Here is a 288,358-nt window from a genome sequence, read left to right as displayed (position 1 = left end):
ATTTATAAACAGTTGTAGAATATTGTCCCTTTTTATACTTTAATAAAAAGATTTAAATATAAAATCATAAGTGTTTGAGGCTTGTGCAAACAAGGGCAGAGTCTGCAGGGATGGGATGGGAGTGGAATGAGGACATTCTTTAGCCAGAGTCACAAAGATAAGCAGTAGGAATTGAACCCGGTTCCCAGGATCACAGTCTGCTGCATTAACCAATAGGCTGCTCCTCCACTCCACTGGAACACCCTCAGCCCAGTGAGAGCTACTTTGGCAGACAAAAAGAAGCGGCATATAGTTAATAAATGAGGTACATTGAGGCCTGTCGGAACTGCTCTGCAAAGGAGGAGTCACGTTTTTGGGGTTTTTGTTTTAAGTTCTTAATCTGGTTGTCAAATTTGCAAATTGAAGAACGGATGAGTTCAGTGCAAAGCCTTGATCCTGAACATGACTCCTGGGCTTATGCTATTTATAAACCAATGTCCTAAATTAAGAGCAAACAACTGAAGCATGTGAATCTCACATATACTTTTTAAAGCTATGAGAGTCCAGACCTATGCTAGTCATCTCCTATAATGCTAGTAAGAGTATAGTGAGCGCTGGATAGTTCACTGCATAGTCAAGGAGGCACAGTCTAGGGCTTTGTGGCTTCAGTGAATTGACACAGTTCATTAGTACCAAGACAGACCCTTCAACTTTTGAAACAATGGCAGAAAGATAGTCTCTCACCAATAGGACTGGTGAATAGGCACAAACATACAGAGACTATCTTCTCTATGACTGGAGAGCTGAGGGGATGGACTGGAAGGCTCATATAAGATTCTCTCATCTTAAGGACCAGGTTAGGGTTACCATATGGCTCCAGAAAAAGGAGGTACGGGTACGGGAAAGACTGCATGTCTAGAAAAAACGAGCTAACCACTCCGGATAAATCCCTGAAGTAGCAGTTAAGAACTATACACTGCGAAATGCTGGCCTTGTTGGATGTTTAACAAAGCAGCTTAGGCACTAGAACTGCTGAATATTTGACCTGCAACGGCTAGACACTTCTCCCTCCGTATTCGCGGTTTCCTTTTCTGCGGTTTCACTTATTCACGATTTTTCGGCTGCTGACTCCGCCCCCCCCCAAAACATCATCACTAAAGTTTTTTCCTTTTACTGTACAGTACCGATAAAAAAGTTTATCACTTACCATTACTGTACTGTAACTCTGAAAATCGCTGCTTCCATGCTTTCTCCCACAAATTCGCTGCTTCCATGCTTCCCAATGTGTACTGAGAAAAAACGCTGCTTCCCAGCATCCCTAGAGATAAAGGCTTCTTCCCAGCATGCATGAAATCGCTGCTTGCTTATTTCAAAAACCACGAATAACAGTTGAAAAGTTATTTGCGGTTTCAATAGTAAAAACGACGGCGCTTTTCCAAAACCGCAAATAACATATAAAAAGTTATTCGCGGTTTTTCCATATTCGCGCCCATTGGCTGCCCGCATCCACCATGTAATTGCCTGCTGCCTGAAAGTGAAAGTTAAGTACTACCACAGAAGAAGTAGTGATAATATGTAAAAATTTAAATGAATGGTCAGCAGTGTTTCTTGTCAAAATAATGCAATATCACTCGATGCTATGAGTAATAATACTGACGAGGAATGCTGAAACCTTGTGTGCAAACAATACTGAAGTGAATTGTTGACACTAGCCCTCATAAAAAATAAGGAGAGTTTTTATAAATAAGATATTTGGAAATTCAGAATCATTTATGAGTTTTAGAAATGATAGAAAATATTGATAAAAATACTGATATAAATAAAGAAAAAATATTTAACAAGAGGGTGGCTGGTCGTGAAGCTTATGATTGAAACTATGAATGACTAACAAAGTTGATGATAAAGCACCTATTGGTATAGAGTAGACAGTACAGCCCGGATTCTGTATAGGACGCCCAGAAAGGGCGTCCTATACAGAATCGGGCCTAGGCCCATCCAATTCTGTAACCGGCATCCATGTTAGAGACGCCAGTTACACAACCGGGTTACTGTAGACGCGGCCGCTATACTTATCACGGCAAGGGATCTCCCTGCCGCGATAAGTATAGCGGCTGCGGCTGCCAGACCCCCCACCCCCGTACGATCGCAGCAGAAGGGAGCCCAACCCCTCCTGCCCGATGACCTCCCACCCTTTCCTGAAGATCGCCAGCAGGAGGGTGTCTATTAATTATTTCAGTATTGTGCTGACATTGTGATATTGTACCTGTGTTATATGAATATGGTTTCCATTTGTTCTTTCTCGAGTTTCTATTATACAGTTGCTTTACTGTGCTACTTAATTATATATCTCTCTGTTAGTCTATCATGTTACTCCTAGTTCTAGGACTCAATTTGCCTTCTCCAAGATTACCTTTATTGATTCTACTTGTGCTTATGTTTGATCATTTCACTATTGTCGTGTTGTTAACAAAATTGTAAGTTTTAGGTCATACTGTACACTGCCTTGGGTAAATCTGTTCATAAGAGTGGTTAATAAAGCCCAATCAATAAAGCACGCAAGCATTCAATTGTGAACCTTGAAGTCTGGCAACTATAAAGGGGCAGGAATGAGGGAACTGGGTCAAAATATCACAACAGCAGGAAGTTCAGCTGTTAGGCTGACGTGAAGGTTATTTGAAGGTTTGTTTGGGGGTTGACAATGTCACTTTAATAAACCTAGAATATTTATGCAGACTAATTAGCAGTAACAGAATGCTTAGCTATTCTGTGCTTTGTTTACCTTCAGGGAGAATTAGATAAATCACAGAATTCAAATCATCCTTCTTATCAAAGTGGCACTGCCCCTGCTGCATCCATTTCTCCTGAACGGCATTCCTGCCGATCCTCCATTTCAAACTGAAAACTAAAGCCAGATGAGTTGTGACTAGAGGTGTGCACAGGGACATAATCTGATCCCCAACCCCCCCTCCTTATCATTTTGGTACCGTCCCCTCACCATCCCAAGAGTTTTCTTTCCCATCCTCATGACTAAAGGGTCACGGATTTGATATACCAGTTCATAGACAACTCCACGAAAGACAAAGGCACGCGCCGACAACTGAGCGCAAGACGGAGGCACGCGCCGAAGAAAATTACAGTTTTTAGGGTCTCCGACGGGGGGTTTTGTTGGAGAGCCCCCCCCCCAGTTTACTTAATAGAGATCGTGCCGGCGTTGTGGGGGGTTTGGGGGGTTGTAACCCTCCACATTTTACTGTAAACTTAACTTTTTCCCTAGAGCAGAGGGGGCAGGTAAGAGCATACAGGTGTAGCTTGGAACTTATATAGGCTGAGGTGGTGGCGTGGAATCTTTTATGCGCTATAACAAGAGTCTGCGCTATTACAAGACCAGGATCCTATGTTGTACACCTGGGTTAAATGCCATAGCTACTGTACAAGGGAGGGGATAAGAAGCAAGATAAGGGATGGTAACTTCACCCTCTATATAAGGATACCAGACAGCAACATAGTAAATGCTGGCAGCCAAAGACTTTTCAACTCACGTTGTCCAGCAACCAACCAGACATTGAGACAATCTTTCATGGAGCTGAAGTAAGCTCTGCTTTTCTTAGAAATCTTCCAGTGATTTCCACCCTCTGTCTAAAATTCAGAAGAAACGTACCTATGTCTCTATAGTGACAGCAATAGAAGTCATTAAAGGAAAACTATATCCCATGCAGGACTGTGAAATAAACAAGAAAAGCAATAACCACCTCCGCCAAACCACCCTAAGCCCCTTTACACATGGCTACAACTTGTTATTTTCATATTTTGAAATGTTCTCCTGAGCAACAGTGCCACAAAGGGCCTACTCTTCACTGGATTTGATTGGTCTAGACTGGTTGTGATGTCATAAGCAACATCACTGGACAAACTAATCGCATGCTATTCTATTCTGTGGCAAAATGTGACCTTCTTCCAAACATGGCTGCTCACAAGAGCTCAAAGATGTCTACAAAACATCTGGCTTCAATTCTATCAAAACATTTCTAGTCAGCAGTTTACCCTTTGCTTACCATGTAAAATGTGCAGAGCATGGTTCTGCAGCAAGCAGATCTCTAGTCACGGAAGATGCAGGTGATGGACCACCTACTCCAGGGATCTCAAAGTCCCTCCTTGAGGGCCACAATCCAGTCGGGTTTTCAGGATTTCCCCAATGAATATGCATTGAAAGCAGTGCATGCACATAGATCTCATGCATATTCATTGGGGAAAACCTGAAAACCCAACTGGATTGCGGCCCTCAAGGAGGGACTTTGAGACCCCTGACCTACTCCTACCAAGCAAGAGCTTCTCATCTCTTCAGAGAACATTGACACACTTCTGATTCTGTCTCTCAGAAACATTCCTCCAACCTGATGTTTGTCAAGAGGAGATAAGGAAGGTTTGTCAGTCATCTCCTCAACAATATCTTGCACGTTTTGCCTAGAGCAAGGGTGTCCAATGTCGGTCCTCGAGGGCCGCAATCCAGTCGGGTTTTCAGGATTTCCCTAATGAATATGCATGAGATCTATTAGCGTACAATGAAAGCAGTGCATGCAAATAGATCTCATGCATATTCATTGGGGAAATCCTGAAAACACGACTGGATTGTGGCCCTCGAGGGCCGATATTTGACACCCCTGGCCTAGAGAATGCTTGTCTGGCCATCATAAATTAGAGATGCCTTATTTCAGTGGTCTCCAATGCGTGGCCTCCAAAAGTTATCTGAAATGCTCCTCAAATCCTATACATGCGTTAATTTCAATCTTGTCCACTTAATCTAGTAACTGTAATCTCTTAAATATGCTACTGTGGTATTTGCTACTGTTGACAATCCAAAATAAAGTGAAATTTTAAAATACAGTGGGACCTTGGAATCCTAACGCCCCAGAACTTAAACAACTTGGAATCTGAACTTTTTTTTAAATTAAAATTTGCCCTGGAATCCGAACCTGCTTTGGAATCTGAACGTAAGGAAACTGCAAGCGTTGCTCAGCCCAAAGCTTCCCCTCTGACGCAGCTTCCTGTTTCCGCCTGGGAGGGGAGCTTTGGGCTGAGCACCGCTTGCAGTTGCCATTGCCGATCTTGCTGCCTATGCTGGGGGAGCCTGATCTTGCTGCCTCTGCCAGGGGGACCCAATCTTGCTGTCTCTGAGTTTGCAAGACCAAGGAACGGATTAAGAACATAAGCAATGCCTTTTCTGGGTCAGACCTGAGGTCCATCGTGCCCAGCAGTCCGCTCTCGCGGCGGCCCAACAAGTCCTGGACCTGTGTAGTAATTCTCTATCTATACCCCTCTATCCCTTTCTCCAGCAAGAAATTGTCCAATCCTTTCTTAAACCCCGTTACTGTACTCTGCCCTATTTCTATTATTTTCAATGGGAAAAATTGTCTTGGAACGCGAACGTTTTGGAACTCGAACGGGGTTCTGGAACGGATTAAGTTCGGATTCCAAGGTACCACTGTATATCCTTGAAGTGTTGTAGAATCAATATTAATATTAATCTTTAATACCCAGTCTGAACAAACAGATCAAGGGAATTTACAAAATTAGTAGCATATTTAAGATTGATATCTTTTGGTGGCCCTCAGAGCTCTCTTGTACACACCATGGCCCTTTACGTGAAAAAGGTTGGAGCGCACACACACACACACACACACTCACTCACATATATCTTTTTCCTCTCCATTCCAGCAGCGTGTGCTGTCCAAACACCGCTCCAGTGGTAAGAATCCATATGGCTTCGCTGCAACAGTGACAAAAACATTGATAGTGCAAAATCTAATTACCACTGCGTGTGCTCATTCAATTAAAGATTCTGCTTATTCTAGCCACCTTGGTAGCACACAAGTTGTAACTAAGGAAAAAGGAGGATGGCAGAGGGAGGGGTGGGGGGGGGGAAATATACCACTGCTGCTATTATATTTGATCAAGAAGAAACAATCGAATCTAGACCCATTCGTAACCTGTCTGCACCACACACCTGCCTGTCTCATGCTCAGATTGTCTCTATGCTGTGGATCGCTCTTTTTATCCCAGTCACTTAACCCACACTGCCACCTTGTGGTTCCAATAGGGATCTACGTAGCCTGTTTCTTACTTTTGCATCCTGTCTTCTAGGTCTTGTTGCTGTTTTTTGCCAGGTACTGGACTAGATGGACAACTGGTCTGACCCAGTAAGGCTATTATTATGTTCATCCCCTCTCTAGTCCCTAAGTCCACCCAGTGCATCTGGACTTCCATCAAAACCATCCCATTTTTTAGCAAATGTTCTATCGATATTCCACATGATCGTTAAGCTACATTTGAACCTCTGAATTTTACAAAACCCATCCTAGAAGACAATTACTACTACTACTATTATTTCTATAGCGCTATCAGACGTATGCAGCACTATTCAGAGTCATAAAGACAGTCCCTGCTTAAAAGAGCTTACAATCTAAACAGACAAGACAGACAAACAGGATATCATGGATACAGTTAGGAGAATGGTTAATCTGCTTGCTAGGTTTGTGGGCAATGGGGAGTAGGGTTATGGATTGAAGGCTATATATATTTTTAAAAAAGGGTTTTCAGTTCAAAATCTGGTTTAAAATCAATCCAAAGGAAATAAAAGCTCGCATTTCCAATGAAAGTTTTTAATTGATATAAGTTCCCAAGTGATTCTCTTATAAACACCAACTCTCCACTTATATCCGTAGCAAAAAAAAAAAAAAAGGATTTTACACATTACTACTTTCTTTATACTAAAATCATCCTTTCCTCCAAAACATTTCAAGAGGTTATCAAGGCTCTCACCAAATCCTCCTGAGATTTCAAATGCTAGATGAAAGCTTGATGGCACAGAGCAGGCAGATCAGTGGTTTCTGTAAAAACTCTCCCCCATAAAGAAAAAAGTCCCAATAATCCTACAGTAACCATCCATGTGCCCTGCACCAAGGAAAAGTCATGCGATGAATTAGTTGCAGGTATGTCCGTAAGATCTTTTTTTTTTTTTCTAGTGCCACTCCGATCCAGACATGGCATTGAAACCAATGCTGATCTCCCTTCTTGATGGCTTAAGCATGCCAACAAGTGTGGAAATCCTTGTGTCCTGATTCTGCTGGACTTCTCTGCAGATTCCAGAGCGTTGGCTCACATCTTTTTCAGTAGTAGCTCAAGGTAAGTTTTAGTCGGGTCCCCAGAGGCAATGGAGGTTAAGTGACCTGGCAAGATCACAAGGAGCAGCAGTGAGATTGTGTTTGACAGGTTAGCAAAGTAGGAACTGTGAACAGATGGCTTTCCCCTTTTTTCAATGCCTGGCTTCAGCAAGTGATATTCCGGTCATTCATCTCAGCCCCTTTTTATTGTTATGTGTTAAGTCCTGGACTAATAATTTGTTTGAGGCACAAACGTGAAACTAATAGTAAATATATTAAAAATACGTTTTGTGAAATTCAGTTATAAGCAGGGATTCATCCAGACCAATCAAAAAAGATGAAAAAGGAGAAAAATAAACCTCAATTGAGGGCAGTTGGGACTACACAAGTACCCAACCCTCCACTCATCATCACGGGTTTATAAAAAACTCCAAAACATGTATAAATAATCAATTCTCACGTTTTTTCATTCATACAAAATCTTCTTTTTGTTATTTTCTCAAAGTCTTTTTTATAAATTCAATGTAAATATCCAGCAGTAGAAGGCCCGAATCCCAAACTTAACCACATTAATTGGCGAGGACTACAGCTGAATGCAATAAGTGTAAGCAGTTTTTAGAGATATAAAGCATACATCTGGAACCGTGAAAAAATACACTCATCTGAAATCGAAGGTTTTCACCAAAGGCTTCCAATTCAAAATCCCGACAGAAAAGACTTTCTGTTTCGCCCGGCAAGGGCTACTTCAGGGGAAAAGTGCCAACTCGAATATCTCTCTGCTTCTTATTGTCTGCTGGTGGTAAAGCCGACTCCTCTCAAGATGGTGAATGAAAAACGTGAGAATTGATTATTTATACATGTTTTGGAGTTTTTTATAAACCCGTGATGATGAGTGGAGGATTGGGTACTTGTGTAGTCCCAACTGCCCTCAATTGAGGTTTATTTTTCTCCTTTTTCATCTTTTTTGATTTTTTGTTAAGTCCTGGACTAACATGCTGTCTTCTATTCTTGCATTTTTGAGTCAGAAAGAATTAGGGAGTTCAGAGTAGTCTTCCAAATGTACACTGACGACACTAGCTTGTGTTTCTTTTGTTTTGATGCAGTTGGAATCTGGGGGAAACCAATATCATCTGGATGTTGTCCAAAATTAGGCTATAGCCAATAATTGAAATCCTGCGCAGAGCAGGATCTATTTACCATAAGGAGTAGCTCCACCTGTATACTCCAGCATGGTCCCTAAGTTTACCAGGTCCTACCAACTGACACTCTCAATGGCACAGTGGATGTGGAGTCTCTGTATAGTAACAACCCCCATGCAAATTCATCCCAACCCTCAACTACTTCAGCCTCAATACTTCATCTATTATGGGCACCAGAATGGAACTACAGAATGCCAATCTTTTATACCAAAATAAACTTTTTAGATATTTATATACCACTTATAATCTAAGTGGTTTATATTCAGGTACTCAAGCATTTTTCCCTAACTGTCCTGGCAGGCTCACACTCTACCTAATGTACCTGGGGCAATGGGGGGATTAAGTGACTTGCCTAGGGTCACAAGGAGCAGCATGGGATTTGAACCTACAACCTCAGAGTGTTGAGACTGTAGCTCTAACCACTGTGCCACACACTCCCAGTGCATGGTATCTTCATAAGAATATAAGAATTGCCGCTGCTGGGTCAGACCAGTGGTCCATCGTGCCCAGAAGTTCGCTCACGTGATGGCCCTTAGGTCAAAGACCAGTGCCCTAACTGAGATTAACCTTACCTGTGTACATTCTGGTTCAGCAGGAACTTATCTAACTGTCTTGAATCCCTGGAGGGTGTTTTCCCCTATGACAGACTCCGGCAGAGCGTTCCAGTTTTCTACCACTCTCTGGGTGAAGAAGAACTTCCTTACGTTTGTACGGAATCTATCCCCTTTTAACTTTAGAGAGTGTCCTCTCGTTCTCTCTACCTTGGAAAGGGTGAACAACCTGTCTTTTATCTACTAAGTCTATTCCCTTCATTATCTTGAACGTTTCGATCATGTCCCCTCTCAGTCTCCTCTTTTCAAGGGAAAAGAGGCCCAGTTTCTTTGACTGGGTGACCAGAAAATTGGATAGAGGATGTGCACTAGAGGGGAGACATGATCGAAACATTTAAGTACCTCACGGGACGTGTCGAAGTGGAAGATGATATTTTCTTTCTCAAGGGACCCTCGGCCACAAGAGGGCACCCGCTCAAACTCAGGGGCGGAAAATTTCATGGCGACACCAGAAAGTATTTCTTCACAGAGAGAGTGGTTGATCATTGGAACAAGCTTCCAGTGCAGGTGATCGAGGCAAACAGCGTGCCAGACTTTAAGAATAAATGGGATACCCATGTGGGATCCCTACGAGGGTCAAGATAAGGAAATTGGGTCATTAGGGAATAGACAGGGGGTGGGTAAGCAGAGTGGGCAGACTTGATGGGCTGTAGCCCTTTTCTGCCGTCATCTTCTATGTTTCTATGTAGATGTGGTGTATTTAGATTTTAGCAAAGCCTTTGACAGTGTTCCACACAGATTTCTAATAAATAAACTGAGTGCCCTCAGGATGGGTCCCAAGGTGACAGGCAGGGTCAAGAACTGGATGAGTGGAAGGCGACAGAGAACGAAGTTGCCTCCGCTGGGTCAGACCAGAGGTCCTTCGCGCCCAGCAGTCTGCTCCCGCAGCGGCCCATCAGGTCTAAAACCCTTCAATCCCCTTTATCCTTCTATCTATACCCTTTCATAATCCTATCTCTATCTCTACCTCTATCTGTATCCCTCAGTCCCCGTATCCTTCAGGAATTTATCCAATCCTTCTTTGAAACCCCGTAATATAATTGTTTATTGTTTATTGTTTATTTATTTATTTGATTAAACGCCTTATCGATTCTACAAAGCGTTGTACATAATAAAAAAATTTTTTCCTTTTGACAAACAATATTACAATAATCTGTCCTATCACAACCTCCGGAAGCACATTCCAGGTGCCCACCACCCTCTGAGTGAAAAAGAATTTCCTAGCATTGGTTCTAAACCCGTCCCTTTTCAATTTCTCTGAGTGTCCCCTTGTTCTTGTGGTTCCCAATAGGCTGAAGAATCTGTCCCTCTCCACCTTCTCTATGCCCTTCATGATCTTGTAAGTCTCTATCATGTCTCCTCTGAGTCTCCGCTTCTCCAGGGAGAAGAGCCCCAGCCTTTCTAACCTGTCTGCGTATGAAAGGTTTTCCATACCTTTTATCATTTTTGTCGCTCTTCTCTGAACCCTCTCAAGTATCGCCATGTCCTTCTTAAGGTACGGTGACCAATATTGGACACAGTACTCCAGATGCGGGCGCACCATCACACGATACAGCGGCATGATGACTTCCTTCGTTCTGGTTGTAATACCCTTCTTAATAATACCGAACATTCTGTTTGCTTTCTTTGAGGCTGCTGCGCATTGTGCCGTTGACTTCATTGTTGTATCCACCAGCATACCCAAGTCTTTTACAAGGTTACTTTCCCCTAGTACTAATCCCCCCATTTTGTAGCTGAACATCGGGTTCTTTTCCCTATATGCATGACCTTGCATTTCTCTACATTGAAGTTCATCTGCCATTTATTCGCCCACTCCTCCAGTTTGTTCAGGTCCCTTTGTAGGTCTTCACATTCCTCCGCAGTTCTTACCCTGCTACAGAGTTTAGTGTCATCCGCAAATTTTATAACTTCACACTTCATCCCTGTTTCCAGGTCATTAATAAATACATTGAACAGCAGTGTACCGACCCCTGCGGAACACCGCTCATGACCCTCCTCCAGTCCGAGTAGTGGCCCTTCACTCCAACCCTATGCTTTTTGCCTGCCAACCAGTGTTTAACCCATCTGTATACGTCCCCTTCCACCCCGTGGTTCCACAGCTTCCTAAGTAACCATTCATGGGGTACCTTATCAAAGGCTTTTTGGAAGTCGAGATAAATGATGTCTATGGGTTCCCCTTTGTCCATCTGATTGTTTATCCCTTCAAAGAAGTGCAGTAAGTTCGTTTGGCACGATCTTCCTTTGCAGAAGCCATGTTGGCTCACTTTCATTAGTCCATTTTTTTCTATGTGCTTACAGATACTGTCTTTTATCAGTACTTCTACCATCTTGCCCGGAACTGAAGTCAAGCTTACCGGCCTGTAGTTCGGGTCACCTCTTGATCCCTTTTTAAAGATAGGTGTAACATTTGCTATTTTCCAGTCCTCCGGGATCTCCCCAGTTTTCAAGGATAGGTTGCAAACTCATTGGAGTATTTCCCCTATTTCGTTTCTTAGTTCTTTTAATACCCTTGGGTGGATTCCGTCTGGGCCTGGTGATTTGCGCTTTTCAATCTATCTATCTGTTGGAGGACATCCTCATGGCTTACCTCTATTGTCGACAGTTTTTCTTCTTGGTCTCCATTTAAGATCTCTTCGGGTTCTGGTACATTGGATGTGTCCTCGCTTGTGAAGACTGACGAGAAGAACTTGTTTAACCTATCATCTACCTCTTTTTCCTCCTTTACCACTCCCTTTCTGTCTCCATCATCCAACGGTCCTACTTCCTCCCTCGCCGGTTTTTTCCCTTTAAAGTATCTGAAGAACGATTTGAAATTTCTTGCTTCCCCGGCCAGTCTCTCTTCGTATTCTCTTTTTGCCCTCCTAACCACTCGGTGACATTCTTTTTGGTGTTTCCTGTGTTCCTTCCAGTTTTCCCCGGGTAATGATCAATGGAGATCACTCTGAGGAAAGGGATGTTACCAGTGGGGTGCCTCAAGGTTATGTTCTTGGGCTTGTTCTTTTTAACATTTTTATAAATGATATTGCTGAAGGGTTGTCGTGTAACATTTGCCTCTTTGCGAAATCTGCTGGATGGTGTGAATAACATGAAGAAAGACCTGGTGAAGCATGAAGAATGGTCTGAAATTTGGCAGCTAAATTTGTTTTTGGGTTTTTTTTAATTCTTTATTTATCACATTTCTTATTTACAATCAATTATAATAATTACAACTTGAATCAGATCCATAATTTCCTAGAAGAAAGAAAAAAAAAGGAAAAAGAAATATCTATTCATTTATATAGACCACAATAATTTGAGAGAGGACAACAGTAAATAAAGGAAGAATTAAAAGGAAAATATAATAATCAAACAAGAGAACAGCAATACTCCATTAGTCCTACAGCGAGTATTATGACAAGTTACATATCTTAAGTTACAAATACTACACCCTCCCTAGATTCTACAAATTCTAACAGCTCCAAAAACAAGAAATTCTTTGTCTGATATGTAATAAAACATTTCACAGGAAACTTGAACAAAAAAGTTCCTCCCAGGGCTAGGACTTTTGGCCTTAACGCCAAGAATTCCTTTCTTCACCTCTAGGACATCTGAGACATATCAGGAAATATTCGCACATTAGAGCCAAAAACTGATCATTTAAGTGTTGGAAATAAAGGCAGCTAAAATTTAATGCTAAGAAATGCAAAGTCATGCTTTGGGCTGCAAAAACCCGAGGGAACGGTACAGTTTAGGGGGTGAAGAACTTATGTGAACTACAGAAGAGCGGGGCTTGGGTGTGATTGTATGTGATGATCTTAAGGTAGCCAAACAGGTTGAAAAGGTGACGGCGAAAGCTAGAAGAATGCTAGGTCACTTAGGGAGAGGTACGACCAGTAGGAAAAAGGAGGTATTGATGCCTCTGTATAAGACTCTGGTGAGACCTCATTTAGAATATTGTGTACAATTCTGGAGGCCGCACCTTCAAAGAGATATAAAAAGGATGGAGTTGGTCCAGAGGAAGGCTACTAAAATGGTACGTGGTCTTCGTCATAACGTGTATGGGGACAGACTTATATTGTATACTTTGGAGGGAGAGGGGGAGATATGATAGTCTTTTAAATACCTACATAATATAAATGTGCACGAGTCTCTTTCATTTGAAAGGAAACGCTGCAATGAGAGGGCATAGGATGAAGCTAAGAGGTGATAGGAAATATTTTTTATGGAAAGGTGGTAAATGCGTGGAACAGTCTCCCAGAAGAGATGGTGTAAACAGAGACTGTGTCTGAATTCAAGAGGACTTGGGATAGACACGTGGTTACTGTGGATGGGCAGACTAGATGGGCCATTTGTCCTTTATCTGCCGTCATGTTTCTATGCAACTCATCCATGGATTTGTAGACCACAGAGTGCAACCTTGGGAGTCAGACCTCAAAACAAATAGAGCTTCAGCAATCTAGCCTATGGATTGGCAGAAATAAAGCACAACCAGTGGCATTCTTTCAAAGAACTTTATTAAATCACCAACAAAGCTATACAATCGATCTACAAATTGCATATGCTCTCTAACATGAACCTATGGCTCTGGACTATCAGCAAGGAGGAAACTTGTCATGGAAGAGCTGAAAAAAAAGTTAGGACCGTGCTCGAGCCCAAACAAGCCAGCGTCTCTTTTTCAGCTCTTCCATGACAGTTTCCTCCTTGCTGACAGTCCAGAGCCACTGATACACATTAGATAGAGTACACTGTTTGTAGATTGATTGTTCATTGTTCTACGAGAGACAATATATGAATCAGCTTTTCAAGTTATAGAGTCCTGATGCAGGCTCTAAAGCCAAACCATGGCTCATACTTAGTCAAGCTTGAACCACGTTTTGTGTTGGGTCTTTGCTAATTTAATAAGGTTCTTTGAAGGAATGCCACTGGTTGGGTCTTCATTTCCAACAACTCTGCTGTTGTAGGCTCCTGTGACTGGTTTGCATTGGTTTATTTCATCTGTTTATTCTGCTTCAGTCCAACCTAAATTCCAGGCTGCACCATTTCTTATGCTGAAAATGACACTGGAAAGTTGTCCGATGCTCTGCCTTCATCCACTTTGAAGAAGCAGATTCTCAAAACTAAAATCTGCCTTTAATGTGCTTGCTAAACTGGTTCCAGTAAGTTTAGCATGCATGCATTTTAGCGGCGATTAAAACGGCTTACTATGGTCTTTCCCAAGTTTTCTAGCAGTCTCCAATACTGCCATGCAAATGTAGTACAAAGTCATTAATATTAAAATGAGCACTCTGAGCGATTCTCTATAATCACCGAGTGATTCCCCAACCTCATTGTGCCACATCTGCGGCCAAAATTTGCCCAACAGGTCTGAGCTATCATTGCCTTACTTTCTGATCAGGGCCTGAGCACTGATTGACTCAGGCATTGGCAGGAAAGTAAAGCTTGATAGCTCAGACCTGTCAGAAAATTTTGATGATATCAAGCAATCCCTGACACCTCATCCTGCGGCAGTGGGAGAGATGCCCACTCCTTCCTGCTGCTATGCAATGCCCCCGACACCTCCCTGTGCCTCCAATGACCCCCGCCCCCTCATCTTATTTATGATGGCTGGCCAAAGGGATGCCATCATAAACAAAATAAGGGGAAGGGGGCGGGAGGTTGTCGAGGCACAGGGGGGTTGTCAGGAGGGGTTGCGTGGAGGCAGGAGGGAGTGGGCATCTCTCTCGCTACTGGGGGGGAGTGTCGAGGGATTGTTGCTTGGTAGCAGAAGTGGGCATCTCTCCCATTGCTGGGGGGGTGGCGGGTGGCGGGGTTGCTTGATGGCAGCAGGAGGGAGTGGGCATTTTTGCGAACCTTCGCTACTCTCCACTAACCTCATTTGCATGTGCATTTTTTGGACTTGCCTTTTTGAAATTGCTACAATAACGGCTGCGACAGCAGCCCATCGATTTTTACTGCAAAGTTTTGAGACTCTAGCCCTAAGTCCAAATGCAATCTATACATCTTGTGATTTTAATTACCAGCAGGACACCTTAAATTGATTAATCCCATTCACCAAAAGTCTCAAAGTTCACAAAATGGCACTCAATTTGTACTTTTTATTTGTCAAGCCTTTGTTGATTTGTGCTACTATGTTCCAGCAGTGGGCAGTAACTTCGCAAGATCCTCTGGGTGGACCTGTATTCCACCTAGAGGAATAAGAAGTCCATTGCTGGGGCCAAAAGGAATGCTGTCAGTGCAGTTAGAAAAAGAAAATATGTTTAATATGTAATGAAAACTTCTGGACTGAAGACTGGGCATCTCACTAAAAACTTCTTAGTGAAAGTACTGTCTCAAGAAGAAGCCCACAAGCCCACCTATAACTGTCAGTGTGGCTACTGCAGCCAGTCGGAGTAGCAGAAAATCTAGGGATTCTTCCAGTTTTACATGGAGTTTAAGAACCTGCAAACGAGTGTTTTCCCAGTCCCCAGAGTTGTCGATCACATGATCAGCTAGCTGACACTTTTCATCTAGTGATAGCTGGGAGTGGATGCGGGCCTCTGCTTCAGCCTTTGACAGGCCATTCCGTCTCATCAGCCGGGACAGCTGACTTTGGGGGTCACTGCAAGAGGAAAGATGAAGAACATAGGTTCAGCCAACCTCCCATGAAGGAAGGTACTGATAAGGTACTCATTATGATACAATAGCCAAATAGTGAACTATAGACTTTCAGTCCTTCTAAGCTAAGATGTGTGTATATCCAACTTCAGATTACTAATGAAAAATATATCCTTATCAAAACCAAGTCAGAATTTCAAGATTGCTCTCAAGGTACCCTGAGGAACATCCAATTCTAGGACTAATCCATTGGCCTTAAGGTAAGATGACATCTCACAGTACAACAGCCTGAAAAAGGTTTCTGGCATCCTATATCCAAGTGCAAAGCAGACTAAAAGTCAGCTACAAGACCAACAGCATCATTTAAGTAACAGAAGGGCCAAGTGATGCCAACACAGCACCAAAGGTTTCCTCCCATGTCTCATATGCATAGATCTGCTGAGGCATTGACCAGTAGTACAAAGGCTTTTAGAATATTGTACACTATGGCAAAGTCAGATTTGGAGAGCAAAAGCTGCAAGATACCCAGTGGCCTTATTGCTTCACCACCTCCCTCCACAAATGCTGAACAGGTCTTTTATTCTACTGTGTAGTCTCCCTATAATCAGAAAAGGGAATGTGAGGGCACAAAATCTTAGTCGGTCACAGTCCATGATCTCATAAATTCATCACATCCTTCACAATGACTTAGCAAACTAACCCCCGACGTACCAGTAAACCAGGACAGTGTGTTTCATAAACCTCTTCAGTTTATTTGTCTCAAACAGCAGTGGGATGTCCAGAATAACATAACGGTAACCTGGAAGGGGAAGAAATAAAATAGCAGACTGTGCTTCTGCAATAAAATGACCCTGCCAGGAGCTAGTAAAAATTTTGTCATAGTGATATTTTGTCATCCAGCTGATACTATCAATACATGCAGCACTGCACAAGCCTGTAACCCATGGCTACAATCTACCTGTTACAAAGAGCTTACAGTCCATATATCAGTCAATATCCAAAATATATTTTTTTCATTATAATATCCAAAATAATTCAAGCGGGCAGGAGAGAGAGTTTTGCCTGCTTAAATCACACTTAGCAGGCCAGCTGCCAATATTCACAGGCACTTAAGCAAGCAGTGCTGCTGAATTTAGGCTCCGACTGGCCATTTCTGAAATGGGCCAGAAAGGGGGATTCCCAGGATGGAGTCGGAGAGTAGCTCATAGCTATGCGGGTGCTGGCGCCTCCACAGCTACTGCATAAATAGTAATCCTAACTTTGGTCATTTAACTATGGATTTACTGGCACTGAATATCAGCAGGCACCTGCATAACTTCGAGTCCCAATTCTCCCTTCCCAAGAGAACATCTGAATGTCCCCAGGATACCATCCCCCCACCGGGATCACAGCAGGCCTACCTGTCTGATCCCACAAGGCTGCCACTAGATGTCACAGCAGCCATTTTGAAGAGGCAGGCATGATAGGCAGGAGCAAGTGGGCATCGCCCCTGCCCTTTTCTCACTAGACTACCAGGAATCAAGCAGCGCTGCATGTATCTGGTAGCATTATGAAATAATAAATAGTAGGCCCACTGTGATCTGGGTGGAGGGAGACATCTGGATGTTTATTGGAGGGGGAGGGAGGAGTTGGAACCTGGCCAGATATCATTACCTGGGCATAAGCTCCAGTCGTTACCACAGAACAAATCAGCAATGAATATTCAATGCTGATAACAATTAAAAAAAACAAAAACACTGCCAGCTGAATATTTACCACATAAAGATTATGTTACATGATTAGACTGAACTGAGTCCATGGGTCATTAATTTCTAGGAAGGTACGGCCAAAATACACCTATTACGATAAGTAACTGCTATCTGGGGATAGCAGACAGACATTCTCAGATGTGGGTGATGTCAACCATGGAGCCCGGTACAGACAGTGTTAAAAGTGCACTGGCACTAACTTTTTTAGGAACTTTGCGACTGCCCGCACCGCGCATGCATGAGTGCCTTCCCGCCTGATGTCAGCTCGTGGTACCTCAGTTCCGTAAGCAAGCTAAGAAGAAAATCATGAGAGATAGGACGGATGTGAGAATATCTGCCTGCTGTTCCCGGATAACACCTGCTACATTATATTACATTAGTGATTTCTATTCCGCCATTACCTTGCGGTTCAAAGCGGATTACATACGAGTTGTCAGGACATTTAGGAGTACATTAGGAGTTGTCTGGACATATTTGGAGGTGCTAAGGGTGAAGTGGATTGCAAATGGGGCTTGAGATGGATCTTGCTATGTTAGTTTGTCTTTATGGAGTTTTTTGAATAGCAGGGTTTTTATTTCTTTTCTGAAGGTTTTGTGGTCTGTGGTCGAGATCAGTAAATTGGAGAGTTGGTGTCTAGTTTTGCTGCTTGGGTGGCTAGGAGGTCATCATACATTTTTTTTTTTGTTCAATGTTTTTGATTCAAGGGTGCGTGGGTTCTCTTATGTCTGATTGTGGTGGTTTGAATTAGTCGGTTGTTCCAATTGGCTGGGCTGTCTCCGTTTATGGCTTTGAATAGTAGGCAGTAGAATTTGAAAAGTATTCTTGCTTGTATTGGGAGCCAGTGAGTCGAGGTATGCCACTGCGATATGGTCATATTTCCTCAGTGAGTAGATAAGTCTTAGAGCTGTGTTTTGTACTGTTTGTAGTTGTTTCATCATGGTTGCGGGGAAAGGGAGATAGAGGATTTTGCAGTAGTCTATTAGACCAAGGACTAGGGATTGGACTACTAGCTGGAATTGTTTTCTATTGAAGAATTTTCGAACTTGTCTTAGATTTCTCATGACTGCGAATTATTTTTGTATTGTTTTGTTGATTTGTGGTTGCATGGTACAGCCTCTGTCTATCAGCATTCCCAGAAGCTTTTAGAGTGGGTTGAATGGGGTATGTGATAGAGTTTATTACTAGGTTTGTTATGGATGGGGTTTTGTTATTTTCGAGGAGGACAAATTTTGTTTTGTCAGGATTTAGTTTCAGTTTGTGTTCTTTCATCCATGTTGCTACTGTTTCTAGTGTTCTGTGCAGCGTGTCTGTCATGGAGGGCACTGGTTGGTCAAAAGGAAGGAGGATGGTGATGTCGTCTGCGTAGTTGTAGGTCAGGCTTAGTTTGTCTAGGTAGGTGGTGAGGGAAGCAATGTATAGGTTGAAAAGTGTGGGGGATAGAGGTGATCCTTGGGGAACGCCACAGTGATTGGACCATGGTTCTGATTTTTCATTGTTTGTCTACTCTGTAAGTTCTGGATTGTAGGAACCCTTTAAACCATGATAGTTTCTTGCCTGTGATTCCTATTGAGTCTAATATTTGTAGTAGATGTCATGGTCTACCAGGTCAAAAGCTGTGGTGAGATCTAGTTGAATAATTAGCATTTTTTTGCCTGTGCCAAGGTGTTGTCTAGCAGTGTTCATGAGGGATCCTAGTAGTGTCTCAGTGCTGTAATTGGTTCTGAAACCAGACTGTGTACAGTGGAGTAGGTTGTGGTTTTCTAGGTATACTGTTAGGAGTTTAGCTAAAGGCCTTCCATTAGCTTGAAGTAAAGTGGTATTGAGGCTATGGGTCTGTAGTTGGAGGGTTGATCAATTGCTCCTTTGGGGTTTTTTAGGATCAGAGTGATGATGATTTTGCTGAGGTCTTGCAGGAAAAGGCCGTCTCTGAGCAAGGTTTGTATCCATTGAAGAAGGAGGGTGCGGCATAACGACTGGCAGTTTTTAACAGGTATGGGGGCCAGTGGTTGAGGTCACAGGCTGCGTGGCTGTATTTATTGTAGAGTTTGTTTAGGTCCAACCAATATATAGTGGAGAAGTGGAACCAGGTTCTGTCTGTTGCAACCGATTCTTTTTCGGGGGGGGGGGGGGGGGTATTGTGATTTCTTCTAGATGGGTAAGGGTTCCAGTGAATGTAGCCCTGGTCGTTGCGATTTTGTTTTTGAAGAATTCCGCTAAAAGGATTGCTGAGGGAGGGGGAGTATCGTTATTAGTCAGGTAGGGTTTTGTGTCTGTGAGTTCTTTTAGTAGTTGGAATAGTTTTTTTGTGCTTTGGGATTCTCTTCCTATTTGATTTGAGTAGTATGTCTTTCTTTTTTCTTTCAGTTTTTGTTTGTATTGTTGATTTAGTTTTCTCCATGCTGTTTTAGTGGGCTCTTGATTACTTTTTCTCCATTTTCTTTCTAATTATCTACATTGTCTTTTGAGTAGTAGTTTGTCGTCAAATCACTTGTCTGATCATCTGCAGATTCTGTTTTTTGTTTGTTTTGGGGCTAGCTCATCTAGGATTGCTGTACTCAGACTGCACCATTGTGAGATGAAGTCCTTGGGGGTTGTAGGCTTGGATTATTGCGTCTGTTTTATTCCAGAATTTGGAGGGATCGGTGTATTTACATGAGTTTTAGGTTATTCTTTGCGTTTTTGGTTTGCTTTTGGCCCAATTGATATTGAAGAAATATGTGTAGTGAGCTGACCAGAGGGAACAGTACCAATTTCTATTGAGGTATGAATCTTTGGTTGAAAGGGCTGTTGGGACATGAAGGCAGTGATGTCAAGTTGGTGACCTTTCTCATGTGTGGGTTGAGGGTTTAGGATCTTGTATGTTAAGGCTTCGAGGTATGATAGTAAGGTTTCTATTTGTCTGGAGATTCAGTCTTCAAGATGGAGGTTTAGGTCTCCTAGGATTAGGTTGTATGTTGCTGTTAGTTAGTTTTGGTATATAAAGTCTTCAAATTTTGGTTTTGCTATGTTCCAGTTCCCTGGTGTTATGTAGCAGAGCATGCAGGTTATGGTTCCTTTGAGTGAGGTGCCTGAGAGTTGGCAGGCTAGTAGATCCATGTATGGGGTGGATGTTTTTGTCTAGTATATTTAGGTTTATGGTGTTTCTGACTATGATGGCAATACCTCCTCCTCTTTTATTTTCTCTGCAGACCACTGTTATCTTGTACCCCTTTGGTCAGACCTCCGTTATCCTGGGATCTGATTCTGAAGTTAGCCAGGTTTCTGTGAGGAAAAGGCAGTCTAGATTTTCATTTTCTATCCAGTCTTTTATGTGTTCTATTTTGGGGCCTATAGTTAGTGTGGTGTAATTGTTTGTGCACTATAGGTTGTTTTTGGATAGATGAGTGATCTTTGATGAGATTGTGTTTTGGTCTTGTAGGGGTTTGTTAGTCTTCTACCCTCTGTTGGTGTGAAGGGTTGGTGAATGCAGGTTTGGTAAGTAACTTTATTTTCTCTTCTTTATTAATTTCCAGGTACTTTAGTTAGATTGTGAGAATTCGGGACATTAAGGGAATTTTTTAAGTACCTTCTTACTTCTCATTTATAATCTTAATGTATATTTTCTTCAAACCGCTTAGAACCTAACGGATGTAGCGGTATATAAGAAATAAATTACATTACATTACATTGGTAAGGCCACCAGAAAATGCTGACAGCTAAGGCTGGACTGACAGACCTCTTGGCTTCTTTGGAATTAGGAAGTACCTGGAGTAGAACCTGATTTTTCTGAGAAGGGGGTAATACTTCTATGGCATTCAGTTGAAGTAGAGCTTCGATTTCTTGAAGAAGGGACATCTGCTGAGAACTGAAAGAGTACTCTCTTGGAGGGTTGTCTGCGGGAATGGTGTTGAAATGGAGAGAATAACTCTCCTGAATGACTGAGAACCAAGGAGTCTGTAGTAATGAGAGTCCAGTGGTGGTAAAAGAGAAGTCAGCCTCCAATAGGTTGGGGAGGCGGCTGAGACAGGGGAATTGTGGATAAGCTTTCTAGAAGCACATCAAAAGGACTGAGCAGGCTTTTGAGGATCAGAAAGTTGAGGCTTCTGAGGCCTCTGGGTCTTCTGAGGTGGAGGCTTCAAAGAAGAGAAGGTGGCTGGATAGTGTCTTTTGTATGTATAGGAAGTAGGCCATTGTGAAGGTTTAGACTGCTGAATTTTAGTCTTAGACCTTGTCAGCGTGTTCCAGCTTTGTTCATGATGGGTTAGTCTTGGGTAGCATCCTCTAACTTGTCTCCGAAAAGTTCTTCACCTAGATGTATATTTGCTAACAAATTTTAAACATTAAATGTCCCTGTCAGAGACTCGCAACCATGCTAGACGTCTCAAAGCAATTGACATAGCTGATGCTCTGGATACCACATCAAAAGCTGATCTGGCCACTGCTGGCCAAGCATAGAGTTCTGGAAAAGGTAGTGACCAAATTTATCCAGAGTATGGCCTTCGCGTCCCAGCAGTGCAGATTTTTTAAGAGTAGATTCAGCTAGCAAGGACTGATGTGACAACTGAGGTTTATCAAATTCAGGACCAGATTAATTCTGAGGGGCATGTCTGTAGCCTGTCCACATAGTTATTTTAGCCAAACAGTTTTCAGAAGATTTGCACCATACCCTTGGCTCAACAACCAGTACCATCGGTGCTACAAGGTGTTGAGGGGTGGGAGACCTTGATGAGGATGCACGCCCCATAGGAGACACTGACTGGACTGAAGGAGATCAATGGTGTCAACCCTTGGCCTGCAATCGAGAGGTCTGCGACTTGTTGGAAAGAGGATAGCTTCTTAGTAGGCTTGCCTGATGGAGGAACAGTATCCGATGTCAATGCCGGTACCGAAGGCTCAGATTTATTACTAGAATCCATGGCCAAGCCAAACAGCTTCTCTTGCTGGATACACCGAGCCTTTAACGAGCATTTCTGCAGAGTAGAACAACAAGCACAAATGTCTACACAATGTTCAGGCCCCAAACACTGAATGTACCAGCTGTGCAGATCAATGAGTAAAAAAGAACACTAGCACCGACAGTACTTTTTAAAATCACTCACAGATTTAGACATGGACAGAAAAATCTCAGCAGCTAAGTTGAAAAACTCAATTGTGACACCAAGAACGTAGACTGAAGAGAAAAAAAAAACAAAAAAGAGGGCCTGAAGGCCGACTGAAGTAACAAAAAGAAAATAAATACATTTTTTTGTTTAGAAAGACCGAAGAACACTATAAAGAAATAAAACCGAAGGGCAAAAAAGAAAACGCGCTGATGGGTAGACAACGCAACTTTGGACAGAATCCAGAAAAATAGCACGCCTTCGTTCCACAGAAAACGAAGAACTGAAGTACCACGAACTGACATCAAGCGGGAAGGCACTCACATATGCGGGGTGCAGGTAGTCACACAGTTTCTAAAAAATGTAAAGTCGCAGTGCACTTTTAACACTCTCTGTACCGGGCTCCTTGGATGACATCACCCACGTGAGAATATGCTGCCTGCTTGTCCTTAGATAAAATGTTTTTATTGCTGTTGTTTCTGTATATACGTTAACATGATTTAATGCATACTAAAGCATGCTAGCATGTGATAAGCAACAAAAAATGCCTTTGTTGACACCTACCGAATTGGAGATGGCCTTGTCTGGCACTTTGGCTTCTGTTGAGTTTGACCGCTGTATTTGTTATATTTATCATGGGTAAAACAAGTCTTAAAGGATCACAAATATTGTGAGCCTTTTATCGGGGCTACGAGATGCTCAATTATTGTGCAGAAGAGCAGAAATAAGAACACTCAAGGCACATGACATTACAAACTGGGAAATCCCAACAGAGGCAGTTTAATGCTTTGCTAAATCCTGGTGCATACATTAAGAAAGAAATGCAAATTAAAAAAACAACCCTGTAACTGTTACTCAGGAGATGCTGGCTCCTCTTCTGTAAAACTCTAGCCTTCCCAACTCGCCACCCTTTTCAGGATTGTGTTGAACGTTACACCGCCTAGAAGGTTCGAGTGGGTGGTATAATAAATTTGAAACGACAAACTACTTAAGAATCCCTGTTAGATCTCGGCTTCTCCTCCCTAGCTTTCAAATCAGTTAACTGCTCCATTCAGCTGCTATTCTGCATCTCTTCTCATTACAGAGGGCTTGTTAAAAAAAAAAAAGAAAGTGATCATGTTTTAAGTGGGGGTTTTTTAAATAAAATTTCAAGCTTTGAGCTGTACATAGTCCTAACTGAGTTCAGCTGTCAATCATCTGTAGCGGCAGGAGTTTAGCATTCAAAAGCAGCAGTGCTGTTGAGCCTTACATAGAAGTAATTTGAGAGCTACAGTAAGATTCTATGAACTGTGCCTCCAATATTCAGACCGTAGTGGTCAACGCTTTTTAAATGTCAGCCCCCACAGGGTTGGTTTGTTGTTGTTTTTTTTTAAATAGGATATTTGGCACCAGGCTGTACCCAGATACCAGTGCTGAATATCCAGGTATAAAGTGGTCATCAGCAAAGACTGGCACATAGATAAAGTTTTCACTGTCCTAACTTTATACAGATACTTTCACTGCTAACCATGTAACTTCTGGCTCTGCCTTAGCTCTGTCTGTCTATATGTGATAGTGCTGGGCAACCAGTTGTAATTTTCAATGATATTATCCAGACAATGTTGGTAAATATCCATGACAAGTGGACAGGAGTCACTCCCTACCCAGATAAGTGCCACTAAATATCAATCTCTCTGAATTTGTTCTGGGTGGATTTTTAACATGAAGGACATTTTTTGGAGAAGCATAGTGGTCACCTATAAAAACTTAGGATCTGCTCCGATACCCTTGCTCTTAATTACACCTGCATAAGTGATGGTCCTTATTGGTTTTGCAGAAGCCAGTCATATATGGCTTCTGACTGGTTTCAGTATTATACTTATGAAGGAATACTGTGGGTTCAACATTTTAATCTAGATGTGCCCTTGAGTTGAGTCGAGCCAACTTCAAACAACCACACAAGGGACCCCTCTCCCTCGTGGTTTTCTTGGCTTGATATAAGAGTGATATTCCATTGTTTTCTCCCACGGCAGGGAGGCTTATGTGACTGCCCAAGACCATAAGGAGCTGCTGTGGGATTTGAAGCTGGGCCTTCTGGTTCCTAGCCCACTGCTCTGAACATGTTAACATACCCTCAAATATCTCATGCTTTGTGTTAGGAGCCATGTATGATTTTTCCTTTGCAGCAGCACTGAAGGTGGGTGAATGCCCTTTTACACAGCAGATTCACATCCTCTGTAAAAAACTAAGTGGAATACAAATGTCATTAAATGTAATATGTTCCAAGGTAATCTGGAAACTATTTCCTTTGGGAAGTTTAATTATTCTTTTGTAAAATATACATTTTTATAAGAATTATTGTGCTTCATTATATATTTTCTGTTCTTATTCTTTAGGTATTGTCAAACCTCCCCGTGGGTTAGGTCTGAGAGAAATAACACCAGGCAAAGGAGCGGGGGGAAAAATACTTGAGTACCTGATTGTAAAACCGGTTAGATAACCTTGATAGGCATTATATAAAAACATAATAAACTTGAAACTTTTCCGATGTATTGATCTATCTTGATATTTTGTTCCTTGGTCCTAGTTCTCCTCCCATCATCACAGTCCAGTTTCATACTAATTTTGTCCCCAAATTCAGACAATTATGCATAAACATGTCAGGCCAGTGAATGATTCACATTTAAACTGGAGGCTTTGTTGAGCTATTTTGATTTCTGATTTTATCTGATTTTGTTTTAACATTGATTACTAATAAATTGTGGTGACCCAAGCAGTTTTTTCCCCTCAGCTTTTTACTGTATTTGATATTGTAAGTGCAGAAGAATTTGCTTCATGTTTTTCAAGAGGCAAAAGTACCATCACATGAAACTGAGTGGTTTTCTTTGGTCAAAAGGTGTGTCTTATAAAAATAAGAGATATCAAGTCACAGCAACTTTAGATTTCACATTTAATTTTGGAACAGGAAGGTAAGATTTAGTAGATAAAAATCACCTTGACCTGTGCTTCAGATAAGGTGGAATAGCAAATACAGTATCTGTATTTGCTATTCAATATGGGTAGCAAATGTATTGCTACCCATATTGAACCAAAAAAATTACAGTGGGACTGCAGAAGACAAATGTGAATAGGGATGGAGGAGTGGTAGACCCTGATCGATTTTCTAAGGGTTGTGTTTGTGAGGAGCTAGCTAAATTAAAGGTAGACAAAGCAATGGGGCTGGATGGTGTACATCAGAGGGTGCTGAAGGAACTTAGGGAAGTTCTGGTAGCTCTGCTGACTGACCTTTTCAATGCTTCTCTAGAGTCGGGAGGACTGGCGAAAGGCAGATGTGGTTCCTCTCCACAAAAGTAGAAGTAAGGAAGAAGTAGGGAATTACAAGCCAGTATGTTCTTATAGAGTAAAGGTAGATTATAGGGATGGGATTAGAGGTAAGTTACAAAATTAATCAGGGACCACTGTTCAGGCACTAGGCCTGATGGGCCACCGCGGGAGCGGACCGCTGAGCAAGATGGACCTCTGGTCTGACTCAGCGTGGGCAACTTCTTATGTTCTTAAGTCTGACTTCTGTGTTACGCAAATTAATGGAAACACTTTTAAAACAGAGAATGGTGAAGTTTCTGGAATCTGATGGATATAGGACCGGAGGCAACAGGAATTCACTAGAGGTAGCTCTTGTCAGACAAATCTGATCAATTTCTTTGACTGGGTGACCAGAGAATTGGATAGAGGGAGTGTGCTAGATATGGTGTATTTAGATTTTAGCAAAACCTTTGACAGTATTCCACACAGACATCTAATGTAATGTAATGTAATTTATTTCTTATATACCGCTACATCCGTTAGGTTCTAAGCGGTTTACAGAAAATATACATTAAGATTAGAAATAAGAAAGGTACTTGAAAAATTCCCTTACTGTCCCGAAGGCTCACAATCTAACTAAAGTACCTGGAGGGTAATAGAGAAGTGAAAAGTAGAGTTAGAGGAAAAATAAAAATAAAATAAACATCTAATAAACTGAGTGCCCTCAGGATGAACTCAAAGTTGATGGGGTGGGTCAGGAACTGGTTGCGTGGAAGACGACAGAGGATAGTGGTCAATGGAGATCGCTCCAAGGAAAGAGATGTTACTAGCAGTGTGCCTCAAGGTTCTGTTCTTGGGCCTATTTTTTATAAGTGATATTACTGAAGGGCTGTCACGTAAGATTTGCCTCTTTGCAGATGATACCAAAAGCTGCAGTAGAGTAGACATTCTGTATGCATAGGTGGGTGAAGGCATTCAGCAGCTGCCGTTTCTCTGAACTGGAGAATATGATGCTCCCTAGCTTTTCTCAATTTATCTCGCCATTTTCTAGAAGAATCTCTCTTCCAAACTTCTGCACGATCAGCTGGTAAGTTGGCTCATTGTGTGAATAACATAAAGAAAGACCTAGCGAAGTTTGAAGAATGGTCTGAAATTTGGCAGCTAAAATTTAATACCATAAAATGCAAGGTCATACATTTGTGTTGCAAAAACCCAAAGGAACAGTGCAGTTTAGGGGGTGAAGAATTTATGTGCACCTCAGAAGAGCAAGACTTGGTGTGATTGTATGTGATGATCTTCAGGTAGCCAAACAGGTTGAAAAGGTGATGGCAAAAGCTAGAAGGATGCTAGGGAGCAAAGGAAGAGGTATGGCCAATAGGAAAAAGGAGGTATTGATGTCCCTGTATAAAATTCTGGCGAGACCTCATTTTCAATATGGTGTACAATTGTGGAAACTGCACCTTCAAAAAGATATAAAAAGGATTGAGTCGGTCCAGAGAAAGGCTACTAAAATGGTGTGTGGTCTTCATCATAAGACGTATGGAGACAGGTTTTTGATGACTTTAGAGGAAAGTCGGGAGAGGGGAGATATGATAGAGAAGTTTAAATACCTACATGGCATAAATACATGAGTCTCTCTCATTTGAAAGGAAGCTCTGGAATGAGAGGGCATAGGATGAAGTTAAGAGGTGATAGGCTCAGGAGTAATCTATGGAAAAACTTTTTTACAGAAAAGGTGGTAGATGCTTGAACAGTCTCCTGGAAGAGGTGGTGGAGTCAGAGACTGTGTCTGAATTCAAGAAAGTGTGGGATAGGCACATGGGATCTCAGAGAGAGAGAGAGAGAGAGAGAGAGAGAGAGAGAGAGAGAGAGAGAGAGAGAAAGATGGGCTGACTGCCATCATGTTTCTATGTTAAATTAAAATGAGACGTAAAGTCTATTGATCTTGTGAGACAAAATACAGTGGTGCCTCACACAACGAACTTAATTCGTTCCAGGAGCAAGTTTGTTATGCGAAAAGTTCGTTATGTGAAACGCGTTTTCCCATAACAATACATGTTAAAAAAAATAATTCGTTCTGTAGCATATAATATGCTAAGATGACATAAAAAAAGATAAATTTTTTGTTATTATTTTTATTTAGATACATCTAAAAACATAATTTTTTTTTAAACAAACACACATTTTTTAAATTTTAAGACAGACTAAGTAGAGTCTACCGAATCTTGCACATCTTCATCCATTTTCTGCTTTTTGGCCGATGGTTTCATGAAAAACCTGTCCAAAGTCATTTGTTTTTCTCTTTTCTCCAACATCTGCCGGAAATAACGGACAAGAGTATCGGAGTAAAGATCGTTGATCCTGTTTGCTTCAGCTGAATCCGGATAGTGGGCATTGGTAAACTCCTGAACTGCTTTCCATTTGACCAGGATGTTCTTGATGTCAGCAGTTGGGATTGGTTGATTGTTTGATTGTTGCTCCTCGTTATCAGATAACGCTTCCCTTTGAGCATTGTCCTGTTGCTGGACCAGAAGTGCTTGGAGCTCTTCAGTTGTCAGCTCTTCTTCGTGTTCCTCAATAAGCTCCTCTACATCCTCTTCCTCTACCTCTAATTCCAACCTTTGGGCCACTGTGATGATGTCCTTCACCACTTCTGTGTCATCAACTACTGCTTCTTCCTGGGTCCACAAAGGCACAAGCATCTTCCAAGCAGAAATTAGGGTCCTTTGTGACACTTCTTCCCAGGCCTTCTGTATAAGTCGTATTGCCATAAGGACATCAAATTTCTCCTTCCAAAACTTTCGGACAGTCATATTGTCTCCACCAAACTCACATTCTTCAAACACCTTATTAAAGAGGGCTCTAGTGTAGAGTTTTTTAAAGTTCGCAATAACTTGCTGATCCATTGGCTGAATAATGGATGTGGTGTTTGGTGGCAAATACTGCACCTTGATAAAAGGATAATTTTCCTGCAATATTTCCTCTAGGTCTTTCGGGTTAGCAGGGGCATTGTCAAGTATCAGAAGGGCTTTGAGCGGCAGTTCTTTTTCCAGCAAGAATTTCTTCACGGCAGGAGCAAAGGTTTCCAGAATCTATTCGTTGAAGATAACTTGGGTCACCCAGGCTTTTTGATTGGACTTCCAATGGACGGGCAGTTTGGACTTAACGTTATTTTTCTTGAAAATTCTTGGATTTTCAGAGTGATAAACCAATAGAGGTTTGATCTTGAGGTCTCCGCTGGCATTAGACGAAAACATAAGGGTAAGTCTGTCCTTCATGGCTTTGTGTCCTGGCAATTTCTTCTCCTCTTTTGTAATGAAGGTTCTGCTCGGCATTCTTTTCCAGAAAAGACCCGTTTCATCGGCATTGAACACTTGTTGTGGGCAGTATCCTTCATCCTTAATACATTTTTGAAAGTTAATAGAGAACTTTTCTGCTTCTTTCTTGTCAGCACTGCCAGCCTCACCATGCATAGTAACGCTGTGGATTCCACACCTTTTCTTAAATCTAAAAAACCACCCCCTGCTGGCTTTGAATTCTTCTTCATTAGCTTGATTGCTGCTACTTCCAGGGACGTTTTTCTTTAGATCGTCATAAATTCTCTTGGCTTTGTGACAGATAATATCTTGGGTTGTTACGTCACCTTTCACCTGCCTGTCCTTAATCCAAATTGCTAATAGCCTCTCCATTTCCTCGTGGATTGAAGACCTATGTTTTTCATGAAATAGTTTTGATACTCCTTTGGCTACTTTGGCTGATTTGATTGCATCCTTATTTGTCAAAATGGTGAAAATGGTGGTCTTGCTGAGGCCAAACTCTGTGACGAGGTCACACTGTTTTACCCCACATTCACTCCTTCTAATTATTTCCCGTTTCATTTCAACAGAAATCACCTTCCTGCTTTTTTTAGAAGCCATGATATACAGTATATAAAAAATATTGAGTTTATCTTAAAAGGACGACTGTATACAGTGAGAAAACTGGGACTTAACTTTTTTTTTTTTCTAGCATCGGGGAAGCGGCGAGAGTAGCTCCGCCCCCCTCCAACGCATCAGCAGTAGGCGCCGGGCCCCTCCATAAAAGGAGGCGAGCCGACGGTCCGCCACTGCACAGGGAGCCAGGCGAAGGGCTGTGAGAGAGGGCAGTTAAGCGCAGTGAGTAACGCAGCTCGGGCGACTTCGTTGTGTGAAACGAAGTTCGTTGTACGAATCAAGACATGAAGTTCGTTGTGTGCAGCGTTCGCTGTGCGAGGCGTTCGTTATGCGAGGCACCACTGTAGGTCATTTTCTTCTCTTTCCATGAAAAAAATTTGCAAAAAAAGAAAGAACTTGACTGGTTGACAAATCTCTCAGTACCAGATTACAGTAAAATCTCCTGCATACACTGGTTGTCTTACCAAGAACGAAGTATTTCACTATCTGCTTCAACATGGCCTTCTGTATGCATGGGTGGGTGATGGCATTCAGCAGCTGCCGTTTCTCTGAACTGGAGAATATGATGCTCCCTAGCTTTTCTCGATTTATCTCGCCATTTTCTAGAAGAATATCTCTTCCAAACTTCTGCACGATCAGCTGGTAAGCTGGCTCATTGGGCTGAACCACTGCAAAATGTAAGAAGTAAACATTAAGAAAAAAAGCTAATTATACTCTCCATAATTTAAAAGGGTTAGCATGTTCCTTCTCCACCAGGAATCTGTCCAAGCAAGAGATCAGAGTTCCTCAGGAAGAGTGTTCCCAACTAGGTGTTTACAAAATGCATATGCTATACAAAATGCACACTAGAAGGACTGCATGGATGCATATTTCCCTTCCACTGTCTAACTAAACTAGAGCACACTTGACATATGCTTTTTTCTTTATGGCATCTATGACTTGGAATTCATTACTATTACCTATTAGAGAAGAGCCATCTTTGAACCTCTTTAAGAAAAAGGCTTGGCTTTTCCAAAGAGCATGTAACGAAATCAGCTGAATTGTCAGGATTCGTATTGGACAGAACTATTTGAATGTTACGTTTCAAACTGTTTGCTTCTAGGTCTAAGTTTTTGGATGGATGATTGTTGCTTTTCTATCATATTTTGGTATTTATTTACACTTCTCCCTCCGTATTCACTGTGATAGGGGATTAACAGAACCACAAATACTGAAAAACTGCGAATAACTTTTTTATGTTATTTGCTGTTTTCTATTAAAAACCATCGTGAATATGGTGAAACCGCGAACAACATAGTGGGAGACCTGGCCTGTTTCTGAAGGAGAGGCAAAACATGGTGAACAAAGTGCTGGGAATCAGCAATTTTCTCTGTAAACACTTGGAATCAGCGATTTCTCTATGCAAGCTGATGTAATTTGAGTGGAGGAGCCAGCAAGCTAAAAACCGTGAAGAATCGAAACTGCGAATGCTGAAACCGCAAATACGGAGGGAGAAGTGTACAGGATTTTAGATTGTTAACTGCTTTGATCTGTATCACTGCAGTTAAACAGTACAGAAAGTACTGAAAATAAATTAAAAAAAAAGTAACTTGCTTCTCTCTCTTCTCTATGGCAGCAGCATCCCAGGCTCCTGCTGATCCTCCCAACTCCTGCATTACTATGGAGCTGGAGGCAACCAGAACTACTGGTACTGGTATGGATTTCGGCTTTCCTCCCTCCCACATCCTATCTTGCATGTGGCACAAATTCACACTTAAATCTATAAAGACGTATATACAGATGTGCCCTCCACAACAGATCAAGTTCAAGTTCAAGTTTACCTTTATTTGATGAATCGCTTATCACAATATCTAAGCGATGTACAATTAAAAACCATCAGAGTGTGGTAATACATTTAGTTGACGAACAAGAAGGGGTGGGAAGAAAGGGGAGAAGTTACAATTTTGTTATCTGTTAGAGTTTGACATAAAGGGTAAAAACACATTGGGTAGTAATGGGTTAAGATGGAAAAAAGAAGAGTACAGAAACCTAAAATGACTATGTTTTACAAGTCAAATGCGTCCTGGAATAAATATGTTTTTAAAATTTTCTTAAACGCAACAAGGCAGCAAGATACGTCAAGCCCCTTCCCTTGTTTAAAAGCAGACTGAAAACCCACCTTTTTAATATAGCTTTCAATCCTTAACCCTACTCCTCTGCCCTCCAACCCAGCCGATTAACCGTTCCCCTTAACTGTATCCATGTCATCCTGTTTGTCTGTCTTGCCTGTCTGCTCTTTCAAGCAGGGACTGTTTTCTTACTCTTTGTGACTCTGTACATCGCTGCGTGCGTCTGGTAGAGCTATAGAAATAATTAATAGTAGTACTCTCACTCTAGCAAACACACCTACAAAATAAGAAGAAATGTATTTTTTTAAAAAAAAAAAAAAACCTTGTCGGGCTATGACATCTGCATCAATCACTGCACAGCCAAGCTCCTGAAATACAGTCACCACCGTGCTTTTTCCTGAAGCAATCCCACCTGACAGTCCAACCAGGAACATTCTGCCCTGCAAAATATGAAGAACCTATTTCATTGACAAGACTCTTCATTCACGCCTAGCGTGACCATTTAGTTCCATGTCAAAAAGGGACAGAGAAATCACTAGGAAATTCAGGATTGCATGTCCGTATATGCAAAAGGCATAAAGCAGGACTGCCTCAGGTTTATCGCCTTAACGTGGAGATCTAAGGGCCTACCTACATTTTTTGTTATTTCAAACATTCAGTGGAACTAGAAACACTAGACACAAACTTAAGAAGACCAGAGGAGTCCTCAAAAAATGTATTTCTTTCTTTTTATTACATTTTAGACTTTCACATTAGCCATATTTTGGTGCAGCTTGTTCCTCATTACATCTGAGATATATCTGGCAGAGGACCAAAGCTAGTCCCCCTTAACCCCGACTGTAATAAGCCCAGTGATTGGAAAACAGTGGCGACTACAGGCTATATATAGCTTGATGACCACCACATCCAACAAGTTCAAATTTTGTCAAAAATTTGGTGTCTGACCCTGTAATGTAGAGGTAGTGGAACATATTTTTGGTTGGAAGGGCCAAACAAACCAGTCTCTGGACCTATCCCCAAGCTTTCTAGGTGTTGATCTGCTGGGAAAAATACTGGTGGGGCCATGGCCCCAGTGGCCCACCCTGTTCCTCTGTCTATGCTGTTAACATTGTTCATTAGTACATAGACTATTACAACAAGCAGAATTTTATGCAGTATGAGGAACCAACAAAACATAGCAATCTTATAGATTTTATTAATGACAGCACTTGATTTACATAGGGCAGGAGTACTCAATCCAGTTTTTGGGACACACCTATCCCAGTCTGGTTTCCAAGATATGCATAATGAATATGCATGAGGTAGATTTGCATGCACTGCTTCCATTGTAAGCAAATCTATATCATGCTTATTAATTGTGAGTATCCTGAAAACCTGACTGGCTGGGTGTGTCCCAGGGACTGGGTTGAAAAACATGTGCAAATCTACCCCATATTTCAGTTCAGGTTTCATGTATCTAGATTAGAATGATGAAGATGAAGATGAAAAATGCTGTCAATCAATTCATTAGAGAAAGGCATATTCTAGACCACTTTCTTCTGGGTGTTCAGGATGCTTAGAAAGAAGATGCATTTTGTAAACTACTTTTGATAAACTTTATGTAAAGAAGATATTATAGACTTACATAAATAAAATAGAACATACTGATGAGGGGGTTAAGGTTTTTAAGACTATTATCATTCTTGTATTAATGTGATTTTATATGGATTAGAACTGAGGAGAGGGTTAATTTTTAGTTATTATATTTGTATTAGTGAAATTCTGTATCAATTTGATTTCTATGTTTGATGCCACATTAGGTCTTGTTTTGTTTTTATATACTCTTCCTTGAATTGGATTATGGTTAAGCACAATATAAGTAATCACTTCAACTATTTAATTTAATTAAGTTCAAAAACAAGGGCAATTTTCAGAGATTTTTAAATTGGTAATCATCGGTCTGCATGTGGTCATCTACACAAACAGAAGAGAACTCAGAAGTGATGGAAAGATTAGGTTCTTACCTCGATAAAGGTACATCAGTCGACCAATGGGTTATTTTCCTCTCTAACTGCAAGTCATCATCTACCTTTCTTGGCTCCACCTCCTTTCTCAATGAGCTGTGCTATATAGCTCCTCAATTAGTCTCAAAGCAGTTGTAAACCACTATAAGAAGAGAAATAAGAAGGAGGAGGTATGGGGAACCTCCCTGACAAATCACTTCTGCTCTGCAACGATTATTGTTAAACAAACTATGTCAATAAAAAATAAACGAAAAAAAGAAAACCAGGAGTGGAATTGTCCAAATCAGAATGATGTGCACTTAAAAAGTGTCCTCCAACTCATCTGATGGTACACAAAATCTTTATTCCTCCAAATATCCAACGGTACATTCAACAGTTCAATAACACATCATTCTGATTTGGACAATTCCACTCCTGTTTTTCTTGTATTTGCTTTTGTTTTCCCCTGTTTTTTCTTTTAATAAAAAATAAACAGCACGGAAAACAAGGTGGAATGACTAAGCCACTACCTGAGTGCAACTAGCACTAACACTTATGGAGCTGTCATACTCCTACTTGCCTCTTAGCAAGAGAAATGTCTCTTGACTTTTCAGACCTGTCTTGACAAGAGAAGATCCCAACTTGTATACACACATACCTGTCCAAGACAGTAAGCAGGCGAAAACGATTGCAAGGGCAGGTCGTCAAAACTGATGTACCTTTCTACCAGACTGAAAATTATCAAGGTAAGAACCTAATCTTTCCTTCTAGTGCAAGAGGTACATCAGTCTTGACCAGTGGGACATAATAAAGCAGTTTACCATTGTTTTCTGTATTATCCAACTGTACCATACATGCATTTCCTCCCTAAACAGTTCACAATCTATGTAGGTACTACTTACGTAAAACAGGAGATAAAGGGGCCTTTCACAAAGTTGCGCTGAGCGCTAACACCGAAGCAAAAGAAAATGTCGTACTGTGAGGAGCACAAAGGGGTCTTGTAATTTCAGGCCTGCACATGCTACCCACGCATTAATGTTTTTGACCATAGTGGGATGTGACTGGGGGCAGAGAGTGGGCATGTTCTGCGCTAATCACAGCAGGAAAAAAAAGGTCTTAGTGCATGAGAAGGACCCACTAAGGCTGCTTTTTACTGCCGTTTGGTAAAAGGGCATCAAAGTGATTTGCCTAATTGCAGAATAAGTACAGTCTAAGAAGCAGGATTTGAGCATGATCTGGTATTTCTTCTCTAGTTAAATGTCACATCCCCAAAACCAATAGAGAGCTGGAGGGGGCGGGACAGAAGCTTGGGTCTTTCTCCCTCTGCTGCCAAAGCTGGAGACGGGACAGTAAAGTGAGAAGGCTTGGAAGTAGCAGTTGTGGTCCTATAAAGAAAAGCAGCACAAGCCAGACAAGGGAGGTAAGAAAAATTGACAAGGAAACCCAAGAAAGCCTTTTTTTTTTTAATGGTAGATCAGAAGTTTTTAGATTTTCTTTAACAGATTTAACCTTTCTGCTTTGCTAATGCCTCAAAAATCATGATTTCTCCAATCCTCTCAGTCCCTCCCGTGCCAATCATACAGTACTATGCACATTCTCATTTGAAGTCAGATCTGTACTTGCAACCTGTCCGAGTGTGGCAGGCTTCTGCAGGTGATGGCTCATTTCCACCCACTTCTCATCAGGTAAAGAAATAGCAGTTTTAGGGGTTGGGATAAACTCCTATAAAACAAGCCAAATAGAGAGCACGCCTCTATGGTGACCCCCCCTCCCCCTAGAATTCATTACAAACAGAAGGCAGTTTAGACATTTTTTCCCTTTATTAACTAACATGATAATACTCCCCGGAAAGTTCTACATTTTTAAAAAAAAAATCTTTAGTAGTATAGTAAAATCTTGGTTTGCGAGCATAATTCGTTCCGAAAACATGCTTGTAATCCAAAACACTCCTATATCAAAGCAAATTTCCCTATAATAATGGAAACTCCATAAATCGTTTAGAACAGTCACTACACTCCTGCAGTGTCAGAGAGAGAGAGAGAGAGAAGAACCATCTGCTCAGCTGTGATGTGTGTACACTGTATGTACTTGTATTGCAAGACCTTGCTTGTATATCAAGTTAAAATTTAATAAAATGTTTTGCTTGTCTTGCAAAACACTTGCATACCAAGTTACTTGCAATCCAAGCTTTTACTGTATCTCTTTATGAACCCCTCCACGCCCCAACCTGGTATTTACATACACTCTCGGCTCCCTACTTCCATACCTTAGCCACTGCTCTCACTCGGCTCGCCTACCTTGCAACATACCTCACGTTCATTGGCGTAGAGCCGCTAACCAATCCCGCTCTTTCTAGGTTGCGACCCGCATCTGATAGGGTAGGGTAAATCGTGGGCGGGTGTTGATATGCATTTCTTACCCACACCCTTTGTCTTGCAATGTGTCCCCCCCCCTCACACACACTATAGCAATTGCGTTTACTGGAGACTCCATGACCTTCCAAAATGCTGATAGTTTAGGAAAAATATGTATTTATGTCAGAATGTTGGGATACAAGTTTCCCGGTTTTGATTTTAAAAACTTGCAGCGTGGTAGTTGTAGTGAAGTCTATAGCTTGTGTAGCTCCAGGGACTACAAGTCCCATAATGCAACAGTCGAAGCTGTCGGAAAGCCTAGTCTAAAATATATTTCGGCAGCTAGGTAAAAAAAAATTGTGCTCATGAAATTAGTGAAGACTGGGGCGCTGTAAATCGCCTTAACTTGTGCCTCAAATAAGCAGGTATAGCAAATTTTTTTTAATTTTATTGTTTTAATACACGATACCGAATCATGAATCTTGCATTTATTTTCCCTGCCCCCCTTTCTCTTTAACAGGACTACAAGATCTAGCAGGCACTGTTCTGGACTCTTCCTCTTGTCCAATCGTAGCCCACGTTATTGCAGGGTGGGGCTTTCATCCTAGTTCCTGATTAAAGATGGCGGACGAGAGTGAGATGACGGTGAAACAGCAGTTGGAGGAGAATGAGCATGATCATTGTAGTGACTGTGAGAATGAGGACGAGCACAGTTACAACCGGAGGTAAATGGTTCAAAATCCCACTGCTGTTGTCGCTGTAGAGGGCGCGTGTCATCACCTAATGATGGGCCTTGCCTTGCCGGGCTTCCTTAAAGGTACCGCAGCCTCTCCTTGTAGAGGAGCCGTGGTAGTAGAAAGGGCTCCCTCCTCCCCCCCCCCCCCGACGCGAAATCTGATTGGCTGGTGAGGGCTAAGCGAGATTCATCCCACCTGGTGGTTGGGTGTCAGTTCAGTCAGTTATGGTTTCGGGGGCGGGAAAACTGCCTTCGTTAGGTTGAATAGGGATTTTTTTTAAATTTTTTTATATTTCATTACTGTGTTTTCTTTAATAAAATGTCTTTCTTCCTATATCGCTTTATACTCTAAAACTTAGTATGACACATGTTCTGAGCTAGTTGAGTATGGGTATATAAGCTCTCTTATTAAAACATTGAATCTTTTTAGACACTTGCAATTATATTTTATGTAATGATCTACATGGAGCTGTTTTTGTATAGGAGAGCAAGAGAGAAATGCTTTTACACATCATCTTCCCCCCCCCCAAAAAAAAACAAAACCCCACACCCCAACAACACACTTCTACAAGTAAAAGTTGCCAAAATGCTCGAAGGCAGTGGTAAGGATGTATGACTCTGAGTCCAGTTTAAAGAAACTTGTTTTTTCTTCCCTTTAAATACAGTGTAATAGAAAAAAAACCATATGGACAGGATCCTGGTCCTCTTTCTGTTAGGCAAGTAAGCACATATAGCCTCAAACCTTCATTTTGTTGAATACACTAAATAGATCCAAAACAAATAACAACTGAATTAAATTATGCTAATTTTTATTGTTAATCATTACAAGGTGGTACTGAAAAGTTCTCAATCCAACCAAGAAGCAAATGACGAAGCTATGAAACTTACAAGTTATTCCACATTCTGAAATTTCTGTATTCCTTTCAAAAAATTAACAGATGTCTGGTCACTGAAATACTGTTCTACTGCTGCAGGCACCTCCAAATCACTTGAAAAGTGTCACTTTCAAACTCTTTTTAAGGTTTGGAAACAGAAAACAGTCAGATGGAACAAGATCTGGTGAGAAGGGTAGATGGTCTTTGCACTGCAACTCCAACTGTGTCAAAATATCCATCGTTTTGCCAGCCTTGTGAGCAGGTGCATTGGCTTGCAAAAGAGAACTTTCTACATCTTCCCTCTCCATTTTTCTTTCAATGCCTCCTTTGATCAGCAAGCAAGTTACAGTAGTATTCTGCATTAACTTTTTGGCCCCTTGGAAGATGGTCAGTCATGACCACAGCTTCCTGATCCCAAAACATTTACTGATCCCAAAACTGCTGACTTTTGGGTCTTGAATTTCCTTGGCCTTGGAGAACCTGAGTGCCGCCATTGCATGGACTGTTGTTTTATCTTTGGATCATAGTGTTGTAACCATGTTTCATCAACAGTAACTAGTTCCAAAAAGTTGGCACTAGCTCGCTGAAAATGCTGCAAAATCAACTTGGAAGTGTCCACTCGACATTTCTCATCAGCATTCAAACATTTGGGCACCTGTTTGGCTGACAGCTTCTGCATACCCAGCTGCTCATTGATTATACATTCAACACATTCCCTGGATATCTGTAGTGTCTTGACAATTGTTTTAGTCAATATTTTCCAATCTGCCAAAATCAGGTCATGGACATGGTCAGCAATTTAACGAGTTGACACCGTTTGAGGCCTCCCAGACCTTGCTGCATCTTCAATCTTGAAATCTTCACAATGAAAGCTTGCACACTACTTCTTCACTGTGGAGTATTACGGGAATTTGTCACGCCATGTTTGCATCATACATTCATAGATTTTCTTTGAAGTTTTCTTCTGCTGGAATAGGAACTTCATGATGACTCGGAGTTTCACACTTGAAAATTCCACAGTTTTGATTGACGTAGTTCAATCAATGATCTGAAACAATGTCAAAACATATAATTATGATTCTGCAAATTGGTACTTTGCAAAATAAAATAACACTCTCTTCAGCTATAGTGGTAAAATAAATCTCAGAATTTAGGAAGTTGGTTGGGCTGAGAACTTTTCAGCACTCCTTCGTATTTGCAATTGTCTGTTTTTACTGTTAGATTCCAATAATTTATAGATATATGAAACTGCAGTAATTTATTAGATAGAGTCAAGCATTTGAGAGCCTTTTTTATTTTGCAAAACTGTGCTGACTGAAAATTCTGTCTGATACTGTTTTATCATATGATTTTTCACTTATGGTCATAGCAGCAATTTTATAAAAAAAATAAACTGAATAGTTTAAATTTATTATGAATATAGTTTTGCAACAGGAAGGTGTAGAGAAGGAGTTCTTAACCTTTCTTCAGTTGTGACTCACCTGACAGTTAATGTTCATGAATGTGATATACTGAGCAAAGAAATTCTTAAATGTTTTGGGCAAAATTACACTAAACTTACTATCATTCAATCTCTTATCAATACCCTACTTGCCATACATTGGTCCCAGATTTCTCACTTGCCTTACAAAACAAATATATATTCAAATGTTGACGTCTCATCAGTAACAGCAATGCAAAATCTCTCCAGTGCCAGACACTGTAAAGTAACACAAAACCTTGCAAATCTACTACTAAAAAAAGTTGTGTAGCAAAGAGCTTATGAATAGCAACCTGCAGCGCTTCCAACTGGGGCTGTTGGCAGCAGTTGTCATTGGAGGCAGTCAGGAAAAAGAAATAAGGGCTAATCGGAGGAACTTCAAGTACCTGACTCTCTGGTCTTCCCAGTTTGCAGACACAGATGATGGTTCAGGATGTCACAGACTTGCTGACTATACCAAACTTTTTGGAGACACACCAGTTAAGAACCACTAGTGTAGAAGAAAGTGAGCTCTTAAATTAATACTTTCCAAATCTTCAGTATTGCCCCATTTTAACACTTATAACATTACTTGACGCCAATGATGAAATCAAAATAGCAGATCTCTTCCATTCCCCTCCTCCCTACACATAGGCTGCTCCACAAGAGGAAGGGGTAAGGCCTGTAATCCCTTTACTGACTCGCGTGCTACAGGCTGGCTGCTACGAATGTGCATAGATCACAGTAAAGACCCAGAGAGAAGGGCAGCAATTCCCGCCTCATCTACTGGGCTGAGATGTGACTTTATTTGAGTTTCCAACCTACAGTGTGGGGCCATGATCTTAGGTGACGGGACTAAATCGCGCGAGACAACGGCGCGCCGACAACTGAGCGCAAGGTTGACGGCGCGCCGAAGAAAAGCACTATTTTAAAGGGCTCCGACGGGGTGTGTGGGGGGGAAACCCCCCACTTTACTTAACAGACATTGCGCTGGCGTTGTGGGGGATTTGGGGGGGTTGTAACCAGTGTTCCCTCTAAGCTGCGCTGGCGTGCGCTGGCGCACAAAATATTGCATCGCAGCGCACAAGTTTACGTCACAGCGCACGGCGTACGGAGATGGCAGGGCGGCGAGACTGGAGAATCGGGCGAGTTGGCGCTGGCGCCCGATATTTGTAGCGCACAGCGAAAAAAAAATTGCCCACAACACCCGCCCGCTTAGAGGGAGCACTGGTTGTAACCCCCCACATTATACTTAAAACTGAACTTTTTCCCTAAAAAACAGGCAAAAAGTTCGGTTTCTAGTATAATGAGGGGGGTTACAACCCCCCCAAATCCCCCACAACGCCAGCGTGATGTCTGTTAAGTAAACCCCGTCGGAACCCTTTAAAGTAGTGCTTTTCTTTGGCGCGCCGTCAACCTTGCGCTCAGTTGTCTGCGCGCCGTTGTCTCGCGTGATTTTGTCTATGAACCTTATCTTAGCATGCATACTGGGATAGATCTGTTGCTAGCACACATTAAATCTGGCAGTAGATCATTAAAGCTGGCATTAATTTTGTATGTTGTACTTATGTGCGTTAACATTGAGGTAATATGAAAGAAACAGCATTACATGGGATTTTTTGATGACAGAGCATCTTTTTTCCAATCCCATCTAAGGCTGGTATTTTATGAGGCATCTGGTATGTTCATTAGAAATGTGATTCTTTTGTGTCAGTGGTGGTCCATTTAAGCTATATATGAGAGTGCTTTGTTTTTACAGGAAGTTGTGGGTTTTACTCGGGCTGTGACTGTCTTATTGCTCACTTGAGAAACCTTTCATTTTTATTTAATTTTCTAGTGTAGTTATGCTGAAGATAACCTGTGTGCTCTGACTTGGAGAGGGAGCTTCAGTAAATGGATTTGGGCTCCTTCTGTTGCCTTCCTGGTTTCTGTGTGCCACGTTACTGATGATGTCAGTACACAGAAGGCCCCAGTGATAAGGCCGTGAAGCAGCCTGTGAGTGCTGCTGGCCTGATGCTCCTCTGCCGGAAGGTATTTATGGTCGCAATCGGCGGGGATTGGTTGGGAGTGAAGGATGGAGGGTCAGCGGGGGTTCGGCTGAGCGGTGGGAGCGCTCAAGGGTTTTGCTGAATGTTTTTCCATATGAGTTACTGTGGGATCCGTTGAGATGGGCTTGCACAGTTTGCAGTTTGTCACACTACAAGGATGTGTAACATTCTCTTCTTCGTGGGTTTGTGTGGGGAGCTTGCTTTTTTTACCAATTTTTGTTTCAAATTAAGTGGCTGACAGAAGGCCAGCATAAGTGGAGCTGGGAGTATTTCTTTTAGTAATTTATCTTCCTGGAGTAGTGGTTGTAGATCTCTTATAATTTTTCTTAGTTTTTCCAGCTCTGGATTGTATGTCACTATCAAGGGTGTCTTGTCTGTGGTTTTCTTGTCCTTGTAGTGTAATAAGTAGATGGAAAACTGCTCCTGGATATTACTGGTCAACAGAATTGCAGTACCTGTTGCTAGCAATGGAGAAGAGAGGTTACTCAAACAGGTACTGCAATTCTGTTGACTAGTAATATCCAGGAGGAGTTTTCCATTCCAGTGCAGCAGTAATGGAGTTTCTGTTCAAGGAATTCATCCTACAGAGTGGCTGCCTCCTCACGGTTCTTGCACCGTGAACGTCTGAATGAGCTTCTTGACAGGCATTTCATTTACATCATGGCTAAGTGCTTTGGCAACAGCACCATTGACAAATGTGGCACCCCCGTCTGGCAAATTAACATAGTCTAATGCTCCGGCAGCTTCAGGATGTGCAAGGAAGTTCACCTTTGACCATTTTGAGAGAAAAGTGGACCAAGGGGTTCTGCTGGTTTCAAAATCAGCATCTGAATTTGAACAACTGTCAAAAGTCAACTTCCATCAATATTCTTAGAATCCAGATAATCCCATGAGTGACCTCTAAATTTGTCCCAACCTACTTCAAATTTTAACCATATCATATCTACATGAGGTAAAACATATTCAGACTTGTGAAGGCATGTTCTGATAAGGTTGAATATTTTTCAAAAATACTGAAGGAAAGGACACTTTACCACATATACATCTAAAGGAAGAATCTGTGTCCACTTTGATTTTGTGAGCAGTGGTTGTATGCCCACAATCTCAAATATTGAAGAATTGGGCCTCAAATCCACAAGGAACTTTGACTCTTAACAGTGAGACCACAGTCCCTCTTAAAAGAGTCGTTGTTATTCTTATTGGCACCACTGCGGAAAAAGAACCAGAAAAGAAAAAAATCTAATTAGGAGAGAAAACTTTTCTGGTTAACCAGTTTTTAACCAGAAAAGTTTTTTCTCCTAATAAGGAGGTTTGTTTGTTTTTTTCTTTTCTGGTTCTTTTCCAGCAGTGGGGCCAATGAGAATAACGACAACTCTTAAGAGGGACTGTGATCTCACTGTTGGAGTCAAAGTCCCCTGTAGATTTGAGATAGAGTATGACACAGTGGGGTGGGAAGAAAAAAATAAGTGGTTGCCGCGGTTACAGGAACAAGGCCATTCATTGCCCTATGGAGTGGTAAATGGCCTTATCTCTCGCAGTTAAGTGAAGGAACGCGCATGGTCCAGCAGACTCCTTCCTCCCGATCACCGCCATCTAGTCATCTCCCTCCCTTCCCCTCACCTTTGCTGGCAAGTTTTATTTTTATTGTCTCCGAGGCGCTGCCTGAGCCTTTAAACAAGTCGCGCGCAACTGTTTAAAACTTCTCCTCTGAAGCAAACGGAAACAGGAAGTTGCATCAGAGGAGAAGTTTAGAGCAGCCTCACATGATTTAATGAAAGGCTTAGGCAGCTCAGAGACAAAAAAATAAAAATCATCAGTGAAGGTGAGGGAAAGGGAGGAGGGAGATGCCCGGAGTGCGGCAATCAGGAGGCTGCTGGACCGCGCAAAGGGCACTCAAGGGAAGTGAAGAGAAAGGAGGAGGGGAGAGATGAACAGACGCTGAAGGGAAATGGCTAGGAGAGAGTGAGGAACAGACGCTGAATGAAAATGGGTGGGAGAGAGAGAGGGGAACACCCTGGAAGGAAGTGGAGGGAGAGGGAGAGGGAAGGGAGAAGCATACACTGCATGTTAATGGGTTGGAGAGAGGGGGAAGGAGGAGCAGACGCATGTTAATGGGTAAGGCGAGAGGGGGGAAGACGCTTTATGTTGGTAGGAGAGAGAGAGAGAGGGGAGAAGATGCTGAAGGAAAGTGGAGAGGGGAGAGAGTGGAACAGACATTGAATGGATGTGGGGAGGGGAGCATGCTGGAAGGAAGTGGAAGAAAGGGGGAGGGAAGGGAGGAGCAGACATTGAAGGGAAATGGCTAGGAGAGAGTGGGGAGCAGACGCTGCATGGAAATGGCTAGGAGAGAGAGGAACACCCTGGAAGGAAGTGGAGAGAAAGGGGGAGGGGAGGTAGAAGCAGACACTGCATGTTAATGAGTTGGGGGAGGGAGGAGCAGACGCATGCTAATGGGTAGGAGAGAGAGGGGAGAAGACGCTGAAGGAAAGTGGGGAGGGGAGAGAGTGGAATAGACGCTGGGATATGGGGAGGGGAGAGAGAAGGGAGCACATACAGGATGGAAGGAGGAGATAAAGAAGAAAGGGCACCTGCTGGAATAGGGAGACAGATACCAGATCTGAGGGGAGGAAAGGAGAAGAGAGAGATACTAAAAACCACCTGGGGGAGGAAAGGGAAGAAGACAGAGATGCCATACTATAGGGGGAGCAGAGGGAAGAAGATGGGTGCCAGACCAATGGTGTGGGGAGGTGGAAGGGAGAGGCACAGTAACAGAGCAGATACCATCTGGAAGAGGCAGAGAGAAGGAAGAGAATGATGAGAAGATGAGGAAAGCAGAAACCAGACAACAAAGGTAGAAAATAAATTTCTAGTTCTTTTCTTTCTTTTTTTTTTTTTTTTTTTTGCTTAGGATAAAGTAGTATATTAGTTGATAAACATTTATAAGCAAAGCCCTGCCAGCTGAAGATCTCTTCTTCTAGTTCGGCAGCCAGAACTTTGATTTATAAAATGACAATTGTACAGAATAATGTTTCTTTTTATACTTTAATAAAATAAGTTCATTATAAAACTATTTGAGGCTTGTGCGGATGGGATCAGATGGTTTGCGTGGATGGGACGGGGACAAATTTTTTTCCCCGTGTCATTCTCTAATTTGAGGCCCGTTTCTTTAATTCTTTAATATTTGAGATTGTGGGCATACAATCACTGTTCACAAAATCAAAGTGGACATAGATCCTTAGTTTAGATGTACGCAAGGTTGAATTTGTACCATAGTTTTATGACCCACCCTAATAGCCATGCTATGCAGCAAAATTAAAGAACATTAAAAGCAAACATTGCTGATATAAGTAAGCTAGAAAAATGGCTGTGTGAGATGGGTTGTCTGTATGTTAGCAAGGAGAAGTTTGTGTACCAGGACAAGTATGGGTTTTGGCCACAGAATGTAAAGCACTTAGGACAGTAAGTACCTGCCAGAAACTATCTTTTATTTCCCTCATTTTAGGGCCCTGCCAGCTAGCCTTTTAAGATATTGACATTAAACAATTGGACAAAACGGACTGTCTTGTTTGGCTCTCACGGCAGGCTTGATAAATTTCTCTGACTCCACTTCTGCCTTGATGTACTTCTAAAACCCTTCCAGGAAAAATTTGATTAATCTTACCATGCTAATGTAATTTTGAAAGGCTGTCTGTATACAGTGTCTTCCTCTGTAAACCGTTCTGAACTGTTTGTGGTATTGCGGTATATAAAAATAAAGTTGTTATTATTATTACTTGTGAGTTAAGCATTATAGCTTTTAGCATTTTCCAGTGACAGGATATAAAGACGGAATTCTAGTAAAGTCAATAGGAGCTAGTAATTTGTGCCCTGCCGTTACTCCTGAAATGCAGCTTTTTATTTCTCTCTTGATTTTCAAATAGTCCAAGTAATTTCCATCACAAGCTCTTTTAATAAGGCTCTTAATTAGGAATAAAGCTTCCTCTTCGTTTATGTCCATTATCCATATCTGAATTGTAGTCTCTGATGATTAGTCTTCGGGGTAGAAGCTTCTCGCCTACAAAATTAATAAAAGATATGTCATCCTGGGTGAAATTAAAGGTCCATCTGGCCCAATATTCTTTCTCTCCAGCCTTGGCCAGTCCGGTTCGCTAGGGCTTACCCAGCAGATGAGAGAGAGAGAACGCCTCTTGGGGTCTCCCCAACACCTTTTAAAATTCAGGAATTCTCAAGGCCTTGGTAGCATCCTTTTGCAACAGATTTCACAGCTTGCATTCTTACTGAATGAAATAATAATTTCTCCTTTGTGTTTTAAATCTGCTACCTCTTAGTTTCACGGTGTGACCCTTAGATCTAGTACTACTTGCAGGTGAATAACTGTTTCTCACTAATCTCTTCTAGCTCTTTCATATCCCATATCATGGCTTTTCTAAGCTAAAAAGCCATAACCTATTGAGCGCCTCCTTCATAAGGGAGAAATTCCATCACATTTTATCTTTTTATTGCCGTTCTCTGTACTTTCTAGTTTATGTGACTGGTAAGTACAAGTACAGTAGTAATGTTTGAAAATTAACTGAGCAATTTAAAAAACAGTTTACTATTTTTTTAAGGTTTTGTTTTGATTTTTCTTTAAAATATTTAATTGTAGAAGAAGGGCAGATCATTTCACTTTGCTGATTAAGTGTTTGAAACACCGCGTGCTCGCAGTAGACTTTTGAATCTTTAAGATTTTATTCCCACTCTCAGCTGTTGGACTGGCCATGAATTCTGGGGGAGGGGAGGGAAACTGATTATATTGTTGAAAATGTTATTTCCTGGCTGGTACTACTGTTTATATTTGCTTCTTACTGCTGGAATAATAAAAATCATTTAAACATAAGTGTTTGAAAAGGGTTAATGGTTTTGAGCAAGCTTCTGCTGCTAAGCTTGTTTTCCCAGTGCATCAAGTTGAAAATCTAAACCAAAATCCGTGTCCCATGCTGGCAGGATTTATAGAATCCTGAAGGCAGATATAGTCTTGGGACAGCATTATCATAAGGCAAAACATAACCAACAAAAAAAAAAAAAAAGGATGTCTTTCAAAGGCAAAGCATTCTTCTGGAACACAGCACAATATATTAATTTGTAAAGTGAAGCTTGGATTTCTCTTGGGAATTGATCATAGCACCTTTTTTGAAAACCCAGAAATCAAATTTAAAAACGTTGAACAGTTCTTTTTCTCTTTGGAGAGATGTTAAGATGCTGGGATTTAATTTCTAAACCATAAGCACGAATAATGCTGATTGCTTCTTTAAATCACATTAATTATCTTGCCACACTATTTATATAATGTTTACAAGTAGAGATCTTTCTGGTTCTGTAGACGCTGGCTTTTGGAACCTGAAGTTCAGATCTCAGAAGTCCCCAAGTGGAAAATGGGTGACGGCAAAAGCATAAGGTTAACATACGTCACAATAATAATTTTGAGTTTATGAAGCACTTTGTATCTAAGCCTTCTTATCTGAAGTGAGTTTTATAGCAGTTTTTTCATTGCCAGTGCAATGACTGTTTTTGTCCTTGTTTTTAATCATGAATTGCCTTGAGCTTCCAGATATCTGTCCAGCACCCCAAATCCCAGCTAATGCAGGGAATAAAAGACTTGTGCAAAGGGGGACCTGGGTTCAATTTCCAGCTCAACAATGGTCCATGGCTATTTCTGAAAATGTGAAGAAAGGGACCGTATGTTTTAATGGGTGTCTTGATTCATATTAGAGAATGACACGGTGAAAAAATTGGTCCCCGTCACCGCCCCGTCCCCGTCTCACCATTCCCTTCACCGCCCCGTCACCGCCATTCCCTTCACCGCCCCGTTACCGCCACTGCCACCCCATTCACCGCCCCGTCACCGCCACTGCAACCCCATTCACCGCCCCGTCACCGTCACCGCTGCATACATAAAAGCCTCAAACGGGTACGATTTTATATACTTTTCTTTATTTACGTATAAAGGAAACATTCTTTAAAACTTTAAAACTTAGTTAAATATTAGTTAATAACTATACAAAAACAAAACACGCAGAGAAAAAATTAATTAATATAAATTCTCAAAACTGACACATTTTGATCACTAAATTTAAAATAGTTATTTTTCATACAGTTTTTCAATCACTAATCTTCCACCACCCCTGGGGCTAGCAATGCAAAAACAAACACGACATGTACTTTAAATGCTTACAATGTTAGCCTACATGGTAAGTAGACGCGGCCGCTGTACCTAATCGCGGCAAAGATCTCCCTGCCGTGATTAGCATAGTGACCGCGGCTACGGCTGCAAGTCTCCCCTCCACCCAACCCCTCCTGTAGACCCCCCCCCAACGGCCCTCCCGACAATCGCAGCAGAAGGGTACCCAACCCCTCCTGCCGGTCCTCCCAATGGCCTCCCCTAAGTTCGCCGGCAGGAGGGTACCCAACCCCTCCTGCTGGACCCCCCCCCAACGAACCCTCCCACCCCGGAACCCCCTTAGTCTTACTTTCCAAGTTGGACCGGACGGCTCCTCACACGGCTTGCCTCCGTCCAAATGAGGCGGGCCCGCCCCTACCCTGCCCAACCCACAGGATCCTAGGGCCTGATTGGTCTAGGCACCTAAAGCCACTCCCGCTATAGGAGGGGCCTTAGGTGCTTGGGCCAATCAGGCCCTAGGATCCTGTGGGTTAGGCAGGGGAGGGGCGGGCCCGCCTCATTTGGACGGAGGCAGGCCTGCTGGCCAGACGAGCGAGGAGCTGTCCGGTCCAACTTGGAAAGTAAGACTAAGGGTGGTGTTTCGGGATGGCGGGGTTTGTTGGGGGAGGGTCCGGCAGGAGGGGTTGGGCACCCTCCTATTGGCGATATAGGGGGCCGTTGGGGGTGCCGGCAGGAGGGGTTGGGCACCCTCCTACCAGTGATCATAGGGGGGCTGTTGGGGAGCTGGCAGGAGGGGTTGGATATCCTCCTGCTGCGATCGTCGGGGGGGCTGTTGGGGTAGGCAGGAGGGGATGGGTACCCTCCTGCCGCGATCGTTGGGGAGGGCTGGTTCTGTCGGCATGAAGGGCTGAGCACCTTCCTGCCGGCGATTGTCGGGGGGGGGCGGGTTTTATTGGCAGGAAGGGTTGATCTGACAAATGAGGAGCACGGTGAAACACAGGTAAATAGCGGTTCCTAGAAGGGGGTACATTGGCCTGCAGGGACAAATCTTTTCACCGTTTTTGCGGGCGGTGAAAACTTTTGTCCCCGTGTCTGCGGCGATTTGGCTTTGGAGTCTCCATAACCCGCAGCCAAACCGCAGCCACGCCGCAGCTCCCTGCGGGGATCGCTCCCCGTGTCATTCTCTAATTCATATCATCATGAGTTACCTAAGTTCTGTTCACCAGATCTCATTATGTCATTGAATGACCCTTCCTCCAAGACCTAATTTTGAGTTTTAAATTCTGGCATTTGGAACTTTGAATTCCTTGTTCAGGGCTGAATAAAGGTGTCATTGTTGAAGATACATTGAAGCCCTCAGCATGTGACAGCAGCTAAGAAAGTAAATAATTCCTAACATTTTATTAGGAAAGGAATGGAAAACAAAGATGAAAATGTTGTTATGCCTTTTGTATCGGCTGTATGGTGTGGCCACACCTCAAATACTGTGTGCAGTTCTGGTTGCCGCATCTCGAACAGATACAGAGAAGGGTAACGAAAATGAAAAAAGGGATAGGATGACTTCCCTATGAGGAAAATTTAAAGCGGCTAGGGCTCTTCAGCCTGGAGAAGAGAAGGCTCAGGGGAGATATGATAGAGGTCTTTAACATACTGAGTGGAATGGAACGTGTAGATGTGAATTACTTGTTTACTCTTTCCAAAAATACTAGGACTGTGGGCATGAAATAAAATTACTAAGTAGTAGATTTAAAACAAACCGGAGAAAATATTTCTTCACTCAACAGGTAATTAAACTCTGGAATTTGTTGCTGGATAATGTAGTGAAAGTGCTTAGCTTAGCAGGGTTTAAAAAAGGGTTAGATAATTTCCTAAAAGAGAAGTCCATAAGCCATTATTAAGATGGTTTGGGGAACTCCACTGCTTATTTTTAGGAAAAGCATCATCAAATCTGTTTATCTCCTTGGGATCTTGCCAGGTACTTGTGACTTGGGTTGGCCACTATTAGAAACAGAATACTGGGCTTGATGCACTGTCCCAGTAAGGCAACCTTTATGTTCTTATGACTTGACCAAGGTATCTTTGCTATTTCAGATGACTTTAATCATTGGCTCTAAAGATTAGACTCCTTCCCATCTCTCTTCCTAGGAGACTTTTATAGCATACTGATTTGGTGGGCAGCAAATACCAGACATCCAAGGGACCCATTAGAACAGTACACTGAGAGTTCTTTGGATCTGGTTAGATTTATAGGAATAGTTTGTAACCTATGCTTGATTGGTAGCTCTGAAAATTAATCTTGCAAATCAATTTTAATTCCAAATCTCAGAATTCCTTGTAACGCCACAGTGTGATTAATGAGCAGTGTGAGAAAGTGATTAGAATGTTCTAGGAGCCGTGAGAGACAGCCCTGGAGCCTACCTGTCACAATGTGCCTAACTTCCAATATACTACTACTACTACTATTCTGAAAAATTTTGCAGAAACAATTCAGTTTTTAGAAACTTCCTAAAACCTAATAAGGTGGACACTTTCTTTACTACTTGGTAAAGTATTTCACAACAAGGCGCCTTGAACTGCTATCGTGGAATGATAACAACTCCCTAGGTCTCGCCTGTCTCAACTAGGGCACTTCCAAACAATGTTGTTCCTAATTGGTTGATACATACTGAAAAGATGACTAACTACTATTGGTAGTTGTGTATGGGTCAACTTGTAGATCGAATAAAGCACTTTCAATTCAATTCGAGCCAAAATGGGCAGCCAGTGCAACTGAAACAAAATTGGCATTACATGCTCAAACTTGGTGGCACCAACAATTAATCGTGCCGCAGCATTTTGAACTAATTGCAATGCCCAAACAACATATTTTGGCAACCCCAAATATAGGGCATTGCAGTAGTCGAGAATTGGTGTCCAAGATCAGAAAGAAGCCTGCTGAATTTTCTTTACCTCATGTTCTTCTGCTGTTTTGGGTTTGGCTCTGGCTCAAGTCACAAATCCAAATGAGTTTGTAATTTTCCAACTTACCTGTCGATTAGTCAAATCAACTGCTACAGCTCTTGTTGTCTAAGGAGGGGATAACTTTTATATTTACATAAGTTTTGTATAATTGGTAAAAAATGTTTCTTTCTCTGTGTTGCATGGAACAAGATTATTCTTGTGAACTGAAGTAAAAATTCAATAAAGAAAAAGTTAAAAAAAATAAACTGCTACCTCCCCTAGCAACAGCAGCAGATGAATCCAGAGACCAATGGGATAGCCCACATCTATCAGCAGGCGAAGATAGAGAAACTGATTAACAGGTGGTCCTATTGGCTGGCACTCCTCCTGTTTATCCAGTATTCTCTATCTCCCAGCAGGAAAAGGTCGCTATTCAACTAGCTCCTGAATTCTGGCTGTGGCTGGAACTTTATTTTCTCCTGTTGAGGTTTCTCTTCAGTGAGACTGCCATTCTGTTTCTCCTGTTGAGGTTTCTCTTCAGTGAGCTGGCAGTGCTATTTCTCCTGTTGAGATTTTCTCTTCAGTGAGACAGGGGTGTCCGGCTGAACGGTGCCGGCTTTAGGGGTTACACCTGGGCCCCCCCAGGTCCCTGCCTCACCCTCCCTCCATTGCTAGAGGGTCTGACTGGGTCTCAATTTTTTTCTTCTTTCCATTCTCTGTAAAAAAAAAAAAAAGAGACCACAGTTGCTACATTCTGCCATGCTTTTGCTGCAAACTGGCTTCCCCCAAAAAAAGACCTAGCATGATTTTCAGGGTCGATCCTAATATAAGCCCTAGCCCAAAAATAAGCCCTAGTTAAGATCTCTCTCTCCCATCCCTTTGTGTACCGGAACACCACTGACTGCCTTACATACCTCCGAAGCCTCAAAACCAGTGGCAGCGCTTTGAACGGGCTGCTTCGGGGCCTTCCCTCTACTGGGTGGTGTTCCGGTGCACAGAGGGATAGATATAACATGGCAAGTGTCAAGGATAGATACCGCGTTTCCCCGAAAATAAGACAATCCCTGAATATAAGCCCTAGTGCGTTTTTTGGAGCACAAATTAATATAAGACCCTGTTATTTTCGGGGAAACGCGGTATGCTATTTGTGCAGTAAGGTTCACATTCAGTCTCTCAAACTTATATGTAATGATCCGTTTTTGAGCTAGACTTAATATCTTTGGTGGGACATAGGAACATAAGTGTTTTCCTACTGGATCAGACCAAGGGTCCATCTAGTCTAGTATCCTGTTTCCAATAGCAGCCTGTCCAGGTCACAAGTATATGGCAGAGTCCCAAAAAGTAGTTAGATTCCATGCTATTTAACCCTAGAGATAAACATAGAAACATAGAAATTGACGGCAGAAAAGGGCCACAGCCCATCGAGTCTGCCCATACCAATGACCCACTCCCTGACTTTTACTCCCCTATAGATCCCACGTGAATATCCCATTTTCTCTTAAAATCTAACACGCTGTTGGCCTCAATCACCTGCTGAGGTAGCTCGTTCCAATGATCGACTACCCTTTCGGTGAAGAAGTACTTCCTAGCATCACCTTGAAATTTCCCTCCCCTGATTTTCAGCGAGTGAACTCTGGTCACCGAGGGCCCTGTAAGACTGAAGATATCATCTTTCACCTCTATACGCCCCGTGATATACTTAAAGGTCTCAATCATGTCCCCCCTCTCTCTTCACTCCTGCAGTGAGTACATCCGCAGGTTTTTTAGCCTTTCTTCATACGTGAGATCCCTGAGCCCCAAGACCATCCTGGTAGCCATTCGCTGGACCGACTCAATTCTCAACACATCTTTCCGGTAGTGTGGTCTCCAGAATTGAACACAATACTTGAGATGAGGTCTCACCATGGATCTGTACAGTAGATGATCAGTGACTTTCCCCAGGCCTACACTAACAGCTTATGGACTTTTCTTCCAGGAACCCTAGCTGCAGTCATTTTCTCCACATTCTCTAGCAATGAGTTCCAGAGCTTATCTATATACTCAGTGAAAAAAAATATTTTCTCCTGTTTGTTTTAAATGTGCTACTATGTAATTTTCATTGTGTCCCCTAGGCTTTTTATTTTTTCAAAATCAATTTGCATTACCTGCTTCACACCATTCAGGATGTTATAGATATCTATTACCTAGGATTACCAGATTTCTTCATGAAAGAAAGAGGACTAAGGCCAGTACTGGGCAGGCTTGCACAGCCTGTGTCCCGTGTATGAACATTCAGTTGCGGACAGGCTGGGGAGGGTTTTTATGGCTGGGATGGTTAAGATGGGCTGGAGTGAGCTTTAATGGAGACTCCAATAGATGGAACCTAAGCACACTACTGGGCAGGGCTCTGGGTTTCTGGCCTAGAAATATCTAAGTAAAATGACCATTTAAACTAAATAATTAACTTATGGAACATGTGTGGTTGGGCAGACTGGATGGTCCACTCAGGTCTTTATCTGACATTACTATGACACATGGCCCTGCCCCCAGCTCCGCCCCCACACAAATCTGGTCTCCTCTTCCCTGAGTCCAGAAAATCAGTGCTATTTTTATATTTCATAACACACATAAATATGTTAGATGATTTATCTCTAGTGGCATAATCCAATAAATAGTCCTTAGGATTCCACAGGACACATTTGACAGCCCTCTTCACAATCTCTGCTGGATATCTATGAGCTTTTAACTTGGAAGACAGCTCTGACACTCGTTGCTTAAAATTCTCAGTGGTGCTGCATATACAGGGATACCTAAGAAATTGAGTAAAAGGTATATTTAGATTTAGAGTGAAAAAGATGATTGCTTGAAAAATTCAGTATAAGTATTACAATCTGTGGGCTTATTGTAGGTAGATGTAGAAAAGGGCCTATAACTCTCAAAGGTCACTAAAATATTCTGGAAAGAGATAGTAAACAAATGTCAATGAACCACAAAACAAATTCTGGAATGACAGGAATTGAAATATAGCAGAGAAAACAAACCAAAACTGCAGACTTGTACACGGTGCAGGCAAATTTTATTTTGACAAATAAATCTTAACTAAAAACCTTTTACCAGACAGGGGACCCAACACGGTCCGTGTTTCGGACAACCTTCATCAGGGGTCCATGGTAATAAAGGTAAAAAGAAATATATCACAAAAAGAAGCCTGGAAAAATAGTGTTTGGTAGCACACCAGTGAATCTGTGACGAACTTGTAGTGCATTTCAGAGATTCACTGGTGTGCTACCAAACGCTATTTTTCCAGGCTTCTTTTTGTGATATATTTCTTTTTACCTTTATTACCATGGACCCCTGATGAAGGTTGTCCGAAACACGGACCGTGTTGGGTCCCCTGTCTGGTAAAAGGTTTTTAGTTAAGATTTATTTGTCAAAATAAAATTTGCCTGCACCGTGTACAAGTCTGCAGTTTTGGTTTGTTTTCTCTGGTCTGTTTTTTCACTGCAGACGAAGTTGGACCTTTGGTTCTTTTGTTGTTTTGTTGCTTAGGAATTGAAATATTCAATAAATTCCTGAAATGACAGTTCAGTGTCTTTCCATACACAAAAGATATTGTTGAATGTCTACCAACAAATAATTTGTTGATACTACCATGAGGGGTATTATGCAGTACTGTTCAAACAAGTTGGCAATAGTAGAGGCAAAAGTAGTCCCCATGGCTATGCCAGACATCTATAAATACTTCCTTTTTGAGTAAAAAAGTAATAATTCCAACAATTCCATTAACATATGAGGAATATTAAGCCCCTCATGGATTGCTATAAAAGCAGGCTTTTCCTAATTATGACAGGGATAATCATGCAAATGGTAACTCGTAATTGGAAAAATTGTGATTGCCTTAATTTTCCTTTTGGGTGGGCAAGTTTATGTTTCAGGTTTAATGTTTTTTTTTGATTAATCGCTTAATCATAATTCAAAGCGATGTACAATTTAAAATACATTCAGTGAGAAACAATACAATACAAACTTTAAATAATAACATAATATTAAAAATGGTTCAACATATTCGTAACATAAGGTAAAAAAGGGGTGTGAAATACAATTCGTGATAGAAAAGTAGAACAAAAAAGGGAAAAAACATGAGGAAGGGAGATAACAGTATAATATAATAATTAAAACATCGGCCTAAGGATTAATGGATTAAATACCAAAGGCATCTTTATAGATATGAGAAGATGAATGCTGATATGGTGGGGCATAGTAATGTATTTCAATTGGTTTGGGGGCCGTTGACATCTTTTATTACTTCATTATAGTTGTCTCTTGTTTTTAACTTTTGTCTATTTCCATATATTTCCAGGACAGGGTAGGTGGGAGGGGGTGTTATTCTCTTTAGTTTATTCATTGATTAAATGTGTTGGAAAGGGTGGGAGAGAGATTTTTCTTCTATATTGTCATTGATTGAATATAAATGCTTATTTGGATTATTAATGTCTGTATAAATTCCAGCACTTTGTATTAGTTTTGAAAATTAATAAAATAAAAAATAATAATAATAATTCCACTTCAAAGCAATTTCACTTATTTCCATCAAAAAAATCAGATGGGAAACTAAGTGCGGATGAGGGGTGACTTCCAAAGCCGCTCAAATTACCTTTAAAGTCTCCATCTGAGGTATGTTAATATACAACCAAGTCGCATCTAGAGTGACTAAAAAATTTTTCAAAAGGTGTAATCAGCCCTTCCAACAGTTGTAAAAATAAATAAATGAATGGATACTGTCTTTAATGTAAGAACAAATGGTGTACATACTTAACCACTGTGGAAACTGGGCTAGATGGACCATTGGTATTACCCAGTATAGCTATTCTTATGTTCTTAAAATAAAGTTCCTTCTTCAACATTGAGTGGACCAAACTGATAAGGGTAGTACTGTATTGCACCTCTCCTGGTGGTGACTGCTTGATGTAAGATGGTGGTTGTGTCCGGTGCTGGAGGAGGTGAGAGCTGAAGCCGGTTGCGGACGCAACCACCGGATACTTAAGGCACAAGTTTTCCAGGCACAAGTCGAATATTGATTCTCCCCTCTACAAAAAAGCCTAGAGGACTACACCAAAATCTTGTCTCTTGCAGTTGATACTTTAGATTAGAATCTAAATCACAATTTTGCATGAGGTAAACCTCTTTATAGTTTATAAATCTTTCCTTAATTGCTTCTGATAATTTCAGCTATATACAGCTGAAAGCAGTGCAACATGCAAAAAGTGAAAAACTATCTAAACTTCACTTTCTGCATATTGCACAGCTTTTAGCTGTGTATAGTTGAAATTATCAGAAGCATTTAAGGAAAGATTTATAAACTATAACGAGTTTTACCTCATGCAAAGTTGTCATTTCTTTAATAAGACATTAACTGTGTTTTCTGCGGCCCTCCATGTACTTGCAGTACAAATCCAAAATGTGGCCCTGCAGAGGGTTTGAGTTTGAGACCGCTGTTCTGGAGGGTAGGCCTGGCTATAGAACGACTTCCCACCACACCAAGATGGTGGTCTCCTTTTAGGTGACATTTTCCTCCACATCAGCACAAAGGTTGTGAGACTGGAGATGGGACTTTTCTACTAAAGGTCTCCCTCATATTCCTCTTTGTTTGTCTCTGCTCTTCCAAGTTGGCTACTCTAGCCTCCAGGGATTGGACCTGTTCCCAAAGTATTAATGCTTAGCACCGAGTACACACACATGACCTCTTACCAACTGAAAGGTAATCAAACATGTGACATTCAGTGCAAAAGATTGGGTAGCATCCATCTCGCTACTGGACTGCTGCCTGCATCTTAATAATTAGTTTACCTAGTCCTGCTCCAGTAGCAACTTAAAATCCCTTAAGATTACTGGTAATATGCTATACTATTTCATTTTTATTTTTTAGGGCCCTTAAGAACCTAAAAACACTGTTTTTGAGAGCTAATTACTTTAAATCGAAGATCAAACCTGGATAGGTGGGGGTTAAGCTTTAAACAGAGGCTTCCTTTAACTCAGGGGTTTTCAAACCCAGTCCTTGAGATATACCTAGCCAATCAGGTTTTCAGCATTCCCACAATAAATAGTATATGCAAATTTCTCATGCATATGTCCACTGTATGCAAATTTATCTAATATATATTCATTGTGGACATCTTGAAAACCTGACTGGATGTGTCCTGAGGACTAGATTGAGAATCCAAGTTTAATTAAATTTTAACACATAAAAATAAAATCTAAAATGTCATAACCCACATGGACTATTCAGATCTGCCAGCTCTAACTTCCGAAGCATGGAGAAATTTAAGCAATTGCTACGGGAGAGCTAGAAGTTTGTAATGGCATCTCAAGAGTTTAAGAACGCCCTGGAGAACCAATGAGAACAGCGCACAAAATAACGTGATGACATCAGAAGGACAAACACAAGCTGGGACGTTCCAAAATCTTGTAAAGAAGCGTCGCAGTGAGCACAAATTAAATGCATATAAATAAACAAAAAAGGGGGGGAAAAAATGATGAATACATGAAAAGAATCCTGAAAAAGTCACCAGATCCTGGCTACAATAGGACAGATGTCTCAAGCGGCCTTACTTCTTACACCTCTGTGACAGGGACCACGTGCCCTGGAGGATACAGAATGCCTTGGGTTTACTGCATGGCTCTTGAGCATGCAGATTTAGCACAGGAAAGGATTTTCAGAGGTAGTCATAACTACACTTCTACAATCTAAAAGGCCAGTAAGTATCATGACTTATATTAAGTATTGGAAGGCTTTTCGGTGTTGGTGTTCAGATCAGAAGGTGGAGACATACTCGGCTCCCATATCCTTAATCCTGTTGTTCCTTCAGGATGGCCTTGAAAAGGGCCTGACGGTTGGTTTTTGCAAGGTACAGATGGTGAACCTCTTGTGCTTTAGAGCATGAGTAGAGAAAGGAACCTTACCTTCCCATCCTGACATAACCAGATTACTGAAGGGAGAGTTGCAGCATCATCCTCTTGTGCAACAACCATCCCATAACTGGAATTGTAATATTGTTTTATGGCTCTGTAAGGCCCCATATGAATCCTTATAGTATGCGTCATTGTTGGATATTACATAGATGGTTTTCCTGGTTACAATTGCCTTAGTGAGAGAGGGGTTTAGGAGCTCCAGGCTCTCTCATGCAGGGAGCCCTTCCTCAGATTTATGGAGGCAGGCATGTATCTATACACTGTGCCGTCCTTTCGACCAAAAGTAGTCTCAGCCTTCCAGGTAAATCAGGAAGGCTGGGTTCCAGCATTCCAAGCCACAGGCATGAATAAAAAGAGCAAAGTCTTGGCATTACTGGATGTGAGGAGAATCCTCTCTGTTATCTCAAGATGACAAGCAAATTTCATCTTTCCAATCATCTTTTTGAAATAACTAACCTTATCAAATGGGGAAAGCCTGCCTCAAAGGTATTCATCTCCAGATGAATTCATATGGTTCTTTCGTCTGCGCACATTGGCTATGATAAACAGCTGCAGATTTCTTTGAAAGCACATTCCACCAGAGGTGTGGCCTCTTCATGAGCAGAATCCTAGGCAGTTTCGCCCGAGGAGATCTATAGAGCAGCTACATACTTTTACAGGGTTTTACAGAGTGGACTTGGTGGCACAAATGGACACCACTTTTGGGTCCTTGGTGCTCACAGCAGGCTCATCTGCCCTGCCCTAGACTCAGGGGACTGCTTTGGTACGTCCCACTTGTCAAGCCTACTGTACCTTTTGCACTAGAAGGGAAGATTAGGTTCTTACCTCAATAATCTTCTTTCTAGTAGAAGGGTACAGTGGACTTTGACAGCCCACCCTGTCAGATAAATTAGATTGCTTTCTGACTCGCACACATATGGGTGTCTCCAGATGCTTGTCTGTGAACAAAAGAGAATGTACTTTTATTAAACAAGTAAGAAGTGTTATCCATTAGTACTATAGCAAAATTTTTGGAAGAAAATGCATAAATGTTAGTGTTGGTTGCACTCAGGTAGGTGGCATGTTGGGTTCCACCTTTATTTATTATATTTATCCGTTGGTTTAATTGTTCTTGTAGAGCAGAGAAGACTTGAATTGTTGGAGTTCCTCGCGCCCTCCTTGTCCTTTCTTCTTCTTAGGGGTTATCCATTGCTTTGGTACGAACTGAGGCGCACTGCACAGTGACACAAGGAGATAGAGTTGAAAAACATGGATGATGCCTTCTGCAAATTTTGCAGGTGAAGGGAAGGAACCCACTTGTCAAGCCTACTGTACCCTTCTACTAGAAAGAAAATTATTAAGGTAAGAAACCTAATCTTCCCATTCAGCTTGATTTGTAAGTGGTGAAGCTCTTTAACTCTTGTCCTTTATAAAGAAAATTTAAATAGTCCAGTTGATTGACCAACGAATGAATCAATATATTAAGTACTGAAGTCTTGTCTTATATATCATACTGAACGAATCAATTTAAAAAGATTAGAAATTTGAGCCCTAAAGGTGAGCTCTGAATCTAAAGTAACTCCCAGAATACGCACAATCTCAAGCTTGGGGACTGGAGTAATGAAAAGAACAGATGTAGGGTTAAGCTTTTATTCTCTTTTTCAATTTTTAAAAAAATGGACTTTTGATTTTTGGGGGGCATTCAATACAAGATTATGTTTGTATAGCCAGTTTGTAATCTTGATTAGTTTATTTACAGTAGAGATTTCATAGGAGTTAGGTGTCTAAGTACAGAGAACTTACATACCCTCTGCATAGACATACATGGTAATATTAAAATTTTGAGCCAATCAACAAGGGGACAAAAAATGTTAACATAGTTCTGGGAATAATATTGAATCCATGTTCTAAACTGATATTGTGTTGAGAGCTTAACTGCTAGCTGTATTTTGCCTCTAAACATAGAAACAACGGCAGATAAAGGCCCATCCATAGTAACCATTATCTCTTTCTCTCTCTCAGAGATCTCACGTGCCTATCCCAAGCCCTCTTGAATTCAAACACAGTCTGTTTCCACCACCTCTTCCAGGAGACTGTTCCACTCATCTAGCTCCCTTTCCGTAAAAAAAGTATTTCCTCAGATTACTCCGGAGCCTATCGCCTCTTAACGTCATCCTATTCCCTCATTGCAGAGTTTCCTTTCAAATGAGAGACTCGACTCATGCACATTTATATTATGTAGGTATTTAAATGACTCTTATCATATTTCCCCTCCCGCCTTTTGAGATCTTCACGTTTTTCACCATACGCCTTATCACGAAGACCACACACCATTTTAGTAGCCTTCCTCTGGACTGACTTCATCCTTTTTATATCTTTTTGAAGGTGCGGCCTCCAGAATTGTACACAATATTCTAAATGAGGTCTCACCAGAGTCTTATACAGAGGCATCAATACCTCCTTTTGTCCTACTGGCCATACCTCTCCCTATGCAACCTAGCATCCTTCTAGCTTTCGCCGTCACCTTTTCAACCTGTTTGGCCACCTTAAGATCATTACATACAATCACACCCAAGTCCCGCTCTTCCGTTGTGCAGATAACTACTTCACCCCCTAAACTGTACTGTTCCCTCTGGTTTTGCAGCCCAAATGCATGACCTTGCATTTCTTAGCATTAAATTTTAGCTGCCAAATTTCAGACTATTCTTCAAGCTTCGCCAGGTCTTTCTTCATGTTATTCACACCATCCGGCATGTCTACTCTATTGCAGATTTTGATATCATCCGCAAAGAGGCAAATCTTACCCAACAACCTTCAGCAATATCATTTATAAAAATGTTAAAAAGAACAGGCCCAAGAACTGAACCTTGAGGCACACCACTGATAACATCCCTTTCCTCAGAGCGATCTCCATTGATCACTATCTGCTGTCGCCTCCCACTCAAGCAGTTCCGTACCCAGCCCGTCACTTTGGGACCCATCCCAAGGGCACTCAGTTTGCCTTTGTAAAAAAAAAAAAAAATAGAGTAACTTTTAAAAAGAACACTAAAATTACCTATTTAACATCAAGTCTACCCTTTCCCGAGCTTGAAGGCAATTCCCCAGCAGGTAAGTACTTGCCAGTGAAATTTCCTCTGCTCAGCATATCCTCTCTTCAGCACCACTTTTGACCAGTGTAGGAACTGAGGTGACAAATCATTTGAGATACATTAGCATAGCATTAGATAACTACAGTGGAGCAGCTGGGTGCCTGATCTGAAATAGCAAAGGATATTGCAGGTCAAGGCTGAGATAGTGGGTGGGTACTTTACATAGAAACATAGAAGATGATGGCAGAAAAGGGCTACAGCCCATCAAGTCTGCCCACTCTGCTTACCCACCCCCTGTCTATGCCCTAATGACCCAATTTCCTTATCTTGACCCTCGTAGGGATCCCACATTGTGTATGAAGGTTGCATCATACCTGGTGCCTCCTGTAACTGCATATGTTCATACCAAATACCCACTGAAAACTCTTCTCTCTATTCTCCCCCCCCCCCCCCCCCCACTATAGTACAAGTCCAGGAGACGAGAGTGGAGCCAAAAAGAAGAAGAAAAAACAGAAGCGGAAAAAAGAAAAAGGAAGCGATAAACTTGATTCTGGACAGGATCACCCAGTGAAGGTAAACTATTCTTTTTCTCACTGTACTGCACATGGGATGGCATCAAGCACTAATGATGGTTCCTGTGTGATTACTGTGTGGGATGGTTAGCATGTATTGACCTGCGCTATTATAATGTAAGGTTTTGCAGGGGCTGCTGCAGCAGACAAGCCCCCAATATGTAAGGTGGCGGCCTTGTAATCTGCCAGGGCCCCAGTTCAATGCCTTCATTGAAGGTTCAACTATGTTTCCACTACAAGCAGGAACAATGTAACTGAGAGTCAGAAAAAGCACTATGCTATAAACAAAACAGACTGACTCTGTAACAGTAACACAACCCCAGAGGAGGACTCGTTTTACAAAAAGTTGAGCTCAGAGATATAAAACTCTGAAGAGGGAGAGGTAACCCCCTCTTAGGGAAAGAGTTTATCTTCCAATCATTGCTTCATAATTGTAACAAACGAGCCCAACTCCAAGGTATGTAAAGTTTAGCTATGTATATATCTCAGTGTGGATGCAATATGCATTCAACAGGCTTTGCATTGAAGCTTATTGCTCTTTACTGTTTTAGCGCTAACAGTGACGTCATCACGTCTGCTACGTTTTGTTTTCCCGCCTTTTCTCCGGTTTAAATACCGCAGTGGGGGACGGGCGTCCTGTGTAGCACGGAAATTTTTCAACATCAGAACGGTATGTACACTTTTGTGCTCCCTTCCAGTTAGTCAGCTGTAAGCTTTATTGAATACTTGCGTGGGTTGGTGGCTTTTTGAATGTATCAGCCCATACCCATTGCATTCTGACCTTTTGTTTTTGCATTTCAGAACCTGTGTTTAAAAAAAATTTTTTTTTTTTTATGACTATCACTCGTTGTACAATTCAACTTTGTCAGACGGGGTCTCCTGAAGTAGACACCGAAACGGGGCCGCGTCGGGACCCTGATAAGTATTTTCTGAGAATTAACTATATGAGTGCTGAAAACTCTAGTGCTTACCTGAATGCAGAATATTTATTCTTTTTTGAAAGCCTGTTGAATGCATATTGCATCCACACTGAGATATATACATAGCTAAACTTTACATACCTTGGAGTTGGGCTCGTTTGTTACAATTATGAAGCAATGATTGGAAGATAAACTCTTTCCCTAAGAGGGGGTTACCTCTCCCTCTTCAGAGTTTTATATCTCTGAGCTCAACTTTTTGTAAAACGAGTCCTCCTCTGGGGTTGTGTTACTGTTACAGAGTCAGTCTGTTTTATTTCATTGAAGGTTCAGCAGGAAGTGAAATTAATGACATTGATAGCCAAGAGTGGTTGCATAAAGAATATATTGTACAGAAAGGCAATGTTTAGAAAGATACATCAAGCATATGCTGGGTTACTAATGCACAGAAAGAGAGAAATAAGCTTTAAAAACACAGAGTGGATTTAGAGATTTGCTTCTGTGTGTGAGAGAAAGGACAGTTTACCTGCATTAATATGAGGTTGAGTGTGAGAAGACGGGGGTGGGGGGTGGGGGGGGGGGGGAGATAAGCAAGAGTCCAGAGAAAATAGAGAGTGAGAATCCCAGAGAAAAGAAGGGTGGTTAAGGATTTTAACCTGTACATTATAAGTTTGAGACTTGTTCTAAAAATAGAATCTATTGTTGTTAAGTACCCATATCTTTCTGTAAACTGTTTGAAACAATGGTAAATGAGGTCTGGGGGGCCTGAGAGACTGGAAAAGAAAAGAGAGAGAAACTGTCCCTCATAGACTGGAGTTACTGTTAATTTCCAGTATCACTCTGACAATGGCTTATCTGCGCCAGAACATGCAGCTGGGGCTACTGTCCATCTTAAGCACAAGACCTTAACACATCTTTTGAACGTCAGGGCTGTGCCAAGGCCTTTTGTTACTTTTAAGCACTGATCACTTAGATGTAATTTAGGCATTCTGAGGCTGATGGTCTATCTGCCCTGACATCCCCCAAGATCAGATATGACTGATAGAATCTCCCATAGGCCTTTGCTGGCATTGGTTAGGCCAACAGAACATGGACAGCTAGCAATGTAAGGCTGAGCTGACAGCTTGTTAAACTGTTTAGTCGTTAATCCACGTTAGTCGTTCTGCGAACTGTGCTTCGGTCCTTCCTCTCCATTTCCTCACTCTGTCAATAACTGCAACCCAGATATCTGTTTAACTCCCAAGTCTGTAACTACTCTATTTGTTAAATTGTCTCCCCTCTATGTTGATGCTATGTATGTTAACTTGTAAGCTGTTATGAGCTTTCTGAGAGGACAGGATATAAAACGAAACAAATAAATGAATATCGGCAGTAAATCGCATTTCAAGAAAACTGACCTTTTCTAATGTTCTTTTGCCAACCTGGCAATATATTTGCTTGTTTATATTTATTAGTTTCCAAGGTGTAGTGGGTTTGTTTTGGGGGGGATGAGGTGTTTGGTAAAATAAAAAATATATTGTCAGGTTGACAAATGCATGTTTAGAAAAGTTCTTTTTCTTGAAATGTGATTTTGCTTGGTTCAAAGCACTTAACACACAAAGTACTATAGGTTTCTAAAGGTATTTGTATCTCTATAAAAGTGCTTTGAAAATGAACCCCTAGTGTTCTTGCTTAGCAGGCCTGTGCAGGGAGCACAGAATCAAAGCCCTTTCCTGTAACACAGTAGTAGAATAGATAAGCCACATGTTTAATCTACTATTATTCATACGGATTACGCTGCCAATTACAGGCTGATCGAATTTTGGGTTTGGATTCAGCCCTGAATCCGGCCTAGAATCTGGTTTTAGCTGAAAATACCAGACTACCTGTAGGCCCTCCGTGGGCCTACTTTAAGAAACCCTGATAGTCTGGTGGCCTTATTGGGGGCAGGAATGAAGCCTATTTATTCCTGCTCAGTGCTGCTTCTCCTTCAAAATGGCTTCCAGGACTTCCAACATTAGTCTCATGAGACAGCCATTGGAGGTCCTGGCAGCCATATTGAGATAGCTCCTGCATATACCGATTCCAATCTCAGTCTCAATATGGAAGTTCCAGAAGCTATTTTGAAGGAGGAACCAGCTGTGTATAGGAGTGAGTGTGGATCATTCCTGTACCTATTATCCACCAACAAAGTAGGCCCAGGAAGGGAGTGCTGCTGGGTAGGGGTCATGAGTGTGGGGTGGAGGGTCTGCCACTAGCAGGTGGATCCAGGAGAGGGGCACTTCTTGATTGGGTGGAAGGTCAGGTATTGATGTCCTTGTATAAGACTTTGGTGAGACATGATTGTGTACAATTCTGAAAGTCGCACCTTCAAAAAAATATAAAAAGGATGGAGTCGGTCCAGAGGACAGCTACTAAAATGATATGTGGCCTTCATCATAAGGCATATGGGGACAGACTTAAATATCTCAATCTGTATACTTTGGAAGAAAGGCAGGAGAGAGGGAAATATGATAGATGTTTAAATACCTATGTAACGTAAATGCGCATGAGTTGAGTTGCTTTCATTTGAAAGGAAACTCTGCAATGAGAGGGCATAGGATGAAGTTAAGAGGTGATAGGCTCCGGAGTAATCTGAGGAAATACTATTTTACAGACAGGGTGGTAGATGCATGGAACAGTCTTCCAGAAGAGGTGGTGGAGGCAGAGACGGTGTCTGAATTCAAAAGAGCCTGGGATAGGCATGTGGGATCTCTCAGAGACAGAACGAGATAATGGTTACTGTGGATGGGTAGAATGGATGGGCCATTTGGCCTTTATCTGCCATCATGTTTCTATGTTACTAAAGTTTAATGACATCACAATGCAGGTGTAAAGAGCTTTAGCCAATAGGGAGAGGAGGAGGTAGTGGATACTGTGGATGGGCCATATGGCCTTTATCTGCCATCATGTTGCAATGTTTCTATAGCCAAAAGTTCTATGACATCACAATGCAGGTGTAAAGAGCCTTAGCCTATAGGAAGAGGAGATGCAAATGTTAAGAGCCTTAGCCAATAGGGAGAGGAAGCGATAATGGATGCTGCAGATGGGCAGACTGGATGGGCCATTAGGCCTGTATCTGCCATCATGTTTCTATATTTCTATCTTTGGTCTCAGTCAGGCTCTACTGCCGATAATACATTCCAGCTGACTAATTCAGGATGAAAAGCCTGGTGGTTCTTTGAAGGGAAAGCTGGATATCATTTGGGCTCTGGAACTTTGCATTGGGAGTAAACCTGGACAGACAAGATAGGCCTTAGTTAAAATCCTTTCTGTTATTGTGTTTCTATGTTCCTTTATGGTTTTCAACACAGTGGCAGCAGATAAAGGCAAAATAGCCCATCCAGTCTGCCAGATTCTGGACAGGTGGCATTGAGGTAACCTGCCAAATACAACGCCACCATTTCACTCTTTTATTTTGGGCTCTAGGTAGGTTTTCGGCAACTGGACTGTTAGTGATTTTTGTTGTTTCTTTTCTAGGTGAATGCCTTGCCAGCAGAAAGGATTCAGGAGATACAGAAGGCCATAGAACTGTTCTCTGTAGGTCAGGGACCTGCCAAAACCATGGAAGAGGCCACCAAGCGCAGTTACCAATTTTGGGATACACAACCAGTTCCTAAGCTGGGTATGTTACCCTCCAGGATGCTGCCACTTTTGTTGTAAGGGTCATGCTCCGATATCAGAACTTCTTCTTCTTTTTTTTAACCCCCCCAATTGAATGTGTGATGAGCAGATCCCCTTTTACTGAGGGGCAGATTCTCAAAACTAAAATCTGCCTTTAGCATGCATGTATTTTACCAGTGGATTATCAAAACAGCTTACTGGGGTCTTTTCCAAGTTTTCTAGCAGTCTCCGCTACTGCCATGAGATGGTTAATATTAAAATGATCACATTGAGCGATTTCTCTAACCTCATTGTGCCACATTTTGCAGCCAAAATTTGCCGACAGTTCTGAGCTGTCGTTGCCTTACTTTTTGATCAATGCCGGAGTGCTGATTGGCTCAGGCACTGACAAGAAAGTAAGGTTTGATAGCTCAGACCCCCCCCCCCCCCACACACATACCCACACATTAAAATAATTTTTTAAAAAAATTGAAGATTGGCAGGATAGATGCCCATTCTCTCCTGCCGTGTCACACAATCATCTAACACTATTAACCTCCCCCTCTCACCACCAAGCAATGTTCCCCCAACACCTCCTACAGCGGGAGAGATGCCCACTCCCTCCCACCACTAAGCAACGCATTCCCGACCCCCCCACCCCCCGACACGCACCACCCCTCCCCCCCCCGGTGCTTCCGACAACCCCTCCCCCTTATTTGCGATGTGCTGGCCAGAGGGATGCCTAATTCCTCTGTCCAGCTGGCCCGCCTTTTCAAAATGGTGGGCCTTCCATTCTCCGGTGCTTCCCAAGATGCACCAGGGAGGGGCCTCAGTCTCTGATTGACCCAGACGCCTAAGGCCCCTCCGGAGGGGGGGATGGGGGGTGTTGTTTGGGGTAGAAGAGAGGGAGAATCTCTCCCGCTGCTGGATAGGGGGTTGCTTGACTTCAGCGGCTTGATTTTTATTTTTTTTTTCCTTTCTTCTTTTTTTGCATTTATTCTGTGCATGTGCCCATCGCTATCACCAGCGATGGGTATATGCAGATTTAGCAAATATTCGCTAGTCTCTGCCAACCTTATTTGCATTAGCATTGTTTGGAGAATGACTCGCTTTTTTTAAATCGCTACAATAACGGCTGCGACAGTGGCTCATCAATTTTTAACATGGATTTTTGAGAATCTATCCCTCTGAGATTAAACTGTGGAGTGTGGAAAAAGTACCAGTGCTGCAAACCTGCTAGTCTGAAGCAGTGATTCACAAGAGCCTGAGCCCAACATAGCATGACAACTTAATACTTAGAAGTAAATACATTTTTTAAAATTAAAGCTTCTTGTACAATCCTGCTCTATTCCTGGACAAGTGGGTTTTGCAACTATGATCGCCAAACAACTTGTAGGAAGCCTCATTTACATAGTCTTTTCAGTCGTTCCTCTCTTGCCTCAGGAGTGGCCCCTGGAATCCAGTTGCATTTCTACAAGCCAGACAGGAACTAGTCGTTTTTGCTTGTGTTTATTTTTTTTCTAAACTCAGTCTTTTGATTACGATTCGCACCTTTGTGCTGCAGAGGTTCCTTGCGGGAACAGCTCTGACTGCCAAAGATCAGACTTTGCAGAAGGTCTGTTTCCGGGGGGTTGGCTGCCTGGCAGTGCACCCTCTGGACAGCCTGCACTTTTTGGATCAGGGTTCAGGTACCGCTAGTGGGTCTAAGCGCAGGCTTTGTGGAGGTATACCCGGGATCAGAGCTGACTGCATCCCTCCGCCAGTTCGCAGGTGTCCAATGTGTAGCGGAAGTTCTCCGGCTGTTGGTATTGGGCTGGTAGTGCAGTCAGAAGACCAGCAGTCCAGTTTGCATGCTTGTTGAGGCAGAGGATCTGCCTGTAAGCTGTTTCAGCTTCCTTCCTTGCAGTTTCCATGGCACAGTGAGTACAGAGCTGACAGCCCATTTATGGCGATTCTGAGGAGTCTACAAAAGTGGATTTGGGGCAGTTCAGGAGTGGGCACCTCCACTCTAAAAATCGTGAAATTGCCGTGTTCTGGGGGTTTCTGTTTTTCCAGGCTGTTTTTTATTGAAAATTGTACCCGCAATGGTCAACTTGGATTTTCCTGATTTTAATTAAAAGTTATTTTTGGTCTCTACAAGTTTTTGTTTTTGCAAGAAAACCACTCGGATGGACATTCGAGGACAGGATTCTTTGGATTCATACCCTATTTGCGGTGAATAGCTATCCGGCGAGTAGCTGTGTTCCACATGCGCTGCAGTACTAGAGGAGGGCAAAATCTATATTGGCCCAAGTTCCCTCAACCTCTGAAGGGAGTTCTGCTTCTCTTTCTGGCTGAGGGCACCCCAAAAAGTAGAAAGGGGGCCCTGTGGATAGTGACCTTAAGGCCACAGCAAAACACAGCCGCGAGTTGTCGTCCAAAGCTCACAAGTTCTCCAAAAATTCTAAGAGGGATCCGCAGGAGCTGGCTCCCATCCCAAATGATGGGTTCCCCCCCAGAATTTATTAACATGATATATCAAGCTTATTTGGAGAAGAAAAAGGCTCCTTCTGCATCCACTCCGGCAACAGGAGCCCCCCTTCCCATGCCATGGATGTCAAGCCCAGTCTCCTCAAGGTATCCCAGGCTGTGATGCTAGAGGATCCCGTTGTCAACCTGGATGCATTTACAATGCCCTTAACTCACACAGGTTGGCACTACTTCCATGTTGGATGTTGCAACAATCAGGACTTGGGAGGGTTCCCAGATCTGGGTGAGGATCCCACAGTGCAGAGATTTTTGAACCCAGAAACCTGATTGATTTGATCTCTGGATCCCTCCAGAAGTTAAAGTTGGAGGTTAATCAGTCTGCTTCTGCAGCATGCTTTCTTATGAATAATGAAAACCCACAGTCTGCCACCTTCCCTGATCATCCAGACCTAGTCCAGATGCTCACAGCCATTTGAAAGATACCTGAGGGTCTCTTGAAATGCTCCAGAGTCATGTCCAGGCTCTGTCTGATGGCAGACGCCTTTTAACCAGTGTTTTGCGTCCCCAAAAGTTGATTCCTCAGTGGCATGCATTTCTCTCCCCAGTGATGATGGGGTAGTGTTGAAGGACACATGGGACCACAGACTGGACTTTGTCCTCAAGCACCTATTTGATTCTTTGGCTGTCGGGTTGAAGTTGGCGACTTCTTTTGTGGCCAGAGCTTGTCATTCAAAGCTCCACCATGATCCTGACACTATCATGATTCAGGATCTCTCCTTTCTGATTTCAGGGGAGCTAAGGAACGAAATAGCAGAAACTCTCCGACAAATTTGTAACTTGTCCTTGAAAACTGGGGAGATCCCGGAGGACTGGAAAATAGCAAATGTCACACCTTTCTTTAAAAAGGGATCGAGGGGTGACCCGGGGAACTACAGGCCAGTAAGCCTGACTTCAGTCCCAGGCAAGATGATGGAGGCACTGATAAAGGACACCATCTGTGAGCACATAGAAAAAAATGGACAACTGAAGGCGAGCCAGCATGGCTTCTGCAAGGGAAGATCGTGCCAAACGAACCTACTGCACTTCTTTGAAGGGATAAACAGCCAGATGGACAAAGGAGAACCCATAGACATCATCTATCTCGACTTCCAAAAAGCCTTTGACACGGTATCCCATGAGCGGCTTCTTAGAAAGCTGTGGAACCATGGGGTGGAAGGGGACATACACAGGTGGATTAAACACTGGTTGGCAGGCAGAAAGCAACAGGTTGGAGTGAAGTGCTACTACTCGGACTGGCGGAAGGTCATGAGCAGTGTTCCCCAGGGGTCGGTGCTCGGACCGCTGCTGTTCAATGTATTTATAAACGACCTAGAAGCGGGGACGAAGTGTGAAGTTATAAAATTTGCAGATGACACCAAACTCTGCAGCAGGGTTAGAACCATGGAAGAATGTGAAGACCTACAAACTGGAAGAGTGGGCAAGTAAATGGCAAATGCGCTTTAATATAGAGAAATGCAAGGTCATGTATTTAGGGGGAAAAAACCCCCGATGTTCAGCTACAAAATGGGGGGAATCAGTGCTAGGGGATAATAATCTTGAAAAAGACTTGGGTATGCTGATAGATACTACAATGAAATCAATGGCACAATGTGCAGCAGCCTCAAAGAAAGCCAACAGAATGTTGGGTATTATTAGGAAGGGCATTACAACCAGGTTGAAGGAGGTCATCATGCCGCTGTATCGTGTGATTGTGCGCTCGCATCTGGAGTACTGTGTCCAGTATTGGTCACCATACCTCAAGAAGGACATGGCGATACTTGAAAGGGTCCAGAGAAGAGCAACGAAAATGATAAAAGGTATGGAAAACCTTTCATACGCAGACAGGTTGGAAAGGCTGGGGCTCTTCTCCCTTGAGAAGCGGAGACTCAGAGGAGACATGATAGAGACTTTCAAGATCATGAAAGGCATAGAGAAGGTAGAAAGGGACAGATTCTTCAGACTATGGGGAACCACAAGCACAAGGGAGCACTCAGAGAAGCTGAAAGGGGACAATTTTAGAACCAATGCTAGGAAGTTCTTTTTTACACAGAGGGTGGTAGACACCTGGAATGCGCTTCCGGAGGTTGTGATAGGACAGAGTACACTACGGGGGTTCAAAGAAGGATTGGATAAATTCCTGAACGGTAGGGGGATTGAGGGATACAGATAGAGGTAGAGATAGGTTTTAGATAGGGTATGGATAGAAGGATAAAAGGGATTAAAGGGCTTAGAGAAGGATCACATTACAGGTCATGGGCCTGATGGGCCGCTGCGTGTGCGGACTACTGGGCACGATGGACCTTTGGTCTGACCCAGCGGAGGCAACTTCTTATGTTCTTATGCCTTGTACAACATGTTCATGGTGTTTGGCAAGCTGTCAGCCTATTCTGTTTCAGCGCATAGGATACTGTGGATCCATCAGTGGTCCGGTGATTCGTCTTCTAAAGCGACCCTGAGCAGATTGCCTTTCAGAAGGTAATTGCTGTTTGGCAAAGGTTTGGATGACCTTATGACTAGTATGCAGGACCTTGCTGGATAATAGGCCCCTACCCCCTAGGGGATCGGGATGCCCTAGCTTTCGCCCCTTTAGACATTCCTGTCAGTACTGTGGGGGCTCCTTAGGACAGCATTCTTCTCAATCATTCAAACAGAGGTACGGTGGCTTCCGGTGCCAGCCATTAACAGGGAGCCGTCCAACTGCAGCATCTAAGAAACAGTTCTGATGTCGGGACTCTGGCTGTTACTCCGCAGTTCGGGGGACAACTCGCGACTTTTCTGGCAGAGTGGAAAGCTATCACCTTGAACTATTGGGTTCTGGAGGTTCTTCAAATGACTACAAGCTCAAGTTTTATCCCCTGGCAGGTTTTTTTTGGGGGTTTTTTTTTTCTGGATTCTCCTGCAAGGAGGCTGGAAAAGGTGACCTGGGTGGAGGCCATGCTCCAAAGATTGCTGAGCATTGCAGCCATAGAGCCCATTCCAGAGCATAACAGGCTCCAGCAGATACTCGATATACTTTATCATGCCAAAGAGAGGCTCCAAAGACTGGAGACCGTTCCTAGACCTAAAAGCAGTTAATGTGGCCCTGAGAGTTCCTCATTTCTGAATGGAAATGTTGCATCTGGTCATTGTCTCTGTGGCTCCGGGGAAATTCTTAGCATCTCTGGACCTGACAGAGGCCTATTTTCATATTCCCTTCTTTCCAGAATACAGAAGGTTATTGAGACTCCAAATCCTGCAGAAGCATTGCCAGTTTGCGGCGCTGCCCTTCAGACTGGCGATGGCAACCAGAATCTTCACCAAGGTGATGGTTGTGGTGGCGGCAGCTCATCCGTGAACCCTAGGAGTCCTGGTCCATCTGTATCTAGACGACTAGTTGATCAGGGCCCCATCAAAATCTGAAGGGTGTCAGGCAGTTCACCAGGTTGTCCAACTGCTTCAGCGCCTGGGCTGGGTGATCAACTTCCAAAAGAGTCACCTCGAACAGACGCAGGACTTGAAATACTTGAGAGTTGTATGAACACAATGGCCCTGCTCTGCCAGCTAATCGGGACTTTTCTGGCCATATCGGCTCCAATGATCGATGTAGTTCCTTGGGCCAGGGCTCACCTGCACCCTCTGCAGGATGCACTTATCTTCCGCTGGATCCGCAACAGGACCTGTTGCATGCCCGTGTAACCTTGCTGGCGAAAGTTCGAAACAGTCTAGCCTGGTGGTTGAGTTCCCTCTCCTTGTCCAGGGGACTTCCCCTCTGGATCTTCGAGTGGGTGATCCTGATGTTGGATGCCAGTCTCTTCGGCTGGGGTGCTGTTTGGACAGTCCAGTTCAGGGCCGGTGATCCCCCTCTGAGAGGAAATGTTCAATCAATTGCCTGGTGCTTCAGGTGATTCATCTGGCTCTCCTTCGATTCCAGCATCATCTCTGGAATCGAGCAGTGCACATCTTCACAGACAACACCAATCACCCGGGGGGGGGGGACCAGGAGGGCACCAGGAGCGCCTATGAGCATGGAAGCCCAGCTTCTCTTCCAGTTGGAGTAAAACCACCTTGTGGTGCTTTCAGCAGTGCACCTGGTTGGCGTGGACAATGTTCAGGCGGATTATCTCAGTCATCAACTCTGGACCCCGGGAACTAGTCTCTGTCCCAGAGGGTATTGGACTGCATAGTGGAGCACTGGGGTCATCCTACATTTGATCTCATGGTCAACAAAGCAAGTTGGTTTTTCAGTTGTCATCACAAAGCCAGCAGTGTAGGCTTGGAAGTGCTGGTACAGCTTTGACCAATGGAGAGTCTTCTTTACGTCTTTCCTCCGTGGCCTATGATCAGTCATCTGTTGCGACGGATCGCAGCACACAGGGGTCGGGTGATTCTCGCACCAAACTGGCCGAGGCACCTGTGGTACAACAACCTGATTCGTCTGCAGTGGGCGCAGGGTCTCGGACTTCTTTGTCATCCTTGTCTTTTCAAGTAAAGCCTGATTGTGCTTCAGAAGCATGACCGCTTTGGTCTTACGGCCTGGCTATTGAGCGCAAGGCCTAGTCCACAGGGGCTGTTCTTCAGCCATGATTGTCACGCTTCTCCACAGCAAAAAGAAGTCAACTGTAGCGGCTTAAGCAGAAGCTTAGATATGTTATCAGGCTTGGTGCATCCAGAAGAATGTTGCTTTATCTGTGCCTTCAGTACCTCTGATACTTGAATTCCATCAGGACTGACTGATAAAGGAACTGGCTGTGGTTTCTCTTCGAGTCCAGTTTGCCAATCTTTCCTGCGTGGGCCCCAAGCCTCTGAGAGGCTCCTTGGTCGCACATCCGGATGTCGTTCAATTGTTGAGGGGCACACTGAGGCTCCAGTCCCCGCTACGATTACCTTGTCAGAATCTCAAACTGGTTCTCTGGTCTCTGGCTTGTCAACCTTATGAGCCCTTAGAGCAGCCATCCTTAATGGATCTCACTGTCAATACTGTCTTCCAGATAGGCATTACTTCAATCTGCAGGGTTTCTGAGCTTCAGGCTCTGTCTTACAGAGACCCCTTTCTTCGGATCATGGATTCCGGCATGTTTCTGTGTACTATTCCCTCTTTTCTTCTGAAAGTGATCTCTAGCTTTCACATTAACCAAGAGGTTTCACTTCTACCTTTATTCCCTCCGGTTCAAGGGCATGGGACCAAGTTGTTGGATGTGCACAGGGTCTTGTTGCAGTATCTGGAGGTCACAAATGAGTTTTGGGTCGCTGACCATCTTTTTGTACTGGTGAGTCATGCCTGAAAGGACAGGCCAACTTCAAAATCTACCATTTCTAGATGGATATGTGTGGCTCTTTCTTCCGCCTACATTGCAGCTCATTCTACCAGAGGTATCTGTTCCTCTTGAGCAGAGTCTTTGGCGATCTCTTTGGAGGAGATTTGCAGGGCTGTTCCCTGGTCCTTTTTGCATTCTTTCACCAGGTTTTACAGGATCAATATGGCAGCCAATCAGGATACTACTTTTGGTATTCCGTTTGGGCAGCAGGCTCATCAGTCCCATTCTTGCTTCTAAGGGACTGCTCCGTTATGTCCCACTTGTCCAGGAATAAAGTGGGATTGTACCAGAATGAAAGATTAGGTTCTTACTCTTTGCTAATCTTCTTTCTTGTAAATCCACGCTCCATTCCTGGAACCCGCCGTAGGGATTGCTGATTCGCTGATTGTCTGATTTAACCAGACTGGATTTCTGTGTTTCTGACAAGCCTTTCTAATAGTACCATCCGAACATGCTTTCGCACTCAGCTTTGGGTTTTTTTTTGTTCTAGCGCCCCCTTCTGTCAGTGCATGCTGACTCTCCTTATAGCACAGTTTATTTCAGGTTTATGCTGTTTATTAACAGGTTTCACTTGTTTCTAATTGTTATGATATTTCAAGTTATAAGCAGATTAGACTTATTGTCAAAGGGTTTCCCCAGACTACCTCCCTTTGTCTGTGTCCTCTATAGGTGACTGCCTACTTTTAGATGAACTGGATTCGTGAGAGGTAAGAGGGGAGGGATTTAAAAGACTATGTAAATGAGGCTTCCTACAAGCTATCTGGCGACCATAGTTGCATAACTCACTTGTCCAGAAATAGAGCGTGGAGTTGCAAGAAAAAAAGATTAGAAAAAATAAGAACCTAATCTTTTGATTCCTATTTTATTAAAGTGACAAGTAGGTTTCTAACTGCATTATAAAAACTCCTCCAAATATGTGTATGTGTGTTTTTTCCTTCGGATAGTATACCTAGAACCAAGTTTTGAAAAGTTAAACACTCATCGGCCCATTTTGGAGAAAGGAATTTTATTTTATTTTTTACTCTTTTTGGCCTAGGTGAAGTAGTAAATACGCATGGCCCCATTGAGCCTGACAAGGACAGTATCCGACAAGAGCCTTACACCCTTCCACCGGGTTTCATCTGGGATGCCTTAGATCTAGGAGATCGAGCAGTGGTGAGTACAGGGGTTGGAGACTGAGCAGTAGGGGGGGAAGAATACAGAACAGGATCATGCTAGCATGTTGAAAAGTAAATTTCATGAACGGACTTTGTTAAGATCTTAACTGTAGGAAAACTCATTTCATCAGTATAAACCCCATATAGGCAATTATACCTTATTTATTTAAAAAATTTATATCCTGCATATTCTATGTGGGTCACAAATAAACATACATAATAAAATACACTGTGAACACATAACAAAAACAAAACAACACAGCATAAATAATCTCTAATAAAATAACTGCAAGTAATAAACCACCCCCCAATAACAGAACGACCCCCATCTAACAAAAATCATATATCACAGAGTAGGACTCTTCACCTATGTGATGCTTGCATTTTTTAAAGTTTCCTGTCTCTCTCTAGTTGAAAGAACTGTATACACTGCTGAATGAGAATTATGTAGAGGATGATGATAATATGTTCCGGTTTGATTACTCTTCAGAGTTTCTCCTGTGGTGAGTATCATGCTTTGCCTTCTTTAAATAAGAACATAAGAGTTGTCGTAGTGGGACAGACCAAGCCCAGTATTCTGTTTCCAACAGTGGCCAACCCAAGTCACAAGTACCTAGGAATAAGCAGTGGATTTCCTGAAGTCCATCCTAATAATGGCTCATTCTAGTGCAATAGATATGTCATTCTGGATAGTAGGATATTCTCTCCGTGCTCACAAGCCATGCAGAAATAATCCACTCCAGGTTTTCAACTCCTCCTCCTTCTGGTGGCATTCAGTTTGTCACGTGTATAAAATGGAAAGAGCGTTGGCAGTTCAGAAAGGTTACTATAATAAATTTAAGGATGTGTGGAGACCATTATTAAAGTATTATAATGAATAATTTACACTTTTCCCAATTTTAATACTCATGTGGATTTGGGGTGGGGAGAGGGATTCTTGGTTTTCTACTAATAATATATTTATGAATGACATAAGATATTATTTTCATGTGGTATATTTTAGATTTTCAAGTGATGTTGTACTATAATTGTTCGATATTTACTGTACACTTGATATAAGTTATAAAATGAATAAAGAAATTTTTTTAAAAAATAAACCTCCTCCTCCTACCGAGAGCTCTGCTGCCCCCTTCTGTTTTTCCTTATGCACGCAAGCCGGAAGGTGTCTTTCTGATCTGCTCTTTATATTTCTTTATTCTAGTGCGCTTTTATATTTTTTTATTCTCTTCTAGTGCACTCTGATCTGCTCTTTATATTTTTTTATTCTAGTGCAATGGGAATATGTCTTGACCAACGGGTATTTACCCTCCTTTATTTCAAAGTCTGTAGAGCACCTAATTTTATATATTCTTCTGTTCCTCCTCCTCCTCTCATTCTGGGCTGGGCTGGATTTCCTCAGTCATACTCTCTACAGCAAAGTTGTAGGAGCTTCTTTCTTTTCAGATCATCTCTTCATGTTCTTGGGTACAGCACGACGGGGACGGTCAGTATCAAAGGCAACCATTTCAAGATGGATTCATTTGGCAATTTCTTTGTTCTATTTCGGGAGCGGAAAACAGTCTCCTTTGGGAATAAAGGCACATTCCACCAGAGGGGTGGCGTTGTCCTGATCGGAGAATAGAGCAGTCTCGCTTGAAGAAATTTGTGGGGCAGCCATGTGGCCTCGCCTCCACACTCCTCGGATCCAAGAAGCATGGGAGACTTTTTAGCAATAGTGCACAACAGGAAAGATGGAACTGTTTAGCGCTCCAGTCTTGATGGTGCTGGCTTTTCTCCAAGCAGGTCTCAATGAAGGCCTTGTAGTGGCATTGCTCAGGGTCCAAGTGGTGGGCCTCTCATGTTTCAGAACCCAAAAATGCAAAGCCCTCCTGGCTTCTCATCTAAATTTATCCAGATCCCTAAAAGGGGCACTAAGGTTCAGACCATCAGTAAAGCAGCTGTTTCCATTGTGGAACCTTAACATGGTTCTGCATGGCCTCAGTCAGGCTCCACATGAGCCTATTCAAGAGGCATCCTTGATGGAGTTTTACGTCAAGACCATTTTCCTCATGGCCATTACATTAGTGAGAAGAGTCTTGGAGCTGCAGACAATTGTCGTGCAGTGAACCCTTCCTCAAGATCATAGAGGCAGAAGTTTCCCTACACACAGTCCTGTCTCTTTTTGCCAAAGGTCGTTTTGGCATTTCATGTCGATCAAGAAGTAAGATTACCAGCGTTCTGGACCACAGGCTCAAAGAAAAAAGATCAGACTTTGAGAGAGCTGGATGTGAGAAGAGTCCTCTAACGGTATCTAGAGGTGGTTAATGAGTTCTGGCTGTCTCACCATCTATTTGTGCTCCCCAGTCAGGCTAGATGCAGCATACCGGCATCCAAGGCTACCATTTCAAGATGGATTCACATGGCCATCTCATCAGCAAGCGCTGGTCTCCTTGAAAGCACATTCGACAAAACGAGTGGCTTCTTTGTGGGAGGAAGCTCAAGCGATTTCGCCCAAGGAGATTTGTAGGGCAGTGACCTAGTCCACACTGCATACTTTTGTAAGTTCTATAGAGTGGTCATGGTAGCATGGGAGGTCACCGTATTTAGGTCCTCAGTGTTATGAGCAGGTACAGAGGTCCCACTCTAGATTGTGGGGACTGCTTTTGTATGTCCCTACTATCCATATTGACACACCTATTACACTAGAAAAGAGATTAGGTTCTTACCTTGATTATATTTTCTAGTAGATAGGTGTGTCATTCTGGAGCCCTGCTTTGTCAGTTATTTTCCGCCTGCCTACTGTCTCAGTCAGACAGTTGAAGTCAAAGCTGATATTTTAATGTCGGTCAGCCCTCAAGTGTAAGAAGAATAATGTATTGCTTTAGCATTGGGGAATGTTTGAACTCCATAAATGTTTCTGATTGGTATGGTTATTCCGAAGTTTGGATTGTTTTATTCAAGTTTTTATTCAAGTTTATTCATATTATTTGATTAAACGCTTTTCCAAATTACAAAGCGTTGTACAAAAGATAAAAATATGATTTTAGAGAAATCACATATACATTAACCGGACCTACATGGATAATTGCTTTTTAAAACCACGGGAAACAATAGGAAAGAGGGGAGGAAATACAATTTTTAAAGAAAAAGTACATAAAAGGGAAGTACATAAGGAGGGTAGGAAGAAGAGGATTGATGGCAGAAGTGGGGTTGAATAAGAGAGCTATTAGAAATATAGTTTTGGAGATGGCAGAAATCGTAAAGTTCTCTTCTACCTCTTGAATGGACTTTATATTTTCAATTAAAGGCTTCTTGTTCCATTGCAATGTTAAACATGTTTGTTCATGCTTTCAGATCAGAATTATATTTCTGGAAGTCTTCCCCGTACCCCTCCTTCTTATGTGTCTCTATATAGGGCTTATCGCCTGCTTTGGTACAAATTGAAGGGGACAGCAGAGCCCTCGGTAGAAGAGGAAGAGTTGAAAACCTGGAGTGGATTCCTTCTGCATGGCTTGCAAGCATGGGGAGAATACCTTGCTGTTCATAATGACACTCCTATCTATTAGCAAGTTAAGAATCTAGTCTTTTTTTTTTTTTTTCATTTCGTTGTATTGGGCTAAAGCTGTTCATATTCTGTCTTCAGCTTCTTTTGTACTGTTTTAGAGGCAAATAGAACATGGGAGAAGACAACAGCTATATGGAATGAGACTGGAGAGAGAACATTGTACATGTTTTGTGCCTCTGATTGAATGGAGGAAAGAACCTCTTAATGATGACCTGCCTACCTCTCTCTTTCTTCCCCCCCCCCCACTCTGATTTTAGGGCTCTGCGCCCACCAGGTTGGTTACCTCAGTGGCACTGTGGCGTGAGGGTCATCTCTAGCAAAAAGCTTGTGGGCTTCATCAGTGCTATTCCAGCCAATATCCGCATTTATGATACGTAAGTACCACCTGTGTGTGGGGGTCCATCAGTGAATCATTAACTTTCTCCAGCTCATGGAGATCCTCTGTACCAGCCCTTACAGTACTGTCTTACTCAAAATACTAATACCTTTTAAAGACAGGGTCTTCATTTTTTGTGGTTTCCTCTTCCCTACGACTTTGTTCAGGTGGGTTAGAAATTGAACCAATCTCTTGTGCTAGTGTCTGGGCATATTCCAGGTCTTGTGGCAATTAAGAGGAACACAAGATATTCTTTGGGATTCGAGGCCTGTGAATCATCTGTCAATTAATTCTCAGTAGATACTATTTATTAGCTTAAGAGGCAGTTACAACTACGAGAACCTCCTCTGGTTGCATTGAGCTATACCAGGGGTAAGCAATTTCAGTCCTCGAGAGCCACAGGTAGGTCAGGTTTTCAGGATATCCACAATAAATATGCATGAAATAGATTTGCTTGTCAAGGAGGCAGTGCATGCGAATCCATCTCGTACATATTCAGTGTGGATATCCTGAAAACCTGACCTGCCTGTGGCTTTCGAGGACTGGAATTGCCTACCCCTGAGCTATACCATTGAATTACATCTCTGAAGCACATCACTTTTCCATGGTACTTGTTGTTTGTCCCTTTTTGAGCATGGTATTGACTGGAAGTTAATGACCTGCTTAAAGACTTCAGAATTTTATTTGAGCTGACAATGAAAGCTCTGAAAGTATCAAGCTGCCAACTTAGGAAGCCAGGGTTCTTATCCTACCTCTTCCAGTAATGGTTCTTTGACCTTGAGTAAGTCACTTTGTTCTCCATAGCTGACATTGCCGCCTGGATATCTAGCCACCATCTAAAATTGAATATTGCTAAAACAGAGCTGCTTATCTTCCCGCTTGTTTCTGTGGACAATACTCTTCCTTCCTGTTTGTCTGCTTGTAATCTCGGGGTCATCTTTGACTCCTCTCGCTCTCCTTCACCACCCAGATACAACATATTGCTAAAAACTGCCGCTTCTTCTTCCTCTGTAATATTACCAAAATCTGACCCTTCCTCTCTGAGCACACTGCCAAAACACTTATCCATGCCCTCATCACCTCGCGCTTAGACTACTGCAACTTGCTACTTTCAGGCCTTCTGCTTAGCCATCTCGCTCCCCTCCAATCCATCCAGCATTCAGCTGCATGACTCATATTCCGGGAGAACCACTATACTCATGATACCCCTCTCCTAAAGTCACTTCATTGGCTTCCCATCCATTTCCGAATACAATTCAAACTCCTCTTACTGACCTACAAATGCACTCACTCAGCTGCCCCTCACTCTCTCTCTCTTCACTTATATCCACCTATGATTCCCCCCTCCCCCCGTTTGCTGGTAAGTCCCTCCTTCCTGTGCCCTTCTCTTCGGCTGCCAACTCCAGACTCAGTCCCTTCTGCCTTGCTGCGCCGTATGCTTGGAACAAGCTGCTCGAATCCCTATGACAGGCTCTGTCTCTGGCAGTGTTCAAGGCCCAGTTAAAAGCCACCTCTTTGAGTGCTTTCGACTCTAACTCTCTCCTTGGGTTCTGCAACTCCAACCCTATATGTCATGTCTGTATGTCCAAGTTAGATTGTAAGCTCTTCTGAGCAGGGACCGTCTATAAATGTCAAAATGTACAGTGCTGCTTATGCCTTTCAGCGCTATATAAGTGATAAGTCGTAGTAGTAGTCCATAGCCCTAGCTACCAGCTTTAAGACTCAACTTAGTGTTCCTAAATTATTCTAGGTTAACTACAATTCAATTTGATTTTAAGTTCAAATTTCTTTAATGAATACTCAAGCAGGTACAACCCATCTCCATATAAAAGATCAGAAAAAAAGAATAACACCTACAATTGTCATAACATAGATCCAAAATTCAGGCTTCAACATTCTTGCCCTTAAGTCCTTTTCTTGTCTGTGCAGCCTTGAACTCTTGTCCCACGACACACCAGACAAGGTACTTCCCACTCCCTATTCCTGACCTATTACCCCCACCTTCTCCTATTTTTCCCTCCCTGGAAACATAGAAAGAGAAAAATGAAGGCAAATAGAAATCATATGGCCTATACATTCTTCTCATCCATGCTATCTGTTCTCCCTTTCACTCTCTTAACCCTTTAATTGGCAGATGATGAAACGGCTGCTTTATGTCACTTGATGTTGAACGAGAGCAGCAGTGCCAAGTAACAGGCATTTGGCGATGCAGACCTCCCATAAGAGCCATAGAAGACACATGTTGCTTTTGAGCAGCAATGCCAAATAAAGGGTTAAAGCTCCTATGTACTTGTCCCAGACTTTCTTGAATTCAGATACTGTTTTCATCTATACCACCTCCATGGAAAGGCCATTCCACAAATTCACTATTCTTCCCATGAAGTATTTCCTTGGGTTACTTCAGAGTCTCTCCCTTAGTAAATTTTAAATCCAAATATTTGAAGTGGGAAATAGTTCTAGAAGTGGCCCAAAAATCTCAGTCCAAATCTGCAATCCAGAGATTTTCTCATGGTAGGGATTTCTCAAATTCAGTGTAATTCATATAGTTGAACTTGGAGGGATCAGACAAATAAGAAATAAGTATCTTAAGATTTTCCCTATTTGGTTGGAAAGAAGATCAGGACAGTTACATGATGCTTCCCTTCTAATTTGTAAATTTCTTTTGTCAATTGAGCTCTTTCATGGTATCTGAAAATACCTGAAGATTTAATGACTATGATCTTCGTAGCCTAAAACTCAAAAATGCTACAAATTTTGTGTGGTTTGATTTAGATGGTGGGTCTGTTAGGATTTGCTCTTCATATTTTTCCCCCCAAAACTCGGGGTGATTTACAAAGGGATGGAGAAAGAAACGCCAAATAAACATGAAACTCTTCATAAGGACATAAGAATAGCCTTACTGGGTCAGACCAATGGTCCATCTAGCTAGTAGCTCATCCTCATGGTGGCTAATCCAGGTCACTAGTACCTGGCAAAAACCCAAAGAATAGCAACCTTTTATGCTACCAATCCAGGGCAAGCTGTGGCTTCCTCCATGTTTTTCTCAATAATGGACTTTTCCTCCAGGAAACCCTTCTTAAAACCAGCTACACTATCCGCTCTTATCACAACCTCTGGCAATGCGTTCCAGAGCTTAACTATTCTGAGTGAAAAAAATATTTCCTCCTATTGGTTTTAAAAGTATTTCCCTATAACTTCGCATGTCCACTGGTCTTTGTAATTTTTTAAGGAGTGAAAAATCGACCCACATTTACCTGTTCTACTCCACTCAGGATTTGGTAGACTTCAATCATTTCTCCCCTCATCCATCTCTCCCAAGCTGAAGAGTCCTAACCTTTTTAGTCTTTCCTCTTACAAAAGGAGTTCCATCCCCTTTATCATCTTGGTCGCTATTCTTTGATCCCTTTCTAGTGCCGCTATATCTTTCTTGAGATAAGGAGACTAGAATTGAATGCAATACTCCAGGTGCGGTAGTGCCATAGAGCGATACAGAGGCATTATAACATTCTTAGTCTTATTAACCATCCCTTTTTTAAAATAATTCCTAGCATCTTGTTTGCTTTCTTTCATCGCTTGTATTATCTCTTCTGCCCTATCTAAAATCTCATCTTCCTGAGTTACTGATCTACTTTTTTATTTACTATTTTATTTACTGATTGCCAAAGACTTCTCGTATCTGTTTTTTTAGAGAGAAGATGATGGTGGAGATAAATTTCCTTTGTGTTCACAAGAAATTGCGTTCAAAGCGGGTGGCACCAGTTTTGATCCGGGAAATCACGCGACGAGTTCACATGGAAGGAATATTTCAGGCTGTTTACACTGCTGGCGTGGTATTGCCCAAACCCGTTGGTACTTGCAGGTAAGAGACCACATAGATAGCAGTCTCAATATAAGGCATAATTTTATATCTTGACGGTATACTAAATAAAATAAGAATAGGTTTCTGTTGCTAAACCTTCAGAAATAAAGAATGCATGTGCTTCTGTTTGAAAATTATTCTAGGACATAGATGTTCTTGCATTTATACCTGCTCATTAGCAGCTCCATCCTGCTCCCAGCAATAATTTAAGCTAAACTAAAGAGAGGCGTCGGTGTACAGGCTTGTGTGTGCTTAACTTTAAATGCATATTACACATGCAGCTTATAAGGTTCTATTTCCCACATGAAACCTTGCTTTATGCACAAGAATGGCTTACAAAACTGCCCTCGTTCTTTGCAGACTGGCTAGTCTCAGGAAAGAACAGATTATACCATTCTTCTGTCTGAAACAGGAGAAAGCTGCATCATGTAGAAAGTGAAGATGTGCATTCTACATCCAACTGAATTTGTTTTGATACCTACCTTTCATTTAAAATTAGTAGGGCTGCGTTTTGGTTATTTTATTTTAATTTGGAATTTGCTCTACTGCAGGGGTCTCAAAGTCCCTCCTTGAGGGCCACAGTCCAGTCGGGTTTTCAGGATTTCCCCAATGAATATGCATGAGATCTATGTGCATGCACTGCTTTCAATGCATATTCATTGGGGAAATCCTGAAAACCCGACTGGATTGCGGCCCTCAAGGAGGAACTTTGAGATCCCTGCTCTACTGCATTTTAACTGCTGTATTTGACCCCTCAGCTGTAGGATAAACTGTGTTATAGACGAGCATTAGTGTCATATCTATATTATTTGATTGTTCTGATTTAAGCTTATTAGATGCTTCATAAGCTTTATGTCTCCTTTTTAATGTGTATTATATCTCTCTTATTTGATTTTCAGTGCTGTTAATAAGTATATTTTTCCAGACTGGTAGAGAGGGCTCACATGTCTCAGGTGTATTCTTTCTGGCAATGTTGTTTTTTTATTTTGTTTTTTTTGCTTCTTGGCTTTGTATTTTGGGGATGTGAGATATTGGTTTAGATCAGTGGTTCCCAACCCAGTCATGGAGGACCACCAGGCCAATCAGGTTTTCAGGCTAGCCCTAATGAATATGCATGAAGCAGATTTGCATGCCTGTCACTTCCATTATATGCAAATCTCTCTCATGCATATTCATTAGGGCTAGCCTGAAAACCCAATTGGTCCTCCAGGACAGGGTTGGTAACCATTGGTTTAGATGGTTCAACTGGATGACTCCTTTGCTTTGCTCATTGTAACATTAAAAAACCTATAAGGATACCAAGAGAAGGGCAAAAGGGCCTGAGGTTTTAGGCTGAGGTCTGTCTGCACTGAGGGGGAATGGTTGTGTTTATTTTTTTCCTATTTGGAGGATCTGCTTGGCTATTTAGGAATTGACTCTAGGGCAGGGGTTGGCAACCTTTTTACAGCAAAGAGCCAGTTTATCCAAAATGTTTGACCCAAGATTTTCAACCCCTCGCAGGTTTCTGCATCTCTCATCCCTCTCCTCAACCTATTGCCAAGGTTCTCTCCCCTCTCCAAGCCCCGACCCTTTAATCTCCCTCCCAACCCTAAGATTCTCACTCCCCCCCACCCCAGGCTGACCTCTTGTGGCAGCTCTCGCAGTACTATAGGAAATGCCGTGAGCAGCTGTGAGAGGTCACATCAGCTATTTTAGAAGGCAGTTGCAAGAGGGCCAAACCCCTGCCACAAAGACCCCCACTGCTCCGCAAGGTTCCTTGGTAGGCCCGGAGGGGGGATCGTGGGTTGGGAGGGAGATTAAAGGGTTGGAGCCTTGAGAACCGCAGTCACATGCAAGAAGAGCCCCAGGTTGCCGATCCCTGCTCTAGGGGAACTGCATAGCTCACATAAAGGTTTTCTTAGAAGTCAGTGTTTCTCAGTCTCCATCTGCTGGTGAGAATCTGTGCTAGCCAACATGGACAAAAGGAAAGTAAATTAGCAGATGAGACACAATTTCTCCTTTACTCACCCAGTTTTGAGTGATATGAAGAGAAGAAAGCCTGATCTCCAGTCTTTCCGTTTTTTTTGGCAAATCAGCTGTCCAACTTCGGATAATATACATGTGTTTTCCCCTAGACAAAAACAGGCTTTCATGCTCGCCCTACCACTGTGCCTACAGGATATTTTTCTGATTTTCCATAGATTTGGTTGATCACTCATTACTACTTCAGTAAGTGTACAATCTAGTTATTTAAGATTTCTGTCTTAGGTTGGTGTCTGTCTTATTTGGAGAACAGGTCTTTTAAGGTAAATTGGAAAAGATCTTTCTTTGAGTCATTGACCTGGCTTGTGCCTTATCACTACATATTGGCACTTCTTGTCACTATGTGCTTCTTCCACTGTGTCCCCATTGCCTGGAGATGCAGACCATTGGTATCTAATCACCTTTTCCCTCCACCACAGACTCGATGTCTTCTCCCTGTTCCACTCGCCTACCATTCCTCCACCCCACTATACTTAATCCCCCTGTATCATAATTGGCCTCCTTAATGTCCCTGTTTGCGCAATACTCGCGCCTTGATATCCTTTACCTCATGAAAACGTGACTTACTGATGCAAATGTGGTCTTTCTTAAGCAGTGTCACTATTGTATACTTAACGCAATCCAAACCATACTTCCACACGCTCCTAGAATCCCTACATCTCAGCTAGATACTTCCCTTCAACAGAGTTCCTTTTACTCTGCCATCTCCCTCCTCCTTCTACCCACTCAACTCAGCTCCTTCAAACCCTTATTACTGACTTCTGTACAAGCGCCTCACACCCAATCCTATTAGGTGACTTCAGTTTCCATTATGATGGCTCCTCTTCCCCTTTCACCCAACTTACCACTGACAATCTTACACAGCACGTACTAAATCCCACACACTTGGCCTAGTTTATATCTTATTCTTTGCTCACTTTCTCACTACTTCCACTACCTTGGACTGATCATTCCTTAATTTCTTTACAGCACCTGCCCTACCATACCATTAGCAGCAGGTCCTTTAGGGATCTAGTAAACTTACACACCGGTCCATACAGAACAACTTTCACTTAAAGCTCAGCAGTTTTTCTGAATGTCCTTTAGAAGACAGGATAGACTTAATTTATTTATTACATATTTAGCCTGTCCTCCCAGAAAATCCAAAACAGGTAACAATATTACATTCTCAGCAATTGACAAAAATACATTACAATCTAATTACTATAACTTAAAATCATAATTGCTCATCAAAATCAAATATTATACTAAAACAATCTGATTACTATAACATCAAATCGCTCAAGGAAAATCAAATGAACAAAAACTCAAAATAAATAGGTTATTTTTATTTCATAAGCTGTGAAAAAAACTATCACATGACCTAACAACCGAAGGGAGGGGGGCAGCAGCGTCCAGCTTAGCTTCTCCTCTGCTGAAGCAGGTGACCAAACGCTCAGCTATCCTGGCAGGGCGTCCTTCAGTGCTCGGCATAGCTGATATTCTGTTAGCCAGGCTGCCGACTCTCCGCAGCCTAAGAAACGCAAATTTGTCATCTAAAGCTGGACATTTATGAAATTTTTGTGGTCCAAGTTTCAGAACAAGTGTTCGCCCCCTGAGCAGTCCCAATCCACCTCTGTGACGTCTCTTAGTGGCGCTGTGCCTTTGGGCACGTCCTTGCCTCATTTGCTGCAGCTTTTTGAGCTACCAGATCCTGATCTTGGGGACCCTAACACAGAAGTTTCCCTTATTGATCCCTTGTTTGCAGGTATAGCACTTTCCAAGGCGGGAGATCAGGGGCTGTGTGCTGGATCCTGGGGGTGATCCTATGGTGCTGCGCTTATTTAAGTTTTGCAACTCTGCCAGTCCTTTTTGCTGAGTCTTTGTAGGAATTGAACTTAGTCCCTCAGCCAGCTCCGTCCACTTCTTCCTCCTGACTTTGTGGTGTATGCGTGCAGTCTGCTACTTTTCCCTGGCACCCTGATATGAGGGTTCTGGTCTCGGAGCAGTTTGACTCTCCAGAGAGTTCTCTGAAAATTGCTAGAGCTATGTCATGCTTGTAGCTGGCTCAGGAGCGTTCACAGCTTTTGGGTCAGCCCAGGGTGGATTCTTTGGTGGCACAGGTGACTAAGCACACCTCTCTCCCTGGTGAGGGTGGTGTAGTGTTAAAGGATATGCAAGACCACCATATGGATGTGGTCCTCAGGAAACTTTTTGATGCAGCTTCTTTGGGTATCAAAGTTGCTTCGGCGACATCTTTTGTCGCACTCACCTGTCTCTCTCCACTGCATACACTGGAGAGTGAGGCAGCTTCTGGTGACTGGAACAGAGTATATGGCTGATGCATTGTATGACCTCATGAGAGTTTTGGCAGAGGTGTCTCTATCTCTGCCTGCAGAATGCTCTGGATCAGACAGTGGGTTGGTGATTCCACTTCCAAGGCTACTTTGGGCAGTTGTTGTTTGGCAAAGGTCTGGATGACTTCATGGATTCTGTGATGGACTCTGCTGGATAGCAGATCTAGACCTTCCAGGGGTTCTGGTCATACTAATTTTCGTGGCTCACTATGATCCCTGCCACATCATAGAGATTTGCACAGGACTCCAGACGACGATATATGGGCTACAGGCATTCCCAACCTTCCACCTCCCATTTTGCACCCTCTGCCAGAAAGGCACAATGAGGCCAGGCTGAGGGATGACCCCCTTCAGATAGTGGGCCAGCTCTCAGCATTTCTTCCTGCCTGGTTGCATATTACATCCGACCAGTTGGTCTTGGACATTATTCAGTTGGGCTACAAGCTGGAATTTGCCGAGCCTCTGACAGATTGGTTTGTGGACTCCCCTACAGGTTGTCCCAACAAAGCGTTCAATGCTTGCTGGATATTCAAGCTATAGAGCCAGTGCCGCCTGAACTCTCACACTTAGGCAGATACTTTATCGTGCCAAAGAAAGGCTCAGAAGATTGGAGGCCTATTCTGGATCTTCCGCTATCAAGGTTCCACACTTTCACATGGAGACTGTGCGCTCGGTCATTACAGCAGTGGCCCCAGGAGAGTGTCTTGCCTTTCTGGATCTCAAGGAGGTGTACTTGCACATTCCCATTTTTCTGGCCTACTGCAAATTTTTGCAGTTTTATGTTCCGGAACAGCATTACCAATTCTCGACCCTGCCTTTTGTGTTGGCGACAGCGCCCTGGACCTTCACCAAGGTGATGGTGTAGTGGTGGCTTACCTGCGAAAGATGGGTCTTCAGGTTCACCCTTACTTGGATGATTAGCAGATCAGAGCGCTCTCATTGGCTGAGGGTCGGCACACAGTGGAGCAGGTGCTCCAAATGCTGGAGGATCTGGGTTGGATTGTCAACTTCAGGAAGAGCCCTCTGACACCCACACAGTCACAGGAATACCTGGGAGTCTCTTTGACACAGCGACGGGCTGAGTATATCTACCAGAAGTCTGCAGGTAGAAGCTGTATGCACAGATTTCTTCTCTTCTGGAGTGGCCAGTTCCTTCGGCATGGGATTATCTTCAGGTTCTAGGATCCATGGTTGCCACACTGGATGTGGTTCCTTGGGCAAGGACACAAATGCATCTTCTTCAGCATGCTTTGCTCTCTCGCTGAGCGCCACAAAGGGATGCCTTGCAGGCCTGTCTACCGTGGACTCTGGAAGCCCGAGCAAGCATCGGCTGGTGGCTTCTCCCACAATCGCTCCTCCACAGGAGCGTACCACTACATATTGCCTCCTGGATCGTGGTGATGATGGATGCCAGCTTTCGGGAGTGGGGAGCCAATTGCAATCATTGTCCTGTTCAGGGGTGTTTGATGCCCTCACAACGAAAATGGTCAATCAACTGGTTGGAACTCAGAGCCATTCGACTGGCTCTGATGAGATTGCAGAAGACTCTGGAGGTCCAAGCAGTCAGTCTTCTCCAACAATGTGACGACAGTAGCCTATGTCAATCACCAGGGAGGGAACAAGAGCACTCTTCTGGCTCAGGAAGCCCGCCTTCTTTTTCTTTGGTCAGAACATTATCTCCTAGCACTGACAGCAGCACATTTGGCAGGAGTAGACAACATTCAGCAGACAGACTCTGGATCTGGGCGAGTGAGCCCTGCTTTTGTTCCATGCGATAGTGGGGCGCTGGGGTTGGCCCCACTTCAACCTCATGGCCACAGCAAGAAACAAGAAGGCACATTTATCTGACTACAGGAAAGGATGGTCAAACTTTAGACAGGGAAGCAGGTGTATAGCAGCTCTAAGAGCCTGAGATTTTAGCTGCCAAATTTCATATCATTCTTCAAGCTTGGAAATTATTACTTGAGTTTTCCTTGAAGATCTTGAAAATCTCATTGTGGTGGCCTACAAAGGAGTATGGAAGATCTAATATTGAGCATGGGGGAAGCATCTGCTTGCCCTGGATCGGTTGCATTTCTTTGGGTTTTGGCCAGGTACTAGTGACCTGGATTGGCCACTGTGAGAACGGGCTACTGGGCTAAATGGACCATTGGTTTGACTAGTAAGGCTGTTCTTAAGTATTGCTTGTTTGATTTATTTTGGAAATGGCATAAAATAATTAAAACCAAAAAGATCACGTCCAATATTGCATCATATATAACTGCTGATATGTGACTGACGTGATTGTGAATTACTGACTGCTCTGAGTGTGATGCTGGGAGAGAGAGTGGCGCAGTGGTTAAAGCTACAGCCTCAGCACCCTGAGTTGTGGGTTCAAACCCACGCTGCTCACTTGGTCCTTTCACTAAGGCCTGCTAAATGCTATCCAGCCCATTATATTCTAGCGCGCCTTAGTAAAAGAGGGTGACTGAGTGACTGAGTTCAAAGAAGCGTGGGATGAACACAGAAGATTTAGAATCAGAAAATAATATTAAAGATTGAACTAGGCCAGTTACTGGGCAGACTTGCACGGTCTGTGTCTGTATATGGCCGTTTGGTGGAGGATGGGCTGGGGAGGGCTTCAATGGCTGGGAGGGTGTAGATGGGCTGGAGTAAGTCTTAACAGAGATTTCGGCAGTTGGAACCCAAGCACAGTACCGGGTAAAGCTTTGGATTCTTGCCCAGAAATAGCTAAGAAGAAAAAAAAAATAATAATAATTTAAATTGAATCAGGTTGGGCAGACTGGATGGACCATTCGGGTCTTTATCTGCCGTCATCTACTATGTTACTATGTTAGGGGGTTAATTTCCCCATTGCCCTAGGTACATTTGATAGATTGTGAGCCCACTGGGACAGACAGGGAAAAATGCTTGAGTACCTGAATAAACTCATGTAAACCGTTCAGAACTCTCCTGGGAGAACAGTATAGAAAATTGAATGGATAAATAATCCTGAAGGATTGTAACCTGCACAGAGTGGTGATGAGGCTCTGGCCATCTTTTGGGGCAAACGTAATGGACCATGTGGGTCTTTATCTTTGTCCTTTTACTCTGTTAACCATGAGAGCTGAATGCAGGTCTGGAAGGCTCTGACTGATTATTTGTACGTTGACTTCATTTGTTGTTAATTCTGTCTTATAATATGTTGAGTTCTATAGTGTTGTGCTTGATTTCAAATTTCAAATTGCTTCTTTTTTTTTTAATTGCAATCTGCTTAACCAGTTGAATGATAGACATTATATTAAATAAATGTGAAAAAGCTCAATAAATTACTCTGTGGTGGACACTGTTGCTCAGTTTCTATAGTGTGGTCACCTCCTATTAGAGAGGGGCATGAGACCTCAGCAGGGGATACTCAGCAAACCTTCATCTCCCTCCCACTGCAGTCTCTATGCTCTACTGGTCCCCTACTTCCTCTGTCATAAACGTCCTGCTCTATGGCAAGAGACCAACAAACCTAACAACTCATGTATGGCCCAAAGAGAACTGATGTTCTGGAAAGCAGCAGCAGTGAAAGGGGAACAAAGATGCAAAGGTAGAGATATGAGAGGGAAGAGAGAAGGGGGGGGGGACACTGGATGGAAGGAGGGAGGGGGAGATGTTGAAAGAAGAAAGAGGGAGAGCAAGGGTGAGGGAAAAGGATGGAAAGATATTGGTACTTGCAGTAAAAAAAAATTAAAAACTGGATAGTAAAAATGAATTAAATCTGGACAAAGAGGCAGAAAAATTGAAGAAACCTGAGAGAAAAGCAGAAACCAGAGTTTGGATCAACATAATTCGAAACATAAAAATAACCAGACAAGAAAGTTAGAAAATGTAATTTTATTTTCTGTTTTGTGATTATAAGAACATAAGAACTGCCATCTCCAGATCAGACCCTATTCCCCTGCCAGATCTCTTCGATCAGCAGAACAAAATTTAATAACCATTCCAACACTAAAAATAATAGGCACTAGAAGAAATACAACTTTTTCTATTTTTGGACCTCAGCTCTGGAACAAACTTCTTATCTTTCTACGCGCTGAAACCTCTCTAGAAAAATTTAAAAAGAACTTAAAAAGTTACCTTTATAGAGATGCATTTGATTCTTAAATTAGATCATCTTTTCTTTTTTTCCCCTATCTATACCTTTCCTGATGTTGTTCCTCCCTAAAAAAGTTTTTTGTTTTTTGTTTTTTTTTTAACAAATGTAATTTTATCCTAGTAATCCTTATGTACTTTTTATTGTCTATGGATATATTTTTATGTCTATTGTTTAAATAATTTATTTCCCCAAATTTTAATCTTTGTAATACGCATTGAAAATATTTGATATTGCGTGTAAATCAAAATCTTAATAATAATAATAAACTTGATTTCAAAATCTCTGCTGTTCTGAGCTCAGAGGTGCTTAGTTGAAATTTTGTCTAACTTAGTGGGTGCTTGACTTGAAGATGAGAAACGCTGTACTGTTGGACCCCTAATCTATTCGAGTTTCTCCATTCCCATCTCAGGTACTGGCACCGGTCCCTTAACCCTCGCAAGCTAATAGAAGTCAAGTTCTCTCACCTGAGCAGGAACATGACAATGCAGCGTACCATGAAACTATACAGACTTCCAGAGGTCAGTAAAAGAGACGGGGGGTAAAGCTAAGGATTAAACCAAGAATATGCATCATCCTCTAAAAGGCTCTATCAAGTAATGATAGGAATAATCTGCATTGCTCCCCAGCACAAGAATTCTAAGAATAAGCAGGTGTGTTCAAAGTAAGGCATTTCCCCCCTCTCGTTTCTTTTCCACAGGCCGCAAAGACCGCTGGCTTGATACCTATGGAGAACGAGCATGTCCCAGCTGTGCACAGACTGCTGACAGAGTACTTGAAGCAGTTCTACCTGACTCCAGTCATGACTCAGGACGAAGTGAAACACTGGTTCCTCCCTCAGGAGAATATCATTGATACTTTTGTGGTGGAGGTGAGGCTCAGTGTGCAGATGTGAACATGGCAGTCAAGACCCGAGCACCATGCTCAGGAGTCAAGACTGGTAGCACCCCATTGCATACATTTGTTATGACATAAATAAAATTGATAGAGTTCCACTTCATCATCACCAGGGAGCCATAATGCACAGCTTCTAGTACCATCCTTATTTTTCCCAAAAGCTTTCCCGATTCAGTGATCACACTGTGGTCTCAGCTACAGCTAGTTCACAATATGGCAGTATGTTGCAAATTCTTTAAGCTGCTGGCACATTAATCTTGGGGATGCAGCTGGAGGGTACCCAGAAATGCATGGATGTTGACACGCCTGCGTGGACATCCTCCAGCCGCGGCCCTAAGCCTCCTATTACCGCTGGTGGGGGGTGCTAGAGGAGGAGAGACTGCCGGCTGACTGACTGCAGGATGTGCCTCTCACTACAAGAAGCACATCCTGTAAGCAGTCAGCTGGCATCTCGGGGCACACCTTCAAGAACTTTAAGATCTAGTCAAGATAACAGGTTGGTACTCCCTTTGGTTAATAGAGCAAGGTGGGAGTCTACATGAAATAAAGCATTCTATTTTGCAATTCTAAACTTATGGAATCATTTGCCCCGAGAGTTAAGATTAGAGGAAAAATTATGTTCAAAACAGTTTGTTGTTTTTGTTTATTTTTAAAGAAGCATTCAGACAAGATTTGATCCAATCTGAACTAACCCATGTTTTTGTGGTTCCTCAGTCGTCAGTCCTGTGAAGTCTTAATATTATTTTATTTTGGAGTGAATGTTATCCTGTATGTTTGTTGTTGTGTGAGTTAAGTCTGTTCTATCTAACAATGGGGTTCTTTTTTTATTTGATTGTGTCATGTAAACCGCTTGGACCAGTAAAATGAACCAGCGGTATAACAAGATTAATAAACCATAAACCGCCTGGAATCCTCCAGCACACACAGCTTGCGATACACTGGGCTATGGAATGAGTTCTGCTTACTCGTATACACTTGTGAATGTTTGTTTATACACTTTTCCCTTCGTATCCACGGTGGTTAGGGGCAGAGCCAGCCCGTGAGTATTAAAAAAACACGAATTGTTTCTGGTGGAATTCAGTATGTCATGTGTTTAAAATGGAAAGAGCATTGGCAGTTCAAAAAGGTTACTATAATAAATTTTAAGGATGTGTGGGGGCCATTTTTAAATTATTCTAATGAATAATTTACACTTATTCCAATTTTAATTCTTACATGTGGATCGGGGGGGTTGGATTTCTATTAATATATATGAATGATAAGATATATTCATGTGGTATATTTTTGTTGTATATGGAAGTGGGAGGGGGTGGGGTTATATCTTTTTGTTGTATGATATGGTAGATTTTCAAGTGATATTGTATTCTAATTGTTTGATATTTACTGTACACTTGTGGATTATAAAATGAATAAAGAATTTAAAAAAAAAACCCCACGAATAATATTCGTGCTGGTTCTGCCCCTAACCCCTGCTTCCCCCGGCTATTTTAAGCCCTGTAAGCCCCCCTTAAGCCTTACCTGGTGGTCTAGCGGGTTTTTGGGCAGGAACGATCTTCCCACGCTCCTGCCCTGTGCAGATCGCTCACAGGAAATGGCTGCCTTGAGCTCCCGTCAACTCTCGAGATATGACGGGAGCTCAAGGCAGCCATTTCCTGTGAGCTCCTCCCCAAAAACCCGCTAGACCACCAGGTAAGGCTTAAGGGGGGCTTACAGAGCTTAAAATAGTCCAAAAAATGAAAATGATTTTTTTTTGGCAGAAAATCGCAAATAATCGAAACCGTAAATATGGAAACCGCAAATACAGAGGGGAAAGTGTAATCCAGAATAGATTAAATGCTTTGTGGTAGCACAGCAGAGAGTCTTTGCCGACTACAACTGATCTTCATTGTAATTGACAACTTGATGACAGCTGATCTGTCCGAGGCCTTGTGCATTGCTAGCTAAGCTGCACATTTCCTTTGGTTGTATTAACTAATGAGTTCTTCCATTTGTGTCTTTAGAGCCCTGAGGGGGAGGTGACGGATTTTCTGAGTTTTTACACCCTTCCCTCCACCATCATGAACCACCCCACTCACAAGAGTCTGAAAGCTGCTTACTCCTTCTATAACGTGCACACCAAGACCCCTCTTATCGACCTCATGAATGATGCCCTCATATTGGCAAAACTGGTGAGAGAAGCCTTTTTCCCCTAAGATCTGTTTTTGAAGGTTGGATGGGGGAATGAAGAGGAAGGATAAGGGGTAAAAGGGAACGGTGACATAGTCACTGAATGTTCCTGGGAAAGCTGTCATGAGTTCTGTGGTTGTACCCATTGAATTGTGTGATTCTCTCAGTCTGTCTGTCGATTTCTGCCCAAACAGCTGACGATATACCTCAACTGCCAGCACAGAATATGGCTGATCTGGAATAGTTTGTTTTCTTTATCATTTGCAATGAGCATTCGCCACTTTAGACATGGGAAGAGAGGAGTGCCAAATGTTTACTAACAACACAGATTTGGAATAATCTGTATAGCTTCCAGTACTACTGCGGGTACTGCCCAATATCGGGTCTCCTGGCTTCCTTACTAAGAAGAAAAACTGCCAAAGAAGCAATTTCAACAACCTATCTAGATAACTAAACTAAATCTTAGGTTTGTATACCGCACCATCTCCATAGTTGTGGAGCTCGGCACGGTTTACAGGTCTACAGATGACAAGTCTACAGATCCTTGTACCTAAATTTTAAAAAGAAACTGTCCAAAAGGCAGCATAAACCAGCATTTGGACATCTTACTAGTCAAAACGTCCAAGTGGGCATTCTTAAAACAGACTTTCTAGATGTCTTTCTGGTTGTTTGTCTCCAGTGTATCCAAATCTTAAGCCGTGTTTTCGGTGGACTTGGGACTTAGATGCTCAGCAGGGATAATCAAACCTTTAAAAAAAGTTCCAGGGTTTTTTTTGGGTTTTTTTAGACATTTGGAGCTAGACCTCTTTTGAAAGCATCTAAATGCTAAAAAGGTGCCCAAACTTGACCAGATGACCACTGGAGGGTTTAAGGCATGACACCCCCCACCCCCCTTCTTACTCCCACAGTGGTCACCAACGCCCCCTCCCATCACTCAAAGATGTTAAAAAAAAAAAAAAAAAAAAGTTCCAGGTACAGATGTCACTATATCTTACTTATATTGTATGGTGAGCCCTCCAAAACCTACTTGTGTCTACATTAAGATGTAGGATTAAGGGCTATTGTGGTGTACAGGTGGGTACAGTAAGTTTTGCAGGACTTACCATACAATGTAAGCAGTTTATAGTGACGTGTGCCTGAGACTTTGAAATGTGACAGTCTTTGCAGTATCCCCTAGAGTGCTCTTTTGGTGTGTGATCTGTTCTCTGTAAACAGTTTGCTAAGCATGCTGGCTGCTTTGAGGTCTGAAAATTTTCTTTTGTAAAATGGCCAAGAAAGATAGACATACCAAGGACAAAAATGTCTACATAGGTCATTTGAAAAAAAAAAAAAAAAGAGATGTATGTCTTTCTGTTTTGAGAATGGATATTTTCTCTACTGGATTTCTGGATATCTTTCCCAAAATGTCCAAACTCAGACTTAGAAGTCCTATCGAAAATGCCCGTGCACATTCCCTTTTGAAAATTGCTCCAATAAAAAAGGACTTGTAAACGGAACTTTCCTTGAAAGCAATACACACTCATTTTGCAAATCAGTCTACATCCCTAGCAACACCTATACTCTTTTGGCTTTTAGCCAGCCAGCATGATGGCAATCTGTTCACTTGGGTAATTGCCTTTTTGAAATCTGTTGCCCTGTATTCATTCTAGAAGTTTCCCTCCTGTTGACGGCAAGATGCTTCCAAAAGCCATTGTAGCACTTGGTCATATTGTTGTTATACACATACTTTGGCATCCACTCAGATTCCTGACACAGGCATATTTTTGCCAAAACACAGCTGTGTTGGGTCAACCAATTGGCACTTTATGACAACTTAATAAAGCTTTTTTTCCCCCGGGTCTTTGTCCCCCTTTAGGTAGTCACTGCTTGTCCTGGTTATTTATCTTCAGAGACTGGTCCTCTTTTATTTTCCATTCCAGATCATTTCATCCTTGATTCTTTAGACCCAAGCTAGGGGATCAAATTTGGTTCTAAATATTCTGGCATACTCATAGCTGTGGGAGTGTTTTAAGGAATCAGTCTGACTTTTCTGGGGGCTACAGCCATGCACTGATGCTGCTTTCTGTGATCAGGGGTTAATGTTTTAAATGCTTAAATTAACATACCTAGGAAAATGAATGCTCTATCACACTGTGACTCTAGGCAATAACCCACCTGCTTTGTGCTCATCTTTCTTCCCTGTTTGGTTGCTTCTCGGTCCTCTCTGACAGAAAGGTTTCGATGTGTTTAATGCCCTGGACCTGATGGAGAACAAGGTGTTCCTGGAGAAGCTGAAGTTTGGCATTGGGGATGGAAATCTGCAGTATTACTTATACAATTGGAAGTGCCCCAGTATGGTAGCTGAGAAGGTACGGCTCAAGTACAGACAACCAAAACTAGAGTGAATGGCATAGTTCTCTCAGGACTGGGTAGCTGCAGGCAAAAATGTTTTTTGTTTTTGGTTATACAGTGGTACCTCGGTTTACGAGTGCACCAGTTTGCGAGTGTTTTGCAAGACGAGCAAAACATTTGCAAACTTGGTGCCTCGTAAACCGAGCTTGCCTCGCGGTACGAGTGCCCCCCCCCCCCCGGCGATCCGGCATCCCCCCCAGCGATCCGGCATTCCCCCCACTCGCTTTGCCCCCCTCCACCGCGATCCTACTCCCCCCCCCCCCACTCGCAGTCAATGACACCCTTTACCTGACTTGGCACCAGTGCCGGTGCCCGAAGATCCTCCCTCTTCTGGCGTGGGCGGTGCTTCGGAGATCCTCCTTCTTCTGGTCTGGGCTGGGCTGGACTGGCTTTGAGCATTTGCGCATGCTCAAAGCCTTCTGGTCTCGCTCTCAATCTCGGAGAGAGCGAGACCAGAAGGCTTTGAGCATGCGCAAATGCTCAAAGCCAGCCCAGCCCAGACTAGAAGAAGGAGGATCTCCGACGCACCACCCAGCCGTGCCAGAAGAGGGAGGATCTTCGGGCACCGGCACTCGTGCCAAGTCGGGTAAAGGGTGTCATTGACTGCTCGGGAGGGGGAAAAGTAGGATCGCGGTGGAGGGGGGGGCAACGTGAGCGGGGGGGATGCCGGTTCGCGGGGGGGGGGGTTTGGAACAGCGTCAGATTCCTCAAGGGGGGGAGAATGGAGCAGCGCTGGTAGCCTCGTGGGGGGGGGAGGAGGTGGAACCAATCAAAGCAGTTTCCCTTACTTCCTATGGGGAAACTTGCTTTGATATACAAGCAATTTGGTTTACGAGCATGCTTCTGGAACGAATTATGCTCGTAAACCAAGGTTCCACTGTATTTCCTTCTGAGCGCTACTCACTGTCCTGCAATATGGTAACTTGTTACAGTGCACATTTTCAAAATATCTTTATTGAAATGGTATGTTTATTTTCATTATTTAGCCCCACAGAACACATGCCCTCCCTCAACATCCACACACCCCAACACACACTTTCTTTTTCGCTTTAAAGTCTGCCACAGAATGGCGTGCATTTATTGACTGTCCCTCTCTAAGCAGCATGTGTGTCCACATGTTGTGAGCACTGGTGGAGGATGATGGCTTTTTCTGTAAACTTGATGCCTTGAGAAAATACTGTTTCTACAAAGACAATCAGGATATCGTTTCTCACACATGGGTGGTGTCCAGCAGTCTACAGCTTAAAGAAGCCTTTCTATCCAGCACAGTCACACATGACCAGCGGTCTTTTGTTTTTCTGCAGAGTGCTCCTCAGCGTGTCTTAATTCTAGAGCGCCTTTCTCAAGCAGGTACTTTTTTTTCCTTTTTTCCATTATTTTTCTTTTTCCCTTCCCTCGCCATTGAATCATTTGATTTGGCCTCATTTTTGTTTTTTTCCACAATGTCCCAAAAGGTCCCCAGTGGCTTCAAGCATTATGCACAGTTTAACAGGGTCATGTCTGGTTAGATACCCACAGTTGGTATTTGGGGTGCCTATGAGTTCTTTACTGCATTGTTAAAAAGAAGGTGAGGTAGGCCCAAAAAATTTCCCTTGCTGGGCTCTCCAAGTCCGATCTATCAGCATCAGAAGTATTGGCCCCATGGACACCGATGAGGTCTTCTCCTTTCTCAACATTTGGCACTGGTGGTAGGCCCCAGGATTGGTCTGCATTATACCAGACAACGAGGAAACCTATGGATTCAATGTCATCCTCTTTGGCACCAAAGGACTGTGATGTGTGTCAGGCGAAGGCCAAGAAGCATCAGTATCGGTCCTCTTTGAGGCACAATGCCAGGAGCGCTGAGGCATCGGTATTACTTGCACCCTGGAAAGATGAGGGAACTGAATCGGAGGCAGGTCCTGGCTTCAGGGAGATTGACACATTGGCAACACTTCTACAGAGAGGAACAGTCCTCACGATACCAATGCTTCTCGTTGTCCTGGAGCTCTTGTCACTGTGTTTCGAGGAGAACCAAAGTCTGTGTTTCTTTGCCTCTGTCCAGTGCACAGGATTGAGATTCTTTGGTGCCAAGAGGAAGCCTCACGACTCCTAGTGTCGGGTCTGATGCTCATCCCATCAAAGCGGGGAGAGACCTCCTCCTAGTGTTCAGTTCAGCTCCTGATGCCAAGGTCAATAGACTGGACTTCAGCCAATACCAATGCGGTATATCAAAATTAAAATAAACTTGGAAACAAAGGAAGGTAAGCACTAGTTGTGAGGATCAGGCACAGACATAGTCCTACTGTACCTCGAACACTTCTTAAACCTACTGGGTCATCTCTGGGACAGAGCTTGAAAATGTCAAGCCATAGAGAAAAGAACAACATTTATAAGTGGCAGAAACACTAAGGGGCCGATATTCAAAGCAATTTAGCCAGCCACTAACCAGTTAAATTGCTGGTCAGGGCTAGCCACTAATTTTCAGTGGCATTTAGCCAACTGCATACCGCTGAAATTTGTGGTTAGCACTAGAGAATGACACGGTGACAAAATCTGTCCCTATCCCCGCGGGAAACCATCCCCATGTCCTTCTTTAAGAGGAGAGAAGGAAGAATCGGATATGAATGGGCACAGCCACTGATCCTCAAGCCTTGAATTGAAGGACTTGAAGTTGAGATGCACTAAAGAATGACACGGGATGGTTTCCCTTGGTTATCTGCGGGGACGGTGATACATTCCGTCACACTGTCATTCTCTAGTTAGCACCTAACTCAAAGCCAGCTATGTTGGGGGTATTCTGGGGACAGTCAGAATTTGACTGCTTAAGTGCTGATATTCATCCCTTAAGTGGGCAGGCTTGGTGCATAAATGGGACCGTATAAAAGTCTATCCTATTTTAATGGACTAGCCTACGGCCACTCAATTGCTGACCTTAAAATTAACCAGATGCTAGTTCCATACAGTTATACTGGGTGAGAAGGCATCTGCACATGCGTGATAGGACACTGCCAAAGACTGCTTAAAGCTGGGTTGCGTCCACACTGGGGATGACAGATGACATCATCAATATGTGAGAATACGTGTCCTGCTGTCTTTGGAGAACACCTATTACAGGTGAGTAACTTTGACTGAAAACAACCTATTATGTACTAAAAAAATAAAAGTCAAAATAATTTGTGTGACTTAAGAATCCTGTACTGCCACTCTACCACAGCCAGTTTTTTCACCATGAATACTATGTCTGGTAGTATATGTGACTAATTGTAAACCTATAAGCCCTCTTTAACTCTCTCCAACTGCCTCTTCTAGGTTGGACTGGTACTACAATAAAGCCAGGATGGGCAGCAAGGATTGGGCAAAGTCCCTTCAGTCGTGCCAGGAACCATCAAGTGACTTGATTATTCCTGTAGAAGAGTGGGCCGGACCAGACTGGACTGGACCGAAGCAGCTAGAAGGCCAAGTGCACGCAGGCACACAGATATACATGCCCACCTCTATTTGCACACACTTTGGGCTACCGAATCCGTTTTTTTTTTTTGTTTGTTTTTTTTTTAATGGTTGTTTCATTGAGTGTCGAGTGGTGACCAGGCTGTCAACTTTTTATTTTATTTTTTCATGTTCATTCCTCCTCATGCCTCTGCTCAAGGGAATGTAACTGCTGAAGCTGGTACACCATTGGCAAACACTGCAGATAATGGGCAAATTATAATAAAAGTATAATATATTTAAAAAAATATATTTCAGCTTCTAAACACGTATTGTTGCATTTCCCTTTTCAAACAGGGTCAGTAATTTACCTCTGCCCTCTTGAGCATTTGATGATTAAAAAAAAAAACAAAAAACCCAAAAGCACCAGCCTTGTGCTATGTTTCAAAACTCTGAGTTTGCATATAATCCCCAGGGCTGGATTTCCGCAGCTTCTTTAATGGGTAATTGCTCTTTGGGGTTTAATAAGATATAGATATATATCTTTATTATTTTAGAGTTCTTGATTGGCCTGCTCTCTGAACTGTGAGTCTTTTCATTTTTGACTGCTGCTAATATAAAGGGCTGTTTCTGATGGAGTTGAGCTCACTCTCTCTTTTATTCCCCCCCCCCACCCACCCACCCAATTTTGCTGTTGTGTGTACTGACTTAGGCATTTTTATGGGATGGTCTGCAGAAACGGAACCCTCTCTGGTAGCTTGGACTTTGATTTCAGTTCATATCGCTGCTTAGGAAGAGTATTTACGTGCTGTAGTGGCCTAACCGACCAGGATGGTGGTTGCTCTGCACATAAGGGATGAAGATCACACAGGACAAAGGTAGTGATATATTGTGAGAATGGCAGTTTTCTGGCGTGTGCGAAAATGAGAATCCTGATGTTCCCTGGAACCAAACTAAGCCAAACTGCAGAAGGGGGCGGGGAGGGGTAATAATTCTCCTGCCTTTGCTTCAATGGCTTGTTAGACGTATCATTTGAAAAAATAGCTACATGTTGTCAGTATTCACACCTAGGCTTTGCACGTGCTATCATGTCCACAGGCAGAAAACCAAGCAGAAGGGAAATCGGGTAGTATTTGTTGAAAATGTTTGAGAAAACCAGACGTAGCGTGCAGTCCTGCTGTTGAAAAAGACAATTATGAGTAATCTTGACAGGAGCTGCGTTTTCAGCCATCTTTGATCTACAGCTAGACACTGACTAGTCCAACAATAAAAGGGCAAAGCCAAACTCTCCTGCTCTATCAGTATTCAAAGAGCACACGGAGAGCTGCTTTGCCAGTGGCTGATGGTAATTATTTTTTGCTCTGGTATGTAGTTTTTCTCTTCATGTCCCACTCTGCTCTGCTTGCACACAGTTTCCAGTTTATCTCATTTTTGATAGATGCGGCTTTTCTTTCTTTCTCCTTTTTGGTGATGTACAGAAGGAAACGGTGGGGGGCATGCAATGCACTGTACACCGTCTAGAAATGAGCTGCCACACTGCCTTGGAGGGATTTTCTCATCATCGGGGGCTTTGCTGTCCTGTAGTGACACTGGCAGGTAGGGAGCGTTTGTCCTGCTGGGCAGGGTCCCCTAAAACCGCCTGTGCTGCTTACCCGTTGTTTTCCACGGTGTGGTTGGTTTGCTGCGCTGTGCATTTTATCTGGGTTCTTGTGATGAAGCTGATGCTCGGCAGGAAAAGTGGATTCTCTCCAGCTGTTCCCAGCAACTTCATTCAACATTGATGACCACCTGCCTGCACAAGCCTGCAGCACTTTTCCTTCCTGCTGAAATGAAACTCTGTTTTAAGAGCACATCTCTGTGGCTGTAGGTTCTTGCTTGGGTTCAATATTTTTCTCCTTTTTATTCTTTCTTCCTAAGGCTCTGTTACTACATGCTCATCACTCACGGATAACAGGAAAAACTTATTTTCTTTGATTGCCAAAGCGAAAAATAAAATTGTTTTATAAACTCTGAAGTAAACTTGAAGAAAGCTATAAGGATTTGCACTACTAATAAACTTGTGTGCTGTAGTGTCTCAAAGCATTTTTTAATATTAGGCATTGAGGTTTAAAAATGTTGAATAATTTTGTAGAACTAGAAATAGGTTATGGCTTTCATTAGTGTCTTTTATACAGGCACAAAGTAATTCAGGCTGTACTTTTCTGTATTGGGTATCATTGTTTAGGGTTTACGCCTAATGTTTTGCAGGCCCAGTTTGCCAGTAGGGATGTTGCATGAGCTAGGATGCTGACTGGCTCGCACCTCTAAAACCAATGCATGAAAAATGTTAAGGTAACAGGACTCTGTTTTACTAAGTCCTATCAAGTATGTTTGCTGACATAATATTCTCATATGGGTGACATCATCCACAGAACACATAAGACTCGAACAAGATTTGCAGAAATTTAAGAGTAGTTTAAAGTGCCTTCTTTTTAAAGAAGCCTTTAACTGAAAAAATAAAGTTCATTCAAGAGGTAATACTTTATGATTTCTACCATCTCCAAAACAAGATTTCCAATAGCTCTCTCATCCAATCCCACTTCTGCCACTAATCCTCTTCTTCCTACCCTCCTAATGTACTTCCCTTTTATGTACTTTTTCTTCAAAAATTGTATTTCCTCCCCTCTTTCCTATTGTTTCCCGTGGTTTTAAAAGCAATTACCCTTGTAGGTCTGATTAATATATTATGTATAAGTGATTTCTTTAAAATCATATTTTTTATCTTTTGTACAACGCTTTGTAATTTGGAAAAGCGTTCAATCAAATAATATGAATAAACTTGAAACTTGAACCCAGTACTACCAAATGCACTGTCACTAAATTTTTTAGGCAGTGCCTATGCCACAAGCATGCCGGTGCCTTCCCACCTAATGTCAACTAATGGGACCATCAGTTCTTCATTTTCTGCAGAGCTGAGAAGCAGTATCTCCAGTTTTCAGCGTGTCAAACTTTTTCTAATTTTTTGTGCCTTCACATCCTTTTTCATAGTTTCTTCTGTAATTCTTTATAGTGTTCCAGTATTTAACCTGACTTTGGTTTATTTTTGTCAACTTTTTAAATTTTTGGCCTTCGAGCTACCTTGAGCCCTCTTTTTTCTTCCCAGGAGCATTGATCATTTTTGTGACGCTTTTCACTCTAGCTCTTTGGGCCTTGGGTCTTTTTTGATTTAGTGTTGGGTGTTTTCTCCTCAGTGTCGAAGGCAGTACCGAGAGGCTTTAAGAAATCCTCTTGATATAATTGGACCATCTTAAGTTCTGATCCACATAATTACTGTGTCTGTTGTCAGGGTCCTGAACATTGAGACATTAGCTGTGCCTTCTGTATGCAGAAGAGGTCACTCAAAGCCTGAAAATTTTAGTTCTCAAATCTTTTCAGTACTGCTTTGGTATCGACACTGAGCATGGCAGGGGACTCCGAACCCGACACTCAACCTCCTATGACCCCGGTATCAACATTAGCACCAAGTGTATTGGCACTGTATCCAGGGTGTTGGGCTTCTTGCAGAGGCAGAACTCTACATCACCTTCATCAATACCTCCAGCATCTAAAGATGTGGCAAGTAAGAAAGCTTAGAAGCACAAACATTCTTCCCCTTCTAGGCATGCCACTGCATCCTCTCAAGCGTTGACACACAGATGACTGCTGTCCTTTCATCTAGATGATGTCTTCTGGTAGGTGTTTCTTGGACTTCAAAGCCTTCCGTGCCCTTCCAACTGGTACAGCAGACTGCTTTTATGCTGGTGTCTCTTCCAGTACCAACACTGTCTGTCTCTAGGAGAAGATCCAATCTATGCTCGGAGACAAGCTTTCGGGTGTACTACAGTCCCAGTCTTCACAGGAAGTAAAGGCTTCCATGAACATAAGAACATAAGCAGTGCCTCTGCTGGGTCAGACCAGAGGTCTATCACACCCAGCAGTCCGCTCACACAGCGGTCCATCAGGTCCAGGACCTGTATAGTAATCCTCTATCTATACCCTATCCCCTTTTCCTTCAGGAAATTATCTAATCCCTTCTTAAACCCCAAAAATGTACACTGTCCTATCACACCCTCTGGGAGCGCATTCCAGGTATCCACCACCCTTTGAGTGAAGAAGAACTTCCTAGCATTGGTTCTGAATCTGTCCCCTTTTAATTTTTCCGAATGCCCTCTCGTTCTTGTAGTTTTTGAAAGTTTGAAGAATCTTTCCCTCTCCACTTTATGCCCTTCATGATCTTGTAAGTCTCTATTATATCCCCTCTAAGTCTCCGCTTTTCCAGGGAAAAGAGCCCCAGTTTCTCTAATCCCTCAGCATATGAAAGGTTTTCCATACCCTTTATCAATCGTGTCACTCTTTTCTGACCCTCTCGAGTATCGCCATATCCTTCTTAAGGTATGGCGACCAATATTGGACGCAGTACTCCAGATGTGGGTACACCATTGCCCGATACAATGGCAGGATAACTTATTTTCTGGTTGTAATACCTTTCTTGATAGTACCCAGCATTCTATTCGCCTTCTTAGAGGCCGCTGTGCACTATTACTCCCAAGTCATTTTCTTGGGTACTTTCACCCAATACCAGCCCTCCCATCGTATAGCTGTACTTCGGGTTTTTGTTTCCTACATGCGAGACTTTACATTTCTCTACATTAAACTTCATCTGCCATTTCGTCGCCCACTCTTCTGGTTTGTTCAGGTCCCTTTGTAAATCTTCACAGTCCTCTTTAGTCCCAACTCCACTAAATAGTTTGGTGTCTTCTGCAAATTTTATTACTTCGCACTTCTTCCCTGTTTCTAGATCATTTATAAATACATTGAACAGCAGCGGTCAGAGTACCGACCCCTGCGGAACACCACTCGTGACCCTCCTCCAATCCGAGTAGTGGCCCTTCACTCCCACCCTTTGCTTTCTACCCGCCAACCAATTTTTGATCCATCTATGTACATCTCCTTCCACCCCATGGTTCTTCAGTTTCCATAGTAGGCGTTCATGGGGTACCTTGTCAAAGGCTTTTTGGAAATCTAAGTATACGATGTCTATGGGATCCCCTTTGTCCAGTGCAATAAGTTCGTTGGCACGATCTTCCCTTGCAGAAGCCATGTTGGCTTGTTTTCATCAGTTTATTCCTTTCTAGATGCTCGTCGATGCTGTCTTTTATCAGCACTTCCGCCATCTTCCCCAGAACCGAAGTCAAAATTACCAGTCTGTAGTACCCAGGGTCACCTCTCGATCCTTTTTTAAAGATGGGCCTAACATTAGCTATCTTCCAATCCTCTAGGATCACGCCTGTTTTCAGGGATAGATTACAAACCTGCTGTAGTAGTTCCGCTATTTCCTCCTTTAGTTCTTTCAATACCCTAGGGTGGATTCCATCTGGGCCCAGAGATTTGTCAGTTTTTAATCTATCTGCTTGTGTACGTCTTCAAGGCTTACCTCCATGGATGTTAATTTTTCTGCTTGATCTCCTTTGAAGATTTTTTCAAGTTCCGGTACGTTGGATGTGTCCTCTTTTGTAAATACTGACGAAAAGAACATGTTTAGTCTATCCGCCACTTCTTTTTCCTCCTTCACCACTCCTTTCCTATCTCTGTCAACCAGCGGTCCCACCTCCTCCCTAGCCAGCTGCTTCCTTTTAACATATCTGAAGAACGGTTTGAAATTTCGTGCTTTCCTGGCTAGCCTCTCTTCATATTCTCTTTTTGCTCTTCTAACCACGAGGTGACATTCTTTTTGATGCTTCCTGTGCTCTTTCCAGTTTTCCTCGGTTTTGTCCTTTTTTCCATTTCTGAAATGAATTCTTCTTATCCCCTATCACTTTCTTTACTTCTTTAGTTATCCATGCCGGGTCTTTTGTTCGGCTATTTTTGCATCCTTTTCTAAATCTGGGGATATACAGATTTTGCATCTCGCTCACCGTGTCCTTGAATAAAGACCAGGCTTGCTTTACAGTCTGCAATTTCTTTGAGCTGTTCCTAAGTTTCTTCCTTACCATTACTCTCATCGCTTCGTAGTTTCCTTTCTTGAAGTTAAAAGTTGTCGCTGTGGTTCTCTTCCCCTTCGATACTCTTACTTCAACTTTGAACTTGATCATATTGTGATCGCTGTTTCCCAATGGCCCCACTACTTCCACTTCTTTTGCAGGTCCTCTTAACCCATTGAGGATTAAATCCAAAGTGGCATTCCCTCTCGTCGGTTCTCTGACAAGCTACTCCATGAAGCAGTCCTGTATAGCCTCCAAGAATCTGGTCTCCCTAGCGCATTTCGAGTTTCCAAGACTCCAGTCTATCCCGGGATAGTTGAAGTCTCCCATAACAATCGTGTTACCACTTTTGCATTCTCGCTTCATCTCGGCTTTCATTTCTTCATTGTTTGCTTTGGTTTGCCCAGATGGACGATAGTATAGGCCCATCTTTATCTCGGGCTCATTCCTTCCCAGTATTTTAACCCATAGTGATTCCAATTTGTTGGTCGGCACTGCTGTGTCCACTCTGGTCGAGTGTATGTTATCCTTTATGTATAGGGCTATTCCTCCTCCTTTCTGACCTGACCTGTCTTCGTGATAGAGTTTGTACCCTGGCAGTGCTATGTCCCATTTGTTTTCTTCATTCCACCATGTTTCAGAGACCCCAATGATGTCTAGGTTCTCTTTTTTGGCCAGGACTTCTAGTTCTCCCATTTTGCTCCTTAGGCTCCTTGCAGTTTGTAATAGAATGCCAAAATTTGTCTATATTATCTTGTTTTGTCCTCCCCAATTTGTTAATTGTTATTTTAAAAACAATTGTTATATGCATTGAAATATATGATATTGCGTAGATAACAAATACCAATAAAACTTGAAACTTGAGTATACATGCAATTTAAGGCCTGGTATTTTTTTTGCCTTCATTTTCGTTTCTTGTGCTACGATCTTCCTATCATCCTCTTCTTGATCTGTCAACTCTTGTTGTTTGCCCGTTGTGTCTTCCCAGCATTTTTCCCGCTCAGTATCCTCTTGGGATACCTTCTTCCGAATCGTTGACACTTGGTCGACTGTCGGCTTTCCCCTTCTTCTTAGTTTAAAGCCTGCTCTATTCCTCTCCTGACGTTGTTTACTAGAAGTCTAGTTCCCGCCACACTCAGGTGCAGTCCATCTCTCCTGAAGAGCTTGCCCCAAAACGTTGTCCAGTTCCTCACGAAATGGAACCCCTCTTCCTCGCACCATCTCCTCATCCATGCATTTATTGACTGAAGTTCCGTCTGCCTCTTCACATCTGCCCTCGGTACTGGTAGAATCTCTGAAAATGCTATCTTCTGAGTCCTCATTTTCAACTTCCTTCCCAGAATCTTGAACTGTTCGATCAGTGCAGCCCAGTCTGAGGTTTCATTGGTGTGTTAATCAAGGGTGAATCACATACCCCTGCTTGACATTGAGCACTGGAGTCAGCACAAACCCATTCAACTCATGCATCATCATTGGTGGAGGAGTTGCTTCCTACCTCAGAACATCGACCTTCACCTTGACACACACTCCCTAATTTGCCTATTAGGAAGTAATTCAAGGACTCTGACTCGAATATCTCCCAACCATTCAGATAAGGAGTTGCCAGAATACTCTACAGAAGAATCCTATGGTATACTGTCTGATCCTTCCCCTCATCAACGCACATCTCCAGCAGAAAGCATATCTTTTACTAGCTTTATAAGGTAGACAGGACAGGCTTTGCCCATTAAAATGAAAATAGAGGAGGAACTTTGCTCTGAACTTTTTCAGCTCCTTGATTTTGAATTACCATCAAATTAATGCATTAAGGTACTTTTGCACAAAGTCATGAAAGGTACTTTATTTAAAAGCTGGGAAGCTCTCCTAGCAGTCCAGGTAGCTTCTAGAAAGATACATAGAATTCAAACGTGTCCAGGATTTCACAAAACTCATCTTCAACACTATTAGTTATGGCATGTGCCCTCAAATGTTCATGCAGCTCACAATCTTACTCTTCAGCTTCTCCAGACAGAGAAGCCAGAACATTGGACTCTATTTGGGAAATGCATTTTCCAGTCATTTGTGCTCTTCAACAAAATTACCAATTTTACATGCACCAGGGAGGGGCCTAAGGCCCTGAATGGCCCAGGCGCTTAAGGCCCCTGGGCAACCAGAATCTTAGGCCTCTGTGGCCTAAGATTTTGATTGGTCAGCTCCCTTAGGCCACCCCCCCCATGGGAGGAGCCTTAAGCTCCTGGGCCAATCAGGGCCTTAGGCCCCTCCTTGGTGCATCCTACGATGTACCGGGAAAGAGCAGGCTCGCTGGCCAGAGGAAGCATCCCTCTGGCTAACTTAAAAAAGGTACTGTGGGGTCCAGATGGACTTTGGGGGGGGGGGCACTGGGAAGGGGCAGGCCCACCATTCAGTTGGAGAAAGCATCCCTGCAGTTGGTCAACTTAAAAAAAGGTACTGTGGGGTCTGGAGGGGGGATGGCAGGGAGCATGCTCTTTGGTGGGGAGGGGGATACATGCCGATGGATGTCAGGGTGAGGTGGCGGCAGGAGGAATTGGGCACTCCTCCTGCCACTGACATTCAGGTGTTGGGGGTTCTGGCAGGAAGGGACTTGGCATCCCTCCTGCTGGAGGATATCTTGGGGGGGTGGTGGTAGGAGGGACTGGGCATCTCGCATCTAAAAGGTCTTGTTCTGGGACTTGAATGAATTTTTGATCGAGAATGTGGTATAAAGACATGTAGTGGTGGTCTGGACGATTAAACGCCTGGACATACAGGTAGACGATTTTTTGGGGGAAAAAATGTGTACATGCTTTTTGAGAATGGACCTTTTCCTGCTGCAAACTTTGGGCGACTAGCACCCTAGGTCCAAATCGGATTTGGATGTTTCTTTCGATTATGCCCCTCAATGCGTTTGGTAGTATCTGTATTGGGTTCTGTGGATGATGTCGTCCACGTGTGAGAATATATGCCTGCTGTCCTCTGAGAACACCTGCTACAGCTAAGTATATTTGTTTTTTGAGAACAGCTAGATATATGAAGTTTATTGTGAACATTTTTGTTTATTTTTAACTTTCTTTTCAACTACACAAGTTGTCATATTTTCAAGAGTGAGAAACGGTTAGACCTGTAGTCCATCCATCAAAGCAAATGGTGGGGTGGGGAGGGTAGAGGCAGAGGCTTGCTCAGAGGGGTTCTAAGGTGCACTGATCATATTAAATATTTCTGCTTTGGCCTTGAGTTATAGCTGTGTAAATAAATATTTAATATGGGCTTTTGCTCTATAAACAAAGCTGTACAGATAGTCCCCACGTTAAGAACAAATTCTGTTTTTTTAAGTCATTAAGTTGAATTTGTATGTAACTCAGATCCTTTACTTTACACAGTCTAGTTTGAGGACTTTCTTTAATATTTAATGTTCTTTAATGTTTTTATAAAGTACTATAGTTTAAATAGGTTTACACTGTCATTCTTCATCCTTCTCACTGTCCTCTCTCCACCACCACATCCAACATTTCTCCCATGCATCTGTACCTTGCACCTCTCCCATGCATCTGTACCTTGCACCTCTCCCACCACTATGTCCAATATTTCTCCCTCCCTATGCCAAATTTTTCTCTTTCTTTATTTCCCCATGTGCACCATCTCTCCCTCTCACTCAGACACCCATGCCCAACAATTCTCCCTTTCTTTTGCATCCCTCCAGACCGGCCCAGAAACAGATGGGTTTACGTTCCTCTGCCAGCAGGTGGAGACTGAGACATTGACTTTTGGTTGTAGTATAATTGAGCTGTGCAATCCCATCTTCGATCCGTCTGTTCTCAGTTTCCAGCAGGTGGAGGTGATGAGCCTGTGCAGTCTTTCCCTGGTTTAGTGTAAGATGATTGTTCAGTCATGGAGCCAGCCGGTCATGGATCTGATGGCCACGAGTGTCAGTGCCAAGGTTCTTCAGTCTGTGCAGGGGTTACCAGGCTGAGGGGCTGGATGCTCTGGGGCAACCTTGGCCAACGGATGGCCTGCTGTATGTCTTTTCTCCATGACTACTGGTGGGCAGAGTCCTTCGCATTGTTTGACATGCAGGCCATGTGATCCTGGTGGCTCCACACTGGCCCAAGCACCTGTGGTATTCAGACCTGGTTCATCTTGTGGCGGATCCTCTCCCACTGCCCCTCTTGTCTGACCTGACTCAGGGTCTCATTCTCATGTTTGATCCAGGTCCCTTTTGTCTTATAGCTTGCCTCTTAAAAGGGAACGCCTAAGTAAGAAAGGTTATTCAGATAAGGTGATCTCCACCCTCGGGTTCTCAGAGACTTTCCACCTCTCAGACTTATGTGTGAGTTTGGCATCTTTTTGAGGAGTGGTGTTCCATGTGAGGTGTGGTTCTCCTTCACACATCTTTGCCTCACATCTTGGAGTTCTTGCAGGATGGCCTGGACCGGGGCCTTACCTGGTCCTCCCTCAGGGTTCTTTTTGCGGTCTGTGGCATGGTCAGCATCTGGCATCTTCTCTGGATATGATTTGCTTCTTAAAAGCAGCAAAATTGCTCCAGCCTCCAGTTCATCCTTCGGTTCCAGCCTGGAATCTCAATCTGGTTCTTTCCATGCTGGTTCGCTTTCCTTTTGAGCCTCTTGGTTCCTGCATGTTGAAGGACCTTACTCTCAAGGCGATGTTCCAGGTAGCCATTATGTCAGCGAGGTGCATTTCTGAACTGCAGGCTTTTTCGTGTAGGCCTCCCTTCCTGGAGTTTTCCAGGGAGTGGTTTGTGCTACAACCATTTCCCTCGTTTCTGCCAAAGGTGGTTTTGCCTTTTCATGTCAACCAGTCCTTTGTCCTTCCAGTCTTAGGTTGTCGGGAGGTCTCTTTGGAGCAGAGACAGTTGCACAAATTGGATGTCTGTAGAGTCCTTCATGCTTATGTTCAGCGGACTCAGGAGTTCCGTAAGTCAAATTGTCTTTTTGTCCTCTTAGCGGGTCCTCGTAAGGTAGACAGTGCATCCAAGGCTATGATTGTGCGCTGGATCAAGGAGGCTATTGCTTTGGCATACCTTCTTCAAAAGAAGCCTGTTTTGGATTTTCTGAAAGCTCATTCCACTCGGGGGACAGGCAGTTTCTTGTGCTGAGCCTTCTCTTGTGCCTTCTGTGGATATCTATAAAGCTGCAGTTGGGCTTCTCTCCATTCCTTTGTGCGATACTACTGTGTGGATGTTCAGACATGTCGGGACACGGTATTCAGTGAGTGTGTTCTTGTGGTGGCCCTTCGGAGGTCCCACCCATAATGGGTACTGCTTTGGTACATTCCATACATTTCTGTACCAGTCTGGAGGGACACTTGAAGGAGAAATTAGATTCTTACCTTCTAATTTTCTTTCTTTTAGTCCCTCCAGACCGGCACACACCCTGCCCTGTCATTTTGTTGTTCGGTGTCTTCTTGAAGAGTACCGTTTTTTTCTGCGGTATCTTTTTTTTTTTTTTTGGCTAGGTTGTTGGGGAGCTCAATAAGAGCAGCAGCGTTTGGTTCATCTGGCATAGCTGGCGAGCTGTAGGGATGATTTTGAAGGTTCTTATTCTAATCAATATCCAACAGTGTTTTGCCCTGTCCATTTGGGACAATTGCTTGATGTTCTCCTTCTGGGAGTGCTGTTAGCCAAGAACTTAATAACTGTGAGCTAGAAAATACTATTTGTCAGACTAATTGTAGATGGGACTGCACAGCCTACTTGTACTACAGCCAAAAGTCAAAGTCTCCACCTGCTGGCAGAGGAGCATAAACCCATCCATTTCAGTGCCGGTATGGAGGGACTAAAAGAAAGAAAAATAGCAGGTAAGAACCTAATTTCGCCTTTTATTCCCTCCCCCATCTCAACATCTTTCTCTCACTCTCTTCATTCTTCCATCCTTTGTCTCAAGTTCATGCTTCCCAATCTCCATTCTGTGACCCAAGTTCATTTCCTCCCTTCTTCCTATCCTTTGTCTGAAGTTTGTGTTCCCTCTCTGTGTCCCAATGCAACCCCAGAAGCATTCCCTCTGACATCAGAGGGAAGGCTTCCGCATAAGCTGCAGGCTGTGTGTAGGAACCGCAGCTTTGTGAAAATAAGTGCAGCTGGGAGGAGGGAGATGGCCACAGAAAGTAAACACCCGCGGAAGGGAGGGAGGTGTGAATTTGGTACACAGCACAGAAGGAGGGAAGGACAACGGGCGCGTTGGAACACGGAAGGGAGGAAGAGGGGTACTTTGGAACAGGAAGGGAGGAAGAGGGGAGGCACAGGCATACCCCAGTTTGTAAGTACAAGTGTGACGTAAGTCAGATGTTCTTAACCTGACTGTACAGTTTACATACATCCCCACTTTGTATACTGTCAGAAAACGCTCATAATTTACCTTCATTTCTAGCACTGAAAAAAAAAGTCCTGCTGTCTTAAGTGAGTTAGACACAACCTCAGTACTAGTTTTTCTAAGCTGCCTAATGCTGTTAAAGCTACTGTGGGTGGGAAGGGGGATTCTTTTGTGTAATTCGCATTCTACAACTGAGGCTTTTTTTCATTTACAGTATTTGATAGTTTACTAGCCTGATGCTGTTACACGGGTCTCTAATTGTTTTTCTCTTATTACTAACTAATCTGGAAATGTGTTTGTCAGTGTCTAGGTTGAAAAAGATACCTGCTTCGTGGTTAAGGCTTTGGAGAATACTGTTTTCTGCTCGGTGACGTGGGTGGTGGGAGGAGCATAATACTTGGATGGGAGTAGAAAGTAGAGAGTGACAAGAGGACAAAGATTCATCTCCCATTACCACCCCATGCCTGCAGCCATACACACTTTGTATCCCCATCCTGCATTATCCATCCCCCCATCCCTGCAGTCTTAATTTTTTTCCCCCTATATCTCTCTACTCAAAGCAGAAGGGAAAGTTTGCAATTTTATAGCCCAAAAAGGCATTTCAAATGAACATTTTAGGTCTATAGGTTAAAGTATAAATAACAGTATTCCAATATGCAAAAGACATCTAATCATTTTACCAATTTATGTAGCATAGAAAATGTTTTATAAAATTTATAAATATATATATAATATTTAGGGATTGTACCTAAGAAGTGGCATGGTTTGGATCATATAACAGCTTACTAAGCAAGAAGCAACTATTAGCAATCACATTTAAAACATTAGTATTTCTGCTATAGGCCTTAAATGATCACCCTGTGACTATTAGACCATCCTGGGCTACCTTAACAAGCCCTGCTCTTCCCTGTCACTTGCCATTGCTCTGCTACTGCTTCAAAATGGCTGCCGAGACTTCTGTAGGAGGTCCTGGCAGCCATATTGAGAATGCAAGTGTCAATATGGTTGCCAACACCGCCTGTGGAAGTCTTGGCAGCCATTTTGATGAAGCAGAGCACCAGGCAGGAAAGAGTGGGATTCTTTCTTGCTCGCAACAAGGCCACTAGACTGCCAGGGCTCATTAAGGTAGGCCCGGGGTGGGCATACTGAGGCAGGACAGGGTAGCCAGCCTTTTATCCTTAATACTGCAGAATTACCCTAATTTTGGTTCCCGTTCCTTTGACACTACCACATAACATTCTGCCTTTACTACAGTATTACCCCATTTCCGTGGTAGATACTGCAGTAGCTGTTATAACATTGCTCTCTAGGAGCAATGCCTATGTTATCTTCAGCTCTTCATGTATATGCCAGTCACAATAGTCCTAGCAAAAGTCTTATATATGTTAAGAGTTTCAGCTTGGAAGGGTATAAGGAATCAATGGTACTGGCAAATAAGATCAAAAGCTATAGCATAGAAATAAAGATCCAATTTTCAGGGGGGGGGGAATCAGGAACAGATTTCACAATCCAGTTTACTTATGCCTAATGTTTATTTCTAATTATTGATTATTTTGTATTTCTCCCATCATACTTAGGAGTCTCTTCCTGCAAGGACTCAAAACACTGAAAGAAAATGACAGAAACACCAGTGTTTGAGATATACTGCTACAAGGCTTCAGTTACCATCCCCAAACCATGCTAGCTTCTGATTTACAATCGCACAACCTCTTTTTTTTGTTTCTTTAAATGCACTCAAGAGTAAGCCCAGGAGGACCTTTGTAAGCTCAGGTGCAATAAAACATGCAGCATTTGAAATTTATGTTTGTACCCAATAGCCTAATTAAATTTCCTTGTTTGTGGCTGTATTTTTGAGTTGTGGTGGAATTTGCTAGGAGTACCGTTTTGGCTGCTTGTGGCACTTTTCCCTTGCAGTAGTAGATGTGCTAATCAGCTGTTGTGGCCTTGGGCTGCCCTGCTCAGTTGTGAAATCCATAATCATTCAGGATGCAGTAACTATCAGGACCAGTAAATGGCATTTGTATAGTATTAAATAAGAATTACCAATGCTAGAAGCACTTTTGATATAAAATTACAAGGTTCAAATTTGATCTGGGGAATGCAGAACTTGAAAGGGTATATGTAAACCCAATAGCTGTAACATCGAATTGTACTGTATTAAATATCTTCTGACCAGCATCTTGTGTTTCTTCTAAAGAACATACGCAGGGACCTGGTCATCACAGTGGCTATGACACCTGCCTCTGAGTGACTGGTCATTAGTCTGAAGCTTCCAAAGTCCCATTGCTCCATTACAGGCTCCAGCCTACCCCTTCCTATTCCTATGATCACAAGGCAAGTCTTTGGATAAAGGGGAGGAGCTAGAGAACAGCCCTCTTTGTTCTAATGCCACCTCCTCAGCTCATGACTATAATTATTTGCCCCTATGCAAGTCCCATTATAGGGGGTAGTGACTCAGTTCTTCCTCTGCATTGACTGCCAAGAGGGAGTGACAGTTATTTATTGGGCCCTGGACAATCTGTATCGGGAATGGTGTAGGTTGCTTTTGAGAATGAAGGGCTGTACTTGGTCCCTATGCCAGGTTGCATCAGTTGGCCCCTAGCTGGATTTAATTTAGGCACATTGTTTGAAAAGCACACCTTCAAAACCTTTATAACAGTTGATAATAATTAGAGAATGAAACGGGAACAAATTTTTCCCCATCCCTCCAGGAACTCATTTTATCAAGTTTATTAAAAATTTTGATCGTATCGCAATTTCAAGAAATTCAAAGTGATACAATATAAAATGGGGAAAACAGACAAAACAAATGATAACAATGACATAAACGATAACTAGTAAGCTACTAGTTAAACAGGAGGGAGGCGGGGGAACTACAATTAGAATAGGAATGATAACAAGTTTCAAGTTTATTAAAAATTTGATATACCACCTTATCAATTTATTTCAAGATGGTTATAGGGTGAAAACATAATACAAATTAACATAACTTTAACAAAATAAACATACACGATTAGACAAAACAATAACATACTCGACTGGATAAACGGGTACGAGTGGAAAAAAGGGGAGAACTACAATGATTAAAGAAAAGTAAGGTATAAACAAAAGGGAGGGGTTAAAAAACAAGTAAGTTCAATAAAAGTGGACTCATAAAAATTATTTTTTAAAAATTTTAAATCCTTAAAAGGACATTTATACTTGAAAGGTCAAAACATGAGGACAGGAATAAATTATAAGCAAAGCCTCGAATGAATTCTATGTGTCGAATGCGTCTTTATACAAAAATGTTTTTAATAAACCTTTGAATCTGTCTAATGAATGCTCTTCCCTCAGTTGTTTCGCAGTTAATTCCAGGTTTGAGTTGCTGTAACTGAAAAGATAGTATCCCTCTGAGAATTAATGCATCTTAGAGATGGGATGGACAGAAGATTTTTGTCCTCAGATCTTGATGCTCTTAGGGGTGCATAAGGAATGAGTAATCTCTCTAAGAAAAGAGGAGATTTACAAGATAGTACTTTATAAGTTAGTAAGGCTATTTTGAATGTAATTCTATGATTTATTAGTAACCAATGAGGATTCTTTAAAAGGGGTGTAACATGATTGAACTTCCTGGACTTAGTGATGATTTTTATTCCTGTCCCTGCCCCATTCTTGCAAGCTGTATTCTCATCTTTCCAAGCCTCAAACACTTTAAAATCATAAGTATTTGAGACTTGTGCGGTTAAGGGACAGGATGGGGAAATTGAGTTCCTGCAGGACGGGATAAAATTTGTCCCCATGTCATTCTCTACACCAGATGCCTAAACAAGCTTTTTCCTTTTATAGCTGGACACGGAGACGATGTGGCCCATTTTCCTCATGTCCTTAAGTCTGGTTGTTACTATGGGAGTTGTAGAGGAGGAACTCTTACTGGCTTCCTTTTGCCAGAGTGAAGAAAAGACTGGAATTCAGGTAGCAGCACACATCATCCCAGTGGTAACCATAGGGTTACCAGCTGTTCCTGATTTTCAGAGATGGAACAATGGCAGACCTCCTATCTCCCAATTCCTTCTTGTTTGGCAACCATCTGTCCCTGATTTTAGTAATGGGTGCCATAGTGTAGTTTTACATTTCCCTACTTACCTCCTCTCACATGATCCAGCTCTCCCCCTCTTGCCATCACCCGTTGCCTGTGTCAGTCCCTCCCTTCCTGCTACCCTAGCAATCTAGCATTGTGTTAGGGTAGGAGTGATTCCCATTCACTCCCAGCAGTGAAAATGGCTGCCATGACTTCCAACATATCACTAGGGAAGCATAGAAGACCTGATCATCCTTCCACTGTGGCCAGGAGGAGGGGGGGGTGAGCTTTCCTGGAGGAGGAGGGGGAAATGCTGACATTGACAGTGTGAAAACTCTGTTGGGGGGGTTAGATGATAACAGTGGTGGTTGCAGCAGCAGAGGAGGGTTAGTACCAGGAAGGAGGGTAATAGAATTCCTGATACCACAGGGGATGGAAGGGAAGGAATGGTGGAATATAAAGTATAAACCAGTTGTCTACCTAAACTTTTCTTAGTTGTATTGAGGTACCCCAAATTACACCTGCTGATCGAAAGCTCTTGAATGCCACCATATCTTTAGATGTGCATTGGGTGATTCAGCAGTACCCCTTATATAAGGCTTTAAGCTCTGATGGCCTTCAAGATCATGGGCTCATATTTCCTTTTGGGATTCTGAGAGATTGGGATCCATGCCTTTAGTATTTGGTCCCTACTTTCACATATACCAAAGGCAGTGCATGGGGCTAATCTTCAAGAATGTTGTTTTTGTATAATACACAGCTTATTGCTCTCAAAGCAAGCTTTCAGGATTAGGACCACATAATCCCCCAGATGTCCTACATGCAAAAGAGAAGCCCATACTTCCCTGTGCTTTGGGAATGCTATAAAATATACCAGTTTTGGAATGAATGACCTATTTGGGGAGAATAATTGGTCAATATTCTAGGGAGGATCCTATGGACATACTGCTAGGAAAAATAGATCTGGATTGTGGGTTTACATAATTCCTTTATCAGTTCTATCAGTACTCTGGGATATCTACTATCTGGTCCAGGTGATATGCTAGACTTCAGTGTGTTAAATTGCCCCAGTACATCTTCCAGGATTACAGAGATTTGTTTCAGTTTCTTTGACATCGGCATTGAATATCAGTATTCAGTCATGAAGTGGACTCTGTGCAGAGTTCTAGATTAATTGTAGCCACCTTGTTGGACAGTCTGGATGGACCATGCAGGTCTTGTTCTGCAGACATTTACTGTGTTACCATAGTGTTGCATCTCAATTCTCTTTTATGAGCAAATGTTACAGCCAAGCTAACAGCCTGGAGGATTTTACTGAAGGCTTTTCCTCATTCCCAAGAAGTTGGGAGGACTAAGACTTATTCTGGGCCTTCGAGACGTCAACCCATCTTAAAAAGAAAATAAACTTTTAAGATTATTTCCGTGGCCTCAGTCTTTCTATTACTAAGGGCTGGGTCAAGAACTGATTGAGTGGAAGGTGACAGAGGGTAGTTATCAATGGAGATCACTCTGAGGAAAAGGATGTTACCAGTGGTTTGCCTCAAGGTTCTGTTCTAGGGCCTGTTCTTTTTAACATTTTTGCTGAAGGGTTGTCAGGTAAGATTTGCCTCTTTGTGGAGGATACGAAAATCTGCAATAGAGTAGACACGCCAGATGGTGTGAATAACATGAAGAAAGACCTGGAAAAGCTTGAAGAATGGTCTGAAATTTGGCAGCTAAAATTTAATGCTAAGAAATGCAAGGTCATGCATTTGGGCTGCAAAACCAGAGGGAACAGTACAGTTTAGGGGGTGAAGAGCATATGTGCATGACAGAAAAGCGGGATTTGGGTGTGATTGTATGTGATGATCTTAAGGTAGCCAAACAGGTTGAAAAGGTGATGGCAAAATCTAGAAGGATGCTAGGGCTTTGGTGAGACATTTAGAATATTGTATCCAATTCTGGAGGCCGCACCTTCAAAAAGATATAAAAAGGATGGAGTCGGTCCAGAGGAAGGCTACTAAAATGGTGTGTGATCTTCATGATAAGGTGTATACTTGCATGAAGAAGGACACAGTACTATTCAAAGAGGGTCCAGAGAAGAGCGACTAAAATGGTTAAGGGGCTGGAGGAGTAGCTGTACAGTGAGAGATTAGAGAAACTGGGCCTCTTCTCCCTTGAAAAGAGGAGACTGAGAGGGGACATGAAACATTGAAGATAATGAAGGGAATAGACTTAGTAGATAAAGACAGGTTGTTCACCCTCTTCAAGGTAGAGAGACCGAGAGGACACTCTCTAAAGTTAAAAGGGGATAGATTCCGTACAACGTAAGGAAGTTCTTCTTCACCCAGAGAGTGGTAGAAAACTGGAATGCTCTTCCAGAGGCTGTTATAGGGGAAAACACCCTCCAGGGATTCAAAACAAAGTTAGACAAGTTCCTGCTGAACAAGAACGTACGCAGGTAAGGCTAGTCTCAGTTAGGGCATTGGTCTTTGATCTAAGGGCCACTGCGTGAGCAGATTGCTGGGTACGATGGACCACTGGTTTGACCCAGCAGTGACAATTCTTATGTTCTTATGTAATAATAAAATATACATAATAAAATTACACAAAAGACATCAATAACAAACAATCAGCACCATCTAACAATACAACACAAATCACATTCTCAATTAAATACAATATCCAATAAAACCAACAGCCATATCACTGTAAAGTTATGCAAAAAACTAAGAAACACATAACAAAAACTTAAAAAATTACTAAACTCCACTTTAAAACCTAATATTGAGACATCTTGCCAATTAACATGCAAACATGTCTCAAAACTAACTCATTTGGCAAAAGCACGTTCAAACAGAACTGTTTTTTAACATCTTCTGAAACTAAAATACTCGAAGCTTGCCTTATCTCCAATGGCAACACATTCCAACAAATCAGCCCCTGCACTGTTAGCATACCCCCTGTTTTACTAAACCGTGATGACGGTTATTAGCGCAGGGAGCCGCGCTGACTGATTCGTGCAGCTCAAATTTTGAAACACGTGTAATGGCACGTGTGGCAGCATTTTGAACAAGTTGAAGGGCCTGGACCATGTACTTAGGCAAACCCAAGTACAAAGCATTGCAATAATCAAATACTGGAGTCAACATCATCACGATGGTCATTCTGAAATTATCCATTGACAAATAATCTCTTAATCTGCACAAAAATCAAAGTTTTTTTTAGAAAAAACATCAGACACCACTGATTTTACTTGTGGCTTAAATGTTAATGTTGAGTCCAGAATTACACCTAAATATCTACAATGTCCTGGATCGCTCTCGGGGTCAATGGCCACTCTCCCGTGCTGAGGTAGTCTGCTTTCACATTGTCCACTCTGGCTACATGTGCCGCTGTGATGGCTAGCAGGTGTTTTTCTGCCCAACTAACAGGGCTTCTTTGTTGGAGTGATGCACTTCTGGCACTTCCCTGCCAGTTGACATAGTCTACTTCCATAGCATTGTGAGAAAACTCTTGTGGCTCTGCCCTCCAGCACTGACTGTAGTTTTTGTACTGCTCTCAGTTTCAGCCTGTTGATCGACTGCTTCTGTTGGGTTGTAGTCCATTTCCCTTGCACTGGGCAACCGCTGCATTCTGCCCCCCAGCCAAACAGTCTGGCATCCAACATAATCTTAACCTAGGAATCGATCTGAAATGGACTTCCCTTTGCTAGAGACTGCGGTTGGAGCCACCAGTGCATGCTGCATCAGGCTGCCTCCATCCAGGGCAGAGAAGCTTCTAGGCAGTCCCTCTGAGACAACAGCACATCCTGGAGTGGAAGCATATGCACTCTCATCCATGGCACTGCTTCTATGGCAGCCACCATCAGCAACTGGAGGCAGTGCCATGTTGTAGGTGCTGGCTGTGATAGGAGGTTCATGATTGCCCCCCGAAGCTTCTGTCTGCATGCCTCTGGAAGAAAATCTTGACCTTCCACCATGTTGAATAGAACTTCCAGGTATTCCAAAGATTGAGTTGGGACCAACTGGCTTTTCCAAAAGTTTACAATCCAGTCCACAACCTGCCGCCACTGCGCTCTCTCCCTCTTCTCGGGAGGGGGCTCTAATGAGCCAGTTATCTAAATAAGGATGCACCAGTCAGCCTGCTCTGCAGAGAGCTGCTACCACCACCCTCATCTGGGGCACCATTGCCAACCCAAAAGGCAGCACTGAGAATTAGTAGCATACCATCCCTATTGCACTGGAAATGTAATGACATTACCAGAAGGCATGTTTTCCTAAGACAGACTTCTCCTGAGATGTGGATCAAAGTTTTCTGTTTGTATTAATTCTGACTTACCAAGAGCAGCTGGATACACAGATGATCTGTGTTTGGTGTTTCTACTATCTGGGTGAACTTATGATTCTGCATGGTCTTTTATACTGGCAATACCTAGTGGCCAGATGTAGAGCCCATGATCCCAGCTGAGGACTGTCACCGCACTGCCTGGGAGGGGATTAAAAAACAGGAAGAATCATGGCTCCTGATCCCAGCTCTGGTTCCAATTGAATTGGAAGCCCAAAAGAACAGGTAGAAAACTGCCTTAAAATTGTTTTGATTCTACTGCATAGGGTAATTACACTATATATTTTAATACACTGTACTCTTTATTATTATGATGATGTTAAAGTTCTTAACTGGGCTATGAGTCTTTTAATTCTCAAGGCTGATAATAATATAAGGTGCTGTCTCAGATTCAGGTGAGGTGTGTGGTTCTTTGCTCCTTTGTGTACTCACTGCTACATTTCAGTTTCACAGAACAGCAAAACTCTCTCTGGATTCTTTTCTTTCACTGTTCTCTAGAGCCAAAGTTCAGTTTGAGTTAATTTGTTTTACAAGATTGCTTTCTGTTTAAGAGGAACCTTTGAACCATTATAAATGGTTTGGTTTTGTTCCCTCTGTACAGGTGGTTCTGCTGAGCCATACAGTGGAAGTAACAACAAGCAGTCAGACTATAAAACCAAGCCAAATAAATAAAAACAATTAAATAAATATTTGTACCGTAAAGGTGCACCTTTTTTTTTTTTTTTAAGACTATCTTAATAGAATTATTTCCTAGTTCTTCAAGTTCATGCTTTCTTCATCAGGGTCAAACAAGAATGGAGTGTTTACCTTCTGAAATCTAGCCCAGAATTGCATTATGTTAGTCTAATGAAAGGTATCACCTGATAATTTTTTTCATGTATTAATTATTCTGCATTGAAATAGATTAACAAGGCAACTATATGACATTATCTTGGACTACAGACACATTGGAGTTCTTTTTACTAAAAGCTATTACGCCTTTTAAGCCATGGTTAGCACACATTAATCTCAATAATGGACTATGGACTTCTCTATTAGGAAATTATCCAAGCCTTTTTTTAAACCCTGTTAAGCTGATTTCACCACTTTCTCCAGCAACAAATTCCAGAGTTTAATTACATGTGTGAAGAAATATTTTCTCCAGTTTGTTTTAAATCTACTACTTAGTAGCTTCATTGCATGCCTCCTAGTCTTAATATTTTTGGAAAGAGTACCGTAAACAGCTATTCACATCTAACCTTTCCACTCCCCTCAGTATTTTATAGACCTCTATCATATCGCCCCTGAGCTGTCTCTTCTTCAATATGAAGAGCCCCAGCCGCTTTAGCCTTTCCTTATAAGGAAGTCGTCCCATTTATTTTATCATTTTCATTGTTCTTCTCCCATACTATTTCTAATTCTGCTATATCTTTCTTGAAATACGTCAACCAGAATTGCACACAATATTCGAGGTGCGGCCGTACCATGGAGCAATACAAAGGCATCATAAAATTTCATCTTTTCCATTTCTTTCCTGATAATTCCTAACATTATATTTGCTTTTATAGCCACCAACGTACATTGAGCTGAGGGTTTCAACATATTCTCAACAATGACACCAAGATCCTTTTCCTGTGCAGTGACTCCTAACGTGGAACCCTGCATCACATAGCTATAGTTCAGGATCATCTTTAACACATGCATCACTTTGCACTTGCTCACATTAAATGTCATCTGCCATTTTAATGCCCAGTATCATAAGGTCCTCTTGCAATTTTTCTCAATCTTCTTGTGATTTAACAACTTTGTGCCATCAGCAAATTTAATTGTCTCACTCGTTATTCCCATTTCTAGATCTTTGATAAATAAATTAAAAAGCAGTGGTCCCAGCACAGACCCCTGGGGAACTCCACTATTTACCCTTCTCCATTGAGAATATTGACCATTTAAACCACTCTCTGTTTTCTGTCTTTCAACCAGTTCTTAATCCATAATAGGACATAACCTATGAGGTACTTTGTCAAATGCCTTTGAAAATACAAATACACAATATCAACCAGCTCAACTTTATCCTATTTATTCACCCCTTCAAAGAAATGGAGTAGATTGGTGAGGCAAGATTTCCCTTAACTAAATCCATGGTTGGCTTTCTCTCATTAATCAATGCTTATGTATATGTTCTGTCATTTTGTTCTTTAAAATAATCTACCATTTTATCTGGCACTGACATCAGACTCACCGGTCTATAATTTCTCAGATCACTTCTGGAACCTTTTTAAAATCGGCATCACATTGGCCAACCTCCAGTCTTCCGGTACTATGCTGGATTTTAAACAAATATTACAAATTACTAACAATAGCTTTACAAGTTAATTTTTCAATTCTATCAGCATTCTGGGATGTATACCATCTGGTCTAGGTGATTTGCTAATGTTCAATTTGTCACATTGACCCATTACATCTTCCAGTTGACCCATTACATCTTCCAATGTTACAGAGATTTGTTTGAGTTTCTCTGGTTCATCTGAATTGAATACCAGAAGGTTCTGGTAACTCCCCCACATCTTTCTTGGTGAAGACTGAAGCATTCATTTAATCTCTCCACTATGGCCTTGTCATCATGCAGTCCAACTGATTCTCTTCCTGGCTTCATGCTTTAATATATCTACTTATAAAAAAGTTTTTATTGTGTGATTTTGCTTCCATCACAATCTTCTTTTCAAGGCCGGATCTGCCTGACCCCACCAAAGGTGGTAAAGAATCTGCTGGCATTTTTAGATTTTCCCACAAGTATTTATGGGCCATATCCAGTGGTGCTACCAAGAGGGACTTGGGAAAGTCTGGTGTTCTAGATATTTCAATATTTGATGTAATACAAGTTTATCTTTTACCAGGGAGCTATGTCTCCTATAACTCAGCCACTTTTGTTTTCAAATTTCTTAATGTAGTGGAATATTGCTCTTGCATTTGAGCTTGGTCCTGTGTTGTAGTATAAATCAGTATAACCTTACCATTTTAAGCTGAAAAATTTATCATAGACTGATGACTTGCAGGATCACGTTGGTTGGTCTAGTCAGCACTGTCACTACAACCAGTGTTCCAACTTCTCCAAGTACAGAAAAGAGTTGGGATTTGATAAACCACCTTTCTGTGACTACAAAGTGGTTTACCTATTATATACAGTACTTATTTGTACCTGGGACAATTGAGGGTTAAGTGACTTGCCCTGAGTCACAAGGAGCTGCAATGGGAATTGGACCCTGTTCCCCTGGTTCTCAGGTTACTGCAATAACCAGTAGGCATCGCCTCCCTCAAAAATATGCCCTCTATGGTGTATCTGACCTGTAACAAGATGATCCACATCTAGAGAAGGCAGATGCTGGAAGTCCCTATAGATTTGCTAACTGGTTAGCACAGGAATGCCCACTGCCTCCTCCCCCCCCCCCAATAAAAAGCTCTCAATTAGTGAGCACACAACCCAAAATTAAAGTGCATTAGCGCAGTGGTTCCCAACCCTGTCCTGGAGGAACACCAGGCCAATTGGGTTTTCAGGCTAGCCCTAATGAATATGCATGAAGCAAATTTGCATGCCTATCACTTCCATCATATGCAAATCTCTCTCATGCATATTCATTAGGGCTAGCCTGAAAACCCAATTGGCCTGGTGTTCCTCCAGGACAGGGTTGGGAATCACTGCATTAGCGTATCCTGCTTAGGCTTTTTTTTCCCTGCAGCAGGCATATGTATGTAGCTTAGTTCAGTGATTCCCAACCCTGTCCTGGAGGAACACCAGGCCAATCGGGTTTTCAGGCTAGCCCTAATGAATATGCATGAGAGAGATTTGCATATGATGGAAGTGATAGGCATGCAAATTTGCTTCATGCATATTCATTAGGGCTAGCCTGAAAACCCAATTGGCCTGGTGTTCCTCCAGGACAGGGTTGGGAACCACTGGCTTAGTTAATAATAATAATAACAGTTTATATACCGCAGGACCGTGAAGTTCTATGCGGTTTACAAAAGATTAAAAGATGGTACAAACTGATTGAAGTTAACAGAAGTGAAAGAAAGTGGTTAATAGGTCAAGAGAACCGTTATTGAGGAGAAAGTGTTGTACGAGTCAGTTATCTAGATCAGTGATTCCCAACCCTGTCCTGGAGGAACACCAGGCCAATCGGGTTTTCAGGCTAGCCCTAATGAATATGCATGAGAGAGATTTGCATATGATGGAAGTGATAGGCATGCAAATTTGCTTCATGCATATTCATTAGGGCTAGCCTGAAAACCCAATTGGCCTGGTGTTCCTCCAGGACAGGGTTGGGAACCACTGGCTTAGTTAATAATAATAATAACAGTTTATATACCGCAGGACCGTGAAGTTCTATGCGGTTTACAAAAGATTAAAAGATGGTACAAACTGATTGAAGTTAACAGAAGTGAAAGAAAGTGGTTAATAGGTCAAGAGAACCGTTATTGAGGAGAAAGTGTTGTACGAGTCAGTTATCTAGATCAGTGATTCCCAACCCTGTCCTGGAGGAACACCAGGCCAATCGGGTTTTCAGGCTAGCCCTAATGAATATGCATGAGAGAGATTTGCATATGATGGAAGTGATAGGCATGCAAATTTGCTTCATGCATATTCATTAGGGCTAGCCTGAAAACCCAATTGGCCTGGTGTTCCTCCAGGACAGGGTTGGGAACCACTGATCTAGATACTTCAGAAACAAATGTGTTTTTAGGCGCTTCCTGAATTCCTCATAAGTAGTGGGCGAGAGCAATTGTTCTAGATCTTTACCCCTTAATGCTGCCTCCCAACAGGGCCTTAAATTTATTCCTGCCTCAGCAAACAGCCTGAACTGGTCACTTGTGTCACAACCGTTAGTATTTCCTTCTTGTCACGATATCTGAGAGCAGAAGCAGCACTTAAGTTCCCAGTAAACGCTGAGCTGTTAGACCCTGCTCTGCAGAGGGAGTCTGGGAATGTTCTCCATGGCGCCTTTCATGGTTCCTTGTTCATGATTTGGATGGATCTTTGCTCAGAATCCACAGGAGTTTGTACATTTCTGAGGAATAACATGTTGACACAAACCAGTTTTGGAAAGTTTCTTAAAAGTGTATTTCAGTGGTTTTTACCTACCTTCTGCTGCGAAGGGAAATAATGAGCATGCAGGAAAGAGACAGTGGACTTAAAGAAAATCTAAAGTGCTTTCATATATATGTTCTCGGTTGTTTTAAAACAAAATTATTCGCTCTGAACGGTTTGTGCAGAAATGTCAATGACTCTCAGCCCAATAATGATGGTTGAGGCAGGGTCTCTAAAGGACCTGACAAAGTCACATCATACGGCAGTTTGTAAAAATCGAAAGCAGAAATACCCAAACTCCCAAAGTTCTTTGTATAAAAAGTTATTATTTAAACCAGAGACCTACAGCTATAATATATACTGAAATAAACTTTTTCTTATTACATAACTTTTCCATATATTATATTGTACATTGGCTTTGCAATATTACATATATACAATATTTATATATTTTTTAAAAGTCCGTTGCAGTGAGTTTTCTCCATGGATTTTACTAGCTTGAGATGAATCTATAGAAGTTGCATACGGGATGAAGCTGAATGAAGATTCCTCTCCCAGGACGCGGAAACTTGTTTCAGTAAAACCAGAGAACAGCATATGGACCAGTGCCAGCAGGCTACAGGCTGAAGTGTAGGAATGGTGATGCAGGATCTTTGCGAGCACTTGGGCTGCAGTCCTTGTGAGAATGCAGGGTGCATCGCTAAGGTAACAGGAGGGATGTGTGAAATACACTGGACATGGGGGAGATTTGGGATTTAGCCGATGCCTCTCTCAGCAGTACCTTAAGGAAGTTATGTTCGGGTACAGTAGGTATTTTATTGTTCCTGGAGGGCTCACAATCTAAGAGGCCTTTTACTAAGACGTGTTAAAATATAGACTTAATGCATTATAACCTAGGAGTTTCCTGAGCGCTAAGCCCAGTGCTAATTTTTCCATTAGTGTGTGGGACTTGAAAAAAAAAAAAAAAAAAGCCGCAGGAGCATTTACCACCTCCTATCAGGGGGTCTTAAGTGCTCCCACATTAAGTCTGTGTATTCTCCTGTTTTCTCTAAGCTACGCCAGAGGAAAGCGTTCAGCCATTTAAATCCACTTGGGTCGAAACACGGACCATGTTGGGTCCTCTTCATTGTTCAGATTTGTGGTTTATAACATTGAAACAATAAAGTCTTTATTGGGAACATCTGCTTCCACTGTGTCTTTTGTTTTTGGACTTTTGTCTCTCTTTTGGTTGATATTAAAATGTAAATTAAAACTATCCTACCCCTCCTTAAAAGGCATCTCCCTTGTTGGTAAACTTGGCTCTTCCCTCCCTTTCAGAATCACTCAGCTCTGGAACAGTCTCCCTTCCCCTCTCCGCAATTTGAGCCCCCTTCTACCATTCCGTAAGCATCTGAAGACCTGGCTCTTCTCCAGAACGTAACCCCGTCCCGCTCCTGGCACTCTCACACCAACCTCTCTTCTCTCATACTTATATAATTCCACTGGAGTTCCGTTTCTTCCCTAACCATGTAAACCGTGTCGAGCTCCATCTGCGGAGATGATGCGGTATATAAACCCAAGATTTAGATTAGATTAGATTAGATATTATCCAGTTAGCACATAATAATGTGAACATAGAAGCTGGATAATGCTTCCATGCTCATTCCTACCCAACATGCTCTCTCCCAAATATATTTCTAAAAATAAATAATGCATGAAACCTGGCAAATTCCTGCAAAATGCTAACGCTTTTCACAGGCAGTTATGCCCTCCAGGAACAAGGAAATACATAAGCCTTTATTTCATAGGCTAAACCAGGGGTAGGGAACTCTGGTCCTCGAGAGCCGTATTCCAGTTGGGTTTTCAGGATTTCCCCAATGAATATGCATTGAAAGCAGTGCATGCAAATAGATCTCGTGCATATTCATTGGGGAAATCCTGAAAACCCGACTGGAATATGGCTCTCGAGGACCGGAGTTCCCTACCCCTGGGCTCAACACCCTTAAGGCAGTCCTGAGATGACAATCCTGGTATGTGTTAGAAGAATTGTAAAACAGTTCCCTGGGTGAGTGTGTGGGGAAGGGTTTCACCTCCCTCTGAATTTTCTCATGGTTTGTACTGTACCTTGCTTTTACGGAAAAGAATCGGTGGAGATGCTTCGGCTGCAGCTGGTGCTTCTCATCACAGCCACCATTTCACAACTGGATCTTTTCATCTGACTTTTCACTCTCCGGAGGTTTCTTCTGGTTCCAGAATCTCTCCTGACCTCATCCTACAGGCAAACAACCTTATAAGGCACTATTTAAAGTCTTATTCCTGGAATTATCACCATGTAGCATAAATCCAATATCCAATTCCAAGCTTCCAACCTTTAAAGTATTCTTTCTATGTTACACCTTTAGATCCTTATCTGGTGTTGCTGCTTCTGTTTTAACCATAGACCTCAGAAACACCCCTCCTCTGTCCCATATAGGCTATGGGGATAATAATAATAAAATAAAAAAAAGTCTAAAAAGTGTCCTAAATGGCTACTTGGATGATCAAAAAGCCTGATTGTCCAAGCACCCATAACCAAAGCTGGTTTTTAGATGTATCTAAAAACAGCTTAGGCCTTTCCCGCCTCTAGACGCACAGAGAGAAAAGAGGTGTGTTTAGAGGAGGGGAAAGGGCGGACAGTGGGCGGGAGGTGGGCCAACCTACACCTTGTCGTACAACAGGTATAACCAAAACATTTACAGGTTGCCTAGTCGGCACTTAGACCTTTTTGACTTACACGTAGTCAAACCAGGTCTAAGTGCCGAAAAAGGGGCCGCTGAGCTGATGGCCGCTGGCGCCATCAGTTCAGCGGCCCGGCAACCTACCCACCGCAAGCATCACGGCAGGAGAAATGCCTCATCTCCCCTACCGCGATGCCATCCATCCTCTACCCGAACTGCCGCGACCCGCGGCAGGAGAGATGCCCTATCTCTCCTGCCGCGGGTCGCAGCAGTTCCGGTAGAGGAGTGATGGCATCGCGGTAGGGGAGATGAGACATCTCTCCTGCCGCAATCCATCACCTCCCCTTGCAATTAACATCGGGCCAGGAGAGAGCCCAAGCTCTCCTGGCCCGCGGTGACCCCTGAATCGAGTGGGCCAGGAGAGAGCCCAGGCTCTCCTGACCCGCAGCAACTCCCGAGTACGATCGGGCAAGGAGGGAGCCCAAACCCTCCTGGCCCTGGTGACCCCCCCCCCCCCCGCCGCTACTTGAATGGGCCAGGAGGGAGCCCAAACCCTCCTGGCCCCGGTGCCCCTCCCCCCCACCGCTACTTGAATGGGCCAGGAGGGAGCCCAAACCCTCCTGGCCCCGGCAACCCCCTACCCCCAACCCGCACTACATTACGGGCAGGAGGGATCCCAGGCCTTGACCGATGAGGAGGTTACACATGAATCTCCCCGTTATGAGAACATAGCCTGTATGGGACGGAGGAGGGGTGTTTCTGAGGTCTATGGCTAAAACAGAAGCAGCAACACCAGATAAGAATCTAAAGGTGTAATATAGAAAGAATACTTTAAAGGTTGGAATTGGATATTGAATTCATCCTACAGGCAGGCAGATGACTTAGTGAGTTTGATGAGCAAGACCTCTTCCATTTATTGATACAGCTCTGAGCCCCAAGCTGCAATTTTTAGGTTGAGAACTGGTGACTCTGGGGGTATAAATGTCAAAGAGACATCCGTGGTAATCTGTCCTGGTACCTAAATGGCATAACTGCCTGCAAAAAGGAAATTCTACTGATCCCCTTGTCTTGAGATCCACAAAGGTTCCCCATTTGCAGATGAGAAAATTAACTGTTGCTCTTCCCCCACTGTCGTATGCAGTTCAGGGACTCTCCTTTGCCTGGAGAATCTTTTCCATTGTCAAACAACCTCACCAGCCACCTTAGACATCTTTGTTGTATTATTATTTTTGCTTTCTTTCTTTCTCTTCCATACTTTATCACCCTTTGCTGGGGTTTTTTTTTTGGGGGGGGAGGGGAAGGTTGAAGAATTCCATTAGCTGTAAGACTCACGTTACATTTCCAATGTCTCTGCTGGTTCCAAAGATTCGCCATGCAGATAAGGCAAACAATACAGTCAAAATCATCGTTTAAAGCTATCGTCATAACGGAACTGATTTGTGTCCACTACGATCTATAACTATGGTAGCAGCTGGTCTTAGCTTATATATTCTGTTTTAAAAATACAAAAAAAGCTCCTATGAGTGAAAAAGAATGATTTCTTTAGGAAGGGCTAAGTTTATCTGTATGACTCCGTAGACTAAACTATGTTTCTCCTATGCATAAATATTTTCCAGCGAGGTTCCTCTTAGGTCCAGGGATGAAGTGAGGATCAGCATTCAGATGATAGAGAAATCAGAAGCCGTGTGCATTTGTTTTGTACGGGTGGACACGTCTCTATGTTCCGACGACAGTGTGTCAGTGCAGGATGGAGCTTGCATTTTAGTGCAGTGGTTGGCAAAGACTCAGGTTTCTGCTTATATTGTAAACTTGGTGCATTCAAACTTTGTAGCCATGTGATCTGCTTGGTGCAGCACTGTCCAAATAATCCCTGGAGCTTTAGCGGCATGTCTGGGCTACACAAGCGAGAAGGTAGTGAGGAGGGGAAGAAGGTGCCTTGACTGGGTCTAGTAACTCCTGTTCCATTGGGTGATGGCATTCCCCTTTCTCGTTCACACACTTTCAATAGTGACGTGAACAAAGAGAGTTGCAGGAGACAAAGACGTGCCGTCCTTGGAAAGCAGGTGGATGTGGCGATACCCTGAGAACACAAAACGTATGGTGAGTCATTCTGAGAAGAGATCACCTCCTCCTGCTCTGCATTATTCCGGCTGGCCACCTCCTTACCAGGCCCACTTAGGGCTCCTTTTACAAAGGTGCGCTAGCGGTTTTCGCACGCGCTAAAATGCCACGCGCGCTAGCCGCTACCGCCTCCTTTTAAGCAGGCGGTAGTTTTTTCGGCTAGCGCATGCTAATTGTGTGCGTGGGCTAAAAACGCTAGCGCACCTTCGTAAAAGGAGCCCTTTGAGAATGACACGGGGACAGATTGGTCTCCGTCCCCTTGAGCTTTGTTGTTGGCCCTGCCCCATTCCTGTAAACTCTGCCTTAACCGCACAAACCTCGAACACTTATGATTATAAAGTGTGTTTAAGGCTTGTGCAGATGAGGTTAAGGCTTGCAGGAATGGGGCAGGGACAGAAAAAAAACAAAAACTTGTGGGGACAGGACGGGACAGGAAAATGAGTTCCTGCAGGGACAGGGAAAAATTTGTCCCCATGTCATTCTCTACTTTGGAGAACAGTATAGAATATAGAATAAATAAATAGTGTGAAAAGCTTCAGCCTCTGATAACCAGAGCTGGCATTGTGATGTCATAATGCCTCATTCCACCAATGCCTAAGAACCAACCTCATCAGTGATGTCACAATGGCTTGATTGGCTCACTTTTACTGCGTTTTGATTTCTAGAGTGGTGCAGTGTAGAGAATGACAAGGAGACAAATTTTTCCCAGTCCCCGCAGGAACTCAATTTCCCTGTCCCCGTGAGTTTTGTCCCTGCCCCTGCCCCATTCCTGTAAGCTCTGCCTTAACCGCACAAGCCTCAAACACTTATGATTTTAAAGTGTTTGAGGCTTGTGCAGATGAGGACAGAGCTTGCAGGAACGGGGCAGGGACAGGAAAATAACTCACTCAGATGGGAAGGGAAAATGAGCTCCCTCGGGGACGGGGAAAAGTTTGTCCCTGTATCATTCTCTATTCCCACTGTACAGCTCAAATCCTATTCTACAAAGATTAGAGACATATAATCCACAAGTGGTCTTCACTCCCAGTCCCTTAAGGTTGGCCAACAAATGAGGTTTTCAGGAAATTTCTAATGAATATGCTTGAGAGAGATTTGTATACAGTGGGGGCAGCAAGCATGCAAATTAGGGGGGCCCAGGTGGGCCTGGGCCCACTGAAAATTCTGACACCCTTGTTAAGGCTGACAGGGATCCACTAGCTGAAGAAGTCCTCCTCTGATGGCTGATATACTCCTGTGTTCTCTGCAGTCAGCAGCACTCTCTATGGGACGTTGGCTGCAAAGAATATGGAGTATTTCGGACACTGGTGAAGGAACTCTTCGGCTAGCAGGGCTTGGGGGATCCCTGCCAGCTCTAGTATTTATTGAGTTGACCCGAATGTCTCCATCCATCCTCCTTTTTCTGGAGCCATTTGGTAACCCTAACTCAAAATAGCATGACCACCTACACCACTGATGCAAATATGCTGTCTGTAGCAGGCCACACTCTGGAATGCGCTGCCGGGTATTCTGCGATTTTGTGATGGGAGACTGAATTTTAAGAAAATGTTGAAAACACAATTATTTGTTAATGCCTTCATGTGCTAATGTTATTTGTTGCTGAAGCCTTACCGTCCTGTAAATGTTTTTATGGGATTTTGTCTTTCCATCTTGTTGGATGAATTTGAAAAAAGGTTTTAATAACGATACTGTTAGTTAATGTTTTATTGTATTTGTTCTGTCGAAACATGATTTAGTATTTTTAATATGTATGCATGTAACTTTGTAAACCGCATAGTTTTTATGCGGTATAAAAATTTTTAAATAAATGGCGGCTCTTGAAATCTGGAAGTGAATCTCAAGGCATTGGGGACTGAAATTATAGTATTTTGTAGGAATTCTGGTAATGCTCTTGGATGCAGACCTTAAGGATTACTAAAGTCCTTCAGGCACTGATATTTAAAGTGATTTAGGGCCTGATATTTTTTTCCATCATTTTCTGGAAGTGGCTATAAAAAATTTTTTTGAGAGCTCAATTTATCAGGCTGTTCAATTGTCTCTATTTTTACCTCAAGATCTACAAACTTCCACTTATTATTCTTTTTGGAAAAAATCTAAAAACTTATTTATTCAGAAAATGTCTGTCTTAATTACTCCATTACTCTTGTTATCCACTTTGAACCATTTAATATTGGCAGCTGGCAGAATATAAAAGTCATATTGCATTACATTACTGATTTTTACTGTACACCGCCTTGATTTGTTTTGCAAAAAGGGCAGTATATTAAATCTAATAAATAACAAGCTATACTAAAGGGAAACCCCAGCAAAGGTAGTATTGATTGGGCTCACTGTAGCATTGGAAAGTGCATATTGTCCCAGCATTGCTGACCCTTTCCAGACTCACCTGTCTTGAGACTTGTGAAGGGCAGCGTGAACTGTCCCACAAAATCATTGCTGGATGTTGCATCATAGTCTTCCACAACAAATCGGACCAGCGCCAATTGAGGGACCCGGATCTGATGTGTCAGGGTCTCATTCCACATGGGGTTGAAACCTACAACAGGTACAGGAGGGGGCAAAGAGACAAGAAAACCAATGGAACTGAGATCAGAGGTGTACTTTCTGTCTGTTAAAACGATGGTCCTCCAAACTGGTTGTGAAGAGCTGCAAATTAGTTGATCAATATGCATGAGATATATTTGCATGCACTGCCACCGCTGTTTGGCACCCCTGAGAAGGGCTTAATTTCTGGGGGAATAACCTGGAACACAATTTCACCAGTGGCATACCTAGGGTATGTGGCACCCAGGGCCGATCATTTTTTAATATCCACCCATATAAAATAAAGTTTATTAACCTCCCGCCCCCTCCCCTTGGTACGCCACTGCCTGAGGAAGAGGATTTTGATCTCCAAAAGTTAGTAAAAAAAATGTATTAAAATTAGTTCAATAAAAAGATTACCTTATTTCCATTTATAAATGTTTATTAATACAGCTACAATACTACTTTATACTAAAGCAATAAAAAAAATAAATCTCTTTTCTACCTTTTGTCATCTCTGGTTTTTGCTTTTTTCATCATCTGTTCACTCTCCATTCAATCCAGCGTCCATCCTCTTTCTCTGTCCCTTCCATTTTTTTCTTTCTGTCTCCCATTCCTTCCCCCATGCTCTGGCATCTCTCTTTTCTCCTTTCCTTCCCTCCTTCCCACCCCAACTCATCCCATGGTCTGGCATCTTCTTCCCTTCCCCTATGCCCTGGGATCTCTCTCCTCTCTTCTCCTTCCATCTCTCCCTCTCCCTCCTTGCTCTGACATCTCCTTTCCTTTCTTTCCCACCCTCCTTTTCTTCCCAATGGTCTGGCATCTTAGTCTCCTTCCCTTCCCTCCTCCCATCTCTCTCTTCTCCTTTCATCTCTCTCTCTCCTCCATACTCTGGTATCTCCTCTCCTTCCTCTCCCTCCCTCCCTTCCTCCCCCTCCATGGTCTGATATCTCCTTCCTTTCCATTCCTCCCTTCCTTCCCCATGGTCTGGCATCTCTCTTTCCTCCCCTCGCCCTTCCCTGGTCTTCCTTCTCCCTCCCTCTCCCCATTCAGATGTAGCATTTCTCTCCCCCTCCATCCCTCTATCACTCTACAGTCATCAGCACAGCAATCAGAACTCGCTGCTCTTGCTGGAGTCAGGCCTTTCTCTCTGCCGGGTCCCACGTACTTCCTGATTCCAGGAAGGCAGGACCTGGCAGAGAAGAAGGCCTGACACTGGCAGAGCAGTGAGTTCTGAATGCTTCTACTGCCGGAAGAAGTTCCCGGAGTCGGACCATGATGCCAGCCCTCGGATGAAGCACCCTCTTGTGGGTTGCCCCCGGGGAGGACTACTCCCCTCCTTTGGTATGCCACTGAGTTTCACTACTTCTTTTCAGACTCCAGAACAGTAGGAATGTTTTCTCCAGTACCTCCCTTTCAGGAAGCCTGAGGGGTGCAGGAGGGGATGGAGTGAGCATGAAGCAGAACAGAGAAGAGTCACTTTACGCCCTAATTCAATCCCTCTTTTCCTGCTGCTACTGCTGCCTCACCCCCTTCCCCAGCTCTGCAGTTCTACTTCCTTTTTTGTTTACAAATTAAGCCCTGCCCCTGAGATGTGGGGATCTCTGCCTTCAAAGGCCTTCAATATAATTATAAAGCCAAATATTTTAATGGTGCTACTGAATGATTTGGGACAATCATTTCAGCATCAGATAGAAACTGAACCCACAGATGTTAAGTAAGCTGTTTTTCAAGGAGATCCATTGCACAGGAACTCTATTGTCTTTCCCTTTGTGAATTATAATGAAAAGCAGAAAAATTATCACAAGCATCAAAATCTGGAATTAGAGAAAGCACAGCTCATTAAGGAAACATCATGAAGTACTGTAGATATTCTCAATTAACTTTTACAGAAGGAATGTCCAAGTCCAGTCTCTGAAGGCCTCAAATAAGGCAGATTTCCAGGATATTTCTAATGAATATATGCCTGAAATGGCTTTGCATGTATACTCCCTCCACTATATGCAAATCTTTCATACATATTCAATAAGGATTTCTGACTTTCTGGCCTGTTTGCAGCTCTTGAGGCCCGAACTTGGACAAGCCTTTTTTTAATAAATTGGGCTTGTCCTTAAGTAGTTCTAAGAAGGAAATTCAACAGAGTGGACAGAGCACTTAGCTCTGACCTGAGGGAGCTGACAGGATACAGGCAGGACTTCCTATAGATAGGTTATGGCAGAGGTTCTCAACTCAGTCTTTACTTGGCAGCTTTCACTACAGCACAGTTACTTACCGTAACAGGTGTTATCCAGGGACAGCAGGCAGATATTCTTAACACATGGGTGACGTCACCGACGGAGCCCTCGGTACGGACCTTTTAACTAGAAGTTTCTAGTTGGCCGCACCGCGCGTGCGCGAGTGCCTTCCCGCCCGACGGAGGAGTGCGTGGTCCCCAGTTAGGATAAGCCAGCTAAGAAGCCAACCCGGGGAGGTGGGTGGGACTTAAGAATATCTGCCTGCTGTCCCTGGATAACACCTGTTACGGTAAGTAACTGTGCTTTATCCCAGGACAAGCAGGCAGCATATTCTTAACACATGGGTGACCTCCAAGCTAACAAAGAGGGAGGAGGGATGGTTGGCCATTAGGAAAATAAATTTTGTAACACAGATTGGCCGAAGTGTCCATCCCGTCTGGAGAATGCATCCAGACAGTAGTGAGTAGTGAACGTGTGAACTGAGGACCAAGTGGCCGCCTTGCAGATTTCCTCGATGGGCGTGGAACGGAGGAAAGCCACAGAAGCAGCCATAGCTCGGACTCTGTGGGCCGTGACAGATCCTTCCAGTGAGAGACCGGCCCGAGCATAACAGAAGGCAATACAGGCAGCAAGCCAATTTGAAAGTGTCCGTTTGGAGACAGGACGGCCCAAACGGTTGGGATCGAAAGACAAAAAGAGCTGGGGGGATGTTCGGTGAGCTCTGGTACGATCAAGGTAGTAAGCAAGGGCACGCTTACAATCCAGCGTGTGCAACGCCTGTTCTCCAGGATGCGAGTGAGGCTTAGGAAAGAAGACGGGAAGCACAATGGACTGGTTGAGGTGAAAAGCTGAGACCACCTTGGGAAGGAATTTAGGGTGGGTACGCAGAACAACCTTGTCATGGTGAAAAACAGTGAACGGTGGGTCGGCAACCAGTGCATGCAGTTCGCTAACCCTCCTGGCAGAGGTGATGGCAATTAGGAAAAGCACCTTCCAGGTAAGAAGCCTGAATGAAGTTGTGGCAAGAGGCTCAAACGGAGGTTTCATAAGGGCAGAGAGAACCACATTCAGGTCCCAGACGACGGGAGGAGGCTTGAGAGGCGGTTTGATGTTGAAGAGCCCTCTCATAAATCTTGAAACCAGCGGATGAGCCGTGAGGGGTTTTCCGAGAATAGGCTCGTGAAACGCAGTGATGGCACTGAGGTGGACTCTGATGGAAGTGGTTTTGAGGCCAGCGTTGGACAGCGAGAGCAAATAGTCCAAGACAGTTTCCACCGCCAAAGAGGTGGGTTCTTGATGATGCCGGAGACACCACGAGGAGAATCTGGTCCACTTCTGATGGTAACATTGAAGAGTGGCCGGTTTCCTGGAGGCGTCCAAAATGAGGCGGACCGGTTGAGATAGATTCTCCGGAGAGGTCAGCCCGAGAGAAACCAAGCTGTCAGGTGGAGGGAAGACAGGTTGGGATGTAGTAGAGACTGATTCTGCTGTGTAAGTAGAGTAGGAAACACAGGAAGAGGAATGGGCTCCCTGGAGCTGAGTTGAAGCAGAAGGGAGAACCAGTGTTGACGAGGCCACCGAGGGGCGATGAGGATCATGGTGGCATTGTCCTTGCGGAGTTTGGACAAGGTCCGCAACATCAAAGGAAGTGGAGGGAAGGCATAGAGGAACCGATCCCTCCAGTCGAGCAGGAATGCATCCGGGGCCAGACGGTGAGGAGAGAAGAGTCTGGAACAGAATTGGGGCAGCTGATGGTTGTGAGGTGCTGCAAAGAGGTCCACCTGCGGAGTGCCCCATCGAGCAAAGATGGAGAGTAGAGTCGGAGGGTCCAACGTCCACTCGTGAGGTTGAAGGATGCGGCTGAGATTGTCGGCCAGAGAGTTCTGTTCGCCCTGGATGTAGACCGCCCTGAGAAAGAGATTGCGGTCCGTGGCCCAGGTCCAGATGCGCAGAGCCTCCAGACAAAGGGGGCGAGATCCGGTGCCGCCTTGCTTGTTTATGTAGTACATGGCGACTTGATTGTCTGTGCATAGGAGGAGGACTTGAGGACAGAGAAGATGCTGGAAAGCCTTGAGGGCGTAGAAAATGGCTCTGAGTTCCAGGAAATTGATGTGATGACGACGCTCCTGTGGGGTCCAAAGTCCCTGGGTGCGTAGATCTCCCAGGTGAGCTCCCCACGCGTAGGGGGACGCATCTGTGGTGATGATCATAGAGTGGGGGGGCAGATGGAAAAGTAGACCCCTGGAAAGATTTGAGGAGTTCAACCACCATTGGAGAGATTGCTGAAGAGATGATGTCACAGAGATGGGATGAGAAAGAAGATCCGTAGTCTGTGACCACTGGTTGGCGAGCGTCCACTGAGGTGTACGAAGGTGGAGACGAGCCAGAGGAAGGACATGCACTGTCGAGGCCATGTGACCCAGGAGGACCATCATCTGTCGAGCAGGAATGGAGGGATGCAAGAGTACCTGACGGCAGAGATGGAGCAGGGTCTGCTTGCGATCGGAGGGGAGAAAAGCCCTCATTAGCGTGGTGTCCAGAACTGCTCCAATGAATTGAAGTCGCTGGGTGGGAAGCAGATGCGACTTGGGGTAGTTGATCTCGAACCCCAGGAGGTGGAGGAGAGAGATGGTGTGATGAGTAGCCTGTAGCACAAGTGGAGACGTAGGTGCTTTCACCAACCAATCGTCCAAATAGGGGAACACCTGGAGGTTGTGAGACCTGAGGAAGGCCGCTACCACTATGAGGCACTTGGTGAAGACCCTGGGTGAGGAGGCGAGGCCGAACGGTAGCACCTTGTACTGATAGTGGTGGTGCAGTACCTGGAATCGCAGGTAGCGGCGAGAATGTGGATTGATGGAGATGTGAGTGTAGGCCTCTTTGAGGTCCAGGGAACATAGCCAGTCGTGTTGAGAAAGAAGAGGATAGAGTGTGGCAAGGGAGAGCATTCTGAACTTCTCCTTGACCAGACACTTGTTGAGGTCCCTTAGATCGAGAATGGGACGGAGGTCTCCCGTCTTTTTGGGTACCAGGAAGTAGCGGGAGTAGAATCCCTGCCCCCTTTGATCTGGAGGTACTTCTTCGATGGCATTGAGAAGGAGGAGGGATTGAACCTCCCTCAGGAGGAGGGGGGTTTGAGATGAGTTTGAAGCAGACTCTACGGGAAGGTTGTCCGGAGGCAGAGTCTGGAAGTTGAGAGAGTAGCCGTGGCGGATGATGTTGAGGACCCACTGGTCCGACGTGATGACTTCCCAACGGCTTGAGAAAATGGTGAGACGACCCCCGATAGGCTGTGGAAGAGGTAGCGAGGGTGGATGACTGGCTATGCCCTGGAGAGAAGAGTCAAAAGGGCTGAGATTGTTTAGCAGGCTGAGGAGGCTTGGAGGGTTGGGTGGCCTGAGACCGAGCCTGGGCATGGTGCTGCTGTTGACGGGGTCGCCGAGATTGTTGGGGAGGCGGATTGAGTGGCCTGGCTGAGAACCTCCGCTGGTAGGATGATTGAGGCCGATAGGGTCGAGCAGGTGGAGCCTTCTTTTTCGGCTTGATTAGGGTGTCCCACCTAGTCTCATGGGCGGAGAGTTTCTGGGTGGTGGAATCCAGTGACTCTCCAAAAAGCTCATCCCCGAGACAGGGGGCGTTGGCCAGGCGGTCCTGGTGGTTGATGTCCAGGTCGGAGACTCTGAGCCAGGCCAAGCGACGCATGGCTACAGCCATGGCAGAGGCCCGAGAGGTGAGCTCGAAGGAGTCGTAGATCGAGCGGACCATATACTTGCGCATTTGGAGAAGGCCAGATATGTGCTGCTGGAATAGCGGGACCTTGCGCTCAGGAAGGTACTTCTGGAGGGCAGACAGCTGTTGGACCAAGTGTTTGAGATAAAAGGAAAAATGGAAGGAATAGTTGTTTGCCCTGTTGGCAAGCATGGCATTTTGGTAAAGCCTCTTGCCAAACTTGTCCATGGTCTTACCTGCTCTGCCAGGAGGGGTAGAGGCATAGACACTGGAGCCCTGAGTCTTTTTTAAGGTGGATTCCACCAGAAGGGACTCATGGGGCAATTGAGATTTGTCGAATCCTGGAATAGGGATGACACGGTAAAGGTTGTCCAGTTTACGGGGAGCTCCCGGTACCGTGAGGGGATTTTCCAAATTTTTGTAGAATGTCTCCCGTAAGATGTCATGTACGGGAAGTTTGAGGAACTCTTTAGGAGGTTGCTCAAAGTCTAAGGCTTCTAAAAAGGCTTGGGACTTTTTGGAGTCAGATTCAAGGGGAAGTGACAGAGCAGCAGACATTTCCCTCAGAAATTTAGAAAAAGAGGACTGCTCAGGTTTAGAGGAGGCATCAGGCGCCGATGGTTCCTCATCAGATGAGGAGGGATCCTCCTCGGTACCGAGAGGAGTCTCCTCCCATAAATCCGGATCCCTGACCTCTGGTGCGTGTCGGGACACCGGGGTGGAGGGTGCGGTGTGGTGAGTTTTGGACAAAGATTTACCAGAGCGCACCGAAACGGCACCAGGGGAGGACGATCGGCGTCGTTCTCGGTCCCGAGAAGAGTGCCGTACCGCCTGGTGCCGAGCAGGATCCACTGTGGTTCGAGAATGAACCACAGGATCATCAGGAAGTTGTTGTGCCGAAAGGATCGGCATCGAGGTGTTTACCGGTACCGAAGGAGTGGACATCGGGGGCTCGGTGCGGGGCTCGGGCCGGTCTGGTACCGGAAGGAGCGGTGCCAGGATAGAGGGTAGCAGTTGTTCAAGCTGTTTCTTCAACTGCTCCTGAAGCTGAGTTTGTAGGATGGCCGAGATACGGTCATCCAGGGGTGGCATCGGAACCGCTTTCTTTTTCTTCGGTTCCTTGGATGCCGCTCCACGCCCCGGCGATGAGGAGGCCGATGACGAGGCACTCACCGTTATCGGGGCGGAGCGTTTACGGGACCGGTGCGATGCCGGTATGGACGGTGTCGTCACCGTAGCTGGAGGGCGCTCGAGGGAAGAGGAAGGCTTCTTAGCCGGCTTACCTGGCGCCAGTGGCGCCGATGCGGGATCGGTCGGTGTCGAGCTGGACGGTGCCGATTTCTGCGGTACCGCCGCTGAGGGTGATGAATCCATCGCCGACTCGGAGCCGAAGAGCAGGGTTTGCTGGATTCTTCGGTTTTTAAGAGGAAGAAAAAAATATAACAAAAGCGCGTCTTCTTCGCTCCGCGGAAACGAAGAAACTGGGGACCACGCACTCCTCCGTCGGGCGGGAAGGCACTCGCGCACGCGCGGTGCGGCCAACTAGAAACTTCTAGTTAAAAGGTCCGTACCGAGGGCTCCGTCGGTGACGTCACCCATGTGTTAAGAATATGCTGCCTGCTTGTCCTGGGATAATGTCTCTTCTGGTGACCCCAAGCCAGTCTGGTTTTCATAATATCTATAATGAATACAAATGAGATATATTTGTATGTATTGCCTTCATTGTGGGTGTCCTGAAAACCTGTCTGGGTGTGACCCAAGGACTGGGTTCAGACTCTCTGGCTTGTGGTAATTGATGCTGAAGAACTGTGATAGTGACTTCATCTTCCAAAGGTAGCGTTACCAGACGTCTGGGAAAACCCGGACATGTCCTCTTTTTAGAGGACTGTCCAGGCCTGGACAGACTTTCCAAAACCCAGCAGTTTGTTCAGGTTTGGGAAAGCCCCGACCAGCTCCGGCTGCATCTGGAGGGCCTCTGAGCATATGCAGATGACATCACACATATCTGTGTATGCTCAAGGCCCTCTAGACACGGCCCAGAGGTTGGGGAAGAAGCGACAAGACTTTGTGGGGGTGGGCTGGGGACAGAATGGGGCAGGGCTAGAGGCAGAACTTAGCTGGGCTGGAGGCACAACAAGACGAGGATGGGGGTGGAACAGGGAGTGGCCATGTGTCCAGGTTTTTGCATCTCAAAATATTAGGATTAGGATTTTTTTTTTTTAATATACCGCCTATCAAGGTTATCTAAGCGGTTTTTACAATCAGGTACTCAAGCATTTTCCCTCTCTGTCCCGGTGGGCTCACAATCTATCTAATGTACCTGGGGCTATGGAGGATTAAGTGACTTGCCCAGGGTCACAAGGAGCAGCGCAGGGTTTGAACCCACAACCCCAGGGTGCTGAGGCTGTAGATCCAACCACTGCACCACACACTCCTCTAAAATATGGTAACCCTATCCAAAGGTGCCCTAAAACTCAACAGCAAACAAACTGATCTGTTAAATAGCTGCTTACTGCTTCCCCCTTTATAGGACATGCATATTCTTTCCCATTCATTTGTCTTCATAAACCTTTGGGGGTTCTCCATTCATTAACCAGAGGGAACTCCTTACAGCATGGCCATTTCTTGACACACTGGAGGAGACGAGTATCCCAAGCAACCAGGCTGGGCTGCTTGCTTAGTCCCTTGTGTTCTGCTCTGCAGTGCTCACCATTATTCAGGATGTATTTGGTGTGCTTTTTGGCACTGTCTATGGAGACCCCATAGATTTCCAAGTGTACCAGCGGGTCCACGATGGAGTTCTTTTTCTCTTTGTTTAGCTTGGGCAGCTGTTGTGCAGAGATCACCTGCAAAGAGGACAAGGTAGAAGAAAGACACATTCAGAGAGAAAAATGATTTTATGACACTCTCTGAAGGCAGTCTAGTGCAGTATTTCTCAACTTGGTCCTGGAGTACCCCCTTGCACTCAGGTTTACAGGATATCCACAATGAATATGCGTGAAAGATATTTGCATATAATGGAGGCAGTGTATGCAAATCAAGTTTAAGCATATTTATTTAAGCAATGGAAGTAAAACCCAGATGTCTCAATCCCTCCTTCTTTTTCTGGAGCCAGATGGTAACCCTATCCAGGACTGAGTTGAGAAACACTGGTCTAGTGCAAATTCCTTAAACTTGAAGCTTCAGGATCCAATCCTACCTACACTGCTCACTTTGTGACTTTCATAAGTCACTTAAAGCAATCATTGAAATTTAATGACCTCACTCGTCATTTCAATTTCCAGATCATTTACAAATAAGTTAAATAGCACCGGTCCTAGTACAGATCCATGTGGCACTCCACTGTTTACCCTCCTCCATTGAGAAAAATGACATTTAACCCTACCCTTTGTTTTCTATCCAATAACCAATTTCTAATCCACAATTGAACTTTGCCACCTATCCCATGTTTTTTCAATTTTCTCAGGAGCCTCTCATGAGGAACTTTACCAACAGTTTTCTGAAAATCTAGATACACAGATTTATTCTCACCTTCAAAGAAACCAAGCAAATTGACGAGGCAAGATCTCCCTCGGTTGAACCCATGCTGACTCTGTCTCTTTAAATCATGTTTGTCTACATGTTCCACAATTTTATTTTTTATAATTGTTTCCACTATTTTGCCTGGCACTGAAGTCAGGATTACCGGTCTGTAATTAGCCGGATCTCCCCTGGACACCTTTTTAAAAATCTGCATAACATTGGCCACCCTCCAATCTTCAGGTAATGCAGACAATTTTAGCGACAGGTTACAGATCACTAACAGCAGGTTAACAATTTCATGTTTGAGTACTTTTAGTACCCTGGGGCTAGGTGTTCTGGTAGCAATGAATGTCATGAAGTGTTATTGGTGTCATGGCCCCGAGTAGGAAGATATTTGTTGGCAGTTTATCCAGGTTTTGGAAGCCATGAACGTGATGTCATCATTTCAACATCCACGCAAGCGTGATGGCTCTCTAGATGTGGCCTGGAGCTCGGGGAAGGAGACATGAAGTTTGTGTTGGGGCAGGGCTGGGGGGCGGAATGGGGAGGGGCTGTGACAAAACAGGGCATGGCTTGGGGATAGAACAGGGTGGGGCCATGTATCCTCTTTTTTTAAAATCTGGTAACCCTAAGGGTGGGGTGGGGGTGGGGGAATACAACTGGCACCTGATAGAGCCCTCAAGAGCAAACATTGCTACAAGGGGAACAGTCCCTGAGCCACTGAAAGTCTTAATGCAGGCTGGCCAGATAGTTCCCTTGAAAAGGGTTGCCCTTCCATCTATATACTTTTGCCAAAAGAATGTGTCTTCTCCCAGGCAGAGCTGCCCCAGTAACACTGGGGACCTCTGGTACACCGAAATGCCTTCAAATCCAGATAGAAAAAAAACACAAAATAATAAAGTAAAATCAGAGTAGATCAGAAAGACACCTTCCAATTTGCATGTAGAAGGAAAAACTGAGGAGCTAGAGCACTGCCCAGTGATGTAGGAGGCGAAGCCAAGACAGAAAAAAATGTAGATGATGCCTACACAACTCGTGACTAGAGAATAACCCTCTGATTCATATGCCTTTTGCACTAGAAGTAAGATTGATATCTAAAAGTTGCCTCTCCTTCTCCTATACCAGGGGTAGGCAATTCCAGTCCTCGAGAGCCACAGACAAGTCAGATTTTCAGGATATCCACAATAAATATGCATGAGATAGATTTGCATCTCAAGGAGACAGTGCATGAAAACCCATTTCATTGTGGATATCCTGAAAATCTGACCTGCCTGTGGCTCTTGAGGAACGGGCCCTGAACCTGAACCTATACTAAGAAAATGCCTGTGGTACTGGTCAGCCCATGAATGTTTAAAGGGAAAATCAGGCCCTGGAAGTAGTTCAATAAAACACTTGTTTTCTAAAGACAACATAAGCACCTATATTTCATTATAAAATAGGCTCTTGGAACTAGTCCAATACTAAACAAATGCACCCACATAAATTTACCCATGCTCTGAAAAAGGTGCAGACGTGTTTGTGTATGTACTCTACATCTGTAGCTGCCTCCACTCTGCCCATATTACAAACCTTGCATCACCTCTATAAGGTCTACATGCAAGCACGCACAATCATTCAGTGTATGAACTTAAGTACTTATTCCCCCAAACCCCTCTTCTTCATGTAAACAGATTTTACATGCATAAAAGCTTTATAAAATTACCCCCTTGAAGGGCAATTCTATAACAAAGCCCACATTTACATATAAGTGTACAGAAATTGGTCACTAGCACAGGTAAGTTTACACTTTACCAGCAGGAGGCAGCAGAACACCTAACTTTGAATGGATGGAGGATTACGTCAAGAAATTATCTGGAAGTAGAAATTCAGTAGGCAAAACTGAAAGGAGTTATTGTAAGAGCAACAGGCATTCACACCAGGTGTTAGCTGGCATAAATGGTTGCGCCTAAATTTTAGTCATGGGGCAGCTGCAACACTACAACTAAACTTTAGCCACGGTTTATAGCAGTGTCTTGCAAACTTTCCGGCCGGCGGCACACTAAACCCAGTGCCCTGGCTGGAAGGCACCCAGAAGTGAGAGACGCCGGCCAGGAGGAGAGTCATCTGCACCGGCTGACTTCCTACAGGACGTGCCTCTCGTAGTCAGCTGGCATGGACGACTCTCCTCCTCGCCGGTGTGTTGCGGCACACCAGAAATCTCGGTGTCAGGTCAAAAGCGCGCCGGGACAAAGGCGCGCCCAGACAATTGAGCGCAGCGCGGAGGTGCGCGCCGCTCAAAATTACTGTTTTTAGGGCTCTGACGGTGGGCGTGGGGGGGAACCCCGCCCACTTTACTTAATAGACATCGCGCCGTGTTGTGGGGGGTTTGGAGGGTTGTAACCCCCCACATTTTACTGAAAACTTCACTTTTTCCCTGTTTTTAGGGAAAAAGTTAAGTTTACAGTAAAATGTGGAGGGTTACAACCCCCCAAACCCCCCCTAACGCCGGTGCGATGTCTATTAAGTAAAGTGGGGGGGTTCCCCAACAAAAACCCCCATTGGAGCCCCTAAAAACAGTAATTTTGAGCGGCGCGCACCTCCGCGCTGCGCTCAATTGTCTGGGCGCGCCTTTGTATTTCGCACCGTTGTCTATGAACCGAAATCTCAGGAGGCACACTGGTGTATAGAATAGCACTGATTCTTCTGGCACCACATTATAGAATCTGGCCCACAGTGTGTAGAAACCACAAACCAAAACTGGGGTTGATGAACTTGAAATTCTCAGATTTATTAATAACACAGAATAAAATACATAAATCAATAAAAACAATAACAGCTGGCAATCTCTGTAAGGAGAAAAAGCCATTTGTGTACAAAAAGTTCCACCTTGTCAAATACAATTGTAATAGGCAAGGATTCCACAGACCTGAATGGCAAATCATCTGGCAAATGATGTAGCAAATAGGAAACCAAATAGATGACTAGGACCCTACACGGTCTGTGTTTCGGCATGTAGAAATGCCTTCATCAGGGGTCCCTCACTGAAATCATGCAGCTGATCCAAAGGAAAAACAATTTCCTAAAGCATGCAAAGTAATGAACTTTCCTGAATTTCCTGAGCAAAAACACTCAGTAAGGGTTGTTGTTTTTTTCCAACTACCTGGGGATTTCACCCCTATGTTTTAACAGCCACTCCCTACCTCCCTCCATGTACATAGGGTAGTCATTCTCATGAGAATCCTACAGCCGGTGGCTCTCTCCAGAACCCCAAATTCATAGATCCACTGGCCACTAGGTATTTTTATTTGAAGGGGTTCTTTGATGCTTTGTATTGGGTGATTATTCTGTTTTATTGCGCTTATCTTTATTGTGAAATCTTATTTGTATGACAAATTTGTTTGAGAAATCTTTTTTGTGAATTCTTCCCCTTACCAAATGTTTAAGGAAACCTGTGAAATCTCTTTCATATGACAATTTTGGCTAAAGAAACCCAACTATGCACCTGGCAGATTCTCTTTGTTGTAAACTGCTCTGAACTGTTAAGGTATAGCGGGTTATAAATAAATTATTATTATTATTTCAGTTGTGAATGTTATGTTGTAACCTGCTTAGATTTCTTCAGATAATGTGGGATATAAGTTTGAATAAATATCTTAATAAAATAATAAATAAATAAAGATCACCAAGTAGCAGACAACTTTCTTCTCACAGACACTTGCATGTACATCAGTGGTCTCAAACTTGCGGCCCTGGGGCCACATGCGGCCCGCCAGTTACTATTTTGAGGCCCTCAGTATGTTTATCATAATCACAAAAGCAAAATAAAAGTTTCTTGATCCTATGTCTCTAGCTATAAATTGCAATATTATTATTAGGACTTAGCCAAAAGGAAAGATTTATAAACTATAAACCTTGTAACCCATTCTGAGCTACTGGGAGGATGGGATAGAAATTGAATTAAATAAAATAAAGAGTTTCACCTCATGCAAAATTGTCATTTCTTTAATAAGACATTAAGTATTTTTTTTCTGAGGCCCTCCAAGTACCTACAAATCCAAAATGTGGCCCTTCAAAGGGTTTGAGTTTGAGACCACTTATGTACATGTATGTACACTTGAAAGCAATGAATGCACACACATGCTAACGTAAGTATAATCAGACTTAATCCAACTCTTACCCTGACCGTCAGTATCTTCATGTCGTGGCTGGACCCCCGGCTTGGGTAGTCTGGGTCAAACACAGTGCCTGTCTCCCTCATGAACTTAGGTTTTAGGATATAACCGCACTGACCATTTTCCAGGAACCGGCCCTGGTTCAGATCCATCTCGTAGCCAGGTGTCTGGAAATTCAGAGCCACTAAAGGAAAAACAGGGAGACTTCAGAGAGAGATGACATTGAGGGAGGACAAAAGCAGCCACTGACCAGGCTTTGGGCTGTAAAAATGCTCACTGACCATTAGCTTGAGACATTAAGCATGCCGGTTACTTATCTTTTGTTTGCTAGGAAAACAGAGGGTAATAGGATGATCAAAATATTTTGATTCTACTAATCCAAAAATGATAAAGATTGCTAAAAACTGCTGATCAAATATGAATTTTGCAGTATCTAAAGACAAACTATCTACTTTCACTATCCAGATATATATTACTTTATATTACCTGGTGGAATTCTGTATGTCTCATTGCTAAATTTGAAAGGGCTTTTGCTGAAAAAAGAGGTAGTTTGCACACATATCGTAAGATATGGAAACCTCTCCTAAAATATAGTGACGTAGCAGATTAATTTTGTTGAAATTTATTAATGTACATCCATGCTGTTAGTTATATGTTGATTATTGCTATTATCCATTGGTAGTTGCTAGTGAGCTACCTTTATCTGTGCTGTGTTTTAATTGTGTTAATTTTTTTTTCTGATGTATTATATAACTGTTATTATATAGGACGATTGTATAATTAAAAAATTTATTGAACTAAAAAAAAAAAATTCCAATATTTTCTTTGAGCCCTCTCAGTTACAATTTTTTCTTGAAGCAAAGGAGTAATACTGTCTAGGCCTCTAGTGAAGTAATGGTCCTTCTAAGTAGTTTGAAGATGTAACAGTACCAATTAACTATTATTTTTCATTTTTTCCTTTAGTAATCATTCTCTCTGATATTGTGAATTGTCTCTCCCCAAAATGTGGACTATGATAGAGTCTGAGTAATTCTTTTTTGGACCAGATGATCCAAGTTTTATTGTTTCTTACTTGTAAAATGTGGCAAAGTCTCTTGTTTTTTGTATATATAAAGGTTTATGTATATATATATATATATATATATATATATAAATTATAAATAAAGAATTTTAAAAAAAGAAAACAACAGCTGCAGAGTGCTAGGAGTGAATAATACACATCTGGGTTGGCAAAAGCGGGAAGGCTCTTTCCCTCCATCCCTACTTCCAGCACACATAAGGCAGGGGTGTAGCCAGACATCCAATTTTGGGTAGGCCTGGGCCTAGGGTTACCATATGGCTCCAGAAAAAGAAGAATAGATTGAGATATCCGGGTTTTACTTCCACAATAGAAGTAAAATCCGGATGTCTCAATCCATCCTCTTTTTTCTGGAGCCATATGTTAACCCTACCTGGGCCCAAGTTGAGTAGGCAGAATAATCCTGCCTCACTGCCAATCTGGTCTCTCAATCCGCCTCCTGTCACCCACTCCCACTGTTGCAAGCTACCCACCACTGGGTACCTTCTAAAGTTCAAGATCTTTGATGGCAGCAAACTGCATGACTTAATAGGCTGCTTGCACTGGCCTCACAGCCTTCCTTCTGATGCAAATTCCTATGTCCACATAGGTGGGATACGTCAAAAGGAAGGCTGCGGACCTGGCACCACCAGCAAAGATCTCAACTTTAAGCAAGATTTTAGCTGGCAGGGCCTGGGGAGCCCTGTCAGTTACACCAGAGTTATGCCGCTTCTAGGTGGGCCCTAAGCTACTGGCATGAGGTGGGGAAGATGCTGCTTCTCTTACCTAGCTGAGAGCCAGTGTTCCACATTTCCTGAGGGTTGTAGTTGGAAGAATCTGTCCTGAGGCCAGAGGGATAGATGCGACTGAGATAATGGATGCTATGACACACTAAATCATTTCCTGCAGCAAGAGTAGCCAAAGGAATAAATCAGAGTTTTACCTTTATTGAAATTCATTTTTAAGGTAAGAAAAAAACAGTTCAAAACAGTTCTTCATAAATATGGCTGACTCAAAACCTACGTCCAGTTTTATGTTAGGAAAAGCATGCTTTAAAACCAGGCAGGTCAATTTTCAAACTTTTTACCTCAGATAAACACCTGTTTATTCACACATAAAATTGTCCCTGTGGTGTGAGCAAAAGTTCTTGTGCTACTCACAGTGGGCCACAATTACCTGCCAAATGGTGGGAGGGGGGTTACGTTGGGGAGGGAATGTACAAGCGGAGACTGCATTTTCAAATCTTCATGGGTGATCATGTGTTTATACTCCCGCTGCCAGCCTTGGATTTTCAAAGGGAAATTTTGTGTGGATTTTCCCTTTGAAAATGTATTTCCAGGTTTGCATATATTGTGCAGGCACCACTAGTACTTTGAAAATGTACCCCAATATTATTTTTTCTGTCATTTAGGAATAGCACACACTAGGACTCGCTATTCCCCCAGGTGACAGTCTAACCTTCAATTCCATCTTTGCTGCACTGGGTCTTATGTATGTGGACTCGCTGTTCTACTTGCATGCTCCTACCTCATGTTATATATAAGTACGCTACACGCCCGTTTGTTTACTCTTACTTCATGTTCATGATGTAACTTTGCTGCATTCTTGCAGCCTCTCTTGTTGTAAACCGTCTTGAACTGAAAGGTATGACGGGATATAAATAAAGCTATTATTATTATTCCCCCAGGTGACAGTCTAACCTTCAATTCCATCTTTGCCCTCTTGGCCTTATATATGTGGACAGATACCTATTACATGTAGGGTCACAGAACCCAGAACAGGCCTGAGGTCCTAGAACGCATTTACTCAGGCCTCTGTCTCCATATGAATTTGTTTTGCACTTACCAAAGACCACTATGAATTTATTTGTTCAATTTTTCAGCCCATCTTCCCAATAATGCCCTGGCCACCTTATGAAGGTGACAGTAGCCAGGTGGCATTGCCATTATAATCCATGGTATGCTGGGTCCAATCTCAATCTCAAATGTTCTTAGTACTTTTAACTGGAGGGTTTGTAGCACAGTAAAAGACCTCTGAGAAGCATTTGAGAAGAGCCTCCAGTCAGCTCTGCTTAAACAGCCTCACATAGATCAAAGACCCGACCTCATCACTGTTCTGAGGATGTTATGGAAAGTTTGATCTGCCACATTTGTACGAATTTCCCACAATTTTTAACCTTGTTTTACAGTATTTCTATTGTGGGGTTTGTTTGGTTTTAATTGTACACCGCCTACAAGTCTGATTAGGCGGTATAAGAAATTTTAAATAAACTTGAAACTTGAGAGGCCTATAGGTGAACCTATGACTTACACAAACACGCCATTTCCTGGTGTCACCATATTCAGAAAATAAATCAACAACAGTGTATCCTGATTTAAAGATTTTCTGGGGAACAAAAATATAAGAATAGACTTACTGAGTCCATCAAGCCCAGTACCATTGGTCTGACCCAGTAAGGCTATTCTTATATTTTTGTTCCCCAGAAAATCTTTAAATCAGGATACACTGTTGTTTTATTTTCTGAATATGGTGACACCAGGAGATGGTGTGTTTGTGTAAGTCATAGGTTCATCTATAGGCCTCTCCCTTCACATGCCTTCTGCGAAATTCATACAATTTTGAGGTGGATTCTCTTTGACATCTTAAGTTGTTCTTTCTTTTCGGTCCGTCTCTCTCTCTCAGGGTCTGAGTCACCAAATTTTTCTCCCAATGATACAGAACAGGGGAAAAGCTTTAGTGTAGGGGTGGGCAATCATGATTCTCAAGGGCAACAACCCAATTGGGTTTTTAAGATTTCTGCAATGAGTATGCATGAGATATATTTGCATACAATGGAAGCAATATATGCAAATCAATCCCATGCATATTCATTGTGAAAATCTTGAAAACTTGACTGGGTTGTGGCCCTCAAAAACTGTGGTTGCCCATCCCTGCCTTAGTGAACCAGCCTCTGATCTGAGGGGCCACCTTGGGCTACAATGCTAAGGAAGAAAATATTTTTTCACTCAATATGTAATTAAACTCTGGAATTCATTGTCATAGAATGTGGTGAAAGCAGTTAGTTTAGCATGGTTTAAAAAAAGATAGATAATTTCTTAAAATAAAAGTTTGTAAGCCATTATGAAGATGGACGGGAAAATCCGCTGCTTATCTCTAGGATAAGCAGCACAAAATCTATTTTATTCATTTGGGTTCTTGCTAGGTACTTGTGACCTGGATTGACCACTGTTGGAAACAGGATACTTTACTTGATGAAGGTCTGTCCAAATATGGCAACTCTTATGCTCTTATGGAGGTGACAGTAACCAGGTAACATTGCCCTTTTCCTGTGGAAAGGATGTGAGCTTTTCCCTTTGCCCTCTCCCCGATGGGGTGATGGCCCTTGGCTACTGGGTGACTGAGAAAGGCCGTGGGAGGGACCAGTCTGGCTCAGAGAGGGTTTCAGGTACAGGATAAAAGGGGCCAAGCCAAATAGCTTCTTTTCTGTTCCTACTCCTGCTCACCTACCCCCTGGGGAAGACCTCAGGGAACAAGTGTGGAGGGACTGGGCAGTTGTAGTTCAGAAGTAGTGGATGCCTAAGCCAATTGTTATAGACCCAGGACTATTTTTTCAGCATTGGGGGAAGCTGTTTCTGACACCAGCTGGTTGTATGCCCCTGATGCAGCCTTGTAAGCGAACTGCGGCCACATCGGGCACTATTCCTGGGAGCGTTTTGATTAAATACAAGTTTTTTCTTCATGCGATCTGCTTGTTGTCTTCAAGGTTTATTAAAATTTGATATCCCGCCTTCTCCAAATTCAAAGCGGTTTTACAAAAAGTAAAATAGCATGTTTACAGCAAAATCTAAAAATTTAAAAAGGGGAATGACATGACTCAACAACATAAAAACATAAGACATAGACAGACCAGAAGGATATGGCGATACTCGAGAGGGTTCAGAAAAGAGCGATGCGATTGATAAAAGGTATGGAAAACCTTTCATATGCTGAAAGATAGAGAAACTGGGGCTCTTTTTTTCCTAGAGAAGCGAAGACTTAGAGGGGACATGATAGAGACTTACAAGATCATGAAGGGCATAGAGAAAGTGGAGAGGGACAGATTCTTCAAACGTTCGAAAACTACAAGAACGAGAGGGCATTTGGAAAAGTTAAGAGGGGATAGATTCAGAACCAATGCTAGGAAGTTCTTCACCCAAAGGGTGGTGGACACATGGAATGCACTTCCAGAGGGCGTGATATACGGTTTTGGGGCTCAAGAAGGGATTGGATGATTTCCTGAAGGAAAAGGGGATAGAAGGGTATAGATAGAGGATTACTATACCGGTCCTGGACCTGATGGGCCATCGCATGAGCGGACTGCTGGGCATGATGGACCTCTGGTCTGACACAGCAGATGCACTGCTTATGTTCTTATGACCATAAATGCGAGACACATTGGAACAAGAGGAGAAAGGGGAAGAACTACAATAAATGAAAGTAAAGAACAATTATGGGAAAAATACAAAAAGGATCGGCCTGAGGGCCAGCACTAATATTGTTTTAATGTGTCCTTAGAAGGTCAAGTTTCAAAGGTGTCTAAGCCAGTACATCCATCTTGGGGGAGGGGGGTTTACAGCGAGAGGGTACAGATCACCCAGGACTGAAGGTTATCACCTCCCAAAAGGGTCAGGTGGAAGTGGAAGGATTGGGGTATGAGCAGACTTTTGATGGCAGACCAAGGGCAAAGAACTGAACATGCTGTGATTGAACCGGCCCGGGATAGATGTATGCAATATAGCTGTGACCTTGTGTGGCAAATGGTCTGAGTGTGCTTAGTCTGGGTGATCAGATGGGGGAGAGGAAGGACCATATGCCTGCCTGGGTTACCCTTCCCTTTGTCTTGCCCATCCTTCTCTTGCTCTCAGACTGTCACCAGCCTTCCCTTCCCCTCTCCTTTCTCTTCATACTCACACACCTCAGTTGCCCTTGACAGCACATTCATTGTATCCTCACTCGTTTGCCCCTTTAAAACTTAATGGCATCAGGAAAGTTAATATAGCTTGCAAAATATAGGGACTGAAAGGGATGTTTATTTTCCAGGTCTCTGGTTTTATGTTTGGCTTATCTTGGGCCAGGTTTCTGTCCTGTCTGTTTTGAAATCTATCCTTCTTTTTATCAGGCTCGGAGCTGTATATGATTGAGGGATGGTGATATGCCAGTGACTCACCCTATCACTATCTCCCTTCCCCATAGTGAGATGACAATTACCACAATCCTTCATGAGTTTCCGCACTTTCCTCTCACTGAAAGATGACATCTCGTTTGCTGCCTGCATCTTCCCAAAACCATGAAACGGGATGGTCCGGCAGTACACCACCACGTCTGACAGCTCCACGGAGATCTCTGCAGAGTCCTTAGGCTGCATGGAGGGAACCACAATGGCAGCTTCATTCACAATGGAGGGATGAAGGGGCCACCACTGCCAACCTGAAAGGCCTAGCCAGGGCTCTGGGCCTAGCACATCTCCTAACTGCTATATCATGAAGATGGAGAGAAGCCATACATCTATATCTATGAGGGAAGAGGTTCTTCAGTGACAGTTCTGTTCCAGCCTGGGCAGGTGTAGTAGAGAATGTTTATTGAATTTGTATCCAATTGAGGAAAACTGTCAATGACCTGCATCTCCCTCTGTGAATTCATATTGTTCTGTGACAGGATGGAGGCAGTTGAAGAGGCAGGGATCATCTCTTACATGTTTAATGTACAGCACTGCGTAGGTCTGGCTGCACTAAAGTAGTAATATTAGTAGGCTGCACTGCCCAATCAAGCCACTCAGCTCCATTTCAGCAAGCACAGAAGTGACAACAAATGGGCCCCATACACTGGCCACACAGGAAGTCACAGAAGCCACCCTGTTACCTCCTCAACCATAGATCCTGCCCAGCACTGTTTGCTCTGACATAGTAAGGGTAGGAGGCACCTGGGGTGGTGAGCCCCCCACATCCCCCCATGCCCCCCACGCCTTCCTCTTCACGCTCCTGCTCCTCCCCAACCCACACTCAACACTCACACTCTCCCTCCCCCCCCCATACCTCTAAATCTTCACCAGTGCGAGTAGCTTTTCTCCAGCATGCCTCTCGCACCAGCTTTGGATTTCCCTCTGACATCACTTCTTGGCCCCTTGACCTGGAAGTGATTCAGAGGGGAACCAGGCTGGCACAAGCAACAGGCAGGAGAAGTTGCTTGCACTAGTGAAGATCTATAGAGGTAAGGGGTGGTGGGGGGAGGGATAGCATGAATGTGGCATGGTGTGGTGGGGCGGAGAGGTTCTGGCACCCAGGGCACGCCGCGACCCCGCCCCCCCCCTCTTACTATGCCACTGCATCAACCTGTGACCTTAGCAGCTGAAGGAGAGGAAGAGTCTACACTCCTGCAGGATAGTCCCTGCCCTTTCTGATTCTGTGCTGTGGGTGGTAGGGGGAGTTCAGACTTCCACCCTGTCTACTCACCTGCAACCGATCCATCTCATAATAGGACACCTGAAAAGGAGAAAAGACAAACTTTAGGGACTTGTGGTTCTCCGCTTTTCAGGACTAGGCAGTGCAAGGAAATGGCCGTAGACAAGAGTGCTTGCCAAGGTGATTGTATTCCATATCCTGATCAGGAAACAGAACAGGAAAAGATTCATGTAGGGGGGTCAGAGGTTTTTGCTTTGACAGGCCCATATTTAAGAAAATCCAGAAGTTTGCCAGTCACTAAGGAATATCTTTTGTGCTCTGCAATCTACCTCCTCAGCAAGTTTTACAGGCTTTGAGCTTTTCATTAATCTTTTCTGAGGTTGAAAAAATGAGTCTCAGAAACCTCAGAGATGGCTCCAGTGGGGGAGGAAAGAAGTAAGGGAAAAGTTGCTCACTCCGCCTTGTTTTAGAGCAAGTACAAACCTATAAAGCACCGCAGTCTAGGGGCAATTGCCTGGTATGTTGCCTATTGTAGGGTTACCACATGGCTCCAGAAAAAGGAGGACGGATTGAGACATCCGAGTTTTACTTCCTTTGAAAGCAATGGAAGTAAGGAGGACAGCTTTAGACATTCCGGTTTTACTTTCATTAAAAGCAATGGAAGTAAAATCCAGATGTTTCAATCTATCATCTTTTTTTAAGGAGCCATATAGTAACCCTAGCAAGTGCCTGGGGCACTTTTGTTTACACAAAGCTTGGAGCTAATTTTCAAATAGAAACTAACCAGGTAGTTGTCCTGTGAAAAGTATGTACAAAGTCTGCACTTGCATTAAGCATCTTTTGCATCAATCCCCTGCAGATTATCTCAGTTGTCTCAGCCATACTATCAGAGTGCAAACATATTTCACTGGTATTTTGAAAAGATCTGATAAAGAGAATTGTACAAGGGCTAGCTAAATTCTTATTTACCCTTCTTGTCTGCATTTGCATCTGCTCTTCTTCCTCTTCCTCCAACTCTTCCTCGTTGGGGTTCCAGACACTTCCTTCATTTTTCAGGAACTGAAGTTTCTTACCTTTCACCAGAATTTTTCCTTTCAGCTGCTGCAGGAGAACAAAAGATCTGTGTCTTGGGCAGCCAGAACTTTTCCTATGGCTTTAACAAATTCCAACCAAAACCAGAAAAATATTTCAAAACCAGATCATATCCACAACAGTGGTGTTGCTACAGATGGCCCCAGGGACCTAGGCCCTCTCACCTTCAGCTCTGGCTCCCTCTGCTTTCAAGGTTGGTTGGGATGCCAAGCCTAGGATTACCAGATTTTGCTTTGGACCACTAGACCCACTCCCAGGCCCTCTCAGTTCCACCCATCCCCACTCCATTACAAGTGAGGGGGAAAGGGGAGAGAATATTGAGCCCCCTCTGCCTGTTTTTGTTTTGGGAACCCCCAAAATGGCCATTTGGCTACGCTACTGATCCACAATCCCTAGCACCCATAAAATCAGATTTTACATGCTCCCAAACTAGCCTAGCTGACTGGAAACTCAAAACTGGTTAAATATGCTGTTGATAAAGAAAGAAATCAAATGGCCAGATGACCCACCTCTGGTGATGGCAACTCAGTTGACACTTTGTCATCTAGAGGTTTGGTAATCAGCATGTTTCCCAGGATGCTCTTCAGATGCCGGGCCATAATGGTTTGCTGTTCCAGTCCACAGTGATTTTCTATCGATAGGATAACTGGATAAGGGGAATGCTAGAGGAGGGAGAGAGTGAGAGAAAGTGGTCAGGAGAAATTAAGAAAGGAAGTCTGGACAGGAACCTGTGACAGTGATCGTATCCAAAACCAGTACAAGTGAACTCTGATCAGTCAGTTTTACCATAAACACAACCACTACAGTGAATGAATGAAGCAGGCAGGATCATTCCATTAGAAGGGCATTTTAGACAGGGTGTCCAACTCAAAATATGAATGTCCAAGTCTCCACATCACACATGGACATCCATTTCTCATATATTTTAGAACAGGATCTGCCGATATATATTCTAAAATACAAGAAAATGGACATCCATTTCACAAACTGAAATATCCAAACTATGAATGGGGTAAAACAAGGGATGTGGATGTCCTTGCAGTAGTCGAGGAACATCAATATTATACAGTAAAATGATCACATAAACATCTGTATAGAGAAACAGCATACTTATTAGAGCATCCAGCTGAGAAAAGATGCCCATTCAAATCCTACTGTAGCTGTTTGTAATTTCCTTCTTTTTTTTTTTAATTGTGACACTCTCCCACCCCCAAAGGATATAAAGATACCGTTTGTTTAGCCACCCTTCAATAAAAACCTGCCAAAACAAAAAATTCCTAAACAGAACAATAGCCTTCCAAGCAAGTCAACAAAACAATTGGCTAGGCAACTTCATCAAACTCTCCTCATCCTACCTTAACTTCAGAAAACTAATTAAAACAAACCTGTTCAACCGATTTGTAACCAAGAACCCTTAAACCCTCTACTGCACTCCTTTCCACATCTTCTTGCTTCCCCACATTGTGACTTTATGTAACCAAAATCCTCAGTTATTTTTTTCTTCTTCGCTGTATCCAAAATCTCCATTGTTATTTTCCTTCACTGACTGTCCAGCTCTTCTTGTTGTAAACCGCCTCAAACTACTATGGCTTTGGCGATATATAAAAATAAAATTATTATTATTATTATTACTGTGATTTCCCTTACTCCATCCGGTGGACAGCTGCTCAATATGTAGCCTGGACAAGTCAAGTCCAAGATCTAAATATGAATTCCCACTTTCCTCTTCTGCAACCGGAGTTGGATGTCCATCTTTTGGCCCCTCCCCAATCTCACCCAAAACATGCCCAGACCATATCCCCTTGCCATATGGACATACAGCAGTTTTACACATCTGTATCCCAGCTTTATAAAATCAGGATTTGGACATCCATACAATATGGTTGTCTAAATGCCAGTTTTCAGACATCCAAACCACGAAGAACTTCTAAAACAACTATCTATGGGTATAGGTAGGATCAAAAAAATGGGTCCTTTTTTTTTCTATTTTATGCAATACTTTGAGTCTCCAGTAGAGACATTTCTGTACATTAAAAACACAAAGTGCTTCAATAGGTTTTACTAGAATGGATGCAGAAACCCTGCCCTTTTAATCTCACTGTCTCACTGTATGTTGAGATTTGTCTGTCACCGCTTCCAAACTTTATGCTCATAAACACTAAACAGTGAAAGATGAGAGAACATTGTGGGGAGGGGGGGTATACTAGGACAAATCAACACCCTAAAGATTAGAAACAGCATAAACTATATGAATCTACTGTCCACAACCCCAGTTTCATCCTTAGAAGGAAAAATAGATCTTTGCAGGTGGGACTGTCTAAACTAAACCTTAAGCTTATATACCACATATTCTCAATAAATACAGAGCGTGACATGGTTTACAAAATTTAAAAGGGACTGTACTTGACTGTCTCAGGTGATACAAAGGCAAGTAGAGATTAGGACACCGTGTACCCTGAATGTGGCAAGACAAGCAACGCTTCCCACACCAACCCCAAACCTTAGGTTTCCCAGAGACGGAGCTGTCCCTCACCTTGAATGCATATTCTCGGATCGTGTGAATGACATCTTTGAATAGGATCTTGGAGGTCAGGGTGTGGCCGTGATAAATAATGGGCTCTCCATTGGATCCCTCCCAGCAGTCCAGCTCCACGCAGCGACAGCCACTCATAAATGCTCTGCGGAGAAAAGGCTCTCTGTCAACTAGTAGCTGTGTGAGAGGTCAGCGTGGAAAGATCGCTCCTGCCCCGCTACACCAGCAGGACTTTAAAGGTAAGCTGTGGGGGCGGGAGGGAGGCTGCTTATCTGGAGACTTGCAAATAACTGACTTCGCAAATCGGTTATACTGCAAATATGGAGGGAGACCTGTAATTTATTGTGTATGTTATTTTTGTAAATTGCTTAGAACTTTTGGATTGCATGCAGTGAGAGGAGGCACCTGGTGTGGTGGCAATGCCCCATGCCCCACACTCCTACCGTTTCCCACTCCTTCACTGATCCCATGTCACACTTGTACCCTCCCTTTCTCCGTACCACTTTAAATCTTCACCAGCACGAGTAGCTTCTTCAGCCTGTTGCTCGTGCCAGCGCTGGCTTTGCCTCTGATGTCACTTCCTGGCCCTGCGACCCAGAAGTGATTTCTGAGGAGAGCCAGGCCAGCACGAGCAGCAAGTCAGAGAAGTTGCTCGCACTGACAAAGATTTCAAGAGGTATGGCGGGGTGGAAGGGAGGGCATGAGCATGCCGTGGGGAGGTGGAGAGGTGCTGGTGCCCTCACCAAGACGACACCCGGGGCAGTACACCTCCCCACCTTACTACGCCACTGATTGTGTGGCTCATAAGCATGTAAATAAATAAATAAAAATAAGTTATGTGGGCACTGCCACTGCATATTGCCAGTGCCCACATATCTGGCCCAAAGGTCCACAAGACTCCCCTGACATTGCTACACTGAATATCGACTCCTATATATTCAGTGTAAATTGTCTCTGATGCTGATGTCTTAAGATTACTTATTCAAAGGCAGGTAGATTGTCTAGCCACCCTCGTACCTGATATAGGCTTCCGTGCTGCTAGCACCGCCCAGCTGGTCCTCAGTTAGGTAAGTGTTGTGAGAGGTGGAGATGAAGTAATGACTTAGAGGCTGGTGCATATCTTGATAGACTCGAGCATGATCACTGTTAAAAATATTGCCCTCAGGAGACAGTAGATACATAATGAATCCATCCAGCGTCATCAGGTTGTGATACCTGGCTGAAAGATGCAAGAGGCAGAAATTTCAGTGGAGTCACGCTAAGTGGCAGCTAAGAAAGCAAATAGAATGTTAGGAATTATCAGGAATAATAATAATAATAATAACAGCTTATATACCGCAATACCGTGAAGTTCTATGCGGTTTACAAAAGATTAAGCAAAGGTACAAATTGATTGACTTCAAGAGGAGAAGAAGAAAGAGAAGTAAATTAGACAGGAAATTCATTGTTGAGGAGAGAGTGATCAAAAGGACAGTAGGTCGCTATTGAGAGGAAAGAGATAAGTGGATCAGTTGTCAAGATGTTTTAGGAACAGGTGTGTTTTTAGACGTTTCCTAAATTCCTCATAAGTAGAGGGCGAAAGTAATTGTTCTAGGTCTAGGAACAGCATGGAAAATAAAAATGAGAATATTTCTGTATAATGGTGCGAAAGTATCTCAAATACTGTGTGCAATTCTGGTCACTGCATCTCAAAGATATATCAGAATTTAAAAAGGTAAAGAGAAGGGCAACAAAACTGCTTATGTTATTCTTATGTTGATAAAGTGGCTGAGAACTTCCTTATGAGGAAAAGCTAAAGCAGCTAGGGCTCTTCAACTTGAAGAAGAGTTGGCTCAGGGGAGATATGATAGAGGTCCATAAAATACTGAGTAAAGTGGAAAGGGTAGACACGAATCACTTGTTTACTCTTTCCAAAAATACTAGGACTGGAAGGCATGCAATGAAGCTACTAAGAAGTAAATTTAAAACAAACCTGAGAAAATATTTCTTTACTCAACGTGTAATTAAACTCCGGAATCTGTTGCCAGAGTATGTGGTGAAAGCAGAGTTTCAAATAGGTTTGGATAATTTCCTAAAAATCCATAAACCATTATTAAGATGCACTTGGGAAAATCCACTGCTTATCCCTAAAATAAGTGGCAAAAAATTTAATTTACTCTTTGGAATCTTGCCAGGTACTTGTTACGTGGGTTGGCCACTGTTGGATACAGGATACTAGGCTTGATGGATCTTTGGACTGCCCCAGTATGACAACTCTTAGGTTCTTACGATAGCGTTTCACGTTTTTTAACAATTCCGATTCTTTCTTATCATTTTCTTTTTAAAGTATGTGCTTAGGTCTAAGGAGTTTTATGCAACATACTCTCTTGCTTGCCAAGAAACTGATTCTGCTTCACTAGTTGGATAATGCTCCTCCTAGTCTCAGAATGGCGTACATTGATGCTTCGCCAGCTGAAGAAGGAACTCATGGATGTCATTGACATGGACTCTGTAAAGGGCCACCAGCTTCAGACAATCTGGGAGCCCTTTTGGTCTTCTTTAACAGCATACGCTTGTAGTAATGCTCTGAATATCTAATTGAGTGTTATTATTTCTTCTCTGACAGGGTTGCCCCCTCTCTCTCCTCCTTCTAATTCACATATATCTTTCAAAAAATTATTATTTTTTTTATTTTCTTCTTCCTTTTCGTGTGGTTGGGTGGTTTGGAGTGTTACTACGATTTGATCAAACAGATTACCTGACTGTTCTGTTTTTGCTGCTTGTTTTGCTCAGTTTGATCAATAAAAGATATTTAAAATAAAGTATGTGCTTAGCAACACCACTTATAGGCTTACAATCCATTTAACAATTAACAGTATGACCTGGATTGGCCACCGTGAGAACGGGCTACTGGGCTTGAGGGACCATTGGTCTGACCCAGTAAGTCTATTCTTATGTTCTTATGACATCACTTCCTGGCTGCGGGACCAGGACATGATGTCAGAAGGGAGCCGACACTGGCACGAGTAGCAGGTGGAAGATGCTGCTTGCACTGGTGAACATTCCAAGAAGTATGCATGGAACGGGGGAGTGCTCAAGTGGCAGGGAAGAGTGGAGGAGCGGGAAAGAGTAGAGAGTGCATGGTGCGGCGATGCCAGGTGACACCGCCCCAGGCACCAACCTCTCTTGCTACACCACTGCTTGTAGCTCTGTTTTAAACATGCCTCAGTTACAGAACAGTGACCAGCATTCACACACAGAGCTTTCAATTACTGGCCACAACACATGTGTAAGTGCTAGAGTTCTGGAACACACACATGCTCTTGACCCCCTAAATTTAAGCACCGGCTTATAGAGCTGCCTTTCACATTTGTACCCAGTGGTGTAGTAAGGAGGGGGATGGTCCGCCCCAGATGCCGTTTTGTTGGGGTACTTGCACCCGTCCTCCTCTGCCCCTCCCCCCTTTCGTGAATGCTCCTTCCCTTCCTCTGTACCTCTTTAACATTCCTGGCGTAAGCAGCAATCCCAACCTGCTGCTCACACTAGCATTGGCTCTTCCCATGACATCACTTCCTAGACTCATGCCAAGGAAGTTATGTCAGAGGAAGAGCTGATGCTGGCGCGAATAGCAGGTTGGGATTGCTGCCGCGCCAGAAACATTAAAGAGGTATGGGGGAAGGCATGGCAGAAGGGGGCGGGGAAGGAGCGGATGGGGGTGGGAGGCTGAAAAGAGGTCAGGGAGGGGTGCCACTGCCCCGGGCACCTCTCACCCTCACTACACCACTGTCTGTACCTCAGGCAATGGATGGTTAAATGTCTTGCCCAAGATCACAGTGAGTGCTACTGAGATTTGAACCCAGACACCCCTGTGCACACCCAGCTCAAACTATTAGGCTAACTCTTCCAGTGCACATGCAGCAGGGGGGGGGAGGAGAGGGCCTAGTGGTTAGAGCTGCTAGCTACCTCAGTACCCTAAAGTGAGTTCAATCCTAGCCTGCTTCTTGTAACTCTAGACAAGTCAGCTAACCCTCCATTGTGAGCCTGCCATCTGATTACTATTCAATGGATTGTAAACCACTTTGGGTGAGTCTCTTCACAAAAAAAGCAGCTAATAAATCCCAGTATATAAACAGGATGGACGTCTTTATAGTTTGAACAGGGCAACACGTGGAGACTCAAAATACTCCACTCTCAAGAATTTCTGTTTATGAGCAACCAACATGAAAGCTTTAAGAGAAGATGAAAAAAAAGAATCAGGCATTAATAACAGAAGTGGAATGGGAGCATCTCTGCTCCCATTACTCTGTTTTCTGGGCTGTCTACCTGAGCTGGCTTATGCCAATTCCTGTAATTCCAAGGTCTGAGCCCTTTGTCCTGAACTGGCATATCCCAGCTGCTGTAGTGCTAATCTCTACACATGCTGGCCCGCTGAACCCCCTGTTGGAGTTGTCTTCTCTCTGCTCAGACGCTGTTAAAGCAAGAAAGCAATGTAGCAGAACTGGATCTACTACATGTAGGACAGGGAAATAATTTTCTTACTGCCCCTCCCAGGTAACACAGCAAAACTCTTTCAGAACTGGGGAGGATAGGATGGGGATGGACAGAGGCTTTGCTTACTTCTGCCTTTCTCTTTGTCCTCTTAGGGCCAGCTCTGCTCTCTCAAATGACCGGGACTAATGCAGGGTTGCAGTGCTGCCCCCTCATCTCTTCGGATTTCAGTCTAGCTTGAGAAAAGCCCATCATTAGACTTCTTTGTACCAGCCCCTGAAAAGACCCATCAAAAAGGCCATCAGCTAGATCTAGTTTCTTTTTCCTCCAAAGAACAAGTCAATCCCAAGATTTACTGGAAGCAAGCCACTTGGACTGACTCTCTGTGGTCAGATGTAATTTCCAATTTAGTTGGCAAGTAAAACGCTCCCCAACCAAATCCAAGGAGGCAAAAAGAAATAAGAAAATGGTAGCTAGCAGAGGTTTGGTGAACCCAGTGGAATTCTGGTCACACTATGAAATAACTTCTAGCTCAGACTCGGTCTCTTTTTCGGCGTACTCTTGGACTAACATGAGTACGCAGATATTAAATAAAATGGCCCCCACTAAATTAAGGAAAACGAGAAATAGGAATCTGGAAGGCTGGTACAATGCCGAGTTAGGAAATGTGAAACGAGAGTTACGGAAACTCGAAAGACAATGGTTGAAATCAGGGGACAGTGAAGGGAGATCGAATTGGAGACTAAAATTAAAAGAATACAAAAACTAATAATAAAGAAACATGCCAACTTTTATGCCCAAAAAATCGGCTCGCCGAACATAAGCTGTTATTGTTATTATTATTATTATTAATAGTAGAAACCTCTTTGAATTAGTTAACAATCTTTTTGTTATTGTCACAAACACTCCTCAGAGCGGAGCTCCACTGTGACAAACCTTATGCTCTGGCGTGTCCCCTATGACCAGGGGTATCTCCAGGACTTTTGGTTGGCCCTAGGAAACTGCCTAGGCCTGGGAGAACACAAGGTAAGTGCTGGCTTCAAGTCACCACACCTCAGACAGAGTTCTTCAAGAAAGAATAATGGATTTTATTCTGACCTTGGTGGTCCAAAAAGGTGTAACACAAAGGCAAATATCTGCAGCATTTCACAAATTCAGCTTCAAAACAAAATAAAGGTACTAAAGAAAACCAAATACAGTCTGTCTTGCCTGAGTTCTTGCACTCTGGTTCAGCAATGAATTTATACTGATATTCCCAAAAACAAAAACCAAACTTCCTCTCCATAGTATTTGTCTCTGAGGTAAGAAAGATATCTTTCCAGCAGACATATAAAGTCCTGATAATTCTTATAGCAGCAAAAGTTATGTACTTACTCAGGCAGCAAGCCACAGCACAGCTTTGCCCAGAGATTACTTTCACTGCAGCTACCTTTTAGAAGGCAGCACAGCTGTGGGAAATCAGGTGATTACACTACCAGGAAAACGGTAGCCACAGTAAGATTTCAAAACAAAAACCCATTCATTCAGTTCCCAAGTTCTTTAGCTCCAAACTTTACTTTAGGACATACAGTTATCAGCATTCAGGTAAGTATACTTCTCACAGCACAAATAATGATTAGCTCAAAGACGACAGTAATTTCCTAAGGCATTTCTTGCTCAGAAAGAAAGAAAGGAAAAAAACACCAGCTGCTTCTCAGCTATTCACTGTCTTTCAGTTTAGTGTCCATGAGTTCTATCTGGCTCTCTAGCATAGGGCCAGCGTCTTGCACTTCCATACCTTCCACACATTCAGGGATCTGGAAGTCTGAGGTGGGGAGGCTTTCTTCTAGTGCTGCCCGATTCAGGAAAAAAAATTTTGATTCGATTCAGCCTACTGAATTGGTTTTTCAATTCGATTCGATTTTCCTGCCCAATTGGGTGTTTTTTTCAAACATCCTGGTGGGTTTATTTTATAGCCTCTTCACCCCGCAGGGCTCTCCTCTATCCCCTACACTGTTCAACATTTACCTAGCCTCATTAGGGAACTTACTGCAAAAGCTTAAAAGTTAAATTTTATATCTATGCAATCGACATCACTATAGTTATTCCCCTTACTACCCTGACTTCTGAGACAAAGAATCAACTATCATCCATTCTAAAGCAAATCAAATTATGGATGACCGAATTCAAACTGAAACTTAACTCAGACAAAACCAAATTTTTCCTGGCAAGCCCAAACAACAAAATTAAAGACTTATCGATCTCCTTGAATGGTCAGGTCTTCCCTATTGACCATTCCTTAAAAATTCTGGAAGTGACTCTGGATCGTCACCTTACTCTAAATGCTCACACAGATTTATTGGTTAGAAAATGCTTCTCGATACTCTGGAAGCTCAGAACCATCAGAAAATACTTTGATGCAGCATCATTCTGCTTATTGGTTCAATCTTCCATATTAAGCATGCTCGATTATTGCAACATCATCTACTTGGGTTCCTTCAAAAAAACCATTCTAAGACTTAGAGTTATTCAAAATTCAGCAGTGCGACTGATTTTTGGGCTGAAGAAATGGGAACACATTAGTGCCTATTACCAAAAGGGGTAATTGGCTGCCCCTGGAAGCACGAGTTCTGTTTAAATTTTTCTGTCTTTGTTATAAATCAATATTTGGTCTGGCACCTGGTTTTTCAATTTAATCTGGATAATTATATTAGGCCCACACGTAGAATTCATCTGTTCACCTATCCGACAATTAAGGCCTGCCACTACAAAAGATTCCTGGACAGAACTCTCGCCTTCCAGGCAGACAAATAGAATGATTGGCTGGGTAATATTATCACGCATTCCTCATCCTACCTCAATTTTAGAAAATCTGTAAAAACAAATTTTTTAATCGATTTGTAACCTAAGAATCTTATAACTTTCCACTTCTTCCACTCTGTAAGCTTGTATTCGATGACTTTGTATTGTGACCACTTCACTGTTTGTCTAGCACCTTTCGTTGTAAACTGCCTCAAAACATCATGACTTATATTCGATAACTCTTTATTGTAACCACTTCGCTGATTGTCCAGCTCATCTTGTTGTAAACCGCATCGACCTATCATGACTTTGGCAGTATATAAGAATAAAATTATTATTATTATTTATTGTGCAGCCGAGTAAAAACATTTGCAGGACACTAATATAGAGTATTCCAGTAGTCTAGATGGCTGATTACAAGTGAATGTATCAGGATATTAAGAGCTGAGGGTGTTGGCGTCTGTCTTCTGGGACAAAGATGGAATTTTACTTGTAGGTTACCTGGAAAAGTGTGCTGCCATAACAGCAAAGTACTGCGTTGCACTTCTCTTCAAACTGAAGCAGCAACTGGTCTCCAAACATTGAGGCAAGCTTGTTTCTTCAAGACAATGCCGCTCCTCACAAGGCGGCCATTACACAGTAGAAATTGAGCAGTTGAGAGGGTGGATAGGGACAGATTCTTCAGACTGAAGGGGACAGCAAATACGAGGGGGCATTCTGAGAAACTGAAGGGAGACAGGTTCAAAACAAATGCAAGGAAGTTTTTTTTCACCCAAAGGGTCGTGGACACTTGGAATGCGCTACCGGAGGAAGTGATCAGGCAGAGTACAGTACAAGGATTCAAACAGGGATTGGATGGATTCCTGAGGGATAAAGGGATCGTGGGATACTGAGGGAAGAGCTGGGATGTAACACAAGTATAGGAAGTTAACCAGGTAATGAGTATAAACCAACCAGGTCGTGCATGTGCAAGACCGGAGGGCTAGGACTTCGATAGGAAGGCAGGACTTAAATGAGAAACCAAGGTGGCAAGGGAGCCCCTTCTGATGATTCAGATAAGTCTTGACCTGTTTTTGGGCCACCGCGAGAGCGGACTGCTGGGCAGGATGGACCTGTGGTCTGACCCGGCAGAGGCACTACTTATGTTCTTATGTTCTTATGTTCTTCATTTTGAAGTTCTGAAACACCCAGCCAACTCACCTGATTTGGCCCCTATGGACTACTACCTTTCTTAACCTCAAGAAACACCTCAAGGGAAGAATGTTTACAGGCACTGAGGTTGCCACATTAGCTGCGGATGAGTGGAATGCAGCACAACCAACTTCTTTAAGTTAGAACAACGAAATCATAAGTGTGTGGAGCTCAGTGGTGAATATGTAGAGTTAATAAATTAGTTCGGTCCCATAATTTGTGGTTTTCTTTATAAACCCAAGGACTTATCAGCACCCTCAGAGTTAGAGAGTTCCCTTCTGCTTGACCTTAGCAATGGAAAGGGAAGGGAGATCAAAACATCCTGGAGGGAAAAAAAAATCAGACAGTCTCTGGGCTGCTGTATTCAGCTGGACCCCATCATAGGCTCCTACTCTAAATATTTATCTTACACTCCTTTCTAGGAAAAGGCACCAATATAAGTGTTTTGTTCTCTTTGTAGATTATTCCCTGCTGATATCCAGCCCTTTAACTGTTACATGTACCTCCCCTCCTTGGCCCTGACTCTCACCCACATAACAGAGATGGTGTTTGAAGCCGAGCTGCAATTAGAAGCAGAGAATGTACCAGAAAGTCAAATAGCCTTGGAAAGGAGTCTGCACAAGAGAAGCTTTGGAAGGAATCCCCCTCCCACTGTAAGGTAGTGAATTCAGGACAAGACACCTGTTAGAACATTTAAACTTTCTTCCAGGAATGAGGCTCATCTTTCCAACAGCCTGCAGAACAAGTTCCTGCTTCAGCTTTCCCCAGACTGAATTCAATGGATCTTTCTCTCTCTCTTTTTATCTGACTGCAACCCAATGCAGTCTTGACTCAGGCGAGCTCTCTCTCTAAAACTTCAGCATTCTGCACACTGGACTCAGGGCAGGGGAATGTGCTCTCTCTCTGCCTCTCTCACTTCAACCTTCTATAGACCAGGGGTGTAGCCATCTCTCCCCCCCCCCTTCAAGCCAAAGAAATACAGTTCCTGAGCCACTCTCCTGATTTCTGCATCATAGAAGTAGTGTGAGGAGGAGGAAAATGGTTCAAGCACTGCATTTCTTTGGCTGGCGGGGCTTTGGCTTCCATGCCAGTCATTTAAAGGGATGCTGCAAGTCTGGAGGGGCCTGAGAACAGTGCTGTAGACTGGACTCTGGGGAGCTCTGTCTCTAGCTGACTCTCTTTCACCTTCTCTCTCTCTCTCTCTCTCTCTTTCTGGCTTCAGTGTTTTACAGACTGGACTCAGGAAATGTACTGTTTCTTTGTCTCTCTATCTCACTCACTTATTCTCTTTCTATCTTAATCCAACCTAATGCAAACTGGACTCTCTTTCTCTCTGACTCTAGACTAAAACAGACTGGACTTAAAAATGCACACGCTATAGAAAGAAGAGAGACAAGTGATATGATACAGACATTTAAGTACTTGAAAGGTATTAATATACGAACAAATCTCTTCCACATAGGGATGGTAGAATTAGAGCACATGAATTAAAGTTGCAGAAAGGTAAACTTAGGAGTAATGTCAGGAAAAACTTTTTTACAGAAAGGGAACACCCTTCCAGGACAGGTGGTAGAGCCAAAAACAGTGAGCAAATTCAAAAATGTGTAGGATAGACTGGAGGTTCCTAAACAGAAGAAGAATGCAAACACTGTTGAGGTGTTATGTTAGGCAAGACTAAAGCCAAACAAACTTCTATGGTCTGTGTCTTGTAAACAGCAAAAGTCTGAAAGACTTGCCAAATCCAGATTGGGAGAACGAAGGCCAATGCCGGACAGATTTTTACGGTCTGTGTCCTGAAAATGGCAAATGACTGAAGAAGATTCAGCAACTCCAGCACTGGGGGTGGGACTGAGGCCAATGCTGGATGGACTTCTATGGTTTGTGTCCTGCAAACGGCAAAAGACAGGTGAAGCTTTGGCAACTCCAGTGTTGTAGATCACTTTATTATCTTGTGCTGCGAGTGAGGGTGCTGTGCAGTTCAAGGGGTGCAGAAGACATCTTGACTGGTAAGCTGAATATTGTCAGCAAACTTGGGGATGTTGTATAGTTATAAACAAGACTCCAACATGTTTGGCTGCCTATATGGTTGGCATGATGGAGACTTGACAACCAGTGATTAAGCATGAGTGGCTGGGGCCAGCACAGAAGAGGTGTGTGCGGAGAATTTAAAGGTAGGCAACGGGTGGACAGGCAGCAGAGAACAGCTGCTTTTGGTCAGTGGGGAGATGATGCCGGACCAGACAGGGAGGCAGGTTCTGAGGCCGCAAGGTTGAAGGACATAATATAGTCCCCATCCTCTCCCATTCATTTCAATCCATCCACTCCCACTCCCGTTCCCATGATAATAAAGGGTTTTTCTCCCCAACCCTGCAAATTTTGAGGGTTTCCTGTTGTGCCCTGGACATTATCCCTCACCATATCTCATATCTATATAACACAATAAATAATGGCAGATAAAGATTTTCATGATCCATCCAATCTGCCCATCATGGAAGAAATAAAATAAAGAAATAAATCTTATCCTACTTTATACCCCTGCACTGGCATACTGAGAGGGTTAACTGACAGCCAGTAATACCATCCCTTTCATGACACATTAGAAAAGTAAAAAAGATGGGTGCGCACAGAACCAACCAAGGCCTGTTTCAGATAAGGTACAGGAATCCTTAACAATAATTCAGTGTTTCTCAGCTTTCAGAACTTTTGCCTTCTTAGCAGGCACCCGTTGAAGTCCAAGATTTTAAACTTTTGAATCTGAGTAATCGCGCAGACCACTTTGCTTATTTACAGGTCATGCATTACACTGGCTCTCTTTCTAGGCAATCGCTGATAGAAGATTCTGTAGAACAAGTAGAAGAAACCTTTCAATTGGGGGGTGGGGGGGTGGAAGGAGATGCTCAGCCTCCCGAATATAAAAGATATTTTGAGCAGATTTACCACCACTAATTTTACACGTATGGACGGATGGATGGATTAGAGATCTGGGGGTGTCTATTACAGTGGAGATGTTGAATGGTATTTTCCGTAAATCACCAGTAAAACCCATTAATGCAGGACATTAAGAGCAGCATTATACGTTTCTTTGCAGAGTTTATATTTTCCCTCTCAAAGCATTAAAGATGGGTAAATGAATAAAGTGCGGAAGAGGGAACAATATTAGGTCACCAATTTGGGGGTGCTCATTGATTAAGAAATTCTAGGAAGGGGTTGAGTCTTATGTTTTTGTGTCTTGATTGCAAGTTTCATGTTTACTTGTGCTCGATATACCACCCAATAAGACAGTTTTCAGAGCAGTTGACATCTGTCCAGTTTTTCTTGTTTGCTGATTGGTTGGTATTGGAACAACTGACCTCTGATGATCAGGGAGCGTTACAGAGAACAGTGGTCTAACCCATTTAGATGGCAGAAATATAGGAAAGTGTGGGAACCAATTTGGATGGCTATGTCTCACACTGCTCAAAGCTGATTGTTAAATTGTTAACTGTTCCAATTTTTTAACTGTTCTGTGGTCCCAGGGGTGGGGAGGGGGGCTGAGCTTGGGGACTCCCATCAAATCTGGAATTGGCTGGGGTTTTTTGTACTTTGGAGTAGGCTGGGTGGTTGGGAGGTGGGAAGGACATTTGGGATTCTTTTGTATTATTGATAGCTTATCATGTTCATGTCATTGTTTGGAATTGTTTTATTATTAATAAAAATAATTATGTAAAAGAAATCTTCTGAATCTGAGTTATTACACCTATATAATAAGGACCTCCAGATCTCTCTTTCTTTCCTTGTCTGACATCTATATATGCCTCCTCCAGCGCTGTGCTCTGTGACATCATCACCTGCAATGCAACATGGGAGTCTCTTGCAGACTTAAGATGGCCACCTGTCTGTCTCCATTTCACTTACTTGTTCGCCCATCTCCTCTTCCCCTTTAAGAAGCTGTCTCCCAAGGCAGCAGCTTTACCTTTTTCTCTGAGCTCATAAGTGTTGATGATGTGGCATGCATTCTCCAGTGTGGCAATTTCACCCTGGTCCCACAGAAAGTCCAGCAGCTCCTCAGCTGATAATATCCTGTCCTCCCCGGAGTACTGGCTAAAGATCTCCTCTAGCTCGGGCCGCTGCATGAGTAGGGTGCAGAACTCTTCCAACTCGTGCTCCTCCAGTTTGTTATTATTTGATCGGTCGCATGTCTGTGGAACAAGCAAAGCCAGTAGTTATTTTACCTGTTGTAGGCTATGGTGGAGCACCATAGGCAGCTTTGAGAGAGGGCTAGAAAAGAATACTCCATGCTCTGTCTACACAACTATTTTTGAAGCTGGTTTGAGCAAATTAAAGTGACACAGATGGTGTCCATTTTTCCAGGCCACTAAAACTGGTCTTGCTGCAGGACAAGGACTTCTTTAAGGGGACAGAACACACAGGGAAGACTAATGGTATCCAGGAACATTTAGTTGGGAGATGTAAACAGAATAAAATGATTATGGGACCTGATATTCAAAACAATTTAAAAGACCAGGAGCAGATAGTGCTGCTGAAAACGCCAAGTCCCGCTCAAGCTAATTGCATAAAATGCAGTCCTATATTTATGTGGTTCTTTATAGTTGGTTAAGTGCTACATATCACACGTGATCTGCTATGGTTTTGCCAGCTCCATTTACCCAGAAATTCAAAGCTGGAGCCTAGACATGGCCCAGCATTGAATTTCCAGGTATACTGCAGATGGCAGTAAGCAAAACGCTGATCACTGACAGCTGAACACTGGGCCCTTGGTTTATAATGATTTGGAAGACTTACGGTATGTATGCACTGGATCAAAAGCACCCTCCATAGACACAAAATTGGAAAAACCCTATAGCACAGGGGTAGGGAACTCCGGTCCTCGAGAGCCGTATCCAGTCGGGTTGTCAGGATTTCCCCAATGAATATGCATTGAAAGCAGTGCATGCAAATAGATCTCATGCATATTCATTGGGGAAATCCTGAAAACCCGACTGGAATACGGCTCTCGACCCCTGCTATAGCACATTGTGACTATATTATAGTTACACAGGGTAATATAAGCTTTACAGAAAAGTGATAACCTAAAACTCAAGCAGGAAAGAGATACACATCAGTGTTGTAGCAAGGGAACATGGTGCCCGGAGCAGAGGTGGGATGGTACCTGGCGTCCCACGTCCCCCTCCTGGGTGATGAGAGTGTCTCTTAAATGTACTCCCCCCTCCTTGTACCTTGTCAAGTCCTCAAGTCTTTTCCTCACTGCTAGCGCCGGCTTGAGCCTGCTCTCTGGTGTCAGAGAAACGATGTCAGAGTGCAGGCTTGAGAAGTGAAGAGTAAACCCTGCTTACTGCTGGCAAAGACTTCAAGATGTACAGGGGAGAGCTCATTTAAGAGATTCCTCCATCACCGAGGGGAACGTGGGCACCATTCCCATTCCACCCTGGACACCATGTGTATGTCTGCTTTCATTGTTAGTTTAGCTTCACTGCTATTGTTTTTATGGCTTGTCCACTCCCCCCTCCCTCAAATTTTAATTACTTTGTAAACCACTTTGGTTTTGCTATATTTGCAGTATATCAAATAAATTGGACTTGGACCTGTTCTTACACACACAAGCCTGCACCTTCCCTATCAACTACCACTCAACATAACTACCACTCAAATGCCTTTCACAGCAGCTGATACCCCTTCTAATTATAACCTTTTCCCTGACAGTGCAGTTTTGTAAACACTTTTTCTGCTAGACACTGACATCGGGCCAGCAGCAAACACACAACATACACGGGCATCCGGATGGCTTTTCAAAACACGGCACTTTGTCCGGGTTTTGAAAGGCTGGCGAGATCGGGGCCGGGGTTGGAGTGCATCTGTGCATGCGCAGATGCACTCCAGCCCTGGCCCAAAGAGAAGAGGTTTGTGCGGGGCTGGGTTAGGGGGGGCAGAATGGGGCTGGGCAGGGCGGACTCAGAGGCTTAAACAGGGCAGGGCCACCTATCCTCTTTTATCATATGGAAAATCTAATGGCGGCAAGACATCCATGTAGCAATGTCAGACAGGCAGGCCAAGACTTAGGCCTGGATTGTTGTAGAAATGTTGGGTGTAGAGAGGTAGATTTGTGAGTCATCAGCATAGAGAAGTTAGTGGAAGCCATGGGAGGAGATTAGGGCTTCCAGGGAAGAAGTGCAGATGGAGAAAAGAAGAGGTACGGCCTCTCTTTTTCCCCCATTTCCCATCATCATTTGCCCCTTCCTTTTCTCTCATTCCTCCTTTTCCCATTTTTCAGTTCTCTTTCACAAAACTGGAAATAGTCATTACACGATGCCAGTGGCAAGCCCCATTTTGAAGATAGGCAGAGCAGCAGCAAAAAAAAAAAAAAAAGATGTTCCCATCACTCTGTGAATAGTTTTATACTTCAGAAAAGGTGGGAGAAGGGGTTTGGAGCTGAGGGCTGCAAAAGAGAGAAGGGAAAGCTGGGATGAGCTAATGCTGGTGTTGTCTGATGCAGGGTCAGCACACCAGCTAACCTCCAGCAGCTTTTGGCACGGCCAACTCCAAATGCTGGTGGCTCTCTGTCATACTTATCACACTTAGGGCTAGATACACTAACCTGCCTCTCTGTGCCCAATCCGTAGCCGATCCGCAGCTGGCCGACCAATTCACGAAGGGAGAATATTCAAATGGGGGCAAGCGGAGGCATGCCCCCATCTGACTACACAGATCGCTGTGTAGTGATCCCGACGCATGCGTAGACCATCTACTTTGCCTGTACATGGTCTGCGCATGCATTTACTGTCCCGCTTGTTCATCCGAGCCCTCGGGCCTGTGTCAACAATTCCCCTCTCGCAAGCACGAAAACGTTTCTCCTGGGGTTAGCGGCACTCAAGTTCACTCAGCCCCGGTGAGTCCCCACAGCTAAGCAGGCATCATTATTGACTCTCCTGCTCTCTTCCGCCCTTCCCCACAGTGCAGCCCTGCTTTAAACCCACAGGTTAAAACTATGGACTCACACTGCGGGGAAGGGCGGCAGAGAGCAGGAGAGAGCAGGGTGGCCAGAGCAGGAGAACTGGGGCAGAGAGCAGGGTTTTAGCACAAGCGACTGATCCTCACCAGTCATTTGTTTTTTGATCAGCCAGCCAGTCGGTGTGCCAGAAGAAAGTTTATGCTTTGCATGCCATTTCCCCTATTTGTATGCATGGATTGGGATCAGAGCGATACACAGGTTAGTGAATTGGGTCGGAGGGAATTCGGGTCACAAAGGGCTCTCAAACTGATCGGTGCACGATTGGTTTGCTTAGTGAATTGTGCTGTACCTGCCCTGACCAATTACAGTGAAACAACTTCTACAGTAAAAAGGTTTTGTGAAAAAAAACACCTAGGTTCTCAAAAGAACTAGAGGACATAGAAACATAGAAGATGACGGCAGATAAGGGCCATAGCCCAACAGGTCTGCCCACTCTAATGACCCACCCCCAAGTCTACTATCCTAGGGTTCCCACTCCTGGTGACAGGTTCCCTTGGCTTAACCCTCTAAGGGATCCCACATGGGCATCCCATTTGCTCTTAAATTTTCGCACGCTGTTTGCCTCGATCACCTGCACCGGGAGCTCGTTCCAAGGATCAACCACTCTCTCGGTGAAGAAATATTTCCTGGTGTCGCCATGAAATTTCCCGCCCCTGAGTTTGAGCAGATGCCCTCTTGTGGCTGAGGGTCCTTTGAGAAAGAGAATCTCTTCTTCCATCTCGATACGGCCGGTAATATGCTTAAACGTCTCGATCATGTCTCCTCTCTCCCTACGTTCCTCGAGTGAGTACAGCCGCAAATTTTTCAGCCTTTCCTCGTACGATAGGTCCTGGAGCCCCGAGACCATCCTGGTGACCATCCGTTGCACCGACTCTACACTCAGCACATCTTTTCGGTAGTGTGGCCTCCAGAATTGCACACAGTATTCCAAATGAGGCCTCACCATGGTTCTGTATAATGGCATTATGACTTCAGGCTTTCACAGTCAATGTTCTTCGTCATGTGGAATGCGGTATGGACTCCTTTTTGGATGTGGAAAGCTAACCTTAAACAAGACTCTGTATGCTGGAATTGTATGAAGGAGGCCGGAACCCTTGATCATATGCTCTTCCACTGTACTCCAGTTCGCTCCTTCTGGTCTCGCATTTGGGACACTATAAAGCATGTTACTAACTGTTCGGATGAACTTTCCTTGGATATTATAATTCTCAGATCTCAGCACCCCTGCTTTGTTCTTTCGAATTGTCCTCCTAAACTTATTGACACTATGTTTGTGACTGCCCTTATGCATATATTAAAGAATTGGAAATCCTCTTCATCATTGGATTATACTTTTTGGTGGAAATCTTTGTGCATGTATCATAAATTTGAATCATATGCTTATGAGAAGAAAAATATTGCTCGACTATCCATGAACATGACACTATGCAACTCGCCTTGGAAATTCTTAGACTCCTATGTTAGTTCTGTTTCATAGACACTCCTGTCTTTCTCTCTTTCTCTTTCTCTCTCTCTTTCTCTTCTTCTCTTTCCTTTCTCTTTTCTCTCCTTCCTTCTTTCTTTACTGTTTTCTTATAAGCAGTCCAAGTACTTTGGATCTCTTAGAAGATTTCAAACTTAATTACAGTTGATTGTAGTTACTGCTGTGTTACACTAAGTGTTATTAGTTTCGAGATCCCGGTGTCGTACATGTATCTGAATGTATATTTGGACTGTATCTTTTCATAAAGCTTAATAAAAAATATTGAACTAAAAAAAAAAAAAAAAAGATTTCAGGCTTCCGGCTGACGAAACTCTTGCGGATGCAACCTAACAACTGTCTTGCCTTAGATGAAGCCTTCGCCACGTGATCAGCAGTTTTCATGTCTGCGCTGATGATCACTCCCAAGTCTCGTTCTGTTGACGTTCTAGCTAAGGTCTCACCATTCAAGGTGTAAGTTCTGCACGGATTTCTGCTGCCGAGGTGCATGATCTTGCATTTCTTAGGGTTGAAGCCTAGCTGCCAGGTCAAGGACCAAAGCTCCAACAAATGTAGGTCCTGTGTCATACTATCGGGTGAATTGCCGTCTCTCACTATATTGCATAGTTTGGCGTCGTCAGCGAATAACATCATTTGAAGCTACAGGGAAGTAGAGTCAAAACAAACATCGGGAAATGTTTTCTTACAGAAAAGGCAGTGAATGCCTGGAATGTCCTCCAAAAGGTGTGGTGGAAGCAGAACAGTGCTGGAATTCAGAAAGGAGTGGGATATGCAGGGTGGATCCCTAAAAGACAAGAGGATGGAAAACAAAGCCCTGAGCACTTTGAGCTCAAAGCACCTCTGGAAAGACAAGAAGTCAATTTCCCCGTCCTGTCCCTAAGAGTTTTGTCGCTGTCCTTGCTCCATTCCTGCAAGCTCTGCCTTAACCGCACAAACCTCAAACACTTATGATTTTAAAGTGTTTGAGGCTTGTGCAGATGAGGACGGAGCTTGCAGGAATAGGGCAGGACCAGGAAAGAACTCGCCGGGACGGGATGGGACAATGAGTTCCTGCGGGGACGAGAAAAAAATGTGTCTCCATGTCATTCTCTATTTTACACTTCTAAGAAATCACAAGAAAGTAGCCCACACTGCACCTCAGGCATAACCCCAACAAAATAAACATGGGGAAAGTAACCCACACTGCATGTCAGGTACAACTCCAGCAACCTTCCTAGGTAGATTCAAAGGGTCATATTGGTCTTTCTCTGCCATCATTTACTCTGCTAGTATAAGAGCTGGACAGTCAGATATTTTATGTAATTATTTATTTAAGAACATAAGAAGTTGCCTCCACTGGGTCAGACCATAGGTCCATCGCGCCCAGCGGTCCGCTCCCGCGGCGGCCCATCAGGTCTATGATCTGTGAAGTGGTTCCTGACCATTTCTATAACCTACCTCTGCTTCTACCTGTACCCCTCAATCCCCTTATCCTTTAGAAACCTATCTAAACCTTCCTTGAAACCCCGCAATGTGCTCCGGCCTATCACAACCTCTGGAAGTGCGTTCCATGTATCCACCACCCTCTGGGTAAAAAAGAACTTCCTAGCATTTGTTCTAAACCTGTCCCCTTTCAATTTCTCCGAGTGACCCCTTTACCCCGTATTTACCACCTTCTTATGAAGAGATACATCCAAAGCGGTTTACAATTCATTTGAAAAGTAATCAGGCACTCTTCAGTACTTTCCCTATCTGTCCCGGCAGGTACCTGACTTTCCCAGGGAGCAGGGCTGGGATCAAACTCACAATCTCAGGGTGCTGAGGCAGCAGCTCTAACCACTAGGCTACCTCCTCCACTTTACTAGTTTTCACAGGCAAGGATAAATGCATGAACATTTTCTTGCGTGAAATGAGAGAAAACATTGCAGGATTTTGGAAACTATTTTCCAACAGTTAGAATGCTCTTTATGGTTGTTGCAATTGTCTAGATCCGGGTCTGGGCCTAAGGGAACAGAATGTTCTTTATCCAAATGGATGATTCTTGAACATTGCTCGTTAAATCCTGGAGCTGAAAGAGAGCCTCAGATTATTAGGAATTAATGCTAAGCTCCTAGCATCCCACAGCACCAGAAAACTATAGTCAGAAACCAGCCAGAGACATGCGGACAGCACTGACATATGCTAAGGGAAGGGTAAGTATAGGGTTGCCAGATTTTCCTTTCAGAAAATCCAGACCCCCTAGCCCCACCCCTAGGCTCATCTTGTTATGCCCTAATCCCGCCCCCAAGCCCGCCCTAGCCCTGCCCCCCACTGCCTGCTCTTGTTGGGCAGGGAGAAAGTCTGCGCAAACGCAGCCTTCACGCAATGACGTTTCACGTGCGTGCACATGACGTCATTGCGTGACGGCCGCAAATTAATGGACTTCCTCCCTGCCCGACACAGCTTTTCAAAACCTGGACAAAGTGCTGGGCTTTGAAAAGCCGTCTAGGCCCCTGGATATGTCCTCAATAGGAAGACATGTCCGGGGAAATCTGGACGACTGGTAACCCTAAGTAAGTAGCAGAACGCAGCAGGATCAGATTTAAGATTTCTGCCCATCTTGGAAACGTTTGCTGCTTTTGACCTTTAAACAGGCACTTTTCCATAAAAACAGAAAGACAAAGGTGGGCAAGCCCAGGAAACATCCAGAGCCAGATGAACTAAACAGGATCGGTAAGATCGCGTGGGTCTGCTCCGCTCCGATTTTTGGATGATTCTAAAACAGCTACTGAAGCACTAAAAATTTTGCATGCATATGATTCATGCGGAGGCTCATCGTAATCCCCGTCTCTCCTGTCCAAATGATCACTGTGAGAGCGACTCTCACACTTGCGCAGAGCTGGCAGGGGATGCCCAAATAGCTAAGAGGCAGGGGAAGCCCTGAAGCAGCCTCCTACCACTCAGCTGTTCAGGGCAGGAAACCTTTTTTTTTCTTGGGTCTTTTTAAAATGGGCACAGATGCTGTGTGTGTATTAAAAAAAAAAAAAAAAAGAGAGAGAAAAAAGCCCTCCCTGACGAACTGGCACCGGGGACCGCCCTCCCTCCCCACCTTCCCACTCACCAGGGTTTTAAAAAAATATTTACAATTATTTACTTTCTTTTCTTTTGCTTTTTCTACCTCAAAATCTTCTTCATTTCTTTCTCTCTTCCTTTATTCCCCCCACCCAGTTGTGTTAACCTTTTATGTTTCTATCCGATAAATTATTATAGTTCTTCCCTTTACACCACATTTTTTTTGTGTGGGTTTTCTCCCAGGGATTGTCTTTCCATGTACCTGTTAATCTGTAATTGTTAAATTTGTATTGTTTTTACCTGTTTTACCTATTTTTTTAAATATACTTGTAATTCGCCTAGAAATTCTTTGATAGACGATTATATCAAATTTTAATAAAACTTGAAACTTGAACTTGGAAATCAGCAGGATGGATGCCCACTCCCTCCTGCCTTGCCAACCCCCCATGAGAAAAAATTGGCAGGAGGGATGCCCACTCTCTCCTGCCAACACAGGCCCCCCCTACACCAGGCGCAAGCCCCCGAACCATCCTTTACTCTCCTCCCTTCCCCCCCCAAAAAAGGGATATTCACTCCCTCCTGCAACCAGATGCCTCCCAAGAGGCGGGGCCTTAGATGTCTGAGCCAATCAGGATCTTAGGCGCCTCCTCTATATCCCAGGATATGTGGGAGGGTAGGGGATGGTTTGGGGGGGGGGCAGCACATGGCGCGGAGAGGGACCTCCATTGGTAGGATGGAGTGGCCATCCCTCCTGCCAATTTTTTCTCGTGCAAGGGGAGGGCCATCATCAGCATAGGGGGTGTGCTTTTTTTGGTTTTTTTAATGGGGCAGGTATTGTGTATGTCAGTCGTTTTGTGCATCGGGTCGGCAAATGTGATCTTCGCTAAAGCAGTCAAAACTGGTTTAGCAACAATTGATGACTTTAATGCATCTAAGCCCCAGTCTAGAGTCCCCTTCCTCCCCTAACCCACTGCCACAGGCCATGTATCACTGGAGATCTACTTCCTTCCAGTTCTTATCCAGTGCATGCTGTAGTTCTGTGCTTGAAAAGACAACAGATTCTGAATCTGACTACTGCTCTAACAAGCACTGGGTCATAGGTAAAACAAGCCAAGGATTGTAAGCAGAGACATCTGGAAACTTGGCACAAAGTCCCTCAGTGCATAAGAATTAAAAGGTAGAAATGCAGATGAGTGGGTTGATATGGTGATGAGGGAACAACACCCTTTACCCCACCCTCCCTTAACTCCAAAGTACTTTAGATAGTAGAAGGGAGGGCCGGACTAGAGCAGAAATCATAGAAGTGCCAAATTCCAGATGGTTATGGTCTCTGCCAGATCCGAGCAGTAGGTCAGTCAGGCTGCAATAAAGTTATTTTGGCAATCTTTTCCCTGTTTCTTTCCCTTTCTCAGCCTTGAGGCACTGCTGGTAGTGCTTTGATCTCTGCTTAGCACTGTGCACAGCTTAATGCACAGATGTTCCCTGCTCAAAATGCCCAGTGCCCCCCCTCTCCTCCTTCCTCCTCCTCCTCCTCCTTCCAGAATTCATCTGTTCGCCTTCCCCTCCCTAAAACTACGCCCTCTCAAACGATTCGTTGACAAAACCTTCTCCTTCCAGGCGGCCAAAATAAACTCATGGCTTGCCCAAATTATACTTGACGCCCCCACTTACCTGGACTTCAGAAAAAAACTCAAAACTCACTTATTCCACAGACAGAATCCCTAACACTTCCACTCGCGACTTCTACTCCCTTCAATATACTTGAACCTTCCCCCCCCCAAGGTTCCCTCCAAACCAATTAACTTCCCGGACACTCATGTATATTCCATGTACTATATTCCCTGTATATTCCTTGCATATTCCTTGTATTTTCCTTGTATCATACTCCTTGTATTCTCCTTGTATATTCCTACTGATGGTATTTTATGTCGACTTCATTTTGTTAAACTCCTGTTAACTTCAACGACATGTACATTCCAAAAAATTGTAAATTCCAACGTTATTTTCGCATGTAATCTTATTAACTGCTGTGAACCGCCTAGAACTCTCTGGGTATGGCGGTATACAAAATAAAAGTTATTATTATTATTATTATTATTATTATTCTTGGCTTCCAGCAGCTCTAAAGGGGACTGTAAAGGTTCTGTGTTCTACCTTTCTTTGATACTATTATTTATTATAAATATTTATATCCCGCAAATTCAACAATGCTAAGCAGGTTCCAAAAGTACATACATAATCAAAAAACAAAACAAAAGAAGACAAAATCACAAAAAATACAAAATCTATATGACAAAATATTTAAAAAAACAGACACAAAAACAACAAATTTAAAACATCATAAAAACTGCATTAAAAAAAAAGCTGATACCTTTCCCCTAAACCAGGGGTCCCCAAAGTCCCTCCTTGAGGGCCGAATCCATTCGGGTTTTCAGGATTTCCCCAATGAATATGCATGAGATCTATGTGCATGCACTGCTTTCAATGCATACTCATTGGGGAAATCCTGAAAACCCAACTGAATTCGGCCCTCAAGGAGGGACTTTGGGGACCCCTGCCCTAAATGTTTTACTAACCATATAGAATACACCACAAGGCTAGGGTGAGTCCAGGAGCAGTAAAACATCTTTCTGGTAAACTAATCAATTTCCAGCCCTGCTCCTCAAAATGTTTAGTTGATGATGCTGTTATGAGCAAAATATCAGTGGGGCCATGGCCCCCCATGGGTCATCCCATTCAACTGTCTATGAGGTAAGGCCCAGCAAAGAGAGTGGGCTGGCGAAAGGTTTATAGGAGCAAAGGTTACAGAACGATGGAAGACCCCTGTAGAGAGAGCATTAGAGAGTGCACACCTCACAAAGGATTGGTTTTGAGATGGGTTCTGCTTTACATGAGAGGTTTTGACGGGAGACAGTTTGGAGAGAAGGAAGTGGCATGCATGGTGTTAAGATGTGAAGAGGAGGTTAGGAGAAATCCTATCTTATAGGGATATTCTGCAAGAGGTGCATATGTGATAGTGCTTGGGGGATGGATGAAGGTGACTAACCTTGAAAAGACGGTGAGCATAAATGTCGTTCATGTCAATGTTGATCATCTTTAGCAGGTTCTTCACTTCCTTGAAGGTCATTTTGTTGTCCTTGTTCTTGTCAGCCTGATGCAGGTAGTCCCGGATCCAAATACACTGGAGGTAAGGAAGAGAACAGGAGCAGGGAAAGAATGGCTAAAGGCAGCCAACACAAACTGGTTGCTCATTGCTACATGGACTCAACCCGTGCCCTACATACATGCCCAGTTGTTCATTTCTTCATACATTTATTGATTGATCCTCACAGAAGAAGCCATCAAGCTCCAAAATACTTGAGATCTGATATAAAACACAGGCCCCATAGGAAAAGCATAGCTTGGAAAGTAGAACGAATGATTAAATATGGCTGCTTTGTCCTACACTTGGTATCACTGCACATTGCTGCAAGTTTATTAACAGGTGGTTCTGTAGAACTAATAGAGACCCGGCACTGTCTAGAATCAGGGGTGGGGAATGAGGGCCGCAATCCAGTTGAGTTTTCCTTCAGAGGATGGTAATATAATTATCATTCCAATAATTAAAAATACCAAAGAATCTATCTCATTGCCATCTAATTATAGACCAATTGCATCGATCCCCTTTTTTGTAAAAATTATGGAGGGTCTGGTTCATATTCAACTGACAAAATACCTTGAGCAACACTCACTACTGGGCTGCAGACGGAGCGAGGTGGAACGGGACTGAACTGAGCAGGCCTGGGGACGTGGCCATGGGTCTGGATTTTCCATTGGGAAAATCTGGTAACCCTAGTAAGTGTATACTTTCACCCACTGGTGGCAACAAAGTAACTAAGTTGTAAGGGCATGCATAAGTGGTATGGTGATAAATACAAGGGGGTGTTCGCATGGGTTACGTGCATAACTACTGTATGTTACGTGCACCTCTGCACTGCAGTTATCCCATATCTACAACTAGTGTAAGCTATGGGCATGTAAATGAAGGCCCGCTGACACCAGGTTACACTAGTATTCTATAATGAAATCTAGGTTTCCAGTTGTCATGATAGAGTAGGTTCTCATCACACAGCATCAGGGTGCTTAAATATCCCCCATAATCAAGTACGGCTGAATATACATGTAGTCACTCATTTGTTGTCCCTTCCAGTGTCTTCTCCCCACTCTCTGTTCCCCATTTCTCTTCAGCGTCTTCTCCCCACTCTCTGTTCCCCATTTCCCTTCAGCGTCTTCTCCCCACTCTGTCTTCCCCATTTCCCTTCAGCATCTGTTCTATTCCTTTCCACCACCACCCTTCCCTCTTGCCACCCCCCTTCAGGGTCTGTTCCCTTCCACCATCCTTCAGCACCCCTCACGCTGTCTGAACATCTCCCTCCCTCCCTCCCCCTTACCTTCGTTGCACATTAGTGTAATTTGTGCAAGCCGCCAGAGCCTGCCTGAAGTCATGTGCATCTGCAGGTGGAAGCTTCTCCTCTGATGCAACTTCCGGTTGTGTCAGAGGAGAAGCTTCCACCCGCAGAAGCATGCGACTTCAGGCAGGTTCTGGTGGCTTGCACAAATTACACTAACGCACCACGAAGGTAAGGGGGAGGGAGAGAGGGAGATAGATGCGACTGGTAGGTAGGAAGGAGGGAGGGGGCCTCATGTGATCGGTGACCATGCTCGTTCCCTCCCTTAACTGTGGAGACAAGGCCATTCACCGCTCCACGGGATGGTGGATGACCTTGTCCCCGTACCCGCAGTGAGCACTTTTTTCCCCCCACCATTAGGCGGTAACAGCCACCATGTCATTCTCAGCACAAATAGCATGCAAATTAAATGCATGTTATTTGTGCTGAGTACCACAGTGAAAGAGGGAACTCTACCTGGCACCTGCGCAGAAGAGCTGAGCAGTAGACGCAGCTCTTGTGTACAGGCAGTGGTGTAGCAAGGGTGAAAGGCGACCGGGGCAGTGGTGCCCCTTCCCAACACTTGTCTCCACCTTCCCTGACCTCCCTTCCTTTCCCCCATACCTCTAGTTGTTAACCGCCGTGAACAATAACTTCAATGTGCTCCTCTCAACCGTGTCGGCTCTCCCTCTAATATCACTTCCTTTGCGCAACACCCGGAAGTGACATCAGCGGGAGCCGATGCGGTTACAAGAAGCACGTTGAAGTTGTTGCTCATGGCAGTGAACAACTAGAGGTATGGGGAAGGAAAGGGGGTACATGTGGCAGGGAAAGGATCAAGAACAGGCAGGGGGCGGAGAGGAGGAGGGCCAAAGGTGGACCTCTCCCCCCCCCTTACTACACCACAGTGTACAGGCCAAGAGAGTGCAGGGCTTTTGTGATCGCTGGAGCTCCTAACATCAACAAGCCGCAATCGGGGGAAAATAACAACACTTTGAAGTTAAGCTGAAGCTCTTTGCCGGCAGAAGTTTTTTTCTTTTTTTTTTTTTTTTGCGGTTTGGATGCAGCTGTTGTGTGTTCCATGCTTATAGGTGCGGGGCACACACATAAAACAAGCACAATCAGCTCCTATTCAAGCAAAATTCAAGCTACCCACAGCTCCAGACCTGCCAGAAAATTTTGCACAGTAAGAGGTGGGTGCTCCCTATTGTGCATGACAAGGAGTGCTCATTTTAATACTAATGAGCTTTTTATAATGCATTTGCATAGGATTCTGTTGGTAAAAATCCCCCTCCCGAGAACCTTTTTGTGCATCAGAGTCTGAGCTACCTTGCAAGTAAGACTGGCTACAACCAGTCTTACTTCCATGGTAAACCTTTGAGCATCAGGACCCAAGAGTACTCCAATGATCAGGAAAGCAATGATAAACCAGCCCACTAGCAATCTGCCAAGAAACCGGAATGCAACAGTGTACAACAGTGACCGGGGAAGCAATGGCAAACCAGCCCACTGCCAAGAAACTGGAATGCAAGAGGCAGGGTACTACAGTGACTGGGGAAGCAATAGCAAGAAACCACAGTGCAAGTGGATGCACCCGAAGTTATCTGCGGCTTGGTACTCATGGACAGGGGACTACCTTTACCCTTTTTACCTTACAATAAACTTGCATAAATTGGAAACCTACGATATGCAAATCTGTTTCATGCATATCACTTCAGTAATCCTGAAAACTGACCATCTAGGTGTGTATTATAGAGTTAATAAATCAGTTCATATGAGGAGACGCTGAAAAGTTCTCAGCCCGACCGACAAAGTTGGGGCAGTCTCCATCGAGGGCAATTTTCCACTTTTTCGTTCTGTCGGTAAAATATGGAATGAAAAGTGTAGAAAATTGCTGAACTAAGGGCTCCTTTTATCAAGCCGTTTAACACACGTAATACCGCGCGCTAAACCGCCGGCCACACTAGCCGCTAATGCCTCCCTTGATCAGGCGTTAGTTTTTAGGCCAGTGCGGGGGTTAACGCATGATAAAACGTCCCGCGCGTTAACCCCGCTAGCGCGGCTTGATAAAAGGAGCCCTAAGTGTATAGCCCTCAATGGATACAGCCCCAGCTTTGTTGGGTGGGCTGAGCCCCTCGTACATATTCTGAAGATAAATCTAGGACTGGCAGATTCTCCCTGATGACCTGGAGCACCGTGATAATTCCAGGACTGGGTGTGAAAGGATATTGATCAAGCTTCTCATGCTGGCTCATGGCTTCCACCCGTTTCATGAGCTTGTTCAGACCTCGAATCCACCTCTGTGCTTCTTCCTCGCTGTCTGCAGCCATATCCAGATTCTTGCGCTTGCCTTTGAAAACGATGGTGAAGCAGTGTTTCTCGGGGAAAGAGAGTCCAAACCTCCGGAGACCCTCAGACTGGAAGCCCTCCCGCACACCATGGATAAGTATCACTGAGACTGCAAGAAATAGAGGAAGGAAGGTTGGAAGAAGGTTTGGGAGAAAGTCATAGTTTAAAAGAAGTCTTTGGACCACATAATCCCTTTCTGATCTTGAATCCATTACCATGACATAATTGTAATTCCACTAATGCTATCTTTTCCTATCATCAGAGAAGTCAGTATGATTTCACAGCCATCTAGGGTCACCAGTTTTCACAATCTGCTTTTGGTGAGCAATCTGAGATATGTGTGGTAGGAACTAAGGACGCATCACTGAGATGCTTTGAACTGGATAGGAATACAACAGTGGTCTCAAACTCAAACTTCAGAGGGTCTCAGAAAAAAAATAGTTAATGTCTTATTAAAGAAATGACAATTTTGTATGAGGTAAAACTCTTTATAGTTTATAAATCTTTTCTTTTGGCTAAGTCTTAATTTTGCAATTTATAGCTAAAGAGACATATGATCAAGAAACTGTTTTATTTTACTTTTGTGATTATGATAAACATACCGAGGGCCGGTGCCACATTGGGGGTAAGTCTTCAGTTAGGGCCGGCGGGGGATGCTGGTTCGCGAAGGGGGGGGAGTGTTCACGAGGGGGGGTGATGCCGGTTCACAGGCTGGGGGACTCGCAAATCGAGTCAATGCTCGGTTTGTGAGTCACGATTTGCAAACATGTTTTGCTCGTCTTACAAAACACTCGCAAACCGCGATACTTGTAAACCGAGTTTTGACTGTATTCGGAATATAAAGTATTAAAGTAAGTAAAGTACTTACATTACTTAACTTTAATACTTTATATTCCAAATATCCTACAATTCTATGTGGATTACAAATTGTTCAGGTACTCAAGCATTTTTCCCTATCTGTCCCAGTGGGCTCCCACTCTATCTAAAGTACCTGGGGCAAAGGGGATTACGTGATTTGCACAGATTGGCAACATTGGGGAGTGAATGATGCGATTGCAGTAAACCTTGTTTCACTTTCACTTCAGTGCTTGAAGCAGCAGGATGTGAGCTTAGGAGCTCTGTAGTGTATATAGTGTGGCTGTGACAAGTGTGGGAAATGGAGGCTGCAGGTGTCTCAGGTACTGTGTCTGTTGACGATCAGATTAAGATTGAAACTCTACATGGGAAAAACCTGACAGAAATCCACAGTGCGTTACGTGAAATTTGTGGTGAGTTAACATTGGACCGTAGTACAATTTCTAGTTGGGCAACTCGTTTCTGGAGTGGTCGTGTGAGCATAGATGATGATGCAAGACCAGGAAGGCTGAAATCAACCACTGACGAACGATGTGTGAAACAAATGATGATTTTTGCTTATGATCATAAAGGCGTCATCATCACAGACAAAGTTCCATGTGGAAGAAGTGTCACAGCAGTGTATTATCATTCTTTGCAAAAAAAGTGCAGAAAAATGCACAAAACCCGACCTCAGTTGCTCTTGGCTGGGCCACTCGTTCTTCATGACAACGCTCATCCGCGCATAGGGAATGTTGTCATTGAAAAACTACTCGAATACGGCTGGGCCAGGAAGTGACGTCAAAGGGAATCCAACGCTGGCGTGAGGAGCATGTTTGCACAAGCCACTCGTGCTGGCGAAGATTAAATGGTATGGGGGGAAAGGGAAAGTGCAAGTGTGGAATGGGGGATGGGAAGAAGTGGAGGGGTACGGTGAGGCGGGTACAGGGGGATTGCCACCACCCTGGGCACCTCCTACTCTTACTATGCGACTAATAGTTGCTTCTTCCATTAAATGATTGCAAGATCCACACCTGAAGTACAAACAGTCTTGCATTAAGCAAAGCTTTTCTATGAGGGTGTTCCAAGTGTGGGAGCCACTCCAAAGAAGGTTTGTTGATAGGCTCATATCCAGTGATACCCTTTGCAGAAGGAATGGTTAGATGGTGGATGCCTGGAATGCGCTCCTGAGAGAGGTGGTGGAGAGGAAAACAATGCTGGAGTTCAAAAAAGTGTGGGATGGCCTGAACACAAAGGATCTAGATTTAGAAAATAATAGTAGATACTGAAGAACTAAGGCCAGTACAGGCAGACTTGCACGGTCGGTGTCTGTTTATGGCCGTTTGGTGGAGGATGGGCTGGGGAGGGCTTCAATGGCTGGGAGGGTGTAGATGGACTGGAGTGAGCTTTGACGGAGACTTCAGTAGTTGGAACCTAAGAACAGGACCGGGCAGAGTTTTAGATTCTTGCCCACGTTTTCTGTGACAGCCCCTATGATCTGGAATGCTCTTCCTCTATACCTAAAAATGGAAAAAAAAACTTAAAAAATTTTAAAAGCAACTTAAAGTGCTTTCTTTTTAAAGATGCTTTTAACTGAACTATTGTATTTTAGAGATTAATCTATACTTGTTCTTTTTTATTTACATTTATTTTCCCGGTCCCTTTTGTGTTTACCTTATATGTTTCTCACATTTACTACATCAATTGTATTTCCCCCCCCCCTTCCCTATTTGTGTCCATGGCCGTTGGTCCATAATTACCTAGTATGTATTGTTGTCAGTCTTGCAGTTTTCATAGAAAAATATGTTTTAATTGTTATATTTTTGTTTAAATGTTATTTTATACCTTGTACAACGCTTTGTAGTATCGAAAAAGCGTTTAATCAAAAATCTGAATAAACAATAAGAAAGAAAAAAAACCCAACAAATTTTTAGATTGAATCAGGTTGGGCAGACTAGATGGACCATTCGGATCTTTATCTGCCATCATCTACTATGTTACTATGTATATTCTTTGGGAGGACCTTAGCAACCTTGGAAGTATATAAAGAGAGATCCTGTTCTTCACATAATCTGGCCCTTAGAAATTTAAATTTAGTCTTGTATTGTATTTGCAGCCAGTGAATTGTTACAGGAATGATGTGATGGAATCATATCACTTACATTCTTGTACAATGTAGAATGTTTTACAGTAATATTTCTTCATTCGACATGTAATCAAGCTCTTGGAACTCATTGCGAGAGAATGCGTAAAAAAGCAGGTTTTTTTAAAAAAATTCTTTATTCAGTTTTAACTCTTGCAACAAGTGTACAATATTCAATCAGATAATTTGAACAATCACTTGAAAGAATGGGGGCAGGGTGGTATGGAAGGGAGGAAGAGAAAGAGACAAAAACTGATGGAATTTGTGTGCAGAGAAAGGGTAAGAGACATAAGGGGGAAGAATACTGGATGGAATTTGGGTGATTTAATGGGTAAAAAAGCAGTTTTAAAAAAAGGTTTGGTCAGGTTACTAAAAGAAAAGTCTATAAACCATTATTGAGGTGCACATGGGAAAATCCACTTTATTCTTGGGATAAGCAGCATAAAATCTATTTTATTCTGTTGGGCCACCAGGTATCTGTGGATTCACCATTGTTAGAACAGGATGGTTTGATATAGAAACATAGAAAAATGACGGCAGATAAGGGCCACATAGCCCATCAAGTCTGCCCACACTATTTACCCACCCTCTTAGGTCTTCTGACCTCTTAAGTATAATTGTAATTATACTGTCACTCTACTGACCCGCTCATTCAAGTCCTAGTGACCCTATCCTTGGCATGACCTCGTAGGGATCCCACATGGGTATCCCATTTGTTCTTGAAGTCTGGGATGCTGCATGCCTCGACCACCTGCACTGGAAGCTTGTTCCAATGCTCGATCACTCTCTCCGTGAAGAAGTACTTCCTGACGTCTCCACGAAACTTCCCTCCCCTGAGTTTGAGCGGATGTCCTCTTGTGGTCGAGGGTCCCCTGAGAAGAAAGATATCGTCTTCCACCTCGACCCGTCCTGTGATGTACTTAAATGTCTCAATCATGTCTCCCCTCTCCCTACGCTCTTCAAGAGTGTAGAGCTGCAATTTGCTCAGTCTTTCCTCGTACGGGAGACCCTTTAGCCCCGAGACCATCCTGGTGGCCATCCGCTGAACCGACTCAATTCTGAGCACATCCTTACGGTAATGTGGCCTCCAGAATTGCACACAGTACTCCAGATGAGGTCTCACCATGGCTCTATACAATGGCATCATGACTTCAGGTTTCCTGTTGACGAAGCTTCTCTTGATACAACCTATCATCTGCCGTGCTTTAGATGAAGCCTTCTCCACTTGAGTGGCTGCTTTCATGTCAGCACTGATGATTACTCCCAAGTCTCGTTCTGCCGTAGTTCTGGTTAAAGTTTCTCCATTCAAGGTGTAAGTTTTACAAGGATTTCCGTTACCGAGATGCATGACCTTACATTTCTTGGCGTTAAAGCCCAGCTGCCATGTCAAGGACCAATTTTCTAAAGTACGCAGGTCTTGTTCCATAGCATCCATAGACCTTTGGTCTGCCCAATATGACAATGCTTATGTATTTATGCAATTATGGTTGTAGAGAATGACACGGTGACAAAATTCATCACCATTCCCGTCCCCATGGATAACCGCAGGAAACAATCTTTATTGTCTATCGCAACCTCAGTTCTTCTACACCAGAATTCTTCAATGCAAGGCTTCAGGGTCAATGATTGTGCCCATTCATACTCTGATTTTTCCCTCTCTCCTTAAAGAATAGCATGGAGATGGTTTCCCGTGGTTATCTGCAGGGCAGGAACGGTAATGAATTTTGTCACCGGATATGACTTGTTTTCTTGATATATGGAAAGAGAGAGGGAGAGAGAGCATAGCTGTCACAGATTATAGATGTACCTCCTGAAGTCTGCGTGGATTTGGGAAACCACCATAAGTGTTGTCATAACTCTATCCCATGGTTCCTAACCCATAATTAAGGGTAATTTTTTAGCTCCCAAAATAATTTTTGATGTCAGGTATATGCCCATTTTTATTAGAGATCCACAGGAGCTCTGTTTCACTTGGGTTCAGATAAAGTTTGCTGTTTTCAGCCCATTCTTGAATTCCTGCTAGACAGGTAGTCAGTTTATTCACAAATGTGGGTAAACAGGGTAGGCCCAGTAGGCACATGCCTAGGGCCTGAAATCGTCAGGGGGGCCCATTGAAGTAGGGCAAACAGAAGACACCTTTCCAATATTTTTTTTCTCCAATAGCAACGGGCACCCCCTGGCACCTCCCCCCCCTCCGCAGCAACAGCAATGCCCCCCCCCCGTCATCGACGGCAATGGACTGCCCCCCCCTCTGCATCAATGGCAACGCATCCGGATCAAGTGACGTCAGAGGGGGTGAACTGGCAAATGCGGGGAGTTGTTGCAAGGTCCCACGATGACTGCGTCTGCTGGCTCTGCTCAGGAAGAAGTAAGTGACGTCAGAGGGGGATGGACCAGCAGACACAGTTATCGCGGGACCTTGCAGCAACTCCCCGCATCTGCCGGTCCACCCCCTCTGACGTCACTTATTTCCTGAGCAGAGCCGGCAGCTGCAGTCATCACGGGACCTTGCTGCTCCAAACTTTGGCGGGAGAGAGAAAGAAACATAGAAGGGTGGTGGAGGAAAAGAAAGGGGGCAGGGTGGCATGGAAGGGTGGTGGAGGAAGAGAAAGAGACAAAAATTGATGGAATTTATGTGCAGAGAAAGGGTGAGAGACATAAGGAGGAAGAATACTGGATGGAATTGGGTTGGACGGAGAGAGAAAGGAGCATAGAAGGGTGGTGGAAGGAGAGAAAGGGGGCAGAGTGGTATGGAAAGGTGGTGGAGGGAGAGAAAGAGGCAGATACTGATGGAATTGGTGTGCAGGGAAAGGGAGAGAGACATAAGGGGGAAGTCATCACTGATGATAAATTTTCCTACCACGGACACATAAGTAATACCGTCAAATCTTGCTTTTATAGGCTGCGAATAATTCGCTCAATTTTTAAGTTTCTGGAGCCAAAATCGCTAAATATATTAATTAACTCTTTAATTATTTCAAAACTCGATTACTGTAACTCTTTATTAATAAATATCATGCAAAAAAAGAAAAGGACATTGGATGGAATTGGGTTGGAGGGAAAGAAAGGGGGCAGATGCTGATTGAAGTGGGGGGAAGAAAAAGGAGAGAGTGAAATGCCAAACCATGGGGGTGTGGGAGAAGGAAGGAGAGGAGAGGAGAGAGAGATGCCAGACCATTGGAAGAGGGAAGGGAAGAAGATAAATGCCAGACCAATGGAGGTGAAGGGAGAGATGGAAGGGGGAGGCATACGGTTTTGAGCGCGAATTGGGAATCACAAATTGACACCACAGGCCTAGATGGGGGGGTGCACTATAACGTGGTGGCATTGATGTGCTGGCTTCATGAATTCTACACCAGGAATTATAAATTTGCTCCCTCTTATATGTGGCAGTTTGAGGCTCACTCGTATTCTTTATTTTCTGTTCTACAAGTCAAGGATCGCCAGATTTGTTTAACCTCTATGCTTTGTGCCTTGAAACGGGCATGGGACTGGTGGCGAGGCTCCGTTGATCGTGTCAGAGGGCCTTCCCCCTTTGCTGAATTGGTGGGCAATCCATCCTTTCCTGCTGGCCTTTCCCAGTCGCCCTTTTGAGAGCTGGAAGCGTCTGGGTTGTCGGTTCATTGACCAGTTAGTTTCCACAGATAGTGGCAACCTTCTTTCTTTTTTGGCCTGCCAGATGATGTGGGGAGTGCCTTCTACCCATCTTTTTGCATATTTGCAGACCTGTCACTATGTGTTGTCATTGGCTAGAGGAGCGGGTGCTTGCCCCACGTTCATGGAGCTAGATCATTTGTTTATGGGAATTCCTGCTTCCAACAATCGCCTATCGGCATGGTATATCATAGGCCAAGAGAGGCGCCCTACATTGTCCTTTTCCACCTTGGTGTGATTTTGGGAAGACTTGCTGGAAGAAGAGGTCTTGGATCATGATCTGGCCCTTGGCTTCACCTTGGCGGCCTCCCTCAGCTCTAACCCAACCCTCCAGGAGCTACTATACAAATTCCTCCATAATGCTTACATTAGTAAAAGTAGGGGCCAGAAAATGGGATTGTGGGTTGATGATAGCTGTCCTAAATGCAAGACTGGGAAGGGCACCTTACTACATCACTTTTTGGAATGCCTCACCCTCACTGTCTTCTGGAACGGGTTGTTTCACGTACTGGGGATGGTGGTGGACAGACCTTGTGAATGGTCTTATAGGATACTCATATTGGGGCTCACTTCTGAACTGGAACAGCAGGGCTACTGTGTAGCTGAATGCCGTTTTCTAATGTGGGCATTTTATTGGCCAAAAAAGCTTTACTATAAGTGTGAATGGCCGCTGTATCACCAGCTTTGCCAGTATGAACCAATAGCATGTTAAAACTGGAGACCTGGGAGTGTCTCTGATGTACATAGCGGGGCTACTTATGAAGGCTTATGTTTCTCTCTGGCTTATGTCTCTCTTTGGACTCTTTACCATGTTTCCTCCACAGCTTTGGGAGGGAGGGAGGGAGGGAAGGGGTGCTGGGAGGTGGGGTTGGGTGCAAATTGTAAAAACATGGGTCTGCTTGAGGCTGGTGCAGATTGTTTTTGGATGCCTCCATTTTGATGACGTTCAGCTATGTTTTGTCTTTGTATCTTATGTTGTGCTTGCACTGTGATATGCTGTTTATGCCTGTACCGTGTTTCAAGTTGACTTAAATAAAGTAAAAAAAGATCTAACAGTGCTTTATTATATGATGCATCTACAGAAATCAGGAAAATTAACATCCAACTTTCGCAGTTCCTTACACAACAGCAACAAATAAATGTTGAACAGAACTGCAGACAGAGCAGACTCCTGAGGAACGCCACAATTCAACAATCTGATTTTTCCTGTCTCTCTTCAACACAAAACAGTCTATTTTCCAGAAATGACCGGAACCAGTCCAAGACAGTTCCAGCAATGCCCTTAGCACGCAATCTCACCAACAGAATTTGATGGTTAATGGTATCAAATGCTGCCAAAACATCCAGAAATACTATGTAAAAAGAAACCCCATGATCTAAACCCCTTCGTACAATATCAAGTACAGATAACAGAAGGAGCTCGGACAAATGTTTGGGTCTAAACCCAAACTATAAATCGTCCAAGACCAAATTTCTATCCAAGAAAACCTGCAGCTGCAGAAGCACCTCTTTTTCCAGGACCTTAGCTAAATTTAGCGAAGATATCAGTTGAAAATGCTCCATGGCAGTCCCAGACATACGATTTTTCACCAGTGGGTGAACAATAGCTTTCTTGAGTTGAGATGGAACATAACCACGTGATAAGGATTTAGAAACAAACCGCAAAACTGATGGCGAGAATGGGTCCAATTCTTATGTTCTTATGAAAAGTGTGTCCCTTTAGGGTGAGAGAAGCTGTATGAGGCAGATCTGTGTGTATTTGTGTATGTATCTTTTTGTCTGTCTTTGTAGATATGTCTGTGTGTTTGTATGTTGTATGTTTTGTATGGGCATATGTTTGTGTGTATGTGTTATATGCTTGTATGTGTGTATGTTTGTGTGTACATGTGTGTTCTTGAACCTATATGTACAGACAGACAGATGGATGGAGCCTCCCCAATAGATGCTACTGCTTGAAAAAAATACACCTAAAAACAATAATAAAGATGACTATAGAAACATACATAAAAAGGTACAAGATAAAGCAGCATATCAGTATGAAAGCACTACAATAGTCAAACACAACAGAAGACTAAGCATAACAATATTAATAACCAATATATAACAGAACAAAAAGAAGTAACCATAGCAGCACTACAATGGTCAACATAAGAGTAGATTAACATTAACAGCTAACATATCTGTATATCAACCAGAGAACGAGGTAAATGATCAGTTTATCAAAAGGGTAAAGAACCAGTTCTATCATCCTTCTTGTGCCTGGATGACAATTTCATGCTGCTTTCTGGTCTCTGGAACATTTTTTACTTTATGTACAATATAGCGAGGCTGAGGAAGGAGGCTCTGGCCTCCGAGAGCTAATTAAAAAAACTAATAAGTATCACCTTATTCCCATTTTATGTTTTCAATTACTAACCTTCAAAGTGGACTAACTTGGCTTCATGATGGAAAAGATATCAGTGAAGAACCATATGGATCTCTCACAAAACTCATGAGGATGGGGCCTGGATATTCTTATTCCTAGTTTGAGATGCTCAGTTTGATTATTAAAGAACAGAGTTAATCAAGATGGTAGACAAGTAAGCTTTCCTGTCTGGTCACTGCTACTTACATATCTGCTTGGAGCGGGCCCGTTTGGAATCACTGTCAAACCAGATAGTCATGCCATCCTGCTCCAGTCGATAGAGACGCTGCTTCCGCCAGGTGCCTGATTTAATCTTCCAGAGCTTGGAACCCTTCAGCATTGCCTTCACATCCTCATCGTCTGTCAACCCTACAGAGAAAAAACATCACCATGGATACTTTACATATAAAATACAGTGCGGTGCCCATGTGCGCCTCATCAAAGTCAAGGCTGCAGCTTTTATTCCTGAGTTGGGAACAGAGTGCATGGGTCAGCAGATGGAACCAGCACATGTGATGGCTAAATTGTCCTGAGTAGTTCCAAGGAGGGACATTGCTTCAACGGTGAGGTCGGCAACTCAGTGGGGATGGGGAAACAGCAGGCTGACATAAGGTTATGGAGGTGAGGGATAGACGCTAGGCTCAATCGGCGGTGAAGAGAGGACACATCCTCCAGTGAATGCCACCAGGTGACAACCACTGTTATATTTAAAACAATCTGATATACTACATACATCACAATCTGGATTTTGCTCTGCACGTAGCACAGAACCATTAATAATTTCTCTACTGGAACAAATAAGACAACTTTTGAGAATAGGAAAACATGCTCTTATTATGCAATTGGATCTTTCTAGTGCATTTGATCTGGTAGAATCTCACTTAATTCTCTAAATAGTATAGCAATATATGGGAATGCATTAAATTGGTTCTGAGGGTTTCTGTCAAACAGATCTTATAGAGTTAAGATGCAGGATGTCCTTTCGGAAAAATGGTCCCGACCAGCATGAGTGCAAGGCTTCCCTTTGTCACCCATATTATTTAATGTATTACTTTCATCATTAGGTAGAAAACTGGAGACAACAGGCTACCATGTTTTTAATTATGCCAATGATATTACTGTTTTATTTCAGGTTGACTCTAAGATACCAGATATACAGTACATCAGAAGGTTTCCCATTGTGGACTGGATGAACTCAAAATTAAATAAAGACAAAATTAACCCCAGCTTTTACAAAGCTGTGCAAGGCTTTTATAGCACAAGCCACGGCGGTAACAACTCTGACATAAGAATTCTATGAAAATTGGAACTGTTACTGCTGCAGCCTGCGCTAAAAAGCGCTAGTGCGGTTTTGTAAAAGAGGGGAAGGGGTAAATTTTTATTAATAGGTTATAAACATTCTCAAGGAGAAGGTTCCATTCTTAAAGTAGATGGAATAGATTATAATCTAGAGCAATCATTAAAGATATTAAGAATAATATTGTATAATATAATAACAATGGAGGATTAGATTAATCTTATAAAAAGTGTATCCTAGGTCTTGAGAAATCTTAGAAGCATCAGAAAATACTTGCACCAAGACCAATTTAGACTGGTGGTTCAATCACTAATCTTAAATTAGACTATTGCAACATTGTCTATCTTTGGGTTTCCAAGAACTTACTTAAGAGACTGCAGACTGTTCAAAATTCAGCAGTTCGGATTATATATAAGTGGAAAACAATCAGATAGGATTGCACCTTCTTTTTATTGGTTTACACTAGCTTCCAGTAGAGGCCAGAGTAATATTCAAATCGTGCTGCTTATTGTTCAAAATTTTGTATTTTTGTATGGCCCGTCTCCCCAATATATGAATCATCTATTATGTAGAGCAAACCAAAGAACAGAAATCAATCCCTACGTTAAGGTGGTCCAATCAAGGTTAGGGACAGATAAATGCTTCCACTCAGTATAAAAAAAATGTTTATTCATATACATATACAACAGGCAAATGGCCTCTAGTCTACAGGCCAGTGTTTCAGTGCTAAAAAAGTGCCTTCTTCAGGAGTGGTCTTGGCATTGGCTAATCTATTTTGTCCTTTTTGGGGATGGGAGTAGGGAACAGTAATTTTCTTCTGCTTCTTTGTACCTCTAGCTCAATCAGAAGTACAGTAGCTTCTGCTGGGTTAAGGAATCATAAGCCTTTATTTGAGAGTTGGATTTCCTCCTTTTATGTATATTCCTGTCTCAACTCGACCCAGACATTACAATAACAGTTCTCAGCCAGATGCCTGTAATTGCAGCTTGCTCAGAACCCATCCCAATGTGGACCTGAAATCTAGCCACTAGCTGGCACCACTGAGTGACAGCTGAGAAATCATCCTACGAAAGGCCCCGAACACTGTCTCTGTGGATCCATTTTTTTTCTAAGAAACAAACATAGGAATTACAAATCCACAAGTTCACAGATGTAATTAGGTAAAATAAGGATGTGCTCTGCCTGTCAACTGATATAAAGCCACTTTGTAGTCCTCACTGTAACACACACTAGGACTCACACAGCCTGGAAGCTTGATATTCTGTGTTTTGCTTTTCATTAAAATGCGAGCATATTACCCCTTTTTATAAAAAAAACTCCATTGGTTGCCGTTGAAATCCAGAGTCTTGTTTAAGTTTTCATGCATTTGTTATAAAGTAGATTATGGTATGTTACCAGGTTATCTTACTTCTCATTTTACCCTGAGTTATACTAATAAGAGTACACGAACAGTTCATCTGTTTGCATATCCCTCTATAAAATCTTGTCATTATAAGAGGTTCCTCGAGAGAACCTTCTCATTTCAGGCTGCCAAATTGAATACATGGCTTGCAAAAATTATGTTAGAAGCTTCCTCTTATTTTGGTTTTAGAAAGCAAATTAAGACACAATTATTCAACAGGCTGGTATCGTAATGCGCCCTGTTTCTCAATTTAATTCCCTTTTTATTCTATTTTAAATTGCTGTATTTTACCTATACTATATGCATTTAATCTTGCTGATTTATTAGATGTATTCTAATTTTGATGTATTCATCTGTATTGTATGTATTAGTCTTGAATGTTGTGAACCGCGTTGAACTTTTGGTATGGTGGTATATAAAAATAAATAATAATAATTATTATTAATTATTATTATTATCCCAATGAAGCATCAACTTTCAACCCTCTGGGTGAGAATTACAGCTCCGTGGCCAGGGCTAGCTTTACTAGAGATGCCAAGTTAACCAGTTTCAGGCTGGGGATTTTGAGCTAGTCCTAGATTTCTGACCACTCTTATACTGGTCCATTATGGGACTTGCCGCATTAATTTCAATGGATAGGATCAGGCACTCCATCCCAGGTAAGAGGGAGTGCTGAGCTGGATGAGGGGAGGAATCAAGTTCCCAAACTATGAGTCGGGACCCTAAATTGGGTCACATCATCAGTGGATAGGGTCAGAAAAACAGGCCTCTTCCATCCCAGGCTTTACTGTAGCTTATGACCAGTAGAGGCAGTCAACATGCAGTTTGTGAGCCAGGAAATATTCACAAGCCCTGTTCTTCCTGGGTAGACTTCCCTTTTAGACTGGAAATTTTATGCAGAGTATTGGGGTCTGTGAGTGTACACTAACACAAGCCTTGTGGCCACCACCATTGCTGTAGCTGCCTTCCTGTTTTGGAAGGAAGGGGGGTAGAAGTGAGTAAAGGAGGATAGGGGATGACAACCTGTTATTTTGTTTTCATCATTATCTGGAGTCACATGACTTTTCAGTAGTTAAAATAGAAACATAGAAAATAAGAGCAGATAAAGACCACTTGACCTATCCAGTCTGCCCATCCTTTCCTTTCTCCTCAGAGATTCTACACACTTATCATGGGATCATATGGGATAAAAGTTTGAGAAGTACTGACCTAAGTTCTATAACACCCCTGCCCCAGCCCTGTACATAGCCCCTGAACTCTCAATAACCTGCCCAGCCTTGTTAGCCACCCTGCCATCAGGAAACTGCCAAACACTCCCGCTCTGGGAATGCAGCCTTGCAAATTCTTCCAACTGACCCCTGATCTCTTTGTGATTCCTTGTTCTTAATTTTCTCCTGTTGTAAATAATTCATCAAAGAACTGGACTTTGCTTGTTTTAGTATTTCAGAGGACCTATCATTGAACTTCGATACAAACTGTAAATAAAGAATTTGTGACTGCATGGTCGGATTTGACATCTCCAGTGACTCTTTTTTTGTTTATCCTGTTGTAAATAACATTCTGTAGCGTCATGTATCACCTACTGCTGTGCTGGCTCTCCTCTGTCGTTGTCGCATCCTTGGACTAAGATGTAGTTTTCTTTCTTGTTTCGTTTTACTTCTCTCTTCTTTTTCTTTCTTTCATACCTCAGCCCTACAGCTACTGTCATTTTTCTCCCTCTCCTTCTTCCCCTTGACCCCAAAGAACAACTTTTCTGCCTTTGCCTCCTAATGCAGCATTCTGGTTTGAATGGAACTCATCAAGTGGCTGGTTCTTTATTCATTCTACTATCCAGCTTCACAAAGACACTGATTGCTGAATCTGAGTAACATTTAAAGGCTTCCGGTTTAAATGGTAAATATTTGGGATAGCTTCTTTTGAGCTGACTGGTGCGGTTGCTCTTTATATTATTTTATTTAGTTATGGTGTCTTTAACTCCTGCAAGCCTGGAGCCCTCCCCCCCTCCCCCAGTACATTTTTTTTTTCTTTGGTGGCAATTTCCTCAGTGAAAACAAAAACTGTGGACACAGATGTTCTGGAGATAATTTATTAAACACTGACATATAAAACCATGAAAATTCAATTAAAAAAGTACAATATTAAAAAATACTGTGATAAAAATCCAACCGGACCCTGCACGGTCCGTGTTTCGCCTTCCTCAGGGGTCCAATGGTTTGCAACCTCACATATAAAGAATTGGACTGAAAACAGTCTATTGTCTTTAAACATGTGAGCAAAGACCGCAGACAAGCTGAAGTAGCAAAAAAAAAAAAAAAAATGCTAAGGAGCAATTCCCTCAGGCCATTCTTTGCACTTTCTTGAGGAAGGGTCCTGTTTCCTTACCTGTGCATCCATAATATGCCCAATCCAAGTTCGTGGAACAGCCCAAATGCCCTGCCTTAGCTAGATCACAATCTAATGCAACTCGTGGTAATTGGGATTTGACACATTGCCATTGAGCCCAGGATTGTCATCAGTTCTCAAAGATTAGGATTTAGGAGATGCTGATGTTACCACTGTCCTATATTTCCACCAGACAGTGGCGGTACTATTTCCGCCCAAGTAGTTCTTGTAGCATAAGGGGGCCTACTGGCACAGTAGCTGTCACTCATGTGGACCCTTTGTTCTGCTCCATTTTATGTGGGCATTTACTCAGTTTCTTGTTTAAGAACAAGTTTAAGTGTTTATGCTAAGATGTATAAGTAAAATGTGCTCTGTGGACTTAAATCCCCAGAAAGCTTTGCTTTTCCCAGAGAGCTAAGTTGCAACTACAGAGCTTAAGCCTGCCCTTCTTCAGTTTGAGAGAGAACACTTGCTATATTTGTAGACCGCATGGCTGTATGAGAATCTGAGTCTAGCGTTGTCCTCCCACCAGGTTTTCACCCTTTATTTCCAATAGTCTAACATAGCTTAGGTCAGGGGTGCCCACACTTTTTTGGCTTGCGAGCTACTTTTAAAATGACCAAGTCAAAATGATCTACCAACAATAAAATTTTAAAAAACACAAAGCACACTGTACGCAGAGAAAATGGTAATTATCATTTGTATTCGGGGTTTTTATCAGATGTCAAGGCAGATGACTTTAAAATATGCAATGTCACCTCAGTAACAAACTATACAAAAATAGACAAATATACCCCCTCCCCTTTTACTAAACCACGATAGCGATTTTTAGCGCAGAAAGCTGCGCTGAATGACCTGCACCGCTCTCAATGTTCATAGGCTCCTTGCGCTAAAAAACGATATTGCGGTTTAGTAAAAGGGGGCCATAGTGCAAAATATAGACCGCAGATATAAATTCTCAAAACCAACACATTTTGATCACTAAATTGAAAAAATCATTTTTCCTACCTTTTTGTCTGGTGATTTCATGAGTCTCTGGTTGAACTTCCTTATTCTGTAAAGCCAATATTTCTTTCTTTCTGCCTTTTTTTCTCTCTCCCCCTGCCCCCCTCTTTCTTTCTGCCATTCTTTCTCTCCCCCCTGGCCACCCTCTTTCTTTCTCTCTCTCCCCCCCTGGCCCCCCTTTTTATTTCTGCCTTTCTTTCTCTCTCTCCCCTGCCCCCCCAAGCAATCGTGCCGATTTCTCCACTTCCCCAATTCTTTCCCTTCCCCCAAGCCACCAACCCGATTTCTCCCTGCTGCTTTCCTGAGCCAGGCCTGGTGCGTACAAGCGCCAGGCCCACAAGACTTCACTTCCGACATCAATTCTAACGTTGGGGAGGAAGTTCCAGGCCAGCCAGGCAGCGATTGGCTGGCCCAGAACTTCCTCTCTGACATCAGAATTGACGTTGGAGGCGGCACTTTTACGCGCCAGGCCTGGCTTGGGGAAGCTGCAGGGAGAAAAAGATCACAAAGGCAACGCGATCGACTCGCTTTGCCTTTGCGATCTACTGGTTGATCGCAATCGACCATTTGGGCACCCCTGGCTTAGGCTATATCTAAGTCTGGAGCACAGTGTTACTTTCCACAAGGAGTGTGGACACACTCCCAGCTTCCCTTTGAGCAGAATATGATGGTAGAGTGAGAAGATTCTGTGGCAGTTGAACTGCCTTGAAATCATCAATTGTAAGTGTTCTTTACTTCATGTTATTAAAGAAAGTTGTTCAAGAACTAGAGTCTGGCTGATAACACTAAGATTATAGAAGGAAGGGTTAACTGAATAGAAGCCTCATACAATTGCCAGTATAACTCAGAGTAAGTTTAACAGTGCTTGGCCATTCAGAGGAGTCCTTGTTTTTCAATACAAAACCTGAGGAAATCTATGCTCAGGGTGTTGAGGCAGCAGTTCTAACCACAAGGTCAATACTGTTGCTCACTCTTTGGGATCTGTTTGCACATATGCTGTATTTACTGTGACACCTATGTACGCATGCATCTGGCACATTCTGTGCCCACCCAACCCCACCCTCATTAGCTGCAAGTTTTTCACACATGAAATCTGCGTACAAGATCCTTTATCCAAAATGCTTGGGACTAGAGACATTTCGGATTTTAGAATTTTTCAGGTTTTGGAATGATGTGTCACCAGTGGCTGTAGGGATTCATATTCATCACCTGCTGCAGCCCTGCAGGCTTCTCTGCCACTTCCTGCCTTGCTGATGTCACTTCCTCTTTCGTTCCAGGCTGGACATGACAGAGAGAAGCCTGCGGGGCTGCAGCAAATGACGAATATGAATCCCTGCAGCCAACAGCAAACCTCAGAGATATACCAGTGTGAGGTAAAAAGAATACACTGAACTATCAACGTAGAGTGAAGTCTTTTAAGTGACTTTGGTGCCAGATTTCACTTTTGATGCTACAAGTAAACTTTTCTGTACAAATTAGTAATGCAACAATGTTACAAAATACATTTTGGTTTTTAGAATTTCAGATAAAAGACTTGTACCTGTATTTATCTTTCTGCATGGCATGGTATTACACTCGCAGTAGAAGCCACAGGCTCAGACATCTGTGTGTGGCTCTACTGCGAGGTTTTTAGCATCAGCTCCATGGTATCTCTTGCTTCATCTGTCACACTCCGTACAATTTTGCAGGTTATGAAAAGTCCACATGCCCACCTAGATGGAGTGGTCTTTTCCCCACTGTGCTCCAGCAAAAAGATCAAAATTCCACAAACAAGCTGTGAGCAAAGGAGATATTTATTGGACTATAACACTAGATCTGTGCTAAAAACTGCTGACACAGAAGATCAGGGTGTTTGAGCTGAAAATGTGAGAGGTTTTATTCATCGGGATAGCTTACAGGAGATTTAGAGTTCCCCCATAAAAAGAACAGTACCAAGGCTGGTGAGGATGTGAGGTGGAGGGATTCTGAGATTTTTGTCTTGGCTCAGAATATTAATGTACCACATGTGATGTGTGGTGTTATTGTTTTTTTTACAATAAATTTTTATTGCACAGCTTTTATATTTTTCCAGAACCTCCAATACAATACTAGGACAAGGCACAATAAACAAAATGGCAACAAACTGCTGAAGAAATGTCCCCTTACCCAACTATAGTCCCTCCCTTCCCCCCTTGTCATAACATTAGCAGAGTACAGAATCCAAAATCATAGCCTACTCTAATGTGTGAATAAAACTAACAAAAAAAACCCTCCTAATCAATCTTCTACTAATACACATTCCCTTTGATGTGGAGGTTTTGTCCTAAATTATTACTGGGGTGGTTCTGTTTTCCACTGAAGGATGATCTGTAATTGGTTTCTGAAGAAACAGTGAAGTAGTCACAGGAATTAGGGGGGAAATGTAAAAGACAATTGAAGCTGCCTTCATTTCAAGCCTTGTCAGGAACCGGGAATCCATAATTAATTTTGTTTTTGCCACAGAGAGACAAAACAGGCCTGGCATGTAACACAAGGGGGCTGGGAGGATTGCCAGCTCACCCATTTCAACCCAAACAGGCTGATCCAGTCCTTTGCTTGCAGGGATTGCTAATTCGTGCTTTTCCTGGTGAATTCAAAGTTATGGTTCCATGTGAGTAGCACAGCCACAGCAAGACTGGATCAGCCTGTTTGGTTGGCCTGGGGTGAGGTGGCAAACCTATGAGATTGGAGAAAAAGAAGGATGCAGTGAGGGATAAGGGATGAAGGTGAGGATGTCGGTGATAGAGAATGAAGATAATGGCATCATGACTTTCTTGCAGTTTTCAGTTATTGGGTAAGGCACCGATTAGCAATAACATTTACTCTCCTCTCAGAAAACACTGCTCACTGATAGGGCCTCACTTTTAAGTTGCATCCAGTTTTGGAGCCCTATCTCATTAAGGACACAAAAAAGACATGAAGTGATTCAGAGGAAGCTGATAAAAACACAAATACCAAGTTACTGAGTTCTAGGCTGTGCATGCAAATCTATCTCATGCATATTCATTGTGGATATCCTGAAAACCAGGCCTGCCTGTGGTCCTCAAGGACCGGAATTGAGCAGTCCTGCACCAGGGTAAAGGAGGGTCAGGGGAGATATGATACAGAGATTAAATATTTAAAAATATTAATATACTGTACAAAACAAATCTGTTTCAGAGACATGGAAGTGGTAGAACTAGAGGACATGAATTGAAGTTGCAATAAAGATACTATAGGAGCAACTTCAGAAAATACTTTTTCACACAGAGGGTATGAATGCTTGGAATACCCTTCTTAGGATTACCATATGGCTCCATATAAAGGAGGATAGATTGAGACATCCGGGTTTTACATCCATTGAAAGCAGGACAGACTGAGACATCTAGGTTGGATTTTATGTGGGGTTTCTGTTCCTTTTACTTTATTCTCCTTTTTCTGGAGCCATATGGTAACTTCTGGTAGATGTGGTGGGACAAAAACAATGACAGAATACAAAAACATGTGTGTGACAAACACAGAGGTTTCCTATACAGAAAGAGGATGGAATCAAAGCAAAAACTGAATGACCTTCACACTTTAAACAGGGCACCAAGGAGTGTAATCTGGCCACCTTGCTGGGCAGACTGGATGAACCGTGCTGGTCTTTTGGGGGCTGATTCCATAAAGGGCACCTATCTTATCCCCCCCCTTTTACAAAACTGTAGCGTGATTTTTAGCGCAGGCCATGGCAGTAATAGCTCTGATGCTCATAGAATTCCTATAAGCGTCAGAGATGTTACCATTGCGGCCAGCGCTAAAAAACGCGCTATAGTTTTGTAAAAGGGGGGGGGGGGGTTAATTGGCAAAATATCCTTAATAGGCTCAGTAATTGCAAAAAAAAAAAACTTTAATTGAGCGATAAGTGCCTGATTCTATAAAAGATAGGTGCCAGATAGCTATTGCATAGCACCTAAGTGGGCATTTCTATGGGCGGAGTGTGACTTAGGCACCCCTAAGCACGAATCCCCCTCAAAATTTAGGTGCCTCAAAATGTAGACCTTTAAAACCCTCGCTTCCCTTTCAGGTGCCTAAGTTTTCACATAGGCGCCACTAGCCGCGATTCTGTAAACGGCGCCTAAGTGTGATTGACACTCAGCTGGTGTCATTTTTTTTAGGCGTTGGCCGTTTTAGGCACCCTTTATAGAATCAGCCCCTTTCTGCCAAAAAAATACAAACCCCAATTTGGAGAGGTAACAGTAATAATAAAAAAGTGAAAAATCAAACCTTCTAACATATATATATATATAGTTACCATCCTCCTTTTTCTGGCGTCATATGACTCCAGAAAAAGGAGGATGGATTGAGAATTCCGGGTTTTACTTCAGTTATTTTTAGTTGACGTAAAACCCAGATGTCTCAATCTGTCCTCTTTTTACTGGAGCCATAATGTAACCCTATAATATATATATATATAGGACCAAGGTGTGAATATTAAGGAGGAATAATTCTGTCATCTTTTAGTGTATTACTATGCTGGGCTTTTTTCTTTTCATCCTGCTCTGCATGTTTCCAAGCAGAAGAGATTCAAAAATGAAGCTGAATTTATTTGGCTTACACTAGGGGCAGCAAACATAACTCTATGTCATCCTGAAACTGTGATCTAGTTAAGGTTTTCTAACTCTCATCTTACCCCAACACCTAGGGCTCCTTTTACAAAGGCGTGCTAGCCGCTACCGCCTCCTCTTGAGCAGGCGGTAGTTTTTCGGGGTAGCGCACGCTAATCCGGCACGTGTGCTAAAAACGCTAGCGCACCTTTGTCAAAGGGGTGTCAGGTCAAAAGCGCGCCGGGACAAAGGCGCGCGCAGACAATTGAGCGCAGCGCGGAGGTGCGCACCGCACAAAATTACTGTTTTTACGGCTCCGACGGGGGGGGGGCGTGGGGGGGAACCCTCCCACTTTACTTAATAGAGATCGCGCCGCGTTGTGGGGGCGTTGTGGGGGGTGTAGGGGGTTGTAACCCCCCACATTTTACTGAAAACTTCACTTTTTCCCTGTTTTTAGGGAAAAAGTTAAGTTTACAGTAAAATGTGGTGGGTTACAACCCCCCAAACCCCCCCCCACAACGCCGGCGCGATCTCTATTAAGTAAACTGGGGGGGCTCCCCAACAAAAACCCCCGTCGGAGCCCCTAAAAACTGTAATTTTCTTTGGCGCGCGCCTCCGTCTTGCGCTCAGTTGTCGGTGCGCGCCTTTGTCTTTCGCCGACTTGTCTATGAACCGTAAAAGGAGCTCCTAATCTTACTAATGTAGCTACAGCTTATTGCTGACACCAGTAACCCAGGGATAGAAGGCCGAGATCAGAATGGAGTGGGGGGTTTGGAAACTAGCACCGGAGCATAAATCTCCAGATGACACTATAGTTACTGAGGTGCCAAATTACCCAGCTCCAGGCTTTTTGGCCAGTCCTGGATTTGAACTTACAACCTAAAGCAGTGTGGGACTTGCAGTGCCCAATCCTGCCTATTGAAATGTTTATGTTTATTACAAACTTTTAATATACCATTTAGGCTACAAATGAGATTTAAGTGGCTTACAACATAATATCAAATAATGAAAATAACGCCATTAAAAATAAGAAAGAAAAGAAGAACTCCCCCCCCACACACACACACACACAAGATTAGAATATACTTGCATACTCAATATAAATACTTTATAATACAAATTATGACAAAGGATTTCAATTAGCTGAACATGGGAAAGCTAATTGAAAATAACGGACTTTTAGATGTCTTTTAAAGTTTATTAAAGATTCTTCTTTTCTCAACTCTAGTGCTGCAAGTCTCAAAATGCACCAGGATGGGGTGGTCAAAAATCCAAGACTGTCACTAAATCCCTAGCCTGGAACTGGGTAACTTGGCATCTCTGGACCCCCTCCCTCATTGAACTTAAATGGCAACAAACATAATTCATTTCATTGTATTTTGGGGTGTAATCTCCCTGAAACAAGCTCTGAGATCCTTAAGGATCTCCTGAGAAAGAAGCAGTGGTCCACCTAGCATATTTGACACAAGGGACTGATCGGCTTTTAACACCCCCCCCTCCTCTATAATTAAAAAAATATTTTTTTTAGTAATAATCCACGAGTCACACAAGGGTGCACTTATGAAAAGGCAGCATCTTAAAACACTGCAGTGAGCACTAGAACATCAATACGAGAGGCCACTGAAAAGTTCTCAGCTCAACCAAGAAGAGAATGATGTGAAGCCATAAAACTTACACGTTATTCCACACTTTCTAGAAACTCAGATAGGCCCTCAAAAGAAGGGTTTTCTCACCCACCTCTGCCTTTTCCTGCTAAAGTGTATGCAGAAAGAACCCTGTGGAACGTGTTTGATGTAACATATATATTTATGTTGCAGTTACGAGCTGCTGAAACTGTAATTAAAGACTCCTGGCCAGTCATTCCTTGTGTAGAACTCATCACTAATTTAGTCATCCCTAACCCAGCACATAAACACAAACCTTTTCACGGGCAGTATGTGGTGTATTTGCACACAACAGGACATGCTCTGTCATGAAAGCTGAATGCAAGCAAAGAATGCACTTATAATGTCAGTTGCTCAAGTAAAGGCTCATACCGGGCCTGGTTTAATCAAGCTCTGTTATAACAAGTACATGACCAATTATAACTGCATACATGTAATTATAACACAAATGACTCCTTTCCATTGTTAACTGTCTGGCCGTGCAGGTTTAACAGTGCAGTCCTAGAATAATCCAGTCATTTCCAGTGTTATCTGTGCACTCCTTGAGCAGATCTGGTCACTCTTTTTAGACTTCTGTTGTGGTTGTCTGCTAGCACCCATCTGTCTTTCATTCCTTCTGTAATTCCCCATTTGAGAACTGTGTATAGATGCACCTTTTTCAGTTTGGCTGTCATAACTAGAATGTATGCTTTCAAGCAAGGACTATCCATAATCCATGTTTGATGTATAGCACTATGAACTGTATACCTACCATGTTTCCCAAAAAATAAGACAGTGTCTTATATTCATTTGGGGCCCAAAAAAGGCGCTAGGTCTTATTTTCGGGTAGGGCTTATTTTTTTCATGTATATGATCATCTCTCCCTTACCCCAATTCTTCCTCTTTGCTTTCCCTCACATGTGCAACATGTTTCCTCCCCTCTCACCCATCCCCTTGTGCCTTTCCTCTGCAGCATCTTTCTATCCCTCCATCCCTCCCATCCCTTTGTGCAATATGACTTCTAAACCCCCAACCCTAATGTTTTTTCCTCTTTCATATTTTCACTTTCTTCTCCTCTGAGAAACGCAATATGTAACTTTAACCTACTTTATCCCTTCCCATTGTTTCTCAAGTTTGTCAGTATTGTCTGTCCGAAGTTTTTATGTACCTCTTTTAAAACTATGTATAGCATTTCTTTTTAATTGTTGCTCGCTTAGTACAAAATAGGCGATTTATCAAAATCAATAAAACTTGAACTTGAAACTTGCAGCAAAACCCTTGCCCAGCTTCCATCCTTCCCTTCCCTCCCTCCCTCGTGCAGCAGAACCTTTTGACCAGCTTCCATCGTTCCCTCCCTCCCATGACGTCATCAGTACACAGACGGGCCGTGAGTGCTGCTGGCCCGACGCTCCTCTACAGCAAGGTATTTATGATCACAGTCGTCAGGGATCGATTGGGAGGGAAGGATGGAGGGTCAGCAGTGATTCGGTGGTTCGGCTGCGCAGCAGGGGTGGGGCGAGGGGAAGCGCGGCTGCCTACAACTAGGGCTTATTTTCGGGGGTAGGGCTTATATTAAGACCTACCCTGAAAATCATGCTAGGGCTTATTTTGGGGGTAGGTCTTATTTTGGGGAAAACACGGTAGTAGTGCTATAGAAATAATAAGTAGTAGTGCTAAGTTGTGGATATTTTAAAAAATCCTGGGGTGTGTTTTGACAGCAGCAATAATTGGACATGCTGTGATTCACCCCACTTGGTAAGTGGCATTATGTCTACTAGGAGACGAGGTCAGAGGGTTGCATCTGGCTCACCTTTCTGTTTCAGGAGCAAAATCTGATCACAGGATCAACACTTATTAGCAGTGCCCTCTCTGAAAGTTATCAATACAAGGCGTCACACCATTTTTTCAATAACAGCTCCCCAATCTTGGAATGACCTCCCACTATTTCTTAGAGAGGAAAAGAACTTAGATAAATTTAAATCCAAACTCAAGAGTTTCCTTTTTAACGATGCTTTTAATGAATAAATTTCAAAGACTTGCTTACTTTTCACTTTTTACTTTGTATATTAATATAAATTTTATCTGTTGCCCTTCCTATTGTTCTTTCCTTAAATGTTATGACATTAATATTGATTGTAACCCTTTAATGATTTTTCCCTCGCTTTGAAATTATATGTATAAGTTAAACTATGTATAGCAAAGTTTGTATTTATTAGTTTTAATTCATTTTGAATATTGTTTGTTAGATTTGTCACCCCTATTTAATTACTTATGAAATTGTACATCGCCTAGAAAATGTGATAGGCGATTAATCAAATTTTTATAATAAACTTGGAAACTCTCTGCATCTCCTGTGGGGTGGGGTTACCTGGTGTCTGGATTTCCCCGGATAGCTTTTCCTAACACGGCACTTTGTCCGGGTTTTGAAAAGCTTTCCTCCACGTCGCGTCAGGCAGGAGGGCATCTGCGCATGTGCGGATGTCCTGCCTGATGAGATCAGGCAGTGGGAGGCAGGGACGGGGCGGGGATGGGTGGAACTGGGCGGGCCTGGGGATGGGTCTAGGGCAGTGGTTTCCAACTCAAACCCTTCGCAGGGCCACATTTTGGATTTGTAGGTACTTGGAGGGCCTCAGAAATAAATAGTTAATGTCTTAATAAAGAAATGACAATTTTGCATGAGGTAAAACTTTATAGCTTATAAATCTTTCCTTTTGGCTAAGTCTTAATAATAATATTGTCATTTATAGCTAAAGAGACATATGATCTAGAAACTGTTTTATTTTACTTTTGTGATTATGATAAACATACCAAGGGCCTCAAAATAGGACCTGGCGGGCCGCATGTGGCCCCCGGGCCGCGTGTTTGAGACCACTGGTCCAGGGGGGTCCAGATTTTCCAAACAGAAAATCTGGTAACCCTACTGTGGGGGATCAGAAGGCCATAGGAGGCAACTTTTCCAAAATTATTGGAGGTGCTAAACCCAATGGAAATGAAGGCGTTTGCTCAATATTGGAGGTGCTCAAGCACCCACAGCCCTGGCTCCTGTGCAAGGAGGCCAAAGTTGTTGTGTTTGAGTTTTAAAGGCTAATTTCTAATAACTTTCACAATCTTGTCCATTTCCAAATTGTAATGCAGCACCGAATGAACCATAAAGACTGGCACTTCCTGAGAAGATGACTAGAACTAACAGCCCTCTGATTATGCCAACAGGAACTCTTACAGTGATGTGTCACAACTCTTTGTAAAACTTGCTATCATCAATCTGGTTCTGCTCAGGTTAGTTATTGAAATCACTGTAGGAAAAATAAAACCAAAACCACTTTCAGGAAGGGATAATGTCCTATTATGGACTAAGAACTGGTTAAAACAGCGGTCTTAAACTCAAATCCTTTTTTAGGGCCACATTTTGGATTTGTAGATACGTGGAAAGCCACAGAAAAAATAGTTAATGTCTTATTAAAGAAACTAGTCTTTAAGCCCGTTACATTAACGGGTGCTAGAATATATGTCTGTCTGTCTTTCTTTCTGTCTCTCTCCGTCCCGCTGTCTGTCTTTCTTTCTGTCTGTCTCTCTCCCTGGCCCCCTTTGTCTGTCTGTCTTTCTGTCTCTCTCCCTGCCCCTGTGTCTTTCTTCCTTTCTTTCTGTCTCACTCCCGCTATCTTTCTTTCTTTCTCCCTCCCTCCCGCTGCCTGTCTTTCTTTCTGTCTGTCTCCCTCCCACTGTCTGTCTTTCTTTCTGTCTGTCTCTCTCCCTGGCCCCCTTTGTCTGTCTGTCTTTCTGTCTCTCTCCCTGCCCCTGTGTCTTTCTTCCTTTCTTTCTGTCTCACTCCCGCTATCTTTCTTTCTTTCTCCCTCCCTCCCGCTGTCTGTCTTTCTTTCTGTCTGTCTCCCTGCCCCCTATGTAGCAGCAGCATTTCCCTCCTCCACTTCCCTGTGCAGCAGCATTTCCCCCCCCCACTTCCCTGTGCAGCAGCCACAGCAGCATCCCCTCCCCATCCATTTCCATTTCCCCCTCCACTTCCCTGTGCAGCAGCAGTATTTCCCTCTCCCTCCACTTCTCTGTGCAGCAGCAGCAACGGTATTTCCCTCCCCCTCCACGTCCCTGTACAGCAGCATTTCCCTCCCACCACCCCACTTCCCTGTGTAGCAGCAGTATTTCCCTCCCCCTCCACTTCTCTGTGCAACAGCAGCGGTATTTCCCTCCCTCTCCACGTCCCTGTGCAGCAGCATTTCCCTCCCACCACCCCACTTCCCTGTGCAGGAGCAGTATTTCCCTCCCCCTCCACTTCTCTGTGCAGCAGCAGTATTTCCCTCCCCCTCCATGTGCAACAGCAGCATTCCCCCTCCCTTCCCTTCACAGCAGCTGGTTGTTTATGGCCGGCTCCCTTAGTCCCTTGCCGGAGTTATTTTTAAGTTTAAAGCTGCCGAGGCGGCTCCTCTCATGATCCCCACCTGTGTCGGAAGCCTTCTCTGACGCAGGTGCAGCTTGTTAGAGGAGCCACCGCGGCGGCTTTGAACTTAAAAATAACCAGCCAGGGAGTGTAAGGGAGCTGGCCAGACTGCGGGCCGCAGAATATTACCTGGGGGCCATGAGTGTGGTGAGGGGGGAGTCGCGTCTGTGCATCCCAATGCCGCAAAAACCATACCTGTGCAGCCACTGCACAAGTGCCAGATCCACAGGCCTTTCCCCCACCCCCCAACGTCAATTCTGACATCGGAGAGGAAGTTCCAGGCCAGCCTGGAACTTCCTCTCCGGATGTCAGAATTGACGGCGGGGGGGAGGCATTTGGGAAGCAGGGAGAATGCAAAGGCAACACAAGTCTAGCGCAGAGCCCAGGACGGTAAATAAGTCCAGGAATATTATACTGCCTCAGTTTCGCTCTATGCTGTGACCTCACCTTGAATATTGCTTTCATTTCTGGTTGCTGTATCTCAAAAAAGATATATTGGAAGAAGGTTCAAAGACGAGCAACCTACCTGATAAAGGGGATGAAACCCCTCTCATATGAGGAAAGGCTAAAGAGATTAGGGCTCTTCAGCTTGGAAAAGAAAATCCTGAGTGGTGTAAAATGAGTAAAAGTTAATCAGTTTTTACTTTCAAAAATTACAAAGGCTAGGGGATACTCAATGAAGTTGCATGGAAATACCTTTAAAACAAATAGGAGGATTTTTTTCACTCAATGAATAGCTAAGCTCTGGAACTCGTTGCCAGGAGATACAATGGCCCTTGAAGAATGAGAGTTGGGGGTGGCAGAACATGTAGAGATACCAAGTTACCCAGTTCCAAGCTGGAGACTTTTTAGCCAGTCCTTGTTTTAAACTTACATCCCAAAGTAGTAATGGATTTGTAGTCCCTGATTCTACTCATTAAAATCAGTGCTGTAAGTCACATAATGCAACAGGAGAGATGATCAATGTCCCATAATGTCCAGCCTGGAACTGGTAATTTGGCATCTCTGAACATGATAAGCCAGATAAGCATGGCAGGAGGGATGACACACTTATCTGTCTTACCAAGGTCTAGCCCTGCATGTCCCTCATCTTCTAAAAAGGGTCACCACTATCTCTAACGCTCTTCAACCTCTTTATAGCCTCCTTTGGGTCCAGTCTAGATAATCTAGACATAACATCATTCAGCTACGCAGATGACATCACCATTCTCCTCCCCTTCAACCCACCAGCCCCCACCTCAATAGAAAAACTGAAAAAAAACACTAGAAGCGGTGGAAAAATGGATGATAGACCACAAATTAAAGCTAAACTCAGATAAAACAAAATTTCTATTGCTAGAAAAGGACAAAACCCCATCCATAACAGAATTAGAAATAAACGCTACCAAATATCCAATATAGTCCGCCCTAAAACTCCTCGGAGTGATGATAGATAGATACTGCACCTTGCAAGTTTAAATCAACAAGACCATCCAGAAAGCCTTTATAATCATGTGCAACCTGCGAAAAATAAGAAAATTCTTCGACAAAGAGCAATATAGGCTCATAGTCCAATCCCTAGTCCTAAGACTTTTGGAATACTGCAACATCCTCTACCTGCCGTGCCCCGCAAACATGATAAAACAATTACAGATAGTACAAAACACAGCCCTCAAAATGAACTATTCACTAAGCAAATATGACCACATAACCACCGCATACCTAGACTCACACTGGCTACCTATACAAGCAAGAATACAAATTCTGCTATTATTCAAAGTAATGAATGGTACTGCCCCCACTTATCTAGTCAATCGCCTAATCCGGAACAAATCAACCAGACAAAGGAGAACCCAGACCCCATTTACCCACCCCCCAATCAAAGGTACACAGCGCAAGAAGATGTATGACAACCTACTAGCAACGCAAGCAGTGAAACTTGATCACCTCCTCTCCAACATGCTGACAACAATGACCGACTTCAAATCATTTAGAAATCAAAACCCTGCTATTCAAAAAATTTATAAAGAAATCATAACACATCTCCATGACTATCTCCACTCTTGTAAATTTCCCATCAAAGTCTCAACCATGTAAACAGCACCCTAATTTGTAATTTTCCTGGAAATGTCCAGTTATCTTCTTTATTGGCGGAATAGAAGTCACTAATGTAATGAAATGTAACAGGAAGTCATCAGAAGTAGGGTTACCAGATTTTACGGAAGTAATATCCGGACCTATGGCCATGCCTCCAGGCCGCCCTGTTCCACCTGGCCCAGCCTGAATCACACCCTGTTATGCCCCATCCCCGCCCCCCTCAATCTGTTCTCTTGTTCGAAGTGGCGTCGGGAAGGCATCTGCACATGCGCAGGAATGACGTGATGATATCATGTGCATGCGCAGAAGCCCTCCCAAAGCCACTTCCAGCCAAAAGCTTTTCAAAACCTAGACAAAGTGCTGGGTTTTGAAAAGCCATCCGGACATGTCCTCTAAAAAGAGGACATGTCTGGGTAGATCTGGATGGCTGGTAATCCTAATCAGAGAGGGTGAAAACCCCACCTTTTTGAGACAGCCTTCAACTCATAACCCTACTCCCTTCTGCTCACCATCCTAGCCAGCAGTTTAACCATCCCCTCTAAGTATAACCCCTACCCTGATATCCTGTTTATCTGTCTTGTTTAGATTGTAAGCTCACTCAAGCAGGGACTGTCTCCTTTGTGACTGCATAGCGCTGTGTACGTCTGGTAGCATTCTAGAAATAATTGATAGGCTTCAGTCAGTGCTGCAGCAGTGGACCTGGCAGGGGGAGGTGGCAGTAGCAGCAGAAATGGCAGTGGTGGTAGACATGGGGAGAGGGAGGTAGCAGCAGCCCCAGAGGGGCTATAGGGGGGGGGGACCCACCATCAACCCTACATAGCTATAGGGGGGGGGACCCACCATCAACCCTAGCTTAATGGAGGTAGGTTAAAGAAATAGTCAGGGACCACTGCTCAGGCAATAGGCCTGATGGGCTGCTGCGGGAGCGGACCACTGGGCGAGATGGATCTCTGGTCTGACTCAGCGGAGGCAACTTCTTATGTTCTTAATTGTGCTACTGTTTATCTGTCCTGTGGAACTGTGGAGATGTTTATCTATAATCTGGAACTGTGGTGGTACTTATCTGTACTATGGAGCTGCTAATTGCAGCTGTTTACCTCTAGCAAAAGTTCCTACAGATTCTACCACAGATACCACTGCGACCAGCCATCTGTCAACAAGGCCCATGCAAGGATATTAGTATTAGGCACCCTAGACAAACCTTCAGCTTCGTATGCCCCAAAACTAACTTTCTGATCTCCCCCCAGCTATTATTATCAATCCAACACCAACCTTTCCAAGTGGTAAATGTGACCATCACTATGCAAGAAACCTTCCTATTTCCCTAAAACCGTTTCATCCCTGTTTGTTGATGTCAGCCAGGTGGGAGGAATGCTGACCATTCATTTTAGCTACACTTCAGGAACCATGTTTAATTCTCACCATCCACCTGCTCCCCTGTCCCTCTTTTAGCTAGGCTGTATGCCTCTCTAAGCAGGGAACTCTCCCTTCTGTGAATCTGTATGTTGTGAACAGTCCCCCAGCAGTCCAAGAGAGCCGTGGACTCAACAAGCACAGAGCAGGCAGATTTACCTCTTGGTAACATGACACTTGAAGTAACCAGGCATCACTCACACAATAGCTTTTACTCAGTTCCCTTTCATTCAGAACTGGTTTCATGGATTGTTATGATTTTCTTTTTTTTTTTTTACATTAGTTCTGCACCTTGGGCGGCTTTGGAAAGATGAGTTAGAAAATGAAGCAGTACATAAAACTTGGCAATGGTTAAAGCTGCAGCCTCAGCACCCTGAGGTTGTGGGTTCAAACCCACGCTGCTCCTTGCGACTCTGAGCAAGTCACTTAATCCCCCCATTGCCCCAGCTACATTAGATAAGATTGTGAGCCTGCCAGGACAGGGAAAAATGCTCAAGTACCTGAATAAATTCATGTAAACCATTCTGAGCTCCCTTGGGACAACAGTATAGAAAATTGAATAAATAAATAGTGTGAAAAGTTTCAGCTGCTGATAATCAGAGCAGGTATTGTGACATCATAATGCCTCATTCCACCAATGACTAAGAGCCAGCCTCATCAATGATGTCACAATGGCTTGATTGTCCTTTACTTGGCTCACTTTTGCTTCATTTTGATTAGAGTGATGCAGTGGTTAAAGCTACAGCCTAAGCACCCTTTTGGTTATGGGTTCAAGCCCATGCTGTTCCTTGTGACTCTGGGAAAGTCACTTAATCCCCCATTGCCCAGGTACATTAGAAAGATTGTGAGCCTACCGGGACAGACAGGGAAAAATGCTTGAGCACCAACTGTTCTGAGCTCCCCTGGAAGAACAGTATAGAAAACTGAATAAATAAATAAAGTTAGTGGATTTGGTATGTGTGAAGGAAAATGTTTTGGGTATTTTTTAAATTGCAGATTTTACAGTCTTAAATCCTTCTTGGGTTCCATGTTAGTGCACACTAAGCTTTAGTGAAAGGGCCTCTAAGAGCCATTCATGCCATATTTCAAGCACTTACTATCTGGATGACTGTAATGGGTTATTTCTGGGGCTCCCTGCTACCACACCTAGACCACTCCAGGCTGCACAGAACACCACTGTATGCCAACCACTATACCTCCATTACACCACTAGTGGAGGTCAACCACTATACCCACTGTATGCCAACCACTATACCCCCATTACACCACTAGTGGAGGTCAACCACTATACCCACTGTATGCCAACCACTATACCCCCATTACACCACTAGTGGAGGTCAACCACTATACCCACTGTATGCCAACCACTATATCCCCATTACACCACTAGTGGAGGTCAACCACTATACCCACTGTATGCCAACCACTATATCCCCATTACACCAGTACTTCAGTCACTATACGGTTGTCTATTATTTGATGATCATTAAGAAATAGTAGGCTATACATTCTGGGGAAAAAATGTGAGTCTGTTTTATTTGTGCTACATGATTCTACAAGTTTGCTGTCTTCCTTCATTACCCCAAACAAGTTCTAAACCTGATAAGTTCAAAACCAGCTGAGCTTGGCAGACTGATTTATGCTTAAGTGCATCTCTTTGCATGTAAACTAATGAAAACACAGCTGGCACATCTTTGTGGATTAAAGAAATGAGTCTCAGATATTTAATTGCACTGAACGAATGCAGCGTGTTTTTCTACCCTGCAGATGAAGATGGGAAGAAAGAGCTGTCTTTATCTGTATAATAATTAAAGAGAATTGTTCTGAGATAGAATATGACAGCAAATAAAGATTGTAAGTTTCAAGTTTATGTAAGATATTTGATATAATCGCAATATCCAAATCCAATGCGATTTACAAAGATTAAAAATAGGAAAAATAAAAAATCCAACAAACAGGACATTAAAAACAATTATGACATAAAAATGCAATTGAGAAGGAAGGGGTTAAAAAAATTGGATTAAATACAATTCCAAAATAAATGAAAAAAAAGATGGGTATGGAGACAAAAGCCTTGTGCAATGCAAGTGAATAGGTGGCTGCTTCTCAAGGAGCCACCATATTGAATCTTGGAGCCGCATTGAGAGACTGACCGCTTTTACATCCTGAGGCAGCTTACAATTAGCGAAACGCTGGCCATCGTCGATGTGTGGTGTGCTTTTGTTTTCTATCTCTGTGAAGCATTGCTCCTTAATGATGATTTAAGCATTAGTAGCTAACCTATTTTCCTGGTGGTTTGAAGGTTAAGCGGACACCTATTCACTTGGAGGTTTTTTATGCCAATGATTTAAATGCACCCCGGTTAACCTCCACTTATTCACAACCTGGGTTATTGGTTTGGTGAAGGGGGGGATCTGAGGCTTTTTCCTACCTCGGGATAATTTTCACAGAGAATGCGTTTTGAGGTGCTTGTTGAGGGTTGTCCGCTTTTGGTTTCAACATCCAGTGCTAATAACAACACAAGCATCTTCTTTATGGCTCTATTGGTTTTTCATGTTTTATATGGTCACTGTGGATAGTATTACTGGTTTTTCGAGTGGGCTTGTGTTAGATTAGTCTGTATAGGATGCCTACATTAGGTGCCACTAGCTCCTTTTACTAAGGCGCACCAGCCGATTTACGTGCGCTAAATGCTAACGCATCCAGGATATTCTGTGGACGCATTAGAATTTAGTGTGCACTAAATCAGCTAGCGCACCTTAATAAAAGAGGGGGTTAACGTGGTAATTGACTGTGCTAGTTTTCAGCTTATCAAAAACGACTTAATTAACAATTAATAGTTCAGAGCGGAACTCTTAAGACACCTAGTGACGCTTAAAAGTCGAGGCATCCAACGACGACAAACGATGCCTATCTGAAAAGTAGGTGTAGTTAGGGAGGCAAAGAATAGGTTGACTGAGGCATTGCTAGGTGTCGCAAATTAGGTCAAGTAAAACCTGGCCTAATATACCCGCTCCCTCTTCTGAGACACCTCTGCACCACTAGGCAGGATTCTGTAAAGGATGCCTAGCGGTTGATTGACAAATGTGCCATTTATAGAATCCAGCCCTTTGCATTTAAGTTACCTAATCTTCATAGGAACTCAAATCCTCTATAATAAAACCCTAAATGCGCATGCGCACTTAGGAGGCCGTGATCCCTGACAGCGCATGCGCACTTAGGAGGCCGTGATCCCTGACAGCGTGGTCTGCTTCCGCGGTTGTATTCTATTTGCAATGCGTGTGCCGGCTTGCGGCGCATGCAGCGATTTCAGCGGCGGTGGCAGTTTGACTCCTGCACTGCCACTGCCAGGATGCCTCTTCTCAGCCCCGGACCAGCATACGCAGCAGCCATGGGGCATTTGCAAGGCTGGCCCACTTCGATAATGTGAGGTGGGCCGGCCTAGCAAAAGCCCCGAGGCTGCCTGGGCTAGAGGATGCTGGACAGGGGGAGCAGGGAAAGGAGAAGGGGTACTACTGGACAGGGGGAGCAGGGAAGGGGTGCTGCTGGATGGGGGGGAGGTAAAAGGAAGGGAGAAGGGCTACTTACTGCTGGACAGGAGGAGCAGGCAAGGGGTGGTGGTGGACAGCTGAGGAAAGAGAGAGACAGAAAGAAAGAAAGACAGACAGAGGCCAAGGAGAGAGAAAAAGAAAGAAAGACAGACACACACATCTATTCTAACACTCGTTAATGTAACGGGCTTAAAGACTAATACACAATAAAACAGTAACAAATAAAACAATGCAATAATAATGTAAACAAACATAAAAATATTCTTTAAAACAGATAAAAATAATATTTATGTTGCCTTCTAAAATGTGTATAATGTATATGCTGCATATCCCTAGAAAATGAGTCCCACAACTGAGGGATCATAAGTAGCTGCCAATCGCATCTCAGCCAAGAAAGGCAATGAGAAAAGGCAGCCCTGGGAAAATTTCAGCTATTAGGAACACAAGCTCCCAATTTATTTCACAGGTAAAATGACAATTGCTTTTACAAGGTACACGAGGTTGAGGATAACAATTTGAACTTAATTCTTTGACTGACAGGTAACCAATGTAACAAATTTAATACAAGAGTGATATAATCTGAAATTTTCAACCCTTTTTAAATACTGATATGTTGAGTGGTGCTTAGATGGCAACTCTGGCTTTTAGGAACTAACTTCTACAGTCCGTGTCCCCTATATGGCAAGACAAATTAGAAAAGCTGGAGCAGACTGACAGCAACTCCAGTAGTTGGGATATAAGGACAGTGCTGGACGGACTTCTACAGTGTGTGTCCTAAAAATGGCAGAGAGACATCAGGATCAAGTATAAGTATTTTATAACACATTCATTGTTGATTTAATCATGAATGGATAATGAGTGTAACTGTTGGGCAGACTGGATGGACCATTCAAGTCGTTATCTGCCATTAATCCACTATGCTATTATGTAATACTGAATTTTATTTCATAGATCTTTTTTGAATTCACTGTTTAAGACAGTGGTCTCAAACTTGTGGCCAGGGGCCACATGCGGCCCGCCAGGTACTATTTTGAGGCCCTCGGTATGTTTATCATAATCACAAAAGTAAAATAAAAGTTTCTTGATCATATGTCTCTTTAGCTATAAAAATTACAATATTATTATTAAGACTTAGCCAAAAGGAAAGATTTATAAATTATAAAGAGTTTTACCTTATGCAGAATTGTCTTTTCTTTAATAAGACATTAACTATTTTTTTTCTGAGGCCCTCCAAGTACCTACAAATCCAAACTGTGGCCCTGCAAAGGGTTTGAGCTTGAGACCACTGGTTTAAGACAACCTACTCAGATGGGACAGATAAAGTACTTTTGTGTTAATATGTAAACCACTTTGGTTATACCGTAGAAAGACAGCATATCAAGAATCTAATAAACATACACATAATTGATGCCTAAACCACAGTGGCCAAATTCTCCTGTGTCAATCTGACAGCCAATTACTAATGATACAAAGCTGCAGCATCTAACTCTTCATTAAATTATCAGTCTGAGGTTGCTTATTCTGTACTGAATCTAGCATCTCTCGCTACTGATAATAAATATTCCCAAAGAGAAATCTCTGAAGAAGCATAATGCCAACGGGATCTTTGACCCAAAACAGCTGCTGTTCTTCACCTTGAGTTTAGAAAGGCGAGTTATAGGCATTATAATTCAGGAATTGGGATTTTGAGTATATTGTTATGCTGACAATATACTTATTGTGGCTACAATTGATCCAATTTGACTTGATTTAAAATCAATTAATGAAGGCCTTATAACTATAGCCAAATGGCTTACAGATCATAAATTAGTTCTTAATGTTGAGAAGTGTACTTCTTGTTGGATAACAGGCCACTACCTATAACCGAAGGTAGATATAAATATTCTGGGAAAGAAGATTCCATCAGTACAGACCTTTAGATATCTTGGAGTGATTGTCGATTATCAGCTAAATTTTGAAGGGCAACTTTCTGCATAGTAAAGTCATGTTTCTATTTATTAAGAACATTAAGGGCAGTGAGAGGGTATTTTCATGAACAAAATCCATTTAAAGAGATTGGAAACAATTCAAAATACTGCTCTTACATTACTGGGTTTTAAAAAGAAATTTTAAAGAGTTACCCTACTTTATTTACAGTTTCATTGAATGCCAGTTTTTGGGTTTTGTTTTTTTTTAGAATCCAGTTTAAAGCACTGGAACATTTTTTGGTCAACAACCCAGTTATTAAAATTCTTTAACAATCCCTTATACTCCGACTAGAATTTTGAGATCAATTCAAGACAACAGGTTGGTTCTTCCTTCAGCTAACAGAGCCAGATAAGAGTCAACGAGAAATAAAGCATTTTATCTTATTGTCCCACAATTATGGAATCATTTACCACAGGAACTGAAGTTAGAAGTAAATATTAAAGCATTTAAAACCTTGCTGAAAACTTTTTATTTCTGTGAAGCATTTGGGCAAAAATCGGTTTTGCCAGAAATAATTCATATATATTAGTGAAACGGGTCTTTCAGAGAGAATACGGTGGTGTAGAACTTTTTTTACAGGAAGTTCATGGTATGCATAAGTCTGTCCTATTTTAAAATAGAGTTCTTTTCTATATATTAGATATTTGTAAACCGCTTGGACCTGTCGTAAGAACAAGTTGTTTAACAAGTTTTAATAAAACATAAAAACAAAAGATTGTGAAAAAAGAGAACTTGGCAAAATTTTGCAAGTGTTATAAAGGGAAGAATACATCTCAAATAGGTGAGAAGAGGCCAAAGGGAGCCCCTGGCAGAATCAGAGAAGACTGGAGGTAGGGATTTTGAGAAAACCAGAGATTGGATGAAAAGTGGATATTTTGGTAGCAAAGAACAGAACATTGCTGCTCGCCGCATGGATGGATAAGTTTTAACTTGAGAAATGGAGATCTTTTGCAGCAACTTTCTAGAAACTGATCCATCTGGAAAATCACAAGCCAAATCTCGAAAGAAACTTAAACCAATTCCCTTTCAGAAAAAAAAAAAAAATGTTGGTACGGGGTTCTAATCCTGACCCTGCCTCTGAATAACTTCAGGTGAAGAACATACCCTCCCCATTTCCCCTCAGTACTCATAATAACCAGAGACTTTCTCCCTTTCAATAAACTGTTCTGAGAAACACATCCATCCATCCCAGAGGTGGCTGCACATAACCTTGCCTGCTAGGAGTTGAGGAAATTCAATGGGATCTAGTTTATAAGAAAGGTGCTATATTTGTACTTATTACTGTTACCAAACACACTGGAAAAAAATAGTTTTTAAACAAAGTCACACAGTCAGGAGATTAGGGATGGGGTTTTCTTCCTAATAAAATAATTTTAAAAAGTCTAGATTTGTAAAGAGAACATTTGTCATCTTTCCTCCATGTCTGACCCGATGAAGTTGTTATTGCCTTCAGAAGCTAGTCAAATAATGTATTACGTTAGTCCAATATTAAAAGATATCATTTTATTTCTTGTTTTTTTTTTTCTTTTTTTTTTTTTCTAACCTGAACTAACTCGGCTACCACATCATTTTATTAAAGAGGAACTCAAAAGGTAACTCATTCAGAGTTTCTAAGAAATGGGGGCAGAGATTTGAAGGGAAACATTAACAATAACAATATTATTATTAATGTTTCCCTTCAGATCTCTGGCAGTAAGTTGGAAAAAAAGAGATTTCAGGAAACTTTTTCAGTCCTCTGATTTTGGCTCTGCCCCTTGGAGGAGACAGCCTCGCCCGTGGCTTGTCAAACCAATGGAGCAGGAATAAACAGGCGGATACCGTCTTTCTTTTCTCTCCCTCAGTCTAATATTACAGTAAAAAGCAAAGCCCAGATTTGCCCCCTGCCTGTCCAGTCCATTCTGCACCATCCCACTCCCTCATCCCGAGCAGTAAGAACACACATACCCATCTTCTTCAGTGCCCGGAGCCCCAGTGCCTTTGTGCCCCCTGCACCATCCAGGCCGGGGTCTGCTGTGGTCCCATGCTGCTTCTTTTTTCCACATATCGTATTCCAAATATGGCCCAACATGAATGTGGCTGGAGAAAGCTTTGGGTTCCTGGGTAGCAGCTGCTGCTGTTGCTTCTGTGGAAAGAATCTAGTTTCTATGCCCTGGGTCCTGCTGTGAAAGAGACAGCAGAGCCCAGCCCACAAAGGCTGCCCTTCTCTGCTGAGATTACTGCCCAGAGATGGAATGCAATCACATTTCAGTTGCTCCAGTCCCTCCTTCCTATTCTGCTCTGAAAGGATTAACTGTTTCCAGGTCTTTTTTGCTCTTACAGGACTCTCTTGGTTCCTGAGAGGGACTGCCCCCCCCCCCAACAAACACACAGACACTTCCCTACCAGACGCTGTTGCACCACTCCTAAGCACAAGCTCTGGTCTAGAGGAAGCCTAGCCTCCCACCTAGTGATCAGTTCATGTCCTTTCAGTATATTTGACTAGAAAACAGCTCCTGTGGCGGTCAATGAAGGGATTACTAAGCACCAGGAATCAGCAGCACAAAGGAAAACAAATCAGATTTCATAATTTTTTTCATGTTTTCCTTATATATACTGATATTTGTCAACATTTGCTTATTTCTGATCTGAAGAAGGGTTACCTTCGAAAGCTCATCATAAAACCCCCCTTTTACAAAATGGTAGCATGGTTTTTAGCACCAGCTATGGCGGGAACAACTCCATCGCTCATAGAATTCCTATGAGTATCGGAGCTGTTACCGTCGCGGCCGGTGTTAAAAACCACACTATGGTTTTGAAGAAAAAGGGGGGGGGGATGTACTGAGTTAATCCAATAAAAAAAAGTATTACCTTATTTCCTTTCTTTGTTTTATTTCTATATATTACCTTGAAAAGTAGACTAACATGGCCTATCATATCTTCTTTATTCCCTGCAATGTGTGATATGGCGAGATAGAAGGGATAGATGTTACTAGAGATGGTCTTTATTCTCTGCAGCTCTTCCAAATTATATCCGAACAGAATCTAACCTTGAACATTTTAAAACATTATTAAAAACTTTCTTGTTTATAGATGCATTTAGCTAATAATTCACAAAATGAAACCAATCTGAAACAAGGAGCACAAAATCAGCTTTTAATTATTTATTTTTTTGCCTCTACTATCGACATTGTAGTTCTTTTATATTATTTTAATTATTAATTATACATGTAAACCGCACAGATGTTCTTCCATTGCAAGTATATCAAGTAACAAATAAACTTGGAAAAATGCCCAGGGATGGTCTTTATTCCCTGTAGCATGTGATACTTTAAGATATACAAATTGTTCAGAAAAGAAATAAAAACCCTGCTATTCAAGAAATCCTTGAAGACAAACTAACACCGCAAAACTTGTCCCAATTCTCTGAAGCAACCCGCTCTACTCTTCAATTCCTCTGGAAATGGCCAGATAACTCCTTTTGTAATCCGCCTTGAACCACAAGGTAATGGCGGAATAGAAATCACTAATATAATGTAATATAAGGGATAGATATCACTGGAGATGGTCTTTATTCCCTGCTGTGTGATACACAGAGATGGAAGGGATAGACATAGGACCAGCCCTTCTACTAGGGTAGCACAAATCTGAGACTGGCATCAGTGTCACTAAGAGTTAGAATTGCTGGTGTAGGGCCTCTGTGCACATGTACATGCTCGAGATTCACCACAGCCCACCCCCTCCAAATTTCCTTTTTAAGAAGATGACAGGATATAGCAAGCCTTAAAATCCTGCACATGCTCAGAGGCCTCACACCTGTTGCCCTGATTCTTCTTTAGTGCTGTGAAAGGAGGCAGCAATGGTGTTACTGATGGCAGCAACAAGGAGTAGACGTAGACTCAACAGCAGGAAGGGAAGGGGGAGATGCTGGACCTGGGGAAAAGGTAGGGAAGGGTAGTGGCAGAACATCTAGAAGGAAGGGTTAGTAAACAGAAGGGGAGATGCCGGACATCTAGGAAGGGAATATGAGGGGAGATTCAACACTCTTGGGCAGTAGAAGAAACAGGAGGGGAAAATAGAGAAGCGAAGGAGAGCTGCTGAATAAGAAAAGGAAAGAGGAGGTGCTGGATACAGGGTACAATCTGGGTTTGGTACAATTCAGCTAGCAACAGTTTGTCTAATGGTCAGTTGGTCTAAGGATGCAATTTGTCCAAAGAGACAATTTGTCTAATGGACAATTGGTAAAAAAAATTAAATAATCAAGATAAAGATGTGAAGGCATACATTTGTCATGTGTCAGATCCTGTTTCCAACAGTGGTCAACCCAGGTCCCAAGTACCAGACAGAAACCCAAAGAGTAGCAACATTCCAGAGCTGAGACTGTGATGTCATAATGCCTCATTCCACCAGTGCCTAAGAGCCAAACTCATCAGTGATATGTCACAATAGCTTGATTGTCCTATGTTTAGCTCACATAAGAACATAAGAATTGGACCACTGGGAGGAGGGAGGGAAGGAGAGAGATGTTGGACTACTGGGAGGAAAGGAGAGAGATGTTGGACCATGGAAATGGTGAGGGAAGGAAAGAGAGATAGGAAGGGAAGGTAAGACATGGAAAATTACATTTTGAGAAGAAAGAAGAAAAATAGAATGTTCAGTTAATGCAGAAAGGCAGAAAGTGAAGAAGGAGAGAAAAACAGTTAATGGATAAGAAGGTACTGGAAACATAGTTAAAAGCACAGAAAAAAAAGTCACCAGACAACAAAGGTAGGGAAAATGATTTTATTTTCAATATAGTGATTGAAATGTATCAGCTTTGAGAATTTATATCTGCTGTGTATATTGTGTATATGAAAAATGAATGAAAAAAATTGCATTATAATTAGTAAAGGGGTGGGATCTGGAGCAGAGCTTGGGTGGGCCTCGATCGGAGCTTGTGAGGTCTGTGGTTGGGGTACTCAGTTAATATTTGTTAGACTTAGGGGGTACTTAGATTGAAGCATAGGTGCCAGAACGGGGAAGGCCACAGGGGCCATGGCCTCCCAAAAAATTCGCACTGGTTCTCTAGGCGCTTGCGCACACCCCTCTCTGCGTGGCAAGGTGGTGGTTTCCTGCCGGGATAGACTCGGCAGAGGAGCCCCGGCCCCCCTCTGGCAGTCTTTTCATTGATGATTTTGTCACAGGCACCTGGGGGTCTTTTGGCGGATCGAGGCCAGGCTGCTTTGCTCTACACCACAGAACCTTTCATGCACGGGTGGCCATGGCTCTGTGCAGAGACGCAAGCTCATCGTGCACATCTTCTCCTTCCTGCCCGCCTCTTCTACCTGGTGCAAGTGCCTCTACTACCCGGCACTCTGGCGTGAGCTGCGGCTCAATGTGCACGTTGTCCGTGCTTCGATTTCCTCATGCAGGAGCTGCGGAACTACCTAAGCACGAGGCGGCAGTGGCTGTGGAGACAGGAGTCGACGCGGAGCCCTCATCACACTGGCTGGATGATCTGCGCACTTCCCCGGAGCAGGTGTTACATATGCTGAGCAGCCTCAAGAATAACAAGTGAGGAGGGTGTGGGCCTGGCCACCAAATTCATTGCCCTGCTGTATGGTTCGTTTTATTGTCGTCATGTTTGGGAGAAATGGAGATTCCTTGCTGACGTAACTTGCCTTAGTGTTTGATCGTGGTATGTAGCGTGTGCGAGAGTTCCTGTTGTCCCTGGAGTTTTGTTAATTTGGGCTGGTTTAACTGAAAACTGAATTAGGATTCATGTTCGAGCTTTAAATGAGCCAGTGATGAAGCTTTTGGGTCTGTATCCTTCTACTGGATGGCATCTGGGTCTTTCTGAGCTCCTGTCCTGTTATCATCTCTCAAGACCAGGGGCCTCTTATGATCATCAAGAGTTTAGAGCAGAAGTATCCAACTGCAATCCAGTCAGATTTTCAGGATTTTTCTAATGACTTTGCATGAGATCTGTTTGCATGACTTTCATAAATATGTATAAGATCTATTTACCTACAATAGAGGCCGCATGCAAATAGATCTCATGCATAGTCATAGAAATCCTGAAAACCTGACCTGATGAGTGCCAAGGTTGAACACTGTGGTTTAGAGGAACTGTTATTTCTGTTTGCTTTTGATCTGGAAAAACTTATCTTATGAATTAAGACTCTTACTATTTCTTTCATAAAATGTTGAAAATTTACCTTTTTGATGAGTATAACTATATCATGGTGGATAAAAATTCAGTGACTTTTGGGGGGAATCTATTTAAAGATAGTTTTCTATTTAAGGTACATTATAGTCCAAAAGTTATTCATCTTGAAATAAGAATTAGTTTTTAATTATGTAACATGAGGCTTTATATTCATGCAATGTTTACATTTTTTGGTAAGTGAATTCCATTAATCCATTCTAGTCAGGAAAGCAAAGATACAAATGGAAGAAAAAATAGCTGACATGGTAAAATGGGGATACAAGACTTTTTTTTAGATATATCAATGATAGGAAGACTCAAAGGTGAAGGGGAGTATTGTGTTCAATTTTGGAGACCGTATCTGGCAAAGGAACGGAGAATTGTTGGACATAGGTGTATGGCGTGAGAGGGAAAGAGAGATGATATATATGGGGAAAGGAAGAAAGAGGGTGAATTATTCAACATGATAGTGGGGGAGAGGAGGGAGGGAGAAATGTTACACTGGGAGGAAGTTGAGATGACTCGAAGATGTTTATGTTTATTAAAATCTTTCTATACCGCCTATAAAGCCAAAAAGGATCAAAGAGGTTTACATCACAACTTAATCATTTAAGACAGGAACTCCATTAGAAAATAGGAAAGGAAAGAAATTAACATTTCTAAAACATAACCACTAAAACTGTTTTATGAAATAAATAAATCCAAATCAACATGAATCAGTACAAATTAATACAAATTGCGGTCCCCATTCTATTATTCAATTCGAGAGAGCCATTTGGAAAAAAATGTGCTTTTAGATGTCTCTTAAAATTTGAAATGATTCTTCCTTCTTTCCTTAACTCTACTGGTAAATTGTTCCACAATATTGGAACTAAGTAGAAAAATGCACCATTTCTGGTTGAGGCAAGGTGAGCCTTTCAGATATAGGGAACAGCTACTCTATTGTCATTTAAATATCTCAACGAACGACTAGGTGTGTAAAATAACACTAGATTAGAAAGATATAATGGTTGTAACTCAAATAATGCCTTATGTGCCAGCAAAGATGGGAGAGATGTCAGACCACTGGAATGGGAAGGAGAGAGAGATGCCAGATCATAGACTGGAAGGGAAGGAGGGGAGAGAGATGCCAGGTGGCAGAAAAGAGAGGAGAGAGATGTTAGATCTCAGGAAGAGGGAGGGAAGGAGAGAGAGATGCCAGACCATGGGAGAGGAGAGAGATCCCAGGCTATGGGAAGGAGAGGAGAAAGATGCCAAACCATATGAGGGGGAAGGAGGAAGACAGAGATGTCTGACCATGGGAGAGGGATGAGATGGTGCATAGGGATGGAGGGGAAGGGGAGACAGAGGGAGGCGATGGTGCACAGCGATGGGTGCGGCAGGGAAGCGATAAGAAGAAATGCTTCTTATGAATAGATGGGAGTAGGGGAGAAGAAAGAGGGAGGAGGTGGTACACATGGATAGATGGGAAGGGAAGGCATGGAAAAATAGATTTTGAGAAGAAAGCAGGAAAATGGAAGAAAGTTGAATGTTAAAAGTTAATGCTAAAGATGGATGTACAGCGAAAGTGAAGGAAAGAAAAACAGCAAATGGATAAGATGGCCCTGGATACACAGTTAAGAGCACAGACAGAAGGAAGTGCACCCAGAGACTGGGAAAGATGGTTTGAAAACCTAAATCACTAGACAACAAAGATAGGGGGAAATTATTTTATTATCAATTTAGTGATTGAATTGTGTCAGTTTTGAGAAATTACATCTGCTGTCTATATTTTGCACTGTTAAGGAAGAAATGCATTTGTTTCTATTTTTCTGGGGTTGTACTGCATGCAGTCTTGCATCTTAGGGTTTCATTTATATATAATAGTACTTTTAGTTTGTGGTCCCAAATTTGCATAGGGGTTATCTGTGTTCTGGTAGGAATGAATGTTTAGAAGCAGATGTACAGTGTGCTTTGTGTAGTTTAATTTTGTAATTATCCATTATGTATTAATAAGATTATATTGTGTGTATATATAAAAAAATGAATGGAAAAACGTGTATTACAATTAGTATTATTATGGGGGCAGGGTCTGGGATAGAGATTGGGCGAGATCTGGGGCGGAGCTTGCAGGCCCTCCCCCCAAAAAAAGCGTTCCGCTGCCTATGGATTGAAGAAGTTGAGAAACACTACTGTAGGCAATCAGCCGGTGCCAGCGCCTCTCCTCTCCAGCCCTCTTCTCTGCTGGCACCTCCTACTGGCATCTCAGAGGGCCTCTGCACATAAATAGATTTAACCTACCCTCTCTAACTGCATTCCATATGTATTTTTCATACAGTTCTTCACTGTCAGTTTAATTTCCATCCTATAAATTCACATAGAATTTTTCTTTTTTCAACCATCTTTATTTTCTCTTCTTTATTAATTTCCAGGTACTTTAGTTAGATTATGAGCCTTCGGGACAGTAAGGGAATTTTTTAAGTACCTTCTTACTTCTCATTTATAATCTTAATGTATATTTTCTTCAAACCGCTTAGAACCTAACGGATGTAGCGGTATATAAGAAATAAATTACATTACATTACATTACTTCCGGGTGCCTTGAGCCGTAGCCACTACCTTTAGTGTGCCCCGGCTTAAGAAAGTTTGAGAGACACTGCCTTAAACTGTACTGTTCCCTAGGGTTTTTTAAGCTCAAATGCATGATCTTGCATTTCTTAGCATTAAATTTTAGCTGCCAAATTTCAGACCATTCTTCAAGTTTTGCTAGGTCTTTCTTCATGTTATTCACACCTTCTGGAGTGTCTACTCTATTGCAGATTTTGGTATCATCCGCAAAGAGGCAAATCTTACCCAGTAATATCACTTATAAAAATGTTAAAAAGAACAAGCCTAAGAACAGAACCTTTAGGCATACCACTGGTAACATCCTTTTTCTCAGAGCGATCTCCATTGACCACTACCCTCAGCCAGTTCCTGACCCAGCCCGTCACTTTGGGGCCCATCCCAAGGGCACTCAGTTTATTTATTAGATGTCTATGTGGAACACTGTCAAAGGCTTTGCTAAAATCTAAATACTGTACAGCATATCTATTGCACTCCCTCTATCCAATTCTTTGGTCACCCGGTCAAAGAAATTGTTCAGATTTGTCTGACAAGACCTACCTCTAGTGAATCAATGATGCCTCTGGTCCTGCAATTCACAGGATTCCAGAAACTTCACCATTTTCTGTTTCAAAAGTGTTTCCATTAATTAGCTTCCCACAGACTTACTGGCCTGTAGGGAAGGAGGGAATTAGCCTGTAGGGAAGGAGGGAGCTGGCCTGTAGGGAAGGAGGGAGCTAGCCTGTGTTGTGTCCTGTCTGCCATCCAGCCATCATAATAAATTAAATTAAAGATTCCAAAGGGAAACATGTATTTTATGCTCCTTATCCTAGGTGGGCCATTGTGGAAAGAAGACACTGGGGTCAGCAGCAGGACAGCACTGTAAATCACTGCCGCCGCCTGGCAGATTTTACAACAGATTTAAGGTAGATGTGCTGGGGGGAGGATGGAATAAAAGGAAATTTGGGTCTGGGAGGGCAGGGGATAAAAGGAGTAAACACTGGGAAAGGGACGTAGCAGAGAAAGCCGACCAGCAGGTATCATCAAGATGCTGCTTCCACCAAAGTGCTGCCTAGAAAAAAGGCCCCTCCTGAGACATGTCAGATTCAGGGAGGGATAGAAGGCAGAGAGGGAGCGATATTGGACTTGGGGGAAGGAGAGAGGGAAGAGAGATGTTGGACTCAAATGAGAGGAGGAGGGACAGATGCAAGACTTGGGGATGGGGTAAGGGAAGGAAGGAAGAAGGGGGAGAGATGTCAGATTTGTGAGGAAGAAAGAGAGATGGACTTGGAGAAGGGCAGAGGGGGTAGAAGAAAAGGGAGAGGTGGCAGAGGGAGCTAGAAGGTGACAGGGAAAGATGGAGGAATACAGAAGGAGCAGGAGAGGATGAGATTAAATGGGGGAGTGCAGAAGGGGTACCCTGCTTCCCTTCCCAGTTGCTACCTCTCTTTCCATCTCCCTGCCCATCTCTGGTATGGCATTTCACATGCACAGGCTGGGGGAGGGGAGAGGGAGGGAAAGAGAGATGCCTGTTCTTTTAGGGCTCAGGCCCACCCACTTTGACTGTCTGGCTACACCACTGTAATACAGTATCCCCTGGATTCTATATATGACATCCAAATTTGGGCACTGAAATTTCAGCATACAAATTGGTTAACAAGCCATTAGCTATCAGTTAATTGATCTTAACAATTACTGAAGTTAATTGACACTAATCTAGTTTTGTTTTGTGCACATATCTGCCTGCATGCTAATCTATCACAACAAGTGCCTAAATCCTATATCACTCAACACTAAAGGGGGCATGGCCAGGGTAGGGACACATTGTAAAGTTGAATACAGTATAATAGAATACCACCATTTACATGGTGTAAATATCAGTGCTCAACTTTCAGCACGGGAATTAGCTTTAAGTGCTATTCTATAAAGAGTGCTCATCCCAGAATACTCTTGTAGAACTTTGTGATGATTTTTTTCCAGTGCTAATTTTTGAGCACCATTTATAGAATTCCACACACACACCCATAGTTCTTGTGGTTCACATCTATTAAACTGTCTGACTATTCTCTCACCTCTGCCACAAAACTTCTGTTCTTCAAATCTTCACCTCCAGCTGCAATATTCAAAAATATACCAACTGTGAGTACATCTACTATATTTATTCAATAAAGTATATTTCAGAAAATTATAAGGATTTCCCATGTATGCATTGGTGCACTAAGGTTTAGCTGTCTAGAAAGTATTGCCTATGTCTGCTTAGAGAGTCCTGGACTGCAGCAGCACACTATATAAGTCCTATTCCTACCAACTTGTAAACCACCATATTTGTTTGTCATTCCCTCTTTAGTCCTCTATCCTCTCTAACTCTTCATCTTTTTGTATTTCCCTACATGAGAAGCAGATATTAATTCACATTTTTGTCGAATGTATTGGTCATAATTAGATTATAAGCTCTTTCAAGCAGGGACCATCTCTTAAGTGTTTAATGTACAGCATTGCGTACATAGAAATAATAAATAGTAGTAGCAGTATATATACTTTTTGTTGATGGTTACTGCTTCTGTTTGCAATGTTGCCTTCCTTGCGTCACTAAGCTTTCTTATCCCTATACAATAGGCAGGAGATTAGTTAGTAATCCTGGTCCTCAGCGTTTATCCTGCATCCTTCTTATCTCTGCCTCCATTTATTTAACACTAGTCTTTAAGCCCGTTACATTAACAGGTGCTAGAATAGATGTGTATGTCTGTCTTTCTTTCTCTCTCTCTCTCCTTGGCCTCTTTTTTTTTAGCACAACCCTCCTCCTAAAGCAGCCCCCTTTCCCTCTCTCCCTGCCCCCCTGTTGTGCTATGCCTGTCTGCTCTGTAGAAGAACCCAGCAAACAACACTCAAAATGACTGAAGGATGACAGTTCCACCCCCCCTACCCTAAACCCACCAGCTTCCCAAAACCCAACCCACTCCACCCACCGCCAACCCAACCCCCCCCCCTCTTACTCCCCAATACCAACTGTCGCCCCATCTCACCTAGGGAGACGGAGCGACGGAGTCACTAATGATGTGAGCAGGGATCCCAGCTCCCCCCCCCCGTCCCCCCCATGAAACCACCCCCAGCGCAAGATGAAAAAGTCCATCCATACTTCACCCAACCAAGCATTCCACATACTCATTCACAGTCAGCTGCATGTCTGACCATCGGCAGGGGGAGAGAGGGAGGAGGAACTCCAAACCACTGAATATCTACAAAGGGCTACCAAATCCACCACCGACACACATCCCCTCCCCCAAATAACAAAATAACATGCTCACCCAAACAGGCACTCTCTCTCACTCTATATCACTTAGGCAAGAATGGACATTGTTGTGGAAAAGGTGTCTCTCTTGGTATATGTAAAATAACAACAACAGAGGAAAGGGTGAAGGGGAAGTTCTGGAAGCTAAATTTTGGTTTTTAGATCGAAAATTGAAATCCAGTCCCTCCAGAATAGCATTCTCAGGAAGATTTAGCACGGTCGTTTCATCACTGAATTGGCCACGTGCCACCAACTTCAGAACCCTCTATAAACCAGATTATCTGGACCCTAAGTTTGACCACTGGGGGGTCATCATTATGCAATGACTGACTGCCTCCCCAGTGGGGCTGTGAGCGCACTCTCTGCAGCTTCCCTAGCACCAGCTGAGCCAGGGAATAAAACACCTAATGTGGAAATCAAACAGAGGTCCAACAGACCGGTCTCTCCTCTTCCGCTTCCCCAACTCCCTCAGTCCAGTGCGTCTCTCCCCGTCCCCTCCCTGTGCGCGCACGCTTGCTCTCAGGCCTCCCCACCCCACCATCCTAATGTCAAACTCATACCTGAGGCCGCCCACCACCACTTCCACAGCTCACTCGCGCTTCGATACCCCGTCCCCTCTGACGTGGCCCGCCTCGGCGGAAACAGGAAGTGGTGGTGGGGGAGGACTGGATGCTGGATAATCGGGGGAAACAACAGTAAAGAGGAGGGAGGCTGCAGTGACAGGTAAGCTGATCAAGTACAATCTTCAGCGACTCAGAGCCCTTCTCCCGGCAGCTGCCGCCAGCGCCGCGAGAGGAAGCGGGGCCTGGGCAGGTTGGGTGCGGCGGGGGAGGCCCCGACTGCCCCAGCTGAGTTGCCATGTGTGACGTAGGTAGTAAGCGCGCATGCGCACTCATGCTGGCACATCCAGACAGAAAAGGGATCAGGGAACACGCGGCGCAAGTGCGCATGCGCGCTTAGCTTTTTATTATTATAGATTACAGGACTAAAAAATTATGTAACTTTCAGCATCAAGCCCACCTAAATTTGAAGCTTTTCTGCTCTCTTTCCCCTCCCCCCAACTCAGTATTTGCCATCAAAAATAGTAGTAGAACATGAAGCCCCAGGAAGAAAATAAGAACTACCAAGCTGCACTGTGTACCTTTACATTAAACCCTAGTTTGATGCAAACGCTTATGAGATGCTAAAGATATCTTAGGTCAGCTACTTGGCCAGAAAGGGGGAGGAAAAACTAAGCAATAGCCTGGAGGAACAGAGCCTGAGCCTTTTAATGTTCAACTATTGTAAATTGGGCAGGGGTGGGGGGTAGAGTAACCCTTCTCTGGGTTGTCTGCACCCCCTCCCCTAATGGTGTTGTTATTAGGGGAGAAGAGAAGATGGAGGAGGTTTGGATGGTGGGGAATGAAGGAGGGATGGTTAATGGAAAATGCTGATGAACTCTGTCGCCACCCGAAGTAAGTAAGCAACCTCATGCATCAGGTATGCTGCACAGCATGCCACTATTTATCTAATCCTCCTGACCCACCGGATCAAAAAATATTAAAACATCCATAATATAACTTTCACTGAAGCTTCATGGATAGGGATTCAGATTTGGGATTTAATTACTCACCTTTCAAAAATCCAAACTGAAGGCAAACTGCAAATTCAGTGTCAGCAGACAGGTCCCTTCCCCAGAGGGCTTGCAATCCAAGTTTAGACCCAAGGCAATGGATTGTTAAGGGACAATTCCATAAATTAGGACCAAGATATAAGTGCCACAACAGAGCATGCTTTGTACCATTTCTGTAATGCCTTCTGAGTGTGCCTAAGCCATTATATAATACTAGTGCAAAGCCACTGTTGTGCTGAAAGTTTGGTGTGCCAGCATGTCATATCAATGGCTGGAAGTTGATACACCTAAATGTACCACAAAATGCACACAATTGATAGTATTCTATAAGCTGTGTATGCCACTTGACGAAATGTCTATGACATACTCATGTTCCACCCATCTGTATGAGTGGGAGTGGAAGACTGCCAGTCACTAGCCAGGGCAGTGGGTTGATAACCTGGGGAACCAGGTTCAATTCCCACCATACAGTAGTCCCCTGAAATTATTGGGGGTTCCATTCCAGGAGCACCTGCAAATTTCAAAAAATCGCAAATGAGGTTTAGGAGTGGATCGGAGGCAGGAGAGAGCGGCAGGAGCGGCAGGGGGGTGCTAAAAAGCAATATTTAGGTTGGCAGGAGGTGATGTTGGCTGTGCATAAGGTGGTTTGGCTGTGCAGAAGGCTGACTGGGGGGAGAGGAGGAGAAATCGAAGGCAGGTAGGCAGGCTTCAGCGCGGCAGTGAGGGAGGAAGGGGGCACTAACTTACCTAGGAAGGCTGATTGGCTATGTAGAAGGCTGATTGGCTGGTCAGTCATTCGCTGTGTTTTCTGACCGGAAGAGGCGGTCAGAAAATACCGCGAATGACTGAGTCCACGAATCACAAACCACGAATTTGCGGGGGTCTACTGTAGCTCCCTGTGATCCTGGACAAGTCAACTAACCCTCCACTGCCCCTGGTTTTGATTGTGAGCAATAAGAGCAGTCATACTGGGTCAGATCAATGGTCCATCAAGCCCAGTACCCTGCTTCTAACAATGGCCAATCCAGGTCACAAGTACCTGGCAGAAACCTGATCAAAGATGCCAACTAACAAGTCAATAATCAGGTGCTAACTGGTGCTAATTTGGATTTGTATGCACATCTTGCTACGTGCTCTTCTATAACAATGTGCATCCAAACCCTATAGCATGCAAACCCAAATTGGGCACCAGGAATTACACCTGGGTTCAGCAGGCACTATTGACACTCAAGCCTGGATTCTCTAAACAGTGCTGGTAGGTGCCCAAACTCAGTAAAAAATGCTGTTGAAATGACATTTTTAGCTGAGTTTCAAGGCGTCTAAAATATTGGCACTGGAATCGTGCATCTGTAAGCGTTTTAGGCTGCCTAATATTACTGTGGCTGTGGCTAACACCAGAAGTGGCATTAGACAGCATAAGGAGACTACAGAAGTGTGATTCACATCATAGGTAGGTGCTGGAAATGTAGCCCAGGAAAACCCTACCTTTGCCAGAGGCGTGACTGACATGCGATCAATGGCCATTGATAATGGTGCCGGTTATAGAATCTGGGCCTCAGTGCTATTCTATGAGCGCTCAGTTTTGAATGTCCATTGTAGAATTAGCATTGTGTGCCGATTTTTTTTCAGCACTAATTTTTGAACGCTGTTTGCTGTTATCTAGCTAGCCCTATATGTCAAACAGCTTTGGTTGTACCACAGAAAGGCAACCTATCAATCCATGCCTGCTCCTCCTGCAGTTGTGTGCTAAGTGACTTATGTACACTGCTTAAAGAACAATGCCTAGCGTTTACACATGCAACCTTCAATTATTAATGTCAATCATGCATGTAAGTGCTACTATTTTGTAATGCACACACGCTATTGGTGTCTTAATTTACACAACAGCATACATACTTTTACATCCTGCCACTGTATCGTGCATTGGTGCGCCCACACCTGGAGTACTGTGTCCAGTACTGGTCGCCGTACCTCAAGAAGGACATGGCGGTACTTGAGAGAGTCCAGAGAAGAGCAACTAAACTAATAAAGGGTATGGGGGACCTCTCATACACTGACAGACTGAAAAAGCTGGGGTTTTTCTCGCTGGAAAAGCGACGACTCAGAGGAGACATGATAGAAACCTTCAAGATCATGAAGGGCATAGAAAAAGTGGACAGGGACAGATTTTTCAAATTATGGGGAACCACAAGTACAATAATAATAATAATAATAACTTTATTTTTTTATACCGCAATACCACAAAAACAGTTCAGAGCGGTTTACAGGATAAGAGACTGTACATTTACAGCGAAGTTACAGCTTAGTTATAGCAAAGTTACATCGAGGTTACAGCATATCGAAAAACAGTTCAGAGCGATTTAAACAATGTAGGTGCGGAGAATTGGTTAACAATTATATGGCATAAACCAGTGACAATTACAAAAAGATCCAATAATTGTTGCATGGGGAGAGGGGAAGGGTAGGGAGGGAGGCAAGGGATTATTAGTTTGGTCGGGGGGACGGGGGTTAGAGGAATTTATCAAAGAGGTATGTTTTTAGAGATTTCCTGAAGGATTGATACGTTGGGGCAAGAGAGATGAGAGTGGACAGGCAGTCATTCCATTTGCCAGCTTGGAATGAGAGGGTTTTATCGAAGAATCTTTTGTGGATGCATCCTTTTGGGGAGGGGTAGGCAAACAGGTGTGCATTGCGTGTACGGTTAGAGCCTGGGAAGGTGAAGTGGCGTGAAAGATATATCGGGGCTGAGCCAGTTAGGGTTTTGAAGCAGAGGCAGGCGAATTTGAAGATGATCCTTGCTTCGAACGGTAGCCAGTGAAGTTTCCTGTAGAAAGGGCTGATGTGGTCTGATTTTTTGAGCCCGTAGATGAGGCGGACTGCGGTATTCTGAATAAGTCGTAGTCGTTTAATGGTTTTCTTGTAGGAGCCCAGATATATGATATTGCAGTAATCCAGGGAGTTTAGAATTAGGGATTGGACCAGCAATCTGAAGGTGGGAAAATCAAAGTAATGTTTGATGGAGCGGAGTTTCCACAGGGTGGAAAAACATTTTTTGACCTGGGTGTTAGTGTGTTGTTCTAAAGTGAGGCATCGGTCCAAGATGACTCCGAGGATTTTTATAGTAGAGTTGATTGGATATGTTATGCCATTAAGATGCAGGGTGGTGGATGTTAGTTTGTGGTTGGGACTTGCAAGGAAGAACTTGGTTTTTTCTGGGTTTAGTTTCAGTTTGAAGCGAGTGGTCCAGTTTTCTACCATGGTGAGGACAGTTGAGATGAATTGTTCTGTCTCATTTGACAGTGAGGTGATGGGTATGATGATTGTAATGTCATCCGCGTATATATAGGATTTCAGGTTATGGTTCGATAGCATGTGTCCCAGTGATGCCATGTAGATATTGAATAGTGACGGGGATAGGGGGGAGCCCTGGGGGACTCCGCAGGGGTTGCTCCATGTGTGGGAGAAGGTTCCGTCATTATGGACTTGGTAGGTTCGGTTTTTTAGGAAGCCTGTGAGCCAGGTTAGTACTTGTCCGGCGATGCCTATGGAGTCGAGGCAGTTGATCAGAATGTCATGGTCTACTAGGTCGAAGGCACTGCTGAGGTCAAACTGTAGTAGCAGTGCGCTGTTTCCCAGTGAGAATAGTTGGAGGAGGTGATTGGTTAGTGAGGCTAGAACGGTTTCCGTACTGTAATTGGTGCGGAATCCAGACTGGGATTCGTGGAGGATGTTAAATTTCTCTAGGTATGATGTGAGGTAGTGATTGACCAGTCCTTCCATGATTTTTTGGAAGAGAGGAATATTGGCGATGGGTCTGTAGTTGGAGATTACGGAGGGAGATTCTTTGGGGTTTTTAATTATTGGAGATACGAGGATGTGTCCAAGTTCCAGTGGGAAGTGGCCGGTTGTCATGCACAAGGTTATCCAGTTGAAGAGTTCCGCTTTGAAGGGGAGGGGGGCAGTTTTCATGATGGTTGGAGGGCAGTTATCTAGTAGGCAGTTGGATTTGGAATATTTTGAGTATAGCTTGAGAAATAGGTTCCAGTCTGGGTTATTGAAGTGGGACCAGGTCATGTCTGCTGGTGAGCCCTCCTTTTCTGGAGAGGGTGGTTGGATATATGGGTAAGTGCTGGTTGTTGTGAGCGTTGTTTTCAAGTTGAGAATTTTGTTGGCGAAGTAGTCAGCTAGGCTTGTTGGGGAGGGTGGTAGTTCAGTGGGGGAGCTTTTATGTGGGACGGTGTCCATTAAGGAGTTAACTATTCTGAAGAGTTTATTAGTGTTTAGGGATGGGGTGTTGATAAGTTGGGAATAGTGCTTGTGTCGTTTTTCTTTAATCATTTTTTTGTATTCTGTGACTTTAATTCGCCATGAGTGTCTATCTGTGTTTGTGCCTGTTTTGCACCAGGTTCTTTCCAGTTTGCGTACTTCACGTTTGAGGGCAAGAAGATCTGCATCGAACCATTTAGCTGAGGAGCGGTGTTTTTTCTTGTAAAGTTTCAGTGGAGCAATGTCGTTTAGGGTCTTATTGCTGAAATTGTTCCAGTCTGAGATGAAGTTAGGGTCAGGATCTAGGATGGATGTTGGGTTGTAGTGGGACCAAAATTCTTCTGGGTTGAGTTGGCCTCTAGACCATTTTGTTTTTTCTTTGTGGGTGGTTTTTGGTTGTTTTTTGGTTTGTTTTATTAGCCAGTGTAATTTGAAATTGCAGCGAAGGTGATCAGACCAGGGGGTGGTGGACCAGTTTTCTTCTTTAAGGTTGATGCTGGGGGTTGAAGTGGTGTTGGGGAGGAAGGAGATCAGATCTAGGTGATGGCCTTTGTCATGGGTTTTTGTAGGGGGTGGTTTAGAGAAACCTAGGGAGGTTAGGAAGGAGAGGAGATCGGCCACGTTGGAATTCTCTTCCTGTTCAAGGTGTAGATTGACGTCCCCTGCAAGAAGATTGTGGGTGCCCGCGACGGAATTTGTGAGGAGGTATTCATAGAAATCTTCTTTGGCTAGGTTCCATTTGCTGGGGGGGGAGTAAAATAGTGTAATAGTTAGATTGTCTTTGCAGTCGGCTTTGGAGATTTTGCAGGAGAGTATTTCCAGAGCGTTGGTCAGTTTAGAATCGAGGATTTGGAACTGGAAGTGGTCGCGGAGGATTATTGCTAGGCCGCCACCTCTTCTAAAGTTTCTTGATAATGGAATGATTTTGTAGTTTGGAGGGAGTAGGTCTTTGATGATGGGGTCATGGTCGGAAATTAGCCATGTTTCGGTAAGGAGTAGGATATCGAGGTGGGTTTCTTCTAGCCAATCTTTGATCAGTTGGGCTTTGTTTCTAGCTGAGCGAATGTTCAGATAGGCACCCAAAATTGTTTGGTGTTCCGAGGGAGTGATGGGCTGAGTACTTGGTAGATATTTTAGGAGTCTATTTCTTTTTTGTGTTGGTCTGGAGGAGTGTCGGGTGGAGTTGATTACGGTGATCGGGAATGGGCCTGATTCCTTGTAGTCATGGAGGATATTGGAGGGGGGAAGTGGTCTAATTGGTTTGATGGCTCTGTTCCAAGTAAGGTAGGTGGGGATGGGTTCAAATGCTAAGGTTCTGGTGATCCAATTTCTTGTGCTGAGTAGATAGAGGAGGAGGAGAGTAAGCAGTTTTTTTGTGAAATTAGGCATGTTGGGCTTTGCAGAAGTTTGATAGAGAGTGATGAAGGGTTGAGTGGGGGTTGGAGGGAGAGATTGATGGGGCTGGGGTGAATTGAGGTAGATGTAAAGGTGATTCTGCAGTAGTTGATAGGAGAGTGTCAGAGGTTGATGGGTCTAGCTGGTGGAGTCTGCAGTTGGGGTATGCGGTTGGGAAGCTGAAGTCATGCAGGGGGGAAGAGTGATTGTTCAAGTGTGCAGAAAGGTGAGGAAGTAGTCATGCACATACTTAGCTGCTGCTAGGCCAGTCTGGAATATCCCGGTCAGGTTGGACTATTTGGAAGCAGTCGTCGGTACGAGGTTGGCTGATCCGGTTTTGAAGAGTCAGATCTGGAGAGCTGGGAGAGGTTGGTGTAGGGTGGAGAGGTAGATTTGGGCTCCACTTAGTCGCTTCACGAAGGCGCACGGCAAAGGGTGCACTCAGAGAAATTGAGAGGGGAAAGGTTTAGAACAAATGCCAGGAAGTTCTTTTTCACCCAGAGGGTGGTGGATACATGGAACGCGCTACCGGAGGATAGGCAGAAGCACGCTACAGGGCTTCAAGGAGGGTCTGGACAGGTACCTGGAGGACAAAGGGATTGAGGGGTACAGATAAGAGTAGAGGTAAGGTTAGAGGGATAGGATTAGAGGTAATTTGTAAAATTAGTCAGAGACCACTATTCAGGCAGTGGGCCTGATGGGCCGCCGCAAGAGCTGGGCGAGATGGACCTCTGGTCTGCCTCAGCGGAGGCAACTTCTTATGTTCTTAAATGATTTACTCAAGGTTACAAGAAGCAGCAACAGAAGAATAAGGCAAAGTGAAACTGCAGTAATATAATCAGAGGTCATTGAAATGAAGCCTTTAAAGCAGAGCTTCTCAAACCTGTCCTGGGAACCCCACAGCCAACTGGGATTTCAAAATACCTTCCAATGCATATGATTAATTTACAAGCACAAGAAATCTCATATATGCCAATGGACTTCATGCATATTCACTTTGGGCATCTTAAAAACTTGACTGTCTGTGGGATCCCCAAGACAGGATTAGTAAATCCTGATCTAAGGGGCCCGAAATGATTACCTTGCCCGGGGTACCAACAACCTCAAGCTACCACTTGATGGCTTCAGTGAACACAAGAGAAATTCAAGAGGACCAGAGACTTATGGAGCCACAGGTCTTATGTAACTGGCTGCATACTTATTAACAATCAATCAAACCCTTTTAAACTGCTCAATTTGATGGGGGAGGGAAGGAATCCTATAAGCAAGGTTCAGCTCTCATCCGAGATTAGACAGGAGGTGTGCACCACCTGGTGGCCACTGTGAAGATAACACATTGTGTAATTCATCTCCCTTCATGCAGCTGGCTTGAAATGATCTAAAACCTTTTTAATTTTCACTAAAATACACTGGAGACAAAGGAGCTGTTAGGAAAACAAAATTAAAGAGCTATTATATTACCAATCCAAGCAATGTGGCTCTGAATACAAAGGTGCTCGTCCATCCCCAGAGAGACTGCTGGTGATGGGAAAGGCAAGAGCGCCTGTGTGTTACAAAGCCAGGGTATGTGATCCTCAGGCAATATCTTGGGCAAACAGCTATGCACCACCTTCCGGATTTGTTCTGACTTGTAAATATTGCAATAAACATACTGACTAAAATAAAGGAAGCAAATAATTTCTTAAGAAAAAATGCTTTCTGAATAACAAACAGCAGGGCTGGTCTTAAGCTGTCTCTTGTACTGTACATTTGATATTTTGCAATGGATCTATTTGTATTATAGTGTCATACTATGGAAAATAAATCTGGAGATACCATTCAATGAGATCTGAATTCCACTTCAGTTTCCAGAGGAACAGTGAAATGAGTCCCACCGCCGGGGTGGGGAATGAAGGCTGCCATCCAGTTGTTTTTTTTTAGGATTTCCCCAACAAATATGTATGAAATCTATTTGCATGCAATGCTTCCACTGTATGCAAATAGATCTCATGCATATTCATTGAGGAAATCCTAATAACCCGACTGGATTGCGGCCTGCGTTCCCCACCCTGGTTCCACCAGCTTGGCCCTTGAGATAAGATAGGTCATCTATCATCGCCACTGTACCTACCCATCTAAGCTATTCATTCACTTTCTGGAACTTGAGATGCTGGTTCTATACCCTTTCCCCCTCCCTCCCGATGTCTTGTCAGCCTCCACCAGTACTCACGTCTTCACTACTCTGAATAACTTCATATCGTCTACAAATTTAATCACCTCACTCATCGTACCAATTTCCAGGTTGTTTATAAATATGTTGAAGAGCATGGGTCCAAACACCAAACTCTGCGGCACTCCACTCGTAACACTTTTCCAGTCCGAGTATTGTCCATTTACCCCCACTCTCTGTTTCCTATCCGCCAACCAGTTTTTAATCCACGTGAGTATTTCACCCTTGATTCCATGGCTTGCAATTTTTCAAAGTAGTCGTTCATGCGGGACCTTGTCGAACACCTTCTGAAAATCCAGATATACAATGTCGACCGGGTCACCCTTGTCTATCTGCCTGTTTACTCCCTCGAAGAAGTGCAGCAAGTTCGTCAAGCAAGATCTTCCTTTGCTGAAGCTGTGTTGGCTGGTCCTCATCAGATTGTGTCTGTCTAGGTGATCAATGATGCGGTCCTTTATCAGCGCTTCTACCATCTTTTCCAGTACCGAGGTCAGATCTCCCCGGATCTCCCCGCAAACCTTTCTTGAAGATCGGAGTAACATTTGCCACTTTCCTGTCTTCCAGAATCCTTCTTGATTTGATCGACAGATTGGCTATTAGTTGGAGCAGTTCAGCTATAGCCCCTTTCAGTTCCTTGATTACCCTCAGATGGATGCCATCCAGTTCTGGGGATTTATCATTTTTAAGCCTATCAATCTGCCTGCATACGTCTTCTAGACTGACCATCAACCCTGTCAGTTTCCCGTCTTCGTTTCCTGCATATAGCCTGTTGTGTATATCCTCTTCGATAAATACAGATGCAAAAAATGTTTTGTTTGACGGTGATGGCTTTGTCCTCCTTTAGCACTTTATTCCATGGTCATCCAACAGCCCCACCGCTTCCTTTGCAGGTCGTTTCCCCTTAATATATCGAAAGAATGACATAAAAAAGGTAAAGAATCAGTGGTGTTTCTTTTGATATGAATTGCTTAGATTTTGAGTGCATACAGTAAGTTGTTTGTGTTTCATTTTGATGCTCTGATGTCACAGCTTGTGGGTATTTTCTAAAGGACCATTGTGCAATATGATAAAATTTGAATTGCTATTTTTTCATTAATTGCAATTTAATTGAATTAAATGAATATTAATTGTCTAAATACATTAAAATTACAACTGTATGCTAAGGGCTCCTTTTATCAAGCCGCACTAGTGGGGTTAGCACATCGGACATTTCATCACGCGCTAACCCCACGGCCGGCTAAAAAACTAATGCCTGCTCAATGCAGGCTAGCGCGGCAGGCAGTTTAACGCACGGTATTACGTGCGTTAAACCCCTACCACAGCTTTATAAAAGGACCCCTAATTTTGCAGAAGAGACCTGACCGGTCACCTAAAAAGAGAGCTACAGTTACTGAGAGATTGCAGTCAAAACTGGTCAAGGTGCATCACCGGCCGAGTTACTGAAACTCTGCAAGCACTTTGAAGAAACTAGAAGGCTAGATGGGGCTGGAAAAAAGTTACACCATCTCAGACTGATAGAAGGATGAGAATGGCTACAGAATCTGAAATTAACTGCCACTGATATCAATAAGTCACTGGCTGAAACAATGGTGTTGGTTTCAGGCCAGACAGTTTGCTGGAGACTGGTGAAAGCAGCTTCAATGTAGGGAAATGCAAGGTCATGCATATAGGGAGAAGGAACCCGATGTTCACTTACAAAATGGGGGGATCAATGCTAGGGGTCAGTAATCTGGAAAGAGACTTGGGAGTGATGGTAGACACGACATTGAAGGCGTCGGCACAATGCGCCACAGCCTCCAGGAAAGCAAACCAAATGTTAGGTATCATTAAGAAGGGTATCTCGACCAGAACGAAGGAAGTCATCCTGCCACTGTACCGGGCTATGGTGCGCCCGCATCTGGAATACTGTGTACAGTACTGGTCACCGTACCTCAAAAAGGACATGGCAATGCTTGAGGGAGTCCAGAGAAGAGCAACTAAACTGATTAAGGGTATGGAAAACCTTACATACACTGACAGACTGAAGAAGCTGGGGCTGTTCTCCCTGGAAAAGCGGAGACTCAGAGGAGATATGATAGAGACCTTCAAGATCCTGAGGGGCATCGAAAAGGTTGACAAAGACAGATTTTTCAATTTGAAAGAAACCACAAGAACAAGGGGTCACTCGATGAAATTGAAGGGGGACAGGTTTAAAACAAACGCAAGGAAGTACTTTTTCACACAGAGGGTGGTGGACACATGGAACACCCTTCCGGAGGCCGTGATAAGGAATAGCACAGTACAGGGTTTCAAGGATGACCTGGATAGGTTCCTGGAAGACAAAGGGATTGAGGGGTACAGATAAGAGCAGTGGAAGGTTTAGAGATAACTGTAGAGGTAGGCAATAAAATTAGTCAGGGACCGCTGACCAGGCAATATGCCTGATGGGCCGCCGCGTGAGCGGACCGCTGGGCTGGATGGACCTCTGGTCTGCCCCGGCGGAGGCGACTACTTATGTACTTATGTACTTAAAGCAGGCCTGTGAGCAAGAATTCCCAGGAAAAAAGTAATTCCTCAACGCAGTTCAGCTTGAACTGGGCTAAAGAGCATGCCAGTGGAAAACAGAGAAGTGGAAGAAGGTGTTTTGGAGCGATGAGACCCGAATCGCCATATTTGGCAGTAACAGTGAGGCTCTAGTCCAGGGCACCAACAAACAAGGGCACCAAATGCTCAAGTCTATGACGTAACCAGCCTGGCCCATATTCCCTAGAGCAGGGGTGCCCACACGTTTTGGGCTTGCAAGCTACTTTTAAAATGACCAAGTCAAAATTATCTACCAACAATAAAATTTTAAAAAACACAAAGCACACTGTATGCAGAGAAAATGCTAATTATCATTTTATATTCTGGGGTTTTTTCAAATAGATTAAGGCAGATGACTTTATGCAATGTCACTTCAGTAACAACTATACAAAAATAGACAAATATACCCTCTCCCTTTTTAGTAAACTGCGATAGCGGTTTTTAGCGCAGGGAGCTGTGCTGAATGACCTGTGCTGCTCTCGATGCTCATAGGCTCCCTGCGCTAAAAACCACTATTGTGGTTCAGTAAAAGGTGGGGGCTACTTTTAAAAAATTTTTATGGCTGGTAACACCCCAAAGTCTTCACTCTGATGTTTCTGCTTATGCGGAAACAGGACATTGTCAGTGAAGGGCGCCAGCAACACCTAAACATCACTGCAGTGCTGCCAGCTGGGGAGGGAATAGGAAGCAGACACGAGCAGCCTGTATTAGTCATGCTGCTTGCTGCCGGTGAAGATTGGCTCTCTAAAAGGTACATGACCGGTCAGATATTTGTTTTATGATCGGGATATTAAAAACCAATAAACTTGAAACTTGATGACAGGAAAGATTTTGGTTGTTTTTAGCAGGTGGGGCTTAGGGATCACAGCTTCTTCAGCAGTGAGACGCTTCACCAGACACCATAGCCCATAGATTAGGCAAAATTGTTGCGAGTATTTTTTAACCACCATCTCAGGGACCCCTGATGAAGATGTGTGATGAACATGTGGCCCGCCAGGTACTATTTTGAGGCCCTCGCTATGTTTATCATTACATTATTACATTACATTACAGTATCTTGACTTTTTACTTGTGTCTTAATAATATTTGTTTTCTAAAATGTTGTTTTAAAATTGTTTTAAAACTGTTTGTTTCCTCATAAGTTGTTTTTAAAATTGTCCATCGCTTAGAATGTTTTATATAGGCGATTTATCAAATAATAAACTTGAACTTGAACATTACATTAGAGATTTCTATTTCACCATTACCTTGCGGTTCAAGGCGGATTACAAAAGAATTATAAACGGTGGGTTATAATGGAAGATCATTTGTCATTTCTAGAGAGGTAAAGAGTAAGTCAGGTAGTTTCAGTGTGGTGGGAAGAGGGAGGGAGGAAGGACAATACTGTATATGTGATGTTAGGACTGTTTCAGGAATTTCTTGACGAGTATAGTTTTTATTTCTTTTCTTTAGGAGGCCATTGTATAGTTTTTTTCTGTTTTACTTCTTTGATCGGGGGGGGGGGGTGTGAATGGGGGGTGTTTTTCTATGTCTGATTGAGGTGTTTTGGATAAAACAGTTTCTTGATACGTCTCTTTAATTATAAATTACAAAAAAGGAAAGATTTATAAACTATAAAGAGTTTTATCTCATGCAAAATTGTCATTTCTTTAATAAGACATTAACTATTTTTTCTGAGGCCCAAGTTCCTACAAATCCAAAATGTGGCCCTGCAACGGGTTTGAGTTTGAGACCACTGCTGATGTAGATGCACTGCAACAGGGTGGGCCTGAGGCCAAGGTGGATGGACCCACCCGGGTCTACACAACCAGTGCAGTCTTGAGGCCAACACTGCTTATTAAAACCAAACAAAAAAGGAAAACAATTCCCTGTGCTTTAACACTTACCACTTTGGCAAACCCACAGTTAAACTAGCATTGTGCAACAAGTCCTCTGAGCCTTCGCTTTGATTTATTCAGCGCAGCCGCCCTTGCTTTGTGCCCGTATCGCTTAGGCTCCCACTGACATAGGCGTGAGCCAACAACGTTAAATGTGATGTAGGAGGATGTTCCTTGCAGTTGAATTCATGGTAAAAACATTGTTTAATTGTGCTCAAAAATGTTATAAATTAATTGTGCTCAATGAAAACTCCTATAATTCTAAACAAAATCTATGAATAAGTCCTGTTTAAAAATGTATTTTGATGGAATGATAAACATTTATTAGAAGTTAATATGGTCAATTTAAATGTAATGCCTATTTTACTGTTATATTATTATGTATTTATTGCATTTCTTCAATAAAATGTTATAAAGAAAGGTCATCATCACCTGCTCTACTTGCGCGTGAATGTGGCGCTGCTGCACGCGGAGGTCGCCACACGCGTGCGCCAACAGATCAGATGACCTCTGATGCTGCTGGTCCGTGCACGTGACAGTGCGAGCCTTGACCCCGGGCAGAAAGTAAGTGCGGCTGCGCTGAATGAGAGACGGAAGAGTCGGTACCCACGAGAACTCCGTAGGAGCTACTTCTCTCGCTGCAAACGCCGTCTCTTTACGTCCTACGTCAAGCTTTCTGAGAGAACGCGCGCGACGGCTTTCCTTCTCTGGTGGCCCCGCCTTCCTCAGACGCTACTTCCTGTTTCCTGTCTTAGGGAACGGGCAACTGGAGAGGAAAAGCGGCAGGACTGTTGAGCGACCTCGGGTATGCGTTTGACGGGAGGGTGAGGGGCCGGATCGTGGGAAGGGAGGGAGAGAACGCGCTAGACCGAGGATATTCGTGTGAGGTGGGGGTGCTCAGGTTGTGAGGGTAGCCGAACGCTTGTGACTTGGTAAATTTACATTTGCTTCTTGTCAGTCGGGAAACGGTCAAGAGGTGCCTCTTTTTTTTTTTTTTTTAAGTTCACTTTGTTTATTAAACAATTAAGAAAAGGAAATTACATATCATGGATCAATAAACAGTGTGCAGAGTTGGTAAAGAATAACATAATAATAAAGGTTATACATCCTCTGAAGATGAAACAATTAGGAAAGAAGGAAAATTAGTTGTGATATAATTAAAGCGATTGTAAGTACTTGTCCATATGTCATTTGGTGAAGATGAGGAATTGGACTGTAGCTTATCAATAGCATATTGTTCAAATTTCTTATATAAACATAAAGAGTTCCACCAGAAAGTAAAATTTAGAAGAGAAGCGGATTTCCAGTTTTGCAAAATATGTTGTATGCCAACAGATATCAATACATCTATCAATTTTGGATCACAGGTGCAGAATTTAAAGCAAGGGTGGAGAGATCTCATAATGATAATAGCAAAAGATAAGTCTGCCGTGCAGTTAGTTATTGATCTAATTGAAGGCCAAATTTGTGTCCAAAAAGATAAAATTTTGGGACAGCTAAATAACATATGAGTTAACGTACCAGGGCTGTTTTGACAATGCCAACAGAGGTCACCCCCAAACGTGGAATCGGATATTCAGGGTTGTTCTTTGACTCATTTGAGCAAAGAGCTCGCTTAAATCTGTAGGAGTCTTTTACAGATGAAAGCATTATGAATTCTCCTACAGGGCAGCACTTAGCTTGATAAAGCTTTTTAATCCATTTTTTTATTGTATGCTTATTTAGAATAAAAGTTTGATATTGTAGCCCAGCATGTGCTTCTCTTGACTGCCTTCTCATTTAGAAGATTTTTTTTTTCCTTGTGTGGTTTGTATACTTGATTATTATGAAACACCTGTAAAACTTCAGCTCATTTTAGATTTTAGAGGAGTCTCATTACTTCCATAAATAAAAGTGTGGAAACTATATGCTTTGAAAACTAAGGGATACATTGGTACTATCCATTTAATAAGACAGCTTGATTATTTATTTATTTATTTATTCATTCAATTTTCTATACTGTTCTCCCAGGGGAGCTCAGAATGATTTTTGTTTGGTTTTTCTTTATTAATTTTAATAATATTTACAAGCATAAATCTTGTTCCCTATAATACAGAGATGGAAACAATTCCAAATAAAATCTTTCCACATAAACGGTATAATTTTTTAAAATTATTATTTCTTTATAAATTTCATAATACAAATACAAGTATCCTCTTGTTACAGTAACACAGAAAAAAGATAAATAAATTGCATAATAGGTAAAAATAATTCGGAAAAGGAATTTTAAACAATACGAACTCAAACAATATGCAGTATAATCCAAAAGTAATTAATTACTTTTTTCTTAGACCGCAATCCACTGCATAAGACAAGAACCTGAGAGATAAGGAGATCTCCAACAATACATAATTTTTGCAAAGAAAGCTTAACGTGACTTTCTCTGGTGCAGTCCTAAATACAGCTCTACATATGAATCAACTTTTTCTCATCCAGAAAACTACGAAGTTACTCAGGCACAAATAAACATATTTTGTTCCTTGATATTTGACCAAGCATTTACAAGGGTAACTAAGTAGAAAGGTAGCACCTATTTTAATTGTCTCCTCTCTCATAATCAAAAATACCTTTCTCCTCTCTTGAGTGGACTTAGTTAGGTCAGGAAAAATCCATATCTTTTCCCCCAGAAATACATTTTGGGAGGAATGAAAGAAAATTTTCATTATCATGTTTAAGGGCTCCTTTTATCAAGCCATGCTAGTAGGGTTAGTGCGTCAGACATTTTATCATGCGCTAACCCCCGTGGCCGGCTAAAAAACTAACTCCTGCTCAATGCAGGCGTTAGCGGCTAGCGCGGCAGGCAGTTTAACGCGCATTATTATGCGCGTTAAACCCCTACTGCAGCTTGATAAAAGGACCCCTAAGTCCTGCTCAAACACAGATGAAATAAGCAAAGTACCCTGATATTGATTTTCATCCTGTGATATTTCAAGTAGACCAGTTAAATTGTTTTAGTCTATTTCCTTAGGAGAGAACTTTTCCACTTTTTTTGGTAAGAAATATATTTTATTAATCAGTGGTATCGATTCAATAGGCATTTTTAAGATCTCCATTAAATATCTTTTAAAGACATCAATTGGTGCAGTCAAACTTAGTTTAGGAAAATTTGATACACGTAAATTTAATCTTCTATTGAAGTTTTCTAATTGTTCAATTTTGCATTGAAGAAACATTTTATCCTTGATCATTGTAGCAGAAGTTGCCTGCAACGATGAAATGTCTTTATCTACTTTTTCAAACTTTTTAGTTGTGTCAGATTGAAGATTTTGTACCGAAGTAGATAACTCTCTCTAGTTTACTCACATCTTTTAAGATATCTTCTGCTGATTTTGTTGTGGCCGCTTCGAGGCTCGAGAGTCTTCAATATGTTTTCTAAAACCACTGCTGAGGAATCGATTTGCACGATTCCTGCTGGAGATATCGGCTCAGCAACTCGGGCAGCGTCTTGGCCCCCTCCATCTGAGAACACCGTGCTGATCAAGCTCTCGGCATTCCCACGTCGTGAGCTGTCCTGCGCTGGATTCAGCAGTAGTTGAGCTGTTGGGGGAGGTTGGGGATAGCGATGTTACAAGGCCCAAGGCACCAGTGGTTCCTTTAAATGGTGCAACAGCAGGCGTAGCTCCCCTTCGTTCCATGACCGGCAAGCTTGTTAGAAACCGGTCCATCAGCACTTGTCCGGGTGTGGAGAGATTCCCCCGAATAACGCCTTTGCGTTTAGTGTGAGGCATGATCGAAATCATATCAGGAAAGGCTTCAAAGCCTGAGGTAAGACAGACTCCGGCTCAAAGAGCTCTCATGCCGCCGCCATCTTGTCGTTCTTCGCTCATAAACGGTATAAATTTTACCTCTTTCTTAGATCACAATATAGAGGACTGGTAATCAGAATCTAGTGGAGATAAACATAGGTATCAAACATTCAAAAGAACAGGCTTAATGGGTTATCAGATGCAATATTCTAACATAATATCCATTCCTTAATCCTTTTTAACTTTTAAAAACTCCCTCAAATGGTCTGGAGAATAAAAAGTGTATTTTATTCCCAAGTACCTAATTATGCATTTACAGGGGTATGCTAGAAGATACGTAGCCCCAAGTTTAAGTCTCTTGTCGTAGGGAAAGAAAATCTTTTCTTCTCTCTTGCGTAACTTTTGAGACATCCGGGTATATCCAAAGTCTCTTTGATCTCCTAATAATTTTTGGGAATTTTTAAAGTATAATTTTAAGATCATGTTTAAATCTTGCTCAAAAACGAAAGACACTAAGAGTACAGTAGCTCTTTCAGTATCTACAGACAGTTTGTTCCAAAAGAGCAGAAATATTCCCAAAGTCAATTTGTTTGTCTTCTCCATCCTCTCTTTCCCCCATCTTTTTGAGGAATCTTTTTATTTGGTAGATAGTAAATTTTATTCAGTGGAGGAATATTGTTAAGGGGAATTTTTTAAATTCTCAATTAAATATCTTTTCAAAAGATCTATAGACAGAGTTTCAGATAATAGTGGAAAATTCAGAATACGGAGATTCAATCTTCGATTATAGTTTTCAAATTGTTCTAGTTTACGATGTATTGAGGAATTATCTTTAATTATTGCTACTTTAAATTGTTGCAACTGCTGTATATCATCCTGTGTTTGTCTAGCTTGGTCTGAAAGATCTTTTTTCACTGAGTCGACAGTTAAAGTTAAATTATCAAGTTTAGCAGTAATAGTTGTTACCTCTTAAGTAGTTTGAGTCCAGACATTGTAGGAGTGTCCAAATGTCTCCTAAGGAGGCCTCTGTGGGAGCGGGAGAAAATCCCTTTCTCTCCAGTTGATTTTTTTCAGCTGCACTACCTGTGCTGGCTCTGCGCCCTCGCCGGGAGACCCCGCAGATCCACTTCCGGGATTGCGAGTCTCCTGCAGCAAAGCCCCAGTCGTAGCTGGACACGAAGAGTTAGAAGGAGCCGGAAGGGATAGCGATGTCTCAAATCCCGAAAGGTGGAGAGGCTCTCCAATATCTCCCCAGTGCTGGGTCACATCCTCCAGGTTCTTTAGCAACTGAAGACAGAGCTGCAAAGAAGTGGTCTACAGTTTGCTGGACAGATGTGGAGACAAGGGCCTGCGAGGGATCAGCCCTAATTACCCCTTCCGTTTTGAGTGAAGCATTCCCTCTAGAAGAATCAGCCGATGGCAATAAGGTAAAAATGTTCAAATGGAAGGCACCAGCAAGCATGATTTTCCTCCGTCTCTCTAGCAGCTACTCACCGCTGCTATTTTGATCACTCCCCAGAATGGTTTTACATGAATTTATTCAGGTACTCAAGCATTTTTCCCTGTCTGTCCCAGTGGGATCACAATCTATCTAATGTACCTGGGGCAATGGGGGGGATTAAGTGACTTGCCCAGAGTCACAAGGAGCAGTGTGTATTTGAACCCACAACCCCAGGATGCTGAGGCTGTAGCTTTAACCACTGTGCCACACTCTCCCCATAAATAAAATTCTAGATAACAGAGGTCTCCATGACTGCCACTAATATCCAAGTCAACATAGTTCAATATAACTATATCCCAGTCATATTTCTCTTTGCTCTATAATCTGTTCAGGAAGATAGGGTAGGAAGAAAAAGCACTCACAACCTGTTAAAGATTATATTAAACCAACAGAATTGCAAGATTTACTGGGTAAGAAGGAGGAAAGAGGAAATGGAACAATGTGTTTACACTGGTATGATATTTATATTTTGTTATGTTATTGATAGGAAGAAGTGCAGAAGTGGTATTGTGAGGCTCAAATGTGAAGAGGGAAGAATATATAGAAGCCAATGAGGATAAAGGCAAATCTGGTTCCTCTTCACAAAAGTGGGAAGGAAGGAGATTGACTGACTTGTAGTTTCCATTCTGACCTTTGTGTAAATTAATGAAAACACTGCCACAATAGAGGACAATGCAGTTTCTGGATCCAGTGGATTGAAGGATCTTTGGCAGTATAGTTATACTAGAGGTTGGTCTTTTCACGCAAATATGATTCATTTCTTTAACTGGTTGATTAGAAAGTTGGATTGGAGGAGAGTGCTAGATATGGTGTACTTAGATTTGAGCAAAGCCTTTGACACAGTTCTATATGGGCCCTAAAGTGACTGACAGGGTTAGAAACTGTTTGAGTGGGAGGTGACAATGGATAGCAGTAAATAGGGTTCACTTTGAAGATGAGGTCATTTACTAGTTCCTATGTCTTTCTTTTAAGTATTTTTTAAGTGATATTGCAGAAAAGCTATTGATAAAATATGCCTCTCTGCAAAATACACCCTGGAACACATGGATAAAATGAGGAAGATATAGCAAAGCTTGAAGAATGGTCTAGAATTTGACTGCTAAGATTTAATGTTAAAAAAAAAAATCTAAGTTATGAGGTTGCAGAAACCCAAAAGAGTGGTATAATCTAATGTGTGAAGTATTTCTATGCACACAAAAAGAGTAGGGCCTGGAGGGGGGGCTGATCATATCTAATAATTTTAAAGTGGCCAAACATAAAGGTGACAGTAAAAGCCAGAAGGATGCATAGGCCAGCAGGAAAAAGGATACAATGTTTCTTTTGTCCAACCTCCTTTAGAGTACTGTTCTGGATACTACATCTTCAAAATGTATGAGCAGAATGAGGTTGGCCCAAAGGATACCTACAAAAAATGAACAGTGATCATCATAAAGCATTTAGGGACAGATTTTAGTTTGTATTCTTTGGAAGAAAGGTATGGTAGATGGAGTTTTAACTATCTCTCTGACATAAATGCATAGGAAATGGACCTCTTTCAATTGAAAGGGAAAAGGCAGCTCTAGGACACGAGGCATATAATAAAGGTGAAAGGGAGATAAGTGGATGGATTCAGAGTAATTTAAGGAAATATCTCCTTAGAAAAATTTAAAAGTAATCTAAAAAGCTATCTTTATAAAGATGCTTATGAATCTTAGATCAGACAATCCTTTTGATTCTCCTATTTACTTTTAGATCAGGTCTCACCTTAACAATTACTCTTAGACTAAGTCTTCATAAAAATTGTTCTTCCCTAATTGTTCTATTTTAATTGTTTATTTTAAATCAAATGTAATTTAAACTCTAATTCTTTACGTATTTTTAATGTAACTATGGATAAAATTGTATGTATATGGTTTTAAACTGTTTTATTTTTCCCTCCCAAATTATTATTGCTATACACATGGAAAATACTTGATATTGCGTTTAAATCAAAATTTCAATAAACTTGAAACATGATGAGGTGGGGGATGATGAGGACTGCATCTGAATTAAAGAAAGCATTGGATAAGTACAGAGGATATTAGAGCTAAGTAGTTGGTATGAGACTGAATTAGGCTACTTTGGTCTTTATCTGTTGTCACTCGTTTGTGTTATTCAGAAGCACTATCGCACTGAACATTTGTATGTCAATACTTAAAAATTATTTTTAGACTGCAGCCAGTTATTATGCTTCATGTGGATAGGGCATTTACCCATGAGTGAAGGAGCATGATTTATTGACTCATGAACTTGCGTAATAAAGTGTTGAAATGCTAGATAAAATAAAGACTGTTCTGTTGCAAAGAGGCAGGATTCTGTGCTGAAGCTGTTGTCTTCCTATAGCTGTGAACTTTTTCAACTCCTTCCCTTCACCAGTGGAGAATAGCTCCCTCTTCAGTTTTTCCTTGTGCAAGCGAACTGTGAATGATCATCCACAGAGTCGCAAGCCACCAGGGTCTGGTAATACTGGTTGCTCCGGACTGGTCTTGTCAGCCTTGGTATGCAGATCTGGTGCAACTGCAAAGAGGCTAGTGTCTCAATCTGCCAGTTCATCTAGGACTCCTCAGTCAGGGCCCTATTCCAATGAGAATCCAAAGTGCTTTAGTCTTACAGCATGGCTCTTAAGCACTTGGCCCTAACTTGTAAGGGTTACTCGGAGGTAGTCATTGCAACTCTCCTTAGAGCAAGGAAGCCTTTGATATTTGCAGCTTACAGTAAAACCTGGAAGACTTTCCTGCTCTGGTGCACTAAGGAGCAGGTAGATCCTTGCCAGGCACCAATTCTCAGTGATCCTGGCATTTTGCAAGCCGGACTTAAAAAAGGCCTAGTGGTCATGTCTCTCAAAGTACAGATGGCAGGCCTCTAGTGCTTTTGGGCTCAGGGAGATAAGCAATCGCTGGTGTCTCATCCAGATGTCACTCAGTTCTTGAGGGGGGTGCTCAGATTGCATCCTCCATTGCGTCTGATGTTTCCGTCATGGGACCTTAATGTCATACTGAAGGGCCTCTCTCAGGCTCCATGCAAGACTCTGCAAAACACATCCCTTTTTGACCTTATGGTCAAAACGTCATTTCTGGTGGCCATTGTCTCAGTGAGGCGAATCTTGGAATTACAGGCAATTGCAGAGAACCTTGCCTTAGATGGTTCCTTCCTTTCTTCCGAAGATTGGTCTCTGTTTTTCATGACAGTTGAGAGATTTGATTCTCTTTTCACCCTATGAGTTCAGCTAAACAGGACAGGATTTTAGAGAGGCTGTATGTGCACTATCTGGAGAGGACCAATGATTCCCATCTATCAGACCATCTTTTTATGCTGACCAGCCAATCAAGACGAGGCAGGCTAGCTGCCAAGGCTTCGATTGCCAGATGGATTCGCATGGCAATTTCTTATATTGCCTGCAGAAAACCGCCTCCTATTTCTACTTCAGCACATTTTTACTAGAAGTGTTACTACTTCTGGGTGGATTCCCTGGCTGTTCCACCTGATGAAATCTATAGAGCAGCTACTTGGTCTACTCTCCATAGCTTTACAAGGTTCTACAGAGTGGATGTGGCAGCCCGAGAGAGTGCTGTGGGCAGGCTCGTCTGTCCCTCCCTAGACGTCTGGTACTGCTTTAGTATGTCAGCTTCAGTACAGAATCCTACATTTTTGCAATAGAATGGAAGATTAGGTTCTTACCTCAATGTTCTTTCTGTTAGAAGACATAGGATTCTGTATGGGTCTGCTCTGTCCAGACTTCCAATTCGCCTCTTTACTGCCTCAGACATTGCAGGTGTCCATCAAAAGACTTCTATCATTTGGATGAGTAAAAAAATAAAATGAAGCTACAGGAGTGTGGATAATGCTATTCTTCTTAACCTTTGGGGAGCTTATATGATAGTTCTAGTTGCACATAGCGGGTTGGGTTCTAGATACTTCTAAGTTCAAGTTCATGCTGTTTATTGTTCTTTTGTCATGATTTGCAGAGCAGAACAGAAATGTAGTTTGTCTTGGGGAATTTCCCTGTGTCCCTCCTCTTTTCTTCTGTTTCAGTGCTTTGGTACTAATTGAAAAGTGAGCTCGTCTCCTCTGGTGAAGGGGAGGAGTTAAAAGATATGAATGACATCCTGCAAAGTTTGCAACTGTAGGACGACAACAGCTTCAGTACAGAAGCCTATGTCTTTTTTTATGGTACAACAATTTTTATTGGTTTTCAAAATAAAGTACAAACAAGCACCAAAACAAGTCTCATACAGAACTGGAACAACAAACAAGCGTAAACAGCTTATAACCCCCACCTGAAGCAGAGAGCATCCTCCAGAATGCAGTACAGTAATACAAAGAACATCAAGAAAGTGGACCACATCCTATCAGATAAAGACCCAAAAGTCAGACAAATCAAAAGACACAATAATGCACTGCAACAGCAATTCCAAAATGAAAAAAACCCCAACATCTCAATGTACCAAACTATAATACCCCCACCCCAAACCCACCCAATCCCATCTCAGAATCCTATGGGAGTAATAATAAAAAAATGTCTAAAAAGTGTCCTAAATGGCTACTTGGATGATCAAAAAGCCTGATCGTCCAAGTACCCATAACCAAAGCTGGTTTTTAGACGTATCTAAAAACAGCTTAGGCCTTTCCCCTGCCACTAAACGCACAGAGAGAAAAGAGGTGTGTTTAGAAGAGGGGAAAGGGCGGGCAGTGGGCGGGAGGTGGGCTGACCTACACCTACATAGAAACATAACATAGAATATGACGGCAGAAAAGGGCTATAGCCCATCAAGTCTGCCCACTCTAATGACCCACCCCCAGACTTCACCCCGCTAGAGATCCCACATGCATATCCCATGTAGGACCTAGGCGTACAACAGGTATAACTAAAACATTAACAGGTTGCCTAGTCGGCACTTAGACCTTTTTGACTTAGACGTAGTCAAACCAGGTCTAAGTGCCGAAAAAGGGGCCGCTGAGCTGATGGCTGCTGGCGCCATCAGTTCAGCGGCCCTGCAACCTACCCACCGCAAGCAGGATAGATGCCTCATCTCCCCTATAGCGATGCCATCACTCCTCTACCCGAACTGCTGTGACCCGCAGCAGGAGAGATGCCCTATCTCTCCTGCTGTGGGTCGCGGCAATTCCAGTAGAGGAGTGATGGCATCGCAGGAGGGGAGATGAGGCATCTCTCCTGGCGCGATCCATCCCCCCCCACCCCTTGCGATTAACACCGAGCCAGGAGAGAGCCCAAGCGCTCCTGGCCCCGGCGACCACTCCCCCCCGCAACTCGTTCGGGCCAGGAGGGAGCCTAAGCCCTCCTGGCCCCGGCGACCCCCCCCCACCACTACATGAATGGGCCAGTAGGGAGCCCAAACCCTCCTGGCCCCGGTGACCCCCTACCCCCACCCCCCACTACAATATGGGCAGGAGGGATCCCAGGCCCTCCTACCCTCGACAGAACCCCCCTCCCCCCCCAAACGATCGCCACCCCCACCCCCCATTCCCATAGCTTTTTTTAAGTTGGCCGGACAGACGGGTGCCCAAACCTAAGGCGCCTGGGCCTTAGGCTCCACCTGTGGGTGGGCCTTTGGGATGGCTGGGCCAATACGGCCCCATTCTGCCGGTGGCTGCCTGCCGGACAGGCGGGTTTTGGCACCCGTCTGTCCGGCCAACATAAAAAAAGGTGTGGGGGTGGGGGGGGGGGGTCGGCCGGGGGGTCGCGGGTCAGCTGGGGGGGGCCGATCGGGGGTTCTAGGGGTGCGATCGTTGGGGGGAGGGGGGTTCCGTCGAGGGCAGGAGGGCCTGGGATCCCTCCTGCCCTTATTGGGGTGGGGGGAGGGGGTCGCCGGGACCAGGAGTGTTTGGGCTCCCTCCTGGCCCAAGCCAGTCGCGGGGGGGGGGGGGGGGTCGCCGGGGCCAGGAGAGCTTGGGATCTCCTGGCCCGATGTTAATCGGCGGGCAAGAGGGCTTGGGCTCCCTCTTGCCCCGATATCGTCGGGGGTGCCGGGGCAAGAGGACTTGAGCTCCCTCTTGCCCCGATGTTGTCGGGAGGGGGGGTTGCGGTTTGACATGGCAGGAGGGCTTGGGCACCCTCCTGCCTGGATGGTTGGGGGGGGGGATTCTGTAACCTGGTTGTTTTTGACAAGACACCGGTTACAGAATCCAGCTTTTAGGCGAAGGACTGGTTCCTCCTTCGCCTAAAAGCCCTTTTGTTGGACGTTTGGGGCTTAGGCGTTTTTTTGTTTCATTATGGCTAAAAAGTGTAGACGTCGTGTAGGTGTACTTGTAGACGTAGTGGTGATTGGGCGTTTAGGCAGAGGAAGGCCATAATCAAAACAAGGACGTTTGTTTTGGTTATGGACACTTTCCCTGCTTTTGCGTTGAACGTTTAAGGACTTAGGCCAAAAGGGGACTTAGACGCTTTTTTTGATTATGCCCCTCCATGTCTTTTATCAGAAAGAAGATTACTGAGGTAAGAACCTAATCTTCCATTCCCAGTCACATAACCACTGCACTGGGTTTGGTGCATATGGAATCACATTCTTGCCAGGAATATTCTGTGATTTATTTATATTTTTTGTATATAAGTTCTATAAAACCCTGGTTTAGACCAGGAAAAACATAAATTAGCTCTCTCCACGACCTATCAAAATTCACTGGCTCAGTTTTCCCTTCTGTTTTGCAATATGTATTTGTGTTGCCAGATTTTTTTTTCCCCCCCAGCTTTTTTGACAAGGTGGGACTTTAGCATTAAATGTGTTGTATAGATCTACAACATCCCCTGTTTGTTTTTTAGGTCCACAGGAGTTGTGGAAATTAGCTTGGTATTAAGAATTAATATTGTTCAGTGGGTTTCACTGCCATTAAAAATCTCTTGGTAAGAATTCTGACTTTGTCACAGCATAAGAACATAAGAAATGCCATCACCGAATCAGACCCTTGGTCCATCAAGTCCGGTGACCCACACATGCGGAGGCCTAACTAGGTGCTTCCTGATGAAGACCTAGGTGTTCCCAGATGAGATCTTGTTTATCTGTATCCCTCAATGTGATTTGCAAGGAGATGTGCATCCAACTTGCCCTTGAATCCCATAATGGAGGTCTCCATCACAACCTCTTCTGGGAGAGCGTTCCAAGTGTCCACCACTCGTTGTGTGAAACAGAACTTCCTGACATTTGTCCTGGTCCTGTTTCCTTTCAACTTCAGTCCATGACTTCTCGTCCGAGTCACATTTGACAATGTGAATAACGATGCTTCTTGCTGGATTTTGTCAAATCCTTTTAGTATTTTGAATGTCTATCATATCCCCACGTAGTTTTCTCTTCTCAAGGGTGAACAAGCTTAGTTTTCTTAGGCGTTCTTTGTAGCTCAAGTTTCCCATACCTTTTACTAACTTCGTGGCTCGCCTCTGCACCCTCTCCAGCAGGGTTATATCCTTCTTTAGGTAGGGAGACTAGTGTTGGATACAATACTCCAGGTGTGGCCTGACCATTGCTCTGTAAAGCGGCATTATGACGTTAGCCGATCTACTTGTGATTCCCTTCTTTATCATGCCCAACATCCTATTTGCCTTCTTTGCAGCCGCTGCGCATTGTGCCGACGGTTTCAGGGTCTGGTCTATCAGTACCCCCAAGTCCCTTTCCTGTTCGCTCTTGCCCAATGTTGCACCTAACATTTTATATTCAGGTTTCTTGTTTTTCGCGCCTAGGTGCATCACTTTGCATTTTTCCACATTGAACTTCATCTGCCATTTTTCAGCCCATTTCTCTAGTTGGTTCAAATCCTTCTGGAGTTCTTCACTGTCCATTTGTGATCCAACCGACCAACATAGTTTCGTGTCATCTGCGAACTTAATTATATTACTCGTTGTTTCCTCTTCCAGGTCATTTATGAATATATTGAATAAGATTGGCCCAAGGACCAAGCCCTGGGGCACATCGCATGTCACCTTTTCCCAGTCCGAGAACTTCCCATTTATGCTTACCCTCTGCAGTCTGCTCTCCAGCCAATTGGCTATCCATCTTAGTATATTCCCTTCAATTCCATGGCTTTGTAGTTTCCTCAGGAGCCTAGCGTGTGGAACCTTGTCGAACGCCTTCTGGAAGTCCAAGTATATTATATCCACCTGGTCACCGCTATCGATTTGTTTGTTCACCTTTTCAAAAAATTGAAGTAGATTCATCAGACATGACTTCCCCTTCCTGAAGCCATGTTGACTGTCTCTCATTAGGTCGTGATTTTCCAGGTGTTGCACTATGCTGTCCTAAGAAGAAGAAGAAAAAAAAAATTTAAATTGAATCAGGTTGGGCAGACTGGATGGACCATACGGGTCTTTATCTGCCGTCATCTACTATGTTACTATGTTATGTTAGTGCTTCAACCATCTTCCCAGGAACCGATGTAAGACTCACAGGTCTATAGTTGCCTGGATCTCCTCTCGATCCTTTTTTGTAGATTGGAATGACATTCGCTATCTTCCAGTCGTCTGGTATTCGCCCAGTTCTGATTGACAAATTAGCTAGGGATTGTAAGAGCTCTCTGATTTCTACTTTAAGTTCTTTTAGTACTCTCAGGTGAATTCCGTCCGGTCCAGGGGACTTGTCACTTTTCAGTCTATCGATCTGATTGTATATCATGTTCAATGACCTTATTGATGAGATTTTTGTCACTTAGGGATGCTAGTGCCTTTTGATCTGTAAGATGATTAGTGGAAAAAAATGCATGTACTGAGTTTTCTGGCTTTGAAATCCTTGACAAACTGGCCTTGAGGTGGAGCCAGCACACTTAAATATAAAGAAGAAATAAATTTATTACATATTGCAAGTAAAATAATGGTCTGTGCTGTAATCCTGTGATGTAGCTGAATTTTATTAATAAAACTTGCAATTTGTGTTTGAAATTCCTTCACATTTCCATTTTTTTAAATCATTAATAGTAACTGGAAAACAAGGTAGGCTCAAAGTTCAGGGGCAAGCTGTTGTCTTCTGAATCTTATGAGCATAAACAGTTAGCCAGGAGTACTCTTGTTACAAATGTATCGCTTTTTTCTCTGTTTTTAGCTCCTGCTGACTGGAGTGAGCATGGATAAGGAGGAGACAAATCATCAAAGACAGTTCCAAGCTGCTGTCAGTGTCATACAGAGTCTTCCCAAGAACGGTGAGTCTTTGCCAAGGGAGATGGTGCAGTAGTTGGCGCATGATATCACCACAGAACACATTAGTGATGTAGCCAGACATAGCCAGACATGGTATTTTGCGTGGACCTGAGCCCAAACTGAGTACGCCCAGGGCCACCCATGGCTATGTTTACAAGGTTTAAATGATGTAATATTGTGTTCTTGATGTAAGATGGAAAAATGAATAAAGAATTTGAAAAAAAAAAAAACAACAAACATAACACTACTCCCCCCTCCTTTTGTTCCTACTCTGTCTTTCCTGAACAGATTATAGCCCAGTATAATTACATTCCAGTCATGAATCTCCATGAACCACGTCTCTATGATCGCAACTATATCCAACTCATCTTCCATCACAGCTTCTAGATCCAGAATCTTGTTTCCCATACTTCAAGCATTAGTGTATACTGCATTCCAGGCATTGCCCCCTTTTCCCATCCATGTAGAGGTATTCAGTGATTTACTTACCTGAGGGCTCACTGATGAAGATTTAATTCCAAACCATTTTCTGTTAATTAAGATTGTATTTTAATAAATTATATATCCATTTTGACAAATTTAATGTCTGTCTATCACTTAGGAAGCCAACAATATTATATTATCTGTATAGTTCCTGAAATAGATTCCTGTCTCAAAGCTGCTTACAAAAAGAGACCATAAATATTAAAAATAAAATTGGGGACAAAGCAGAGCCTGGAAGCATCCCATCTTTCAACTCAGACCATCTGACTCATTCTTGCCAAATGCCTGTAGAACTACCTTTTGCAAATCAGAAGGGGGTAAACTCTTCTCCCTCTTTATTTCTTTGATTTTAGGCTCTTATCGACCATCATATGAGGAGATGCGAAGATTTTACAGCTATTACAAACAGGCAACAGTGGGCTGCTGCAATATCCCGAGGCCGGGTTTCTGGGATCCTATTGGCCGCTATAAATGGTAAAAAAGACCTTCACTGGTCATATTATAATTTATCCCAGTTAGGCTGAATATTAAAATGAACATTTTGCTAAAGTATGTTTTTCAGACTCTACCATTTTCTGCACCAACCATTAAGGCATTTTCAGGAGATAATTTTTGACAATATTTGGAAGTGTTAAATGTAAATAGGTAGGAAAATATGTAGATCTAATTTACCTGGGCTGGCTAAGGAGAGGCTCAGGTCTGGTGGGCAAACAAGGCAGGAGCATGTCTTGAGACATTTCTAGAGATGCTGTTGCAATTGTGGCATTGGAACCAGACACTGCTGGCACTTGCAATATGAACAGTCCAGTTCTGACTGAGGTTTGAGGCTGGCTCAAGAAAAATTATTTGTGGCCTGTAGTTTTGTGGTTTGGCACCCGTCAGTGCCAGGAGTGCTGCTGGTTCAGGCACAATTTTTTATTTATTTATTTTTTAATTATTTATGTACCATTTATAGTCTTGGTTTACATTCAGGTACTCAAGCATTTTTCCCTATCTGTCCTAGTGGGCTCACATTCTATCTAATGTACCTGGAGCAATAGGAGATTAAGTGACTTGCCCAGGGTCACAAGGAGCAGCATGGGTTTGAACCCACAACCTCAGGGTACTAAGGTTGTGGCTCTAACCAATGTACCACACACTCCCACAATTGCTGCTGCTGCTGCTGCACAGGAGAAACTCAGCTGGCAGTGACATGTATCTGTGGAGGCCCTGGCAAGGTATGGGGCTGATTGGAGAAAGGAATCATAAAAATAGCCATAATGGGTCTTACCGTTGGTTCATCTAGCCCAGTAAAAGCGATGTAAGGCGCCCACTAGAGAATGACACGAGGAAAAAATCTGTCCCCGTCACTGCACCGTCCCCGGCCCACCATCCTCTGCACCGCCCCGTCACCGCCGTTCCCTTCACTGCCCCATCACCGTCACCGCCATCCCTTTCACCACCCCGTCACCGCCACTGCCATCCCATTCACCGCCCCGTCACCGTCCCCGCAGCATCCATATAAGCCTTAGTACTGCAATATTTAGCTTATTCCTTTCTTATAAATCAAAGTTCTGGCTGCTGAACTAGAGAAAGAGATGTTCAGCTGGCAGGGCTTTGTTTATAAATTTTTATCAACAACTAATATGCTACTTTATCCTAAAGCGAAAATAAACAGAATTTTTTTCTACCTTTGTTGTCTGGTTTCTGCTTTCCTCATCTTCTCATTCAATTCCTTCCATCCACTGACTGCCTTCTCTCTGCGTCTTCCATTTGCTCTATTACTGTGACTCTCCCTTCACCCCCCCAATTGGTCTGGCACCCATCTTCTTCCCTCCGCTCCCCCAATAATCTGGCATATCTGTCTTCTTCCTTTCCAGCGTCTTCTCCTCACTCTCTGTTCCCCATTTCCCTTCAGCGTCTTCTCCCCACTCTCTGTTCCCCCATTTCCCTTCAGCGTCTTCTCCCCACTCTCTCTTCCCCCATTTCTCTTTAGCGTCTGTTCCATTCCTTTCCATCCCCACTTCAGCATCTGTTCCTTTCCACCGCCCTTCAGCACCCCTCACGCAGTCTGAGCATCTCCCTCCCTCCCCCTTACCTTCGTGGTGCGTTAGTGTAATTTGTTCAAGCCGCCCTGCCTGAAGTCGCAGTCGTCTGCGGCCGGAAGCTTCTCCTCTGACGCAACTTCCGGTTGCATCAGAGGAAAAGCTTCCACCCGCAGATGCACACAACTTAAGGCAGGCTCCGGCGGCTTGCACAAATTACACTAATGCGCCACGAAGGTAAGGTGGAGGGAGAGAGATGTGGCCAGTAGGTAAGAAGGAGGGATGGGACCGCGCACGTTCCCTCCCTTAACCTCGGAGACAAGGCCATTCACTGCTCCATGAAGTGGTGGATGACCTTGTCCCCATACCCGCAGTGAGCACTCCCCCCCCCCCCAACTATTTGGTGGGTTACCCACAGCTAGCTGTGAGTAACAGCCACCGTGTCATTCTCTAATTGGTATACTGTATTTTGCCACATTATTTTTGGGATTACTATTTGGGTATATTAAGCAAAGGGACTACACATAACAAAGGGGACAGTGAGGTTTCTTGGTTGTATTGAAGTGTAAAACATAACTTGTACATCAGTCTTACAAGATAAACTGATCTGTGTAGGATTAGTTATCAATAAACATTAAAACAAAGGACCCTCTGCCCCACTATGTTCAGGCCCTCGCCTCTACACTGCTGCTGCTGCTGCTGCTACTTAAGACATTGAAAGCCCAGCATTGTTCCTCTCACAGGGATGCCTGGAATGGCTTGGGAACTATGACCAAGGGAGAAGCCATGGCTGCCTACATCACTGAGATGAAGAGAATTGCACAGAAGGTACAGCTACCCCACCCCTACCCAGTAGCAGCTTTTTTGTGTGGAAATCTTATGTGATATCAATTCTCTTGGGGGTTCTTTGCAGGTAATCGACACAATCCCAGTGGGGGAGACATCAGTGGAGATGTTCAAGTACTTTGAGCCCCTCTATGAGGTGATTCAGGACATGCCCCGGCCTCCAGAATCCTTCTTTCAGAAAAAGGCTGGTGAGAATTTTCACAGTAGGCTTATGCTTTTCTTGATGATTAGAACTAGTATGTATTCATATGCATTTGATTTAATTTTGCACAGATAAATGTTCTATGCAGAGAAAGTGTACACTATTAAAATGTCAAAGGAAAAAAGCTAGTTTTGCAACAGGAGTGTAGAGGAGAGGTTTGCACTGAAAGTAAATCAAGGAAACTGGTCATGGTTAAGGTCACTGGCCTTGCAAAGGTCATGCTCCTTTGGTTCACACGACACTCATTGAATGACTTTAGAGAGCAGCATCTTATTAAACCACATAATCCAAATTTTATGTGGGTTTTATCACCTTACTTTATCCCACTGGGTAATACCACTAAATATAATGGCCAAAATGTAATTGGCAACAACTTTTTTCCACCTGGTGAGAAAAAGCCAAAATATTTAGGCTCAACTAAGTTCTAGAGAAAATTACAAAGATAATAAAGGGACATCAGTAAAGGCACAGCTCACTATTTAGGAGCAAAGTTTAGCCCTGGGCAGTATCTCATAGATGACAAGCACTAGCCTGGAAGTCTAAATAAGACCTGCCCCATACATCATTATGTCCAATTTTTAAATTAATTAATAAAAATTTTAAAAAATCCACGAGCCTTAGGCAAAAATTCAAACCAAATGAAAAACAGATGAGGGCGTTATAAACTCCCCAATTTCAAAAAGTCATTCAAAATCTGCATTGAAAACATGAAAGTGCAATGTGCTCATTCAAAAAGAGTCATTTAAAAGCTGTAACCATTGATGAAATGTACTTAACTGAGTCCCACTCGATAGAGCTCCATTTCGGTATCTTCGTCAGGAGCGGAGATTAAAGTGCTGGTTGGATGAGTCACAAAAAGTGCAGATTCTTTTCAAAGCAACCGGAGACCATTAATCCTGGATGCACCAAAGCTTAGCGCAATCATTAATTTGATTTGCAAGCATTAGTTTGATTGCGCTGAGCTTTGGTGCATTATGCATCCAGGATTAATGGTCTCCAGTTGCTTTGAAAGGAATCGGCACTTTATGTGTCTCATCGTACCAACACTTTAATCTCCGCTCCTGACGAAGATACAGAAACGGAGCTCTGTCGAGTAGTGATAACAAACTTTTGATGGGACTCAGTTAAGTACATTTCATCAATGGTTATAGCTTTTCAATGACTCTTTTTAAATGAGCACATTGCACTTTCATGTTTTCAATACAGATTTTGAATGACTTTTTGAAATTGGGAGTTTAACGTCCTTATCTTTTTTTTCACTTGGTTTGAATTTTTGCCTAAGGCTCGTGGATTTTTTTTTTTTTTTAATTAATTAATTTTAAAATCAGACATAATGATGTATGGGGCAGTTTGATGCTTGTCATCTATTAGATCCTGCCCGGGGCTAAACTTTGCTCCTAAATAGTGAGCTGTGCCCTTACTGATGTCCCTTTATTATCTTTATATTTTTCTCTAGTTGAGCCTAAATATTTTGGCATTTTCTCACCAGGTGGGAAAAAGTTGTTGCCAATTATGTTTTGGCTATTATATTTTGTATTGGCAAATTTTGGGGTTCTAGTTTTGTAGCCTCTTTTGTAATACCACTAAACACATGTCTTTACAGGTTTTAAAAGTGGTAAATCCCTATATTCTGTAAAGTGTCATTGGACAAGAATCATACCTAGAAATTGATGGAGAAGATTAGCACATGGTGAGGAGCAGTCCAGTTTGCATTCTGTTTCATTTCAGCATTGCAATTAAACTTCCTGTGTTGGATCTTGCAGTAAGGTGACTGACTTTGTTCTGTGACAAATGTGTAAATATTAACTCTTCATATCACCAGCATTTTGATTTGAAGTCAGATTGCTTATGGTGCTGCCAAATGCAAAACAAAATGTGTAAACATACTGTTACTGCAGGAAAAGGGGATCATCTCCAAGGTAAATACATCAGAAGTGAAGAAGGAAGAAACAGGCATGTTGTGATTCAGACAGAAGAAGCCGAACAGGATATCAAGCCAAAGATCACCGTGCCAGATGCCCTGATGCCCAAAACCACAGGCCTTGGGGAAAAAGAGCAGGAGCGTGATGCAGAAGCAGTGCTCAGTGGGTACAGTGGTGAATGGGTCTGCACCCCAAAGTTGAAGGAGAAGCTGCAAAAAGAAGCTGAGGAAGCTCTGATCAGTATTTCACAGGTCTCAACCCCAACACTGGAAAACAGATATGGTCAGTTTCTTCTTTGTCGTCATATTGCAAACCTAAATATCTAGGACCCCAAAGTGTTTTGATTTTCAGTATCTTGACCATTGTTTCTTTGCTAACTACTATAAACTAAAAAATTATTTATTCTGTCTGTGGTTGGTGTCTTTTTGTGTGAGATGAATAGAGAGGTAGACTATTGTTTAGAGCAGCAGGCTGAAAACCAGGAACATCAGGGTTCAAATCCCACTGATGCTGCTTCTGACTTTGGGTAAGTCACTTAACTCCATTCTTTAGGTACAAATTAAGGACCATATTTGCTAAAGGTTATTAAGGATTTTAGTGCATGATAACTGCAAATCTTTTAAGGGTATTTTTAATGTGGGTCATAGGCTAATGCAGTTATTAGCACACAACAACTGCTAGGATTTAACATGGGAGCAGTTAGTGACTTCTATGTAAGAGGCACTAAAGCCCGGATTCTCTAAATGACGTGTCAATCACAAGATGGTGCCATTTAGAAAATCGCACCTCTGGCAAAGGTAGGCACCAGAAATGTAGGCCAAGGTTTTCAAGGCCACATTTCTGGTGCCTACCTTTGATATGAATGAGCCTAAATAGGTACTTTATGGTGCCTAACTCCATTTCTGGCATTAGCCATGCTTACAGTGACATTAGGGGGCCATAAAACACCTTGAAAATCATTTTAAAACATCTTTTAAACTTTGTTTCATTTCACTTAGTCGCTAAGTGTCCATTCTTAGCTGATATCCAGTTAGCACACATTAACCTAGAATACACTAGCAGGATAATGTTTCCACATCCTTGCTATACTTTCTCAGAAAAATCCCCTAAGGCACATGCTAACTGATATATGACCGCAATATATCTTAATACTGTCACGCCCATGCGTTAAGGGCGTTAATGCCCTTTAGATAATATGCCCCTTAAATTGAGTTACTACAGGCATGAACTTAAGCCAAATGAATACATAGTAATTCTTAGACAGAAGTATGGAAACAGAGAAAATGAGAACAGATAAAGACCATATGGCCTTGCAAGTCTGCCCACACATGGTATCTACTATCCCTTCCTCTCTCTTAGAGATCCTATGTACTTGTTTCACGCTTTCTCAAATTCAGATACAGTTGTCCTCCACCAGGAGGCCATTCCATACATCTACCACCCTTTTGTGAAGAAGTATTTAGATTACTGTCTGTTCCCTTTCACCTTCATTCTGCCTCTTTCATTTCAGAACTTCCTTTCAATTGAAAGAGACTGACTTCCCGTGCATTTATTCTACATGGCTATTTAAATAGCTCTTTCATATCTCCATTCTCCTTTTCTTCCAGAATATAGATACTGAGGTTTTTAAGGGCCTCTTTACAAAGCCACGGTAATAATTCCTGCACGACAAATGCAACACAGCCCATTCAGTTCCTGTGGGCTGTGTCACATTTACTGCACCAGAACTCACTACCACGGCTTTGTAAAAGGGGCCCTAAGTCTGTATTCTGTATGATTTATGAAGAAGACTACTTTAGTAGCTGCTCTTTGAACTGACTCCATCCTGTTTATATCTTTTTGAAGGTGTGGTCTCTAGAATTGTACACAATATGAAGGCTTAAAAATAAATACCACTCATTTCATTTAAAATGAACATTTGCAGATCTATATGTATCCTAGTACTGGTGGAGCTGGATCTTGAATTTGCTTAGGAAGCCTATGTGGTGTTCCCAATATGTTAATACAATCTATAGCACTGGGAAACGAGTTGCTGGTTGGATGATCTTTGTAGCCTTTAGGACCCTCTTACTAAGCAGTGCTATTCCCATTCCAGGAGAAGGAACAGAGTATAGCCAGGTGACTAGTGATTCAGAAAGTGAAGTGTTCTGCGACTCTCTGGATCAGCTGGAGCTGAGTCAGGTGAGTGACTGCTTTTCAATTCATTCCTGGAGAGAGAAATGTTCTGAGATTTTATAACCCACCTAGTCTTCAAGAGTTTAAAGCAGCTTGACATAAGAAGGATCAGCTGAATCAGTTGTGAACCACAAGCAATTCTATACAGAATATGCATGAGATTTATGTACATGCACTGCTTTCAATGCATATTCATTGGGGAAATCCTGAAAAACCGACTGGATTGCGGCCCTCAAGGAGGGACTTTGAGATCCCTGATATAGTCTATTCTACAATTAGATGCTTATGCATTCTGGAGTCAGTTATGCACATTACAATCCTGTTCCTACTGGGGTTTCCATACAGTATGACAACCAAAGAAAAAGAGCAGTGGTGCACGACAGAAGAATAAGATGCTTACAACTAAGACATCACAATACCAATCCATACAATACAGAAACCCCCTCCCCCCAGTTCTATGCATATCACTGAAAACTAGCAAGAAGTTGTGGGTAACCAAGCAATGCAGGGCTTCCAACAATGGAGCAGTCTTGGCAGTTAAAAGTATACAGTCTTGGCAGTTAAAAGTATACAGTGAGCTGCCGCTAGGCTACAGAAAGAAGAGGTATAGCTGGACAGGGGAGCAGGGAAGGGATAAGGGGTACTGCTGGACAGGGGAGGAGGGAAGCGGTACTGCTGGACATGGGGGGAGGTAAAAGGAAGGGAGAAGGGATACTGCTGGACAAGTGGAGCAGGAAAGGAGTTTTGCTTGGCAAGGGGGAAGTAAAAGGAAGGGAGAAGAGGTGTGCTGCTGGACCTGGCAGAAAGAGAGGGAAAGAAAGGGTGCTACATACTGGAGGGGAAGGTGAGATGGTGCAAAGGGAGAGAGCATGTTGGGTTGGGGAGGCGGGAAGGAGGAATGCCACTGAGGAAAGAGGCAAGGACAGAGAGAGAAAACATGCAGGAGGCAGAAAGTGTTGGACTCGTGGAGAGGCAAGATGAATAGGGAGGACAGAAAGGAGGGAAGGAGAAATGTTACACTGGAGAAGGGAGAGAGGGCAGAGAGTGAAAAGTTGAATTCATGGAGGGAGAGAGAGAGAGATGTTTGATTGAGGGAAGGAGGACCAGAGGAGAAGCATGCAGGAGGAAGAGAGAAAAAAAATGTTGGACTGGTGGAAAGGATGGAGAAATATTGGACTGGGAGGGGGGTCAGAAAGGAGGAAGGGAAGGGAGATGGACTGCAGGGGGTAGAAAGGAGGAAGGGAAAGAAAAATGTTAAACGCGGGGTGGGGGAAAGAGAGAGATAGGAAGGGAAGGGAAGACATGGAAACAGATTTTGAGAAGAAAGCAGAAAAATGGAAAAATTGAATGTTAAATTAATTCCGAAGATGGAGAGAAAACCAGTCAATGGACAAGAAGGCCCTGGAAACAGTTAAAAGTACAGAAAAATAAAGTCACCAGACAACAAAGGTTTTTATTTTCAATATAATGATTGAAATATGTCAGTTTTGAGAAAGGAAAGATGTTAAACTTCAACTGTGAGGGCCGCAGAAAAAAATAGTTAATGTCTTATTAAAGAAATGACAATTTTGCATGAGGTAAAAACTCTTTATAGTTTATCTTTCCTTTAACAGTTAAAGGAAAGATTTATAAACTGTAAAGAGTTTTACCTCATGCAAAATTGTCATTTCTTTAATAAGACATTTTTCTGTGACCCTCCAAGTACCTACAAATCCAAAATGTGTCCCTGCAAAGGGTTTGAGTTTGCGTCAACTGGTCTATAGTAACCATCAGGATTTTCTTTAGATGTGATGAAGCATCTTTTTTATTCTATTATGCTTTGGTCTTTCCCTGATCTATTACTTATGTTTCACCACATAGCATTGATGTTATATGAGGATACCCTAGATCAATGTTTTTCAACCTTTTTACACCCGTGGACCAGCAGAAATAAAATAATTATTTTGTGGACTGGCAAACTACTAGGACTAAAATTTAAAAACCCCGTTTCCGCCCCATCTCCGCGAGCTCGATCCCCGCAAATCATCTGATCCCATCCGCACAAGCCTCCAATAATCTATCCCATACAAACCACCATAAAACTACTAGGAATGACAATAGACAGATGCTGTACCATGCAACCACAAATAAATAAAACAATACAGAAATCCTTCGCAGTCATGAGAAACCTGAGACAAGTCCGGAAATTCTTTGAAAGAACACAATTCAGCTCATAGTGAAATCCCTAATCCTAGGAATGCTAGACTACTGCAACATCCTCTACCTCCCATGCCCCGCTACTATGACCAAGTAACTACGAACAATCCATAACACAGCTCTGAGACTCATCTATTCACTGAGGAAATATGACCATATCACAGAAGCTTACATCAACTCACATTGGCTACCAATCCAAGAAAGAATACCATTTAAATTCTACTGCATGTTATTTAAAACTCTAAACGGAGACAGCTCATACTACCTGAACATCCGACTCATCCAAGCATCCTCAACCAGACATAGAAAAACGCATCCCCTTTCACCCCCCCCCCCGATCAAAGAAGTAAAACGGACAACATTATACGATGGCCTCCTAGCCACTCAAGCCGCAAAACTAGATAACCAGATCTCCAACCTTCTGATAACCACCCCAAACTATAAGATATTCAGAAAAGAAATAAAAACTATACTCTTCAAGAAATTCCTGAAACAGCCCTAACTTCACTTACTCCGCCACTCCCCCCTCCCGGCACACTGAAACTACCTGATCTTCTCTATACAACCTGAGACATGACAAATGTTCTTCCTTTGTTACCCTCCATTCTTATATATCTACCTACTCTACACCACTTTTTACCACTTGACAAATGACCTTACTACTTACAACTCTAGTAACGACAAATGATCTACTCTTCACAACTCTAGAAATGACAATTGTTCTTCCATTATAACCCCCATTAATAAATCTTATGTAATCCGCCTTGAACCGCAAGGTAATGGCGGAATAGAAATCTCTAATGTAATGTAATATTGAATGTATTTTATTAAAGTATAAAAAGAAACAATATTCTGTACAATTGTCATTTTATAAATACAAATAATAGAGCAAGGATCAACATAACCCCTGTCTCCCCTCCCCTTCACATATATCCCCTCTACTATCAAGAAAACTGAACAAGCCAAATACTGTAATTACAGAATGCTACACAGAAATATCATGCTAACAGTATACTGAAGTCACACATGACAGGAATAGTGTTAGGGGAGTGCAACTAGGGCAACTGCCCCCTGGTCAGAGAGTACCCTAAGCCAGCTGGAAGTTAAAGAAGCACTGCCTGGCTTTGCAGTCCCCAGTTATGTCTAACACCAGCTCTAGCAGGATATATATTTCAAATCTGAGATATTCTAATCACAAAATAGAAATAAAATTATTTTTTTCTACCTTTTAGTCGTCTCTGATTTCTGCTTTCATCTTCTTTTCACTCTCTTCCTTCCAGCGTCTGCCCTCTGTCTCTTCAATCCAGCATCTGCCCCTTCCATCCACTGTCTGCCCTCTCCCCCTTCCATATGGTATCTGTCTTCTTTTTATGCCCCTCTCCCCTTTGCATCCAGCCTGTGCCCCTTCTCTCCTTTTTACATGATTCATTCCAGCTTCACTGCTCTTCATTTTTATCTCTCAGATCTAGCATCGTTGTTCCTCTCTGCTTATTTCTATGTTGACCCCCTACCCATCATCAATCTCTCTACTTTCTCATGCCTGTCTCTCCCCTTCCCCTCCTCTAATCTCCCTGCCAGCTGTTTCCTTCCTTTTTTACTTCTCCCTTTCCTCCTCCTCCTGTCCAGCAGTAACTTTCTTCCCTTCCTCCGATCCCTGCAGCATCTCTCCTTCTCCTTCCCTCCAGGTCCAGTAGCAGCTGTCCCTTTTTTTCTCTTGCCCAGCAGTTTCCCAGACTTCTTTCCCTCCTCCCCTCCCAGCAGCATCTCTCCTTCTCCCTCTCCAGGTCCAGTAGCAGCTGTCCCTTTTTTTCTCTTTCCCAGAAGCTTCCCAGCCTCCAACAGCGCATCGATTCAGGAAGGCAGCGCCGCCTCTGAGGAAAGAGGAAGTTGCATCATCAGAGGCGGCCGCGACTCAGGAAAAGCCCCAAGGCTGCCTTTGTGAATCGCTGTACTAGTAAGTAAGGAGAGCTGCAGAGAGGGGAGAAAGCTGCTGTCGGAGCTTCCCCATGATCTCTCCGGCCCAGCACGGACCAGATGAAATATCTCATCGATCTTGCCGGCTCTGCGCGGACCAGCAGGAAATTGAAGTTAATCAATCTCATCGGCCCTGCGCGGACCAGCAGAAGTTTCCTGCGGACCAACACCGGTCCACGGACCGGCGGTTGAAGAACAGTGCTCTAGATCACAGATGTTGAACTCAAGGCCCGCAGGGCAAATCTGGCCTGCCCGGTCATTTTATGCGGCTCATTCATATCTTAATCTATGTTTCTATGTATTTTATTAAAGTATAAAAAGAAATAATATTCTGTACAATTGTCATTTTATAAATACAAATATACAGAGCAAGGACCAACAAAATCTGTCTCCCCTCCCCTTCACATATATCCCCTCTACTATCAAGAAAACTGAACAAGCCAAATAATTACAGAATGCTACACAGAAATATCATGCTAATAGTATACTGAAGTCACACATGACAGGAATAGTGTTAAGGGAGTGCCCCATGTCAGAAAGAGCCCTAAGCCAGCTGGAAGCTAAAGAAGCACTTCTTGGGCTTTGCAGTCCCCAGTTATGTCTCTAGCAGGATATATATTTCAAATCTGATATATTCTAATGACAAAATAGAAATAAAATTATTTTTTTCTACCTTTTGTTGTCTCTAGTTTCTGCTTTCATCTTCTTTTCACTCTTTTCCTTCCAGCGTCTGCCCTGTCTCTTCAATCCAGTATCTGCCCATTCCATCCACGGTCTGCCCCTTCCAGAAACTGTCTGCCTCCTCCTGCCATCTCTCCTCTAGACCCCCCCTCCCCTTTGGTCTTGCGTCTATCATCTTCCCTCTGTTCCCTCATGGGCTGGCATCTTTCTCCTTTCATCTCTCTTTCCCTCCCTCCTGTGGTTTTTAGCATCTCTCTTTTCTCATTTTCTCCGCTCAGATCTGATATCTCTGTCTCCATCCCCGTTCTCTGGCATCTCTCTCCTCTCTCTCTTCCCTTTCCTTTTCTTCTCTGGTCTTCCTTCTTTATTTTCTGCCTCCGTCTAAATTAAATTCGTTCTTACTATGCAGTCCTCAGTTTCCCTCTTTTCATTGTGTCAACCCACAGCATGCCACCCCTTTCCTTCACCCCTCCACTATCTTCTTCCCCCATCCAACATATATCCTTTTTCTTTATCCCTAATTTCGTCCAGCAGACGCTGCAGGATCAAGAAGCAACTGATAATGTGGAAACCATGTGGTCAAACCTGAAATTGACCCTACACGAGGCAACTATCCGCTACATAAAATTGGTACATAAACAACAAAGACACAAAAAACCCCAATGGTTCACTGAAGAGGTCTCGTACCTCGTCAGGGAGAAAAAAAGAGCATTTCTTTCATACAAACGCACGGGAACAGATGAAGCTAACATTGAATATAGGAACAGGTCTGCAGCAGTCAAAACAGCAGTCAGGGAGGCCAAGCTCGCAGTGGAAGAAACTCTAGCAAAGAACATTAAGAAAGGGGACAAATCCTTCTTCAGGTACATTAGTGACAAGAAAAAAAACACAAACGGGATAGTACGCCTCAAAACTCTGGATGGGAATTACGTGGAAACAGATCCCGATAAAGCCAAACTACTGAATGAATACTTCTGCTCGGTTTTTACCTGCGAGGCTCCAGGGAATGGGCCACATCTGGAAGCAACGTCAAGCGTGGAAGACCCATTTCAGAATTTTGAGTTCACACCAGCTGATGTCTACAGAGAATTGTCAAGACTCCAGGTGAGCAAAGCCATGGGTCCAGACGAATTGCACCCAAGAGTGCTCAGAGAGCTGTGCGAGGTCCTGGCGGAACCATTAGCCATGCTCTTCAATCTCTCCCTAGAGAAGGGGAGAGTCCCCCTGGATTGGAAAACAGCGAACGTTGTTCCTCTGCATAAAAAGGGATGTAGGGCAGAGGCAGCAAATTACCGACCAGTGAGTCTCACATCGATCGTATGTAAACTCATGGAAACACTAATTAAACGTAAGTTGGACACTATCTTGGATGAGGGGAATCTTAGGGATCCTAGTCAACATGGATTCACTAAGGGTAGGTCGTGTCAATCCAACCTCATCAGCTTCTTTGATTGGGTAACAGGAAAGTTGGACTCAGGAGAGTCTCTGGACATAGTATATTTGGATTTCAGCAAAGCTTTTGACAGCGTCCCACACCGCAGGTTACTAAACAAGATGAAATCAATGGGGTTGGGTGAGACGATAACTGCATGGGTCATTGATTGGCTGAGTGGTAGACTTCAGAGGGTGATGGTCAATGGTACCCTCTCTGAAACATCAGAGGTGACCAGCGGAGTGCCACAGGGCTCGGTCCTGGGTCCTCTCATTTTTAATATATTCATAAGGGACTTGACACGAGGGCTGCAGGGCAAAGTGACATTATTTGCCGACGACGCAAAACTGTGCAACATAGTAAGTGATGGCGTCTTACATGATAGTATGACACAGGACCTTCGTACGTTGGAAATCTGGTCCTCGACATGGCAGTTAGGCTTCAATGCTACGAAGTGTAAGGTCATGCACCTCGGTAGCAGAAATCCGTGCAGAACTTACACCTTAAATGGAGTAACATTAGCTAGAACCTCAGTAGAAAGAGATTTGGGAGTAGTCATCAGTGCAGACATGAAGGCTGCCAAGCAGGTAGAGAAGGCCACATCCAAGGCAAGGCAAATGATGGGATGTATCAATAGAAGTTTCGTCAGTCGGAAACCAGGAGTCATAATGCCGCTGTACAAGACCATGGTGAGACCTCATCTGGAATACTGTGTGCAATTCTGGAGACCACATTACCGTAAGGACGTGCTTAGAGTCGAGTCGGTTCAGAGGATGGCCACTAGGACGATCTTGGGATTCAAGGGTCTCTCGTACGAAGAGAGACTGAGCAGACTGCGGCTCTACACTCTTGAGGAGCGCAGGGAGAGGGGGGACATGATTGAGACATTTAAATACATCACAGGACGTGTCGAGGTGGAAGATGACATCCTCTTCCCCAGGGGACCCTCGACCACAAGAGGGCATCCGCTTAAACTTAAAGGGGGGAAATTTAGGGGTGACACCAGGAAGTATTTTTTCACGGAAAGGGTGGTAGATCACTGGAATAAGCTTCCGGTGCAGGTAGTCAAGGCCACAGGGGTGCTTGACTTTAAGAGCAAATGGGACATGTACGTGGGATCCCTACGTAAGACGATTCACTAGCATCTAGACTTATTGGGGTGGGTCAGTAGAGTGGGCAGACTTGATGGGCTATGGCCCTTTTCTGCCGTCATCTTTCTATGTTTCTATGTTTCTCCACTTCCATTCAGCATTTGCTCCCCCTTCTCTCCACTTCCATCATCTGCCCTCTTCTCTCAATCTCTCCATCCACCACAGACCCATCTCTCTCCCTTCTATCCAATTTTGGCAACAAGATGGGCAATGCCACCGCCCCTCCCCCCCACGATGACACTTAAGATCAGTAACCCCCCCCCCCCCCAGCACTCAAGTTTGGCAACGGGCCTCCTCTTCCCCGGGCATCAACAGCACTTCAGATCGGCAAAGCAGTGCTCAGTCCAAAGCTTCCCTCTGACTCGGAACTGCCTGGGCGGAAACAGGAAGCTGCATCAGAGGAGAAGCTTTGGGCTGAGCACCGCGTTGAGCCTTCACTTGTAACTTCCTAGGATGTAGCCCCTAAGTCGTATCAGAAACACAGATGGGATAGTATGCCTTAGGAAACCTGACGGGAACTATGTAGAATCGGATTCCGATAAAGTCAAACTTTTAAATGAATACTTTTGCTCAGTCTTCACTTGCGAGGCGCCGGGATCCAGCCCTCAGCTGCAGACAAGGGAAAGCTCGGAAGACCCGTTTCGAAACTTTGAGTTTACGCCCAGCAGTATCTACTTCGAGCTATCAAATCTCAAGGTTAACAAACTGCACCCCAGGGTGCTCAGGGAGTTAAGTGACATCTTGGCAGAACCATTATCCGCGCTCTTCAATCTTTCTCTAAGTACAGGAAGAGTCCCATTGGACTGAAAAACAGCTAACATCATTCCACTCCACAAAAAAGGATGCAGGACGGAGGCTGTGAACTACAGACTGGCGAGTCTTGCATCGATAGTGAGCAAACTTATGGAAACTCTAATCAAACGCAAATTGGATATGATCCTGAACGAGGAGAATCTATGAGTTCCCCATCAACGTGGATTTACAAAGGGAAGGTCCTGCCAATCCAATCTGATCAGCTTCTTTGACTGGGTTACAAGGAAGCTGGATATTGGGGAGTCCCTAGACATCGTATACTTGGACTTCAGTAAAGCATTTGATAGCGTCCCACACCACAGGTTACTGAGCAAGATGAGTTTGATGGGATTAGGTGACACATTAACTGCATGTGTTAAGGACTGGCTCAGCGGCAGAACTCAGAGGGTGGTGGTAAACAGCACCCCCTCCGAAACAGCGGAGGTGATCAGTGGAGTGCCGCAGGGCTCGGTCCTGGGCCCGATCCTATTCAACATCTTCGTAAGAGACTTGGCTAAGGGGCTTCGAGGCAAAATTACGTTATTCACTGATGACGCCAAACTATGCAACGTAGTAGGCAAGAGCACAACAGACCAAAGCACAGTGCCTAACAAAAGCTCAATGCCCGACAGTATGACGCAAGACCTATTCCTATTGGAGCATTGGTCCAGGACTTGGCAACTAAGTTTCAATGCCAAAAAATGCAAGGTCATACTGCTTGGCAGCAAAAATCCATGCCAGACTTACTCCCTAAATGGAGAGATCCTAGCAAGGACTGTAGCAGAACGTGACTTGGGGGTAATCATTAGTGAAGACTGCCAATCAAGTGGAGAAAGCTTCATCCAAGGCTAGATAAATCATAGGTTGTATCTGCAGAAGTTTCGTCAGCCGGAAGCCCGAGGTCATAATGCCGTTGTACAGATCCATGGTGAGACCCCATCTGGAATATTGTGTACAATTCTGGAGGCCACATTACCGCAAAGATGTGCTGAGAGTTGAGTCGGTTCAGCGAATGGCCACCCGGATGGTCTCAGGACTCAAGGATCTCCCATATGAGGAACGGCTGGATAAGTTGCAGCTATACTCACTCGAAGAACACAGAGAGAGGGGAGACATGATTGAGGCGGGCAAATATGTCACGGGCCGTATCGAAGTGGAAGAAAATATCTTTTTTTTTCTCAGGGGGCCCACAGCAACGAGAGGGCATCCGCTGAAACTCAGGGGTGGGAAATTTCATGGGGACACCAGAAAATATTTCTTCACCGAAAGAGTGATTGATCGTTGGAATGATCTTCCACTGCAGGTAGTTGAGGCCAGCAGCGTGCCAGATTTTAAGAAAAAATGGGATTGGCACGTGGGATCTCTTCATAGAGGTAGATAAGAGTGGGTCATTGGTGTGGGCAGACTAGATGGGCCATGGCCCTTTTCTGCCATCAGTTTCTATGTTTCCCATCTGGACCAGTGCCAGTCCTCATCATGGACCAGAGACTGGAGAATATGGTACACATGCCCTTCGCTGCCTTCCCCAGTACAGCCGGCAGCTGTTGACATATGATAACTGGGATTCCCTCCCCTTAAAAAAACCTATGAGGGTTGCCTCTATGGCATCCCTTGTAAGTCCAACTTGGCAATCAAACTCTAGATCACCCTTGCATTGTCAATGAGCCACTGAACTGGCCTTCAACATGTTGATTCTGACTTTGGAATCTGTCATAAATGCATTTCTTGAAACTGCATATTTGCATGTCTTGACTAAATTGTAAGTGCCATCAAACAGGACTGTACAGCTAATAGTGCTCTAGCAGCTCTATGTAATTCTAGTTAGTTATGATGGCTGTAGAAGGAATGTATGGCAGTTTATTAGTTAGTAATATACTTGCTATCATGGTTTCTTTTTTTTCATTTTGCATGGTGCTTTCTGAGATAGAATCAACTGCTGACCGATTCTTACAGCTCCCAGTGCAGTGCTCAGAATGGACCCCAGTATGAAGTTGAAAGTTGGGAGGGATCATATATAAAGCTGAGAGCCAGAAAGGACAGATTAGTGGAGGAGGAGTGGAGCCCACACAATGAGATGGGCGATGGATTTCTGCACCCTGTGAATGTGAGAGGTATGCATTTAGACTCTCTTACTTTTTGCTTTTCTTTAATCCTGCTGATCAGTAGTTACGATGTTGTGCATTGCATCTTGGGTCCCATCATGTGCTGCTAATTTTAATGCTTGGGGGAAGGCACCGTTTCCTTTTATCTAGCTTGAACAAATAAGTGTTTGCATAAATCTACCTGAACTGATGGTGCCAGGTTTGAATCCAGTCTCTTTAGTCTGTTAATAAAATAGTACATGAAAGCATTTCTGCATCGGTTACGTTAAATGGCACTTGTTATAATTAGGGCTGTACACTGAACTGAAAGCAGGCTATTTCTTGCTGGTCCTGAAGCCTTTCTCTGTAGCATTAGAAACGGGAAATTCTTTCAGGTGAAACTTTCTATTTTTGATGCTACAGAGAGAGGCTTCATGCCCAGCAAGAAGCAGCCTGCCTTCAATGCAGTGGTGGGCAAAGCAAGTTCCCGGGGCCACGAGGGGAATGGTGAAGTATGAAGAGGTGCCCAGATTAAAAAGAGAGAGATGCAGTTTGCAAGCAAGGGGGGAGGATAAGATGGGGGTGCTCTCCAGAGATTTATCCTGAGGTGGAGGAGAAGAGAGGCAGAGAATGAGTTTCTGTGGAGGGGAGGAAAAGCCTGATCCAAGCCAACTCTTGATACTGATCTTTGTCTGAACACAGAAGCACGCACTTCCAGGCCAGAAGAAAGGCAGATTGGGAAAGATATTAGCCCCAGTGAGGAAGAGAAAGGCCAGCCTGAACTGACTGCCCAGGTTACTGCTGCCGTCCGCATGCTGCAGAATGACTTAAGTGATATATCCATCCGACTGTTCCACCTGGAAGCACTGACAGCTTCTCAGGTACATGGAATATGTTGCAAAAGAAGAATCCCTAGTTTGTGGTGCAGTTTGGTAAACAATTTCCATAGTGTGGGTAAACAGCAACCATTTTGGGGAAGTATCTCCAGTACAGAACTAAGGCCCCAAGGGGGAAAACACGCAGTGAACCGTTTTGTGAATCGGATTGGTTAGCAGCGATCGTCGCTAAATCTGTGAAAACAGATTACTATGTAACCTGTTTTCATAGGTTTAGCAACGATCACTGCTAACCAACCTGATTCACAAAATGGCCCACCATGTGTTTTCCCCCCTCGATCACCCATTTTCCTATCTGGCCATGCAAATTTGTAAAATCCCATGCAAAATAGCCAAGCGATTGATTCACTAACATTTACTTAGCTATTTTGCATCAGGTTTTACAATCCTAAAACCCGACTGCTGTAGACCTGTCTGTAACTGTGTTAACAACATGTCTGCCTGTTTTGTTCATTCATTTTTTTATGACACTAATATTTTGCATGTATTACACATGCAAAATATCTGCCCAATAAAAAATGAAAAAAGCTCCCCCCAACAAAGCGCCCGCTCCCTCCCTCCCCAAACAAATGGCAGGAGGGATGCCACTCTCTCCTGCCATCGCACACCCCCTCCCCCCCCCCGAGTGAACTGATATGGCAGGAGGGATGCCCACTCCCTCCTGCCGTCTGGGCCCCCCCTCCCGCCATCAGGTCAGGTCCCCCCATTGCCCTCCCCATACCTTTTAAGTTAGGAGCAGGAGGGAGTGCTCAGTCCCTCCTGCTCCTCCACCGGCCGCTGTCAGCAATGCGGGCCTTAGGCCCTTCCCTGGTGCATCATGTGATGCGTGGGGCGGTGCCTCAGGACTGCATTGCTGATGGCCGGCAGAGGAGCAGGAGGAGCCCGAGGCTCCTGAGCTAATCGGGGCCTTAGGCCCCTCCCCGTGCATCACATGATATACCGAGTTGTGGCCTAAGGCCTGCATTGCTGACAGCCGAAGGAGGAGCAGGAGGGACTGAGCACCCCTCCTGCTCCCGACTTAAAGGGATGGTGGGGGGCCCGACGGCATGAAGGAGTGGGCTTCCCTCCTGCCATATCAGTTTGCATGGGGGAGGGTGCCATGGCAGGAGGGAGTGGACATCGCTCCTACCATATCAGTTCGCGTGCGAGGAGAGGGAATTGGCATCCCTCTTGCAATTTTTTTTTGGTTCGGGGAGGGAGAAGGTACTTTGTCAGGGGTGGGGGGGGGGCTTTTTTTATTGGTCAGATATTTTATATGTTTAATATATGCAAAATATCTGTGCCATTAAAAAAAATGAAAAGAACCCCCCCTCCCCCCCGCATTAGCCCTGACAGCAATAACAGGAGGCTGCTTCTCCTGTCACTACTGTCGGGGCTCTGCACCAACTCAATCGCTCACTGAGCAATTAAGTTGGTGAATTTGCATGTAAACTTGATAGTGACTCAATCTCTGTTTGAAAATTGGCCAGAGAATCGTCCAACAGCGATTGAGTCGCTATCTCTTTAGTGAATCTGGACCTATGGCACAAAGGTGGGGAAATGTCAGCTGCTACTGACAGCAGCACTGTATTAAACAGATCACCAAAAGGTGCAATGTTTACCAAGGCTTACTGATTTTTGTCAATGCCTGTCTGGCCTAAGGATTAAATTCTAAGACAATTGCTAGAATTTTGCTTACTCCCATTCCAAAGAATGCAGAAGCGGATTTATCTTCTGTCAAACTTTATGGCTAGTATTTCCTGGACTGCTAAATTTGCAGTCACTATTAAGTTCTTTGATTATCTTGACTCTTCTCTGTATTTACGCTCTTTACAACATGGCTTTCACTCAAAGCACAGAGACTCTTATTCAAATTAGTAAAAGAGGTTAAGAAATTTCTGGCATCAGGTAAAAATGTAGTCTTATTGCAGTTCATACTGTATATCTGCAACATTTGATTCTATATAGATCATTCTTTTGTTAGGTTGAGCGAGATGGGGATTGCTGGCAAGGTGCTCAGCTGGTTTGAAGCTTTTTCTAAAGAAAAAAAAGCAGTGGGGAAAAAAATGAGGAAAAAAAATCTTTTTTTGGCCAACTAATTGTGGAATGTCCCAGGGCTCTCTGCTGTCCCCACAATTATTTAACATCTATGTGATGCAGGGTTCCACATTAGGAGTCACTGGCCAGGAAAAGGATCTAAGTGTCATCGTTGAGGATACATTGAGACCCTCAGCTCAATGTGTAGCGGTGGCTAAGAAAGCAAATAGAATGTTAGGAAAGGAATGGAAAACAAAAATGAAAATGTTATAATTCCCTTGTATCGCTCTATGGTATTGCCTCACCTCGAATGCGGTGTGGAATTCTGGTCACTGTATCTCAAAAAAGATGTAGTGGAATTAGAAAAGGTACAGAGAAGGGTGATGAAAATGATAAAAGAGATGGGGCAACTTCCTATGAGGAAAGGCTAAAGCGGCTAGAGCTCTTCAGCTTGGAGAAGAGACGGCTCAGGAGTGATACGATAGAGATCTATAAAATACTGAGGAGTGGACAGGGTAGATATGAATTGTTTGTTTACTTTTTCTAAAAATACTAGGATTAGGGGGCATGCAATGAAGTTACTAAGTAGTAGACTGGAGAAAACATTTCTTCACACAAAGTATAATTAAACTCCGGAATTCGTTGCTGGAGAATGTGCTGAAATAGCTTAGCAGGGTTTTAAAAAGTTTTCCTAATTTAGGAATATTGAGATGGCCTGGGGAAATCCACTGCTTATTTCTGTAATAAGCAGCATAAAATATATTTTACCACTTGGGATCTAGCTAGGTACTTGGGACCAGGGTGGACCATTGTTGGAAATGGGATGCTGGGCTTGATAGACCTTCTGTCTGTCCCAATATGGCAATTACCGCCCTGTTTCCAACCTTCCCTTCATCTCCAAACTACTGGAGAAGATAGTGCTCCACCAACTGCAACCTTTCATTGAACAACAAGAAGCTCTATTTCCACTCCAGTCAGGTTTCCGAACAGGCCATAGTACAGAATCTGTCCTCTTTGACATTGATGACAGTTGGTCAATGCTGGATAAAGGAAATGTTGCCTTACTGGTCCGGTTTGACCTTAGTGCCGCCTTCGACACTATAGATCATCAACTTCTACTAGGAATCAAGAACTCGACACTGCAATGGTTCACCTCCTTCCTGGATCAAAGAACACAGTCCTTGCTTCTAGGGACAGCTAAATCAAACCCCAAATCAATTAAATAAGGAGTTCCCCGAGGTGCCGTGCTGTCCCCTCTCCTCTTCAATCTGTATATCAGGCCAGTTATCAACATTGCACACAAATACATTAAGAGTCACTCCTATGCTGATGACCTTCAACTATTGCTCCCCCTAGGTGACGATTGGCCAACCCAACTCACTAACCTCCTACACTGCCTCTCTGACAAGAAAAACTGGATGACAGCCAATAAATTCCAGCTGAATGCCTCAAAGACTGAACTACTCTGGATCAGGAAAAAGAACACTACTTTCACCCATCCGACACTATCCTGGGAATCCACCCCATTAATAGCAAGAGACCAGGTACAAAGTCTTGGAATTATATTGGATGGCCACCTGTCCCTCTCCACCCACGTCTCGCAGGTAGTTTCCACTTTTACTACCTACGCCAACTGCGAAGGATCAAGCCCTACCTCCCAGAAACAGACTTAGCCCAACTGCTATATGCCCACATACTCTCTAGACTAGACTACTACAACTCCCTATTCAATGGCATCACTGCAAGATATCTAAAACGCCTCCAAAAAGTCCAGAGCTCATCAATTCAACTCCTATACAACCTCAGCTACCGTGACCCCATTACTCCAGCGCGTTGTGCAGCCCACTGGTTACCAGTCAAAAAGTGATGCATCTTCAAAGCCCTGGTTATGGCCCACAAGAGATTCCACCAAAAAACTCCAGCCTACATAGCATCCAGGCTACGCCTATACGCCTCTAACCACCCCCTCCACTCCAAAGCAGAACAAAGACTCAGCATTCCCACAGAGAGATCCCGCCGATTGAGTACGGTGTGTAAACAATCCTACAACCATTTCCTACCTCAGCTATGGAACCCACTAGACTCACCAATGACCTTCCATAGAGCAGTAAAGACCTTCCTCTTCCGCCAATTGGGCCATCAATGACTGCTTCCTCAATATATTTCTCCAAGTACTCTTCACTATGACCAGTCTGGTCTCTAGAATAAGCACTGTGATTGTCTACTGTAACCTATTTGTTGTCATGACTAGTCTGTCTTCAAACGATTGTGAATATCAATTTGTAATCCGTTCTGAGCTTCTGGGATAGATTCACAAGAACATTTAAGTCTGTTAGGTAAATTATTGGCAGATTAGGATATCTCTTTATTGTCATATGCAGATGACATTTTCATTCTTAGTCTGATCCAAGTGTGTTTTTTTTCTGGACAATCTTACAAATGAAGCAATACATTACCGTAGTGGACAATTGGACAAATGCCAGTTTTCTGAAGTTAAACAATTAAACAAAATTAAACAAAAATGAGACCAAATTACTTTAGGGCTCCTTTTACAAAGCTGTGGTAGAGTTTTCTACCATGGGCCAGCGAAGTACAATATATACTCAAATATAAGTCGAGACACCCATTTCCCCCCACAAATAGGAGGAAAAATGGTTGACTCGAATATAAGACGGGGGCTTAATATTCAAGTGCCCCGCCCTGCCAGGCTCTCCACCCAGCGCCCCCTCCCTCTCGCTTCCCTGCCAGCTCTGCACCCAGCTCCCCTCACTGCCCTGTAGCATCTCCCTCTTGATGCCTTGCAGGCCTCCACCGTGCCTACCGCAGGACCTGGTGGTCCAGGATATGAAGTATCCTCCCCCAACCAAATCCAAACCCCCCACCCCACCCCACCCCCATGCATCCCCCTCCAACTCCTCGGTGGACATCTACACCTCCCTCCCACCTCCCCCACGCACCTTTCGGGTCCCATGTGACCAGCCGGAACATGGGGCAGGAGCGATCTTCGTGCTTCCATCATTTTTCCTAAGTTTATGCTCCCTCCCTCTCAATTCTCACGCCCTTCTCTCTTTCTCCTTTCTGGGCCGCAGGTGTTTACCTTTTTCCTACTCCTTCCTCCGTCTTGCAGCGTTCATTCAAAGCCGCGGGCAGCGGCTCCCATGCGTCTCCCGCGGCTTATCTGGAAGCGTTCCCTCTGATGTCACAACATCAGAGGGAACGCTTCCAGGTCAGCCGTAGGAGGCATGTAGGAGCTGCTGCCCGCGGCTTTGAGTGAACGCTGCAAGACGGAGGAGGGAGCCGGCAAGACGTTAAACAGCTAGGGGCGGCAGAAGGAAAACACCACATTGTCCTTGAGCGCGAGTGGGGCCGCACAAAATTCTTCATCTGGCTGCGGGTTGGACACCCCTGGTCTAGACAGTTTGAGTTCTTACTCAAGCCATTTTAGTTCCATACTTGGACTATACTAGCTGTACTGTTCTTTCATTGAAATTGTGCAGAATACAACAGCTATAGCTGTTGGCTCAGCTAATTTTTTCCTTAGGGAAATTTAGCAAGGTCCCTCCACTTTTGAATAAATTAAATTGGTTAAGGGTGGAATCGTGCCTTCATTTTTAAAACTTTTATTTAAATTCTTTATTTGTAATAAGAAACAATACACGCAATCATCATTACAGCAAAAAACAGAGGTACACGACAGAATAACCCTCAAACCTAACAATGAACCAAAACACCCTTCAATACACTACTAAAATATCCCCGCTACCCAGTAACAGCAGGCAAATAGCCTCAAAAGTGCCTTAATTTTAAAATAGCATGTACGGTAAACAATAATTTTTATAGTTTGAATTCAGAAAATGTACAATTTAAAGTTGTTTCCTGCACATAGATGTACACTTCTCCCTCCCTATTTGCGGGGGTTAGGGGCAGAGCCGGCCCGCGAATAGGGAAAATTCTCAAATAACTTTTGGGCCAGCTGTGATCAATCGGACCTTACCTGGTGGTCTAGATGGAGCTATGGGACCAGTTTGTCAGCCTACTTTCTTTCAGGGTGCAGTCTCCTGTTTTTCCATCAAGGCACATTCTACCAGGAGTGTGGCTTCTTCGTGGGCCGAAGCTAGATCTGTCTCTACATGGTCTTCTCTTCACACATTTGCCAAGTTCTACAGAGTGGACATGGCAGCAAGACAGGACTCCGCTTTTGGGTCCACGGTCTTAAGGATTGGCACAGCAAGCCCACCCTAGGTTTTTGGAGGACTGCTTTTGTACATCCCTACTGTCTAGAACAGGGGTGTCCAATGTCGGTCCTCGAGGGCCGCAATCCAGTCGGGTTTTCAGGATTTCCCCAATGAATATGCATGAGATCTATGTGCATTCACTGCTTTCAATGCATATTTATTGGGGAAATCCTGAAAACCCGACTGGATTGCGGCCCTCGAGGACCGACATTGGACACCCCTGGTCTAGAATGTCTCACGTATTACACTGAAAAAAAAATTATTTTTTTAGCAACTTTCCAGACCGGCATAGGTTAATCTTACAAGCAGGTTATATCTGATCATGACCAGCAGGTGGAGACTGAGACAAAACTTTGGAATAGTACATATCAGGTATCTCCCCCCTAATTACCTCAATCTTCTCTCAATCTCCTGCAGGTGTTGGTGAGCTGTACCCATTAGTGCTGCCCCATTCAGGAAAAAAAATTTCGATTCGATTCAGCCTATTGAATCGCATTTTCGATTCGATTTTCCTGCCCAATTGGGTGTGTTTTTCAAACATCCTGGTGGGTTTATTTTATAGCCTCTTCACCCCCTTTATAGACTCTTCACCCACTTTGCCCTCTCCTATCCACACTGGTGATGTGGTGTAAACAAAATAAACAAAAAATACTTTTCCTCTCTCTGTTAAATCCTAGCTCACGTTCGTGGTTTAACACCAACTTTGGCAGGGTACATATTTCAAATCTGACATGTTGTAATCACAAAACAGAAAATAAAATAATTTTTTCTACCTTTTGCTGTCTGGTCATTATTCAAATCATGTTGGTCCCAGGCTTTTGTTGTCTTCTGATAACTCACTTGCTAGGGACTCCTTTCTTCTTTCTCCGGGCTAACTATCCATCTTCCATCTGTGTCCTCCCTTTATATTTCCCTTCCTTTCCCCTGGTCTGGCATCTGTCTCCTTCCCTCCCCCCCCATGCCCTGACATCTCTCCCTCTATGGTCTAGTATCACCTTTCCTTTTCATTTACTTAAATTGTTATAATTGCTAATTTTCCTTCTATGCAATAGTGGAGGGGTGAAGGAAAGGGGTGACAAGCTGTGTGTAGACACAGTGAAAAGAAGGAAACTGAGGACTGAATAATAAGAAAGAATTTAATTTAGAAGGAGGCAGACAATAGAGAAGGAAGACCAGAGAAAAGGAAAGGGGAGAGAGAGATGCCAAAGAACGGGGAAGGAGACAGGGTTCACTTCAAATGCACCTGCCTAGCCTTTAAGATCCTTCACGGCATCCTCCCTCCCCTAATTCCTCTATCTTATAACTCCTCGAGCCCTGACTCCACCAAGTCTACCCATAAACTCAAACTATCCTTCCCCTTGCTACAAGGTATTCTCTATGCGGATAAACTGGGAAAATCTCTCCTCTTCAGAATCACAGGGCTTTGGAATAATCTTTCTGTCCTACTACGAAATCTGGACTCCTTCCAACTATTCCGCAAGCACCTGAAAACCTATCTTTTCACAAAAATGTAATGCTCTCCTCCCCCTTTACTCAACCCCAACCCCTTTATTTTATTTCCTTCCTATATTTAAGCTCTTGTAAACCATGCCGAGCTCTATAATTTATGGAGAGGATGCGGTATATAAACTTAAGGTTTAGTTTAGTTTAGCTAAAAACCACAGGGGGGAGGGAAGGAGAGATGGAAGGAGAAAGATGCCAGACCATGAGGGGATCAGAGGGAAGATGATGGATGCTAGACCAGAGGAGAGCGACGCGTCTGATAAAGGGGATGGAAAACCTTTCATACGCTGAGAGATTGGAGAAACTGGGAAGAGGAGATTTAGAGGGGATATGATAGAGACTTACAAGATCATGAACGGCAAAGAGAGAGTGGAGAGGGACAGATTCTTCAAACTTTTGAATAATAAAAGAACAAGAGGGCATTCAGAAAAGTTGAAAGGGGACAAATTCAAAACGAATGCTAGGAAGTTCTTCTTTACCCAACGTGTGGTGGACACCTGGAATGCGCTTCCAGAGAGCGTAATAGGGCAGAGTACGGTTCAAGAAAGGATTGGACAATTTCCTGCTGGAAAAGGGGTTAGTGGGGTATAGATAGAGGATTACTGCACAGGTCCTGGACCTGTTGGGCTGCCACGTGAGCAGACTGCTGGGCACGATGGACCTCAGGTCTGACCCAGCAGAGGCATTGCTTATGTTCTTAGGAGCAGGAGGTGAGATGGCAGGGGGGAGACAGTGGATGGAAGGAAGAGAATGACAAGACAATAAGGAAAGCAGAAACCACATGACAAAGGTAGAAAAAAATTATATATTTTTATTTTATTGCTTTTGATAAATGGTTAGAAATAGAAATGGTGATCCTTTTATTGGACTAATTTTAATACATTTTTTTTTACTAACTTTCAGAAACAGGTAAACAAATGGGGGTGTGACAGGGGGCGGGGTGGGGCTAGGGGCCCCAGTGTATTTGTGTGCCTAGGGGCCCTTGAAGAATTAATCCTGTCCTGTTCTCTTGTTGTGATTCACTCTGCATCCTTATGGTTAAAAGTGGAATGGACTACAATACCAGGCCAAAGAGGCCACTGTGTTAGGCCATGGGTTTGAATGTGGCTTCTAGATATGCATTAAAGATCACCTTTCAACAAGTCTGTAATATAAAATCTTCTTCTACCTTCTAGGCTCAGCTGGTTGATGGAGGTTCTTTACAACTGCATGATCCATCGACAAAAAAGGTATATTAGTCTCTCAAACCAGCAGACATATGTGCCTTTTTTAGCCTTGACTGGGCTATAGTATTTTGAACCTTGATTTACAACTAACTGCTGGTTATTTGCCTCCCATTTCATAGCCTCTTTGCCATTTAACTTTAGCCAATTCATTGTGGTGATAGTCCTCAGCTGGGAGACCTTGCACCAGAACAATGACTCCTAGAATTCTGCAGTTGTGGGCCCTGAATTTGGCCATTAGATAATGCTGTTGCACAATAGCTTAGGCACTTCGTCTTCTTCAGCCAGCCTAGGAAAGCAAGAGTCCAACCTGGAAAAATCTAAAAGCACTTACTACTAAACATGGAGTCCAGGGAGGTTAAGGGATTTATGAGGGTCACACATGAGCCTCTAGGTGTGTATAGTTAAGTGCAGCTTTGTCCTAAAATAATCTACTCATCCAGACTTAATTTTGTTGTCTATAAATTTTACAGAAATATAATTGAGTACTGAGTATCTTTTTGTTTTTAATTAAATGATAACTATATTTAAGGTTCATGCATTGTGGGGTTTTTTGTTATGTTTTAAATCTCTCACTCTAATTTACTGTTTTCCGTATCGTTTTTCTTAGGCAACATCATGGTGGCCCCCAAAAGCCTCGTATCATGCTTTCATATTTCTTCTCCTTTGGCCATTTTTTGTTCATTGGTTGATGAAGAAGTTTCAAAGGCATAAAAGGTGACTCCCAGTTTGTGCTGAGCTGCCAAAGGGTAGAGCTGAGACTCTGCATCTGGAAAGAAATGAGAATCGCCTGCGGACCTCTGTTTTCCCTCTGTGCAGTGCACATGAACAGAAAAGGAAAGAAACCGCAAAACTTGATCAATTCTCAAAGCATTCAGTCAACTCTGAAATCCTAATATAGCTCAAGGCTCACACAGATGTAATGTCTAATTTGGAAGAAAATAACTGGGAATGGGAAATGGAAAAAAATTGTTTAAAAAAACAAGTTAGGGCAAAAGAAACTTTTATAAATCAATTCAAAAGTGGTTGTTCTCTGATATCCTTTTAATTTGATGTTATGTTTGCAGTTACATGGCATAACAATATCACTGTAAACATTAGAAAGACATTCCACCCACCCCTGATATCCAGCACTAATGTGCTAGCCTCTAGCAGCAAAAGGTATAGCACACTGTTGAAAGAGCAGATGTAGGTGTCTTTCCAGCTCTTTCCAGATGTGTGCATTCTGGATCCTTCTTAGGCTTCACAATCACTGTAGTTAGCAAGTGGCCTAGAGACACTTGATTTGGTTTTATAGTATGGTCGCACTT

General features: G+C 43.3%; 4 protein-coding genes across 12 annotated transcripts; 2 read left to right on the top strand and 2 right to left on the bottom strand.

The window, feature by feature from the left end:
- Positions 1-14,537: 14,537 nt before the first annotated feature.
- Positions 14,538-35,971, bottom strand: DCAKD (dephospho-CoA kinase domain containing). 3 transcript variants are annotated; one of them, XM_033918054.1, is made up of 5 exons: positions 35,947-35,970; positions 31,990-32,107; positions 30,024-30,227; positions 16,231-16,318; positions 14,538-15,523 (listed from the first exon to the last, which is right to left on the bottom strand). In XM_033918054.1, exons 2-5 carry the CDS (start codon positions 32,099-32,101, stop codon positions 15,238-15,240), a joined length of 690 nt encoding a protein of 229 aa, XP_033773945.1. In that variant the 5' UTR covers positions 32,102-32,107; positions 35,947-35,970; the 3' UTR covers positions 14,538-15,237. The 3 variants fall into 3 exon arrangements, with proteins under 3 accessions (XP_033773945.1, XP_033773944.1, XP_033773946.1); XM_033918053.1 differs by having other exon boundaries at positions 35,916-35,968; XM_033918055.1 differs by lacking the exon at positions 31,990-32,107 and having other exon boundaries at positions 35,947-35,971.
- A 567-nt stretch (positions 35,972-36,538) lies between these two features.
- NMT1 (N-myristoyltransferase 1) lies at positions 36,539-99,856 on the top strand. Its single transcript, XM_033918052.1, has 12 exons — positions 36,539-36,728; positions 60,699-60,807; positions 65,222-65,366; positions 74,183-74,301; positions 74,715-74,806; positions 78,105-78,221; positions 81,912-82,082; positions 90,973-91,081; positions 91,261-91,431; positions 93,458-93,625; positions 95,834-95,971; positions 99,306-99,856. Exons 1-12 carry the CDS (start codon positions 36,625-36,627, stop codon positions 99,324-99,326), a joined length of 1,464 nt encoding a protein of 487 aa, XP_033773943.1. The 5' UTR covers positions 36,539-36,624; the 3' UTR covers positions 99,327-99,856.
- A 28,667-nt stretch (positions 99,857-128,523) lies between these two features.
- PLCD3 (phospholipase C delta 3) lies at positions 128,524-245,352 on the bottom strand. Of its 3 annotated transcripts, XM_033917508.1 has the most exons (17): positions 245,209-245,352; positions 229,639-229,679; positions 193,258-193,419; positions 183,896-184,124; positions 180,286-180,415; positions 169,676-169,901; positions 158,302-158,503; positions 157,285-157,429; positions 155,261-155,413; positions 154,629-154,760; positions 153,711-153,740; positions 152,470-152,620; positions 148,009-148,125; positions 146,171-146,349; positions 141,203-141,338; positions 132,393-132,542; positions 128,524-129,968 (listed from the first exon to the last, which is right to left on the bottom strand). In XM_033917508.1, the coding sequence occupies exons 3-17, from the start codon at positions 193,388-193,390 to the stop codon at positions 129,880-129,882; spliced, it is 2,202 nt and encodes a 733-aa protein (XP_033773399.1). In that variant the 5' UTR covers positions 193,391-193,419; positions 229,639-229,679; positions 245,209-245,352; the 3' UTR covers positions 128,524-129,879. The 3 variants fall into 3 exon arrangements, with proteins under 3 accessions (XP_033773399.1, XP_033773400.1, XP_033773398.1); XM_033917509.1 differs by lacking the exon at positions 229,639-229,679 and having other exon boundaries at positions 244,786-245,352; XM_033917507.1 differs by lacking the exons at positions 229,639-229,679; positions 245,209-245,352 and adding an exon at positions 220,765-221,071.
- On the top strand, positions 245,341-287,948 carry ACBD4 (acyl-CoA binding domain containing 4). Of its 5 annotated transcripts, none has more exons than XR_004536718.1 (11): positions 245,341-245,581; positions 259,122-259,218; positions 260,053-260,173; positions 262,467-262,551; positions 262,637-262,757; positions 264,670-264,975; positions 266,789-266,874; positions 277,022-277,205; positions 277,878-278,056; positions 281,444-281,631; positions 287,001-287,047. XR_004536718.1 is itself a non-coding variant. In XM_033917510.1 (11 exons), exons 1-11 carry the CDS (start codon positions 245,360-245,362, stop codon positions 287,767-287,769), a joined length of 1,575 nt encoding a protein of 524 aa, XP_033773401.1. In that variant the 5' UTR covers positions 245,341-245,359; the 3' UTR covers positions 287,770-287,948. The 5 variants fall into 5 exon arrangements, 4 of the variants coding, with proteins under 4 accessions (XP_033773401.1, XP_033773403.1, XP_033773402.1 ...); XM_033917510.1 differs by lacking the exon at positions 277,878-278,056 and adding an exon at positions 287,659-287,948 and having other exon boundaries at positions 287,001-287,054; XM_033917512.1 differs by lacking the exon at positions 281,444-281,631 and adding an exon at positions 287,659-287,948 and having other exon boundaries at positions 277,881-278,056; positions 287,001-287,054.
- Positions 287,949-288,358: the final 410 nt, after the last annotated feature.

This window comes from Geotrypetes seraphini, chromosome 13 (genome assembly GCF_902459505.1).
Source record: "Geotrypetes seraphini chromosome 13, aGeoSer1.1, whole genome shotgun sequence".
In the NCBI taxonomy this organism is placed as follows: domain Eukaryota; kingdom Metazoa; phylum Chordata; class Amphibia; order Gymnophiona; family Dermophiidae; genus Geotrypetes; species Geotrypetes seraphini.
This window is presented reverse-complemented; position numbering and strand designations above follow the sequence as displayed.

Bases quoted from the DNA above. Each gene is read 5' to 3' on its own strand.
- PLCD3 (XM_033917507.1), bottom strand. From the start codon at position 220,888: ATGTTGGGCCATATTTGGAATACGATATGTGGAAAAAAGAAGCAGCAT. The intron at 180,416-183,895 runs ATATCCTTTCAC...CCTCCAGTGTAT, and splicing joins CAGCATGAGAAGCTTGATCA to TTGGATCCGGGACTACCTGC. The intron at 132,543-141,202 runs GTGAGCACTGCA...TACCTGTTGTAG, and splicing joins CAAATACATCCTGAATAATG to GTTTCAACCCCATGTGGAAT.
- DCAKD (XM_033918054.1), bottom strand. From the start codon at position 32,101: ATGTTCCTGGTTGGACTGTCAGGTGGGATTGCTTCAGGAAAAAGCACG. The intron at 30,228-31,989 runs GTTTTTTTTTTT...TACATTTTGCAG, and splicing joins AGATGTCATAGCCCGACAAG to TGGTTCAGCCCAATGAGCCA. The intron at 16,319-30,023 runs GTAAGACAACCA...TTCCCCTTCCAG, and splicing joins AGTGAAATACTTCGTTCTTG to GTTACCGTTATGTTATTCTG.
- ACBD4 (XM_033917510.1), top strand. From the start codon at position 245,360: ATGAGAGACGGAAGAGTCGGTACCCACGAGAACTCCGTAGGAGCTACT. The intron at 259,219-260,052 runs GTGAGTCTTTGC...CTTTGATTTTAG, and splicing joins ACAGAGTCTTCCCAAGAACG to GCTCTTATCGACCATCATAT. The intron at 262,758-264,669 runs GTGAGAATTTTC...CTGTTACTGCAG, and splicing joins CTTCTTTCAGAAAAAGGCTG to GAAAAGGGGATCATCTCCAA.
- NMT1 (XM_033918052.1), top strand. From the start codon at position 36,625: ATGGCGGACGAGAGTGAGATGACGGTGAAACAGCAGTTGGAGGAGAAT. The intron at 74,302-74,714 runs GTGAGTACAGGG...GTCTCTCTCTAG, and splicing joins ATCTAGGAGATCGAGCAGTG to TTGAAAGAACTGTATACACT. The intron at 74,807-78,104 runs GTGAGTATCATG...CTCTGATTTTAG, and splicing joins TCTTCAGAGTTTCTCCTGTG to GGCTCTGCGCCCACCAGGTT.